This window comes from Gorilla gorilla, chromosome 5 (genome assembly GCF_029281585.2).
Source record: "Gorilla gorilla gorilla isolate KB3781 chromosome 5, NHGRI_mGorGor1-v2.1_pri, whole genome shotgun sequence".
Taxonomy (NCBI): Eukaryota; Metazoa; Chordata; class Mammalia; order Primates; family Hominidae; genus Gorilla; species Gorilla gorilla.
In genome coordinates, this window is record NC_073229.2 from 102,950,245 (window position 1) to 103,238,602 (window position 288,358).

General features: G+C 35.5%; 2 protein-coding genes across 5 annotated transcripts; one reads left to right on the forward strand and one right to left on the reverse strand.

Moving 5' to 3' along the window:
- The first annotated feature begins 1,308 nt into the window (after nucleotides 1–1,308).
- On the forward strand, nucleotides 1,309–41,628 carry IRAK1BP1 (interleukin 1 receptor associated kinase 1 binding protein 1). 3 transcript variants are annotated; one of them, XM_055391961.2, is made up of 5 exons: nucleotides 1,331–1,957; nucleotides 19,416–19,481; nucleotides 31,846–31,976; nucleotides 32,081–32,315; nucleotides 36,972–41,628. In XM_055391961.2, exons 1-5 carry the CDS (start codon nucleotides 1,643–1,645, stop codon nucleotides 37,062–37,064), a joined length of 840 nt encoding a protein of 279 aa, XP_055247936.1. In that variant the 5' UTR covers nucleotides 1,331–1,642; the 3' UTR covers nucleotides 37,065–41,628. The 3 variants fall into 3 exon arrangements, with proteins under 3 accessions (XP_030867929.1, XP_055247936.1, XP_055247937.1); XM_055391962.2 differs by lacking the exon at nucleotides 36,972–41,628 and adding an exon at nucleotides 36,628–36,944; XM_031012069.3 differs by lacking the exon at nucleotides 36,972–41,628 and having other exon boundaries at nucleotides 1,309–1,957; nucleotides 32,081–36,004.
- A 29,951-nt stretch (nucleotides 41,629–71,579) lies between these two features.
- On the reverse strand, nucleotides 71,580–214,553 carry PHIP (PHIP subunit of CUL4-Ring ligase complex). 2 transcript variants are annotated; one of them, XM_031012066.3, is made up of 40 exons: nucleotides 214,059–214,553; nucleotides 213,885–213,943; nucleotides 213,730–213,759; nucleotides 213,478–213,537; nucleotides 196,694–196,844; nucleotides 196,504–196,602; nucleotides 178,857–179,017; nucleotides 161,924–162,145; nucleotides 161,499–161,599; nucleotides 155,046–155,116; nucleotides 153,433–153,533; nucleotides 153,300–153,340; nucleotides 152,498–152,596; nucleotides 151,584–151,737; nucleotides 151,036–151,170; nucleotides 139,698–139,826; nucleotides 137,859–138,084; nucleotides 134,207–134,344; nucleotides 133,367–133,550; nucleotides 126,769–126,886; nucleotides 124,116–124,256; nucleotides 121,253–121,329; nucleotides 118,786–119,017; nucleotides 114,498–114,617; nucleotides 106,612–106,719; nucleotides 105,876–106,000; nucleotides 105,663–105,745; nucleotides 101,782–101,893; nucleotides 101,539–101,600; nucleotides 98,951–99,106; nucleotides 97,544–97,664; nucleotides 94,299–94,424; nucleotides 91,424–91,493; nucleotides 91,043–91,093; nucleotides 90,625–90,774; nucleotides 83,308–83,460; nucleotides 82,391–82,554; nucleotides 81,681–81,940; nucleotides 80,982–81,179; nucleotides 71,580–77,032 (listed from the first exon to the last, which is right to left on the reverse strand). In XM_031012066.3, the coding sequence occupies exons 1-40, from the start codon at nucleotides 214,096–214,098 to the stop codon at nucleotides 76,395–76,397; spliced, it is 5,466 nt and encodes a 1,821-aa protein (XP_030867926.1). In that variant the 5' UTR covers nucleotides 214,099–214,553; the 3' UTR covers nucleotides 71,580–76,394. The 2 variants fall into 2 exon arrangements, with proteins under 2 accessions (XP_030867926.1, XP_030867928.1); XM_031012068.3 differs by having other exon boundaries at nucleotides 126,769–126,883; nucleotides 214,059–214,358.
- Nucleotides 214,554–288,358: the final 73,805 nt, after the last annotated feature.

Sequence of the window (288,358 nt, forward strand, 5' to 3'; positions counted from 1 at the left end):
AGAAAAAAATGGGGAGACACGAAAATGATGCCAAAGCCATAGCTATCATTACAAACATCCATTATGTTCACTCTGCTTTCCATATGCAACGCACTCTACATACAATGGGCGCCTTATAAGCACATAGCAAATGTGAAAAATATTATCAACATTGATTTGATAATATTAATACATAATATATTAGAATATATTATCCATAATATATTAGAATATATTATCCATAATATATTAGAATATATTATCCATAATATATTAGAATATATTATCCATAATATATTAGAATATATTATCCATAATATATTCGAATATATTATCCATAATATATTCGAATATATTATCCATAATATATTCGAATATATTATCCATAATATATTCGAATATATTATCCATAATATATTCGAATATATTATCCATAATATATTAGAATATATTATCCATAATATATTAGAATATATTATCCATAATATATTAGAATATATTATCCATAATATATTAGAATATATTATCCATAATATATTAGAATATATTATCCATAATATATTAGAATATATTATCCATAATATATTAGAATATATTATCCATAATATATTAGAATATATTATCCATAATATATTAGAATATATTATCCATAATATATTAGAATATATTATCCATAATATATTAGAATATATTATCCATAATATATTAGAATATATTATCCATAATATATTAGAATATATTATCCATAATATATTAGAATATATTATCCATAATATATTAGAATATATTATCCATAATATATTAGAATATATTATCCATAATATATTAGAATATATTATCCATAATATATTAGAATATATTATCCATAATATATTAGAATATATTATCCATAATATATTAGAATATATTATCCATAATATATTAGAATATATTATCCATAATATATTAGAATATATTATCCATAATATATTAGAATATATTATCCATAATATATTAGAATATATTATCCATAATATATTAGAATATATTATCCATAATATATTAGAATATATTATCCATAATATATTAGAATATATTATATATTATTAATATAAAAAATATTATCAACACTGCTTTAGAGAAGATGAAACTGAGATATGAAGAATCATAAACTGTCCAAGATCACAGGGGCAAAAAGTTCACCTCAACTGAAACCTCTCATGAACCACAAAAATGTGGCCGAGGGAGCTTCAAAAAGCAGTACCCCCAAGCGGGGACGGTAAAGTCAGAAAAGACAACGCTGGGGGTAATCACAGAGAAATCTAAAAACCCGCTCGGCCTTGCTACTCTTCTCTTTCCTGTGAGGTGCAGAGGCGCGGTGGGACGACAAGGAGTTGCGAGAAAGGGCAGAGCTCACTGAGGAGGCAACAGAGAAAGTCCGCTAACAATTTTTGAAGGCCGTAAGTTAAACATGTTAAAAACTGTAGCTACTCACTCAGCCGACATCTAGTAAAAAAGATGCGGCAAGATCAACAAGGCATATAGCTTGCGCCGGCCAGAAGTTCCGCGGCCTCTACACCCATCCCGGCATACTTTGCGCCGTGCACAAGCAAGCCCTGGTGCGCATTGGCCCCTTCGGCCGCCGTCGGCCGGTAGTTACTATGGAAACCCAGCAGCCATCGCTATGTCTCTGCAAAAGACACCTCCGACCCGAGTGTTCGTGGAACTGGTTCCCTGGGCTGACCGGAGCCGGGAGAACAACCTGGCCTCAGGGGGAGAGACGCTACCGGGCTTACGCCACCCCCTCTCCTCAACACAAGCCCAAACTGCTACCCGCGAGGTGCACGTAAGCGGCACCTCAGAAGTGTCTGCGGGCCCTGACCGGGCGCAGGTGGTGGTGCGAGTGAGCAGCACCAAGGAGGCGGCAGCCGAGGCCAAAAAGAGCGTTTGTCGCCGTCTAGATTACATCACGCAGAGCCTCCAGCAGCAGGGCGTGCAGGTGAGATCTCCGCGGGGGAGGAAATAAGAGCCGGACGACACAAAAGGGTTGGCAGATGGTCGGGCCCCACAGGCCCCTCTAGCGGGAAGGGAGATGTGGAGGGTCTGGAGCGTTTAGGACGCCTTTGTCGCAAAGGTACTCCGGGACGCCAGGACCTGGCAGAGTGAATATTTGACCCATTCTCCTCCTAGACGAAGGTAATTATTGGCCTCAGGCAAATTAAAAATAAAAGAATGCAAATTGGGTAGGTTTTTATCTGGCGATATTTGCTTCAGTGATTTTGTTTTTAAATTTAAAGTGATGAAATGTTAAAACTTGAAATGTTAGTTGTAAATACTTGCCCAAGTGGAGTGCTGGACACTAAATATTTTGTTTTGTTTTGTTTTTATTCCGCACCATGGAATTGGCAAGTGAAGAGCACGACCTGCTTCCTTCCGATCATGTAAAACTTTGCATGGAATGGTTCTTGAGTATGTTCCGCAAACAGTAACGTTGGGAAGTGGGGAAGAAGTTGCGTCCATTTTCATTTTATAATGATTTTCATTTTATAATGATTCCCCCAAAATTTCTTCGGCCTTCTTAGGTTTAACTTAAAAGAAAAAATCAAGCCAGTATTGTGGATACCACATATACGAAATACTTCTACTTACTTAACGGAGATGTCCATGAGACAAATCACTAAACAAATCTTACCTTAAGCCTACTCCTGAGGCAAGAAAAAAAAATGAAGCCATCATTTAATCCACACAATAGCACTGTTAGGCATGTTTTAATATCCCTGTTTTCCAAATTTAAAGAGGTTAAACAATGCTCTGAACTTTAGGTAGAGCAATATTTGAGCTCATGTATTCCTGAAACCAGAATGTAAGTTGCTTCCAATTCTGCCGATAATTAGAATGAAAGAAAATTAGAAATCATAGGGATCAACGATTTCAGTTTTCTCATTTTATAGAGTAGGACCCCAAAGGCCAGAGATGTAACTTATCCAGGATAGCATTGAGTTGGTGAAAGTGCAGGCATTGTTACTTCCAGTCTATTGCAAGAAATTCCATATCCCGAAAAAGCAAGTCCTTATTTTTAACAAGAAAAGATATTTGAATTGCATTTATAATACAAACATACGAGTTATTACAAAGTCATTTGGACAAGATTTCTTCAAATGATTTTACAATTTAGAAAAATACAGATAATTATAAATAATGTGAGTAAAGTGGGTTTAATATGTAGAAAAATAGTTTTAAAAAACTGCTACTAGTGCTGTAGTCGTTTGAATAATGTTACAAGTTTTTAAGTTATTTACATAAGATAAAAATGGAGCTCACAGGTCTCTAATATATAAAACAACATAAGCTGGGCATGGTGGCTCATGCCTGTAATGGCAACACTTTGGGAGGCCAAGGCAGGTGGATCACTTGAGGCCAGGAGTTCGAGACCAGCCCGGCCAACATGGCAAAACCCCATCTCTAGTAAAAATACAAAAATTAGCTGGGCATGGTGGCACGGTCCTGTAATCCCAGCTACTAGGGTGACTGAGGCAGGAAAATCTTTTGAATCCGGGAGGCGAAGGTTTCGGTGAGCCGAGATGGCGCCACTGCACTCCAGCTTGGGTGACAGAGACTCTGTCTCAAATAAGTAGTAAGTAAATAAATTACTAAGTGCAACTTAGAGTAATTAAGATTCAGTGTTCAAGGCAAGACATAAGAAGGACAGTAACCTCCCAATTATCTCTGCTAATGGATGAAAGCAGTCAGGTAGATAATTTGTTCAGGAGATAATACAAAATATCATTTATATTTTCAGAATGAATTATGGGTCTTCACAAAATCTGTATTCATTTTAAACTTTAGAATTCTGAGCTGTAAGGTTTATAAACATCACTTCCCTGCTTAAAGGGCTCCTCATAATCCAAACTCCTTTGCTTAAAAGATGGAGCCTGAGCCGGGCGTGGTGGCTCACGCCTGTAATCCCATCACTTTGGGAGGCCAAGGAGGGCAGATCACCTGAGGTGAGGAGTTCAAGACCAGCCTGACCGACATGGTGAAACCTCGTCTCTACTAAAAATACCAAAATTAGCCAAGCATGGTGGTGCGTGCCTGTAATCCCAGTTACTTGCGAGGCTGAGGCAGGAGAATTGCTTGAACCCAGGAGGCGGAGGTTGCAGTCAGCTGAGATCGTGCCATTGCACTCCAGCCTGGGCAACAAGAGTGAAACTCCATCTCAAAAAAAAAAAAAAAAAAAGATGGAGCCTGACTATCCTCATTTCCTATCATATCTTCCTCCCGTCTATTGTATTTTTCTTTAAGAATTAGCCCAAGTCTGAGCTATGGAAGTGAGACACTGTCTCAAAAAAAAAAAAAAAAAAGAAAAGAATCAGCCCAAATTCACCTTCTTGGCATTCCTTTCCTAATATAACACTAATCGCTGCCATGCAACACTTCACTCCCTATACTTGTAATAAAAACTTATCCTGTATCATAATTCTTAATTTACTTGTTTCTCCTCCATATTCTAAACTTCTCCAGAGCCAAGACCATTTGTTCTTTTTTTGCCTGTATGAGTTATGGTCCATACACTTCACATAATGTGTACTCAGAAAATGCCTTCTGAATGAATAATAGAAAAAAAATGAAACAATAAGTGAACAAATTATTCAGCTATGGTATAGATCATAGATTTATGAACTTGTGTGAAGGTATAATCCTTACTTCTAGCGTGGTTTTCATTGAAAAGTGTTTTAAAGTTCTAAGCAATATTTACTCATTCAACCAACAAACATTAAGCCTTTCTTTTCATTGTTCATTTTTGTTTTTGGTTTTTGGTTTTTTTTTGAGATGGAGTTTCGCTTTTGTCGCCCAGGCTGGAGTACAATGGAGGCAGTCTAGGCTCACTGCAACCTCCGCCTCCCAGGTTCAAGCGATTCTCCTGCCTCAGCCTCCCAAGTAGCTGGGATTACAGGCGCCTGCCACCATGCCTGGCTAATTTTTGTATTTTTAGTAGAGATGGGGTTTCACCATGTTGGCCAGGCTGGTCTCGAACTCCTGACTGATCCCCCACCTCAGCCTCCCAAAATGCTGGGATTACAGGCGTGAGCCACTGCGCCTGGCCCATTGTTCATTTTTAAACAATACTTTATATTGTCTTAGTTTGTTTGGTCTGCTGTAATGAAAAACCATAGACTGGGTAGCTTATAAACAACAGAAATGTGTATCTTACAGTCCTGGAAGCTGGGCATCCAAGATCAAGGAGCCAGTAGATTTGGTATATAGTGAATGCTACCAAGAATTACCCTGATATCTCTGCTTCCCCTTTATTTTCTTCTCTCTCCTACTGTAGGCATAAAATGACCTCACAATGTCTGGTCCTCCCTTCACAAAAGTGTTTCCGTCACTCAGGATGCATATCTAAGTTCTAGTGCAAGAGAGGACTAGGAGTAAATGCTGAAGGGAGTGTTTAACCCCTTTAACCCATTGCAGTATGAGCAAGACTACTGTAAGATTCCTTTAACACAGTGCAACCAAAAGACAGACACCTTTTCTCCTTTTTGCTTCACAACAGACCACCTCAGCCACCATGACACCCAGTAGGAGGTATTCCACAGGAGCAGCAGAAGAGAACTTACCTTACATCATGACACATCAAGGCATATAGTTCTTGCAATGGACTAAATGTTTGTTTCCCCCCAAAATTTATAGTTGAAACCTAATCCCAAGTATGATGGTATTTGGAGGAGGCTTTTAGGAGGTGATTGGGACATGAGGATAGGGCTGTTTATAGATGAGAACTCCAAGGACCAGAGTGATTATTGGCAGGTTGCTTGCACACGGTCACAGCCAGGAAGTGGCAGAATTTTAACCTTAGGGTCCATGCTCTTAACCACTACAGGATGTTGCTTCTTTATTCTCTTGACAGTGGATAATTGAGATTTTAGGTAGGGAAGATGTCACTGATGCTATTGATACCACTACTTATATCCTTTGGCACTTCACATTTGTGTGCATGCAGGCCCAGCTTCCATCTGACAACATTTGTAAATTCTTTGCCTGAAAGTGAAAGCTTTCCCTGCCGGAATCCACTCTCTGCAAATGGGGCCAGAGTGTAATGCCAGGGAATTAAAGTCCTCTTCCCCAGCCCCAGCAGCCTTCATCTGAAGGCTAATGTAGAACTAGAATGACTGAGGGAAATGAATGGAAAGAGACCCCAGCATCTTCACCCCTTGGGGTCGGATAATTCTGAGGTATGTGTTCCACCCTGGTTCCTAGAGTTTCTCTGCAGGATTAAATTTGAGTTGACCACAGCGGTAATTTGCTTGACAACACATCCTTTAGTGCCTTTCTTTCCTTATCTGTCTTGCATCCCAGTCTGTTAATGGTGTTTTTTGGGATCACCTTCAAAATTAACTGTATGCAAATCTTTGTCTTAGAATATGTTTCTAGGGGCACCCAAATTAAGAAGTAGTGGCAACAAATTGAACATAGGCATTGGCTAAAGTTTTTCATTATTAAAAATGGTCACAACATGAATGTCCTTGTAAGCTATATATTTATACATGTCCTTAATTACAGGTTAAGCATCCCATCCAAAATGCTTTACCAGAAATGTTTTGGATTTTGGAAGTTGTGGATTTGGGAATATTTATATTTTATATGTACCAGTGGAATATTTGTAATCTGGAAATCCAAAATTCAAAATGCTCCAGTTTCCTTTGAGTGTCATGTTGGCGCTCAAAAAGTTTAAGATTTTGGAGCATTTTGGATTTTCAAATTAGGGATCCTCAACTGGTAATGTTCTTTGGACATTAATTCCTGGATTATGTATATTTGAAGGCTTATGAAAAATTGTACTCTAAAAATATACGTTTACATCTTCACTTGGCATAGTAGGCATTATTTTCTTCTGTAATTTTGCCAACTTAGCAGTCCAAGAAATGATACTGCCATTTCTTTTTTATCATTTGAACTTAAACTTTTTAAATATAAATTTCTAGTTCACAATATTTTGCCCATTTTTCTATTGTCTTTACCTTATTAAATTGATAAGAACCTTAATAATTAAGATTATAAGTAACCTGGCCAGGCACGATGGCTCATGCCTGTAATCCCAGCACTTTGGGAGGCTGAGGCAGGTGGATTACTTGAGATCAGGAGTTCAAGGCCAGCCTAGCTAACATGGTGAATCCCTGTTTCTACTAAAAATATAAAAATTAGCCAGGCATGGTGGTGGGCGCCTGTGTCTCAGCTACTCCGGAGGCTGAGGCAGGAGAATAACTTGAGCCCAGGAGGCAGAGGTGGCAGTGAGCTGAGATCACGCCACTGCACTCCTGCCTAGGCAACAGAGTGAAACTCTGTCTCAAAAAAAAAAAAAGATTGTAAATAACCTGTCATATATTGCAAAAAATTTTCTCAGTTTTTTATTTGCTGTATAACTTATAGTATTGAACTTTCAAAATCTTAAAGTTTTGTTTAGCCAAATTCATTAATTTTTTTCTGTATTTTTTTCTACCTTTGTATATAATGTTTATTGGGTGTATTGGGTTCTTCTCAAGCATAAAGCTATATAACTTTTTTTTTTTTAAACACAGGGTCTCATTCTGTTGCCCAGTATGGAGTAGGGTGATACTATCATTGTTCACTGCAGCCTAAAACTCCGGGGCTCAAGCTATCCTCCCACCTCAGCCTCCCAAATAGCTAGGACTACAGGCACGCACCTCCATGCCCAGCTAATTTTTTATTTTTTGTAGAGACAGGGTCTTACTATGTTGTCCAGGCTGGTCTCAAACTCCTGGCCTCAAGCAGTCCTCTCACCTTGCCCTCCTGAAGCACTGGAATGCCAGGCATGAGCCACCACACCTAGCCTTATAGAACTATTAACTAATATTTCCTGGTCTCTTAAGGAACCTTCGTAGTGTATTAGATATGTGTACTGTGCTTGGAATTTACTTTGGTATAAGGATAAGAGTTTTGTTTTCTCTTAAATAGGTAAGTAGCTGAACTGACACCATTTACTGAAGTCTGTCTTTCCCCTACTACACATGCAAGAACCTTGCTTTACGTAATTGAAAGTCAAGTTGTAATATGGGCTTTCATTGTCCAGGCTGTACATACTTTGATGTAGTTCTCTTGGCTTTACCTTCATCTTCCTGCTTGATACTAAAATGGCTGCAACATTCCCAAGCCTTACATCTTATACCATAGCTTAAAAAGAAAAACAATAGTCTTTGTTTCCTGCAACCACATTTATTTTTAAAAATCCTACAGTTCACTCTAAATAGACAACCTAAACTTATTTTTGTGGCCAGAGAAATGCCACACCAATTAGCTTAGATTTGGATTTCTGTCCATCTTTTAACCTAATCCTGTAGCAAATCAGATGTGATCATCCTAAATAGTTTAAACCTATTACGGCTTACCCTGAATCACATAGTTACTGCTCAGAGGGAGTAGGGGAAGAGTGTATGACATGAGGATTCCGTATTCCTTGTTTTACCTACTGCTTTGAAATGTTACTGGTTATTGCTATTTGTAATCTTCAGATGTTCTTGAATTAGTTACAGAATTAATTAGTTTATTTGATCCTTGTTACGGTCCTGTGCCAGTACTATCCTGTTTAAATTATTATCTTCATAAAGCATTTGTAGGGCAAGTTCTCCCCTCATTACTCTCCTGAAAAAAATTCCCTGTCTGCAAGGAACAGAGGGACATTTTAAGTGACAACATGAAATTATAGTCAGAAATTCCAGAGGGTGGAAAATTTCTATACAAAAAATTTCTATTTATATTTTGCATTCAGTTTACAAATTAATTTCAGGATAACGGCTGATTTTACAGTGTTGTGTCCCAGTCCATTTATTTAAATGCTTTGTTTTTCTGTAAAGTTTTTTGGTTTTCTAGGAAATACTCTTCTAGACACTGACCTAGGCAAAGAATTTATGATGAAGACCCCAAAAGCAAATGCAACAAAATAAAAAATAGACAAATGGGACTTAATTAAACTAAAGAGCTTCTTCATAGCAAATGAAACTATCAACAGAGTAAACAGAAACACTATAGAATGGGAGAAAATATTTGCAAACTATGCATCTGACAAAGGTCTAATGTCCAGAATCCTATAAGGAATAAGCAGGAAAAAAAACAATCTCGTGAAAAAGTGGGCAAAGGAAATGAGTAGACACTTCTCAAAAGAAACCATACAAGCAGCCAGCAAACACATGGAAAAGTGCTCAGCATCACCAATCATTGGAGAGATGCAAATCAAAACCACAGTGAAATACCGTCTCACACTAGTAAGAATGGCTTTTATTAAAAAGTCAAAAAATAACAGATATTGGCAAGATTGTAGAGAAAGAGGAGTGCTTATACTCTTGGTGGAAATGTAAATTAGTTCTGCCACTGTGAACAGCAGTTTGGAGATTTCTCAAAGAACTAGAAATAAAATTACCATTTGACCTGGCAATCTCTTTGCCGGGCATATACCCAAAGGTAAATAAATTGTTCTGTCAAAAAGACACATTCACTTGTATGTTTATTGCAGCACTATTCACAATAGCAAATACATGGAATCAACCCAGGTGCCCATCAACAATGGATTAGATAAAGAAAATGTGATGCTTATGCACAATGAAATACTGTGTAGCCATAAAAGAACAAAATCATGTACTTTGCAGTAATATGGATAAGGCTTGAAGCCATTATCCTACCCCAGTGCAGAAACAGAAAACCACATGTTCTCACTTATAAGTGAGAAGTAAACATTGGGTACACATGGACCCAAAGATAAGAACAATAAACACTGGGAACTCCAGAAGTAGGGAGGGAGCACAGAAGTGGTTGAAAAAGTAACCAGGTACTGTGTTTCCTACTTGGGCAACGAGATCAGTTGTACCCCACACCTCAGCATTGCGCAATGTACCCATGTAACAAACATGCACATGTACCTTCTGAATCTAAAATAAATAAATAAAATTAAAAATATATATATTGAATAGATGGGATGTTTTCCCAGAAGATTTTAAGAGACTGTTTAAAGTTTTATGGTTTTCTTCTTGTTTACTTTTTTAAATTTTATTCCTATGAAAATAATGTTTATGGCTATTGAGATTGTTATCATCATGATTTGTGCTTCCCTATTGATATGGTTTGGCTCTGTGTCCCCACCCAAATTTCATCTAGAATTGTAATCCCTATGTGTCAAGGGGGGGATCTGATGGGAGGTAATTGAACTATGGGGGCAGTTTCCTCCGTGCTGTTCTTGTAAGAGTGAGGGAGTTCTCATGAGAGCTGATGCTTTAAAGTGTGACACTTTATCACTCTGTCTCTCTCTCCTGCCAACATGTAAGACGTGCCTTGGTTCCCCTTTGCCTTCTGCCATGGTTGTAAGTTTCCTGAGGCCTCCCCAGCCATGTGGAACTGAAAGTCAAACCTCATTTGTTTATAAATTACCCAAACTCAGGTAGTATCTTTATAGCAGCGTGAAAATGGACTAATACACCCATATTACTTAAGTAGTTATTCCTGTCTTGACCATTTTGTCTTAAAACTCTGCCTTTTGTATTTAGAAATAAACAGTAGCTTAATCAAGAAAACTTAGCAGAGTAGGCTGATATATTTCAATATTTTTCAGTTTTGTGCCCCTTATAGCAGGCTTTCTCAATCTTGGCAGTATTAACATTATGGATTGGATAACTTGTTGTTGTTGGGGGCTGTCCTGTGCATTGTAGGATATTTAACAGCATTCCTGGCCCCTACCCATGGAGTGACCAGCATGTCCTCCTTTACCTGAAACTGTTCAAGTTTTAAAACTGGCAGGTCCATGTCTGAGGAACCTCCTCAGTTTGAGTTTCACAGGGACACTTGATCATCTTGTGTATCCACTTAGTAGTGTATTCCTCTTCCCCAGCTGTGACAATAAAAAATGTCTCCAGGCATTGGCAGATGTCCCCTAGGGCAAAATCATCTGGTGGAGAACCACTGCCCTATAGATAAACAAAAAATCTCATACTCTGTGTTGGAACCCACCAGCCAGACTATCAGAAATGTATCTATAGTGAAACAAAGTTAGGTTTATTTAGCATAATGCAACAAAGAATAATGCATCCCAAAGGACTTTAGGAGTGTTTCAGAAACAGGTATTCAGGAGGAGCCTCTTAAAGGTTTTCGCCTTGTGCTGAGTAGTTCCAGGAAAGGATCAGTGAAGCAGGCAGGGACAGTTTGGTGATTGGCTATTTTATTAATTTTTTCATAGGAAACCCAGAGGATTACAGTTAGGCTAGGTGTGCCTTTGGTAAAGGCACAGCAATCAAGCAGAAAAAGAATGTTAATTATTTTTTGTGGTTGCAGGTCTGTTAGTTTCTGTTAGAAACTTTGGCTCTGTTAAAAACTTTCCTTAGATTCTATGTCCTCTGGAAACATTGTTTATGTTCTGCTTAGACCTTCTCCATCTGATTGTCAACAGGCAATTTTTATTTCTCCATTCCTTGTAATATTATTTAGAATTTCAAAATATATCAGATATTTTACTATATAGAGAAGCAAGATAACTGTCTTCTTATATGGGTTGTTTTCAGACTGCACACACTTCCCTTTAAAAACTACCAGGCTGGCATAGGTTCCAAGATGGCCAAATAGGAACAGCTCCAGTCTACAGCTCCCAGCGTGAGCGATGCAGAAGACGGGTGATTTATGCATTTCCAACTGAGGTACTGGGTTCATCTCACTGGGGCTTGTCAGACAGTGGGTGCGGGACAGTGGGTGCAGCCCATGGAGCGTGAGCCAAAGCAGGGCAAGGCATCACCTCACCTGGGAAGTGCAAGGGGTCGGGGAATTCCCTTTCCTAGCCAAGGGAACCCGTGACAGACAGCACCTGGAAAATCGGGTCACTCCCACCTTAATACTGTGCTTTTCCAACAGTCTTAGCAAACGACACACCAGGAGATTATATCCCGCACATGGCTCAGAGGGTCCCACACCCACAGAGCCTCTCTTGCTGCTAGCACAGCAGTCTGATATCAAACTGTAAGGCAGCAGTGAGGGTGGGGGAGGGGCTCTGCCATTGCTGAGGCTTGAGTAGGTAAAAAAAAAAAAAAAAGCAGCCGGGAAGCTCAAACTGGGTGGATCCCACCACAGCTCAAGGAGACCTGCCTGCCACTGTAGACTCCACCTCTGGGGCAGGGCATAGCTGAACAAAAGGCAGCAGAAACTTCTGCAGACTTAAATGTACCTGTCTGACAGCCTTGAAGAGAGTAGTGGTTCTCCTAGCACGGAGTTTGAGATCTGAGAACGGACAGACTGCCTCCTCAAGAGGGTCTCTGACCCCCGAGTAGCCTAACTGGGAGGCACCTCCCAGTAGGGGCCAACTGACACCTCATACGTCTCAGAGGGTGCCCCTCTGAGACGAAGCTTCCAGAGGAAAGATCAGGCAGCAACGTTTGCTGTTCTGCAGTATTTGCTGTTCTGCAGCCTCCGCTGCTGATACCCAGGCAAACAGGGTCTGGAGTGGACCTTCAGCAAACTCCAACAGACCTGCAGCTAAGGGTCCTGACTGTTAGAATGAAAACTAACAGAAAGGACATCCACAACAAAACCCCATCTGTACGTCACCATCATCAAAGACCAAAGGTAGATCAAACCACAAAGATGGGGAGAAACCAGAGCAGAAAAGCTGAAAATTCTAAAAATCAGAGTGCCTTTTCTCCTCCAAAGGAATGCAGCTCCTCGCCATCAACGGAACAAAGCTGGACTGAGAATGACTTTGACAAGTTGAGAGAAGAAGGCTTCAGACGATCGGTAATAACAAACTTCTCCGACCTAAAAGAGGATGTTCAGACCCATTGCAAAGAAGCTAAAAACCTTGAAAAAAGATTAGATGAATGGCTAACTAGAATAAACGGCATAGAGAAGACCTTAAATGACCTGATGGAGCTGAAAACTGTGGCACAAGAACTACGTGACGCATGCACAAGCTTCGGTAGCCGATTAGATGAACTGGAAGAAGGGGTATCAGTGATGGAAGATCAAATGAATGAAATGAAGCGAGAAGAGAAGTTTAGAGAAAAAAGAGTAAAAAGAAACGAACAAAGCCTCCAAGAAATATGCGACTATGTGAAAAGACCAAATCTACGTCTGATTGGTGTACCTGAAAGTGACAGGGAGAATGGAACCAAGTTGGAAAACACTCTTCACGATATTATCCAGGAGAACTTCCCCAACCTAGCAAGGCTAGGTTGAGTTCTCACTCAAAGGTGGGAACTGAACAGTGAGAACACTTGGACACAGGATGGGGAACATCACACACCAGGGCCTGTCTTGGGGTGGGGGTAGGGGGTAGGGATAGCATTAGGAGATACACCTAATGTAAATGACGAGTTAATGGGTGCAGCACACCAAAATGGCACATGTATACGTATGTAACAAACCTGCATGTTGTGCACATGTACCCTAGAACTTAAAGTATAATAATAAACATTTTTAAAAAATAAAAAAATCACTGGGCTAAAGTAAATAAGTATTTTACTGGTTCTAAGATTGTTTTTCAGAGAGAAAAACAATAGAAGTGTAGAAGCAATTCGATAAAGAAAGGAGTCTTTTCAACAAATGTTGCTGCAACAGTCAAATGTCTGTATGCAAAAAAATGAACCTCCACACTCACCTCACACCTTATACAAAACTTTGTTCAAAATTGGTCAGTATTGAGCATGTAGCATCTGTTGCCTGTTACCAGGATAGAAGTCCAAGCATTTCTGCCCACTGCATTTTGGTATGAGAGTCACCAAGAAAACACAATGCAGTCAAGCACTGGACAGAACAAACCTTACTTATGTAGAGAAAAGACAAGAGTGAGATCAGAGTCAGTAGTAGATGTCAGTCCCCCATGGCCAGCAACTGCTTCCCAGCAGCTAATGCAGGGGCAGTTGACCTGCATGCACATCTCTCGTGCTGCAACGGAAGGACTCAGTCCCCTTCCTGCAGGGTACAGATATAGTAGTGAGGTTGGTCAGGTGTCATATGACATACAACCTTTAAGTAGAAGCGAAAAGTACATATTGAGTCTGAAATGGGGAAGGTATTCCCATACAAGGAAACAAGCCCAGCACAAGCTCTGAAAGATACTTTATCTCTTAGTAAGCAAGTGTTCCAGGGCCACAGCCCATTCCTGGGCAGTTGAGTGTAGATCAAAAGACTATAGCATGAGATTGCCTTTCCCAACAGTAAAACACAAAACTTCTAGAAAAAAAGAAAAGGAAAAAATCTATGTGACCTTGGGATTGAAGATGAGTTTTTAGATACAGAGGTTGAGTATCCCTTATCTGAAATGTTGGGACCAGAAATGTTTCAGATTTCAGATTTTTGTTTTGGAATATTTGTATTATATACTTAATGGTTGAATATCCCAAATCCAAAAATCTAAAATTCAAAATTCTCCAAGGAGCATTTTCTTTGAGCATCATGTTGGTGCTTAAAAAAAAGTTTTGAATTTTTGAGCTTTTTGAATTTTGGATTTTCACATTTAGGATGCTCAACCTGTATTACCAAAAAGCACAGTCCATTAAACAAACAAAAAGATAAATTGTATTTTATGACAATTAAAAACTCACTTTGTGAAAAACATTGTTAAGAAAATGAAAAGTCAATCTATAGACTGGGAGAAAATATTTGTAAATTACATAGCTGATAAAGGACTTGTATCTGTTAAGAAAATGAAAAGTCAGTCTATAGACTGGGAGAAAATATTTGTAAATTACATAGCTGATGAAGGACTTGTATCAAGAACATATATAAACCTCAATTCAGCAGTAACAAACAGCTCAATAAAAATGCACAAAAGATCTTAACAGACACTTCACCAAGGAACTTATACAGATGGCAAATAGGCACATGAAAAGATACTCAACATTACTTGTCAATAGGGAAATGGAAAATAAAACCACAATGAAATACTGCTATGTACCTATTAGAATGGCTTAAATACAGTAACACTGATACCAAATGCTGGGAAGGATGCAGAGCAACAGGAATTCTCATTCATTGCTGGTGAGATTGCAAAATTATATGGCCACTTTGGAAGGTAGTCTTATAGTTTCTTATAAGTTAAATATAGACTTACCATAGAAGTCAGCATTCTAGGATAATTTGCCGAAGTGAATTGAAAACGTAAGTACATATAAGAATCTGTACACAAATGTTTATAGCAGCTTTATTCATAACTTCTAAAATTGGAAGCAGCCAAGATGTCTTTCAGCAGTGGCATGGATTAAAAAAATTGTGGTACATCCATGCAAAAGAATATTATTCAGCAATAAAAAGGAATGAGAATTGATTCACAAAACAATGTGAGTGAATTTAGCTGCATATTAGTCAGTGAAAGAAGCCAGACCCAAAAGCTTTGAATTTTATGATTCTATTCATATGATCTTCTGGAGAAAAGCAAAACTATGGGGAACGAAAACAGATTAGTGGTTAACAATCTGTTGGAGGGCAAAGTGGTTGACTAAAAGAGATGCACGGAGAAACTTTTAAGGTGAAAGAACTATTCTTTATGGTACTGGAGTGGTACATACATGACTTTATGCATTTGTCAAACCTCATAGAGCTGTAAATCACAAATAGTGAAGCTTGATGTATGTAAACTGGAGGAAAAAGGCATCAAAGAGCCTATCACAGGATCAATCCCAGGATAAAATTTATTCCCTTGACAAATGAACCCAGTTCTTACAAATGAGTGACATAACTGTGCTTAAGGTGATGGGGCAAGGAGTGTCCTAAATTACTGGAAAATGGTGTTTTGACTGGAAATTATAAGGATGAAGAATAAAGATACAAAAACTCTATGCTCTAGTTGGTAAATAAGTTTTCCAAAGGGGTATTTGTTAATAAGTCTGAAAGTGCTTTACATGTATACTGTTGTTAAACAAATAAATTAGTGGATGGTGGGAGCCAGGTTTCTCACTATCAGAGGGGGAAGTTACAGATAAAAATGGAAGGTTAAAATGAATTCTGTGATTCAGGATTAGAGTTGAAAACATCAGTGTGAACTCATGTTTACCTTTGTATATTGTACAGGTGGAAAAATACAGAAAATTTTACATGTAAGTTAGTATCTGTGTGTGTATATATATGTCTATGCATATATATATGTAACCTAGCTCTGTCCACTGAGAGAGCCTAGAAGGAATGACACCCCAATAGCAGTGAGCAGTCTCAGCATTCAGATCTTGGTTCTACATATGAATCTCAAAGAAAAGGTACTATGCTTCTTGGAGAAAGGGCTTATTCTAGGACTGGGGCAAGGAAACTGCATAAGCCTATAATATCTTGCAACAGAAAGTAAGAAAGTGCTCAAAAAGTAAAGGAAAGGGGTATGTCAAACAGATAAAGGAGCCAACCTGAAAGAAGTCCCAATGGCCAAAGCTAGAACAATTGAGCAACAAAATAAAGTAGTATTTATTGAGTGAGTGTGGGCTGCACTTAGTGACATGCTTCCAATTAATAAAGTATGGAAAGGGGAAAATAGTAACTTTACAGTGGAGGAAACTGGCAAACACTACTTTACCCAAGTGACCAGTATTAGTATCTGGAGTAGTGTCATGTGGATACCATGTACTGCCTGATGTGTTGTGATTAAAAAGGCATTTCACCTCTATGGTATTCTTTCCTAAAATTTATAACTCTAGTCTAATCATGAGAAAACATCAATGTCAAAATGAGGGACATTCTGCAAAATACATGACCAAAACTTTCAAGGTCATGAAAAACAAAGGAAGACTGAGAAACTGTCAAGAGACCAGAGGAGACTAAGGAGACTTGATGAATTAATGCAATACAGTATCATGGATTTGATCCTGTGGTAGTAAAAAAGGACATTTAATAGAAAAACTGCTGAAATCCAAATAAAGTTTGGAGTTTTGTTAATGGTAATCTACTAATGTTGGCTCTTTAGTTTAGACAGATGTACTATAATATTAACATCAGAGAAGTCTGAAAGTGAGGTAGATGGGAACTCTGTACTATCTTGTAACTTCTCTGTAAATTTAAAATTATTTCAAAATTAAAAGTTTATTTTAAAAAGTTCAGGCCAAGTGTGATGGGTCATGCCTGTAATCCCAGCACTTTGAGAGTCTAAGGTGGAAGGATCACTTGAGGCCAGGAATTTGAGACCACCCTAGGCAAAATAGCAAGATCGTATCTCTACAAAAATTTTTTTAGAAAATCCGGGCATGGTGGTATGTGCCTGTTATCCTCCTAGCTACTCAGGAGGCTGAGGCAGAAAGATTGCTTGAGCTCAGGAGTTCAAGATTACGGTGAGCCATGCTTGTACCACTACACTGCAGCCTGGGCAGCAAAGCAAGACCCTGTCAATCAGTAGTTAAGAACAAAATGTAGAATATAATTTTATTTATGAAAAAGTCTGTATATAGATCTAGATACATTTATATGCATTGATGGTTTATTAAAATTTTTACTAAAATATTAACAGTAATGGGGTTTGAGAATGTTATTTCTTTTTGGTTATTTTCTCTAGTATTAGATTTTCTTTGATTAGCATGTATTTTTATTTTAAAAACACTATTAAAAACAAAAATAGCAATAAAAGATACTTTTCTTTCCAATTACCTTTCATAAAATTATCTCTAATAATTTTTCAATCAGAAGTTTATCAAGTGAAGTGGGAGAAAAGTGAAAAATGAGACATGTTTTATGACATATGTTTACATGTCATAAAATATTAAATGACAAAAAAGTTTCATGTTAAGTGAAAAAGTGATTGCAAGCAATATATATAGTACAGACCCCTAATTCTTGCAGTCAGTCTTGGTCCAAAAATGTTAAATGTAAAATTCCAGAAATAATCCGTAAGTTTGAAATTGTACACCATTCTGAGTAGCGTGATGAAATCTCTGTGTCCTGCTCCGTCCCATCTGGGCATGTGAATCATACCTTGTTCAGTGTGTATCCATACTGTATGTGCTACCTACCCATTAGTCACTTGTAGCTGTCTCGGTTATCAGAGCAGAAAAAAATGTTATATATAAGTTTGGATACTATCTATGGTTTCAGGTATCTGCTGGAGGTCTTGGAATTTATCCCCTGTAGATAAGGGAGAACTACTGTACTGTTTAAGAGAGAACTACTGTACTGTTTTGTACTTAACCTGTATTCTAAATTTTCCACAATGAGTAGGTATTACTTTCATAATAAAAATATTGTGTTAATATTTTCATGGGACTGACAGACATCAGAGTGATATTTGGAACTTGAGTCAAAAGCTTTTAACTTAGGTTAAAACTTTTAAGAATTTTTCTGGATAACATAAACTGCTTATAATTAGTTTATATCTTAAAATTTAGATGCAACCATGTCTTCTTCAAATAACATAATTAAATTACTTGGCATAATCATATATTGATTTAACATATATTTTGAAAGGTACAAAAAAAATTACATAAAATATAAGTTTTGCTTGTCCCCAAAGAATGAGAGTAGCTGAAGATTTTAATCACTGAATTTAAAAACCCTTTTGGAAAGTAAATAAGAAATTCAACTTCTTTGTCAGAATTATATGCCTTGTATTTACCCTGAGAATATATAAATATTAGTACTTTTCTAAAACCAAACTGGCTCAGGTTAGATGTTTCAATAAATATTTATATCATAGTGGTATAGCATCCACTTTTGGTGAGTGCCTCCTCTATGCCAAATACTTGATATACAACTTCTCATTAAATTTGCATAATGATGCTATATGGTGTACATGGTATTAACCTGATTTGATAAATGTGGAAACTAAGGCTCAAAAAATTTAGTAACTTGCCCAGAGTTGCACATGATAAGTATTTGGTAATTTTGTATTAAAATATTTGTAAATTAAATATTTTTTAAAACACTGACACTCAACATTAAGTATACTTTATGTGCAAACAATTGCTCATAGATATCACCCTAACTTCATACTTTCATTATAAGGTAATATAAACTAAGAAATAGTTTAAAATGGAATAAAAACAGCAAGTGGGAAATAGCAGTTAATTGCCACTAAATACAATTTTAGTACTGTCATCAGCCAATGTGCAGGTGACACTACAGGAGAGAAATTTCTTTTTAGATAAAAAGCAAATAAAGTCATAACATAAAGGATTTGAAATGCTTTTCAACATTCTTTTGTTTTTCAGTGCAATTTTACCGTATTGTGATAAATATTGTTTAAAAATGAAAACCATTCAACCTTTATACAAATTAAAAAGAATAAAACTATTTTCAAAGTATAAAAGTGACATTTATGAAATTTTAAGCAAAATCGATTTCTGAATTCATTTTATGTCAGTTTTAGGAAAGTTTTAAAACATCAGGCAAAGTTCTTTTTGCATATTTTATGTTTTTCTGATTTTAATTAGTGTAGGTTTCTAATTTATGTTTTAGAGTAATTGCATCAAACATTTAGTAATCATACTCTTGGACTTTTTCTGTTTCAGGCAGAAAATATAACTGTGACAAAGGATTTTAGGAGAGTGGAAAATGCTTATCACATGGAAGCAGAGGTATGTACTTAAATCTTAACAAATAATTGGAAGCAGCATGATTTTGTGGAGACAGTCCTTTTTATTCTTGAACTGAAATGAATGGTGAAAAATGCTTCTCATGATATTGATAGAAGATTATTTTTATCAAAATCATCTTGGTGTTATATATCTATTTCAGCTTTTAAATAAACTTGAGATTTAAAAGAAATAGTTTAAAATGGAATAAAAACAGCAAGTGGGAAATAGCAGTTAATTGCCACTAAATACAGTTTTAGTACTGTCATCACCTAATGTGCGGGTGACACTATGGGAGAGAAATTTCTTTTTAGATAAAAAGCAAATAAAGTCATAACATAAAGGATTTGAAATGCTTTTCAACATTCTTTTGTTTTTCAGTGCAATTTTACTGTATTGTGATAAATATTGTTTAAAAATGAAAACCATTCAACCTTTATACAAATTAAAAAGAATAAAACTATTTTCAGTACACTCAATTAATGACAACATTTAGTTCCTACAACTGCCTATACTTTTTACTTATATTTAAAGAATTAATGGCCAGGATTTTGTGAAATCAGTATGTTCTAGTGGTGGTTAGGTTACAGGACTGCTGTTTCTGATTCCAAACATTTTGGAGTACGTGCCTAGTACGTGCCACCTCCTTGTAACAAGAAACGAAGAGTGGGTTTATATTGAAATCTTGTATATCAAATGAGAGAATCTTTGTCTTTTGAAGTAGAAAATATCTCCATCACCCGTTTCTATCTTCAGGCAGATAATACATTATTTTTCTGACTTTAAAGGTGTGACTTTAGGTTCAACTCACTTAGGCCCAGATTTCTCAAAGGTCATATAACAAGAATTAGATAGAAATTAGAACCCTGGATTCTTATCTCTTGAGAAGCAACTTCCACAATATTCTGTTTGTTGCCCCAATGCTTCCTGTAATCATTTTGTGATTTCTCCACTTAAAATTTTACTATGTCAAGGAATTTTTAAATTACTCATTATGATTTTAGGGATCCACTTGGCAAAACTTATTTCGTAGTAGTAGGAACTGAAAAATACCTTTCAAAACAGTATGAAGAGCAGTCTGATCCAAATTACAGAGGTTAAGAGCTGGTAGTATGTTATAGCACTCCTCCAGTAATTATCACCTGTTAGCACTTCAGATTGTAATAAATATAGATGGGAGCAAGTTATCTTAGTTAAGGAGGTTTATTATGAAGGTACCAAGGGAATAATAAGAAAAAAGAAACAGTTCCAGAAACTACACAGCCAGGCTTCATGGAAAACTGGAATGTGTTTGAAACCACTGAGTTGTCCTAGGAACTGACCTTTCAGATGCAGAAAGAGAGCATTAGAGCTGCTTGTTTTAAAACATGACTAAATGAGAGTTTGGCTAAACTCTGCTCCTCTTCCTTCTGCTTTACCTTTTTAATGTTTTATATTCAGATTTCTTAAGAGAGAATCTGATTATATTTTGTATAGGGATTCCAGGTAGCCAGAATTTATATCATATCACACAGTCCAATACATGATTGCCTTTAGGTCAGCACCAGCAGTCAGTGGAAACCAAAGTATTGGGATCACAAGATACAAAATGTACCAACCTAAGCATTAATAACAATGTGTGGCTTTATTACTATGGATTTAGCAAACACTAGAGCCTAATGTATAACACATACCAGTATTCTTAAGTACTGTTAAATATATGGAATGAGATTAGATGGTTGGTAGACTTCTACAACTCAGTAGAAGAAAAGCAAATAACCTGATTTTAAAAATGAACGAAGGACTTGAATATACATTTATCAAAAGAAGACATACAGATGGACAAAAGGTATGGAAAAAGGTGTTCAGCATCACTAATTATTTGAGACATACAAATCAAAACTACATTGAGCTATAACCTCACACCTATTAGAATGGCTATTATCAAAAAAGCAGAAGATTGGCTGGGCGCGATGGCTCTCACCTGTAATCCCAGCACTTTGGGAGGTCGAGGTGGGCAGATCACGAGGTCAGGAGTTCGAGACCAGCCTGACCAATATGGTGAAACCCCATCTCTACTAAAAATACCAAAAAAATTAGCCAGGTGTGGTGGCAGGCGCCTGTAATCACAGCTACTTGGGAGGCTGAGACAGAAGAATCAGTTGAACCCAGGAGGTGGAGGTTGCAGTGAGCCAAGATTGCGCCACTGCACTCCAGCCTGGGCGACAGAGCGAGACTCCATCTCACAAAAAGAAAACAACAACAACAACAACAACAGAAGACAGTGTCGATGAGAAAGTGGAAAAATTAGAACCCTTGTGCCCTGCAGGTGGGAATGTATGATGGTGTAACCATTATGGAAAACGGTATACAGGTTCCTCAAAAAATTAAAAATAGAACTACGATATGACCCAGCAATCCCACTCCTGGGTGTATATCCAAAAGAACTGACATCAGGATCTGGAAAAAATACCTGTACTTGCATGTTCATTGCAGCATTATTCACAATAGCCAAGATATGGAAGCAACCCAAATGTCCATTGACAGATAAATGGATAAAGAAAATGTGTTATATACATACAATGAAATATTATTTAGCCTTAAAAAAAAAGGGAAATCCTACCATTTGAAACATTGCTATGCCTGCAAGACATTATGTTAAGAGAAATGTCAGTAACAGAATGATAAGTACTGGATTATTCCACTTACATGAGGAGTCTAAAATAATCATATCATAGAAGCAAAAAATAGAAGCTGGTTGCCAAAGAATGGAGGGAAGGGGAAATGGGATTTCTTACTCAATGGGTATAAAGTTACAGTTATGCAGATGAATTCTAGATATGGGCTATACAGCGTAGTGCCTACAGTTAACACAGTGTTGTGCACTTAAAAATTTGTTAAGAGGGTAGATCTCATGTTGTGTTCTTATCATACACATACACAAAGGACACAAGGAAAATTTTAGACGTGATAGATAGGTTTTTTGTCTTGATTATAGTGATAGTATCACAGGTGTATGCGTATGTCCAAACTCATCAAATTGTGTATTCTAAATATGTGCAGTTTTTATATATAAATTACACCTCAGTATAGCTCCAATTTTTTTTTTTTTTTTTTTTTTTTTGAGATGGAGTCTCACTCTGTCACCCAGGCTGAAGTGCTGTGGCATGATCTCAGCTCACTGTAACCTCTGCCTCCCAGGTTGAAGTGATTCTCCTGCCTCAGCCTCTGGAGTTGCTGGGATTACAGGCACCTGGCTAATTTTTGTATTTATAGTAGAGATGGGATTTCACCATGTTGGCCAGGCTGGTCTGGCCAACTGCTGACCTCAAGTGATCTGCCTGCCTTGACCTCCAAAAGTGCTAGGACTACAGACATGAGCCACCCAGCCTGGCCTAAATAATTTTTTTTAAAGAATAGATGAGGCCAGGCACAGTGGCTCATGCCTCTAATCCCAGCACTTTGAGAGGCCGAGGTGGGCGGATTGCTTGAGCCCAGGAGCTCCAGACCAACCTGGGCAACATGGTAAAACCCTTCTCTACAGAAAAATACAATAATTAGGTGGATGTGATGGCATGCACCTGTCGACCCATCTACTCTGGAAGCTGGGGTGGGAGGATTGCTTGAGCCTAGGAGGCAGAGGTTCCAATGAGTCAAGATCATGCCACTGCACTGCAGCCTGGGCAACAGAGTGAGACTCTGTCTCAAAAAAAAAAAAAGAAAAGAAAGATTAGATGGTAGAACATTACTTTTGACATAATGTCCAAAAATTTCATTCCAAAAGGCATGAAATTCTTTATCTACCTTCCACCTACCATGCTGCTTCTCTTTGTTTCAAAGATAAAAATATTAAACTCAAGATGGGTTAAAGACTTAAGTGTAAAACCTAAAACCATAAAAACCCTAGAAGAAAACCTAGGCAATACCATTCAGGACATAGGCATGGGCAAAGACTTCATAACTAAAACACCAAAAGCAATTGCAACAAAAGCCAAAATTGACATATGGGATCTAAGTAAACTAAAGAGCTTCTGTACAGCAAAAGAAACCATCATCAGAGTGAGCAGGCAACCTTCAGAATGGGAGAAAAATTTTGCATTCTATCCATCTGACAAAGGGCTAATACCCAGAATCTACAAGGAACTGAAATTTACAAAAAAAAAAAAAAAATCCCCATCAAGAAGTGGGTGGAGGGTATGAACAGACACTTCTCAAAAGAAGACATTTATGTGGCCAGCAAACATGAAAAAAAGATCATCATCACTTGTCATTAGAGAAATGCAAATCAAAACCACAATGAGATACCATCTCATGTCAGAGTGGCGATCTTTAAAAAGTCAGGAAACAACAGATGCTAGAGAGGATGTGGAGAAATAGGAACACTTTTACACTGTTGATGGGAGGGTAAATTAGTTCACCCATTTTGGAAGACAGTGTGGCAATTCCTCAAGGATCTAAAACCCGAAATACCATTTGACCCAGCAATCTCATTACTGGATATATACCCAAAGGATTATACATCATTCTACTGTAAAGACACATGTAGGCGTACATTTATTGCAGCACTATTTACAACAGCAACGACTTGGAACCAACCCAAACGCCCATCAATGATAAACTGGATTAAGAAAAGATGGCACATATACACCATGGAATACTATGCAGCCATAAAAAAGGATGCATTCATGTTCTTTGCAGGGACATGGATGAAGCTGGAAACCATCATTCTCAGCAAACTAACACAGGAACAGGAAATCGAACACCGCATGTTCTCAATCATAAGTGGGAGTTGAACAATGAGAACACATGGACACAGGGAAGGGAACATCACATACCAGGGCCTGTCGGGGGGTGGGGGGCTAGGGGAGGGATAGCATTAGGAGAAATACCTAATGTAGATGACAGGTTGATGGATGCAGCAAACCACCAGGGCATGTGTATGTAACAAACCCGCACGTTCTGCACATGTATCCCAGAACTTAAAGTATAAGTTAAAAAAATAAAAAAAAATCCAAAAAGCACAGAGTGAAAGAGAATAAAATAATCAAAAAAATTTATCCAAAATTTACTAAAATGCAAGATTTGAATTTCCATATTCAGTGGACCCAGTGGGTGCCCAGCACAATGAACAACAACAACAACAAACTCATCAAAGCATATTGGAAATGTTAGAACCCCAGGAATAAAAGGACTCCAAAAGTTCTAGAGAAAGAAAAATAGTTCACAAACCAAGGGTCAGAAATCTGAACAGCAATTGGACCTCTCAGTGTCAACACTGGAAGCTAGAAACTGAAAAGCAAGACAGCAACATCTTCTAATTCTGAGAGAAAACAATGTCTAATCTAGAAATCCTTACCTGGCCAAAAAGCAATGAAGGAGAAGGTAATACAAGGACAAGCAGACAGGGCTGACCACAAGTGTCACACTGTTCTTTATTTGGCCAGGATCTGATGGATTAATGCCCTCTGAAAGATGTTAAAAATGTGAAACATCACTCCTGCATACAAGGTCTCAAAACATTTCCCTACCATACGTGAGGAAGCAAACCAAGAAAGAGAAAAACAGGAGTTCACAGGTAATGGCAAAGGAATGTCCCCAGATTCAGGGGACAGGAGGATTAAGGGCTTCAGTAAAATGCCTCCAAGAAAAAAATAAAGGAACTCATAGATTACCTAATTAATTTGACCTATTTATTTGAATTTTATAGCTTTTGTCAGAGGGTTTGAAGGACATGTACAACTAAGAAAGCAAACAAATAAAAATGAACTGATTATTAACTCCCAGGAATTCAATGAAGACTAGAAGAAAAGAAATGCAATCATAGTACACTATATTGTTCAGCTGTAAACAATCATAATAGTACAAACACTGACTGTTGATTTAATTAAAAAAAAGGTTCTAAGTGATGACTTTAATGGTAGGTGAATGAATGGATGTGGGAAGGAGGGTTGGATTAAATCCTAGCTTTGTGATTCCTATACCAGTACTCTTTCCACTTTTTATGTTATTTTCATGTTATAACCTTAGTGTTTAGAGGAATTTTTATTTTTTTGAGACGAAGTCTCACTCTTGTCACCCAGACTGGAGTGCAGTGGCGTGATCTTGGCTCACTGCAACCTCCATCTCCCAGGTTCAAGCGATTCTCCTGCCTCAGCCTCCTGAGTAGCTGGGATTACAGGCTCCTGCCACCACACCTGGCTAATTTTTGTAATTTTAGTAGAAACGGGTTTTCACCATGTTGGCCAGGCTGGTCTCGAACTCCTGGCCTCAGGCGATCCGCCTGCCTCTGCCTCCCAAAGTGTTGGGATTACAGGCGTGAGCCACCGTGCCCAGCCTAGAGGAATTTTTTAATCCTGGGGTATAATAGGTATTCAATACTGTGTATCAGGTAGCAAAAGTAGTAGTATAACTACTCATATAGTTTTCTCCCTCTTCTTTCCCTCTCCTTTTCCTTGCATGCCTGCTATGTGTTAAGCATTTTCCATATATTATTCCATCCAATCTTTTTTATTTATTTTTATTGTGAAATATTTTATACATATATAGGCATGAATATATAAGACTCATTCCGTTTTCAGACATCTGATCAATAGAGAATCTTTGAACATTAAACCAAAATTGACTCACTAGTAGCCATCTATTAGTGTACCTCTGTAAGAAGAAACAAAACAAGGTAAATACTTCTTCCTTAAAATATATACTTGAAGTTCATTTTCATATTGATGCTACTTTTTTTTTTCTTTTCCAGGATAAGAACCCTGTTTGGCCATTTCTTATGTAACAAACTCTTTCTTTAGTTAGCCAGTTTCATTCAAAACCATCTACAGCTATATTGTTCTACTTATGATTTGGCCAGTCCAAACTAGAGAAAGTTGATTATCTCCCTTATTCTAGAATATTTATTTCTAATAACACATGCAAGACTGAATTAACTTTTTGGCATTTGCATCATATTGTTCCCTCAATTCAGCTTATAGTCATAATAATTATAAACAATAAAAGTGTCTTTCTCATGTGCTACCTTTAAATCATATTTTTTTCATCTTATACTTTGTTACTGCTATTCCAGTATGAACTGTGGGATTTTACATTTATTTATATGAAATTTTATCTTAATTCGGTTTACCTGTATTTCTAGTCTGTAAAATAGCAGAGAAGTAAAGCTCATAATAAGGAGAAAAATCAATTCCAAACCAACTCAGGAGTGACACAGATGTTAGAATTAAAAGACATAGTCATTAAAAGTTATTTTGGCTGTAGTTGACGTGCTCAAAAGTTAAGGAGGGATGTGCAAGATATTAAAAACAAAAAACAAATTGAATTTCCAAAGATGAAAACTACAGTGTATGAGATAATAAATACACTGAATAGGATTAACAACAAATTAGACCTTACACAAGACGTGCTTAGTGAACCTGAAAATGTAGCAATAAAAACTATCCATAATGAAACACAGAAAAGAAAGATGTAAAAACGAGTTAATAAAATATAGGACAACATCAAATAACCTATTATACATATAATTGAAGTCCCAATGCAGAGGAAAGTGGGGGACAAGAAAAATACTTGGAAAAATTATGACCCAAAAATCTCCAAACTTGATGAGAATTATAAACCCATGGATTCAGAAAGTCAACTAACCCTAAGCACAAGAAATTGAAAAAAAAAAATACACCAGTACACATTATAATCACATTGCTCAAAACCAGTGATAAATCTTAAAACAGCCAGAGGAGGGGAAAAAAGACATATTATATACAAAGGAACAAAAGTAAGACAACAGATTTCTTGTTGAAAACAATGCAAGCAAGGAGACAGTTGTGCCGCATCTTTAAAACTAAAAGGTGTATATATATGTGTATATATATGTGTGTGTGTGTGTGTGTATATATATATATATATATATCTCAACAAAGAGTTTCTGTTAATAAATCCAGCAAAAGTAGTGCTGAAAAACAAAGACCAATTAAAGACCTTTCCAGTAAGCTGAAATAATTCATTACCTATAGACCTACACTATGAGGAAATTTAAATGACATCATTTAAGCAGAAAAGAATGATGCCAGAAAGAAATAGGAATTTACACAAAGGACTGAAGAGTACTGAAAATGGTAACTACATGGGTTTTTTTTAATATAAATCTCTTTAGAAATCTCTATATTTATATAAAAGATAACTGACTATGCTGGGTGCAGTGGCTCACACCTGTAATCCCAGCACTTTGGGAGGCCGAGGCGGGTGGATCACCTGACGTCAGTTCAAAACCAGCCTGGCCAACATGGCGAAACCCTGTCTCTACTAAAAAATGCAGAAATCAGCCAGGCATGGTGGCTCACGCCCGTAGTCCCAGCTACTCAGGAGGCTGAGGCAGGAGAATCGCTTGAACCCAGGAGGCGGAGGTTGCGGTGAGCCGAGATCATGTCACTGTACTCCAGCCTGGGCGACAGAGCGAGACTCTGTCTCAAAAAAAAAAGATAACTGACTAAATAAATGATAATGATGAACTACAGGGATTATAACATATGTAAAAATAAATTATATAACAACAATAGCACAAAGGTCAAGAAGGGAAGAACAGAAGTACAGTGTTATAAACTTCTTGTATGTGAAATGGTGTGCTAGCTCTTGATGGTAGATTGTAATAACTTAAACATGTATTCTGTAAATCCTAAAGCAAACACTAAAATAATGGAGTTACGGCTAATAAGTCAATGAAAGCTATGAAATAATATAATAAAAATATCAAAAAGAAAACAGAAAATGAGTAAAAGGGAAATAACAAGACCACAGGTTTAAATTTACCCATGTCAATAATCACGTTAAATGTAAATGGTCCACATACCTTCATTAAAATACAGATATTTTAAGTTAACTCCACTTACATGCTGCCTGAGAGAAGTGTACTTTAAATATGAAGACATATGTTGGTTAAAAGTAATGGGATGGAGAAAGATACGTCATGCTAACATAAATGAAAAGAAAGCTGGAGTGGCTATAGTAATCAAAGTAGATTTCAGAGCAAAGACTATCAAAGATAAAGACAGTCATTTCATAATGATAAAAGTCAATTAATCAAGAGGACATACGGCACTAAATATTTATACATATAATAAAGCTTCAAAATACTTAAGGGAAAAATGATAGAACTACAAGGAAAAATAAATAAGTCTACAACTTTCGTAGAAGATTTTAATACCCCCCTTTTCAATAGTTGATAAGACCATAGACAGAAAATCAGTAAGAATATAACAGATTTGAATCACACTGTCAACCAATTTGACCTGCTTGACATATATAGAACACTCCAAAAACAGCAGCCTACACATTCCTTTCAAGTGCACATTGAACATTTGCCAAGGTAGACCATATTCTGTGTCATATAAAAGTATTTGGCTGGGCGCAGTGGCTCACACCTGTAATCCCAGCACTTTAGGAAGCTGAGGCGGGCAGATCACCTGAGGTCAGGAGTTCAAGACCAGCCTGGCCAACATGGTGAAACCCCATCTCTACAAAAATACAAAAATTAGCTGGGCATGGTGTTGCACACCTGTAATCCCAGCTACTCAGCAGGCTAAGACAGGAGAATCACTTGAACCCGGGAGGTAGAGGTTGCAGTGAGCCGAGATCATGCCATTGCATTGCACTCCAGCCTGGGCAACTGAGCAAGACTCCATCTCAAAAAAAAAAAAAAAGTATTTGAATCATACAAAGTTCACTGACCACAGTGTAATTAAATTAAAAATCAGTAATAGAAGGGCCTCAGGAAAATCCCCCAAATATGCTGAATTTTAAAACATACTTTTCAGTAACCCATGTGTCAAAGAAGAAATTGAAAAGGAAACTAGAAAGTGTATAAGAAATCATGCCAATTCTATACAGATTTTTCCAGAAAACTGAAAAGGAAGAAATATTTCCTAGCTCATTCTTTGAGGTCAGAAGATAACCAGAAAAATATCATTACAAGCAAAGAAAATTACAGACTAATATCCATCATAAACGTGCAAAAATTATAAACTAAATTTTAGCCAAATTTAATGATGTATACACATACATGCTTACACACATGGACACACACACATGTATCCTTTACATGCAGGTATAAAGAATAATATTAATACATAATGACCAAGTGTGTATCCCAGGTTGGTTAACATTCAGAAATTGGTCAGTCTAATTCACTATATTAATAAACTGAAAAAAAATCACATGATCATCTCAATAGATACAGAAGAAGCACTTAACAAAGTCCATTATTTATTCCTAGTAAAAATTATCGGTAAAATAAGAACAGTTGAGATTTTCCTCAAACTGATAAGAGGAATCCATGAAAACCTACAGCTGTCATACTTAATGGTGAAACACTGAATGCTTTGTGCCTACAATCAGGTACAAATCAAAGATGTCTTCATTCATGTCTTCTTTCACCATTGTACTTGAAAAAGAATAAAAGCCATCCAGAGTGGAAAGGAAGAAGTGCAACTATCTTAATTCATGGACGACATGACCATTGTAGAAAATCTGATAGAATCTACAAAAAAGCTATTAGAACTAGTAAACATCAAAAAATTTAAAATACATAGGGATAAATCTGTTATAAAGATGTGAAAGACCTGTGTGCTAAACACTGCAAAGCATTCCTGAGAGAAATTAAAGAGGACCTAAATAAATGGAGAAACACTTCTTCTTCATGGTTTGGAAGATTCACTATTCCAGATACCAGTTCTCCCTAAATTAATCTATACAATCCTAATCAAAATCTCAGCCAGCTTTTCAAAAACTAGAAACTGACAAAAACCGATTACAAAATACATTTGGAAATACAAAGGATCTAGAACTACTTTGAAAAAGCAGCATCTTTATTTATAATAGCCCCAAACTGGAAGCAACCTAAATGGAAAAAAAAAAAAAAAAAAAACCTGTGATTAGATCATGTAACGAATACTATTCAGCATAAAAGGAACAAAAATATTATGCAACAATGTGGATGAATTGCAAATACATTATGCTAAATGAAAGAAGTAGTCTCAAAGAGTACATACTATATGCTTCCATTTATATGACATTCTGAAAAAGGCAAATCTTTAACAGTGGAGAATGTATCAGTAGTTGCCAGGGTTTAGGAACTGGGGAAGGAACTGATAAAGGAGTTACTTGAGAGAATTTTTAGGGGTGTTGGAACAGGTCTAAATTTTTGTTATGGTGGTTACAAAGTTCTATACCTTTTTCAAAAGTGATAGAATTCACTAGGCATGGTGGCACGTTCCGGTAGTCCCAGCTACTCGGGGGGCTGAGGCAGGAGGATCATCTGAACCCAGGGGTTGAGGCTGCAGTGAGCCCGTGATCACACCACTGCACTCCAGCCAGGAAAACAGAAAGAGACCCTGGCTCAAAAAAAAAAAAAAAAAAATGATTAAAGACAGATGTTCTGCATTGTATAAGGTGAGGTTATCTTATGTCTCTCTTTGCTACTCCAGCTTATTCTGTAGTATCTGTATTTTGTTTTGCATATTGACCTTGTGTTAAGGGTTCTTTAGAAGAAAAGGTTTAGGCTGCGTGTGGTGTCTCGTGTCTACAACCGCTAAGGTGGGAGGATTGCTTGAGGCCAGGAGTTTGAGACCAGCTTGGGGAACATAGTGAGACTCCACCTCTACAAAAAAATTTTTTTTAATTAGCTGGGCATGGTGTTGCATGCCTGTAGCCCTTCCTACTTGGAAGGCTGAGGTAGGAGGATCACTTGAACCCAGGAGTTTGAGGCTGCAGTGAGCTATGATTATGCCAGTGCACTCCAGCCTGGGCAACGTAGCAAGATCTTGTCTCTCTTAAAAAAGAAAAAAAAAAGACAAGGTTTAGTTCCCTTCATTGAAGACTTAACCGACCGGTTTTAAAGTATTGCCGAATATAAGGACTGCTTCCACATATTTAAAGGCAGAAGACAGAGTGAAATACATTAGCTTCCACATATAGATCTGAACAGAACTATTGGAAGAAGAAACATTTCTCAATGATAGCAGTGAAGTATGGCATAATTACTACTAATCAGGAAGCTAAGGGCATTGATTAGACAAAGGAATCATGCTAGTTATCAGGATTAAAATTTAGCCAAGTAATAAGGTTTAAGGGAAACTCCTTCAATTTCATTTAAAAATCCCTGGTTTAAAATATAAGTTTTTTAATATTCAAGACAATATTAGATAAATTTGAAAATTCAAAAGCAAAAATCTTAAAGAACAAAATAATTTAGTTATAAGTATCAAATAGGCTTTTAAAAATCTGTTACATACTATAAAATGACCTCATAGTCTGGCTATACTTTTTTTACTTACATGTAGAGAAAATCTTGAAACAGTACATCAGACATGAAAATAATATCGTGTCATTTCATTTACAGGTCTGCATTACATTTACTGAATTTGGAAAAATGCAAAATATTTGTAACTTTCTTGTTGAAAAGCTAGATAGCTCTGTTGTCATCAGCCCACCCCAGTTCTATCATACTCCAGGTTCTGTTGAGAATCTTCGGTAAGTTTAAGCACATCTTTAACTAAGATATTCTTTAAACAAAACTATCCAGTGCTACATTTCATTGAGTGTCATATTAATAATCTCTCCATTTAATTCCTAAGACGGCAAGCCTGTCTTGTTGCTGTTGAGAATGCGTGGCGCAAAGCTCAAGAAGTCTGTAACCTTGTTGGCCAAACCTTAGGAAAACCTTTACTAATCAAAGAAGAAGAAACAAAAGAATGGGAAGGCCAAATAGATGATCACCAGTCATCCAGACTCTCAAGTTCATTAACTGTACAACAAAAAATCAAAAGTGCAACAATACATGCTGCTTCAAAAGTATTTATAACTTTTGAGGTAAAGGGAAAAGAGAAGAGAAAAAAGCACCTTTGAAATTCCAAACAAATTATATTGTACTTGTATCTTTTTACCTATTTTTATACTTTTTATAATGTTTACTTTTGTCCTGAATATATATATATATATTGTATAGGAGATAAGCTATTTCTTTCCAAAATCTATAAATCTTTGAATATAGTCCCACAGAATACTTATGTTCACTTTCTATTTTTAAAAGACTACTCTGAAAAACACTCGGAAAATAAATGTATTATGTACATACTTATATACTGACAGTTCATACAAGAACATGTGTAATATTTCTATTATAAAGACAAATATTGACCCTTGCATTTCATAATTTTTAAAGATATTTAAGCTAACATTTTCTCAGCCACATTTTTATATAAAACCAAATTTTATGTAAAAACTAGGCTTCAATAAGTTAGCTAAATTTTTTAAATTGTAAGACAAAATTTTTAAGGAAAAGAATTCCTATATCCCATCAAACCTAATAATTTTCCACAACTAAAAATGAGTATAAATACATAATTTTAAGTGCATCCTGTCAGGTCTGATATTTAATTTTACTTTAGTTAGAAGCTAAGTAGTTACCCTGTTACTTTTTCATGGATGCTAACAGAAGACTTGAGATTCCCAGACAGAAACAAAGGACTATTACTCATGGTACAACAAGGAGCATGAGCATTAGCACATTCTCATTGCTTCCTCTTGTCCCAGGTCCCATGGGGGCAAAATGATATGGCCATATGCAATATGGCTACATATACAGCGGGCTTTTGTTGTAGGTAAAGAATACTGAGCTTGGAGGGTTCACTGCTTTTTATCCATGAACAGAAGCAAACCTGCTCTTTGCCTCATCCCTTACAGATGCTCACTCAAAACTCAATACTGAGAAATGGCCCAGGTAAAGAACAGCCAAGGTCTTTCATGCTTGCCACACCCAGCAATATGTTTAGGAAGGCGAAGTCTATTGAGGGCTATCTCACATCTAACAGTTTCTTTACTAGGACCAGAGACCATTTTGGTAAGATGCAGATAACAACCCCAACCTTAACAACTTCACAACATGAATAGAAATAGTGATAAAAAATTCATAGCTTTTTACAAAAGAATAATGAGGTATAATAGGAAAATGTTTTGATGCCAAAAATAAAAGAGTTAATGTTTGGATCGGACTCCAGCAGGGCTCCTTAGAGTGATACAAATACAAAGCAAACGATATGTGTAATTTAAAATTTCCTAGTGCACTTGTTTTTTTATTTTTCTTTTTCGAGATGGAGTCTTTCTCTGTCGCCCAAGCTGGAGTGCAGTGGTACGATCTCAGCTCACTGCAACCTCTGCCTCCTGAATTTAAGCGATTCTCCTGCCTCAGCCTCCCAAGTAGCTGGGATTACAGGCGTGAGCCACCGCATCTGGCCCTGTACACACATTTTTAAAAATAAAACTTTAAAAAAGAAACAGTTGAAACTAATTTTAATAACATTTTATTTAACCAAATATATCAAAAATATTATTTCAGCATGTAATCAGTATTTTTTAAATTAATGAGATATTTGTTTTATCTTCAAAATTCAGTGTATATTTTTACATTATAGCACATCTCAATTCACATGCTAAATTTTCATCAGAAATATTTTATGTGTATTTAAATTTCCTAAAATGTACAGTTGAAAAAAAGAGATTCACATACCCAGGTTGTTCTAGCATGCCTAAAAAATCTTGTAACTGGATCAAGTATCAGTTTTTAAATTAGTTAAAATTAAATAAAATTTAAAATTTAGTTCCTCAGTCACATTAGCCATATTTCAAGTACTTGAAGGCCACAAATGGCTTGAGACTACCTTGCTGAACAGACCAAGGTCAAACACTGAGATAATAATGATTCTTAAGGCCATTTGAAAGTTAACAGCAAGTATGTATTACTGCTATCTACAGTAAGAATTACGTGTTATCTACAGGCAATCATAAGCCATGTCTGTTATGCAGCATAGGCTTTCCATTCTCTATACATCTAGGTCATAGAGTTTTTCCATTGATAAATCTGGATGTTTATATACCAACATTACTTTCTTACAATATATTCCAGTATATAGTGTCCATCTTCACCCACTTTTTAAAGTGGCCCTGAAACAATTTTATTCATCTTATTGGAGTGTTGCTGTAGGGGAAGAGTAGAAGCTAAGAAGAGTTTGAGTTCAACACCATTATATCCAAATCCTGACCTTACTACTGGAATGTAAGCTCCTTGAAAGTGGAGATCTTGTCTGTCTTGTTCACAGTTGTGTTCCCAGCCCCAGAGGTAGTCTCAGGGCCAATACCAAGTATGCTCTCAAATATTTGCTGGGAACATTTACTAGCTGGATAAAAGGCAAGTTACTTTAATCTCTTTAATCTTCCTTTTTCCTTACAAATGAAAGAGACTAATAGTACTTAACCTTGCAGTGTTATTATAAGGATTAAAGTTGATAAATATATGATCATGAGAACAATTGCTAGCACATAGCGGTCACTCTGAAAATAGTAGCTGATATATCAGCTGCATTGTTTGATTATTGTTGGCTCAATTAAAAGCTGGCTTTTCCAAATCCTCCATTAGGAAGAATTTTTAAATAGCCATATTGAAAATAAAGTTGTCAGAAAACCAATGGAACATATGTTGAATTTTTATTACCAAAAAGAAGTTACTATCCAGTTGTACAGAAAAATAGAATGAGGTTGTGCATCAAGAAAAAAATTGTTCGTTCTCAACAAAAATTTAATCACATGGGTAGTTTTTTTTTTTAGCTATGGGTTCATGCTGTATTTGGTTGCATCATATTTGATAAAGAAGCTTCCAACTTAGCATGAAATACCTAAAGACAATTTTTTTTAAGTTAGTAGGCACTTTTTAGAATTTCCAGGAACTTTTAAAGATGTTGTCTCCAAAAAAAAACAAAAAAAAATCCTGTAAAGTATACAGTCCTACATTTTTCTATAGAAGAGCTTAGGGAAGAAATCATTCAAAGATTGGAAAGACTTATGTGTAGTATTCTGTATACTAAAGGGTATCAAATTTAGTTGTCAGTTGATAGCAATTTAATTTCTTGATACATGGCATACACTGGAATCTTATGATGAATTATTTAGGGGACCTGTGCCACAAAGCCTACTAGAATAAACCTATCCTAAACTTAATCCTGTTAGAATTTCCTTCTTTTGAACTCTGTTTAAAAAAAAAAAAAATATTTCCAGAAAGTAGGAAGTTATAATTTCTATTTTCTGAAAGACAAACAAAAATTCTAAATAGGATATTTGAAACAGACCCACTGTATTCTAAATGGAAGTGCTATTAAAAGGAAATGCTATTAAAATAAGATTTCATATATTACTGATAATTCATAATGAATTTTAGGATTCCATTCAATTACATACTAAAAATTACATTTTTTATAGTGGCAATGTACTTTTATCAGTATTCTTATTTGACGGTCGGTCAATTTGAGTTCAGTGTAAACAAATAGGACTTAGAAAAATAATTTGTAACTCAAGATGCTGTACCTCATCCTATAATTGTTGTTTTGTAATATTCCTTCTCAGGAATATGGGCTAAGGATATCTCAACTCTGTCAGATTTGTTGATAAGAATTTAATAGTGAGGAGTTCTTATAGCCTACAAAAATAAAAGCACGAATTATGAGATCAAATGTGGGAGTTACTATATGATTATCTGCATTACAAAATAAAAGCAAATGCTTTATTTATTCCAACAAAAAAAGACCTATATAAATTAGTTTAAGCTAACATTTAGACATTTACTATTACATATATGGTATTTGCAACCAAATCACTGAGTTTGTTGTTGTCGTTGTTTGAGGCTGTTGCTCTGTCACCCAGGATGGAGTGCAAGTAGCTCAATCATAGCTCACTGCAGCCTAAAAACTCCTGGGCTCAAGAAATCCTCTCACCTCAGCCTTTTAAGTAGCTGAAACATCAGGTGCACACCACCAGGCCTGGCTAATTTTTTATTAGCGATAAGGTCTTGCTATGTTGCCCAGGCTGGTCTCAAACTCCTGGCTTCAAGCCATCCTGCCTCAGCTTCCCAGAGTGCTGGACTACAGGCATGAGCCACTGCACCCAGCCCCAAATAGCTTCTACTCATAACCTAGTGTGGCCTAAATTTATTTAAAATGCCCGGGTAGGCCAGGCACGTTGGCTCATGCCTGTAATCCCAGCACTTGGGAGGCCGAGGTAGGCAGATCACTTGAGGTCAGGAGTTCGAGACCAACCTGGCCAATATATTGAAACCCTGTCTCTTCTAAAAATACAGAAGTTACTCGGGCGTGGTGGCGTGTGACTGTAATCTCAGCTACCGGGGAGGCTGAAGCAGAAGAAACGCTCGAACCTGGGAGGCAGAGCTTACAGTGAGCCGAGATCGCACCACTGCACTTCAGCCTGGGTGACAAAGTGAGACTCCATCTACATACATACATACATACATACATAAAATGCCCAGTATCTTACAAGACTGTAGTTCACAGTGGGTAATTCAAATCAGACACTGCTCTTCAAGAGAGGTAATATTAATAGAAATCTTTCAAGAAGGATTGTTTGTACTATTAAAAGAATAAAACTCTTATAAACCTGTTTATCAGGAGGATATTTCTGTTTCAGCAACTCCTGGAATCCTTCTTCAACATCCCAACCAACAATTACTCCCAGATAGCCATGTCACCTGTGAATTATCATGAATCCCACATCAAATGAACAAATACTGGCTCTGGACTCTGAATGTAAGTTGGTTCATTATAAGAGTGAGAAAAAGAAGACTAAGAAAAAGCATACTGTATTCTTTGCTACATAGGGTTTAAACTTTATTAGGAGGCCAGGCATGGTGGCTCACATGTGTAATCCCAACACTTCAGGAGGCCGAGGCAGGTGGATCACTTGAGGCCAAGAGTTTGAAACCAGCCTGGACAACATGGCAAAACCCCGTCTCTACTAAAAATACAAAAAAAAAAAAAAAAAATTAGCTGGATGTGGTGGCACACACCTGTAATCCCAGCTACTCGGGAGGCTGAGACATGAGAATCACTTGAACCCAAGAGGCAGAGGTTATAGTGAGCTGAGATCACACCACTGCACTCCAGCTTGGGCGACAGTGCGAGACTGTTGCAAAAAAAAGAAAAAGATGTATTAGGGTTTTATTTGCTCAGTATAATTAACAAGACAATATTAGTGAACCAAAAACTAAAAATAATTTACACACTAAAAGATGAAAAGCCCAGGTGGCAGGTGAAAGTTCTAATCTAAAATGATCCTGAAATAAGTTACTGATCCCTGAATTTAAAAAAAACAAAAACCTCCCAAATGCCATGTCGCTTACCATGTGATAGGCAGGGGTCAGGCAGTGACAGTACATGTGGGACTGTATGTCCATTTTTCAGAATAAGACACTTTTTCAGTGTCTTTCAAAAATAAAGATTCTGTCACCTATCCTGCTCCTTTTTTCAAAGAACAATTTTGGGCAAAGAGTAAAAAACAGACACATAGTTTCAGTGCTTCATATGGACATCAGTTTTACGCTGGTCACATTAATTATGCCCTAATTATTTTTTATCTTCCCCTTCACAAGACTATGAACTCCTCAAGAGTAGGGCTATGCTTGAAACAGTTTTTTTCCCAAGATTTGGGTAATAAAAGGCTAAGGAGGAAAAAAGTTGGCTGTGAGGTATCATGCTTTATTCTCAAATAAGACATACTGTTTATGGCAAAGTACCTGAACATTGGTACACAGGGAAGCAGGGATGGGAAATGCAGGACACATATTCAAACTGTGTTTGCACGTTTTGCAGTCCAATAAGCATGCTTTTATTTCTCCAGAGCTTAGCTTTCTCAAAAAGTAGTTTGTGGCTATGCAACAACATACATTCTGTTGTGTAAACAAGCCTCTTAAATCATTTCAGAACCTATGTTCATTTCAAGCTTATTGGATCAGCTATAAGTGTGTATCTTTGCCCTTTACCTCCTATTGCCACTGAGGGTGATTACCACTTAAGCCACACATTCCTCACCAGCAGGCCATAACTTGCTGGCCAGAGAAAGTTGCTTTTGAAATTCTGACAGCAGCCACTATAAAATTGCATCTAATAAATTCAGTAAACTTACAACTTTTAGTAAACAGATGCTTAAATTGAATTTGTTTGCACGGGCATTAATTTTACTTCCAAAGGATATTTTAGAAAATCATATTTGTATTTGATAGCAACAGTAAATGTATAGCTCATACAAAAGAGTAATGCTTTGTTCTTCCATTGAATCAGTCATATATATTATAATTTCATTTAAAAAGAATTAGTATAACAATTCAGATAAATCAACTCCAGCCCAAGGAACTAAATAGCATCAAAAGAAATTGTTTAGTTTGTACCAAATTAATCATGAAAACTTCAAGGTATTACATTCTATGGGGAATAGGAGGTGAAGTATAATTAATTCAAAGTTTAATGTCAACAAAATAAAATACAGAATTATGTTTAATATATCAAATATTTCACTAGCTCAATACATAGAAAGTAAGCATAGATTTCATCTTCATTTTCAATGTACCTATTTCTAAAAAGATATAGTGATACAGATTCATGTCGTCCACAAAGAAATCAATAGGAATATGCAGCTAAAACTTTTAAAGAGAATTTACTTGCAAACCACAAAATTCAGCATATATTTGAAGAATGATTATATTGGTTTCATTTTGTAGGAATGTTGAGAATTTACAGTATCCCAAAATATTACTCCTCTGAAGCATTGCATTCATTTTCAAAATATTCAATTATTAAATACTTGAAAAAGAAGAAATAGAGGATTGATCTCCCTAATATTAAATACAACGCTTTAGAAGTGTTTTCTCTAAAAAATTAGACACTTCATTGACCAATATTAATTAATGATATTTCATATTGTTTGGTGATAACTCTGGAAACACAACATTGCAACAGCCACCTAAATAACTATGAGAATACGTGAAGCTCTGAGTTTTGGACAGATTTCAGCCCTCAGTTGATCACTGTAGCCCTGATGACAGGAAAAGTTGAAACATCAGCAATGTTCAAAGAGCCATGCAATTACTGCTTCTCTATGTGTGAATTAGAATATTCAGAAAGGGACAGAGACATGCAGTTGAAGAAACAGTAAATTCCTTGAAAAATAGTGTGGCATGATAGGGCCTATAATATTACTTCCAGAATATATGGAGGTAATACTTTGAATGCTAAGTTTTCAGTCTGCTACTTACTAGAAATGTTTTCTTTGAGATTGAATCTCGCTCTGTTGCCCAGGCTGGAGTGCAGTGGTGCGATCTCGGCTCACTGCAACCTCCGCCTCCTGGGTTCAAGTGATTCTCCTGCCTCAGCCTCTCGAGTAGCTGGGACTACAGGCACATGCTGCCATGCCTGGCTAATGTTTTGTATTTTTTGTAGAGACAGGGTTTCACCATGTTAGCCAGGATGGTCTCGATCTCCTGACCTCGTGACACCTGCCTCGGCCTCCCAAAGTGCTGGGATTACAGGCGTGAGCCACCATGCCCGACCTAGAAATATTATCCATACTTTTTGTACACCCACAGATAAATTCAATACATCTGTACCTAAGTGAAAGTCAAGACTGGAAAGAAAAGTAAAAATCTAAAGAATGTTTTAAAATGATCAGCAGTATGGGATGTAGTATAGTTGTAATGCTACACTTCCAAGAAACATCACTTATGAAGAAGAGATGAAATTTAAAATTGACTAAAATGATTGAAATTAATACATGAGAAATTTGTTAAGTCTTCTGGAAGTAAGTCTAGCTAGAAGTAAGATTTTATATATGCTGGAATAAATTATCCTCAAGTATATAGGAGATTGAATACTCTTTTTTTTTTTTTCTGAGTAACCTAGTTTATTTTGCACATTTATTGGGAAATGGCAGATGAAACAAAGTGGACAAAGAACAGATTGAGGTCACTTTTTCATTGTCATCTTCTTGCTTCACTTTTCATGAGATAAAGCTGAAAAGTATATATTTTTCAGAAATTACACGTTGTCACCTAAGGTTACTAAGTGACCTCATTTTTCTACAAAATTGTTTGCCCCCGTTTGCCCATCAGTGATCAGAGCTAGTTTTTGAAAATATTTTAATAAGAGTTCGTGTTTATCTTAAAGCTAAGTATAATGTGTAAGTATTCAAATCACCAAAATATTTTTGAAAAGTACTGTACTAATCTCAATAAGTACATGGAGTGTTACAATTTATTGACTCACATTCCTCTACTCCCCACCCCAAGAAAATGATTAGGGAGGATGATTCAGTTACAAACTTACACTGCAAAAGGAAAATGCATACTGATCTTGGATTAGGGTTTTTTCCCCCAAATATTTACAAAAGGATGATTATACCAGTGTTTTAGGGGATTTTTATTCCAGGACTTCACCTTTCAACATAAATGGTAAAATGTGCACGTGTCATTTTATATATTTTATTTGCCAAAAAGAGGTATTAATTAATCACATTATTTTCTGCCCTGAAATCCCAAAATACTATCTTAAATGATGGGTAAAGATCTTCTCTGAAAGATGGTGGCTCTTTTTTCAAGGATGAAAGAAATAAAGTAAGACAATATTCTTTGAAGACTGAGCAGAATCATTGTCATACCCCGGAGAGATGAAATGCTATATTGATACAGCTGCTAGGAGAACACAGAGTTGCAAACTGTCACTACACTATTTGTACACAACTCCACAGTGATGTCTTCCATGATGCATCTCTAAGCAGTATATGAGGAAAAAAGATGAAAAACAAGGTTACTAACTTTGCTGTGCAAATTATTTTAGAAATATTTACCCTTAAAATGCTAGGTGTTTTTCTAGTTACTGTGTGAATCTGTCACTAATTTTTATTTTTTGGTATTGGATTGAAAACTAATTAGAAACATTACCATATAATTAGCTTTCTTCCTAGTTATACCTATTTTTATTAAAATAAATGATAAATAGCACAATTTCCTCTGATTCAAGCATCATATTTTCCACAAAACTTGGGGTCATATAACAGGTATCTTACATTTGTGTGTCCAGATAAAAGCCCACCTGGTATTTGTGATGAAAATAAAGAGGAAGCTTCTACTGCAAAAAAAGCTTTCTTCACTAGGAACAGAAGATCCTTTCCTGAGGAAAGGGAAGTGAAATTCCAGAGACCCATTTAATCCATAGTTTCTGTGTTAAAACTAAAACTTTAGAAGCTGTTACTGAGAATGTTTATTTTGTCTGTGTGTGGAATATACACACAGAATGAAAAATTGAGGTAGCCTAATTATATTAGATGTTTTGCTTAGTAACTGAGATAACACTTGTTTTTATTTATTTATTATTTTTTTTTTTTGAGACAGAGTCTCACTCTGTCACCCAGGCTGGCGTGCAGTGGCGCAATCTCCATTCACTGCAACCTCCGCCTCCCGGGTTCAAGCCATTCTTCTGCCTCAGCCTCCCCAGTAGCTGGGACTACAGGCGTGTGCCTCCAGGCCCAGGTAATTTTTGTGTTTTTAGTAGAGATGGGGTTTCACCATATTGGCCAGGCTGGTCTCAAACTCCTGACCTCTTGATCCGCCCGCCTCAGCCTCCCAAAGTGCTGGAATTACAGGCATGAGGCACTGCACCTGGCCTTTTATTTTTTATTTTATTTATTTATTTTATTTATTTATTTATTTATTTATTTATTTTTTGAGACAGAGTCTCACTCTGTCACTCAGGCTGGAGTGCATTGGTGCAATCTTGGCTCACTGCAACCTCCGCCTCCCGGGTTCAAGCAATTCTCCTGCCTCGGCCTCCCGAGTAGCTGGGAATACAGGCGCCCGCCACCATGCCTGGCTAATTTTTTTGTATTTTTAGTAGAGACGGGGTTTCACCATATTGGTCAGGATGGTCTTGAACTCCTAACCTCGTGATCAGCCCGCCTCAGCATCCCAAAGTGCTGGGATTAAGGCGTGAGCCACCACACTCGGCCATTATTTTTTATTTTTTTAGAGCAGGGTCACACTCTGTTGCCCAGGCTGGAATGCAGTGGTGCCATCGTAGCTCACTGTAACCTTGAACACCAGACTCAAGTGATCTTCCTGTCTCAGCCTCCTGAGTAGCTAAGACTCAACCAACACACCTGGCTAATTTTCCTATTTTTAGTAGAGATGAGGTCTCACTATGTTGCCCAGGCTGGTCTCAAACTCCTGGCCTCAGCTTATCCTGCCGCCGTGGCCTCCCAAAGTGGTAGGATTACAGGTGTAAGCCACCAGACCCAGCCAAGATGGCACTCATTGGTCAGTGTTCAATAGGTGCCTACATATTGCTAGCGTGTGCACATCTACCAGAAGAACTTCTGGGTTTAGACACACAATGGGGTGGAAAATCAATGTGCAATATTTTTTTAAGCCACCCTCAGCTGACTCTTCGCCAACAGTAGTCTAATAGGTAGAAGATGGTGAGTCATCATCTGCCTTTCAAGTTCTTTCCCAACAGCAGGTTTATTTCTTGATGTATGTGCAGTCCTAGAGCTGAAGGAGATAGATAGGATCAACTCTGGGCCCACATTCTGTCTAATCCCAAACCTCTTCTACAGCATCCTTGATGATTTGTCAGCCAGCCTTTGGCATTAGAACGTTGATCAGAAACTGTGAGGAGTAATAGCATGAAAGGCCAGTCTTGGGACTACAGAGAAAATATGAAGTGATAAGAGGGAAAAGTGTATACTGAGAAGGAAAACTACTGATTTAAGATGGCAAAGCAAGCAAATACAGATGATCCTAACTTAACGATAGTTCAATTTATGATTTTTCAACTTTATGGTGGTGCAAAAGCCATACACATTCAGTATATACCTCCACTTATGGCAGGAATATGTCCAGACAAGCCCATTATAAGTTGAAAATATCCTAAGTCAAAAACACACTTCTGACTTAGCAATATTTTCAATTTACATTGAGTTTATCCAGACATAATCTCATGGTGAATCAAGGAGCAGTTGTATCAGATTGGCCTGAAGCTTAGCACAGCCTCCTTCTCTTTCCCTGAAATGTAAAGATTTTAACCTAGCTTCTCTCAGCAATTTTCATAAAGTACTTCAACGTTCCCCTGAATGAAAATATAATTAAAGAGACATGTATTTGTATGCTCTTTTCACTTCCTGATTCCAAGCTGAAAAGCTGGGCTATTTAAGGGCATGACAAATGCAGAGTTGCACAACTCTAAATCTGAACAGCACTGCTGGGTCCCCACATTTCACTAGGAGAAGGGCCTTTAATTTGCTCCAGCAACAATAAAAAGTGGTACATAGGCTAAGATGAAGTCCAGATGCCAAGGGAACCTATGGATTACTTTAAGACACATGGGAACCAATTACAATGTGTGGAGTTTATTTGGATCTTGATTCAAACACGCTAAATCAACAAATATTTATAGCAGGAGACATTTGGAAATTTGAATACAGACCAGATGTTTGATGTTATTTCTTTTATTTTTTTGCTCACTCTCAGCAGAATCAGTGATGTTATTTCTATATGTTGGATATTTTTCATAATTTTTTAATGGCATCTTTTCATTACAGTATTCTGTTTCCCACAAAAATACAGGAAAAGGGTGGAAGGGAAACAATGAAAAAGTTCAGGTGGGTCACAAACATGGACACAAGGAGTCTGAAAGGCAGGCCTTGACATTTGTCTGAATAATACTAACGATGACCCTTCGGAGTTTCACGGGAGAGGAGGGTTGCCAGCCTGTAATGGAGAGAAACTGGACTTAGTTGCTAGTTAGGATGATGGTGCAAGGTCCATGACAGGGGATGAGGAAATGCCTGCTCGGGGAGGGGAAAAGGGGACTGGATGGAGGGCACGGCAGGATGGCCTAGGGAGGGCGGGCGGGGGCCTATCAGTTACAAGAGGAAGGAGAAAGAGGTTACTGGTTTTTCTCTGCATAAAAAACGCGATGGATTCTCAAGAATTTATTGAAAGTCTGTGTGTCCACCATAGTCCAGGATATTTTGGAATATTCAAGGGAAATACAAATCTAAGAATTTAGCTCAGGAATCAGCATCAGAACAGAATCCCCGAAGAGTAAACTATTCATGGAAAACAGTAGACTGATAACATTTGAAAAACTGATTTCCCATAGAATCAATAGTTACTGTTTGACGTATTATACAACGTAGACCTAGGTCGTGCGATAGCTACAAAATACCTAAGGAAATGGACTAGGTCGTAACAAGAAAAAGTGATATCAAGCCCGGGCAGAAGGGCGCATTCTCGGCGCGGAGGGCGGAGCCTTTCCTGGAGTGGCGGCAGATGACCCGGGCTCCCGCTCCTCACCTCGGCGTGGGGCGCAGGCGGCGGCCGCCGCAAGGACCGCGGATGCTTGAATCCCGTTTCTCGCCGGCTGGGACTGCCCCAGACACGCACACCCTCCCGACCTCCGCCCTGTCGCAGTTCCAGGGCGCTCCGCGCTGTCATGATTGCTGGGTGCGCGCTCCGTGCTGGGACAGCCGCGCACCAACAGCGGAGGGCGTTAGCACTCCAAGACGCTGCTGCAGGGGTCTGAACCGCTCCTTGACCTACTGGCACCGGGTCCTGGACGAAATCTACCGCGGTCCACCTGAGCTTTATCTTGTGCGGTGACGCCCATGCCTAGGTCTTGACACTTACCTCCTATGCCCTTTATTGCCAAGGGTCGGGATGGCCTTCGTGTCCTCTGCAGCCTCCGCCTTCCTTCTGCTGCCAGCAGCTGTAGATTTTACCTCTTTCCCCTAACTTCCTCTCAGGCTCCTACTCCATTCCTATCGCGACTGCTTGAGACCGGGCCACCTCCCCCGCAAATTACCTACTCCAGTGTCAAAATCAGGTCAGGGCAAATCCATGCCAGAACGCAGTGACCTAACTTAAATGCAACTCTGATTGCGTTCTTCCCAGCTTAGAACTTTTGGTGTCTCCTGATGGTCAAAGGGACCGAGGTCAACCTCCTCTGCCCCTTTCAAGGCACCTCAAGATCCGATCCCTTTATCTTCCCCAGTCTTGATCCTTCTCTCCTGCTCCAGGGGAATGAAACACAATCCCACCTCTGGGATGTGACTCATCCCCATTGCCTCACCAGTTTTTCTGGATTTTATTTTACTGTGCGAAAACATCAATAAAATGAAATTATCCAGTTTCTCTGGATAATTTACTCTCCTTTAAGTTGAAAACTCATAACATCATATCCTGCAGGACTGCCACCTCAGCTGAATTAGATGACCCTTTTGTATCTTACAGCAGCTGCATGTTTCTCTCCAATGTACTCAAGATCACTACTGTAGCTATTTAGTTACCTATTTATCTCACTGGTATAATAAATTACCAGCAATTTATTATCTGAGTACTCTGTACCGGGCACTGGGTTAAGTAGATGTTATGAATACTGTACTACCATGTGAAGTAGCTTCTGTTACCCTCGTCATTTACAAGCGAGCATATAGAGGCTAAGAGAGTTTAATCTGTCAGTCTACATGGCCAGGATGCAGAGAACTCAGACAGGCACCCTTATTGTTGTTGTTGGTTTTTGTCTCTGTACCTAGTACAGTGACTGGGACATAGCAGGTGTTCAGTAAGTGTGAAATATATGGAAGTTTTGTTTTCTTTTGTTTTTTGATCCTCAACACCACTCTAGAGGGCAGGCCATACAGGAATCATACTTGCCTTTTTTAGATATGCAAAGAGATCCAGAAAATTGACTTGGCAATTCATAAAGACCAAGGACATGTGACTCCTCTCATGCTTTTTTCACCATTGTAGCTTTTTCTGGGACAACTTCCCAGAAGAGGATTTCCTTTTTATTTTTCCTGGAAAAGTTTGATGATAAGAGATTCGTTTTTGCATCTGATCAGATTTAGACCCTCTATAGTGCCAGAATAGAGAGCAAAGAGGGACAAGAGTAGGTTCTGCTGACAAAAGAAAGTGGAAGGGGTAGCAAACCCACTTCACAACATCATTATTTTGATGTGTAGCATCAAAAAAATTGCTTGAGTTTCTGTTGCAATTGCTATATAAGTACAATAATGTATCTTGAAGTTATTCTAGGCCATCTGGAATATTATTCCTGGTGGTACCAAGCCACCAGCTGAAGAGTTTTAAGTAATAACATGATCAGAATTGGATTTGCTGTATACACACATACACACCACCACCACCACTAGCAACAGTGCAGGGAGTGAGTTGCAGTAATACAAAGGAACTACAGGAAATGTTGTCAATAACAGGTTTGTTCCTAATAGCAAAAGGTGGAAACGACCACCATGTCTACTGGCAACAGAATGGTTAGATTGTGATGTTTTCACACAATAAATATTATATAGCAATAAAAATGAATGAATTTTACCTTATGTAAAAACGTGAATAAATCTTTGAAATATTACAAATTATTGTCGTATGAAGAGACAAAGAATATGCCACCAGAAATGTGGAAAAAAATATATTAGCACCCAGGCTCTTGATTTGTTAAAGAGAAATATACTATCCATGTTTACACTTATATACAATATCTGCAATTTATTAAATTTATTACATAAATATTTGAATGTTTATAATTCATAAGGGATCTATAAGCATATATATGTGGGTGTGGATGTGTGTGTGTGTCATGGTCTAAAATGGACTGCAAAATCATGATTGATTCCACAAAAGTACAAGTCATGGCCGGGTGCGGTAGCTCACGCCTGTAATCCCAGCACTTTGGGAGGCCAAAGCAGGCGGATCATGAGGTCAGGAGATTGGCTAACACGGTGAAACCCCATCTCTACTAAAAATAAAAAAAAAATTAGCCAGGCGTGGTGGCATGCACCTGTAGTCCCAGCTACTCGGGAGGCTGAGGCAGGAGAATCCCTTGAACCCTGGAGGCTGAAGTTGTGGTGAGCTGAGATCACACCACTGCACTCCAGCCTGGGCAACAGAGCAAGACTCTGTTTCAAAAAAAAAAAAAAAAGTACAAGTCATTACTGGGGCCGGGCGCAGTGGCTCACGCCTGTAATCTCAACACTTTGGGAGGCCGAGGCAGGTGGATCACTTGAGGTCAGGAGTTCAAAACCAGACTGGCCAATGCGGTGAAACCCCATCTGTACTAAAAATATAAAAATTAGCTGTGCATAGTGGCACACACCTGTAATCCCAGCTACTTGGGTGGCTGAGGCACAATAATCACCTGAATCCAGGAGCCAGAGGTTGCAGTGAGCCAAGATTACACCACTGTACTCCAGCCTAGGTGATAGAGCGAGACTTTGTCTCCAAAAAAAAGTCATTGCTGAGAAGACTGCATCTTTAAAATACAGTTTAGACTAAAAAGTGATGAGAGTGAACTAATTAATGGCTATTTAAAGTGAAACCTCTACTTTTTTCACTCCAGGAGTATTTCAACTATTTATATCAAAGGAATAGAAAACGGGCATTTGTTAGAATTCTTGGAAAAATACTGATATTGGGTAAAATAAAATAGTGAGCAGCAAATAGGAAGTGAACAGATGATATACTCTTATGCTTTTGACATTTGCTAGTTGCTTCTTAGTAACCACATATGACAGAATATAGAATCTATATTTGTAATCATCACAACATTATACTAAGCTAAAATGCATAAGTCATATGAAGTGTTCCAAAATATGAGGTCATATGATATGTTCCAAAATGTTACAAATTTCACTTGTAATATAGATCATTTTAACCATTCCACTAAATTAAAAGAAGCTTGCTTTAATTGATGGTTAGCACATTAATAAATTAATTAACTCACTACTAGTTAATCTTAATAACTTGCAAAAGAACATTGAAAAAAAATTCTTAAAACTGGAGAAAAGGAGTGTTTGTTAACTTGCCTTTCAACTGACAAGAATTATGAAAAGGTTAACCCAAAGATTAACTTTTTAAAACATCTTGCCTGAAAATGAATCTTAATTTTGAAGATAAGCCATTATCTGAGTTTTGGTATCATAATATTCAGCACATTAAAATGATTTGTATAATACCTTCATGTTTGTAAAATAAAATGTCTTGCTGTTGCATACCAGGGTTATTGGTAGACAGACATTCAAACTATATGAGGAAAAAAAATGAGTGTTTCCCAAGATGCAAAGCATTATTTATGCAGTTGTAATGTGACATTTCTGCATTATGTTCAGTGGAGCTGTTTTGTCTAAATTCCATGTCTTCTGTTTTTCTGGTTGATTATCTCTTTCTTTTAAAAAATTAATTTAAGGCAATGCTCCTAAACAATTTCACTGCTTCTGTGAAATATGACATATTCATAATGGCTAGAAAGATTTCCAGTGAATTGTCACTGCCTACATGTAATGATGGAACAACTCACTTATTAAGTGATTATGACATTTGGCTTAATACGATGAACAAATTTTATCAGTACCAATTAATACTAACAAGTTACAGGTTTTTGATTTTTTTTTGTTTTTGTTTTTGTTTTTGTTTTTGTTTTTGTTTTTGTTTTTTGAGATGGAGTCTTGCTCTATCACCCGGGCTGGAGTGCAGTGGTGTGATCTCAGCTCACTGCAACCTCCACCTCCCAGGTTCAAGTGATTCTTCTGCCTCAGCCTCCCGAGTAGCTGGGATTACAGGCATGTGCCACCACGCCCGGCTAATTTTGTATTTTTAGTAGAGACAGGGTTTTGCCATGTTGGTCAGGCTGGTCTCGAACTCCTCACCTCAGGTGATCCACCCACCTCAGCCTCCCAAAGTGCTGGGATTACAGGTGTGAGCCACCGCACCTGGCCTAAGTTACAGGTTTTTATAACCTAGGTATTATAGGCAGAAATGTCATCATGCCTCAAATGTGAACTTCTGGCCACACGATATGGATCACTGTATATTACAATGCATATGATGCATTAAATTATGAGCAACTAAAATTGATAGAGTGATTCAAAGACTGTCAGCATTTCTAACAATATAATTCATCAAGAAGTTGGAAAATATGGCAATAGTGTAAGCAAAAATGTTGCATAGACTTCATGACTAAAATAAAGCCCAAAACTTTTAGGATGCTAAAGCATGTTATAGTGGCCGAGAAAACGTGCCTCACAGAGTTTCACCTGCAGGGAGTTTATTAGATCAAGGCCCGAGCAGCTGCACTCTGAATTTCACTGCTGTGTGTGTGCTGTGGATTCACACTTCCCTCAGACTATCCTAGCCAATAATGAGTACACAGGGATACCTAAGTTGGTGCATACCTGGGAGACAGGGGACTCCTGTGATGATCAAATTTGGCCCAAGCACTCCCCAACAGCCTTGCCAAACCTTCCTTAGACTACATAGAGGTCAAGGACACTTCATTCAACCTTACTTCCTTTTCTCCTTCACTTGTGGCTCACACTGGCATGACAGCCTGAAAGACCTCCCAGCCTTTCCTGGCTCCCTTCCCATTTTCTTTTGTAGGCATTTCTTTTATTATAATCCTTGTGCATTTTATTCTATCTTGGCATCTGCTTTTTGAAGGACATGGACAAACCCATATGTCCAGATAATAGTGTTGGCAATTCAATTAAAAGTAATATGATCTGTGGCAGATTGATGATGTTTTGTTACCAGTCAAGGGTGTCCATGAACAAAGAATTGGACAAAATTCACAAACAAAGCAAGGAAAGAATGAAGCAACAAAAGCAGAGATTTATTGAAAACAAAATCACACTCTACAGGGTGTGAGCAGCCAGAGCAAGCGGCTCAAGGGCCCAGTTACAGAATTTTCTGGGGTTTAAATACCCTCTAGAGGTTTCCATTGGTTATTTTGTGTACCTCCTATGTAGATGAAGAGGCTAAAGTGAAGTTATAAAGTTATTTTCTTGGGCTTAGAAGGTTGGGTTTTTTGTTCATTTGTTTGTCTAATTTGGTTCTAGAAAGTCTTTAGATTGCCTGCTTCTAGACCCTATTTCTTGCCTCAGTTTTGTTAAATCCTAGATATCAGAAAATGATTATGTGTAGTGCAAGAAGGTCCTCTTGGTGGTCTGTACACTGGCCTTTTATAATAAGACCCAACCTTAGAGTTGCATTTGGAGTATTATAATCCATATGTAGAAGTCACTCATCAATCCAGTCAACTAATTTGGCAGTGTGGTGGGGGGAGGGAAGTTACTTAATCTGTCTGTGTTTTACTTTGTCTAATATAATATGGGAATAATAGTATCTGACTCATAAACATGTTTAGACTAAATGAGCTACTCCATGTAAAGAATGCAGAACAGTGCCTAACACCTAGTGTTTAATTCGTTGTGTTAGTCATTATTGTTACTATCAATGAGTTTGGCACTTGAACATACGTAGTTTGCCAAGACAGCTAGTATAGAAAAATCTACATCTAGGTGAACAAAGAGCTAGAAAAGAAACAGAGTGGTTAGAGACAAGCCCAGGCAGATCTCCAGACATCAGAGCACTCTATAAAAATACCAAAAAAATAGCCGGACATGGTGGCACACACCTGTAGTCCCAGCTGCTTGGGAGGCTGAAGCAGGAGAATTGCTTGAACCCAGGAAGTGGAGGTTGCAGTGAGACAGGAATGTGCCATTGCACTCCAGCCTGGTCAATAGAGTGAGACTCCACCTAAAAAAAAAAATTAGAAGTTCCAGTGTCTTCAGATGAGAAGAAACCAGTGCAAGAATTCTGGCACAGTGAAAAATCTGAATGTAGTGATACCACCAAAGGATCACACCAGCTCTCCAGCAATGGTTCCTAAACAAAATGGAAACTCAGAAATAACAGATCAAGATTTCAAAGCATGGAATTGAAAGGAAGCTCAATGAGGTCCAAGACAAGGTTGAAAATAAACACAAAGAATCTTCTAAAGCAATTCAAGAAACGAAGGAAGAGATAAACATTTTAAAAATAAGTCAACCAGAGCTTCTGGAATTGAAAAACTCACTTAAGAAATTTCAAAATACAATGGAAAGCTTTATCAATAGACTAGACCAAGCAGAAGAAAAAAATTCAGATTTTGAAGACAGGTCTTTCAAATTAGCCAGACAAAAGTAAAGAAAAAATAATTTTTTAAAAGAACAAAGTCTTTGAGAAGTATGGAATAACATATAGCAACCAAACCTACAAATTGTTGGGATTCCTGAGAAAGAGAAAATGTAAACAATGTGGAAAACATATTTCAAGGAATAATTCAAGAAAATTTTTCTAATCTTGATAGAGGTAGACATCCAGATACAAGAAATTCAGAGAACACCTGTGAGATACTATACAAAATGAACATTGCCAAGGCATATAGTCACCAGACTGTCAAAGTCAACACTAAGAAAAAAAAAAAAAAATCTTAAAGGCAACTACTGAAAAAGGTCAGATACCTACAAAGAGAATTCCATCAGACTAACAGTAGACTTCTCAGCAGAAAGCTAACACAGCAGGAGATATTGGGTGCCTATTTTCAGCATTCTTAAAGAAAAGAAATTCTAACCAAGAATTTCATATCCTGCCAAACTAAGCTTCATAAGTGAAGGAGAAATAAAATCTTTTCCAGACAAGCAAGTGCTAGGGGAATTTGTTACCACTAGGTCAGCCTTACAAGAGATCCTCACAGGAGTTCTAAACATGAAAATGAAAGAATGATAACCGCTACCACAAAACACACTTAAGTACATAGCCCACAACCACACCTAAGTACATAGGCCACACGGTAGAAACTACAAAGCAGCTAGCTAATAACTTCATGATAGGATCAAAACCTCACATATCTTGCTTGAACCCAGGTATTTGTTACCAGCCTAGCCAACATAGAGGGATCCCATCTCTATAAAAAATACAAAATTAGCTGGGTATGGTGGCACACACCAGTGGTCCCAGCCACTTGGGAGGCTGAGGTAGAAGGATTACATGAGCCTAGAAGTTTGAGGCTGCAGTGAGCCATGATTATGCCACTGCACTCCATCCTGAGTGACAGAGTAAGACCCTGTCTCAAAAAAAAATTATTTTTAAAATATCAATATTAACCCAGTATACACACATCAATATTAACCCTGAATGCAAATGGTCTAAATGCCCCACTTAAGAGGCAGAGACAAGTTGAAGAAAAAAACAAGACCTATCTGTCTGCTGTCTTCAAGGGACCCTTCTTACATGTTATGACACTCATAGGCTCAGAGTAAAGGGCTGGGGAAAGATGTATTACTCATACAGAAAAAAAAAAAAGCAGAGGTCATGGTTGTTATATCAGATAAAACAGACTTTAAGCCAAAAACAGTAAAAAAAAAAAAAAAAGGGACAAAGAAGGGTGTTACATAATGATAGGGAGATCAATTCAACAAGAAGACCACTGTCCTAAATATGTATGCACCCAACATTGCAGAACCCAGATTCATAAAATAAATACTTCTAGACCTATAACAAGACTTAGACAGCCACACAATAATAGTGGGGGACTTCAACACCCTCCTGACAGCACTAAACAGATCATCAAGGCAGAAAACTAACAAATTACAGACTTAAATTAGATACTTGACAATTGGATGTAATAGGCACTACAGAATACTCCAGTCATCAACCACAGAATATAGTTCTTCTCATCTGCAAATGAAGCATACTCCAAGATTGACCACATGCTTGGCCATAAAGCAAGTATCAATAAATTCAAAAAACTCAAATCATACCAAACATACTCTATGACCACAGTGGAATAAAAATAGAAATTAATACCAAGAAGATCTCTCAAAACCACACAATTACAGGGAAATTGAACAACTTGTTCTTAGACTTTCAAGTAAACAACAAAATTAAAGCGGAAATTTAAAAAGTTCTTTAAAATAAAGGAAAACAGAGATACAACATACCAAAGTCTCTGAGATGCAACAAAGGCAAAGTTAAGATAAAGGTTATAGCACTAAAGACCTCAATGAGTTAGAAAGATCTCAAATAAATGTTCTGACTCACACCAAGAGGAACTAGAAAAACAAGAACAAACTAGCCCCAAAGTGACCAAAGGAAGAGAAATAACTAAAATCAAAGCAGAACTGAATGAAATTGAGAACCAAAAATCCATACAGAATCAACGAGACCCAAAGCTGGCTCTTTGAAAGGATAAACAAGATGGATAGACCACGAGGTAGGTTAACAAAGAAAAAAAGAGAGAAAATCCAAACAAGCACAATTAGAAATTACAAAGGTGACATTACAACTGACCCTACAGAAATACAAAAGATTATCAGAGACTATTATGAACATCTCTATACACACAAACTAGAAACTCTAGAGAAAAATGGATAAATTCCTGGAAATACAACCTCCCAAGAGTGAATCAGGAAGAAACTGAAACCCTGAATGGATCAATATTAAGTTCCAAAATTGAATCAGCAGTAAGAAAATTACCAACCAAAGAACTCCCAGACCAGATGAATTCACAGCCAAATTCTACCTGATGTACAAAGTACCAATTCTACTGAAACTATTCCAAAAAAATCAAGGAGGAGGGACTCCTCCCTGACTCATTCTATGTAGACAGCATGACAAAAGCTGGAAAACACATAATGAAAAAAGAAAACTGTGAGCCAACATCCCTGATGAACTTAGACACAAAAGTCCTCAACATAATACTAGCAAACTGCATCCAGCAGCACATCAAAAAGTTAATTTTGGTGGGGCGTGGTGGCTTATGGCTGTAATCCCAACACTTTGGGAGGCCAAGACAGGTGGATCACGAGGTCAGGAAATCGAGACCATCCTGGCCAACATGGTGAAACCCTGTCTGTACTAAAAATACAAAAATGAGCTGGGTGTGGTTGTGCATGCCTGTAATCCCAGCTACTCAGGAGGCTGAGGTAGGAGAATGGCTTGAACCTGGGAGGCAAAGATTGCAGTCAGCCAAGATTGTGCCACTGCACTCCAGCCTGGCAACAGAGCAAGACTCCATCTCAAATAAAAAATTTCACAAAATTTGAAAAAAAACTATTCTAAACTCATATGGAACCAAAAAAGAGCCCAAATAACCAAAGCAATCCTAAGCAAAAAGAACAAACCCAAAGGAATCACATTACCTGACTTCAAACAAGGCTACAGTAACCAAAATAGGATGGTACTGGTACAAAAACAGACACATGGACCAATGCAACAGAATAGAGAACCCAGAAATAATGCCAAACACCTACAGTCATCTGTAGCTGCTCTTTGACAAAGATGAAAATAACAAGCAATGGTGACAGGATTCCTTATTTAATAAATGGTGCTATGATAATTGGCTATCCACATGCAGAAGTTTGAAACCAGGCTCATTCCTTTCACCATATACAAAAATCAACTCAAGATGGATTGAAGACATAAATGTAAAACCTAAAACTGTAAAAACACTAGAAGGAAACCGAGGAAATACCATTCTTGAGATGGGCCCTGTTAAAGATTTCATGACAAAGACTCCAAAAGCAATTGAAACAAAAACAAAAATTGACAAGTGGGACTTAATTAAACTAAAGAGCTTGTGCATAGCAAATATATATATATATCGACAGAGTAAACAACCTAAAGAATGGGAGAAAATATTTGCAAACTATGCATCTGACAAAGTTCTAGTATCTAGAATCTATAAGGAACCTAAACAAATCCACAAGCAAGTGAAGCCAAGATAGCCAAATAGGAACAGCTCCGGTCTACAGCTCCCAGTGTGAGTGACACAGAAGATGAATGATTTCTGCATTTCCAACTGAGGTACCGGGTTCACCTCACTGGGGATTGTCGTCCAGTGGGTGCAGGCCAGAAGGTGCAGTGCACTGAACATGAGCTGAGCAGGGCGAGGCATTGCCTCACCCAGGAAGTGCAAGGGGTCAGGGAATTCCCTTTCCTAGCCAAGGAAAGGGGTGACAGATGGCAACTAGAAAATTGGGTAACTCCCACCCTAATACTGCACTTTTCCAACGATCTTCGCAAACGGCACACCAGGAGACTGTATCCCACCCCTGGCTTGGAGGCTCCAATGCCCATGAAGCCTCACTCATTGCTAGCAAAGCAGTCTGACATCAAACAGCAAGGCCGCGGCGAGGCTGGGGGAGGGGCGCCCGTCATTGCCAAGGCTTCAATAGGTAAACAAAGCGACTGGGAAGCTCGAACTGGGTGGAGCCCACCGCAGCTCAAGGAGGCCTGCCTGCCTCTGTAGACTCCACCTCTAGGGGCAGGGCATAGCCAAACAAAAGGCAGCAGAAACCTCTGCAGACTTAAATGTCCCTGTCTGACACCTTTGAAGAGAGTAGTGGTTCTCCCAGCACACAGCTTGAGATCTGAGAACGGACAGACTGCCTCCTCAAGTGGGTCCCTGACCCCTGAGTGGCCTAACTGGGAGGCATCCCCCAGTAGGGGCAGACTGACACCTCACATGGGCGGGTACTCCTCTGAGACAAAACTTCCAGAGGAACGATCAGGCAGCAACATTGACTATTCACCAATATCTGCTGTTCGGCAGCCTCTGCTACTGATACCCAGGAAAACAGGGTCTGGAGTGGACCTCCAGCAAACTCCAACAGACCTGCAGCTGAGGGTCCTGACTGTTTGAAGGAAAACTAACAAACGGAAAGGACATCCATACCAAAACCCCATCTGTACATCACCATCATCAAAGACCAAAAGTAGACAAAACCACAAAGATGGGGAAAAAACAGAGCAGAAAAACTGAAAATTCTAAAAATCAGAGAGGCTATCCTCCTCCAAAGGAACACAGCTCTTCATCAGCAATGGAACAAAGCTGGACGGAGAATGAATTTGACGAGTTGAGAGAAGAAGGCTTCAGATGATCAAATAACTCCGAGCTAAAGGAGGAAGTTTGAACCCATGGCAAAGAAGTTAAAAGTCTTGAAAAAAGATTAGATGAATGGCTAATTAGAATAACCAATGCAGAGAAGTCCTTAAAGGACCTGATGGAGCTGAAAACCATGGCACGAGAACTACATGACAAATGCACAAGCCTCAGTAGCTGATTTGATGAACTGGAAGAAAGGGTATCAGTGATGGAAGATCAAATGAATGAAATGAAGCGAGAAGAGAAGTTTAGAGAAAAAAGAGTAAAAAGAAAGAAAGCCTCCAAAAATATAGGACTATGTGAAAAGACCAAATCTACATCTAATTGGTGTACCTGAAAGTGACGGGGAGAATGGAACCAAGCTGGAAAACACTGCAGGATATTATCCAGGAGAACTTCCCCAATCTAGCAAGGGAGGCCAACATTCAAATTCAGGAAATACAGAGAATGCCACAAAGGTACTCCTTGATAAGAGCAACTACAAGACACATAATTGTCGGATTCACCAAGGTTGAAATGAAGGAAAAAATGTTAAGGGCAGCCAGAGAGAAAGGTCGGGTTACCTACAAAGGGAAGCCCATCAGACTAACAGCTGATCTCTCAGCAGAAACTCTACAAGCCAGAAGAGAGTGGGGGCCAATATTCAACATTCTTAAAGAAAAGAATTTTCAACCCAGAATTTCATATCCAACCAAACTAAGCTTCAGAAGTGAAGGAGAAATAAAATCCTTTACAGACAAGCAAATGCTGAGAGATTTTGTCACCACCACGCCTGCCCTACAAGAGCTCCTGAAGGAAGCACTAAACATGGAAAGGAACAACCGGTACCAGCCACTGCAAAAACATGCCAAATTGTAAAGACCATCGAGGCTAGGAAGAAAATGCATAAACTAATGAGCAAAATAACCAGCTAACATCATAATGACAGGATCAAATTCACACATAGCAATATTAAGCTTAAATGTAAATGGGCTAAATGCTCCAATTAAAAGGCACAGACTGGCAAATTGGATAAAGACTCAAGACCCATCAGTGTGCTGTATTCAGGAAACCCATCTCATGTGCAGAGACACACATAGGCTCAAAATAAACAGAAGGAGGAAGATCTACCAAGCAAATGGAAAAAAAAAAAGGGCAGGGGTTTCAATCCTAGACTCTGATAAAACAGACTTTAAACCAACAAAGATCCAAAGAGACAAGGCCTTTACATAATGGTAAAGGTATCAATTCAACAAGAGCTAACTCACCTAAATATATATGCACCCAATACAGGAGCAACCAGATTCATAAAGCAAGTCCTTAGACACCTACAAAGAGACTTAGACCCCCACACAATAATAATGGGAGACTTTAACACTCCACTGTCAACATTAGACAGATCATGAGACACAAAGTTAACATGGATATCCAGGAATTTAACTCAGCTCTGCAGCAAGCAGACCTAATAGACATCTGCAGAACTCTCCACCTCAAATCAACAAAATATACATTCTTTTCAGCACCACACCACACCTATTCCAAAATTGACCACATACTTGGAAGTAAAGCACTCCTCAGCAAATGTAAAAGAACAGAAATTATAACAAACTGTCTCTCAGACCACAGTGCAATCAAACTAGAACTCAGGATTAAGAAACTCACTCAAAACCACTCAACTACATGGAAACTGAACAATCTGCTCCTGAATGACTACTGGGTACATAATGAAATGAAGGCAGAAATAAAGATGTTCTTTGAAACCAGCGAGAACAAAGACACAACGTACCAGAATCTCTGGGGCACATTCAAAGCAGTGTGTAGAGGGAATTTTATAGCACTAAATGCCCACAAGAGAAAGCAGGAAAGATCTAAAATTGATGCCCTAACATTACAATTAAAAGAACTAGAGAAGGAAGAGCAAAAACATTCAAAAGCTAGCAGAAGGCAAGAAATAACTAAGATCAGAGCAGAATTGAAGGAAATAGAGACACAAAATCCCTTCAAAAAATCAATGAATCCAGGAGCTGGTTTTTTGAAAAGATCAACAAAATTGATAGACCATTAGCAAGACTAATAAAGAAGAAAAGAGAAGAATCAAATAGATGCAATAAAAAATGATAAAGGGGATATCACCACTGATGCCACAGAAACACAAACTACCATGAGAGAATACTATAAACACCTCTACGCAAATAAACTAGAAAATCTAGAAGAAATGGATAAATTCCTCAACACATACACCCTGCCAAGACTAAACCAGGAAGAAGTTGAATCCCTGAATAGACCAATAACAGGCTCTGAAATTGAGGCAATAATTAATAGCCTACCAAACAAAAAAAGCCCAGGACCAGATGGATTCATAGCCGAATTCTATCAGAGGTACAAAGAGGAGCGGATACCATTCCTTCTGAAACTATTCCAATCAATAGAAAAAGAGGGAATCTTCCCTAACTCGTTTTATGAGGCCAGCATCATCCTGATACCAAAGCCTGGCAGAGACACAACAAAAAAGAGAGGATTTTAGACCAATATCCCTGATGAACATTGATGCAAAAATCCTCCATAAAATACTGCAAACCGAATCCAGCAGCACATCAAAAAGCTTATCCACCATGATCAAGTGGGCTTCATCCCTGGGATGCAAGGCTGGTTCAACATATGAAAATCAATAAACGTAATCCAGCATATAAACAGAACCAATGACAAAAACCAGATGATTATCTCAATAGATGCAGAAAAGGCCTTTGACAAAATTCAACAACCTTCATGCTAAAAACTCTGAATAAATTAGGTATTGGTGGGACGTATCTCAAAATAATAAGAACTATCTATGACAAACCCACAGCCAATATCATACTGTATGGACAAAAACTGGAAGCATTCCCTTTGAAAACTGGCACAAGACAGGGATGCCCTCTCTCACCACTCCTATTCAACATAGTGTTGGAAGTTCTGGCCAGGGCAATCAGGCAGGAGAAGGAAATAAAGAGCATTCAATTAGGGAAAGAGGAAGTCAAATTGTCCCTGTTTGCAGATGACATGACTGTATATCTAGAAAACCCCATCGTCTCAGCCAAAAATCTTCTTAAGCTGATAAGCAACTTCAGCAAAGTCTCAGTATACAAAATCAATGTGCAAAAATCACATTCTTATACACCAATAACAGACAAACAGAGAGCCAAATCATCAGTGAACTGCCATTCCCAATTGCTTCAAAGAGAACAAAATACCTACGAATCCAAATTACAAGAGATGTGAAGGACCTCTTCAAGGAGAACTGCAAACCACTGCTCAATGAAATAAAAGAGGATACAAAAAAATGGAAGAACATTCCATGATCATGGGTAGGAAGAATCAATATCGTGAAAACCACTGTACTGCCCAAGGTAATTTATAGATTCAATGCCATCCCCATCAATCTACCAATGACTTTCTTCACAGAATTGGAAAAAAACTACTTTAAAGTTCATATGAAACTAGAAAAGACCCCGCATTGCGAAGTCAATCTTAAGCCAAAAGAACAAAGCCGGAGGCATCATGCTACCTGACTTCAAACTATACTACAAGGCCACAGTAACCAAAACAGCATGGTACTGGTACCAAAACAGAGATATAGATCAATGGAACAGAACAGAGCCCTCAGAAATAATGCCGCATATCTACAACTATCTGATCTTTGACAAACCTGACAAAAACAAGCAATGGGGAAAGGATTCCCTATTTAATAAATGGTGCTGGGAAAACTGGCTAGCCACATGTAGAAAGCTGAAACTGGATCCCTTCCTTACACCTTATACAAAAATCAATTCAAAATGGATTAAAGACTTAAACGTTAGACCTAAAACCATAAAAACTCTAGAAGAAAACCTAGGCATTACCATTCAGGACATAGGCATGGGCAAGGACTTCATGTCTAAAACACCAAAAGCAATGGCAACCAAAGCCAAAATTGACAAATGGGATCTAATTAAACTAAAGAGCTTCTGCACAGCAAAAGAAACTACCATCAGAGTGAACAGGCAACCTACAAAACTGGAGAAAATTTTCGCAACCTACTCATCTGACAAAGGGCTAATATCCAGAATCTACAATGAACTCAAACAAAGTTACAAGAAAAAAACAAACAACCACATCAAAAAGTGGGTGAAGTATATGAACAGACACTTCTCAAAAGAAGACATTTATGCAGCCAAAAAACACATGAAAAAATGCTCACCATCACTGGCCATCAGAGAAATGCAAATCAAAACCACAATGAGATACCATCTCACACCAGTTAGAATGGCGATGATTAAAATGTCAGGAAACAACAGGTGCTGGAGAGGATGTGGAGAAATAGGAATGCTTTTACACTGTTGGTGGGACTGTAAACTAGTTCAACCATTGTGGAAGTCAGTGTGGCGATTCCTCAGGGATCTAGAACTAGAAATACTATTTGACCCAGCCATCCCATTACTGGGTATATACCCAAAGGATTATAAATCATGCTGCTATAAAGACACATGCACACATATGTTTATTGTGGCACTATTCACAATAACAAAGACTTGGAACCAACCCAAATGTCCAACAATGATAGACTGGATTAAGAAAATGTGGCACATATACACCATGAAATCCTATGCAGCCGTAAAAAATGATGAGTTCATGTCCTTTGTAGGGACATGGATGAAGCTGGAAACCATCACTCTCAGCGAACTATGGCAAGGAGAAAAAACCAAACACGCATGTTCTCACTCATAGGTGGGAATTGAACAATGAGAACACATGGACACAGGAAGGGGAACATCACACACCGGGGCCTGTTTGGGGTGGGGGGAGGGGGGAGGGATAGCACTGGGAGATATACGTAATGTTAAATGACGGAGTTAGTGGGTACGGCACACCAACATGGCACATGTATACATATGTAACAAACCTGCACATTGTGGACATGTACCCTAAAACTTAAAGTATAATTAGAAAAAAATCCACAAGCAAAAAAACCAAAAATCTCATTCAAGAAATGACAAAAGACATGAACGGACACTTCTCAAATAAAGACATACACGTTATCAAGAAGCATATGAAAAAATGCTCAACATCACCAATCATTAGAGGAATGCAAATCAAAACCGCAATGAAATACTATCCCACACCAGTGGAACAGTTACTGTTAAAAAGTCAAAACACCACAGATTCTGACAAGGCTGCAGAGAAAAGGAAACACTTATACACTGCTGCTGGTAGGAATGTAAATTAGTTCAACCCCTGTGGAAAGCAATTTGGAGAGTTCACAAAGAATTTAAAAACAGAACTACTATTCAACTCAGTAATCCCATCACTAGGTATATTCCCAATGGAATATAAATCATTCTGTCATAAAGATATATGCACATATATGTTCATCACAGCAGTATTCATAATAGCAAAAAGATGGAATCAACCTAGATGCCCATCACTGGTGGAGTGGATAAAGAAAATGTGGTACATATACACCATGGAATACTATGCAGCCATAATAAAGAACAAAATTATGTCCTTTGCAGCAACGTGGATGTACCTCAAGACCGTTATCCTGCAAATTAACACAGGAACAGAAAACCAAATACTGTGTGTTCTTATAAGTGGAAAATAAGCACTGATTAAACATGGGCACAAAGAAGGAATAATAGACACTCGGACCTACTGAAGGGTGGAGGGTGGGAGGAGGGTGAAGATCAAAAAAAGCTCAATATTAGTAATCAACAGTGAAATGCAAATCACAATCACAATTAGATACCATCTCACACCAGTCAGAATGGCTATTACTAAAAAGTCAAAAAAGAACAGATTCTGGTGAGGCTGCAAAGAAAAGGGAATGCTTATACACCGTTTGCAGGAATGTAAATTAGTTCAGTCACTGTGGAAAGCAGTTTGGAGATTTTCCAAAGAACTTAAAACAGGTCTACCATTTGATCCAGCAATCCCATTACTGGGTATATATCCAAAAGAAAATCATTCTACTAAAAGACACAGGCACTTGTATGTTCATCACGGCACCATTTGTTTTAAATTTTTTATTTTAATTTTTCTGGGTACATGGTAGGTGTATATATTTATGGGATATATGAGATGTTTTGATACAGACTTGAAGTGTGTAATAATTGCATCATGTAAAATGGGGTATTCATCTCCCTAAGTATTTATCATTTGTGTCACAAATTATCCAAGTATACACTTTAAGGAATTTAAAAATGTACAATTATTATTGACTATAGTCACCCTGTTGTGCTATCAAATACTAGGTCTTATTCATTGTTTCAATTTTTTTTGTGCCCCTTAACCATCCCCACCTCCCCGACACCCTCCCACTACATTTCTCATCCTCTGACAACCATCCTCTACTCCCTATCTCCATGAATTCAACTGTTTTTATTTTTAGATCTGACAAATGAGTAAGAACATGTGATGTTTGTCTTTCTGTGCCTGGCTTATTTCCCTTAACATGATGACCTCAGTTCCATCTATGTTGTTGCAAATGACAGGATCTTATTCTTTTGTATGGCCAAATAGTACTCCATTGTGTATATGTACCACATTTTGTTATCCATTCATCTGTTGATGGACACTTAGGTTCCTTCCAAATCTTGGCTACTGTGAACAGTGCTACAATAAACATGGAAGTTCAGGTATCTCTTGGATATACTGATTTCCTTTCTTTTTTGGTGTATACCCAACAGTCGGATTGCTGGATCATATGGTAGCTCAATTTTTAGTTTTTTGAGGAACCTCCAAACTATTCTCCATAGTGGTTATACTAATTTACATTCCCACCAACAGTGTATGTGATTTCCTTTTCTCCACATCCTCGCCAACATTTGTTATTGCCTGTCTTTTGGATAAAAGGCATTTTAGCTGGGGTGAGATGATATCCCATCGTAGTTTTGATTTGCATTTCTCTGTTGACCAGTGATATTGAGCACCTTTTCATATGCCTTTTTGCCATTTGTATGTCTTCTGAGAAATGTCTATTCAAATCTTTTGCCCATTTTTAAATCGGATTATTGGATGTTTTTCCTATAAAGGTGTTTGAGCTCCTGGTTATTAATCCCTTGTCAGATGGGTAGTTTACAAATATGTTCTCCCATTCTGTGGGTTGTCTCTTCGCTTTGCTGATTGTTTCCTTTGCTGTGCAGTAGCTTTTTAACTTGATGTGATCCCATTTGTCCATTTTTGCTTTGGTTATCTGTGGTTGTGTGTTACTCAAGAAATTTTTGTTCAGAACAATGTCCTGGAAAGTTTCCCTAATGTTTTCTTGTAGTAGTTTCATAGTTTGAGGTCTTAGATTTAAGTCTTTAATGCATTTTGATTTGATTTTTGTATACAGTGAGAGATAGGGGCCTAGTTTCATTCTTCTGCATATGAATATCCAGTTTTCCAGGGACCATTTACTGAAAAGACTGTCTTTTCCCAACTGTATGTTCCTTGCACCTTTGTCAAAAATGAGTTCACTGTACGTGTGTGGATTTGTTTCTGGGTTCTATATTCTGTTCCATTGGTCTATGTGTGTCTGTTTTTATGCCAGTACCATGCTGTTTTGCTCACTATAGCTCTGTAGTATAATTTGGAGTCAGATAATGTGATTCTTCCAGTTTTGTTCCTTTTACTTACAATAGTTTTGGCTATTCTGGGTCTTTTCTGATGTTATATAAATGATAGGATTGTTTTTGCTATTTCTGTGAAGAATGTCATTGGTATTTTGATAGGGCTTGTTTTGAATCTGTAGATTCTTTGGGTAGTATGGACATTTTAACAATATTGATTCTTCTAATCTATGAACATGGAATCTTTCCATTTTTGTGTTCTTTTCAATATCTTTCACCAGTGTTTTATAGTTTTCATTATAGAGATCTTTCACTTCTTTGGTTAATTCCTAGGTATTTAATTTTGTTTGTGGTTATTATAAATGGGATTATTTGTTTGACTTCTTTTTCGGATTGTTCACTGTTGGCATATAGAAATGCTACTGATTTTTGTGTGTTGATTTTGTATCCTGCAACTTTACTGACTTTGCTTATCAGTTTTAATAGTTTTTGTGTGTGTGTGTGGAGTCTTCAGGTTTTTCAAATATAAGATGATATCGTCTGCAAACAAGAATAATTTGACTTATTCCTTTCCAATTTGGATGCCCTTTATTTCCTTTGCTTGTCTGATTGCTCTAGCCAGGACTTTCAGTACTATGTTGAATAGCAATGGTGACAGTGTCCTTGTTGTATTCCAGATCTTTAAGGAAAGGCTTTCAGTTTTTCCCCACTCAGTATGATACTAGCTGTGGGTCTCTAATATATGGTTTTTATTATGTTGAGGTATGTCCCTTCTATGTCCAGTTTCTTAAGCATTTTTATCATGAAGGGATGTTGAATTTTATCAAATGCTTTTTCAGCATCAATTGAAATGATCATATGGTTTCTGTTTGTTATTCTGTCCTGTATTATACTGATTGATTTGTATATGTTGACCTATCCTTCCATCCCAGGGACAAATTCCACTTGATCATAATGAATGATCGTTTTCACTTATCGCTGAATTCAATTTGCAAGTATTCGTTGAGGATTTTTGCATCAATATTCATCAGAGAAATTGACCTGCAGTTTTCTTGTTTTTGATGTGTTTTTGTCTGGTTTTGGTATTAGGGGAATACTGGCCTCATAGTATTCCCTTCTGCTGTATTTTTTGGAATAGTTTCAGTATGATTGGTGTTAGTTCTTCTTTAAATGTTTGGTAGAGTTCATCAGTGAAGCCATCAGGTGTCAGGCTTTTTTTACCGCGAGACTTTTTATTATGGCTTTGATCTCATTACTTGTTATTGGTCTGTTGAAGTTTTGGATTTCTTAATGATCAATCTTGGCAGGTTGTACATCACAGCACTATTAACCATAGCCAAGATATGGAATAAACCTAGGTGCCCATCAAAGGTGGGTTGGATAAATAAAATGTGGTACATACATAACATGGAATACTAAGCAGCCATAAGAAATGAAGTCATGTCATTTGCAGCAACATGGATGCACCCCAAGGCCACTGTCCTAAGTGAATTAATGCAGAAACAGAAAAGCCACATACCACATGTTCTCACTTATAAGTAGGAGCTAAACATTGGTTACTCATGGATATAAAGATGGAAACAATAGACACTGAAGACTAGTAGATGGGGGAAGGAAGGAGGGGGACAAGCATTGAAAAACTATGGGTACTATGCTTGGTACCTGGATTATAGGATCAATTGTATCCCAAACCTCCACAGTATACCTGGGTAACAAACTTGCTCATGTACCCTCTGAATCTAAAATGAAAATTGAAATTATATTTTTAAAATGGCTTTTTTCCCTGTATAAGTGTGGAATATAATATAAGCATACATTTAATTTGTTAAATGAACATTGGGTTTGCTTTCTCAAGAAGAGACAAGTTAGTCTGGAGTACCTAAACTTCTTATATTGGTCCACTGAACATATAAGCTAATATTACTTTTATATAATATTTGGAGTAGCTAAAAACATAAAACACATGTTCAAATAAATTGAATCATAATTCTGACACAGTTTTTTTTGTTTTCGTTTTTTAAGACAGGCTCTCCCTCTGTCACTCAGGCTGGAGTGCAGTGGCACTATCTCAGCTCACTGCAGCCTCAACCTCCTGGGCTCAAGCATTCCTCCTATGTGAGCCTCCCGAGTAGTTGGGACTAGAGGCATATACCACCATGCCCAGCTAATTTTTTGTAGAGACAGGGTTTCACCATAATGCCCAGGTTGGTCTTGAACTCTTGGGCTCAGAGTTCTTGGCCTCCCAGAGTGCTGAGATTACAGTTGTGCTCCACCATGCCCAGCCTTGACAAAGTTTTTTATAACAGTAATTGTTCTATAGCATGTCAGCTTGAACATAATTTCAAAGATCCTCAGGTATCTTAAAATTGAGTATATTTCAGTTATAAGCAACACTGAAATACTGCTATGAATAATTTTAAGTATATATACACTTGTTTCTTGTATTTGTACACTATGGAGTTGCTGTCTTCAAGTCATATTTTTAATAAAAGTGTTCATTTTTGCAAATTCAAGGTTTAAAAATTTTGCTATATATATTGAGATTTGCTGTTCTACAAAAATACTTGCATATTATAGTTTTAAATTACCATCCTTTCAGTTTTCTCTGTGAAACTTGTTATTTTCATTAAAATTTGTGATTAATATAGGTAGCTGACACTAAACTAAGAACAATAGTGAAATACAGAGAAACAGAGAAATACAACTGTGTGGCTGGGCACCGTGGCTCACACCTATAATCCCAGCACACTTTGAGAGGCCGAGGCGGGCGGATCACCTGAGGTCAGGAGTTTGAGACCAACCTGGCCAACATGGTGAAACGTTGTCTCTACTAAAAATACAAAAATTAGGTGGTTGAGGTGGTGAGCACTTGTAGTCCCAGTTCTTGGGAGGCTGAGGCACGAGAATCACTTGAACCAGGTAGGTGGAGGTGGCAGTGAGCCGAGATCGCACCACTGCACTCCAGCCTGGGCAACAGAGCGAGACTCTGTCAAAAACATAAATAAAAATAAAAAATAAAAATAAAATAAAAAAATAATTAACCAGAAAACCAACTATTATTCTCAGGTATGCAACATCCTATCTTAATCGAATGATTAATTTATCTCTGAAAGCCACTGATTCTGTTTTACCACTGAATTGGATCTTAAATTTAGAAAAAATGAGATAAAAATTTCAGGATGGGCTGGGCTTAGTGGTTCATGCATGTAATCTTAGCACTTTGGAAGGCCAAAGTAAGATTACTTTAGCCCAGGAGTTTGAGACCAGCATGGGAAACACAGTGAAATTCCTGTCTCTACAATCAATCAATCCATCAATCAATAAATGCCTGGTGAGGTGGTGTCTACCTGTAGTTGAAGCTACTCATGAGGCTAAGGCAGGAGGATTGCTTGAGCCCAGGGGTTCAAGGTTGCAGTGAGCTATGATTTGTGCCACTGCACTCCAGTCTGGGCAAGAGAGAGAGACCCTGTCTCAAAAAACAAGAAAAAGAAGTAGGGTATTTTACACTAAAATTATCTTGGAGATTTCTCATAGGTTCCTGGAAAATCACAAACTTTAGTACAGGTATACCTTGGAGATATTGTGAGTCTGGTTCTGGACCACCAAAATATAACAAATATTGCAATAAAGCGAGTCACACAAACTTTTTGTTTCCTGGTGCATATAAAATTATGTTTATACCATACTGTTAGTCTGTTACATGTGCAACAGAATTGTATCTTAAAAACAATGTACATATTTTAGTTTAAAAATACTTTATTGCTAGAAAATGCTAATGATCATCTGAGCTTTCAGAAAGTCAGAATCTTTTTCTGGTGGAGGGTCTCGCTCCAATGTTGATGCCTGCTGACTGATCAGGGTGGTGGCTGGGGTGGCTGTGTCAATTTCTTAAGATAACACTGAAGTATGCTGCATCCATTGGACTCTTCCTTTCGCAAAAGATTTCTTTGTAGCATGCAATGCTGTTTGATTGCATTTTACCCACAGTAGAACTTTCGAAATTGGAGTCAATCCTCTCAAACAGCTGCTGCTTTATTAACTAAGTTTATGTAGTATTTAAATTCTTTGTTGTCGTTTCAACAATGTTCACAGCATCTTCACCAAAAGTAGATTTAATCCCAAGAAACTTCGCTCATCCATAAGAAGCAACTCCTTAGCCATTCAAATTTTATCATGAGATTGCAGCAATTCAGTCACATCTTTAGGCTCCACTTTCCAATTCTAGTTCTCGAGCTATTTCCATGTCTGCAGTGACTTCCTCCACTGAATTCTTGAACCCTCAGAATCATCCATGAGGGTTGGAATCAACTTCCTCCAAATTTCAGTTAAAGTTGATATTTTGATCTCCAATGAATCACGAACGTTCTTAATGGCATCTAGAATGGTGAATTCTTTCCAGGTTTTCAATGTACTTTGACCAGATTCCTCAGAGGAATCTCTGAAAGCTATAGCCTTACAACATGTATTTCTTTTCTTTCTTTTTTTTTTTTTTTTTTTGAGATGGAGTTTTGCGGTTGTTGCCCAGGCTGGAGTGCAATGGTGCACTCTTGGCTCACTGCAACCTCCGCCTCCCAGGTTCAAGCAATTCTCCTGCCTCAGCCTCCTGAGTAGCTGGGATTACAGGCACACACCACTAAGCCTGGCTAATTTTTGTATTTTTAATAGAGACGGGGTTTCACCACGTTGGCCAGGCTGGTCTTGAACTCCTGACCTCAGGTGATCCACCCACCTTGGACTCCTAAAGTGCTGGGATTACAGGCGTGAGCCACTGTGCTTGGCCTACAACATGTATTTCTTAAATAACAAGACTTGAAAATCAAAATTACTCCTTGATCTGTGAGGTGCAGAACGGATGTTGTGTTAGCAGGTATGAAAGCAACACTAATCACCTTGTACATTGCCATCAGAGTTCTTGGGTGACCAGGTTGTCAATGAGCAGTAGTGTTTTCAAAGGTATCTTTTTTATTTTTTTATTTTTTTTCTGGAAAGCAGGTCTTAACAATGGACTTTAAATATTCAGTAAACCATGCTATAAACAGATGGGCTGTCATGCAGGCTTTGTTGTTCCATTGACAGAGCATGGTAGGGTAGATTTAATATAATTCTTAAGGGCCCTAGAATTTTTGGAATGGTAAAGAAGCACTGGCTTCATCTTAACACCAGCTGCATTAGCCCCCAATGAGAGCCTGTCCTTTGAAGCTAGGCATTGACTTCTCTCTAGCTATGAAAGTCCTAGATTGGTCCTTCTACCAATATAAGGATGTTTCATCTGCATTGAAAATTTGTATAGATTTTCATCAATGATATTAGCTAAATCATCTGGATAACTTGCTTCTTCATCAGCACCCCCTTGCACTTTTATTAGAGATGGCTTCTTTCCTTAAACATCATGAACCAGGCCAGACGCGATGGCTCACGCCTGTAATCCCAACACTTTGGGAGGCGGAGGCGGGCGGATCACGAGGTCAGGAGTTTCAGACCAGCCTGGCCACCATGGTGAACCCCTTCTCTTCTTAAAATACAAAAATTAGCCAGGCATGGTGGCAGGTGCCTGTAATCCCAGATACGCAGGAGGCTGAGGCAGGAGAATCGCTTGAACCCAGGAGGTGGAGGTTTCAGTGAGCTGAGATCGCACTTTTGCACTCCAGCCTGGGCAACAAGAGCAAAACTCTGTCTCAAACAAAAACAAAAACCAAAACCATCATGAACCAACCTCTGCTAGCTTCCAACTTTTTTTTTTTTTTTTGGCAGCTTTCTTGCCTCTCTCACCTTTACAGAATTGAAGAGCTTTAATGGCCTTCTCTGGATTAGGTTTTGGCTTCAGGGAATATTATGGCTGATTTGATCTTCTATCCAGACCACTGCACCTTTCTCCTTATCAGCCATAAGGTTGCTTTGCTTTCTTATCATTCATATGTTCACTGAAGTAGCATCCTTAACTTCCTTCAATGACTTTTCCTTTGCTTACACAACTTGGCTGTTTGGCACAATAGTTTCAGCTTTCAGCCTCTCTTGGCTTTTGACATGCCTTTTTCACTAAGCTTAATCATAGCTAGCTTTTGATGAAAGTGAGAGACTTGAGACTCTTCTATTCACTTGAACATTTAGAGGCCACGGTAGGGTAACTAATTGGTTTAATTTCAGTATTGGTGTGTCTGAGGGAATAGAAGTCTCAAAAAGAGGGAGAGGGGGGGAATGGCCTTTTATTGGAAGTCAGAACACACAGAACATGTATTAACTATCTTATATGGGTGTGGTTTGTGGCACCTCAAAACAATTACAGTGGTAACATAAATGACTACTGATCACAGATCACCATGGACAGATAGAGGTTTTAAAAGTTGGAAATATTGCAATTACCAAATGTGACACATGAAGTTATCACCTGCTGTTGGAAAAATGGTACTGACAGCCTTGCTGGATGCATGGTTACCAGTTATCTGCAAAGTGCAATAATGCAAAGCACAATAAAATAAAGTGTGCCTGTACTTCTTTTTATTAGTAAACATGTACTTTTAAAGCAATTCACAATTTATAGCAATACAATAGTGTGTTGCAAAAACATTAAAAGTCCTTCTGCTAAGGGTTCAGGAAACCTCACACAACAATCAGGTCATGGCCGCAAGACACAGCTTGTCTGGAAGCTACACATTAAATGATGTATTCTATTTAGGGACTAAATATAAAAGCCAAATTTGAGCCATGAATACAGAGGACAGTATACAAATGAGATTATCACCACTGGCTATTTGAACAGAATTAGACCTCACAGATAATTTAATCAACTTTTAAAACTTTACAGATGAGGAAAATGAAGCTCTGAGATACGACTTTGCTGGGGTTCCTCTACTTCCTGTCACGAATGAAGGTCAAATTCCCATTTCCCAACTCCAGGCCAGTTCATTACACTGTGCTGCCAGTATGTCTAACCAATTAGGTAGAAAGGTATTTCACTGAATGACTTCCACCATTCTTTTCCCAAAGACTAATCAGTAAGTGGTAAATGTGTTAAATTTACCACACATTGATTACAAACACGAAGTACTATATTGCAATGAACAGAGGTTTTGTGCTTTGGTCTTTAATCTTACTTCCGTTAAATACTGGGGAATCCTGGGTCATAAAATTGGTATTATTACAAAAGAGAAATAAGTAAAGAGTGGTTGCTGAAAGGTAATTTTTCTTGGCTGGTTCTTCTAAGTATATACTAGGTATTGTTATTAGCAGACTTCATAAAGAAAAGGTTATCAGGAATTTTTTTTACCTGCCTTCCTCAACTTAGAAATTTATTTTATACAAAATCATCTTAACAAAACATCTTACGGAGAAATTAACACAAAATTACAAATCACTCCATGTGCTTAATTTGAAATATTATGGCCTTATGTATTCATATCTAATGGTCTTCAAGCTAAAATTGGGATTCTTAGTCAATAAAAATGCATGCCAATCTGACAAAATTTCTAGGAAAACTGCAATAACCTTCTTTCCCTTTCATCATTCCTTTTTTCCCAGAAATTGCACATTTTTGAGAAAATATTTATGCAAAGTGTTCCACTGAAATGTATCTCTTACGAAAGTATCTGAATAGTGAAGTATTTATCACTCATCACAGTAACTTACTCACGGTAAGAAATCAATAAAATTGTTTTATTAAATGTACACATAAAAAGGCATATAAGTTTTTTGACCTTCAGTTGTTTTGGAATTAAATTACATTTCGGCACCCAAAAATCTTTTAACTGACAGTTTTCACACTTTGCAAAACACACAGGGCAATGGAAACTCTAATGAACCAGCATTTACATAATGGTATCTGCCATATGACCACTTTGGTAAGCGGCTTGTTAAGATTATGTACTAAGTGCTTTATGTGATGCCAAAAAAACTTTAAAAAGCAAATAATAAATCATGAGGCTCTACAAAATAGCTTAGAAAAACAAGTTTTCTATTTATTTAAAAATAAGTTTGTAGTTACTACATTGCAGGGACAGGTATTCTTACACATACATTCTAGTTTGTATAAAAGGATTCAAAGAATTATGCATCAAAACTAACATAGAAAGTGTCCACGTAACAGTAAAGAAAGGTCCAATCAGTATGTACAAAAAGAAAGGGCACTGCTATTCTGGTGTGAAACTGCTGTTTATAATATGATACTCCAGGTTCGGAAGGAAAAAAACAAACTTCAATAAAGCTAAATAATTTGTTTTAAAACTCTGTGTTACTTATTACATACAACAGATCTGCTTGTGTTTAAACATTGTTTTCTGTACAAAATAAGCATAATCTTAATTTGAAAATGTGTCAGTTTCAACTTTCACCCTCTAGGTCAGTTACTTTTTAAAAATTGAGCTACATTCTACACATGTCTAAATATCCTGTGACAGGATTTAAGTTTTCTAAAAGATCTTCAGTAAGACCCCTGTCTTCTTGCAGTTTTAATATGGTCCAAAAATGTAACTTTGTATTGTCTCATGTTATAGTCTATCATTGTGACTAATCAACACACACAATCTTAAAGTAACCAGCATGTGTGCATCTGCCTTATATGCATGTACTATATTCCATCTTGAACCTATTTTCTTGGCTCCTTGAATTGTAGAAACTCAGCCATGCACTAAGTATTTGGTCTGTGCCATAAGGTTAATTTCCTGATAATTTTTATCTGCATTAAAAAAGTATTTCAACACAGAGCTATCAAAACTAAAAATAATATCTATTTATAGCTCATATTTTCTACTCACTGTTCTACTGCAGTGTGTACAAGGTTTATCTCTGGAGCGCCAAAAGTGGTACTTACAGTCTTCTGACTCAATTTGACCTTTTCTTGGGTACTATACATAGTTCGTAATGACTTTTCATTTGGAGCAAACTTTGCTCAGTATAATTAACAAAAATAGTTTCTTAGTAAATGTCATATTAATTTTAGTTCAGATCACTTGGAAATTAGGGGAACTAAGGGAAACTGCAAGGGTAGAAGCAAAGAAAAGTGTATTTTTCAAATTTTAATGGGAAAATAAATTCTTGCCTAAGTGTAACAAAACCACTGCTCAACCTGTTATGTTAGAAATACTTTTTAGGTTAATAGGAGTAATCAGATGATAAAACTACTTCCCCTATTATGACTTTTAAAATCATGTAACTCCTGCATATAAGCAGAACACTTACAGCCCTTTAATCACTCAAGTATCTTGGTCCTTTCAACCTACTCAAAAATAAATTTCAGGTCACAAAAACATTCAGAATACATCCGTTTTCATTAGATAGAAAACTGAAAAAATTGCTTCTAGCTGACATTTGAGAGAGATATACAGTAGGTATATATGTATAAAATGGAATGTCAGAATTGAAGTAAACATTGTTAACTGGAGAAATTAATTTATATTACAAATCATATCTGAAAACATGTAAATGCTGCTAACATATAAGATAAAAATATTTGAATACATTTCTTAAAATGTCTGATTCATTTACTGCACTGCAGACGAGGGACAGTTCTAGATGTTAACATACATGCTGCACAAAGATATTTTCTCTGATTACTCTATCTTATGTAATTCATTTCCAAGTGATAACTAAATTTAGTCAATCCCAAGTCTCAGATGTTACCTAATCCAGCTCACAAATATTCCACATACTTATTTACTTGGATTGGAGGAAGACAGTTTTATAATAATGCCAGCAGTCTTTAAATTTGTAGTGAAGTTGTGCAATAAAAACAATTGAAATAAGGCCAAAAAATCTTTAGTTTATAATACATGCAGAAAATAGTCCAATGCCACTACAGCAGGTCACAAAGGATAAAATTTTAAAAAGCTATATATCTATTGCCCAGGGCTGTGAGTCTCTGATTAGACTAAATATTTAAACTAATGCTCCACTGAAACTTTTCATCTGGGACTTGAGAATGTTGGAGTTGAGGGGGAGAATACTAGGGTTGGGTACTTAGAAATACCTAAATTGGTTTACACTTTCCATGCATGTAACAGTTATATTTCTGAACTTTCAGTAAATTGGAGATGTTTTTATTGCTTACCTAAGACAACTGCCAACATTTCTTTCTGGCCTATTAACAGTACATACATAGTGTTACTGCCTCAAAGAGGATTATTTTCCCAAGTGGTAAAGAAAACAAAAATATGGTGATGACTTAAATTTCTTAATTCAACTTCTGTAATGCATAGAAGCTAAATTATAAAAATATAAAATCTAAATATATTGGTATTACTAATACATGTTTAAGTGTTTCGGTTACAAAGAATCTGATCCAAGTTACTGTGCTTTACTAAGAAACCAGTGTCTAATAATGTCCAAATAAGGTCATAAATATACAGTGTCTGTAGAACAGGAATAATACATTTACATGTTATAGGAAAGATGGTAAATACTCATTTCTTTGCTTGAGTTGGAATTAACACATACACTGTACTAGAGGTATATTCCACTCTAAGACTGTGTACGCTCTTCCTTTTTCTGTACACAACTTAAAACTGTACATTTTTTTTTACAAAAATTGATTTTATAGCCTATTTTTTTAACACAATGCAGATAACATCAGGAAATTACATATTTCAAATAGATTGCCTTCAAAAGCAACTAATTAATGACAAATTTCAAACATACACTATTATTTTCAAGAATGGTGTAACTGAAAGACTCATTTTTCTATACAATCAAGCCATCCATTTCTGCATTATGAAGAGTTTAACTACTGAATTTTAATTTTATAGTTAAATATATTTGTTAGAAAAAAATAAATATACAAAACACCTGAAAAATTTGAAATTATTTTTCAACTGCAAAATCTCAGCAATGCAGTCAAGATCTGGAAAATGGTTTACTTAATTTCACAGGAGAATTTCTGTACAAATTTAGTTACAAATGATCTAAAAAGCCCAAATGTATCACTTTTTCATTCTTCACGACAGTTAAATGACAGCTAATATTTATCCTTATCAGAAATAATTATGTAATGTATTTTGCCAAGGTTCAATTGCAGACTTTATTTTTCTACATCAGGGTCATGCTGATACATATTTTCCCCATCCTCACTTTTCAAAAATGTAGTATCTGAAAATTTTGATTACATTTTTGTACCATACCAGTCCTCAGAAAATACTACATTCTTTAAATTTTTAAAAAAATGGACAGTAATTTTTAAACAATAGAAATGGTAAGTATGTTGGGTTTTAAGGTATAAAATAACTAACTGTACCATAAACAAATAAATAACTGCTTTCCTTTTCCATAGCAGTACATATAGCAATACATTCTCCTAAGTCATATAGTTATCATTTACAATAGACAACTTAATTTTACTAATGATGCAAAAAATAATAGAATACAAGGCACAATCATTAAATGGAGTTTTTCTTTAGGGTGTATATTGACATACCAGCATGATAAGGATACCGTAAAAAGTGCAGAAAAAACACAATGTGCAATGAGACCACTGTATAAAACATGATTGCATAAAAAGTGATTTGGCCTATTTTAACCTTTAATAATTGAAAATAACCAATTTCCCCCTTAAAATTAAACTATAAAGTATGACATTTTAAAATTATTTTTATTCTACTGCTATCTAAAAAAATCCTGAAAAAAGAATTTATACCTGGGTAATAGTATATAAGTATGTGTTTGTATATATATTTAATTATACCCATTTATCAATATATACACATACACACACAGACACGTTTCTTTGTAAGTCATTTTAGGCTATTAGATATGTCTAAAGTTTAGAAATGACATTAATCCAGATCAACAAGTAAACATCAAATCCCATACCTTTTTTCCTGTATTTTCCTTGAATCCTTTAACCACTTAAACATTTCCTCTAGAACATCTCTGTCAAAGGACCCACCAGTGCATTATTTTCTATTAGTACCAAAAAAAGATATATCTCAGCATAACTCTTTAATAACTTGCTCTTTAGAATATATAGCCTTTCCAATATTGAAAAGTGTATGCTGTCCTGACAGTCAAAAACAGGCTTTCCACTGCACTGATTCTCAGTCTTTGGCACAATAAACAGAGATTGAGTGATATAAGAATCAAGGTCTGAAAAATTAGACAGTCAAATGTTTTCCAATGTGGATATGTTTCCCTTCATCAGTACATTTTCTCTTAAGTTTGGCAGAAATGGAATAAAGCAAAAGCCTCCTCTAGATACTTTGTAGATGAACATTCTATAATTAAAATTAAACTGTTTAGGGTATCAAATGGTGGAAATTTTATATTTATCTTTTAGAGGAAACATTTCTTAATTCACTGCTACTCTGTATAACATCTATCTTTTAGGGGCATGACTTGTATCAATAGAAATGTACCTCACTTGGTCAAAAATAATTCATTTTAACATGAAATGCTCTATCACTAGGAATATTATGCTCCTAAAGAGTGTAGCAGAACTGTCTTTTCTATAAATAAATCAGGAATTCATTATAGATCAATTTCTTTTGTTTCAAACAGTGAATGAAATGAATGTGAAAATGCATAACCTATCTAAGGGCAATAAATAGCAAACATTTAAAATATATATGTATATATTTATATATATATATATTCATTTAAAGAAGTGAAGTGTCTCGTAAGTTTTTTTTTTTTTTTGTTTTTTTTTGCAAATCAAATCATAACATTCCCTACTCCACCACAGCAGCAAGGAAGCAGAAGCCTTAGTTCTACTTATTCCTTAACTGTACCTGCTTTATAGATTTTGAAGTAAAATATTTTGGTACAAGTTACCAACCAATTAAATTAGCTTTTGCTTTTTCAGTCAACTTTCGGACTCGTCCTCTACTAGAAGTTCCAAAAGTTAAAGAGGTGTCTTCGAACAACAGCTGCCTTTGCTCCTCTTCAGAGTCATCCTCATTATAGAAAGCTGTCCTTCGACCTTGATTTCTAGTTCTCATGTGGGGTTCAGAGCCTTTGAGTTCTTCAAACTCTTCTTCCTCATCTATAGGATCATCTATCTTTTTTCGGTTACTTCTCCTTAACACTTTGACACTTGCAGGGACTAGGAGATCTGCATCTAGTTTTTGTGTCTTCATCTTCCTTTTGGGTTTCCTACCTCCACGATTCTTTTTCTGTAACAAATCTTCCTTTACATTATTAGTTTCAGAAAGAAAATTGCATGTTGAAGAAGGAAGTACTTCATCTCTGATGGGATGCACATTATTTTGCTCTAAATCTTCTGGCTTTGCATACTGTAGCTTTTTGGGCTTTCTACCCCTTTTCTTGTGTATAATTTCACCACTATTGGTATTAATTTCTACTTTAGGTTTCCTTCCAGGTCCCCTCTTCACAAGTTTTGATGGCTGTCCTCCATGGCCATTTACTTGAATGGTTCCTGGTACAAGAGCGTTGTTCTTACAATCTCCTAAAAGGGAACAACAGTACACTTAATATATGGAGTTTCTTTTTTTGTTTGACTCTCAAACTTGTCAGTAAGGCCCCATTGGTATACTTATATGTAATGACATAATCCAAATTATTTTATTAAAATGAGAAAAAAGAACCTAGAAAACACTAATAGTTCAATGATCTTATTTATTTTCTAATTAAAAGAGACAGATTCTTAACGATCTCATGAGGGACGTAAAGCTCATAGAAAATAAGTAACTTATCTAAGTTAACATTGTGATTGATTATAAAGCTGGGATGACTAAAGGTTTCTTATTCCTAACTTAGAAATAAGTTACTCTTGGTCAAAAACTTTGTTCTTAGAACTGTTTAAAGAGGATTTAAAAACAACTAAATGGCAGTTTTCACAGGCTTTGAAAAGTCCTATCTCCTTGTGTAATAAATGGCAAATAACTATAATCCTAGGAAATACTGATTATATATATATCAATCAAAATCACTATGTGTGCCACCATTATCATGATTAAGATCCCACTGTAACAAACTCCATGATAAAAGGCCATTATGCTTCATAAAACAGGAGAGAAAATGCTGGCAATCAAATTCTAAACCTGAAGGATCTGGAGATGATGAATTACCTTTCTGTTGTAGAAAAAAATGCTATAACTTAGATAAAGGAAAAATATGCCACAGGAACTACCAGTAACTAACTCTGTTTCCCTCCAAATTTCCGACATGTTTTTATTTGATATGGTAGGTGATTTGCAATGCTCTATTTTTGAGGAAATTCATAGATGGAAACTGCTTTTAAAGAGAATACATCTTAATAACAGCATTTTTGGTCACAGGTTGGAACTGTACTTTGTAAATAAGAAAATCATGGTTGGTCGGGTGCAGTGGCTCACGATTATAATCCCAGCACTCTGGGAGGCCAAAGTGGGCGGATCACCTGAGGTCAGGAGTTCGAGACCAGCCTGGCCAACATGGCGAAACCCCGTCTCTACTAAAAGTACAAAAAGTAGCTGGGTGTGGTGGTGGGTGCCTGTAATCCCAGCTACTCAGGGGGCTGAGGCAGGAGAATCCTTTGAACCCAGGAGGCGGAGGTTGCAGTGAGCTGAGATCACGCCACTGCACTCCAGCCTGGGCGACAAGAGGGAGACTCCATCTCCAAAACAAAACATGGTTAAGAGACTTACCAAAGGTCAGAGCCAAGTACAGACAGAAAATGCAAAGCTTTTAATTCCTGACCCCCATAGTGAAATGACTCTCTTTAGATTAGTGGTTGGGAAAAAATGTGGGTGTGGACATAAAGTAGTTAAGTATTTCCTATGGAGCAACTGACATTTAAACTGCCTGGGGATTCTGTCAATCTCTTTTGTTTTACATTATGACTACAAGGGTTCTAAATATCCAGCACATGTACCTACTACAGAAGATAGGCTTTAAGGACTACATGAATCCCTTGAAATGGTCCCAAATTTTGTATGGATATGTTTATGTACATTTTTCTGAGACAGGGACTATAGGACTCATCAACTTTATAAAGCAATATATAATGTAAAAAGGTTAAGAATGAATGCAGCTTTCTTAAAAAGGAATTCAGAAGATTTTTTAAAAAGTTTAAAAACCACTGATATTGAACCGTGTTGTCCTGGGCACATGAAAAGTTATGCAGCTTAGGAACTAAATTTTTATTTAAATTTCAATTTAAATACTAAAGCAGTATATATTTTAAAATACTGATTAAATACTGAAATAACATTTTGGATATAATGGGATAAATAAAATATTATTAAAATTAACTTTACCTGTTTTTACTGAACATGGTGAGTACAAAATTTAAAATTACATATATGGCTTGTATTATATTCCACTAGATAACACTGCTTGATTCTAAATAGTTAATTTAGGTGTCATTATTTATAATAAAACACTGTTAATGTTAACTAATAGATAATGGTATTTCTATACAGTACCAGTACTCGAGTTATTTGTAATACTCAAAAATTAAAAATCAAATGGGTTATGATACCAGACCTCCGCTATCATAACGCTAGAACCAATTCATCATATATATTTGATTTCTCTAGGATTCATGATAAAAAGAAGCAAGGCCAATATACTATTCAAACTCTAAATTCAGTTCAGAAAGGGGGCAGATTATTAAAAATGTGAAACACTCATATGCAAAGCATTTTGGTTATTTATTCAAACACTTATTATCTTCTGTATAATGGGCATTAAAAATGAGTAAACACATTAAGCTCAGATTCTTTGGAGATATAGACATGTGAAAATGAATAATATGATCAACATTATAAGTACCACCAAAGGTAATGAACAGGGTTTTCTGGGACATAAAGATGGAAGTGCTTGGCTGGGCGTGGTGGCTCACATCTGAAATCACAATACTTTGGGAGGCCGAGTGGGGTGGATCACCAGAGGCCAGAAGTTTGAGACCAGCCTTGTCAAAATGGTGAAATCCTGTCTATATCAAAAATACAAAATTAGCCGGGTGTGATGGCGCGCACCTATAATTCCAGCTACTTGGGAGGCTGAGGCAGAAGAATTGCTTGAACCGGCAAGGCAGAGGTTGCAGTGAATGGAAATCAGGCCATGGCACTTCAGCCTGGGTGACAGAGCAAGATCCTGTCTTTTTAAAAAAAAAAAAAAAAAAAAAGGAAGTGCTTGATTCTATCTAAAGAAGCCAGGAGAAGACTTCCTAAAGACGACGATATTTTAAGTGAGACGTGAAAGGCAACAGACAATTAAACTAGGAGGGAAAAAAAGACATTCCCCCAAAAGGAGAAAAGAACAAAGACTCAGGAACTTCTAAGTGTTTAGGATGACTGGGATACAAAAGAGAGAAAGAAGGTAAAAGAACCTGGAATGTTAGGCAAGAGCCAAGTAATAAAGAGTCTTGTGTAACAGGCAAAAAATTTAAAATGTTTCCATATATGATTTGAAGGCAAGGAAGTGTTTTCTCTGTGTGTACGTACACACATCCACATGTGCTAGAGAGAAATAAAAAGATCGCTTTGGCTGCAATATGGGAGATGGACTGGTTAAGAAAGAGTTGAGAACTGAGGCAGGAAGACCAGTTAGGAAACTAGGAAAATAGTCCAAGCAAGAAATTATGTAGGCCTTGAAATAATGTCATGGAGGTGAGAATGGAGAGGAGAGAATAGATTTAAGAGATGCTATGGAGGGAGAAACAACAAAAACAAAAAGCTGTTGAACAGATTCAGTTGCTGAAGAGAAGGCTAGGATGACTCCCTGATTTTAAGTTTACACGGGTAGATCCCAATGCCATTAACGAAAGTAAGATTTCAGTAGAGAAATTAAATTTTGAGAGAGGTTTCTGAAGACAACAATGAAGAAATGTCTTAGACACACTTTGAAAGTCATGATGCAAAATGCTTATTATTGGGCTGTCTGCTGCCAAGAAGCCATATTATTTTAACATGTCACATGGCATATTTTATTATTTACCTTCTTCATCTTTCAAACATAAAGACTTTACAATAAAAACCTGGAGGTGAAAGAACTTGAAGTGTAACAGTAAGGTGTCAAAAGTTGTAATCTACAGCTGTAGACAACCCCATTGAATTATTATTTAGTAAAAGTCAGTCTAGAAAAATAAGTAGTTTTGTGATCCAATAATTACTTAAACATTTTTCTAGAAAAGTGAAGAATGCTACATTGGGTTAACTATACCCTATTTAATTTAAACTTTGAAGATTTATTTCTTTTTTTTTTTTTCTTTTGAGACAGGGTCTCATTCTGTTTACCAGGATGGAGTGCAGTGGCACAATAATAGCTCATTGCAGTAAATTTATCAACTAATACAGATGTGTGACTTTTAAGTGGGCAACCTGAAAAGTGGATATAAATGCTGATTCCAACAAAAGCATTATTTATAATAAGGATCTACTGTATCTTGAAAGATACAAGTAATACCTTACCTTGCTCAATGACAGCTGATGACTTTGAAAGAGTGGACGCCTTTGGGAGTACAGATGACTTCATTTTACGTTTGACTGGCTTTTCCTTTTCCATGTTTTCTTTTGCAGAATTATTCCTAGTGCCATGACTAAAACTGGATTGACCAGGACTGGAAAGAGTATTCAAAGCTTTGGAATGTTTCACAGAATTCTCTAGTACTAAAACATACAAACAAAAAGTTAAAAATTAAGAGCTATTGAACCTAAAGATAAGAAAAAAGGTTAACCTGAATTATTTGAATTAGCCGAGACAACAAAACCTGAAGGATGCTTAAAGCTTTCTTAGGAAAGCTACTTTCTAATAGGAAAAAGGCGTATCCAACTAGAAACTCTTACTAGTTTCAGCCCTTTTAGAAGCTGTTCCATCATTTCAAAATTTCGAAGGCAAGTCTTGGCAAATTGCTAGCTAGTGTGGGTACTGTGATTTAAATTCAGGTAGTTTAGATCAGAGTTGCCATTTTTAAGCATTAGTCTATAATGACCTAAACCTCAATTTAATTCTTATTAAAAACTTTTTTTTAAAATAGGAAATTAATAAAGAAGGCAAAAACAACACTGTCTGCTAGGAATTACTAAAACTCAGTATATTGCATTTGGCAAAGTAAAAGCTTAAATTAAGAAAATCATCATATACATTTCAATTTAGAAAGTGAGTCTTACTTGTTTTCCCTGGTATTGCAGATGCATTAGCTTTTGTAATAAAAGTCTTTGCAGCTGAAGAAGTAGATGGTTGCTCAGTGACAACTGGATCTACAACCACTCGGTTGCTTCTGGTTCGAACCACAGAACTAGATTCTGTTTTACCGTTCATCTGAGCAGCATTGTGTCTTGGCGGTATTGATCGTGTAGGTGTAGAGAATGCAGAGGTAGAGCTTTCTGATTTTAGCTGGGGTTTTAAGATCCTTTTTTTCCTTTCAGGGCTGTAAATAAAATAGTATTGTCAGTCACTCTTATAGCTCTATGTGAACGAATAAAACAGTTTATAATATTTTTGGATTCAATATTTGTACTATTATGAAATATGTTAAAATATGAGATTTGTAGTGGATTTCATATGATTGTGAGCCTTTGAAAGTGAATATTTAGTGAAGGATCGCTGTAAATGCTAAAGTTATATGACGGAAAGCATGATGCCATCACTATCCTAAAAATGCTGTTTTACTGTATAGATTTAGCAGTTTGAATTTAAGCACTTACACTAGTATAGCTTTAGTTAAAAGATTAAAAATCCTCCACATCATAGGAACTTGCATGTCAAATTATCATTCTGCAATATAGGGAATAGTAAAGGAAGTATTAAAAAACACCAAGTTCTATCATTTAGATGAAAGTTATAGATCAGCTAGTGGTATTTAAAAGAAATTAAATACCTTGATGCAGCACTACTGGAAACAGAGCTGCTTCTGTTTCTTTTCTTCCTCCTTTTGGTTATGGTATTTCTTTTATGAAAACGAAGAGCAGATTTATAATCTGATAAAACTGAACTAATGTGTTCTTCAAAGAAAGCAGACAGGCGCAAACTCATGCTGTAAATCTGTGAGGGAAAAAAAAAAGTGTTCAACCATTCCAAGGAAGAAAATACCTTTGTTCAGTAAATACTGTAATGTAAATATTTTTCCAGTAAAAACTATTTAGAATTTAATTATTGTTTTTACATCCCTTTTTCCTAATCTTTAGATGAAAAGGTAAACTGAAGCATTTTAACAATTATGTATTTTTGTGTTTAGAACAGAAATCTTCCAAGTTTTGAGATTCTTAAAGAAAAGTCCGACTCTAAATTTAAATGGCTCATACAGACAAAACTTATTGTCAACTTTATTACACTGAAACTATCCCAAAGGTTTGAACCTGTTTTCTATCTAGGACTAGCATCTATTCTTTCTCATTTCGTTGCTATATAGCACTCCTTTGTGATGTCATGTCTGGTCAGAGTGTTAAATTATATTTATATTTTTACTTATTTGTAAAAATCTTCGCAAAAATGCTCCACAAGGCAGATAATAGCTAGAAAACTCAAGGCCAGATAGCTCTGGTGCATATCAGGACAATTTGCATCAACCACACTACTTCAAGAAAAGTAACCATTCCCAGACATCAAAGATAACATCAATGTTATTTCATACAAGGAGCTGAGTAGAAAGGTATAATTTCTTTTTCCAGTAGGACAACATTAAGAATGTAACAGAAAGTTAACTTTGACCTAAATTTTAAGTAAAGGAACATTTAGTCATTTAACACACTCCTCTAACTTAATCTAGTCATAAAAGAAAATAATGTAATTATATACCCTTGATCTTTTGCTTGGTGTATATGCTTTGGAATTACTGAAAATAAGTCTGACATCTTTACATAACTCCATTGGTGACTCATAATTCCCAGCCTCTAAAGTTTCTCTAACGGTAGCAAAATCCATTGGAGTGTCAATGATGTCTCTGTAGTCCTAGGAGAGGGAAAACAGGTGGTGTTATGATTATTACTACACAAAGCATCACTTCTCAGCACAGGGATTCGCACAGGATTTTTATGATGACTGCAAGTCCTAGAACTCTTAATAATCACTCCTGTTCCCCTTATCAAGAGTCCCTTTTTTCTAATAATTCTTATTTATTTCATACTCCCCCCTTATACTGCAATCAACAGTAATTTTCTTATTCAAGAACACAGAAGTTATTAATTTTTCACTGGAGACTTGGGAGATGGAGTTGTATTGGAAAAGGGAAAGTAAAAGAGTAAGGAAAAAGCCCAGCTCTACAACTGAAAGTTTGAAAGAAAAACTCAAAACTTTATACTACTTATAAATTCTAAAGGTCTGACTCATTAAAACACAACTGTAACTTTAAGGAAATAAAAACAATGGAAGTATGCCAGCATCCCATTTATGCAGACACGTAAGTTCTAGTAATCTCAACTTCAGTACTAAAATTGGGAGTTTTGCTTTGCAGTAATAAAGAATTATGAATGTAAATAGTTGTCACAAAGTCTATGCATGTCACCTGAGATGTCTACCTAGTCAATAGAGTATAAAATTAGGTAACAGATTGGAACCAATAAAAACACACACGTGAAACAGGAAGAACAACAGAAAATTATCATAATATGGTATATAATTCTAAAATTATCAGAATATGCTATTTTTTTTAGCAGGGACAAAGAGTATTGTACCCCCCTTTTTTGGGAGACACAGTCTTGCTGCTGCCCAGGTTAGAGTGCAGTTGGTGCCATCAAAGCTCACTGCATCCTTGGCCTCCCAGACTCAAGCAACCTTCCCACCTCAGCCTCTCAAGTAGCGGGGACTACAGGCAGGCGCTACCACACCCAGCTATATTTTATAATTTTTGTAGAGACGGGGTCTTAGCATGTTGCTGAGACTGGTCTCAAACTCCTGGGCTTAAATGACCTGCCCGTCTTGGCCTCCCAAAGTGCTGGGATTATAGGCATTAGCCACACCTGGCCTGCAGCTTTTCAACAGTCCCTCAGTAGGCGACTATATTTTTTGAAGTGTAACAACTTGACTTTGCACCATCAAGTTTAAATTATGATCAAATACATCTGACCATGAAGAAGGTGTCCTATAAGGTAGGATTACTGCATTTACAAATTTTTATTTCTTCCTTTCCAATAGTTATGCCTTTTATTTCCTTTTCTTGCCTTATTGCATTGGCTAGAATTTCCAGTACTACACTGAATAGCAGTGGTGAGAGTGAACATTTTTCAGTCATTCCTAATTCTTAGGGGGAAAGCACTCAGTCTGTCACCAGTAAACATGATATTAGCTGTAGATGTACTTTTTATAGATGTACTTTATCAAGTTGTGGAAGTTTTCCTTTATTCCCAGTTTTCTTAGGGGTTTTATAATGAATTAATGTCTCATTTCTTCAGATTCTGCATGTCTATTTGCCATCTATTCACAGGGCCAATGATGATCTGGTACCTGAGGGGCCTTACAGACCTGGGAAAAGATTGCCCCTTCCTGGGCAGTCTTAGTGAGGGGTTCCACTGAGAACATGTCTTTCATATACATACCAATGAATCCCAAGTATAAAGCCACAATCAGCTCCTTTTCTCACTCTCACACACTAAGCCAGTATTTCCCTGTTTTAAATCATCTCAGGGCTGGGACCAGACAACTAGATACCTGTGTCCCAGAGCCCACTGGAATTATTCAAACTAGCCAATAATAAGCTGTTAACTGTGACCTGCCTTGCATTTCCTGCAGAAACCCCAATAAAGGATTTCTAAGCTTTTCCCTGGTTTTGGTCTCTCCTACCCAACCAAAACCTAGCACTTCCCCTGTGGCCCTGTGTGGCATGTGGTAAGCCCCTACTTTTCTGGGACTCTTTTTTACTTTTTTGTTGTTGTTGTTAATGAGATAGGGTCTCACTCTATTGCCAGGCTAGAGTGCAGTGGTATCATCTTGGCTCACTGCAATGTCTACCTCCCAGGCTCAAGCAATCCTCCCACCTCAGCCTCATTAGTAGCTTGAACTATAGGTGCACGCCACTGCACCCGGTTGATTTTTGTATTTTTTGTAAAGACAGGGTTTTGCCATATTGCTCAGACTGGTCTCAAACTCCTGAGCTCAAGTGATCCACCTACCTTGGCCTCCCAAAGTGCTGGGATTACAGGTGTGAGCCATCATGCTTGGCCTGGGATTCGGGTATAATAAACTTTTTCCTTCCAAGCCTTGTTTTCATTTCCTCCTGTGACCGCACTGACTTTACCATAACCAAAATACACATTCACAGAACAAATGGATGTGAAATTTTATCAAATGTTCTTTCTGGATTACTTGATATAATCATGAGATTTTTCTTCATTAGCCTATTAATATGATGGATTACATTGATTGGTTTTTGAATACTGAACCATCCTTGTATCTCTGGAATACACTTGGTCATGGTATAAAATCATTTTTTAATATATTCCTGAATTCTATTTGCTGTTATTTGGTTAAAGCTTTTTCTTCTTTTCTACTGTTATTGTCTGGTTTTGAGATCAGGGGAACACTGGCCTTCATAGAGTGAGTTGGGAATTTTGAGTTTTTCTATCTTCTGGAAGAGATTGTGTAGAATTTGTGTTAATTCTTTAAATGTTTGGTTGAATTCTCCAGTGAAGCCATCCAGGACTAGACATTTGTTTTTTGAAAACTTATAATCACAAATTAAATTTCCTTAATAGGGTTACTGAGTTATCTGCTTCATACTGGGTGAGTTGTGGTAGTTTATACTTTGAATATCGGTCTATTTCATGTAAGTTATCAAATTTATATATGTAGAATTCTTTGTAGTATTATTTATTTTTACTTTATTATCCTTCTGGTATTTGCAGGGTCTACAGTGATATGCTCTATATCATCTCTGATATTAACAATCTGTCTTCTCTCTTTATAAGCTTTGTAAATCTTAACAGAGGCTTGTCAATTTTGTTGATCTTCTCAAAGAACCCAGATTTCAGTTTCATAGATTTTCTTTATTGTTTTTCTTTTTTGAGTTTCACTGATTTCAGCTCTTTATTATTTCCTTTTGTTGGCTTACTTTTGGGTGATTTTACTCTTCTTTCTCTAGGTTCTTGAGGAGTGAGCTTCGATTACTGATTTGAAACTTCTCCTTTTCTGCTGTACTCTTTAGTACATATCTGCTGACCTTCCCTCCACTATTGTCCTGTGTCCCTGCCAAATCCCCCTCTGCAGGAAACACCCAAGAATGATCAATAAAAAATAAAAAATAAATTAAAAAAAAAAAAACCTCAAAAAAAAAAAAAAAAAGAAATTTCCCTGCACTGCTTTAACTGCGTCCTACAAATTTTGATATACTGAATTTATTTTAATTGAGTTCAAGGCATTTTTTAAATTCCCATGAGATTTGTTTGATCCATAGATTATTTAGAGGTGGGCTCTTTCGTTAACAAGTTCTTGGAGATTTTACATTATTGGCTTTACAAACTTTGTGGATTTGGGCAAAATATAAAAATGATTTTTTAAAATGTTTTGCAATATTTTGGTTAATGTAAAATTTATTTATGTAGAATACTTAATTTTTCTTGGCTCACATCTTGGGCTTCCACCATGTAGTACAGTACATAATAGCTGCTCAATACAATTCTGTTGAATAAATGAACGTTGTAGAATATTAAGCCCATTCATTTCCATCAAAAATTTAATTTTTAACATCTTGCTTTGAATATTTGATTAAACTCAAAATGTGAACAAATATTTTCATATAAAAGGTGAAATATGAAGTGCATGATCTGCCTTAAATATTCCACTAAAGGATGATACAGTTAATTCTGAATTATAAAAAGTAGATTATCCGAAGTTTTCTTTTTCTCTTCTGTGACAGTAATTAACAAAACAACACACCTCCATCATGGAGTACTGCAAGAGGCAAGAGATTACATTTTTCTTATTTCTACTACTTTTTGTTGCCTAACATGTTTAGCTGGTGGGACAGGTTCTAAGTATTTGCTAAATATTGTTCTCATTATTTTGAACATGTAAAAGATGACTGCATTCTTATATATTTCCCTTTTAAGTTTGAAAAGTGAACTACTATCTTTATATAAAAATTCATTTGCCTATTGTCTCAGAATATCACATATAACTGGTGCACTGGACATAAGGGATACGGGTTCCCATTGTGGCTTTGTCTATAAATAGCTACAAATAAATAGCTATAAATAGTTTTGTCTATAAATCTTAGAGTGATGAGTATCAGTTCAACATCAGTAAAGTGAGTGGCTTGGAGCAGTCTCAGGTCTCCTCCATTTTTTCTGTATGACTGTTTCAATATTTTCTTTTTGACTTTCAATTGTTGAGTTTTTTTCACTCTTATTCTAGGTAAAGATTTTTTTCTTGTATATCCCGATCAGGAATCATAGCTTCTCAAATGTTTACCAATTCTAGAAAATTCTTGGCCATCGGGCATGGTGGCTTATGCCTGTAATCCCAGCACTTTGGGAGGCTGAGGCAGGCGGATCACAAGGTCAAGAAATTGAGACCATCCTGGCCAACATGGTGAAACCCCATCTCTACTAAAAATATAAAAATTAGTTGGGAGTGGTGGCATGCACCTATAATCCCAGCTACTCGTGAGGCTGAGGCAGGAGAATCGCTTGAATCCAGGAGGCAGAGTTTGTAGTGAGCCGAGATTGAGCCACTGCACTCCAGCCTGGCGACAGAGTGAGACTCTGTCCCAAAATAAAAAGAAAAAAAAAGAAAAAAAACAAAAGGAAAAAAAAAATTCTTGGCCATTAGCTCCTCAAATATTGCTCCTCTCCCATTCTGTCTATTCTCTTCCACTGAAATTTTTGTTAGACATATTTTGGACCTTCTCTTTCTATCCACCACTACCTCTTACCCTCTCCTTCACACTCTTAATCTCTTTATCATTCTGTGTGGGATTCTATAGAATTTGCTTAGATCTTTACACTTACTATCTCTTTAATCTGTTTTTAAAACTGTCCAGTAAGTTTAATTTCAGTAATTATACATTTCATTTCCAGGATTCTATTTAGTTGATTTTAATATGTCTTCACTCTTTTCCTCTCAAATAACATATTTTTCCCCTATGTTTCTTATTCTTTCATTTATTCCTTTAACCAAAACTATCTATCAAAGTTTAACTCAACAGCATTTCTTTTTTCTTGGTGGTACATATAATAACAGTAATCTTACAAGGAATGTCATCTCTCTTTTTTTAAATGAAGTACAGTACTTCAGAATAATCTATTATTCAAATTTTCAGGGAGAGGGTACTAATATTTTCATTTGTTGTTTCTGTTATCTTATTATGGTGGATCACTCCCTTATATAGGTGTTGTTGTTGTTTTTTTAAATCATTAGTTCATTCAGTTAAGGATTAACATTTTTTCCATAATGGATTTCTACACAAGGGTGGTGCAAATTTGGATTCTAAGTCCATGTATAGTGTAAGTTTAGGAAAATTTCTCCTCTCTGACACTAGAACCACTGGGGGAAACATTCTTTGTTGTGAAAGGAATTATTCAATTCTTCTTTTCATTCAGGGTACAGTTCTTCAATACTTCTGGTTTAGGGTTGGGTTTCAGCTCCAAATTCCTTTTTCACCACTGCCCAAGGACTCAATTATCTCTGTATAGTGTTAATACTTGTGCCTCTAGAATAAAAACATTGTCTTATTTCTATCCCTTCTTTTCTGTGCAAAGCCCAGAATACAAACACTTAAAACAATCAATAAACTGCAACTTATTTTTCAAAAGAATACATAGCTGAGCTTGCAAGAACCAAAGCGAAATCCGTAAGTTGTGAAAACACAGAGAGAAATGAAAGCCAGAACATTACAGCATCAGCTCAGTCCCAGGTTTTTTGAAAGGGGAGGTTCTAATTAGCTCAATTTATCACGCCGCTGGAATTAAAGATTTCTCTTCCACATTTAACATTCTATGTTTCTGGCATTTTAAATGACATGAAAAAAGTCATTTTCTGATATTTATCAGTTGATGAAATTTCTCTATTTTCATCATTGTAAGTTAGAACAAAAATTAGCCCAGCTAATTTTTGTACTTTTAGTAGAGACGGGATTTTACCATGTTGGTCAGGCTGGTCTTGAACTCCTGGCCTCAGGTGATCTGCCTGCCTTGGCTTCCCAAAGTGCTGGGATTGCAGGTGTGAGACACCACGCCCGACCCCTGAACTATGTAACATTTAATTACTTTTTAAAGGGATGAGAAATCACTCTACATTAAATTTAGATTGCTATGATTGCATGCCAAAATAAATACTTGAATCATGTTTACTTAGCTCTTTTTACCATGTATTCCATAAAGATTACACATTGGCATAACCTAAATATATACAATAATGTCACCTTACATTTGTACACAGTGCTTCAGATTTAAAACTATTTTTTGTTTGCTTTTGTTTTTGACACTCAGTCTCTCGCTCTGTCGCCCAGGCTGGAGTACGGCAGCGGGATCTCGGCTCACTGCAAGCTCCACCTCCCGGGTTCACGCCATTCTCCTGCCTCAGCCTCCCAAGTAGCTGGGACTTCAGGTGCCCGCCCCCACGCCTGGTTAATTTTTTTTTTTTTTTTGTATTTTTAGTAGAGACGGGATTTCACCGTGTTAGCCAGGATGGTCTCGATCTCCTGACCTCGTGATCTACCTGCCTCGGCCTCCCAAAGTGCTGGGATTACTGGCATGAGCCACTGTGCCCAGCCTAAAAAATATTTTTATATATTCTCTTTACATCTCCATAATCCTGTAAGGACGTAGGCATTATTCTTTTTTTCTAGATAATTGCCATAATAAATTCATGGAATCAGTGTAGGGAAGACAAAAAAAGAAAAAAAAAAAGTTCAGATGAGAAAACTAAGGGACTTGCTCAAAGCTGCACAACTGGTAGGAACAGAATAACCCAATTCTTACAGTGTCTTGGTTCAGGGCTCCTTCCATTTTACCACACTATTCAAAATTTGGATTCTCTATGTAGCCAAATGGATAATGAGAACATGTATAAAATAATAAAGAAATAAACTATAATCATAAAAAGTAACTAAGATAGCCAACTGTCATGTAAAAGGTATGTAGCAAACTGACAGGTAAAGAAAATATTTTCAAAAATACTTACTGGATATTCAAGGAGATCTACCGGCTGACGGAAAGGCTCTGAATCTTCACATTGAAATATGAGATTTAACAATTCTTCACACTGTTTCTTCCATGCTTGAATATCGTAAGACTGGGCTCTATTACGTAATCTTCTTCTAGGCTGATGGTCCTGTGATAAAAGTGTTCAAATATATTAATAAAAGAGCACTTATACAATAAAATTTGTACTTTTAATGCAGTCTTAGATAATTGGGTAATATACAATAATTCAAACAAAAGAAAATATTCACCAAGTTCTAAAAAACATACATTTTGTAATTGAAACTAATTTGAAATACTTAATGTCTTTTAAAATGCTAAGAGTAAAAAAATAAAGAAAGCTCTTAATACATTTTAATTCATATAAAGTACTTCTGCTAAAACTAAAACTATATTACCTTCCTTTTTCGAGTAGAAGTTCCTGGCACATCAGCGTCTTTCTCTTCATCCTTTGAGGCAAGAATTTACCAGATTCATAAAACATTTTAGATGTCATTATACTTTATAGTTGATTAATTAGCAATTATTTCCTTTACACACTGGAACACCTGTAATGTATATGCTGGGGCACTTTACTGACTCATTAAAAAGGTTCCCCCCGTTAAAAATTTTTTTTTAACTATAAGAAGAATATTCTACTGCCAGTTGTTTTTTTTTAAAGTTAACTGCACTAGACAAAAAATAATGTTCACAACAGCTTTTACCTGAAAACTACAATATGTAAATTTCTTTTTATATAGAGAATATCAATATGGTAATAATAATGAAATATTACATACCTCAGAATCAGACAAAACTTTCTTCTTCATTGAATTATAAAGTGGAATTATGTTATAACAAGTCTGATCCCTACATAACAAGGAAATGTTAACATGTAAGATTAGAACCATGATAATTTTTTTCCTTAAAAATTTGTTCCTAAAACCATATTTTAAGGTAAAAGTTGAAGCTGAAGGCTTGCTTTCTTCTCCACTGGCTTACTCCAATAATTTATGCACACACATTTAACCCTGACCCCTCCACTCTATGTAGAGCTTTCAGTGTGGCCTGACTATATTATTACACCAAACCCACGTCTCATCTCCCAGTCTTTGCTTAGGTATCTGCTGTGCTTCTTCCATTCCTCAGTCTTCAAACAGCTAATACATTTCTTGTCTTCCAACTCTTTCTTTTATTTTTAAGTTTATTTCCTAAAACTTTGTTCTTAGGCATCTTCTCTTGACACTGTACCTTTTGCTTTGATAACTTTACATACTTGTGGTTTATCTGTGTAAATGAATTCCAAAATTCCTGCAATTTGTCCTAACCCTTCTCCTGAGCATTCTACCATCACCTAAAATTCCACATCTAAACTTAATAGTGACTCCCCAGACATCCTTGTTCCTTTTTCTATTTTTCTTTAACAACATACCATTCTTACAGTAATGGGAATCTTGGTTTTTCATTATTCTTTCCCTTTCCTCCTCCTTATAAACCCAATTAGGGGTCAAGGGCTGTGAACTCTATCCCCAAGTATGTCTGGGCATCTGTCCCTTTCTCACTTTCATAAATTAAGCCCTTATCAACTCTTAGTTGGTCAACTGTAGCAGTCAATCTGCTATTTATGCTTTTTGTCTCTTCTCTGTCAATTAAATTAGACACTGCAGTCAAATTAACATTTTAAAGGCATAGTGTAAAACATGTTATTCTCATGTTAATATACTTTCAACAGCCCCTTGCTCTCAGAGCTTATATTTTAGATTCGTATTCAAAGCCACCCATGATGTGGCCCCAACTCAGATTTATAGCACTGTATCTCTACTATGACTTCTCCAATTTATATTACCCTTAATTAAAACTTACTACCTCACGCTGCTCCTTATCCCTGGAATGGCTTTCTTTTCATCTAACATTTCCAGAATCTATCAGTATCTACACCTTGTATACAATGTCTTCTTAACATACTTCTCCTCCCCTGTATCTGAATCCCCATCATCACAGCTAAAAGTAATCCTATTCTTATCTAAACTTTTATACAATTCTCTTACTACTTGTCACAGTTTTCCTTATATTATAGTTTCTTACAGATTTATCTATCCTATGAAACTGTATTAAAAGGATCCATCACATTACTTTGTATGTATCAATTGCTTGAAATTTTGCCAAATAACTCAATTAAAAAGTATAATAATCAAAATTTCAAGGAATACTTAATATCTTGAAGACTATCTGCTAAAAAAAGTATTTTTAAACAAACTATACACATCTAAAAAAATGCCACGGATTTATTTTTAGAAATATACAATACAAATGCTTTAAGTATTTCATGAATCTGACTTCAAAGACATTTCAAAGTAGCTGTTTGAAAGAAATACATTTCATAGACTTTCAAATGTATTAACAATTTTCATCTAAATTATTTCACTGAAATATGAATATACTATCTCATGTACTTCTACTGATTCTCTTTGAAAAAACAGATACACATACACATAGTTATAACACTTATAAAAAATTACAGACATAAGAGTCTTCAGAGGATAATGCTTAATTACTAATTTCAATAAGGAAAACAAAAGCATAGCAATAATAGCCCCCAAATCATTGGAAAGCAATAGATTTCTTAAAGAATAAGGTACAGAAAGGGCACAAACTTTACCTTATTAATTATGTTTGGTGTTTTCTTATACTGAAATGACCTGCATTCCTCAGTTAAAAAACATTAATCAAAAAGGAGCTCAAAGATTATGTCCATTAATGAGAATGAAGCAGGGATGTTTATTAAAAAAAAAAACCTGAATAATCCTGAATTTTTCATTATGTAAAAATGAAAGCTGATAACAGCTAAGTAAGCTTTTAAAATGCTGTTACTACTTCTCAACCAGGAAAAAAAAAATTCAATACAAATAATAACATGGAATCACAGCAGTCTTTGTACAAAATATAGAATTCATTTCTCTGCCTTCAACTTAGGAGGCTCAATTCATTATATGATTGCATAAAATCCTTAAGATAAGGAAGGGAAAGTACTTCTGCCTTAATAAATAGTGCTTATCACTCTTGTTATGGGATCAATGAGGAAGTAAACTTGACTTTGAAGAAGAATCATGAAAGTTAAATTCAGTCTCCTGCTGGACTACTTAAATACTTGTTAATATACTTGACAGGGGCAATATACTGTTAGGATGAAAAATTCTCAAATCAGATGGCAGACACTCATTTACCGTGCAACCTTATACATGTTAACCACTATAGGTCACAGTTTCCTCAATTCAAAATTCCAGATAATTATCTCTTCCACCTGTAAGATTGTTATTTGGGTTAGAAGAGTTAATGTAGGTAAAACATTACATGTTAAATAAATTTTTACTATTATTATTGTCTAACAGTTAGATTGAGAAAATAATCTTTTTTTAAACAATTTTAACCTTAAAACACAATGGTAATGCGATTTTTATGATTTCATTCTTATTATTAGCCAATGAACTGTTTCTTCTGAAACCCAGGATCAAACCAGAGACCTTTAGATCTTCAGTCTAATGCTCTCCCAGCTGAGCTATTTTGGCTACTCTTAAATGTTTCTTCTTTACAAACAGTATGTTTTCTATTTTAAGAGGAACTGTAGTGCCATTAATTATTAAAACTATCATAATTACATATGAAAAGATAACTTACTTTATAAAATGTAGAAGAAGATCAGTCACGAATTTAGCAGATTTCACAATAGGGCTTCCAGGCTCATTAAATGTTCGTGTATTATGCTCTATATATCGAACTTCCCACATTAGGGAAGAAACCCGCCTTAAAAAAACAAAATATAGAAGTTTGAAGAAACCCGCCTTAAAAAAACAAAATATAGAAGTTTTAACTTCCTTATATTTAGAAATATGTGTACATCATTTAAAACCAAGACATTCCAACTTTTCAACTTCAGTCTAAACCAACTGTAAAAACCATTGGTCTTATAAAGTCATTTTCAAAGAAGCATAACTGCATTTGTGTTAGGGGAAAAAAAGAGGGGCAACCATAACTACGTATTTGCATACAAGATGTCTGGAATGGAACACACCATATTAACAAAGGCCTCTTTTTGGGAGGGAGAATGTCTATATGGGGAGTGGCAGGAGAGTAGAAAGGGGAGAGTTTTAAGTTTTGGCTTTATATATTTTTGTCATGTATGCTGTCATTTTTTGGTAATAAAGAACCCTGACTTCTGAACAAAAAGGAAAACAAGTAATTTTAATCTAATTATCTTACTGGTAATCAAATGACATATGCAAATGAGAAGTTAACTGACAGCCACCTTATGAGATACAAAATCATAAAAATATAGCATGCTAGTTTACCAAGAAACCTACCTAAATGAGAATTATTTTCTGAACACTTAATTGACAATGCTAAAATAAAATCTGGAGTTTTATAATTTTATTTCTGAAAGTAAATAAAAATCCAAGGACAACTTTTGAGAATATTATCTAATATGTGGCCTGACTTAAAATAATAAAGAAAACACTTAGAAAATCTTACTGATTGTGAACAGAAATACAATCATATCGAATAACACTGTATCTAATTGTGGACATAGAAACATAAAGAAAAACTGTGCATTTCAAATAGATTCACAAGGCTCATTCTGATAACAGAATCACAGATATCTTCAGTGTATCATATAGAAAGCTGTGTGTAAAATAAAGTATTAGATTAATACCAGCAGGGCAAACTGACAGTAATAGTTTAACAAGAGACTGAACTAGAAGTATCACGAAAGAAAAACAAACTGGAAGAAGTCTAACACCAATGAGTGAAGGAAGAAGCAAAAACCTTTAAACAGTGAAATAGTACTGGAAGTCATCATTGTATTGAATAAGAACATAACTTAGGTTTATAACAGAGTTTATTATCAGGTTGGAAAACAGGCAATTTCTAATTCATGTAAGTACTGTCTTTCAAATGTTTTTTTCCTAAATTGGCTACAAAACTAGGGTAATGCCAAAAGCCTATTTAAAATATAATGTATCTTGAAATACGGATGTTCCTCAACTAACGATGGTGTTACATCCTGATAAACCTACTGTAAATTCAAAATACCATTAAGTCAAAAATGCATGCGATATACTTAACCTAGCAAATATTTTACCTCAGCCAAGCCCACCTCAAATGTGCTCAGAACACTTACATTAGCCTATGGTTGGGCAACATCATATGGCAATCAACTGTACAATACACTGTACAGTATTGGTTTAACCTCATGATCACATGGCTGACTGGGAGCTACTGGGAGCTGTAGCTCACTGACATTGCTCAGCATCATGAAAGAGTACATCACAAGCCCAGAAAAAGATGAAAATTCAAAATTTGAAGTATGGTTTCTACTGAATTCATATCCCTTTCATATCACTGTAAAGCTGAAAAATCTAAGTCAAACCATTGTAAGTCAAACCTTATGTATAGTATACTTTAGCAATTATCATGTTGAGCAATATGTGAGATATTTACAACAATATTAGAAGACATCAGCAGCTTATATTTCTAGTTGCAGTCCAACAATTACTGTATGTATACAAACAGTTCTTTCCTTCTCATTCACCCATGTCTTGTTTCATCTCTGAAGCACTAGGTTTAACTTCCAATCTTTAGCAATTTAAGGGGTCAAGGGAGAAAGAGGAATATAGTTAGGAATTCCTTTTTTTTTTTCTCTTAAACTTCCAACACCTGATATTGAAAAAGACTTGAAGAATGCTTTGAGGGTGGGATGGTTGGGAACCACATAGCAGGGAGGACTTCTCCTTATCTCTATGCTTTTTGACAAATATCAAGGAAGCAACAGCAAGTACACCTAAGAAGATCAGAAAAATCTTTAGAAACTAAAGTCTAATATATTAGTTTTCTTTATTCCAGTGGTTCTCAATCAAGGACAATTATGCTCCCCAGAAGACATGTGACAATGTCTGAACACATTTTTGGTTTTCACAACTAGGGGGCTGCTACTGGCATCTAGTGGGTACAGGCACAGGATAGCCCCTCACAATGAGATACAGAAATAAAATTTAAGTCATAAAAAGAACCAAAGGCACATTTTATATAGAAAAATATTAGTACAAAATATGAATAAAGCTTCTCTAAGTTAAAAAGAAGAATAATGGAAAGGACTTCAGTAATAAATAACTGGTCACAAAAACTTTTAATGCAATGTTACATAAATTAAATTGTTGGACTGCTAAGCAAAGGTCATATGAGAAAAATTAAAACTAAAAACAGGATTCCATTATTTAAAAACTATAAACATATTTTTTGACAAAACATTTTAGGTAATAATAAAGCCTACTGACGATTAAAGACATTCATCAAAATTACCTAGACAATGCAAATTAATTGAAATTATGCCTGGGCCATTTAACTCTAATTCTTTTTCATGCTAAACTACAACTATGAAAAACTGAGTATTTTCAAATTTCAGTGTTATAAGTAATGATAAGCTGAATATAGGCAAAATAAGAACAAAATACATAATACGAATACACAATTTTTATTATATATTCTATTAAAAATCAATGAACAAATATTTTAATGTTATCTAGGAGAAAATGAAATACCTTGCCTTGCTTTATAAAATACAATATAAAGACAGTGAACATCAAATCATGTCAGCCTCTAGGAAAAACTGTATCTAGGATCTAGGAATTGTATTTTAAGTGTCTAAAGACCAGCAGCATCGACATTACTGGGACTTGTTAGAAATGCAGAATCTCAGGTCCCACTCCAAATCTACTGAATAAGATTCTACATTTTAACACAATCCCCATAATCTTATGTGCATTCCTATATACAAAAAGTTGAGAAACACTGCTAAAGAAGATCAGTAAATGGGTGGAAAGATCACCAGCTTTCCTTTGACAGTAGCTACATCAAATGGTTCTAACCTGTAAAACCTGTTTTCCAGTCTTTGTTTAATTGTACTTAGATCCGTTGGATATGCCACTACTGTGCAATACATGGGATAGGCTTGCAGATCCACGGGGGCCACAAATGCTGAGGCAATATCTAAAATAAATAGATAAGTTTGTAAATTTATTTTTGTATGCCTAAAATAATTCAAGAAGAATTCTGCTTGAATTAAGACTTAAAAAGTCCTAATCTACATAATCATTAGTCTGCCACTGTCTTTTCATAAACAATATAGTGTAGTTGACATAAAGAGTCTCACTTTTTATTATGTCTACATTTACACTGCCAAATTCTAGGGGTATTGTTCTATTCATAGGTTCACCGTGAGAAAGAAACAAATTATATATACATATATCAGACCTAATAAGTACACATACATTGCCATAATTGACAGTTGGCCATTCCTGAATCTATATTTGGCAAAGCCATTCTATTATTAACACTGTAACATACTGCATTCAAATCTAACCTTTGACTTTCTCAAATGTATCCCTTTATCTCAACTTTACATTATTTTGTGAAATATTAGACAAGTAGAGAAAAGGAAACAGACCCAGAAGTTTTGATTCAGTGATACTGACCCAATACACACCGTAAAGTTGTACAGCAAAAACTATAACTAGTTAAGATCACTCCCAATTTTTTGCTCATTCGCATATAATACTTAATATCCTAAAATATTGCTAAAAGTATTTAAGGTAGTATTTATAAGGCTATTCCTATAAAGTGTTGGCATTTTATAAAATACTTCAGATTTGAATATTCCTCAATCTCCGTGTCCATCCAGCTCTTCTTACTCATGTTAATTTCTCTCTAGACTCTTTGCAGCTGATTCTTTATTGAGAGAGTGGGTTGCTACAAACCACCACATAATCTAGTTACTTCAGAAGCCCAGAATTCAGATAATCAGGTTTTGTGGTCACTGTTTTCTTTTAACAAGGCAGAGCAATTAATAGACCCTCTCCTCTCCCCTTAAAAAGATCCTCTTTTGTGTGTGTATATAAAGTTGGGGGAGACCAGTACAAGCTACCCATATAATTATAATTCAGCTTTCAATCCTCCTCCTCCAATTCATATCATGTCAGCCTGAATATGTCAAGTGTTTTAAATTGGGTTGTGGAGGACCCAGTTTTTTCAGAGATGCCTCTGGCACTTCTAGGAGGCCCTTATTCTAAAATTCAGCTAACATAACCTAATTTATAACTGTTTTAAATAGTTATGTCCTGTGTTAAGACCACATTCAAAAAGAGATTCCACTTAAAATGTCTGAAACCACTGACTTAGGATATTGTGAAAAAAAATTTTTGTTGGAGAATAACAGTATTTTTCCATTACTTTGTGTTCTGCCAGTTTTTTCTATACTCGTGTGTTGCTTTACTTACCTAGTGTCATCAACTGGTTTATTCCTGCCACAATTCTTTCACACTCTTCATCCCTGGGATTGGTACCCCATTCTCCATCAAGAGGTTTATAGATTAGTGATCTGCACTCACCATCAGTTAAAGGAACACTGGTACCTAGTTCTTCAGGAAATACAGCTGAAATAGAAAAGCAGATCATTGCAAATACATGGTAACTTATTAGTATTCAAGTTAGCTTTAGAATGTAAAAATAACAGTCACAAAATTAAAGTATATTTTGTATAGATTTTGTAAATATACTCTTTATTTTAACAAAGGAAAGTATGTTTCAAGGGCCACTAAAATTTAAATTAATTTTTAAATGATACTATAATTCTCTAAATAATTACTTCTCCAAAATTATACCTGAAAATCTGCTCTGTAATCAAGTACATGTGCAGAAATCATTTCTATAAAATATGCAAATTTCAAAGTTTTCCGAATCACTTCATAATTGCCATGTTTACTTCGATAAAGTATACACAAGGTAACACTGAACTAAAGTGACATTTTCTAGAAATACTTCAAAGCTTCAATTTTTGAATGTAGGAACAGAGAGAATTATGAAAACTGATAAATGATGCTTATGCTTATTACTCATAAATTATGAAGGTATGCTTTCTGCATGCTTGAATCTTTAACAGTTTTAGCTGAGAGAATCACTAGAGGGTTGCGGTAACCCAAAGTCTAGAAACGTGCTAGGTAATTTTTCCTTTAGACTAAGTTTTGGCAGATACACTCTAGAAAATATGCCACTGTTTGTGTACAATCAAAATTCTCATCACAAACTACGATTAAACTCTATAGGTTCGTATGAATGTGTATCCAAATCGAACAACAACAGTAACCACCCTTCAATATATTTAGGTAGAAAACAAAACAGTGAATCAGTATCACTTATTCATTTAAAAAATATCCAAGGCATTATAACACCAACTGGCTGCATTGCTATCATATTCAAAACAGTTCAATGTGAGTTCAAATTCAAACTTTCTTTTTAATAAATGAGAGAAACAAAACAAAAACATAAGCCATGTAACATGGTTACAAATTAAGATATTTTATAATTTTAAACAGCTCTAATTTAGCAGTGAGATAAAAAAAATATTATTGGCATTAAATTTTCAAAGTGATAATTCCTGCAGAGAACTAATCTTAGCTTATCAGTATGACAATTTTCTCATTTCTGAGGTCTACGAGACTGGGTTATTTTCTCCAACAGTTATTTTTTCTCTGACTTTGGATTACAATAACTACTGAGCAACTCAATTAATAAAAGATTATTTCTACTATGTTAGAAATTAGATGTTTTCCTTTTTGTTTTTTAAAGATCTTATTTATTTTTATCTACTAAGAGATGTAATATATTATTATTATTTTTGAGATGGAGTCTCGCTCTGTTGCCCAGGCTGGAGCACAGTGGTTCAATCTCGGCTCACTGCCACCTCCGCCTCCCAGGTTCAAGTAATTTTCCTGCCTCAACCTTCTGAGTAGCTGGGACTACAGGCGCACGCCACCACGCCAGGCTAATTTTTGTTTTTTTAGTTGAGACGGGGTTTCACCATGTTGGTCAGGCTGCTCTCCAACACCTGACCTCGTGATCCACCTGCCTCAGCCTCTCAAAGTGCTGGGATTACAGGTGTAAGCCACCACGCCTGCCTGCCCTGTAATATATTATTTTTTAAAAATCAAACAATATAGAATAACGTAAAAGAATTTATGAAGTCTTTATAATGCTACTCTATAAATAATCATTATTAAATCTTGACAATATCCTTCTAATCCCTTTTTGGCTTATGCAATTGTGCATGTGTGTTGTATTTTTTACAAACAAACAAAAATGGGCAATGAAGTGGAAAGAAAATATAATCTCCAGGCTTTGGTCCCAACGTCCTTTTCTCAGTACAAGGAAGATGTCATACTCACTGCCTAAGGCTAATTATTAAATCCTGAATGTGTCAGGCCATATGCATAATGACAGTTATAGTATCATTATTAATTATATCTTCATTGAGCTCTTATATGTGTCAGGCTCTACAATAAGCACTTTACACACATGATGCTATTTAATCTTCAAAGTAGCCCTATAAGGAAGGTATTAGCTTTGACGGTTTCAAAGGCCGAGTACTAAAAAGTTGGGGTGTGAGGCTTTATGGAACTTGCCAAGATCACATAAAAAATGACAAGTCAGGATATGAACTGATGTCCGTCTCACTCAAAAGCATGACCTCTTAACTATTATGTTACACTTTAAACACTCTGCTAAAGTTACAAAAGTGTCTCTGCCTCCCAAATGCACACTTTCTTGGGTGAATAGTAATTAATAAAACAATTTCATATTTTGCTGTAATAAATTAATTTCAATCAATTCCAAGTAGGCAAGAGTTATATCTATCTTCTTCACTGCTGAATCTCCCCTACTTCAAGGTATACAATAATAAATATTTGCCAAATGAATGTTTTCTATTTGATACTCACAACTGTAAGTGGTAGCATGTTAGCAAATCTTAAATAATTTCTTAAGAAATTAACTCCATAATGGAGAAACAAAAAGCCTAACACACACTTACCGTTATTAGGTATAAGCTCCATATCCCAAGGACTCATCTTTTCTGTATCTCCATTGTCCCAGCTTAAAGAAAGAAAAATCATTGTATTAAAAAAATCTAAATTATTATATCACAATTTTAATAAAATCAGTTATCAAAATAATTGCTTCTGTGTTTAAAAGAAGTCTCTTTATCTCTTAATAGATTGAAAAAAAAATTCAAAGCAAGCCTAGGTGAACTAAAGTACAACAAATATTTCCTTACCAAACATTGTAGCATTGAAACAGACTATCAGGGTACTCAAGTTGAAGAGGTTCCTGGCTTTCAATTGTTCCAAACCACCAGGCATCATCTATGACAGACCTGAAGCGGTCACCTGGCCAAGAACAAAAACTAACTCATTATTCTGAAATGCATGGCTGCTGTCACTGCTTTTTCCTAACGTTAACCTTTAAGTACCTAAACTGCCTGTATGATTTCAGAAGACAAAAAGTGAACCACAAACTCCAAAAATAAGTAAGTACAATCAGCAATACCAAGAGAAAAAAGGTATTTAGTAAGCATACTTGAAGTGTGACTTAACAGTTTTCAATTCTATTTTTTTATATTTCATTAAGGTATACAGAAATTCACTTGTTTTAGGCATTTTTACCAATCTAGCATTTTAAATTAATCATTAACACTATACCCAAACTTTTCACTGAAATAAAATTATAATTGAGGCAAGTTCCACTCAACAATTACTTAGTCTTTTAATTTCTTACTTTCTGTAAGCAAGTTTCCCCAACCAACAATCAATCAAGACTCCACGCTAAAAACAACAAACAACATAAAATCCAACCTGTCTTCCTTCATCTCAATCACCCTTAATACTCACTCACTCTCCCTTTCCTGTAAAAGGAAACAAAAAAGAAACAAAAATAAAACAACTATTCTTTTTAAAACAGAGGACACTCCTTGTGTCTATTTCCTTATCCAATTGCTGTCGTCGTATTACTTAACCTGCTTTTTCCCAAAGACCTGAATAAGCTATAAATGCTATGGCTTTTTCTTATCTAAATCTTCTCATGTTCCTTCTGTGTCATAAGAAAACTGTAAGTCACTTACTTCCTTTATGCAATGTTTTCCTGTTCCTCAGCTATCACAGTACTTGAGTTTTCTCATGGCTAGCACAGGCTAGAGTCTGAAAGACTTGGGTTCAAATAACGTATCTGTGTAACTTTGAATATATTAATTATTTTTGAACTTCATTTTCCTTGTCTATAAAATAGAAATGGTGATGTCTACCTCCTGGTAGTTTTTGACTAATGAGTTCTATTAAAGCACTCCACATTTTGACACACAGTTAAGTTAAAATGAATTAAGTTAGCAATTAATCTGAATCAGTTTTATTTTTAAACTCAAAGAGAAAAGTAGTTATGTTCTCATTTTCTTACCAAAAAGGATTTAAAAGTTTATAAAAACATATAGCATGAAATGAATTAAAAATTAGAAAAACAAGGTAAAAGAATATGATAAAAAAGAAAATTGGAGCCAGGAGAAAAGTTAATAGAACACAACTGCATGCTGTTGACAGTTGTTCCTCAGATGCATACTAGTGACACTTAACAAAAAGCTACTATATAGTTTAATAAGACGCATTCTTGACACCACCACCACTTCACACTAAACATAAAGTTTCAAAGAGCTGTATCTTATGACCCTACACAGACTGATCATTATGCTAAAGAGGAAGGACTGAGTAATGTGTGCCTAATCATAACGAACAATATCTGTAGAATAACAAGAAAGTTAAGCAAAGAACCTGGACTACTACTGAAGTCCACCATTGAGAGTAAGCCTTAATACATTTCTGAGGAGGGGCTGAAGTAAAAATTATTAATGTAATTTTAAATGGCAGTCGGTGGGTGAATGCATATATCCTCAGATATAAAAGACTAATTAGATACTAACTTTAGAGAAATATTAACCCATAAATTAGAATAAAATTGTAAGATCCAAATGAGAAAATTATGATGCTCATTCATTTTAACTCTCTGTGATTTGTCCAACGTTAGCCACATTACTTTGCCAAGGTTATGAGCTCACTTCTGGAATATTGCTGCACTTTGATCTCTGTTATTTGTTCTGCAATTTATCGGCAAATGCAACTCCTTAAAAAATAAAATTTATCGGCTGGGCGCGGTGGCTCATGCCTGTAATCCTAGCACTTTGGGAGGCTGAGACGGGCGGATCACAAGGTCAGGAGATCAAGACCATCCTGGCTAACGCGGTGAAACCCTGTCTCTACTAAAAATACAAAAAAAAATTAGCCAGGCATGGTGGCAGGAGCCTGTAGTCCCAGCTAATCGGGAGGCTGAGGTAGAATGGTGTGAACCTGGGAGGTGGAACTTGCAGTGAGCCGAGATCGCGGCACTGCACTCCAGCCCGGGTGACAGAGCAAGACTCCATCTCAAAAATAAAATAAAATAAAATTTATCATATCAAGTAATGTATGTGAAAAATTTAAACAATAAGATGTACCAAAGGCTGATAGCCAAAACCAAGAAAAATGTTTTCATCTATTTTACCTACTACTTCTTGACTTATTCTTCACTCATCAATTTTTGACAGTAAGTATCAGAGTTGATTCTTGAAGACATGGGTTTTAACTGACCAGGTCTACTTATACACAGATTTTTCCAATAAACAGATTTGGCCCTCTGTATTGGCAGATTCTGCATCAGCAACCAAATGCAGGCTGAAAATACAGTATTAGTGGGATGTGAAATCCATGAATATGGAAGGACCAACTTTTCACATCGGGGGGTTCCGTAGGATCAATTCTGGAACCTATGTATGCAAAGATTTTGGTATCCATGGAGGTCCTGGAAGTAATTCCCTGTGGATACTAAGGGACAACTATAACCTCAATACAACTGTGCATAAAAAGTATGTGTATTATATTTAATCCATATTCAATTTTTAATCATGACTGTGTAAATAGTGCTTGCTCCTAAGCAAAACAGCATATAATTCCTTTCTTATATAATTTTGTTTTCCCTAAAATTAATAATTGCTTCATTTTTTTAATGCTTGGTTTTCAGTGAATTTATAATTAAATCTTCCCACAATCTCTAACAGCTCAAGCTGTAAAAAACATTCTTCAATGTAATTTTCCACAAAGACAAACTTGTTAGATAAGTTATGTGTTCCAATTTTTTCCCCCTGAAGACTTTCCTCTTGAAGGAGATTTGGACCTGCTAGGTAGCTGCTATCCTGAGGCTTCTACTGAATATTATTTGGGATTCCTTTTAACTTTTCCTGTTCTGGACTTCCTGTTTCCTGAGGGGATTCCATTCTTTTCCCTTTCTTGGTTTACTCCCGTATTTGATGAGACACATCTTTCAAAACTTCTAGGGAAATGGTACATGAGATGTAAATTTTCTTTCTAACTTCCATGTCCATAATTTTGATAACTTCCAAATTTTCCTAATTTCTCTTTACAGATCACATACAAGTTTTAACAAAGGACAAACCACCATGTCAATGCGTTCTAGTGGCACTGAAGGACAGACTGGTATATCAATTGATGTGCTTTTTCAAACCATACATACCATGTACACATCATACCATGACACACACTAGTCCTATATGAAATTTTTAAGAGAACTACTCTCATAAGTGGCACATCATCTATATGTAAATTAATGCACCTTAAGTGCCTGAAAACTTTTACAGATTTTAGTTTCTTTGAGACTTGTTTACGATACTAATTTTAAAGATTATAATAGGATTAACCAATAAAAGAAAAATGTCAGTTTAGCTTTAGTCCCAGTACAAACTTATACATCTTGTTAAGCTTCTTTTGGCTTCAAATTTAAATTCTGTTATTAATATTTTTATACAAAAATTTAACTTAACATGTAAAACATGAAAAGAAAAAGTCAAATGTAACAGAAAAAATGTTTGAAATTTCAACATCGACTGTTTTCATTCCTAAACAAAACTTAATACCTCTGACATAGTATCTTACTTTGCTATTAACATTCCTACAAATAGCAAAAAGATTTCTCTGATAATCTTTTTCTCAATTATGAAAAATAGTAAATCACTAAGAAAAAAAAACCACATCAAACATCTATAGCTTCTAAATAATTACCCACCTATATTCCATCGCCTATATTTTGCGTCATCAAATTGTTGTCTCAAGACTAGGAAATCTATAACGTCAGGCATATCATGGTATCTAATTACAAACAGAAACAAATTGATTAGGTCACATACCTAAAAATACCTAAAAGATGTTCAAATGTATCTGAATCTTGAAAAGCAATCTACAATATAAGAAAACCATTGCCTCTTTCAACACTCCTTACTTCATGGTAAATGATCCGCCAGTCAGTTTACCAGTATCAGGATCTAGAAAAGCAAGTTTAAGGCAGCAAAGGGTAGGTAATCCCACTTCATACTTTATGCCAACTATTTTCATAAGTTCTTGTTCCTGAGAGAGACAGAGAATATAAGAAACCATCTTTACAAAATAAACCACAAAACAGTCTGCTAAACATTGTTGAGAAAAAATTTCTTGGTTTAAATCTTGATCTGGATGGTGATGACTGTGTACATGTAAAAATTCACTGAGCTCTGTACTTAAGATTTGTGCACTTTATAGTATGCAAGTTACAATGAAATTTTTAAAACGTAAAAAAAGGAAAGAAAAATAAGGAGAACTTTACTAAAGTATAGTTACTAAAGTAAGTTTTCTATCACCATTCCAAAGACCTATTGGTAACTTTGAACTGCTGATGACAAATCTAGAAATACGCATCAAATTTACGAACACAAAGCTTACTTTAGACTTATTACCTAATTTTCACTATAACTAAATTTTGTACCCAACCCATAAACTGCATTGGAGTATATAAATTCAGTCAAATCTTGTGTTTCTCTGGATGAAAATTAAACACCTCCTACTCTCTAGGACTGCTTCAATTAAACAAGGTATCTTCATGATGCAGTTTCTTATTGTGTTAATAGTAACCTTCGATACAATTTTCTCCAAAATCCATAATTGTATTTTTGGGGCTATTAAATAATAAATCAATGTCATACCCGTAGCTCCATTTTATGCCATGGTTGTTTTTTGGGATTGATACTATATATTTTATTTTTCCGGGCCATTTCGACATAGGCTTCATGTCCTTGTCGGAAATAATAAACCTAAAAAATAAAGTCATAATCTTAAAACCTGGATGTGTTTCCTTTAATCCAATATACAGGGTATCAGCTGAAACTGCAAAGAGAAAATCTAATGCCTTTTGAGCTAATAGAAATTCTAATATTTTCTCCCTCCTCCTTTCTCTCAAGTTGTCTTAACATCACTAAATCATAACCAAAGTGTTCTAAATAACATTACTTTGAATACACACTTACAAGTTAAGATGAAAAGTTATTTTCTGGTTTCACCATTTTATTCTTAAAATCAAAATAAGTTAATCTATGTTGCATAATAACGTTGACTAATAAGTTTATTGTCCACTTTTGTTGTTAACTTTTTTAGCAAGTAGTTTGTACATATGCAGAAAACACTGAAATGAAAAATGTACTTTCACATATATTTTAATCCTTACACAAATCCTGGTAAGACAGCAGGGCATACATTTATCCACATTTCATGAAGATCAAATTTAAGTGACTCCTGACTACTGTCTTGGAGAACTAGTACCTGAACACAGCAGTCTGACACCCACTAGTAGAAGAGCGTGTTTTAAAATGCTAAGTTTTTAGTAACATTTTGGGATAGCCACTATCCCATACTTTCATTCTATTCATTAATACCATTATTGCGGGGAGGAGCCAAGATGGCCGAATAGGAACAGCTCTGGTCTACAGCTCCCAGCCTGAGCGACGCAGAAGACGGGTGATTTCTGCGTGACGCAGAAGATGGGTGATTTCTGCATTTCCATCTGAGGTAACGGGTTCATCTCAGTAGGGAGTGCCAGACAGTGGGCGCAGGTCAGTGGGTGCGCACACCTTGCGCGAGCCGAAGCAGGGCGAGGCATTGCCTCACTCAGGAAGCGCAAGGGGTCAGGGAGTTCCCTTTCCTAATCAAAGAAAGGGGTGACGGACGGCACCTGGAAAATCGGGTCACTCCCACCCGAATACTGCGCTTTACCGACAGGCTTAAAAAACGGCGCACCACGAGATTATATCCTGCACCTGGATTGGAGGGTCCTACCCCAGGGAGTCTCGCTGATTGCTAGCACAGCAGTCTGAGATCAAACTGCAAGGCGGCAGCAAGGCTGGGGGAGGGGCACCCACCATTGCCCAGGCTTGCTTAGGTAAACAAAGCAGCCAGGAAGCTCGAACTGGGTGGAGCCCACCACAGCTCAAGGAGGCCTGCCTGCCTCTGTAGGCTCCACCTCTGGGCAGGGCACAGACAAACAAAAAGACAGGAGTAACCTCTACAGACTTAAATGTCCCTGTCTGACAGCTTTGAAGAGAGCAGTGGTTCTCCCAGTACGCAGCTGGAGATCTGAGAACGGGCAGACTGCCTCCACAAGTGGGTCCCTGACCCCTGACCCCCGAGCAGCCTAACTGGGAGGCACCCTCCAGCAGGGGCACACTGACACCTCACACTGCAGGGTGCTCCAACAGACCTGCAGCTGAGGGTCCTGTCTGTTAGAAGGAAAACTAACAAACAGAAAGGACATCCACACCAAAAACCCATCTGTACATCACCATCATCAAAGGCAAAAAGCAGATAAAACCACAAAGATGGGGAAAAAACAGAACAGAAAAACTGGAAACTCTAAAAATCAGAGCGCCTCTCCTCCTCCAAAGGAACGCAGCTCCTCACCAGCAAAGGAACAAAGATGGACGCAGAATGACTTTGACGAGCTGAGAGAAGAAGGCTCCAGACGATCAAATTACTCTGAGCTATGGGAGGACATTCAAACCAAAGGCAAAGAAGTTGAAAACTTTGAAAACAATTTAGAAGAATGTGTAACTAGAACAACCAATACAGAGAAGTGCTTAAAGGAGCTGATGGAGCTGAAAACCAAGGCTTGAGAACTAGGTGAAGAATGCAGAAGCCTCAGGAGCCGATGCAATCAACTGGAAGAAAGGGTATCAGCAATGGAAGATGAAATGAATGAAATGAGGCGAGAAGGAAAGTTTAGGGAAAAAAGAATAAAAAGAAATGAGCAAAGCCTCCAAGAAATATGGGACTATGTGAAAAGACCAAATCTACGTCTGATTGGTATACGTGAAAGTGATGGGGAGAATGGAACCAAGTTGGAAAACACTCTGCAGGATATTATCCACAAGAATTTCCCCAATCTAGCAAGGCAGGCCAACGTTCAGATTCAGGAAATACAGAGAACGCCACAAAGATACTCCTCGCGAAGAGCAACTCCAAGACACATAATTGTCAGATTCACCAAAGTTGAAATGAAGGAAAAATGTTAAGGGCAGCCAGAGAGAAAGGTTGGGTTACGCTCAAAGGGAAGCCCATCAGACTAACAGCTGATCTCTCTGCAGAAACCCTACAAGCCAGAAGAGAGTGGGGGCCAATATTCAACATTCTTAAAGAAAAGAATTTTCAACCCAGAATTTCATATCCAGCCAAACTAAGCTTCATAAGTGAAGGAGAAATAAAATCCTTTACAGACAAGCAAATGCTGAGAGATTTTGTCACCACCAGGCCTGCCCTAAAAGAGCTCCTGAAGGAAGCGCTAAACATGGAAAGGAACATCCGGTACCAGCCACTGCAAAATCATGCCAAAATGTAAAGACCATCGAGACTAGGAAGAAACTGCATCAACTAACGAGCAAAATAACCAGCTAACATCATAATGACAGGATCAAATTCACACATAACACTATTAACTTTAAATGTAAATGGACTAAATGCTCCAATTAAAAGACACAGACTGGCAAATTGGATAAAGAGTCAAGACCCATCAGTGTGCTGTATTCAGGAAACCCATCTAACCTGCAGAGACACACATAGGCTCAAAATAAAAGGATGGAGGAAGATCTACCAAGCAAATGGAAAACAAAAAAAGGCAGGGGTTGCAATCCTAGTCTCTGATAAAACAGACTTTAAACCAACAAAGATCAAAAGAGACAAAGAAGGCCATTACATAATGGTAAAGGGATCAATTCAACAAGAAGACCTAACTATCCTAAATATATATGCACCCAATACAGGAGCACCCAGATTCATAAAGCAAGTCCTGAGTGACCTAAAAAGAGACTTAGACTCCCACACATTAATAATGGGAGACTTTAACACCCCACTGTCAACATTAGACAGATCAACGCGACAGAAAGTCAACAAGGATACCCAGGAATTGAACTCAGCTCTGCACCAAGCAGACCTAATAGACATCTACAGAACTCTCCACCTCAAATCAATAGAATATACATTTTTTTCAGCACCACACCACACCTATTCCAAAATTGACCACATACTTGGAAGTAAAGCTCTCCTCAGCAAATGTAAAAGAACAGAAATTATAACAAACTATCTCTCAGACCACAGTGCAATCAAACTAGAATTCAGGATTAAGAATCTCACTCAAAACTGCTCAACTACATGGAAACTGAACAACCTGCTCCTGAATGACTACTGGGTACATAATGAAATGAAGGCAGAAATAAAGATGTTCTTTGAAACCAACGAGAACAAAGACACAACATACCAGAATCTCTGGGATGCATTCAAAGCAGTGTGTAGAGGGAAATTTATAGCACTAAATGCCCACAAGAGTAAGCAGGAAAGATCCAAAATTGACACCCTAACATCACAATTAAAAGAACTAGAAAAGCAAGAGCAAACACATTCAAAAGCTAGCAGAAGGCAAGAAATAACTAAAATCAGAGCAGAACTGAAGGACATAGAGACACAAAAAACCCTTCAAAAAAATTAATGAATCCAGGAGCTGGTTTTTTGAAAGGATCAACAAAATTGATAGACCGCTAGCAAGACTAATAAAGAAAAAAAGAGAGAAGAATCAAAAAGATGCAATAAAAAAATGATAAAGGGGATATCACCACCGATCCCACAGAAATACAAACTACCATCAGAGAATACTACAAACACCTCTACGCAAATAAACTAGAAAATCTAGAAGAAACAGATAAATTCCTCAACACATACACTCTCCGAAGACTAAACCAGGAAGAAGTTGAATCTCTGAATAGACCAATAACAGGATCTGAAATTGTGGCAATAATCAACAGCTTACCAACCAAAAGGAGTCCAGGACCAGATGGATTCACAGCGGAATTCTACCAGAGGTACAAGGAGGAGCTGGTACCATTCCTTCTGAAACTACTCCAATCAATAGAAAAAGAGGGAATCCTCCCTAACTCATTTTATGAGGCCAGCATCATTCTGATACCAAAGCCAGGCAGAGACACAACCAAAAAAGAGAATTTTAGACCAATATCCTTGATGAACATTGATGCAAAAATCCTCAATAAAATACTGGCAAACCGAATCCAGCAGCACATCAAAAAGCTTATCCACCATGATCAAGTGGGCTTCATCCCTGGGATGCAAGGCTGGTTCAATATACGCAAATCAATAAATGTAATCCAGCATATAAACAGAGCCAAAGACAAAAACCACATGATTATCTCAATAGATGCAGAAAAGGCCTTTGACAAAATTCAACAACCTTCATGCTAAAAACTCTCAATAAATTAGGTATTGATGGGACATATTTCAAAATAATAAGAGCCATCTATGACAAACCCACAGCCAATATCATACTGAATAGGCAAAAACTGGAAGCATTCCCTTTGAAAACTGGCACAAGACAGGGATGCCCTCTCTCACCACTCCTATTCAACATAGTGTTGGAAGTTCTGGCCAGGGCAATTAGGCAGGAGAAGGAAATAAAGGGTATTCAATTAGGAAAAGAGGAAGTCAAATTGTCCCTGTTTGCAGATGACATGACTGTGTATCTAGAAAACCCCACTGTCTCAGCCCAAAATCTCCTTAAGCTGATAAGCAACTTCAGCTGATAAGCAACTTCAGCAAAGTCTCAGTATACAAAATCAATGTGCAAAAACCACAAGCATTCCTATACACCAATAACAGACAAACAGAGAGCCAAATCATGAGTGAACTCCCATTCACAATTGCTTCAAAGAGAATAAAATACCTAGGAATCCAACTTACAAGGGATGTGAAGGACCTCTTCAAGGAAAATTACAAACCACTGCTCAAGGAAATAAAAGAGGATACAAACAAATGGAAGAACATTCCATGATCATGAGTAGGAAGAATCAATATCGTGAAAATGGCCATACTGCCCAAGGTAATTTACAGATTCAATGCCATCCCCATCAAGCTACCAATGACTTTCTTCACAGAATTGGAAAAAACTACTTTAAAGTTCATATGGAACCAAAAAAGAGCCCGCATTGCCAAGTCAATCCTAAGCCAAAAGAACAAAGCTGGAGGCATCACACTACCTGACTTCAAACTATACTACAAGGCTACAGTAACCAAAACAGCATGGTACTGGTACCAAAACAGAGATATAGATCAATGGAACAGAACAGAGCCCTCAGAAATAACGCCACATATCTACAACTATCTGATCTTTGACAAACCTGACAAAAACAAGCAATGGGGAAAGGATTCCCTATTTAATAAATGGTGCTGGGAAAACTGGCTAGCCATATGTAGAAAGCTGAAACTGGATCCTTTCCTTACACCTTATACAAAAATCAATTCAAGATGGATTAAAGACTTAAACGTTAGACCTAAAACCATAAAAACCCTAGAAGAAAACCTAGGCAGTACCATTCAGGACATAGGCATGGCCATGGACTTCATGTCTGAAACACCAAAAGCAATAGGAACCAAAGCCAAAATTGACAAATGGGATCTAATTAAACTAAAGAGCTTCTGCACAGCAAAAGAAACTACCATCAGAGTGAACAGGCAACCTACAAAATGGGAGAAAATTTTTGCAACCTACTCATCTGACAAAGGGCTAATATCCAGAATCTACAATGAACTCAAACAAATTTACAAGAAAAAAACAAACAACCACATCAAAAAGTGGGTGAAGGACATGAACAGACACTTCTCAAAAGAAGACATTTATGCAGCCAAAAAACACATGAAAGAATGCTCACCATCACTGGCCATCAGAGAAATGCAAATGAAAACCACAATGAGATACCATCTCACACCAGTTAGAATGGCAATCATTAAAAAGTCAGGAAACAACAGGTGCTGGAGAGGATGTGAAGAAATAGGAACACTTTTACACTGTTGGTGGGACTGTAAACTAGTTCAATCATTGTGGAAGTCAGTGTGGCAATTCCTCAGGGATCTAGAACTAGAAATACCATTTGACCCAGCCATCCCATTACTGGGTATATACCCAAAGGATTATAGATCATGCTGCTATAAAGACACATGCACACATATGTTTATTGAGGCACTATTCACAATAGCAAAGACTTGGAACCAACCCAAATGTCCAACAATGATAGACTGGATTAAGAAAATGTGGCACATATACACCATGGAATACTATGCAGCCATAAAAAATGATGAGTTCATGTCCTTTGTAGGGACATGGATGAAATTGGATACCATCATTCTCAGTAAACTACCGCAAGAACAAAAAACCAAACACCGCATATTCTCACTTATAGGTGGGAATTGAACAATGAGATCACATGGACACAGGAAGGGGAACATCACACACCGGGGACTGTTGTGGGGTGGGGGGAGGGGGGAGGGACAGCATTGGGAGATATACCTAATGCTAGATGACGAGTCAGTGGGTGCAGCACACCAGCATGGCACATGTATACGTATGTAACTAACCTGCACAATGTGCACATGTACCCTAAAACTTAAAGTATAAAAAAAAAAAAAAAAACCATTATTGCTCCAGTTGTCTGGAACTTTAAATGATGGAATAGTGCTGAATAATGAGGACCTTCAAGCACCTTCAAGCACCAGCAGCTAAAAAGACAACCTAACCATTTTGAAAGGAAATCATTCAAGAAGGAATTACAAACTTTTCTGGCCATGTTGAAATAATGTATTAAATATAATTTCACATCTTAATGCTACAGGATGTTAAGATCTATCACTGTGCACTGTACCACAACAATGTGGTAATGCTCTGTGCTCTTCAAGTCTTATGAGGCAAGTAGGATTTTTAAATAAATTCTTTCAGACTGTTCTTTAGAATCACTCTAGCATTAAAAAGTTTTTGTTTTCTTTTTTTTTCTTAAAGTGTCAATTACCACTTTATACTGTAAATTAGCGTGCTTTGCTAAAGAAGCCTCTATTTTAATTCCCAATTTATTTATGGTCTATCTGTTGGACACCAGATAACACTGCCTCTTAAAATTTGTGTACAAAACAAGGAGACATTAACCTTGAGTAAAAAATGTTGAGACCAGTTCTTACATTTTCATTCTAAATTCACAAGTACATATTCTAAAACAATGGTCTCATCCTCAGTTTCTTAAAAATTAAATAGTATTTCTTATTCTAAGATTATAGATTTTTTTTAAAGATCTAATGAACTGTGAACACTGTGGGTAAACAAAACACTAACACTTTTTGAAATAAAATTAAATGAAAATAAATTGCTAAATTTCATTTTTCCTTTAACATGTTATACATTAAGCCTTAAGATAAATGAATATATTCTAATTTAAAAAGAAAAAGCTGGCAATAAAACCCTCTTACTAAAAACATACATTTCTTTTTAAAACACTAACAAAATTTTCATTCTTATAATATTCAGATTTACAGCAGCTTCAAAGAAGATTATCATTAGATTTTCACTCCTAATTGTACTTTCTCCATACATAGATACAAACATCTAGAATGAGATACTTTACAAAACTGCTTCTATTTTCCAGAAGTCTATTTCAAGAGCTGTTAAAAAATGTTTAAAACTATGTGAGGAAAAATGGATAATTTAAAACTTTTAAAGTACCTCATCACCCATCTGTGGCACAAATGGACATCTTCGGGGAATAGTATCTGTAATCCATGTTGATGGCAACCATTCTTCTAATGTCAAACCATTTTCAGTTAGTTCTCCCACAGCCAATCTCTGACAAAATTTAGAACATTGTTAAATAATAATCAAAAAAGCATTAATCCACCAATCTACTCTTTAAAATAACTATAAAGATAATTAAATAAAAGGGGAAGGGCACCATTGTACAATATTATATACAGTTGGCCCTGTGTATCCATGGGTTCCACATCCATGCATTCAACCAACCTTGACTGAAAATATTTGGAAAAAAAATTCCACAAAGTTCCAACAGGCAAAACTTGAATTTGCTACATTCTGAATACTATGTTGAATCCACACAAATAAAATGATGTGTAGGCACTGTAGTAGGTATTATAAATAATCTAGAAATGATTTAAAGTATATAGGAGACTGTGTGTAGGTCACATGCAAATACTATATGCCATTTTTTATAAGAGACTTGAACATCCCTGGATTTTGTTATCTGCAGGGGTCCTGGGACCAATCCTCCGTGTCTACTGAGAGATGACTATCCTTTAAGCAACAAAACACTTATTCTAGAAAAAAATGGCAGCAGTGGCAACAGTTATTCAATCTCTCCAAATCACTGTCTACAGAGAGAACTAACTAGAAGCAAAACCCAAAAATCCATAGCCAACACTCAGAACAAGGTAACAAGATATCCCCACAAACCCCAAAGTACAAGCTCTGTGTATTCTCCTTTCCTTTCAAAATGCTATCAATTTTATAAACATTCCATATAACAAACCAAGACAGCCTAGAGTTTTTTTTTAATCCTAGTTATAGTAAGTTACAACTAAATAAGGTATTCTCATAGGAGTTGAGTAGTGCAAGATGTAGAAGGCTAATTATTTCCATAAGCTGGACATTACACTTCTACACAGCATGAGAAACTATGCCTCTGAGAAAGTTCCTTAACTTTGCTGGTCACCCACAAGTGGCCACAATGGTCTTGATGTTGTTACCTTAGACTCAGAAAAAAAATGAACTTTCTAAGAACATTTGAAACCTAATATTTTTACAAGTAAAAAAATGTTATGCAACTGATTAAAGTCTTTTGTGAATCACATGTAAAACATTAAAAATGATTGTACACTAAGACTGCTACATTTTACTCGTGTTTTTTTAAAAACAAGGTAGTGTAATTATCAGTATAAAATAATACTTGTTAACTAAAAGAAGCAATGCCATAACATGATATCAGAGAACACTACTTGCAACAGGTAATACTACTACTTCCCAACTGTAGTAGTTGTCATTTTCCTCTTTTTCCTATTAGCCACAGCCACACTGAGTGTTTCTCAGTCAAACACATCAAGAGCATTACCCTGGAGAGTTAGGGTAAAGGTCTTTGGAATTTACTGTACGTGAGATGGGCTCGTTACAGAATTTTAGGCAGAAGCATAGTACGATCTCACTTATATTTTAAAAGGATCACTCTGGATGCATCAAAACAAGGATCAGCAAATCATGACCCTCAGGGCAAGTCTGGCCTGCCACAATTTTCATAAATTTTTATCAGAACACAGCCATACCTATTTATGTATTGTCTATAAATGCTATTATGGCAGAGTAGCTGGCCTTCTGTAGAAAAAATCTGTCAACCTATGCTTTAAAGAATAGACCCTAGGGAGAAACAAGGAGAAACAGGAAGACACATGAGATGCTACCACAGTAATATAAATGAGAGTTCAGGGTGATTCACACCAATGTGATGGCAGTGGAGTGATGAAAAACAGTAAAGTGCTGAATATACTTATAATCCATTAGATAATTAATTCCCTGATGGACTGGATGTGGAATATGAGAGAAAAAGAGGAATCAAAGATATCTCCAGGGTTTCTGGTATAAACAACTAAGAGAGTCGTCATATTACTGAGATAAAGAGGGCTGGGGTACAGCGGGTTTGAGAAAAAAGCTTGGTAAATAAGTTTTGTAGGTGTTGGATGTGAGGAGTAAAATGATATCCAAACAGTAATTTGATATATACACAGTTATCAAATAAAGTAGCCATTATGTTACGCACTGAGTATATCACAGAGATCCCACAACCCAGGAACTTCCACTGTGCTTTATTCAGAGCAGCTGCTATCAGTTTTGTATACTGAGGAGCTAAGTTTGTTTGAAAAAGGTTTCCTTTGACTAATAAAAAGGAAAAGAAAGAAAAGTTTGAAAATCATAATTCTAGCTTCAATATGGACTATTAATTGCTAGGCAAGGATTTCTCCCCATAAGGAATTTATCTATGTTCAATGGGGAAGCTAACAACTTTTACATCAAGACAGGTAAGTTGTATATTAAATAATAATCATATGTATGACTGAAAGACTTTGGGCATCACCAAAAATCATTATGAGGACATATCTTATTCCCCAATAATTCCTGAGGAACTGAGAATGTTTGGTTGAGGAAGATTTGTGTCACTTATTAATTATAACCATTAAGGGGTTAAGAATGCACTGAGTATTCTTTAACATTTCCAGCTCCATGATTTGAGGTTTTTTTAAATATAGGAAGTATAAATAATTTCTTTCCTTTCCAACCATGGGAATGCTTCTAGGCGCAGCTCAAATCTTATTTCCTCTAGGAAATCTCATCTGAAATCCCAACATAAGATGACCCTGTTTAAGAATGGAAATACTTATATGTTTATTTGAGATAACTAGAGGACTAGGGAATAAGAACAAGTCCATCTACTGTTACATCACTGCTAGGCATGCGAACAAAATTTAAACTAAAGGGAATACCCTCCAGTATCCTAACCTTACCATATTTAAAGTGACCCACATAATTCTATTGGCAGAGTCATCCTATCACAATACTTTGTTGCAACAACACAGTGAAATTAAAACATGCCAAATGTTAACAATAGATCTATATGTGCCAGTGCATGAAGGAGCCCATGGTATTTGTTTGAGGAAAATTATCAAATTAAGGGGACCAGATGAAGCAAACTGTACTCTTGGGATGAAGGAACTGTTCTCACAGTAACTTATCACTGCAAACCTCAAAAGTTCATCAAAACTGTCCTGAGATGAAAAAGAATATTTACCTAATTAGCCAGACACACGGCTAAATCAGTTTTCTTTAACCAATCTGTCTACTACATACATAAAATAACAAATCAGACTACATTTATCATCACTGACAAGGTAGAAAAGAAAATGTGTGGGTAAATGTGTGGCATTCTCTTTGGTAAAGCTTCCCCAAACAAAAGCAAAGGAGACAACAAGAAAAACAGCAGCTGTGGAATCCAAATTAAAGTAACTCATAATTATAAAGCTGAAACAAGAACTCAACAAATGTAGATAAACACTTAAAACAGATATATTCTTATACTTTTTGAAAGCTCTGTGGGAATAAAGACCCTACGGTCTCCTACTATTTAATTCTACAAACGACAATTTATACTTAAATGGCAGAGGTTACAAAAAAATCTTCCTTTTAACCAAATACTGCTTCCCATTTACAGTCTTTTGGGAAGCAGAAAACATGCCCCTCGTGTTGTATTTACTTTAGAACAAAAATTAAACAGGTCTCATTTTCATTCCTATGTTAAAAGAATTTCAACTCCATAAGAGCTGACAGATATTCTTTCTGTAATATTTCTTACGTTCTCTGCTTTCTCTCAAATTGTCCACAGACCTAATTGTGGTAATCAAATCAATACTGCTACTGACCAAAGGACTGAAAACTTATAGCTCACACACTGTAGATTAATGAAGGAATGTTACAAGACCATCTTACCCCACTTTAGCTTCATACTCGCCTTGGGGTCAACTGTAACAAGTTGTGTCATTTCTACTCTGTGTGATGTTCCTCACAGACTTTGTTTATTTTCAGCAATAACAATTAATAAGGATGGTTAAACATAAAGGCAATTCATAGACTAATATACTATATGTTTTGTATCATTATGTATTTCACATAAAAAAATCCCACCAAACTGTCAAGAAAAATCTGATCTTTTTAAGGTTAAATGTTCAATGTTTAGAATATGGCAATTTTGTAAGTAAATACTTTTACATGTTAAATATCTAAAAACTCGAATAAACTAAATATATTTAGGTAAACTTTTTTACTACTGTGTACTTCTGAGTTTTTTCTATTATTATTTGCTGATACACTTCAACAATGTTTGTGATCAATTGTACCTCAAGATGTGTGCTTTAAACTGTTTCTCTAGAAAACACCAAATTTGTAATGTTAAAAACCAAACCTTTTGTTTTCTTTCTTTGGGCTTCTTTTTCTTTGGTGATATTGGTCCATCTTTTTCTTCATTTACTTTTTTCTTTTCCTTTTTAATCTGTTTTTGTTTCTGTTTTTCAGATTCTTCTTCTTCATCTGAACTGCTTTCTGCTTTCTTGGTTTTATTCTTAGGAACTTTCTTTGGTGGCTGCAGATTAATTCCTGCATCTGCTGTCCAGTCAGAGTAATCACTGGAGTAGTCACTAGAAGGAGAGAAGGGATTATTAGATAACACACAAGATAAAATTTTAAGACTTGTTTTATAAAAACGAAAAGAAAGATTATAATAAAGAGAAATGACAGAACAAACACTTAAACTAACAAAAAAAACTTCCCTAATTTTCAACTCATCTTCAAAAGTTTCTTGAAATTCTATAGGCTTTACTTAAATATCGCAAAAAAACTCCCCCAAAACCTGAAGATACATAAAGTCACAACTTTAAGTGAAAAAACAAATTTAAGTACCTTCCAAGATTTTAAGAAAAATATTGACTTCTGAGTGTTGCATGTTACAAATTCTGTGAGCATGTAAAAATAAGAGGGGGTCACTTTTCTCAGTTCTATTGACAGCAAAAAGATAACCCTGGAGAGCACAGAAGGTGTCAACATTAAGGAGATATGGGGATTCCTTTTTTAAGGGGAGGTGGGAGTTCCAGACAGGGGGAACTCTTATGGTCCAGTACTAGTGCTCTCAGGGTAGCTGGATATTGAACTGGCAGAGTCAGAAGTGTTCCTACCCAGGGGAAAGACTGTGTTTGCAAACTTTACTCTGCATGTAAAGTAACAAAATTTCATTTAGATAAAATTATTCTACCTACCTACACCCTACACCTTAGGTGTATCTTATGCTTCAAAGCATGCCATGATTCAGAAAAATACAGGCCTTACTATATTTTGTATACTGCTTCCAATCATGTTTGTCATTTCTTTTTAGTTTACCTTTATTGACAAACGATTTACTGAACCAATCATGTTGCAAAATAAATAATCTAGTTGTATTATCTTCTATATTAATTTTAGTATGTGAGCATATTTACTTATTTTGTACAATTTTATGAACATAAATGTCTTAAAGGAACCTAAGTTATACTATGTTAAAAGCAATAATTAGCTTTCCCAGATTTAATGATACATGACCTCATGCCTCTAAAAATACTGCTGTTAACATTAACACTGAAAAAGCAGATTTTTCTGGAGCTTTATTCCATTGTCACTAACCCTCCCCACTACCCCTCTCCACTGTCCAAATGTTCTTTATAAGCACGTACCTAAATCTCTGATTATCCTAATCATCCCAGATAAGAATCAAATAATTAAGATGTTTTCTAGCATGATTTAGTGATTTCACTATGAAATTTAAAATGATTTTTAAGAACTTACACTATTTTCAGCTATGCTATTCTAAAATAGGTTGTCTTCAACTTATGAGCATTTTATTTATACTAGCTCCAGCCATGGCCACTGTAAATGGTACCTGCCAAATCACACAGTTATCACTCTCTGGAGTACTTGGCTCTTACAGAAGATCTTCTGCTGTCAGCATAAACATAATTACAAACTCCAGAGTCCAGCATTCTTTACAACCGTCCTCAACTGCTAAAACCACCACTACTCTTTTAATACAGGAACCCCTATGTCATCTCAGGGTTTGAAATACTCTGATTCTGCTGTTGAGCCAAAAGAAATTCAATTTTTCCTTCATTGACCTGTTTTGAATACAGAAAACTACTAGATATAACCACACACATTTGCACATCATTACCAGAAATCACTACTGTGGGAATAGGAGAGCCCTTGATTGTACAACTGAGGAACTCTTACAGCCTCTACTTCATACTTTGTCTCTTCTATTTTAAGAGCCACTAAGGTGGGGGATAAGTGTAGCAGCTAATCATAATTGCCATCCCCAAAGGCTATACTCTCTTTTTGCTATTAAGACCTTGCAAAGTTAGCCAAGGTCATAAGCTCTGCAACAATGTGAATCGCCAGTATAAGGAGTTGAAGGAATCCTCACTGTTGTGGTCAAATAAGGTAGGCATAACAAGAAAAAGGAGAGCTTATTCCTCTTATCATTAGTATTCCATAAATTCCACTATATAAGATAGTTAACTCAGGAGGCTTGCATTGCTTTCTTAACTTCACACTTTTCAAAACCAGTAATGAAACTGGTTTGCAATTCAACATTATAACAGTATTCAGAAGAAACAATACTAAGATGATAAAGTTAAAAGCATCATTTTGCAGATCTAGTTGCAATCACCAAAAAATTATTTTCTATAGAGAACATATATCAGAAAATCTACATTTCATACAACTTCAAAAACTCTCTGAAGAACTTTGAACTTACAGAGACTTTGAAACGTGTTGCTGGTTAAAAAAACAAACACCTTTCTAAAGATTTTATATAACATTTGGAAAAATAAAAAGCATTCATTTACCTAGAACTGCCATCACTGTGCCATGCTCTCTCTTCTTCTTCAGATGTTCCACCACTGACAGCAACTACTTCGCCTTCCTAAGATATGTTGAATACATGTCTTATTGCATAATTTTATAAAATAACATTTTATGATTACAGAAAATATCAGTGATATCTTATAATATCAGTCATATTGGGATACTTAAAATTTGATTTAAATTAGTTGCAAAGGGTGTTGTGGCTCACGCCTGTAATCCCAACACTTTGAGAGGTCGAGGTGGGCAGATCACTTAAGGTTAGAGGTTTGAGACCAGCCTGGCCAACGTGGCGACACCCTGTCTCTACTAAAACACACAAAAAATTAGCTGGAAATGGTGGCAGATGCCTGTAATCCCAGCTACTTGGGAGACTGAGGCACGGAATTGCTTGAACCCAGGAGGTGGAGGTTGCCGTGAGCTGAGATCGCACGACTACACTCCAGAAAGAGACTGTCTCAAAAATAATAATAATAAAATAATAAAAGAGTCAGCTGCTTCTCTTTAAAAAATTAGTTGCAAAATACAGCTTTTACCTTTTTTTCACAAATAAATGAGAATATGTAAATGTATATAAAGACATAATACTTACTAATATTGGATTCAGAGCAATCCTACAGATTACCATTGTAAAAGCCTCATAACGTATCTAGATAAAATGATATCAAATTCCATATTTACATTTGAAATTAATTTTTACTTCTTGAGCCTTTTTAAAACACCAAGCTTTCTCTTCTATAGGTGCTTTGAGAAGGCACATTTATGTTTTATTTATTATAGGCACATTTATGTTTTACTTATTAAAACAGCTGTCCCATATAAAAAAGGATGTTCCACTTCTGGTCTTATTTTATCTAAATGGTAAAGGATTAAAAAATACTTAAACACTCTGTTTCTCTTTGGTAAATATTCATGAGTAAACAAAGAATATTATCTGTGAAAGCATTTTCTTCATAAAGTTGGGTTTTTTGATGGCAAAAATGTTGCATGTCTTCCTCACTTAAATAAACTTTATGCTTCAATAACAATAACACCTCGTATTTACTAAGCTTTTACTGTATGTTACAAACTATTCTAAGCACTTTGTATGTATCACCCCATTTGGGCTTGACAATGCACTATTGGTGATAGAGAGTTATTTAAATAAACAAACTAAAGCTTTAAAAATTTGAGAATTTTGCCCAAGGCGGCACAACTAATAAGCAACAAAACTTGATTTAAGCCCAGGTCACTTTAGTCCAAACCCTGGACAACATTCTGTAAGAATGGTGTTACTTACTTGCTGGGCATATTCAGATAACTTTTAAAGAGGACAATGGGGTGGATTCTTTTAATATTTAAATAAAATAATATACTTGGGACAAAAGTTTTCCCATTTTGATGTTTTAATGAAAAATGTGAATTATATGTCTATTCCACAGTTATGAAAACTAAGCAAAAATGAAAAAATCACATTTGCATATTTTATTAACAAAAAGCATATTTTATTAACAAATTTAATCACTGCTCGATATAACAAATCTAAGCAAGTGATATGATTTTTCCCACATTTTGTGTGTTACTTCCTTAAAGGGGGGAAAAAAGAAACAGAATTATTCCTACATTCCAAATACAAAATACTAAAGTACAAAACATCTGAACCAAAAAATCAGAATTCTTTCCAATTAATTAGTATACTGTGCCCAAAGTGATACTTTGTTCTCAATGGACTCCTCTAGAAATATATTCTAAATTTCTAAAAGGATGTTAAAGCATAAATAAATTAGTTTGAAGACACTTGAAGGACTTATTGTAACAGATGTGTTTCTGGAAATACAGTTCTTAAGTTTCTAATAAACAGAATATTTTAAATATTATATAGAAACTTAATATTTAGAGGAAACTCTTTCAAAAACAGAGACATTTTATAAGATAAATAATTAGCCCACATATATTTTATGTTTTGTATGTCTATCCAAATTACCATGTGTCAAATTCATATAATCAGTGTATTTCTCTTTTTTTGCCAGAATGAATATATCATTTTGACCTGGCTATATGAGGACCCAAAGCTATTGGAGACTAACTTAAATTGTGGTTAGAATACTCTCAGTTTGAGAGTTAATGTTGCCCTGGATAGAGAATATATTTAGAGAATTCTCATATATGCCTAGCATTTCAAAGCACAACATGGCTTCAAAAGTGTATAGTAGTCAATATCTAAAATGATTACATCTCTAACCTGTAAAGAAGGAAGGTGATGGGAAAGGTTGAGAAGAAAAGAGGAATGGAGATGGTTTAACTGCTTAATAAGATTGGTTTATGATTGCAAATTGATTGCCTTCACTGAAATAATATATAATTTAGTAAGGACAGTAATATTTACTGAAATAATGACGCATGAGGAATATTTAAAAATTACACTGAGAAAGCTGTAAACTGGTACAGAGATTAAAAACTAACAAAAATTGTCAAATATTTATTGATTTGTTGTTATACTTACAGTATACTACAGCTTCATGGTACCACTTAAAAAGCTTGGCTTTCAAGTAAAACAAACTTGCATTTAATCCCTGCTCTACCTCTTAATAGATGACTGTATAGTCTAAATATCTTTGAGCCTCAGAATCCTTATCTATAAAATGAGAATAATTAATTCACATGAGTTTATTTTGTGGATTTGAAATTATGTGTATGTGTGCCATACCTAGAAATAGATTTTTAGAAAATAAAAGCTGTATCATAAGACCCCAAAATGCCATATTTAAGCTACATCTACAAACATATCAATAAATGCAAAGAATGAAACTCATATTTAAAAAAATAAGTAAAAATGACATCTAATTTATGAATGGGCTGATATCTTACATCTGAAGAACTACTGCCATTTTCTATCTCTTCTGAGGGTCTAGGAGTCTCTTCCAATGCAGATCTTGTACGATAATTGTGTTGATTTGTCTGTTGCTTTTTGGATTCTCCAAGATCCAGGAAATGCTCATGAGCATGATTCTAGAAAAAAATAAATTAAATTTATTCACAGATTGTTTAAAGAGCAGGATTTTTAGTTTAAAAGTTAAAATTTTTTAATTAAAAAAATTCAAGCTGGGCATGGTGGCGCATGCCTATAGTCCCAGCTACTTGGGAAGATTGCTTGAGCCTAGGAGTTCAAGGCTGCAGGGAGGGATGATTGCACCACTGCACTACAGCCTGGGTGACAAAGTGAGACAATTTATCCTAACATACAATAACAATAAAAACATTTGTTCATATTTAAGATATCACTTAAATGGATGAGGTTATAGTACCAACTCAAATATTTTAACATTCATCAAGTTAAAGGCTTATCATGGTTATGCTGACATTTACTTCCTGATTGATTAGTTACAAAAATGCTGTTTTTTTTCCTAATTAATGACAGACATAAGGATTCATGATAAAAGACTAAACCAAACACTGAACTCTTCTGTATCTACATCAAACCTATAGAAATGATGTAAGAAAAAGGATAATGGGCTATGAGGCATATGTAATAGGCAGAGGCAAATTGGAAACCAAAATGGGGATCATAAAGCTACCCTGCCACTATGAAGATAAGATGCCATGTGGCTGGGTTATTTTTCTTCTGCTGGAATAAATGTGAGAAGTCTTCTGCAGATGAGAATACAACCAATAAACACTAAAAAACTGATGAAGTACAACACAGTGATGAAGACAAACTCAATAAACATTAAAATTTATACCTAAAAAACACAAAAAACTTAATAAAGCTATCTCAAAAGTGAATACAAAGGCCAGCCATGGTAGCTCATGCCTGTAATCCCAGTACTTTGGGAGGCCAATGTGGGAGAATCCTGCTTTGGGGTCAGGAGTTTAAGACTAGCCAGGGCAATGGCAAGACCCTGTCTCTACAAAGTTAAAAAATAAAATTTAAAGTTAGCCAGGCATGGTGGTATAAACCTATAGTCCCAGCTATTTGGGATGATAAGGCAAGAGGATCACTTGAGGCAGTCCACGGCTGCAGTCAGCTAGGACTGTCCCATCGCACTCTGGCCTGGGTAACACAATGAGACTCTGTCTCCCCACCAACCAAATAAAAAAGAGAATCACATCCATGAAATAAATGCAGGGTCTTGTCTTAGAAAAAAAAAAGACTCAATTAGACACCCTTGAAATTGAAAAATAACCAATTAAATTTGGGAAAAATAAATGATAGCCAGCTGACCACATAAATAATAACTGGTTATTCCAGTTTTTGCGACCACAGATGCTAAAAATATGTGAGTGTGCATGCACATACATACATATATATATATACATATACATATCATTCCTTTTATGTCTTAAAAAGTCTTCAAAGTACTATTGAATTAAGAGATAAGCACATCTTTTAATTTTAATAGATATTAACATATTCCATCCATAAAGGTAGTAGCAAGCAATACAAACTCTCATCATCATTATATAAGTTTATCTCAGCAAAGGATGCAAAAAAGGTACGCTTTCCACTTACCATGAAAAAGCCAACCAATCAATCAACCAAAAAACAAGATTATTTCAGAAAGAAATTTTCCTTTATTATACTAACAGGAATTCTAGCACTGTGAGGTCCTACTGATCCCAGGGTATGATACACTCAGTAAAGAAAAAAGGACTACTTGAGTATTTTGAAGAGATGAGTAATAAAACAGAAAAGTGAATTCTAGAGAAGAAGACTGATTTAGGAGTTTTAAAAAACTCAAATGAAAAAAAGGAAGGAACACGAAGCTGGTGAAGAAGGCCAGTTATTTATTTTTCCTCTGTTTCAATAATTGCTTTAGATAGTGACTTGGACCTAAAAAGAAGTTTCACGTAGGCTTCCTCAATTTCAGACTCTAAGGCTCTGAAGCTTTCAAGCTAAGATGTTTTTCTCCAAAATAAAAGAAAAGAAAAAAAGGAAAAAGCGATATTTGTGATTCCTTCACACTCAGGAAGTACATATCTCTCTCAATCAGGCCATGACCAATTGAAATCTACTGGGTGCAAAAGTTTTTCCAGAGTAGGATGACAGAAAAGCCAATAAGTCAAAACTATTAGGGACAATCTACCTCTCTTAATGGAGAAAATGAGAAATATTATCTATAGCAGCATTAGCTGACTTGATTATCTAGAATAATGAATAGATGCAAGACACCACAAAAACACATAGAAAAACATAACAAAATGCTATTTTTAGACTGTACAAAGATGGCACACAAGATTATGAAGAGCTAAAGAAAGTTCTTGATGAGGCTTCAGTGTAATTTATTAGAATTTCATGAGTATATAAGAATTGGCACTTTGGGAAAGGGTATGCTACAAAGCAGAAATGGAATTAAAAATTTTAAATAGTAAACAATAGATAATCCAGAGATAACCAAGATTTACTATGTTAATTTTTTTCATTAACCTGTTTATAATAACATGTTAAATTACAAAATGGAGCCTTAAAATGGTCACTATACTTAAGAAGCAAATATTAAACATCAAAATAATTAATATGTACCTTTGAGACAGTGGGTATTTTATTCTCTTTTGGAACAGTTAAGTGTTTTCTTTTCTCTTCTGACCTGTAAGTCTTTATTTCTTCTTCTCCCTTTGCAGTTCTCCATTCTTCTTGCCTACTGAAAGACAAAAGCCATATGCATTAATCTAGAATTTTACACATAACTGTCCTCCAAAAGGAATGTTAGGTATCAGGAAAGGAATGCTACTCCTGATGTTTTATTTTAAGATGGAAGCACGTGATAAAGATTTCTGAGTTTAATTTCATAGGTTGTGGGCTCAGGACATCCGGCATTAAATGACTGAAATAATGGAAAGACAAACTCTGTCTACCCCAACTTGATACTACTGGTTCCTGCTATGGTCTCTGGCAAACCAAGTATTAGATTCTGGGAACGTGGTGATTCCTAGCGTAATTTTTCCAAGAGTGAGAAATTGGATTTTTTTTTTTTTTTTTTTTTTTTTTTTAGGATAGGGCCTATGCTTTGATAATCTTCTGTTCCATATAGATAGCTGGAATCTCTTTAAAAATTCAATACAACAGACCCTGAGGTTACACTGAAAGCCCTGAAAGAACTACACTCTTTCCAGAGACAGGGAGGTCAGGTTTCACTGACTGAAAAAACTCAAACCATCAAGGTGAAACTGAACAACACAAATTGAGGAACACTAATTTTAAACTTTAATACAAAAAATGAACTCATGAGAAGAAGATAATTTTATTTTTTACTTCAATATCTTACAACTTTAAAGTTTTTGAAATGCAAGGGTATTTGAAATTTAATTCTCCCTTAAGATTTTATAATAAGAAGGTAGTTAATACTAAAAACAGTGCAACTATATACTGTTGATATTTCTTTACTAGATGATATTAATGTTACCATGTTACTTAATGGCACAATCTCCATTGTGGCTGGACATAATTCTGAATGGAAAATAAAATGAGCAAATTTAAATCTTGTGAAAAGAACAGGCTTGGATTTAATTTTTTTGTTCTTAATTTTTTTAAAAAGAATTGAACTTTTTACTGCAATAATTATAGATTAACATACAGTTGTAAGAAATAACAGCGATTATTTGTATCCTTTATCCAGTTCCCCCAAATAGTAACTTTTTTTTTTTTTTTTTTGGAGATGGAGTCTCACTGTCGCCCAGGCTGGAGTGCAGTGGCACGATCTCGGCTTACTGCAGGCTCTGCCCCCCGGGGTTCACGCCATTCTCCTGCCTCAGCCTCCCGAGTAGCTGGGACTACATGCGCCCGCCACCTCGCCCGGCTAATTTTTTGTATTTTTAGTAGAGACGGGGTTCCACTGTGTTAGCCAGGATGGTCTTGATCTCCTGACCTCGTGATCCCCCCCACCTCGGCCTCCCAAAGTGCTGGGATTACAGGCATGAGCCACCGCGCCGGCCCAAAATGGTAACATTTTGCAAAACTTTGTATCCTTTATCCAATTCCCCCAAATGGTAACATTTTGTAAAACATGGTACAACATCAGAAGGAGGATGCTGACATTTATACAATCCACTGATCTTACTCAGACTTCCCCAGTTTTACTTCTATTAGTTTCTATTAGTTTGTGTGTGTGTGTACACAGGCATACATTGTTTTACTGTGCTTTGCAGATAGTGCATTTTTTTTTTACAAGCTGCAAGTTTGTGGAACCCTGCAATGAGCAAGTGCCATTTTTCAACCACATATGCTAACTTCGTGTCTCTGTGTCACATTTTGGTAATTCTTAAAATATTTCTGGCTTTTTCACTACCATTATATCTATTATGGAGATCTGTTGTCAGTAATTTTTTATGCTTCTATTGTAGTTGTTTTGAAGCACCATGAACCTCACCTATATAGAACAATGAACTTATTAACTGACAAACGTTACGTGTGTTCTGACTGCTCCACTAACTAGCCATTGCCCCATCTTCTCCCTCTCCTCAGGCCACACTATTCCCTGAGACAGAACAATATTAAAGTAAGGCCAATTAAAAACCCTAACTGATCCAGTGAAAACATCTCTTACTTTAAATCAAAGGTAGCAATGATTAAACTCTGTGATGAAGGCATGTCAAAATCTGAGACAGGCTGAAAGCTATGCCTCTTGTGCCAAACAACCACGTTTTCAATGAAAAGGAAAAGCTCTTGAAGGAAGTTAAATATGCTACTCCAGTGAACACAAGAATGATATGAAAGTGATGCAGGCTTGTTGCTGATACAGAAACAGTTTTTGTGGTCTGGATAGAAGATTAAACCAGCTACAACATTCCCTTAAGCCAAAGCCTAATCCAGAGCAAGGCCCTAACTCTCTTCTCTTCTATGAAGGTTGGAAGAGGGGAAAAAGCTGCAGAAGAAAAGTTGGAAGATAGCAGAGGTTGGTTCATGAGGCCTAAGAACTACCTGTGTAACATAAAAGTGTAGGGTGAAGCAGCAAGTGCTGATGAAGTAGCTGCAGCAATTTATCCAGAATAACTAGCTAAGATCACTGAAGACAGTAGCTACATTAAACAACAGACTTTCAATGTAGTAACAGATCAAACAGCCATCTAAATGGAAGAAGATATCATCTGGACTTTCACAGCTAGAGAGAAGTAAGGGCTTGGCTTCCAAGCTTCAAAGGGCAGTCTAAATCTCTTCTTAGGGGCTAACACAGCTAGTGACTTCAAGTTGAAGCTAATGCTCATTTATCATTCCAAAAATCCTAGGGCATTTAAGAATTATGATAAATATATTCATCTTGTGCTCCATAAATGAAACAACAAAGTCTAGATGGCAGTACATCTATTTATAGCATGGTTTACTGAATATTTTTAGCCCACTGTTGAGACCTACTACTCGGAAAACATGATTGCTTTCAAAATATTACTGTTCATTGACAATGCACCTAATCACCCAAGAGCTCTGATGGAGATATACAAGGTGATTAGTGTTCTCTTCATGCCTGCTAACAGAACATCCATTCTGCAGCCTATGGGTCAAGGAATAATTTCGATTTTCAAGTCTTTTTATTTAAGAAATTACATTTCATAAGGCTATAGCTGCACTAGTTATTCTGCTAACAGATCTGGGCAAAATACATTGAAAACCTTCTAGAAAGGATTCACCATTCTAGATGCCATTAAGAACATTTATGATTCATGGGAAGAGGAAAAGTATCACTGTTAACAGGAGTTTGAAAGAAGCTGATTCCAACCCTCATAGATGATTCCGAAGGCTGAAGACATCAGTGGAAGAAGTTACTGTAGATGTAATGGAAACGGCAAGAGAACTAGAATTAGAAGCGGCAACTAAAGATGTGACTGAATTGCTGAAGTTGCATAATAAAACTTTAAATGAATGAGGAGCGGCTCATGAATGAACAAAGAGGTTTCTTGAGGGAGGCTACTCTAGTGAATATGCTTTGAACATTGCTGAAATGTTAACAAAATTGTAGAAAACTATATGAACTTGGCCAGGCGCGGTGGCTCATGCCTGTAATCTCAGCACTTTGGGAGGTTGAAGTGGGCAGATCACAAGGTCAGGAGATCAAGACCATCCTGGCTAACACAGTGAAACCCCGTCTCTACTAAAACTACAAAAAATTATCCAGGCATGGTGGCATGCGCCTGTAGTCCCAGCTACTGGGAAGGCTGAGGCAGGGGAATTGCTTGAAACTGGGAGGTGGATGTTGCGGTGAGCCGAGATCACGCCACTGCACTCCAGCCTGGGCAACAAAGTAAGACTCTGTCTCAAAAAGAAAAGAAAACAAAACAAAAGAAAAGAAAAGAAAAGAAAAAGAAAAGAAAAGAAAATTACATGAACCTAATAAAGCAATGGCAGGGTTTGAGAGGACTGACCCCAGTTTTGAAATAAGTTCTACACAGAAATATTTCATGAGAGGAGTCAAATCAATGTGGCAAGCTTTATTATTGTCTTATTTTAAGAAATTGCCACAGCCACTCCAAGCTTCAGCAGTCTCCATTCTGATCAGCCAGCAGCCATCAACATCGAGGCAAGACCCTTCACCAGCAAGAAGAGTATAATCACTGAAGGTTCAGATGGTTGTTAGCGTTTTTCAGCAGTAAAGAATTTTCAAATTAGGTATGTAGTTTTTTTCAGACATAATCATATTGTTCAATTAACAGATTATAGAATAGTATAACCTTAACTTTTATATGCACTGGGAAACAAACAAAATCATGTGAGCTGCTTTACTGCACTGGTCTGAAACCAAACCTGCAATATCCCCAAAGTATGCCTGTATCTTAGCAACCTAAATCTGTTCTCCATTCCTATACCCTTGTAATTTCAAGAATATCTCATAAATGGAATCATACAGAATGTACTTTGAAATTATTTTTCTCCACTCAGCATAATTCCCTCAAGATTCATACCCATTGTATCAATATGCTGTTCCTTTTTATTGCACAGTAGTAGTCCATGGTGTGAATATACCATTGTTTAACCATCTACCCACTGAAATACATCTGGGTATCTTTCTGGCTTTTGGGTATTACAAATAAAGCTGCTATACATTTATGTTCAGGTTTTTGTGTGAACATGAGTTTTCATTTCTTTAGGATAAATTCCCAATAGTGCAACTGCTGGGTCATATGACAGGCAGTTGCATGTTTAGGATTTTAGGAAAGTGCAGAACTGTTTCCCAAAATGGCTCTATCATTTTACATTCCCACTAGCAATGCATGAGTAATTCAGTTTTCTCTACATCCTCTCTAGCATTTGGTGCTGTCACTTATTTTTTATTTTAACCATTCTGAGAAGAATGCAGTGATATTTCACTGTGGTTTCAACTTGTATTTCCCTAATGGTTAATGACATTGATTATCTTTTCATGTGCTTATTTGTCATCTATAGATCCTCTTTGGTAAATGTCTGTTCACGTCTTTTGCCCATTCTCTGGTTGGATTCTGTTGTTTACTATTGACTTATGAGAATTATTTCTATGTTACTTAGCCCCCTGTTGGGTATGTCATTGGATTCCATTTTAATTAATGGATGAGGCTGACCCATTTCAGAGAGCCTTTTTAAAAGGAAACTTTAGACTACCCACTGGAGAGATTCTTAGGAAGATTCCCATAGGATGAGTACAAAGTTTTAGAGACAAAGCTCTAGGAAGCCCAAAGAAAGAATATCTGTTAAAGTTATGGCCACAGTCTTGCTTGACCATAGGCCAATGAATAGTTAAGCCCAATGATAAAGGAATAAAAGGATGAAGAATATTTGAAGAGAAATAAATCTTCCTCACCCCTCAGGTTCCCTTCCATGTGCAGGAGCCTCAACCTACAACTAGCAACCTTATCTCCTGACTCATTCCTCTCCAGAGGAGGAGTAAATTAGTCAACTGATATGCTCTGGAAGAAAAACCCAGTTTAGCACAGCCCAGCCTTATGCCATTGTGTGCAATTATACATTTGGCCCTGCATCTTAAAGAAGCAAACCACATGTCCCACAAGGGGAGAAAAACTGTGGCCCACTGCTATCTGTGTCTGGTGAATATTACTTTTTGTTACTGATATGGTTTTTGTGGAATATTACTTTTTGTTACTGATATGGGTTTTATTTCACGAAATAAAAAGTGATAGTAACAAACGGTGATAGTCGGATTTACTATGTCTTATTCTCCATGTTATTTTTCAATTATTTCAGAATTGGTGTTGAAAAAATGGGCATTATTTATTTGACCCCTTTCAAACCTTAACATTAGAATTAAAAAGTAAACAAGAATCTAACTAAAAACACACCATGTGAGTTAATTAATTTATGACGGATAACTGGGCATATTTGTCATAAGAAAGTGTAAATGTATACCTTTGGTGTGTATTTAATTCTAAATCCTAACATAAATTCAAAGTATGTCCAATCAAAAAGCATAATCTATATGAACATTAAGACCAAAATTTTAATTATGTAATTACTACTATCTTCTGAGTTGAAGAACTAGACAATCTTAAATTCAAATTCACATTTTGACCTTCATACTTAGAACACACTTCATACACATAAATCAGCCTTACTTAAGTTCATATAGGCCTCATTCATGAGTATTTCATGACTGAAGATCAAAAGGAACTGGATATAAACTTCCCTCATGGCATGGTCTAAGAGAATAGAATTTTATTAAATCAATACTTTTAAAGTCATAAATGTATACTTTTAAATATAAATATTTTAATATATATAAAATCTTTTTGTATTTTCCAATTTATTTTTCTTTGCATCTGAATATCATGTGAATGGCTGGCTAAATCCATTAAAAAATTAAATAATTACAACAAACTTTATAAAATGTATTTTAAGATATAGTTAAACAGGACAAACCAAGACTGAAATATGCTACTCAATAAAACCTCCTATTTGGTCAATCCAAATTTATGATTTTCCTGTTGACCTTAACACATATCATTCTTATCATTTACATAAATCATTCTAGAAATAAATATATTTTAGAAACTTAATTTTTCTACAGTCATGAATAGTTTATACTGCCCTTCCAGAAAAATTTCAGAGGAATTACAGAGCTGAAAAGGTATTATGCTGTGAATGCTGTTAACTCAAAAATGAACCCAAGGAACTATGGTACATCAAAATTCACAACTTCCCTTACCTGGCTACACCAGCTGATAGCTCGGGTACTACCACCCTTCGACTCCAAGCTACAAGATCCCGCTCCGTGGCTATTTCGCTTCTTGGTGCGTTGCTGTGCATTTGCCGTACACCTTCAATTTGTCCACTACGTCTTAGTCCTACGTTTGGTGGTGAATGAACCTCTGAGGTAGAACTTATGGAGCCTAAGTGAAAAAGTTACTATATTAAGTTCTACTTAGAGATATTTCTCCATTAGTTTATAACAGAAAAAAGAGATAAAACACTATCTTCCATAAGAAACTTCATATTGTGGCAAAATAATTAAATTACCATATCAGGAACTAAACCACAGGCAAAAGTGGTTTAATGAAAACAAAACATGGTTATTCAGTTGATTAGATAAGTCAATGAATCATAACTATAGACTATTAAGCCCCAAGGATATAAAATCATTACTTTAAAAAAATGCTAAGTATTTTTGAGAAAACTTGGTAAGAAGCAAACTAGACAAACCCAAGAGTATTTATGGTTCATAAATTTGTTTTGACTCTTAAAGTTTAATAATATACAACAATAAGGGTGATGAGATGTTCAAGAATGTGGCTTTGACTATTCTACATGTTTACTATAGAAAATGTGGAAGATATACACATTCAAAAACTCATTATCTCTAACTTGAAATCTCATTATGAACCATTTTCTTAGGTCATTAAATATTCTTCAAAACCCTGATCATTTTGGCAACCTAATATTTCATTTTACGGATGTACCATAATTTTTTTAAACCACTTAACACTGTGGGAGATTTAGGCTGTTTCAAATTTTTAAATATTCCACTTAAAATAGAATACCTGCTTACCTCTACTTAAACGGCTGGTATTACTGATACCTGCTTCACCAGAACGTCTCAGGTCTTGCTCCTGTTGTAGTCTTTGAATCATGCTGTCCAGTGGGCTGATCTCCTGGTTTGCTTGCTGACTTAAAACTTGATTCAGTCCTATACAATACCACACAAAATATTACGAATATTTTAGCTACTATTCAAACCATTTTACTCACCAACCTCACTTATGAGTTCAGAATTAAACATAAATGTTGCTTGGGTAAAAGACTTAAATGATCAACTATAAATGATGGGAGTTAAAAAAAAAAAAAGGAAAGAAAACATCTGTCCATCTTAGTTTATCAAAAATAACGATGAGGATGGTTGCTAACTTATACTAAGTGTTTATCATGACTCAGATACTCATAATCTGTATGGTAACTCCATTAGGTATGTATAAACAACTCCACTTTATAGATGAGACAACCAAAATAACTGTTCGAAGTCACATATCTAATAAGTGGCAATAATAAGGTTTTCCACTTAGATCATGGTTTCTTTTAAAATGACACATCTGATTACCCACTTTCTTAAAAAAAAATGTTTACTGCCTCGTTTATTCAATACATTATTGACTGTCTACCATATGTTAGGAACTACGCCAGGTACTGAGATCTAGTGGTAAATAAGGGACATGAATATCCCTACTCTTTAGGGAGCTGACATACTGATGGGGAAAGTAAACAATAACCCAGGAGTTCATACAGAGTATGAAAGAGAGGTGTTGAAATAAAGAAGGTGATGGTGGGTCAGAAAAATCAGAGAAGTCCTCTCGGACAAGGTAGCATTTGAGCTGAGATTTAAATTAGATAGCCACATAAAGATCTAGATAAGGAACACTTCAGGGAGAACGCAAGAGATACAAACGCTGTGAAGCAGGGAGAAACTTGGATTTTAATCCATCCAACTTTTCCAGCATTAATTCTTACTTGTACCACTCACAGAGGACCACTTGACTTCTGCCCTTCTAAAAAGTAAACACCTTCATGCACTGAAACTTTTGAACACAATATTCCCACTATAAAGATAAACATGACAATCTCTTAACTTACCATTCCAGCACCAACTAAAATGGCACTTCCATGACATTTCCTCTGTGAAATCTTTCCAATTACTTCTGAAAGAATTACCTGCTACCCTCTTTCACTTCCTTAAACAACCCATACATATCTAAGTATTCAGACCAATATAAAACATAAATGAAGTCCAAACCCATTAGTTCCTCAAAAGCATGAACTGTCTCACTTATCTTATCTAAATCTAGTACAATGCTAGGCATTAAAAAATATTCACTCTTGCTGAATAAATTTTTAAAAGGTATATTATAAAATATATGAAAAATATTGCCATGAGTATAAAGAAGGGAGCAATTAGTATCAGCCATACAAGTATATGAGAAGATCTGATCAGCTCAGAATTTTAGGGTGGGCTTAAATGGTAACGAAAAAGAGCAAGGATATTCTGAAATGAAGTAGTAGTAAGAAAGGTAAAAGGAAAAACAAATTACATGTATTAAATGCATAATTTCATTTATAAAGGAAAACTAAAATTCAATAGGATAAAATAACTTGTTTAAGGTCACCAAAGTAGAAGCAGTAAAAGCAGACAGAAGTAAAAGTTCAAATGTCTTATACTTCTTTCCTGGTTTACTGTTGGAAAACCATGTTGGAATACTGATGAATAATCTGATATAGCTCAAGTTTACAACTGAAAAAAACACATTTAAAGTATGTTGTATGGTGCCAATATAACAAGCTAATTTATTATTATAATAACTCAAATCTATTTTTCCCTAACTCTGAGAGATTTCCCAGAATAAATTTTATTATCTGGATTTGCAAATAAAAAGCTAAGGTTTTTTTTGAAAAGCATTTTGCTTTTGTTCTGTTTTTGTATTAACCAATTTTAGACTCAATAAGTCTAAAATATGACAAAAAAAGATTTTTACTCTAACTCTGAGAATCAGAACACTGAAAAATTTTGGGACTCATTACAAAGCCAGTATTATTGCTATGGATTCTCTTATGGATACCAACAACTGGTATCTATTTCATTTTTAAGATTATGCCTACTTTATACGGAAGAAAGAATAATGGACTGAGAATCAGAGCTGAGGTTAGAGTCCCTGTGATTCTATGACACATTACCATTAAATTTTGAATACTCTCAACTTGCAGGACTGGAATATCAAAGATACAGGATTAAATATTGTTTATAAAAGCCCTTTATAAATTGGTAAATGGATTTAAAAAGTAATAATAATAATTAATTAGCACTGATACTTTAATAAATGAGTCTTTTCCTTATTTCCCTGTGTCTGAAACCCTAAAGTAGCTATCTATTTTGAGGCTTGGGAACAATCTGATTTTGCCAATTCCTCTCCGAGAGACTGAAGACATTTCTCTTAATTTCAGTCCTATGACCAGAACTTCTCTAATACTGAAACTTATCTAATCTGAGTATCTGTCCATACTTCTCGAATACTACTTTTTCTTTGAGTTCATGCTGTGTCCACGTACTGAGACACATTAATCTCACAAACTCCAGATATTCAAGTCCACTGGACTGCACTACTCTAGGAGTAGCAGCAGGAATGACTCCTCTAATGCTTCTTCTCACCCTCCATTCTAAGTGGACGTGTCTAATTCCAAGAGGAGCCCTTTCTATCCAGTATGTCCGTCTTTATTGCAACTTCATGCTAAATCCTTTAAGAAAAATAAGATGCAGGTTTGAGGTTGATTTTTTCTGTGCTCCTTACAGAATCTAATTTCATTATTTAAAAGTCACTCAACACAAAAGCTACTTAGAAGCTTTTGTTGATTAAAGTCTAGAACTTAAAACATTTTCATAAATATTTTTCTAGTCTAAAAATATAGTAGAAGTATTCATAATGACAAAACTGGTTTAACCTTCTTTACAGAACCTTTCCATTATTTTTACTCAATACACTAGTGTTGCATTTCTTGTCAAAAGAGGGAAAGCAGTTTGTAGACTTTGACTCCATTTTAACTCTCATTTAATTCTTCAACACTCCATTATACTTCACTAAAACAGCTCTCAACACTTTCCATGTCAATCCTCTTATAAACCTTTAAAAGTTGGTAACTTTTTAAAACATCTTCAATGTGAACAGGCAATCTACAATCTCTCTCACATCATGCTATTATTCCCTTTAGTAACATTCATCACAATTTGAACTATGTATTTGTTTATTCTAATGAACTGTGTTTAGTAATCTACTAACCCATTCCATGAAAGCAAGGATCATGTTTGTTTAATCCACTACTGAATAGCCATGGCTTAGCAGGTGTCAGAGACAGAAGAGATTATCAATAAATGTTGCTGAGTAAGTAAATGAATTCACTTGTTTCACACCAAATACAGGAACTACCTTATTGATCCCTAGGGGTTACAAATGGATAATAAATCAAAATTATTACTGTAAATCGCCCATGTTCCATAATTAACTTGTAATCCTTAAGCATGATCAAAGACCTGTATAAAAGTATAAAACATACTTTTACTTCTTATCCACTTAACAACTGCAAACAAAGTTTTACTCAATTAGCAATTTTAACAGTTTGGTTGGAAGAAGAAAATTTGATTGTCTAAGAAAATGAGCACCTACCTGAGGAAGTTACTCCCATCTGAGGGATGAGTTGCTCCTCCCTGCAATTTTCACGGCCAGGAACTAATCTTTGATATCTTGATGGATGAGGGTTACCATCAACATCAACCAAAAAAGGGGGAGGCATAAGATGAGGTGCTTGCTGAGTCTGTTCATCTAATACAAAATTGTTGGCATCACGAATAAGTGGCCGATAATCACTATGAAAGAACATCTGATCTGCTATCTGCAAAAAGAAAAGTCCATAAAAGACTGGAAAAATAAAAATGTATCATTGTAGAAAAAGAGTCTACATCATTGCTAATAGAAAGCAAACACCTGAATACGAATAATGGTATTAAGCAACAATTTTTAAAATATTATTTTCCTGAATTAATTGTAAATAGGTATTTTAATTTTCTACCTTAAGTATTATGATCAGAAAAGTAGCTGCTTTAAATTTTCTCTGAAACAAGTAAGGGATTATACACAGGAGTCCCCTCTTATTTGCAATTTTGCTTTCCATGGTTTCAGTTACCTGTGGTCAACCTGACTCCAAAAATGCTGAACAGAAAATTCCAGAAATAAACAACTCATAAGTTTAACTGTGCACTGTTCCAAAATGCATAATGAAATCACGCGCCATCTCACTTGGGACACAAATCATCCCTTTGTCCAGCATATCCACATTGTCTAGATATGCTACCCACCCATTACTGTACAGGAAAAACACAGTGTGAATAGGGTTTGGTACTTTCCAAGGTTTTAGGCATCCATTTGGAGTCTTGGAACATATTCCCTGTGGATAAGAGGAGGCTACTGTGTAGAAAAGCTACCACTAAAAATAAGCTATTCAATATTCAATTTTAAATTAAATGGTAACATCAAATCTAGTCATAAATCATTCAACAGTATTTTTACTTCCACAGAGCTACCATGCTTTATCTTAAATCCTTAGGTATACAGTAAGTATGATTTGTGTAATATTACTATAAAAATCACATAAGATTTTCTAAGGGTTAATAAGCATTTTCTCTAAATGTTTTGAGATGATATAAAATTATTAATATAAACTCAACCAGGACATAAATTTTATTATATAAAATTTCACTGGTTAATTTGTAATTTTTTAAACAAAATTATAAACTACTCAATATTTACTATCATAACCTTTTATACCATTCCACCACAAGTAAGCAATTTAATTCTTTTAGTCACTAATCTTAAAGTTGGGGTCTTTAACTGCTGAGCAAAGTGGCAGCGCATATGCCTGTAGTGCCACCTGCAGTTATTTAGCAGGCTGAAATGAGAGGATTGTTTGAGCCCAAGAATTCAAAGCCAGTCTAGGCAACATAGTGAGACATTTCACCCCTACTCTGTAAAAAAAGCCCCCCAAAAACTGCACAGGATCTTTAATAAAAAACATTAACTACAATCAGGTAATATAATACATTTTTAAGAGCCACATGAAAGCCACAGATTTGTACCCTAGATAAGTACGTATTATCTATATTAAAAAAACATTTTACATAATTTCAGAGTCCCACTATGGATAACATCTTCCATCTCCAGTTTATATACCCCAAGTTAAGAATTCCAATCTAGATTGCCCCAGCAGGCTAAGAGTTATTTTTTTTCTGAAATATGCAGATTTTCAAATCATAAGCCCTAATAAAGTGGGATTTAACTTCTGTCTTCACCTTCCTTTCCAAAACTAAGTCTCCAGACTACTTAACACAAGATTCTTCGAATTTTACCCTGAATGTAAAGATGCTGATTCTCACCCACTCCAAAAACATACAACCCCTAAACATGCATTAAAAAAAAATAAGGACATGATATACAGTCATCATACTCTACCTTGTCATATTTGCTACTGGACCCAAAGCCAAAAATTAAAAGATGTCCATGAGAGTCTGTGCATGCGAAATGCTGACCATCAGGAGAGCATTTGCAGTCAAACACTGCGCCATGTCCTTGGCCTTCAATCTGAAATATATTTAACCAACAGTAAGAAAACTACCATTAAAATGAAAAGAATTGGTCACTATTATTACAATAATTTTAAGATAAAAGCATACATCCTAATGAAGTGAAGATTAAGTAAAACAAGCATAGTACAGTAACAAAATTTATGAATATTCATGAAAAGTGCCAGATTAATAGCCTTGAAAAATATTCTATCCACAGACCAAACACAATTCAGGAAATAAAAGAATACCAACTCCCCCACCCATAGAATTCTGCTTCATGTTTTAAACTCAGATTTAACACATAATTATGTCTTACACTCCATCTATCTCCGTTCAATCATGCCCTTTCTGCAAAAGCTGACATGTAGCAACTGTACGGATTTTTTGGTAATTCTTGGAAGTAGCAGCCAGAGATCATTGCTCAAATGACACTAGATTTTATTATTTTTGGTAATAAATTCCCTGGTAGTCTGACTCGTCTTTTAAATGGTGAATTTCAAAGGTTAAAGAAAAGGTTTTTTTTACCTGATAATTGTTTTCTGTTTTCCAGTTCCATTAATCCAGAACGAATGGGTTTCCTCCCTGCAACCTGTCAATCAAACAGAGGTGGCCAATCACCACTCTGAATTTTTTGCTCTCAGTGCTTCTTCAGACTATGTTCCAGTTGAAAACTTCTTTAGCAGTGTTCTGAAAGAGGTAAAAATTCTACCCTATCTAAAGCACATCTAGGGACTGAATTTCAGAAACAACTAAAATAGGGAGTTGACTCCCTAACAAATAACAACTAAGGATGATTTTCAACAAATGCTGTTGGATTTCTGGATTAGCAGAATCGGAACACACACACATTATCAGGTAAGAAATACCTCCTTTCTGTTCCGGTATCCACTGATCTAGAACAAATTGAGCTTTATTAGTAATATCCCAGGAAATGCTTGGAAAAGAGAAAGGTAGTAACTTTCTTGCTTTAGTATTAAAAATGTGGCATAAGGATGGATGTACAGTTCACCAAATGCAGAAGTTAAAATTCAGAAGAAGAATAACTGATTTCTCAAGGAAGGTTTGCATTTTGGTAAAAAGAGAAAATATTTCTATAAAAGAAAGGACTTTACCTAAGAAGTTAATACAATACCACAAATGGGATTGCCTCAAAAAGAAAGCTAGCTTTTTCCTTTGGCTTGCTAAAAAGAAGAAATGTGTGCAACAGTGCTTATTAATGCTCTTTTGGATGGTTACAATAATAGAAAAGAAAGAATAACTTTTTAAAAAATGTAACCACATTAGATAAAACTAGTAAAATTATCTAATGTTTAATATACACAAAAACTTAGAAAAGAAAGGAAATGAATCATAAGTGAAACAGGATTATATCCCGAGTGTGAAGAAAGTTGGAGGATGATAAGATAGGAGAAGAAGGTAACTGATTCCAAGTCTACTTTAAAACAATTCAAAAACAAGAAAGAATATAACTATTTCTCCAGATTACCATAAGGGCACCAGGAGCCATACAGCTAGGCATTTGCCAAAAATGAAAGACTATAAGTACAAATTCAGGATTCGAGTCTTTATTTTTCAGTGTTTTCCTAGGCAAATAAAAAAAAAAAGTTACATGAACTGTTATAAATAAGCAACCACATGAACAAAGTACACCTCTAAATAGACTTTTATATCAAAAACTAAAAATTAGGGGATTGAAACTGCCTTAGCCATGTGTTGTTAAATGATTTTTTTTAACTCAGTTCACTCAAAATTTCACAGAAGGCAAGAGAGAGAACAAAAAAGCAACTACTTTATAAATCTACTCTAATAAATATTTCCAGAAGTGTAATTACAAGTCTAAGATTACAATTTTAAGTAGATAGTAGAGTGGAGACTTGAAAGTAGTCCAATTTAGCAATTTCAAAGGAAATCTGATAAATGTTCCTAAGCATGGTATCCTTCATGTGTTGTTTAAACAAACACTTTTTCTTTTTGGGGGTGAGGGCTGGGGGGCAAGAAGGACTGATCAACCCTTGACCCTATTATTTACCAATGTTGCCACATTTACAGTTAGATCTCTAAAATAATCTTGGGGACAGTTGAAGCTTATAAAGCTCTAAAAGAGCAAAGAAAAAATAGCAATCATATTTAAGATGCCTGTGTGTCCTATATAACACATTTCATTGTGAATATGGCAAGACAGTATTAATTTTCTTGGTATAAGGCATCTGTTTAACTCCAAAGTGACTTTTATATGGAGAAAATGAAAGTATATTTCAATCACATCAGAAAAAAGAAAAGGATATTATTTGGATTAACCATTTGTTTACTAAAGGAGGCATTAAAAGAATCTGCTTTACTCATAAACCAGTTAGAAAAGGTGCCTCTAACTTCATCAATTAAAAGACCAACTCTCTATTTATTAATAGATCCTCAGACAATAAACACCCATATCTATAAACTGCAGACTAGGTTTTCCAGACCAGGCTTCCGAACAGTTGATGATATAAAACAGGAAAATATTTTACTTTCTCTATATTAACTAAAAATATCCTAACTGGTTTTAAAATGTATGGTACGATTAAGTAAGCCAATCAAAAGAAAAGAATTTTATCTTTTTAAACAAGGGTCAAAGTATTTATGAGTACGAATTCTCAAAGACAAAATTTTAAATGAAGGCACTATTTGAATATTCACATCTACTGGAAAGCAGTAAGGTTTATCTTCAAAAATGAAAAGAAAATACCCTCTCTCACCAAATGAAAGGTATATAAGCCTATCATAAAATTAAATGCACTGCATACCAAGAAAATGTGTCAACATAAAATTTAATACTACATACAGCTTATGCTAGCTAGCACTTACTGCAGTTGTAGTAAAATAATTAGAAATAGAGTGAAACTACTAAGTAATGAGAAATTATCAAAATAAGTGCATTTTAGATGAACTATTCCTCTAATAAAATCAAGTACGCTTGTTATGCATTATTTTGGATATATAGAAATAAAGACCACATAAAGCTCATAGACATTAAATATCAATAAGGTTTAGCTGAGATAATCTATGAGACAGTATTTACCAGTAACTGTGAAAACTTCAAAAAGAATAAGAGTAAAAAGAAAAGAAATAGAAGTATATTCAGCAATTATTGTATTTTGTTTTATTTCTAAAAGGAGGAGATGGGAGGATCAGATGTGTTAAAATAATGACTCCCTTATTTGAAAATTCTCATACTGACTAAAGAATTCTATAAATACTACCAATAAATGAGTAGTATAAACTTGTTAGGCATTTAGAGATTTATACTAAACTTTAAAGAAATTAAATGATACAAAAACTTATGAGCTAAGAGTTCTGATGAGGACTCATGAAGGAAAGAATACTAATACCTTTTCTGAGGGAAGGTACTATACACAACTAACATAATTTTCCTGAAGCAGAAAGATGAATGATTAGACAGAGGAATGAGGTCGAAGACCCAAGACATCTCTCCATCAGTAATAGGTAAATGACCTAATCTCTGTGGAATGATGGAGATAAATGATCACTAGAGTCCAGTTCTAAAATCCTACCATCTGAGGTTCTGAAAGGTATGTTGAAAAAAATTGGACAAATCTGCAGATGAAGTATATTAAAAGCAGAATGCATACTAAAATTCAGGGTCTCAATTATATCAATCATGAAGAATATACAGAGAGTGAATATGAGAAGCATATGCTTCTAGAAAACCTTAACACAAAGTAGGAAGGTTAAAAAATATGGGCTATCTTAGGCAGAACCATCCTCTTCTAGAGTTATTTCAATTCTATTAGCAGGGTCAGTTTGTCTTGTTCTTTTTTTTTTTTTTTTTTTTTTTTTTTAAGCACACCGTTGATTAGAAGAAAGCATCTTACCTAGGAAATACTCCAAAATTTAAAATTATGTATGCAACTTTTAAAATACCCTAAAATAATCTTATGAAATGGACTCATATACCAAGAATGAAAAGAGCTGATAAATGGAATTTATGCTAAGAATAACCCTTAAGAAGTCCTTCCTTATGTATTAAAAAAACTTTTAGATTAGAGCTTGCCAACCTAGGGAAAAATATGTAAACTAGATACAAAAGAGACTCAGATGTATATTTGAAATAAGTGTTGGATCCTGGTCAACATGGTGAAGCCCTGTCTCTACTAAAAACACAAAAATTAGCTGGGTGTGGTGGCGCTCGCATGTAGTACCAGCTACTTGGGAGGCTGAGGCAGGCAGGAGAATCACCTGAACCCGGGAGGCGGAGGTTGCAGTGAGATGAGATTGTGCCGAGAGGCGGAGGTTGCAGTGAGCTGAGATTGTGCCACTGCACTCCAGCCTGATGACAGAGCAAGACTCCGTCTAAAAAAAAAAAAAAAATCCAAATTCCAACAGTTCAGGTGTTATCAAATTACTTTAAAATAGTTATTGCATGGCTGTTTTAATCTTGAAAATTCTTTAACTTATGCCAACACAAAAAAGGAAACTGCTGGACCTGACTTGATAAAAATCAGTAGATGAGATTATTACATAAAATGAAAAAAAATTATTATATAAAAGTGATTCTGAAAAATCAGCTCTAGATTTTCATCAAAAGAAAAATATTACCAAAATAAATATCTTCAAATTTAACATCATTTTGTACCCATATTCTGATTTCTCTGGAGAGAGCAATACTATTGATTAGGCCTTCCTTGAGGCTTATTTTCTTTTGGTCTTTTTGGCATATTAGCATGGTGTGTCTTCCTTGACACACCCTCTAAGGATTGTGACCCCTTTTCCATTCTGCTAAATATATGAGTATTTCCCAAAGTTTACTTCTAAGCCTTCTGCACTTCCTTCTCCTGTCTCCATGAGGAAGTAAACTATATACTGTAAGAAACACTTCAACACTTTCTTCTTTTTACTCCTAGCCCCTCTAAGTAGTCTCTCCAAGTGCCAGCTGGCCATTTCCACATAGGTAGTTCAACGCAATAAACATTATTACAAATGAACTGAATAAAGAAGTCAGTTCTCCCTTATGTCTTTCATATTTCCACTAATAAAACCATTGTTCTCAAGGTCACCCGGGCTTAACACTCTATAAACCCATTTATTAAATCTTTCCTCCCTGTCATCCTATAGCCCAAATCCCAATACAGTCACAAAACACCAAGTCATTTATGTATTTTTTTCTTTACAAATTTCCTACCAACTACCCCTATAATATTTCATGACTAATTAAAGTAGTTGTCCTCACACTTATTCAGTTTCATACCTGAAATTGTACTACTGGCAACCAAACTATTTTTCTCTTAGCTTCTCGACCATCCTATAAAATAATTTACTAAAGCCCCCACAAGGTTCATAGGTATTTATGCCTATGAGATCATTTGAAGTCACTGACAGTTCATCTCAATTTGTTTTTCGTCATTATTTCCAAAATCTACTGCAATCAAGCTTCCTAAATATCTGAATTTCTATGAACACGTCTTGACACTTAGCTTTTTATGATGTTCCTCGTTTATAAAATTCATTCTCTTTCTTACTGACTCGACTCCTATTTATCTTTCAAGGCATAGTTTCAATTCCTCCTCCTCAACAAAACGTCTCCAATCGTCCACCCTGACATGATCTCTATATCTTAAGATACAGCAACTGTCTTTTCTCATTTGTCATGCTACTGTTTGAAATTATTTATCAATATTTATCCCTTAAGGTATATTTTGTATATTTTGTCTCCCCAACTTAACTGTAGGCTGACTAAAAAGACCACGTCTTATTCTCCCTTGTGGTCCTCATATTTTGTGCTTAACACAAAAGAAAACACTCAAATATTTGTTAAAATGTTTTCATCTGCATGTTTAAATTCTGTATAATTTCATATACTTTCTCATATAACTATCAAATCTCAAATACCCTTGTGATAGCAAGTCATGGACTATGTCAAAGAATTACTACATAAAAGTAATTTACCACATATAATGCAGTGAGAGACAAACTCACATTCATGGCAACAGATTAACATGCCTTTTGTACCAAGATATATATATATATATATATGAGATATAATCTAAAGAATCTTAAAACCTGAAAGAAAGTGATAATTACTAAAGTGTATGGTAAGAAGACCGAAAGTACTTCCTTACCCAAAGAAGCTGAAACATAGACTGGAAGCATCAGAGAGTCCTTTTAACACAGAGAGTATAAATATAGGACATTATCTTGTTAGATGATGATAGGAAGAAAGAAGGAAGGAAAGAAGGGAGGAAGGGAGGGAGGGAGAGAGGGAGGGTTGGGTGAGGGAGAAAAGAAAAGAAAGAGAGAGAGACTCTTCTCCTGATTCATAAGAGATAACACAATATGAGCTGTATCTATTTTGAGCTTCTCTTTCTCCCTTTCCTAGATACATACAGCTACAATTATCTAAAACGAAAGTACAGGTCACACTGAGAACATGTTAACATCAGAAGAAGTATGCATGTACAAAAATTCTGGGTGGTAGATTGGCAGCCTCTGCTCGTTTGGAACGTTGCAAGGAGAAATATATTGTTCTGGATTAGTGGACACTGGAACTTTTTTTTTTTTAAAAATCTCTTAAGTAAAAGAAAGGTTAAGAGAACAATTATAAAAATAAGGAAAACTTTAATCAAATAAAAACTTATTTGGAATTTACCCATGAAACAACAAAAGTAAAGCAAAAATCAAATTCAGTAAAACTGCTTTCTATTAAGAGACATACTATACTCTTTGATTAAAATGAAAACCAGACAGGAGGCAACAAACTACAGCTTTGAGTAATGACAGAAATAGAAAGATATGGAAAGAGAGATAGAGACACAGCTAGGGCTATAGAGAAAAGAGTAAGAGAAATAAAGCAAAACCGCCAGAAACATGAGGAAAGCTACTAAAAACATGGGGTCTACAAATTCAACTCCAAGCATCTCTTATTTACTATTTAATATTCAAATGGCCTAGTACTAAGAAATGTGAAAAGTCTCTATCTTTTCAAATTAATTTAATATTCATTTAGTTAAACTCATAGTTAAAACTTAGCTGTCCTGTGCTAATTTAATGGGGAATAAAAGAGCATAAAACAATTTATACTTAGGAACATTTAAGGTTATAATTAACTTCTAAACCTGGCGACCTCTTTCACAGAAGGCCCTCAGCTTCAGTCCTGAGAGTTGCACACATTTTCAAGCTATTTCTGGGAATTATTTATCTGCCTTTTAGCATTTAATGGGAGTATAGAGCCTTTAGAGTTTAGAACAACTCTCATCAAAACAAAGCTATTCAGATGTTTACCTCCTGCCAATGCCAAACAAATGTGGGCTTACTAAGTTATACCCAACTATTATAGTTTGGAATATTCTTAATATACACTACTTGCTTCAGTAAAATATCCAAATATATACTACATTTCCTCTGAATACTCAAGCTATATAAGGACTGTTCAGTTGATTCGTAAAGAAATAAAAGTACTGAAGGCCTAGAATGTAGTTTGTTTTTAAAGAATAAAGTTGTCTCATAATTTTTTCTACAAAATTCTCTTTGGTTTCTTCTCCTGTTCATTTAAAAAAGAAAAACAACAACAAAAAGAACCACAAAGGCTTTCCCAATAAGTGCTTTTAAAAGTTTTTAGTTAAAGATGAGACAACAGAAAGGGTAGGGGGAGTACAAGCTACATATACTGTCTATTCCATTTCATGCCCTATGTTAGCCTCTTTTAAAACATCATCTCACGTGTCATATACTTCTTATAAGTAACAAAAACAAACCCAGCACCCACTCCCCAACTGCTTTTATCATTGAGATCCTCTATTAGGAGGAAAGTTAGCAGTAAAAACAAGAAAAATAAACCCCTCAGTTTCTCTGGAGAATACTACTTGAAAGCTGAGAATCCATTTATAAGATTTCAGAATGAAGTAAATTATTTAAACATAAAAGAACTAAATAGCTTTATCTCAATTCCCAATCTCAAACTCTTTAATTTGCTGACAAATTTAGATGGTCCCAAAATAAAGCACAAGAAATTTTTAAAAGTATAAGTCATGGCTTGATACAGAAAAAAATTAGAATATTTATTAGAATGATGACTATCAGTGCAATATTAAAATATTAATGTTTTATAATCTTATAATATTTAAAAATTATTAAAATGTAATTACTATGTATCAAACAGGCATTTGAAAGTTCACCTTTTCACTTGAAAGGCTTTTTAACATAACAGGATTTTTGGCTATTTCTAAAATTTCAAAAAAAGAATTTACATTTCCATAATTGCACAAAAAATGCAGTAAAATGCTGATGAATAAAAAATACTAAATTATATGTTACATGATTTCCATTATCTTTTGCAAAGGTATAAATTTCCAATGGAAAATTCAATTATTATTCAAAAAGCAGGAGAAATATTAAAGTATTCTTAAAATATACTTGATAAAAACCAGTATTTAAGAAATTTGTACTAAAACTGTTATTCTAAAGGTATAGTCTACATTCCTTATTTTCTAGCTGTAGGTGGAATGGTGAGTTTACTTATCTGTTTTATAAACTTCAGTTTTAACAGTCACATGAAATATTATTTAATCTTAAAAATACTTCACGTAACTTTCACCATTTCTAGTCAAAAAAGGAGTATTCCACCAGAATTCTTCATCCTCTAATAGACCAAAGCACTATATATGACTAGAACCTTCACATGGTGCTCAAAAAATATTTACTAAACTGAACTTGTGATTACTACAACAACTTAACATCAGGGATTAAATTTGTATGCAATCAAGTATCGTGGTATTTTAGTAACTGAAAAACTTATTGATTAGCTACATAGAGCCAAATAGCTATAATTATAGCCAAAACTCAACATTCATGATAGCAAGCAGTGAGAACACAGGCCCTCCCTCGAATTGTTTCTCTTTATTTTCTTAATAGCAATGCTGGGTGCTTTATCTTCCATTTGCCCATAAATAAAACAAGCAATGAAAAGAACAAAAGAGTGAAGAGCAAAAAGAATTAGGGCAATTAGATAACTCATAAAAGACAGACAGGAAAAAAAATCAAGTTAAAGAGTAAGATGTCAAAAGATCCATTCAGATTTATTACCATTATGAAAACATTTCTTCATGGACATATCACTAACTGAGTATTGTTAAAAGTTAGCTATGCAGTAACATTGACAAAAGCTCAAAAAGCCAACCATGACAAGATTTGAGTACAACCAGAGTCATGGATTTATGCTCCAAGTGCCCGCATAATAGCTGTGTGAACTCAGTAAATTGGGGCAAAGCACTTTATCTCTGTAATGTACAGTTTCTCCATTCCTAAGACCAAGAATAATAAAATCTATCTTGATCATCTTACAAGGTTTTCATGAGACCCAAAGGAGGTAAAATATGTGGGAGCATTTTGGAAACCATTAAACATCATACAAAAAATTAAAGGTAATATCTTTATTTTAATGAGATGAAGGGTGGCTCACTTTCTGTTTTTTAGCTTTTTTGGTTTATGTTTTGCTCACTGTCTGCAATTCTATGAATACTATCCAATTCAACTTATTACATATATTTGTTTCTTCTGCTCTTTAGAGTTTTCCTATCTCTTATCCATAAAAAGAACCAGAAAAATATCCTCATCTAAAACTCTTATTTAACAATAAACAATTTTTAAGGCAGTAATGTAACCAATCCCTCAGCTAATTTTTAAAAATATACAATATATTATGGCTGACTTCTACTCCTGGTTACATTACTAATTTTTAATGGTCTAAGAGCAAATCACTTAACTCTCAAGGTGCTGCAGTTTTTGTTATCTACTGAAAAGGTAGAATATTAGTGTGACCAACTTACCTGATAAGGGAAAATTCACCTTTATAACTGAAAAGTTAAAATGGTATTCAATTATGGGAGAAAAGTTTCCCTCCAAACACTCTACCAATACAACAATGCCCTTTGGAAATACAAAACTACTAAATGAAGCCACTAGTACACATATAGCTCACATATTATTTTTTTTTCAAGCTATAAAGACAGATTGAGAAATGACTAATTTCCTTATTCAACAGATATTCCAAAAAGGAGCAAATCAGAAACACAAGGATAGAAAAGAAGAAAATATTTTTTACTAGCATATTTACAGGTGGCTTTTTAAAAAAATCTCAATACAAAAATCACAAAGGAAATCCATCCATCACTAACAAGTGCACACCAAATAATTAACAGTTTTCTAGAAATAGAGGGTTTTACAAACCTTATTTCTTACCTAATGTATTCTAAGGCACAGCCTTAAAGATAGCTAAAGCTATTTCCCTCACTAAAAAATCTGCTATTATATCTGCTTACTCACGACATAGAAATAACTTTACTCTGATTATCAATCAAGCATAGCATCACATTCGTGTAATTTTTTCACAAACCATGTTTCACAACTGTTTTGTGAAATAATTTTTTTGGCAAAATAATTCTGACCACATGTACTAATTGTATTGTTTTGTGGTTCATTACTAAAGATTTCTATAATTGTTTTTTTAAAAAAATTTAAACATGCTGAAATAGTGGAAACTGTTTTTTCTTTTGTTCTTTGTTGAAAGGTATCTCTAATATACAGAAAGTAGACATTTAAAAAATATGACTACACAAACTGCAGTAGTTGAGGAGACCTTTATACTTCATACAGTAAATAGAAACACTGCTCGGTAAGTTGTATGTGATATATTAAAACATTGTAATTCAAATACTTGGCCAATTATGTTAACATCTAAGAAACAAAATGTGAAGAGAAGAGTATAAACTCAAATATTTAATATACTACCAAATGATTAAAAGCAAGACATGCCTGATTCTTTGGCCTTAATTTTAAAATCAGTGTACTTGAGTAAAATTCTATTGTGCTAGAAGACTATTAAACAAGTACAATAATACGAGTATTTATTTATAATTTCTTCACATGGTTTTCCAAGTATTTTTTCTTCTCTATATTGTATCTTCATACTTGTGAATTTCCAAAATTTCACTGCTAAAACTGATAAAACTGTATCAGTTATCACAATGTACAGGCACTGTAATATGCACAATTAATTTTCTTTTAAATTCAGCATGTCAATAAAAGTGTGGAATAAATCATTCTTTATTGATGGGAATTTAAAGTCAAAATAATGGACCAATTTTTAAATGGATTTCCTTTGTGACATGCAGAGTACCTTTGTCAAAAAGTTCCCAAATCTTTAGCAGGTATAAAATGAAGAGAATGATAATTACCATATTGAAATAAGATCGTATTTTGACTCCTCTTGCCAGATCCCACACTATCACGTTTCCATCATGACCAGCAGAAAAGAGAACTCTAGGATCGAACGGGTGTGGTTCAAGAACAAATACCTCATCTTCATGACCCTGAAATATTTTTGAAGTGTCAAGGAATCATAGATATTAAAAAAGAAAGAAAAAGAAACATAATGAAATACCAATATGGCACTATTTCTAGAAATGGAGTTTTAAGAAGTATTAAATTGGCAAAAATCTTCAAATTTGTCATGTATATATAATAATGAAACTGAGCTAATATCATTGTCCAGGGCTTGGTGGATGGATCTTTTCATATTAAAAAAACAGCAAATATCTACTATATATTTCCAAGCCAAACCTGTTTAACTGCATTGTTAAAATTATTTCCAATCACTCACAAAGCCGTTACCCCAGCAAGCAAGCGTTTTTAGCTAACATAAAAGACTTTATTCCTCAATGAGAATGTTTCATTCTATAGTCAGCTTTAGTTATATTAAATAAAGATTAGAATTTTTTCTCACCATCAGGACATGAATTAGTTGACCAGTGTAAGAATTCCAAACTTTCAGAGTCATGTTATTAACTGCAGTTATAACTGTATTGTCATGTCGATCCCAAGCTACCATAGTAACCTTCATTTTTGTGATTTTATCTTCTATTCCTTGAAGGTTTTGGCTGAAAGTGAGGAAGTGTTTTACACTATTAAAATACTGACACAACAAAAACCAAAACATATAATCTATAATTAGTATTTATATTCAGTAACATAATAACTATCACTTAACAGTAACTGAGAAGTTTGAATCAACATGGAATGATGGTAAAAATCCCTGCGCTGAGTCAGGAAATCCAGGATTTCCAGAATTCTAGCACTTCTAAGCCATTAGTAAGATGATCTTGCATAAATATCACTGCTATAACTCTATCTAGATCCAGGAATTCTGTGCCATGCTGCTCACTCTCCATCTTTTACTGTTGCTGTCATCCCCTGCTGACTGTTCTGCTTTCCCATCCATCTGAGATGACTACACACAAATACAAGTGGAGAAAAATATTAAAACCAAAATAACAGCTACAACACGCAGTTTAATTTATCTTGGCTTGAAGAAACCATTGGACATAAAATATTGTCCCTCTGTGATAAACGAAACATAATATGTTCTGGTTTCTGAAAAAAATATTTAAAGTTAAAACTTTTCTTACAGTACTTTTATCATCTCCTTAAAAAAAATTAATGCAGCAATGTCCTGAAATATGCCAATGAATCATTTCATAAAAATCAACACTGCTCATCTCCAATTGTACCTCTAGTTATTGCAGAAAAGTAGTAATTTTAACATGATATATAATTTTATAGGCTGAGAGTCACCAACCTGCACTATAACATACTTTAAAAAATCAATATCTACATAATATTTCAAATTTGACCTCTTACCCTGCTGGACGAGTAGCCATATCCAACAAAATGCTCTTCCATTCTCTTCGTTTAAATTGCCAAATACGTGCTGTCCCATCACGACTGCCACTTACAAACCTGTATTAAAAGGAATCCGATCCCCCAAAGAAAAATCATACATGCTTTAACAAAATGCACTTTTCCCAGAGATCTCGTTTAAAAAGACAGCATTCATCTTTATTTATGCAGCATTCTAATAACTTCTGAAACTTTAGGGGCTTTTTAGAATTTTATATGCAAACATTCCAATTTTCATGGCTAGGTCACAAAATAACATTTTCAACAGTGATTCAAAGTCACTATGTACTACCCTAGAAATAAAATCGACATTTTCCAAGGAAAAAACAATGATTTTCTTCTCAATATTAAAGAATCTGACTTATTCTACTCAAGGTATTAGAAGTAGCTTTATTTCCTTTTATAACAAGAACATGGGAAAATTTATACAATATCATCAATAAACAGGTCTGCCTTAAATATTATACTGTGATACATTTTCAATCTATACCAAAAGCTTCTCTACATTTTGAAACATATCTGGAATATATAGGGTGATTTAAAAAGCAGTAATTACTAAAAGTGTCCAAGTATACTAACATTATTACAAATAAGAGAAAGACGTGCCTATGCATGTGAAGGCTATATTCACTTTTAAGTATAACTGGTCAAGATCTTTTAGGTAGGTGATTATTTCCTATACAGCTTCAAATAAAATCTGACGACTAAAATTGTCTTTATTTCATAATTTTAAAATTAGAATTAAATTAGACAAATATTTTACCTGTTACTAGTGTTGGAAAACTGGATACTGTCAACTTTGTCCTATATATAAACAAACAAAAAAGTGGGTGCTGAATATAAACTCTTGGACTCACATAAATTATACTCATCTAATTCTTTTCACCAATACTTACAGTATGAAACTCCAATTCTGATATTTTCTCTGGCTGACCTGATCCAAAAAAATAAACCCGAATAATATGATCTGTGCTTCCCGTCGCCAGAAACATTCCACCTATGAAGAATAACAGCAATTATTAAGAAGTAAAACATAACTTCAAAATCTCTGAAAATTAGATAATAAAATGTAAGCAAAATTACAATATATATATATACTGAATTAATATTTTACTCCAAAACCGTTCACATTTATCCTAAATATATAACACATCTAACTGGAATTTAAGAAAGAAGTTTATGAATATATCTTTGACTAGAATGAATTTTTCAATATTTATAGAAGTAAAGCTTTGCTCAAAAAATAATTTCACTAAGTGAATATATAACCATACCATGTTAAAATTATCAGTCATCTTCACTAGAAAATATTTCTCTCGCAATTCTGCTGAAATTTTTCTGTTGTCTCATTTCCCATGTGTCAAAATCTTATCAAACTTTTAAGGCCCAACTCCCTCAGTAACTTTTCTTTACAAACTTTGCAATCAAATGAGGCTGCTCTCTTCAGAACTCCCCTAAGACTTTGTTTTGTAGCATATTCATTCTACCTTGCATTACAGTTATTTGTATATGCAGTGTACTCAAGAGTAACACTCTTCCACAGTATTGAAAACAATACCTGTATATAATAAAATATTTAAGTACTTTTGCTAAATGATCTACCCACTAACCCCTTAAAAAAATCAAATTGTCCTTGAAAAAGGAGTAAAGATTCAGAGTATTCTGGATGCATGTATGATGCCTATATTTGTATGACTACTACAAGGAATACTGAATCCATGGCAGTGGCACTGAACATCTAGAAGTTAGAAAATGAACATGTTTGGATATTAGTATGGCAAAAACAGACTCACTTCATTAGTTTGCTATCCCTTATCTCAGGTAATACTCCTATCCACAATTATAAAATGAGCGGAAAAAGTAAAACTGAAAATAAAGGTAGGAGGAACAGGTATTAGACACTATTTGAATCCACTCATGTTTCATTTAATTTTCTTATCAATTTACTACAAATAACCAGATTTTTTTATAACTTGTTTAAAAACACCCTAACATCCATTCAAAATGCTGCTGCATAAACACAAATCTGAATTGGAATCTTAGCACTGCTATACAATCACTTTTTAAAGTGCAAATAAGAACAATATGTAGCGAATTAACTGATAAAGATGTATAAATATGAATCAAATTTATTTTACTTAACTACGGAATACCTTCAAAATCCATGAAAACATAAACCAGATTTAAAATACCACTCTTACAATGAAACAACTATTTAAACATTCATTCTTTAACAGGGTCGATTTTGAAACTATTTATTCTCTCCTACTAGAACATTATAGTCTTCTTAAAGAAAAACAGTCATGTGATTATATAAACTAAACTCTTGCATAAATGAAATATTTCTAAGTTAGTTTATAATAATTCTCAGTTACTTATTAGCTCTGGCATATGTATAAGAACATGATTTATAATACAACAGTAAATATTTTCCTAAATATTACGCACTCCACTATAAGGCTTCTAAATGAACAACTTTAAGTCGAAAATTAGAATGAGGGAAACTTACCAGCACTAAAAGAAGAACAGATCATTTGAACTCCAGGCCGAGGGCGCTCTGTAAATTTTGCAGGTCTTGGGCTGTAATACAAAAAATAAACAATTAAAAATATCCTAAAGGAGCCAGTAGCACCAGAAATAATCTGTTTCAAAAAATAATCCCAGAAGGACAAAATTAAGAAGCAACAGATGGCTCCCTTCCTAAAAACAACTTAGAAATCATTATGTGTCATAAATCAGAAGATCTTGTAGAAATTCTAGATATAGATTTTGTAGGAGCTCCTGATTACACAACAATACGTACATGGAACAATCCCAAATTCACAGTCACACCAGACATGCAGTTACTAGTTACACTTACTTCTAATCAAATTTAACATGTTCTCAGTTTTTCATATAGAATAGCAACGTACAAACATACAAGGAACTAAGCTATTCGCAAACATGAATACATTAGCAAAATAGGTGCTGTCTGTGCCTTATGTATACCATCAATAACTGAACTTTTTCAGTATTTTACATTGTTAATTAAGCTTTTCCCTTCTTTGACCTACTAATGTGATAAAACATGTCTTTTAAGACCCCAAAAAGTAGGAATATTACATTTAACCTAGTGAAAATCTGAAGATACTTTGACTCTTACGTCAACTACAATGAATGCTCATTCAAAATAGCAGTCTACAGAAAACAGGTTACACTCAGCTGTATTTACATTAATTGCATAACTGTATTACAGATTACATATTTTATATCAATACTACTGATATTAAATGTTTAATGTTACAGTCAACCAATTAGAGAAAATGAAGATTTTTATCATGACACCAGCTCTAATACATTTAACAATGTGTATGTAATGTTCCAATATACTGATTATATTTGAAGCCCTACTTACTGTACATTTTGGCATAGTTCTTCTACACTATTTTATGAAACGCAAAAATAATTAGAGCTTAAGCCTATATAACTTTCACAATATATAACAAATTTAGAGCAGTTTTAGTTTTGTGATCATTTACTGGAAAAAAGTATATACATAAAATATTTCTGAGCTATACGTTGGTGCAAAAATAATTGCGGTTTTTGCCTTTTTTTTTTTAAAAGCTTTTTACCATTAAAATAATGGCAAAAACTGCAATTATTTTTGCACCAACCTAATATATATTCTGAGCAAAGAGAATTATCTTTTTTACTGATACAGAATGCAACAAAATGTTAAGAATTTAAAAAATAAGTTTGTAAATAGTTTTACATTAGTATTTACAGCAAATTCTATTAATATTCACAGGCTCTAATGTAACAGATGAGCAGAACAAATCTCATTTATAGAGACAGATATTAGAACATTCTTAAAATCTAAACATTTATTCAGAGCAAAATTAACTGTAATTTAAGTAAATTAATCTGAATTATGAAGGCAACTAAATAAATTGCTTTCATTACTACCTTATGGATTATAGCTCTAGATTTTTTTTAATTTTTGGTACATCTGCTCACATAAGTTCCAAGCAACCATTTACCTGAAACTCATTACAAAAATATGCAAATAGTCCTATAAACTACCATTTTTAAAAGATTTTTATTTTAGAAAGGAAATCAGTATATCGAAGGGATATCTGCACTCCCATGTTCGCTACAACACTGTTCACAATAGCGAAGATTTGTGGGTTTTTTGGTTTTTGAGACAGAGTCTCGTTCTGTGGCCCAGGCTAGAGTGCAATGGCACAATCTCAGCTCACTGCAACCTCTGCCTCCCAGGTTCAAGTGATTCTCCTGCCTCAACTTAAAATTTTATAAGTTAAATTATAGCCAAATGACAAAAGCAATGAAATTATATTTTAAAATATTAAATCAGTGTGACAATGTAAGTAATTATGTGTTTGTTTACTTGTTTAGGTTTAAACAAATCAGTAAGGTTAGTTTAATGGAAAACACACACACATAGATGCTTTGGAACCTGATGGACCATCATTTGAGTCTTTGTCATTGCTAATGTTACTTATTTTTAGACACTTCTCTTTACACACTGGTGAATTATTTGGATTAACCAATAAATTTAATAAAGCACTACAAGTTACTTTGTTTTTTATTGGAGACACAGTCTCACTCTGTCACCCAGGGTGAAATGCAGTGACACTATCTCAGCTCACTGCAACCTCTGCCTCCCACGTTCAAGTGATTCTCATGCCTCAGCCTCCCAAGTAGCTGGGATTACAGGTGCGCACCACCATGCCCGGCTAATTCTTATATTTTTAGTAGAGACAGGAGTTTTACCATGTTGGCCAGGCTGGTCTCAAACTCCTGACCTCAGGTCATCTGCCCGCCTTGGCCTCCCAAAGTGCTGGGATCACAGGCGTGAGCCAACACGCCCCGCCACAACAGTGAAGATTTGGAAGGAACCACAGTGTCCAACAACAGATGAATGGATAAAGAAAATGTGGTACTTATACACAATGGAGTACTATTCAGCCATAAAAAAAGAATGAAATCCTGTCATTTCTAACAACACAGATGGAACGGGAGGTTATTATGCTAAGTGAAATAAGGCAGGCACAGAAAGACAAACATCACATGTTCTCACTTATTTTGGGGATCTAAAAATCAAAACAGTTGAATTCATGAGATAGTAGAGGATGGCTATTATAGGCTGGGAAAGGTAGTGAGAGGAAGAGGAGGGAGGTGGGGATGGTTAATGAGTACAAAACTAATAGAAAGAATGAATAAGGCCTAGTATTTGATAGCACAACAGGGTAACTATAATCAATAGTAGTTACACATTTTTAAATAACTAAAGGAGTGTAATTGGATAATTTGTAATACAAAGGATAAATGCTTAAAGGGATGGAGACCCCCTTTAACACCATGTGATTATTATGCATTGCATGTCTGTATCAAAAGATCTCATGTACCCCATAAATATATACACCTACTACATACCCACAAAAACTAAAATTAAAAAATAAAAAGATTTTATATTTTTAAAGGGAAAAAACAAGTAGCTACCCATAATTTGTTTTTAGATGCATTATTTGAGGAAACATTTTTAAAAAGGGCCTTGGGCCGAATTCAGTTTCTAGGTCTATCACTTATCAAGCGTGTGACCTTAGGCCAAGTTAACATTTCTGTACCTCAGTATCCTCATCTGTAAAACAGGGGTAATTAACGGAACCTATTTCAGAGTTGCTGGGAGAATTAAATGAGTGTGATACATGTAAAGTGCTTAGTACAGTGTCCAATATGCTCAATAAATATTAGTATTTTTATTAGGTTCAACAAGTTCTAGCCAATCCTTCAATGACTAACTGCCACTTAGTTTGGCACAGTGGTTAAAAGGGGTTTCTGACATTATACCTCTAGTAGTATTTAAATCCTGGCTCCAGTACCACCTGCTAACAATGTAACCTGCTGTGCCCCAGGTTTTTCCCTTATCTGCCCCAGAGATAATAACTGTACCTTTCTCAAAGGGTTGTTATAGGGATTGAGATAACAAATGTGAAATGCTTAGTACTAGCTTGGCAGACTAAGCGCCTAATAATCACAAATAAAAATTTGTAATCATCATATTATATGCATATTTTAGGATTCCTAGTCTCTTTACACCTAAGTCTAAATATACTTGGACAGCTTCCTCCTACCCAGAGACCTCTGGAGCTAGCTTATGGTTCACTTAGCCACTTAGACTACGCATTTAAGAAACAGCATCTTTGCTGGTGAGTTGGTAATACACACATACAAGTGAATTTATAAAGATATTTGAGTTCCCAAAGTTGAATTGATTCATTCAACTAATGCAGATGCTGGGTTTCTAAAGTCATTTCCCCCAGCAGATTATACAAAAGCATTATAGCTAAATACAATTTTTGCCTTTGATTATTAATTAAATCCTATGTGACATAAACACAGTATAAATCTATATCCTGCCAAATTTTTGGCAGTTTTCAACTATGTGTAAACACATAAAGAAAATAGGTGTTCCAAGGCTTATATCTAAAGAGCAATGGATTGTTCTTGTTTTTGTGTTTTTAATAAGACAGGATCTTGGCCCTGTCGCAGAGGCTACAGTACAGTGGTGAGATCACAGCTCACTTCAGCCTCTAACTCCTGGGCTCAAGCAAGCCTCTCACCTCAGACCCCTGAGTAGCTGGGACTATAAGTGTGTACCACCATGTCTGGCGTTTGTTGTTGTTGGTGTTTGTTTGTTTGAATTTCTGTAGAGACAAGATCTTGCTCTGTTACTTAGGCTGGTCTCAAAGTTCTGCACTCAAGTGATCCTCCTTCCTTGACCTCCCAAAGTCCTGGGATTAGATAAGAATGAGCCTCTGTGCCCAGCCAGAGTACTCATTCTTATGCCTGAACTCTGAATTTAAAAATTTTAAGGGACAAGAATAGGAAAGAATATAGGAATAGGAAAGAATATTACTTATAAATAACTAGAAAAAACTTTGAAGTCCAAAAATAAAAAAATTACTAAGTTGTATATAACAACTCTATTGAACATAATGCAAGCTATTAAAATACATATAAATATCTATGGTAAAATATTAAGAAAACAAAATTATATATATATTCCTAATTATATCTATATAAAAACATTCATGGAGAAAAAACACTGTATTAGGGTAGTGGTTTATATGCGATTCTACATAAAGGTTCTGAAAAAATCATTTATATGGAAAAGCTTACTTCTCAAGCATCCAGAAACATGAAATGTTATTGTACTTAGCAATAAAATCCTCAAGAAGCACAAATAAGGTGTGAGTTTAATTCTGTAAAGCATTTTCTGTTCCTATCCCAATTTGAACATTGCTAATCACTTTTTCTTCTCTAAAACAATAAGACAGGAAAAGAGAAAGGTATCCCCATCAGGTCCCCATGAGGAGGTTAAAAAACAGTAGCAACAATTAACAATTAACTATTGCTACTGTCCATATACATCAGTAAAATATTTCAACTTTTATCTATCTACAGAAAGACTTTAAATACGAGGGATGCAACTGAAGTGAAGTCAACTTGCTTTGTCCAAAGAACCATGTTTTAAATCACAATCTTTTTTCAAATGAAGTAGTTTTGTTACTCGAGCTACCATGGCCCCCAAGCTGCCATAAGAACCACTCTACAAGAATGTTCATACACATGAAGTTAAAGAAGCATGTGTTGCATTACAAACAATTGTCTAAACACTACTGTTTTTAAAATAACAAAGGCATACATATATTATTTTATTAAATAACTCAACTTGGGTTGCTAATTTATAATAGAAGTCAGAGATAATTACTGATATATACCTTCTAATCTGAATGACTTTCCACCCCGAGTGGCAGAAATGGCCATTTCAACACTGTGAAATCAACTGAATAATCAATTGAATACACTACTTTCTTGTTCAAAGACTATCCATGGAGCAAATACACTATTTCCTCTCCCCACTACATCCACTTAAAAGATATGGTATAGAGGCCAGGCACGGTGGCTCATGCCTGTAATCCCAACACTCTGGGAGGCCGAGGTGGGCGGATCACGAGGTCAGGAGATGGAGACCATCCTGGCTAACACTGTGAAACCCTGTCTCTACTAAAAATACAAAAAACTTATACGGGAGTGGTGGCGGGCGCCTGTAGTCCCAGCTACTCGGGAGGCTGAGGCAGGAGAATGGTGTGAACCCGGGAGGCAGAGCTTGCAGTGAGCTGAGATCGCGACACTGCACTCCAGCCTGGGCGACACAGTGAGACTCCGTCTCAAAAATAAATAAATAAATAAATAAATAAATAAATAAATAAAAGATACGGTATAGAAAGCATCAAAGGGCAGAGAAGTGCTCTAGTCCTGGCCTTGCCAATTTTTAAACATAGTTTTAACTACGGGAAAGTCATTTAACCATTTCAGTGCCCTTAATCCAAAGATAATACTATCCAGCCAACTTGTTTTGATAAACCGAAGTATTAATATGGGCGACCGCACAAATGCAAAATGTTATTATGGGGAGGGAGGGGAATAAATCTATCTACCTTGATGCAGTTTAGTGAAACTTCAATTATTCTGTCTCCCTACATTTTCCTAGATCTAAAATAAAATCTAAAGTTTATAGATTCAGTAGCATCAATAATTAAAATTATTCTAAAGAACAGCATTAGAAATTCTTAAGATTAAGTTCTGAGCATCAAAAGCAGCTATTAAAACTATGCAGCACATAGAAAGGAGTGGTAATAAAACAGGTAAATGCTGAAGGAAAGAGCTAGGATTAGGATAAAGAGAAAAAAAATGTGAACATGAGAAACTTTCTTTGAAACATAAAAAAAGGGGAGGAATAAAAATAAAACAGGTTAGTAAAGAGCCAAAAGAGGATTTCTATTATTTACTCAAGGAGAAAAAGTAAATGTATTCCTATTGTCGACTACTTTATACTTTTGCAATTTCACTCATTAAACTAAACACATTTAATCTATGAAATAAAATAGAAACTGACTTTATTTTAAGGGTTCCAGCATCCCAGAGCCAAAAACAAATAGTGCCATCTGCCCCAGTAGAAGATAGATATCTCTTTGAGCCACTGCACAATGGTGAGAACTGAAAAGACAATCACAGAAAAAAAAATCTTTACAAGAGTGACACAGTCAAAATAAAATCTACTTTTTGCCATACAAATAGCAACTAACAATAACAGTTAGAAAATGGCAAGAATTTACCAAGGTTATGTTATTTAAAGTCCATATATTTATAAAGAAAGCAGACATACTCCTGTCTTCATTTTAGTTGGCCTTATAGACTGGATTATAAAGGTGATTATAAAAGTAACTTCTTAAAATTTAATAACCAAAAGTGACTTCATTAAATTTACTTTACATTATAACAACAACAACAACAACAATGTATAGGGATTAAGACAATTACCTGTAGTGATGTAATAGATGCACTATGGCCCTGAAGAACAGCCAAAGGTGCACAGGTTCGAAGACACCAGACTCGGATCATTTTATCACAACTTCCAGCTGCTATCATGGTATTCTCATAGTTTACAGCCATGTCTGATATTTCAGCAGCATGTCCTCTTAAGGTAGCTAATAACCTCCCATCATCTGTTGCCCATATTTTCACAAGACAGTCATCAGAACCCTTAAAGTAAGAATGGATATTAATAGAATTAACCCCATAAATTTTAATTCAAAATCTTAACACCGATAAATCTATCTGTTCTGTCCACTTCTGAACAAGTATATTTTTAAATACCAAAAAGTGTTAAACACTTGTGTTAGCTTACACAAAGCTCTTTATTAAACCACTTAAAAAGAGCACTTGTGTACTCACCAGCAAATAAGAGAAGTGGGATAAGATAATTAATATTTACCTTTGGTTCCCTATCTACTATCAAAGTACCCTCAATGTGGATTTCTGTAAAAGAATTTGAACTTCTGAAGTAAAAAAAAAAAAAAAAAAAATCATAGCTGCAAAACAAATGCAAGCTACAATGGTGACTAATATTATCTATTTTGTTTTGTAATACAAAACTAAAAGTAAGCTTGTTTGGGGCTTTTTCTCTCAGGAAGCTGTTAGTTTCCTATCACTGATCTTCAGCTAAAAACATGACATTATCTAAAGCCAGTTATCAGAAAAAAATTAATCTCATCTGTATGAAGTCAATAAAAATACATAATTACTTGTGTACTCTGCCATAGTAGCGTAAGTCCAGAAAGAAATTGTAAAGGATATGGAGTTTCCTACGAATACCTATATTTACAAATGAACATTCCCATTTTATATAGCCAAAATAGAGATAGAACATTCAGACTTTATTTTTATTTTTTATTATAATAATTTTAAATATATAAGAAAGTAGAAAGAATAGTGTCGTTAATCCCCATATATCTACTTCCCAGATTCAAAACTTAATATTTTTGCCACATTTTCTAGTCTTTAACACAAGGTTAAAAGAGAAAACACACACTTTTGCAAAATTACTGAATATTTTACAGGATACAGTTTTACTAAGGGTTCATGTTAGAATGCTTAACGACCTTCCAATCTAATTCTTAAAGAAACACCTTCATATCTGACATTAGAAAGAACTCAGAGGACCTACGGAGGCATATAATTCAGACAACTTTCTGCATCATAGTGACAATAAATATAACATATAAATCATCATACTGACAATAAATATAACATATTAATGTTTCCAAACAGAGTATGTTAAATGCTGTATCTTAAATCAGAGTCTGCCAATGATACCTAAAACACCCCCCAATTAACTATAAAACCAGTTCCTCTGATTAAGCTTTGGAGTAAAATAAATGGGTTACTAACCACTATAAAGACCAGTAAAACTTAACGTTGGTCAACTATCCATATTGTTGTCTAGTATTCTTATCACATACCCTTAACCTCACCTCAGGCTCTTCATCTATAAAATACGGAGGTTAAAATGGATGGCCTTTAAAGTTCCCTAAACCTTTAAAATTAAGTGATTCATGCATTCATTTATCCCTTTGTCTTGTGACTATGTGACAACCACTAAAGATATAAGAATGAGATATAAAGACACAGTATTCTTGTCCTTGTGAAGCAAGACAGAAGAATGTAAATGTGATAACGTCCTATGTATTATATAGGACATATAAACACTTATATGTCCTAAGTGTTTAACCACTGTTAATCAGCAGAGAGTCAAACAAGGAAACAGTCTACTTTTTCTGAGAGATGCAGAGGTACGGGGTGGAAAGGAACCCAGAAGCGGTGATGCTTGAGTAGAGTCTCATGTGAGAAGAGGCAATGTAATGTAGCTTAGAGGACAGCCTTCAGGGTCAAATGCATGACTTTGGACATGTTACATACACTTCTTGTGCCTCAGATTTCTCACCTATGCCTACCTCATAGGATTGTCACAAAACTAAATGAGGGTGAAGAGATGAGACAGTGTCTGACACATGGCTACAGCTTTATCTTCTAACACTGCTTTTGCTGGTGACAGTATTCATATTCTTATTTTAATAATATCATTATTATTATTTTAAAAAGAGCATTCCATAATGTGACTATAAAGTATGGTCAAAAGCATGAAAATGTGAAACAATGTGAGTAGTTCATAGAACTGCAAGCAGCCTGCAAGGTAATTTAGAGTGTGAGGTGAAGGCATAAGGATGAAAAAGTAAAAAAAATTTGTGAAAGGCCTTTTACGGTTTACTAAGAAAAGTGGTGTGTAATGAGGATCACTGAAGATATCAAACAGGTGAGTATCAGGATCATACTTGTGTTTTCTAAAGATCATCTTGGCATCCGTGTGAATTAGGCTAGACAGAAAGTAGGAGACCAGCTGAAAGTTGTTAAAATAGTATGGTCAGGAGAGAATAAGTGGTAACACAAATTATTATAGCAAAAAAGAATAATCAAAGACATGGTTATAACAGCTGTTTGGGGAATAAAAGGGATAAGGAGCACATCACTGATTATCTGTTGGAAGTGAAGGAAGAGCTGTAGCAGACTATGACTCCCAGAAAGCTGGTCTATACCACCACTTGGCACGTCGGAAACACATTAGGGATTTGCTGAGTAAAAAAAATGCTTTAGAGCATTCATTCAAATTAAGTTCTCTACATTTCACAAATTGAATCAACATATTCACTACATTTGGTTATCTTCCCAAAACTGAAGCAATATTTGGTTCTCACCTGCATTCAGTACACAAAGAATTTTAAGTACACTACAGTAGGTAGACCATATAACAAAAGTAAAATCATGACATCATGTTACGCTTCACAATACTGATACAATTCATATCATTCTTATGAATCTTTGAATAAGAGTGTTTTACATTCCACTATAAAGATGCTTCACATATTTTTCATGTTAACAAATAAAAACACCAGTCTTTTGACCAAAATGTCAGTTTTAATGAAAGGAGCAATGGTAATCTGTGACCTAAAATTAACCTCCAGTGACTTTCACCAATTAAAATGTAACAGGAAGTCCTACTATATTCCTACTGGGTTTATCATTTAGTTATCTTACCAATTTAGTATTGCTTGACTAAATTTGCTCTTTTTAGACAAGTGCTGAAAACAAACAAAAATGCATATTCTTCCCTCTGAGTGCATATTATCTCAATTAACCTTTCTTTTCTTCCATCAAATTGCCAGAGAGAGAAATTTTTGACCATCCTTTCACAAAAATCTCTCCATTATCCTCTTCCATGACCCACAGAAGTTTGCTGCCCCTACCCCTAATTCCACCCCTCAGGACTCCCGGAAGATTTTCCAACAGAATTGCAAGCATTCTTAAGCAATTTCTATCTCATATATCATCCCTTGTGATAATTAATTTACCTTTATGGAAATTTGAAACAAAAGATAATCTGAGCATAAATTCAACGAAACTCTTTTAAGATGACTATACAATATACAAGTACTCAAAAATAATTGACTAGAAGAACTGCAGAGGAAAAATTAAATGTATTGGGAAAAAATGTTTAAAGCACTATAAATGTGTTTTATTTTATTATTTATAATTTCCTTATTTACTTTGAGACAGTCTTGCTCTGTTACCCTGGCTGGAGTACAGTGGCGTGATCATGGCTCACTGTGACCTCCACCTCCCAGGTTCAAGTGGTTCTCATGCCTCAGCCTCCTGAGTAGCTGGGATTACAGATGTGCACCACTACACCCAGTTAATTTCTGTATCTTTACTAGAGATGGGGTTTCGCCCTGGTGACCAGGCTGGTCTCCAACTCCTGGCCTCAAGTAATCCACCCACCTTGGCCTCCCAAAGTGCTGGGATTACAGGCTAGACATGTGTTTTAAATAAATGAGGAAGAATGAATTAAAAATCGATAAATATGATTATTTTAAAAAAGACCAAAATGTCTAACATAATTTGAACAGATACACTCTCTTTTCCTTAAGCCTACCTCTAGTTCCACGAATGTTACTAAGACCAATAAGCCAAAGAGTAAGATATTATAGTCTTTTGGCCAAAGAAAAATAAAATGTTAAAACCAAGTTATGGATATTAAAAATAATGTTATGTAAATGGTGAAAAGGGGCAATGACATAAGATATACCTCTTCTAAGGTGTATGGAAGAAAAAGAAGTAGGGAGAGATCATGTAACCTCAGCAAAAACAAAACAAAACAAAATCTGAGGATTAAAAGTGAGAGGGAGAGGAGAACAACAACGGAATGAACTAAAAAAGTGAAGAAAGTTTGGAAATGCAGTGGAATAAAAGCAGTAAGAAAGGTGGAAAAATTCTGCAAGCAACAATTAAAGACCTGCTAAATTTAAATAGCATGATGTTAGAAATACATCAACTGACAGTTTTTTCAGCAAAGCTCCAATACTCAAGGGAAAACTAAGTAGTCATTTCTTTTCAGTAACATCTCAATGTTGCTGGGGATTGCTGCTCGGGCTAGGAATTGGCAAAGTAAGAAAACTTGAAAGTACAAAGGGTAAGTGAAAATAAGTGATTATGCTGGAAATGTTTTACCTAAGAATGATAATTGAGTTTTAAATGCCTGTTAAGAGTTTGTATTTAACCTGCTGAGGTAGTCACTAGACAATTTGTAAGCAGACAAGACATGGTCACTATAGTATTTTAGCCAGATCCTGCTAATGTCTATGTGAATAATAGATCTGAAGCTACAAGAAGAGGTTTAGGTTAGAGATAGAGATCTGGGTGTTATCAGTTTATACCATACTAGTCAAAACAATGATAGCAGATGAGATTGCCAAGAGAGACCACTTAGTGTAGATTTTTATCTGGAAAACTATGAACAGGTTTTAAGAAATCCATGGGGTGGGTACAAAATTTAAAATTCTTTTTTATAATTCATTTTAAAATCAAATTATTATGCTACTGTTTAATCACAAAGAGAGTAGTAAATCACTTGTTTCATTTTTCTTTCTTGTTTTTTTTTTTTTTTTTTTAATTGAGACGAAGCCTTCCTCTGTCGCCCAGGCTGGAGTACTGTAGTGCGATCTCGGCTCACTGCAACCTCCGCAGCCCAGGTTGAAGAGATTCTCCTGCCTCAGCCTCCAGAATAGCTGGAATTACAGGCGTCCGCCACCACACCCAGCTAATTTTTATATTTTTAGTAGAGGCAGGGTTTCACCATGTTGGTCAGGCTGGTTTCAAACTCCTGACCTCAAGTGATCCGTCTGCCTCAGCCTCCCAAAGTGCTGGGATTATAGGCATGAGCCACCACACCAAGCCTCATTTTTCAATAATGTAAAATGGTTATAATTACTGCGAAAGAGTGCTCTTTAATATTATCATTTGTTTATATCAAACTTAGCAAAAGCTGGAAAAATCTCAAGCAAATCTGTATAGCCCTTAGCTTATTTAAATCCCAAAACAAAATGAGACACCAAATTTACAGGGTTTCTTTTTAAGTCAAGACAATCTTGTCATCAAAGGATGAAGCCAAGGAAGCTAAAAGAGTACATCTCTATACTTGAAAACACAACAGCATAGATATTATTTATGAGAAAGTGTGTTGAGAAAGGGTGGGAATTAAACAAAATTTACATTTTTCCAATCCTTAACAATTTGGCTTCAAGTACTCTAAAATTAGCTTAGTCTACTGCCACACCTGAAAAAAACACACATATTATGATAAAGAAATGTGCCTTAAAAACAGTCAACACACTTCTGCACTTTAGGATGAAGGAAGAAAACAGCATCAGATATTTACTTTGTAACCACTGTTATTTCTTCTAGTACTTTTACAGTATGGAGGTAATGGTACCAATTACTTTTCCTTTCAGCATGCAGCTGGATTTCTTACTATAAGCAATTAGTATTTTTTTCTGTATATCCAAAAAAAGTTCTGATTTTGTAAATCCCTTTAAAAACTTCAACATTCTTCAAAATAAAAAGTTTCAGAGGCGAGACTCAAATAAAAACAAATATAGTCATACTTCCTAGATACCGCAGGCTCAGTTCCAGACCACCGCAATTAAGCAAGTATTCCAACAAAGCAAATCACACAAATTTTTTGGTTTCCAAGTGCATGTAAGAGTTATGTTTACATTATGCTGCAGTGTATTAAGTGTGCAATAGCATTATGTCTTAAAAAAATGGGCATACATTAGCTTAAAATACTTTATTGCTAAAAAATGCTAATTATCTGAAACTTCAGCAAGTAGTAATATTTTTGCTCGTGGAGGGCTTTGCCTTGATGTTGACAGCTGTTGGCTGATCAGGGTGGAGTTGCTGAAGGCTGGGGTAGCTGTGCCAACTTCTTAAAATAAGACAACAATGAAGTCTGCTGCATCCATTGGACTCTTCCTTTCACAAGAGATTTCTCTGCAGCATGGAATGCTATCTGACAGCATTTTACCCACAGTAGAACTTATTTCAAAACTGGAGTCAGCCCTCTCAAATCAAGCCACTGCTTTACCAACTGAGTTCATGTAATAGTCCACATCCTTTGTTTTCATTTCAACAATGTTCACAGCATCTTGACCAAGAGTAAATTCCATCTCAAGAAACTACTTTCTTTGCTCATCCATAAGAAGCAACTCCTCCCCCATTTAAGTTTAATCATGAGATTGCAGCAATTCAGTCAGACCTTCAGGCTCCACTACTAATTTTAGTTCTCTTGCTATTGCAGTTAACTTCCTCCACTGAAGTCTTGAACCCCTGAAAGTCATCCACAGGGGATGCAATCAACTTCTTCCAAACTCCTGTTAATGTTGACATTCTGACCTCCTCCCAAGAATCACGAATGTTCTTAATGGCATCTAGAATGGCGATAATAATCGATTCTCAATTACAGGTGAAACAGGAGGTTTTCGATGTACTTTGCCCAGATCCATCAAATGAATTACTATCCATGACAGCTACAGCCATATGAAATGTATTTCTTAAATAAGACTTGAAAATCAGAATTACTCCTTGATCCACAGGCTGCAGAATAAATGTATTGTCAGCAAGCATAAAAACAACACTAACCACCTTGTATATTTCCATCAGGGTTCCTGGGTGACCAGGCATCTTGTTAATGAACAGTAATATCTTGAAAGGAATCTTTTTTTTTCTGAGCAGTAGGTATCAACAGTGGGCTTAAAATATTCAGTAAACCACGCTATAAAAAGATATGCTGTCATCCAGACTTTGTTGTTCCCTTTACGGAGCACAAGCAAAGTAGTTTAGCATAATTCTTATGGTCCTAGAATTTAAAAAATGGTAAATGGACACTGGTTTCAACTTCAAGTCACTAGCTGCATCAGCCCTGAACAAAAGAGTCAGCCTGCTTTTTGAAGCTTTGAAGCCAGGCATTGACTTCTCTCTAATTATGAAAGTCCTAGATGATGTATTTTTCCAATACACAGCTGTTTCACCTGTAATTGAGAATCTATTGCTTAGTGTAGCAACTTTCTTCAATGATCTTAGCTAGATCTTTTGGATAATTTGCGGCAACTACTTCATTAGCACTTGTTGCTTCACGTTGCACTTTTATGTTATGGAGATGGCTTTTTTCCTTAAACCTCGTAAGCCAACCTCTGCTAGCTCCAACTTTTCTTATGTAGCTTCCTCATCTCTCAGCCTTCACAGAATTAAGAGTCAGGGTCTTGCTTTGGATTAGCCTTTGGCTTAAAAGAGTATTGTGGCTAGTTTTGATCTCCTATAGAGACCACTTAAACTTTCTCTGTATCAACAATGAGCTCTTTAACTTTCTCATCATTTGTACGCTCACTGGAGTAGCATGTTTAATTTCCTTCAAGAACTTTTCCTTTACATTCACAACTTGGCTAACTCTTTCAACATGCATTCCTCACTCGCCTTAATCTTTTCTAGCTTTTGAATTAAAGTGAGAGACCTGAGACTCTTCCTCTCACTTGAACACTAAGAGGCCATTGTAGGGTTATTAATTGGATTTTTCAATAGGCAGGCCCAAGGAGAGAAAAATGGGGAAGGGCCAGTTGGTGGAGCAATCAGAACACATGCAACATTCATTAAGTTCGCCATAAGGGTGCAGTTCATGGCACCCTAAAAAGACTTACAATAGGAACATCAGAGATTATAGATCACCATAACAGTTATAATAATGATGAAAAAGCTTGAAATATTGTGAGAAGTATCGAAATGTGAAAGAGACAAGACTTGAGCATATGTTGTTAGAAAAATGATGCTGACAGACTTGCTTTACTCAGGGTTTTCACAAACATACAATTTGTAAAAAATACAGTATTTGCAAAATGCAATAAAGGCACAATGAAACAGGGTATGTCTGTTTTAGCATTTTTCATAAAGCCTAGGCAATGTCTAGTAACACATTTGACTTTAATGTTCTCATGAAGAAAAGTTCCACAGGTCTTTGTGACGTGGCTTTCTACTGTTAGGTACTTTGGTATTAAAATTATCCTCAAAATCCAGAAAAAAATGGCCTACGTACTGCCATGAAAACTTCAAACAACTTCAGACACAGGGCCATGAATCACTTCAATTCGATGCAGAAACCAAACAGCACCTAAAGTCTATGCCCCCAAATTTTAATAATTTAATGAGTTTCCAGAGGTTAAGCTTCAAAAGGCCTAATTGAACTATTTATTTCTTTATTTAAAGAAAAGCTAAGTTTCAGAACAACTTGATAGAGCTCTTTCTGGTATGGCTTATTTACAGATACTCTGACTATATAAATGAAATACAGGCCTTTCTATGCAAGGCCAAGAAGTCAATTTAGGCCCAGATGTTGCAAAACTATGAGGTAGACAATTAGAGAGGACAATTCTGTTCAGTAATAAAGTAATTTACAGGAAGCAGCATAAATGACAAGGAATGGTTGAATTTTCTAAGTGAAATCATGCCCCAAAGAGTTAAAGAAATCAATGACTAACATTGATTAACACTGAATGACTAACATTCTTTGAGTGTGCAGGATGGCAACTAAGAAACAACTTGTCCAAACACTGAAACTCCCTCTACTTATGAGATAGAACTGGCTGAAATCAGTTGGAACCAAGATGGCCAACTGGAGTCTGCACAGAACAAGCTTGCTGACATCATAGCCTGACTATCTACTACATTTCATACTAACTACCCTAGAATTTGCACATGTGACCCATGAGGTATCATAATGAGATAACTGTGCATGCCCAGGGACATTCCAGACCTCCCCTTTCCTTCCACCAAACACCTACTAATCTCAGAATTCACCCCTACTGAACCTGTAATAAAAATACTGCCTTGAAACCAGCATGAGGAGACAGATTTGAGCTTGACCCCTGAGTCTTCTTGGGAGTTGACTTTCAATATAAAGCTTTTCTTTTCTCAAAAACCCAGTGTCATAGTATTGGCTTCTAGCACACTGGGCAGCAAGCCCCCTCTGCTCAATAACACAAGCAGAAAACCGTATACATTGGGAAACAGTTTACTTCTGTTCAGATAACTTGAGAAACCTTAAAATTAAAATATTGACCTGTGTACCTAAAAGAGAGGAATCAATTATACAAAGATTACTACTTTGACATGAAAATAAAAGAAATTATGTGATTTTTTTAACTAAAAATATCTTAGAGAATTTGGCATTCCTTGAAAACCTATTGTTATCTGGCAGAGTCAACAAGGAGAATTTTAATTTCTCTTGAGGCTACTTTACAGCTTTTGAGTCAGAGATCTCATCTCTTATTGCCATTAGAATAAGCAGTAGAAATGAAGGCCAAAAATGTTGTCTGTATTGTCATATTTACTACAATTTCATTTTCCTATTCAAGCTAAAAAGTAACCTGCTTTTCTAGCAAAACTAAAAATTGCATACAATTTAAATTTGGTTCAATTTTTTTCTAGGTCATTTATTTTCTTTCTTACCAATCTATCAGACCTGTGTTTCATTTCCCTTACAAATCAACCTAAACCTCAGGGTCAAACATTTCAACACATGTCTGATTTCATTCTTGACCCTTATTCATCTATACCACCAACGACCAAGCCGGTGTCAATCTAACCATCACTTGCTCTGATACTGCTACCAGGATGCCAAGAAACATTACGGTAAGGAATATAAGCATACTAATTCCACAACACTACGAATTCATGAATCTCCTATTTACTGGGTAGGCTAAGCATTATCAGCAATCATTTTTCCTGTCTCTATTCAATACTCTTCTATTGCCAAGCTTTATCACTAATTTCTAGAATCCAGTCCCATTTCATAAACAAGACTCTCGCCAGATAGAACATTTCATATTGAAAAGTAGAAACTGTTAATTGTGGACCAAATAACTACCTTTCTAAAAAGTCCACACTGCTACTGTATACATCCCACCTCTTTAAAAATCATTACATATCAATAATCTCCTCTCGTATCTTCAAATTTGCTTAGTAGTTTCTTCCTCTCAATCCAGTTTTCCTACAATTTATTGTCCTCTAAATGACCATACTCTGCCTCTTTTCCATTATTATCAAACATGCTAAATGCTCACTATTGCTTCTAAACAACCTCCTATGCACTTAAAATAATTTTGAATTTCAAACGTACAAAAGTTTCAAGAACAGTACAAATGTTTCCCATATCTCCATTACCACCTTTCTTCCCTCCCTCTCTCTCCATATAACATACACACATAACTCCATTACCATTAATCTTTTTTCTGAACCATTTAAAAGCAACGCTGGGCCAGGCGCGGTGGCTCACGCCAGTAATCCCAGCATTTTGGAGGCCAAGGCGGGTAGATCATGAGGTCAGGAGATCGAGACCATCCTGGCTAACATGGTGAAACCCTGTCTCTACTAAAAATACAAAAAATTAGCCAGGTATGGTGGTGGGTGCCTGTAATGCCAGCTACTCGGGAGGCTGAGGCAGAAGAATGGCATGAACCTGGGAGGTGGAGCTTGCAAGTGAGTTGAGATGGCGCCACTGCACTCCAGCCTAGGTGACAGAGCAAGACTCCGTCTCAGAAAAAAAAAAAAAAAAAAAAAAAAAAAAAGCAAGGCTGCTGACTTGATACCCCATTACCTCTAAATATCGCAGTGTATATTTTTCTAAAACAAGGATATTTCCCTATGTAAGCTGGGAAATCAATACTGATAACACTACCAATAACAATACTGGTAACATCCAAATCTACAGGGCCTATTCAAATTTTGTCAACTGTTTTGTCAACAATGTTCTCTTTTCCTTTTTGGCCCACAGACCCATATACATTATATTTAATTGACATGTCTCATCAGGCTCCTTCAATTTGGAATACTTTCTCAGGCTTTCTCTTTCATGTCCTCAGCAGGTTATAAAGAATACAGGCCTTACAATCTGCAGGATGACCCAAAACCTAGGTCTGTCAATGTTTCTTCATGACCAGATCCAGGTCATATTATCTTTTACAGTAATCCCACAAACAAGAAGCTGTGTTTTTCTCAGCGCATCACTTCTGAGAACACAATGTCAACACATCCCAGAGCTAGTGAAGTTAACGTGGTTACATTAGTATTTCCAAGGTTTTTCCCCATAAATTTGCAATGTTTGCTCTTTAATTGATTAGTATCTTTGGGGGACATATTGCAAGATCTTCAGACTAAGATTTTCTACTGGTCTTTATCTGCTAATTAAAAAATAATAATAATAATCAGCCACATGAATACTCTGGAGAAGGGGATCCCAGGCAAAGTCCTAATACAAAGACTTTAAGCCACAAATGGGCTTTCCAAGTCTGAAGTACAAGAGATCAGTGTAACCGAAGTACAGTAGCAGAGAGGAACTTATCTTACAGATATTTATATGTATTTCCCCTAACAGATGCTAAGTTTTCTGCAAGAATGGACATTAGTCATTTTTATATCTCAAACTGCTTGATTCATTCATCATTTGTGGTATGCCTCCTGTATACATCAGATACTCTGCAAGGCACTACAGATCTAAAAAATAACAATAACAAAGGCAAAGACAAAGCTCACAACTTAATAGGAAAACAGACATCTGTCATGGCAATGTAATAGGAAAATACAATGTATTAGAAGCACAAAGTTAAGCGGCAGTACTCCACATTCAGAATACAGACTATCATATCTTTTAATTGTCAAGTTTTTGAAAGTTTAGTTTATATTAAGTGTATTGAATTTTTCAATTCCCATTCCCTCTTCACTGCACTGCAATTTCATTCCTATCCCCAATGCTAAAACAGAACATTTTTTGGTCTTAGTCTGTTGGAGCTGCTATAACAAAATACCTTAGACACTTGTTAATTTGTAAACAGAAAGTTATTACTCACAGTTCTGGAGGCTGGGAAGGCCAAGGCCAAAGTGCCAGTAGATGTGGTATCTGGTAAAGGCTCTCTTTGTGTGTCAAAGATAGTGCCTTCTAGCTGTGTCTTCACATGGCTCCCTTGAGCCTCTTTTGTAAGGGCACTAATCCCATTCACAAGGGCTCCATTCTTGAGGCCTCATCTCCTAAAGCCCTCACCTCTTAATACTACCACATTGGGGATTAATTAGGTTTCAACATATTAATTTTGAGGGGACAGAAACATTCAGACCACAGCAGTCATCAATTACCTTGACAAACCGAAAGGATGTTTTTCAGTACTAATCTTACTTTAGGTTTCTGCCTTTCATGAAATTCTCATCTCCTGGCTTCTAAGACACCACTCTTCTTTTTTTTTCCCTAGCCTCTCAGGCAGCTTCTCCGTCTCAATTATTGACTCTTCTTTTGTCTGCTTTAAAAGCTGAAGTTTCAGCCTTCTTACATTAGATACATACAAGATAATGTATTCCATTTTCCAAGCTGAATGATTCCTAAACTAAATCTTCTCACCTAAATCTGAGTTCCCACTGCCTACTGGGCATTTCTACTTGACTTTCCACATAGATATCTCAAAGTCAACACGTTTCACCTTCACAAACTTCTCCCCTTAAATTCCTACCACAGTAAATGACAGGACTTTCTAAATCACAGAAGTGAAAAAATATGTCATCCTATACTCTTCCATCTCACTCCCTACATAAAAATCAGTCTCTCGAGTCTTACAAATCCTATTTTTAATCTGTCAATTCCATCCCACTGTGACTGTTTAATCCCTGATTTCTTTTATAGATCACTGCCAGAAACTTTTTGCCAATTTCTCTGTATATAGAGTTAGTTTGAATCCATCTTCTACAATAATGCGAAAGGGTTCAATGAAAAGAAAAATTCTCCTCACTCTTCTAACCAAATCAATCATTAGCTCTCCACTGCCTTCAGAAAAGAAACCCACTATTTAGCAGGTCACAAAAGTATCTTGATTTTGTACCACACCAATATCCCTAGTTCTTTATGATGAGCCATATTTATTCTATGCCATATCCATTAATACACAATTGCATGTTACATTCTCCCAAAGTCTGTAATTGCCTTTCCCTAAGTCTGCAATATCCAATTCGACTCCTAAATTTACCAAGCTGTTACTTCTCTAGTAAATTTCCCTTACCATCTCCTACCACAAGGTTGGATTAGGTATCTATCTCCTATGGTATCTCAGTATCTTGTACACCTTCTGTCAAGGTTTTATCACATTATATCAATATTGTTTGTTTACTATCTGTGAACTCTCCAAGAACAAATACTACTTTCAATTCTATATCCCAACTGCTTAAAACAGTGGCTGGTTCATAAAACTCTGAAGTTCATTAAAGGAATGCATAAACTCATTTTCTTTATTACACCATATTAATTAGAATCAGAGAGACATTTTATGTTTCTGAAAAGGGGGGAAAACTCTGCTTTTTTATATGGTGTTCCATGTACTTTTGAGTGCCTTAGTTGTGAAAATTCATTAACTCTGCTTTTCTCCGTTAAATGTCACTTAAGGAAATGATTTTAAAACCAAGTAAAAAACATTAAAAGGCTAAAAGAGAATTAGTGAACAAAATCTGACTTGGCAATTACGCTATTTCCCTCCTTGGGTTTTTCTCATTAAAATAATTGGGAAAGCACCCATTCTTAAAATACTGTCATACAAAATAATGATACATTTTCCTAACACAGAATTTCATTATCAATTACAATGATTTCCTTTTTAATTCTTGTATACCATTTATAAATAAGATTTTATTTGGATAAAAAATAAAAGATAAAATTTACTTAAATCTATAAGTAGCAGCAGGAAAAACCTAATGACTGCTTTCTATTTTGTTCAGTACTAATTATATGCATTATTTCGTGTAATCCCACAAAAATCCTATGTGGTTGGTACTATTATCATCTACTCCCCTCTCTCTTTAGGTTATGAGAAAACTGGAGATTAAAGAGATGAGGTAATCTGTCAAAGTTTCACTAGTAGAAGTGGTAAAGCTGTGACTAAAAGCCCTCTGATGTCAAAGCTGATGCTTTTAACCACAGTACTATATGCCTCCAGCTGTGCCTGTTCAGAAAGGACTCAAGAGAATTAATCCCTTGGAAAAAGCTTTCAAATATATATATACAAATATCTTAGAAATAAATCTGCAAGGTCTTAAAATACCAATTATATAAAAAGGAAATACTGGTTGATCCATTACCAAATTGTTACCTCCAAAAATAATAACAGTATGTTCTCTGACAGGAGTGTTTCACTGGTCAATCATGATCTACTATCTTAAAGGCTGATTCTATCTATTTTCAAGACTGATTTCCATAGGACTAGTTAGTGTCTAGTCTGTGCCTAGTGAAATGCAAAAAACACTCAGCACCCACTTTATTAACGAGTAATACGAATAGTGAACATATGTGTACCCTACCATCACTTGAAGTGAAAATAATAAAAATACAAGAATTTTTTTAAAAAATAGTGCCCTCATATCTTCGTATTTCTTATTGTAAGGTAACATTCTGAAATCTGTAACTCCAAACCACCAGTAAAAAATTACAAATGAGACTGAATTTAGCACAACAAATTCTATCACATTCTTAAAAAATAAACATCTTTAGACTTTTGGTAAGACCATATAAAATAGTACAGTGCTACTTTTCTTCTCTTAATTGATGTGCTTTCAACTAAAGAAATAACCAACAAGCAGCTTCCTCTTCGCATATTATTCCTGTTCTCTAAATCACATGCCCTTAAAAGAAAGAATCAAATGTCTAGAAAAGGATAGCAATTTTTTTCTGTACAGAGCTGGATAAATATTTTAGGCTTTGCAGGCCATATGTTCTCAGTCAAAACTACTCAACTCTGCTGTTGTAGTGCACAGGCAACCATAGACAATATATAAACAACTGAACATGCCTGTGTTTCAATAAAATTGCATTTATAAGAACAAGTGACAAACTGGGTTTGACACGCAGGCAGTAGCATGCTGAACCCTGGTTCAAAAAGCTCTTCCAAGTCTGTACCTACCACACTCATGAGATAGCAAAAAGCACACTATTTCACTGCATTCTCCCAAAAAAATTCCAGGAGATTATATGTCTAATTAATATCAAAACATGTAAAATGCTTCATAAAATATGATAAACAAATGCTTACAATCCCTATCATTTTTAAAGAAAGAATTCCTACAAGGTTCTTTACAATGGCATAACTTTATACTGACCAAAATGTAATACAAACACAATATAATGCTCCTTTTTCATTATTTTAATTTATTACTGTTTTTGAAAGAATTCTTTCAAACATTAGAAAAATCAAATTTACTTAAGGTTTTTGAGAGGTGAATTTGAATATAACCATATTAAACTTGAATGGCTAAATTAATTTTCAATTACTATTTGAGAGCAAATTACTACTGTAGGTATGTCAGGCACTTCAGCAAATATAGAGATGCCTATTTTCCACTCTGAAAATAATACTTGATACAAGAGAAGGTAAAAAGGGAAAATACTGATATAAGAAGTGATGTGCAAATGCCTGAGGTAGATTAGAGCCAAGGGAAAAGAAAAGTATAAAAATGCATTCCTACATCCTGCTATTTAGCTGTTTTACAGATGACTGGGTGTATGGATAGAGGAGAAGTAGTAGGTATAAATAGGTCTCAGTTTACAAGCAAATTTACTAAAAAGAGGAATCTATAATTGTCATAACTACGTAAAATTCACAGCTGCTCTCTTCAAAGACAGGAAAATTTCCATTTAACTTCCACTTCAAATTTTCTTATTTCAAAAGAAATTAAAAACCTTGTGAATGAATGCATACCTTCAGCCCACAGGGTAGTGTTTAATAATAAATATCATCATAATAGTGTAGTATTATGCTTAATGAATGTAGATGTTAAGGCACCTGAAAATAAAATATTTCCAAAAGTAATTTTCTCACTTAAAATAAAGCTCAAAAGCTTTGCTTTTCTCCATTCAACAGGTTACAAGAAACAATAACAAATAAATAAACCCAAAGAGGCTCTATAAACAAAACATCAGATATTTTGAAGAATGAACTGTTAAGAATAACAGGTAATAAGAGTATTAGATATGCTCAGAATTTTTTAGCTTTTTTAAAATCACTATTTTAAGGGAAATTTCTCATAGACAAAAAAGTTATTTTCTACAGATAATATAAAAAGGTATATTCAATAATCTCATACAATTATAAAAAGGCACATTTAATAATCTCTCGACATACTTAGGAGATGTCCTTAGTTTAAAATTAAAATTATTTTATGACATTTTGCAAAATGTCAAACTGTGTATTTGATATATGTTGAGAACCATACTTATTCATGATGTACAACCATATAATAACTGTGACTGTGCTGCAACATGTCATTTAGAAACTTTCTGAATTTGGATAAAGTCCAAATTTAACTAAACTCTTCTGTTAGAGTAAGTGAAACCACCTGAATTTCCGGTTTCCTATTAAAAGAAAAAAAGCAAGGTTTTACTTCAAGTTCACCTGTAAGCAATATTTCCTCAATTACATATATGAATATAAATAATACTTTAACAATTACTTACAGTAAATATCCGTCTGCCAGTTCGATCAAAAGTTACACAGTACACAGATGACAAGTGTCCAAGAATTCGTTTATGCATTTTCATGTGCTGATATACTGCAGTTGGAACAAGTCGCTCAAGTCTGTATTTCCCATTCAGCTTCCTTGAAAACAGAGTATCCGCTACCAAGAAAAAGAAGGAAAATAAATGTAATCTGGAAATTAATTTTCTTACATGATCACCTTTTAAGAATTCACATATTCCAATTTGTCATGTGCAGGTAAAAATAAAGAAGCTTCCTGATATATATGGCTTCTAGTTAAAAGTCTTTAAAGTAATGAATAAAAACATTGTTTCACCTGAAATAAGTCAGGCACTATCATTCTCACTTTATAACTTAATTTGTAAGTTAAATGACCTGTCCAAAAATCACAAAGTAAGGCATGAAGCTAGGATTAAAGCTCAGATTTATTTACTCTCTGGCTAGTGCTCTTTAAAAACCTAAAGCATTTATATGTTATTTCCTTAAAAGCTGTCTATGAAATAGTTTTTCTTACAAAGGCACTTAAAACTGGAACCCAGTGCACTTTTCATAAACCAGTAACACTTGAACACTCGAAATCTGACATGCAGAATGATATTTAAAAACATCTTTATAACAAGTGAAGATAAAGGAATACGTCATTTGCATTATTAAAAAATAATAATTAAACTGGGAATCTTGCCAAACACCTGTATAATGATTCCTTCTCTGGAATCTATTAGCTCTCCCTTAGTTCTCCCTTTCAACTCATTCATTCTAATCATTATTCAAGATCTGACTGAAGTTTATCTTCTGTCCCAAAGCTTGATACATTGACTCCAGCTGAAAATGTCCTCTTCCATCTAAATTACTACTGTACTTATTTTCTATACTGGTAACTTATGGACAAAGAAGGTGCTCAATAAATATATGTTGACTGATCTGCAGGCACATTATTAACCTACAGATGATCTTCTAATACAGGCTTTTTTTTTTTTTTTCTAACCGTGACTGCCATCTACATTGGGTAATTAGCACTAGGGTTTCTCGGTCGAATTTAGCCCTAAAGAAAACTAAATATATATACAAACTACTACTTAACCAAGGTACAGAGCCCAGTAATTATGCCCTAAAGTTGATAAAACATAAATATATTGGTTGTATTATGAAGAATCTCAGTATTGCTTATATTATTCACATCCAATAAATGTTTGGCTCACACTGTATTTCCAGCCACTCCACACTCCCGCTGCCCCCACCCCAAACCCCCAAAAAATCTTTGGGCCTGGTGAGGAGATATATAGCCTTTACAGGTTCCTAAGCAGTAATATTTCAAAGAATAATTACATTATGCTTATATGTTCTTTCATCACAGCAATAATTTTATATTCTGATACAGTATTTCTCTTGCTGTTAGCATGTAAGTTCCATGCAACAATCTACCCCAACACTTGGGAATTTCTAAAACAAGGTTTGACAGTTGTGAATTAGCATATTTAGGCTTAAGTTGGTTATATACCAATTTAACAGAGACTCAATAAGTTTCAATCATAGCTTAGACCCCAGACACATTTTCTTCATGCCCAGGAATGGCCTGGTAAAAGACATCCTCCAATGCTTTGGCTCCAAACTTATTTAATGCAAGAATCACACAAAAACCATAGACATCAATTTTCCCACCAAATGAGAACTAAAATCATCTTATCCAAACACCAAGGATCACTCACATCTCAGACTCAGCTGTCTGTTGTAAGAAAATAAGTGATGACATGCCACAAAAACATTGATAGTATTACCAAGATGTACTTTAACTCCCTCTATCCAAAATTTCCAAAATGTCGAATTTTAGGAAACTAACAGTGTTCAGGTGTGAAAATATCATTGTTGGAAATAATATATCAAGACCCATTTCTCAATGATTAAGCATTAGTATATAGGTAAGAATTTTTAAGATAAATTTGTTATAAAGACCATCTAAAAATCGGAGATGATAAAGTATTTTATAAGCAAAAACTACTTCTCTTAAAAGAAAATGTTACTGCTTCTTAAACACAGGTTTTACTGAATCTTTGACCTAAACTGGGATTAAATCTATTTTCATTTTGGAAGCCAATTGAAAAAAAAGAATAACCTTTTCAAAGTTACTTTACAGTCAAATTTTCAAGCAACATTTTCCAGAATCACATTAGGTGTAACACATTTATAGCTAAAACTATATTCCACACTACCCTTTGTAATGCTTAGCTACCAATTAACTATTGGCTATCTATACTATGACTATATTCTGAAAGAAAAGGTACTTAGCAGAGTCCTGGCTCTCAAACATTTACAAACTTGTGTAACAGCACTAAAAGATAAGACATACAGAAAGAACATACGTAGATTCCCAGGTAATAAGGTGGTGGTTCAAACTTTCTAACTATAGGATTTAAAGGAGAAAATATAAGTATAGTTCAGTAGTTGTACAACTGAAGAGGTTGAATTTGAGGAAGGCTTGACCATATCAAATAGGTAGATAATTTTTATAAAGATAGAAGGATGAGCTAGGACTCACATTCGATGAACTCCCATTTTCTTTTATAATACCATTTGGAAAATGTCTATCTCTCCTATCAGATCTTAAGTACCTTAAAGACAAAAATTCTCTTATATTTCTCAAACTTGAGTATAGAGCCTTTTAAATTAAAAAAGTATATAAGTAAATCTTCCTTAATAATAAGATATACAAGATGGTTCAATTTAATTTATAGTTTTATGGCAGAAGGGCAAATGGCAATTATTCATTTTCTAAAGAAATTAATAAGAGACCAATTAATTTGAGTAAAAAGGAAATGTCTCTTGGATTATTGGAAGTCCTTAAATTTCATTAAGCTAGAACATCAATTTTTAAAATGAGCATGGTTAAACAGATAAGGGGACACAAAAGGATAAATTCTTTATATGACATTATAATTTAACCTTACATCAAGAAGCATATATGACTTTCATTTAAAAGTACATTTATTTTCATAAGTATAGTGATAGAAACTATTCTTAAATAAAGCTTCCCAAAGCAAATCTCTATTCTTTTTTCACTTGGCAAATTCTTTTTTATCCTCTAGGATCAGTTCAAACGCAACCTCTTCTAGGAAGATTTCAAAAGCATCCTAACTGGTTGCACTACAACACTGCTCCTCTGTTCAAAACTGCAATGCTCTTCATTTCATTCAGAATAAACACCAACTTCCTGATACATCAGCCTAAGACGGCCCTGCAGAAACTTGTCTTCCATTATCTCTGACCTTACCTGCTACTTCTCGCCTTGACCTGCTCCAGCCACTCCAATCTCCTGTTCTTCCAACACACCAGGCATGCTCCAAACTTAGGGTCTTTGCACTGGCTGTTCCCTCTTCATGAAGGCTTTTTCCACATATGGCTAATTCCCTTATACCTTTTCAAGTCTTTTCTCAGATGTCTGTTACCTTCTGAATAAAGCCTAACCTAACCAGCCCACTGAAAATAGCAACACAGCCCCTGCCATCACCCATAACTCCTGATCCCCTTCTATTCAGCTTTATATTTGCTCTTCATCTATCACTTATTACCAGACATATTTAATTATTTATTATATTCATTGCTTATTTCCTGCCTCCTCCTACTACAACATAACAAACTTCACATGGGCAGGATTTTATTTTGTTCTCTGATTAGCCTAACAGCTGACACAGGTTGGTGAATTAACAAATAAATTACATATTAACAGAAATAATTAGGTTTAGTGGGTACAGGGACTCACACCTGTAATCCCAGCACTTTGGAAGGCTGAGGTGGGTGGATTACTTGAGGTCAGGAGTTCAAGACCAGCCTGGCCAACATGGTGAAACCCCATCTCTACTAACAATACAAAAATTAGCTGGTGTGGCAGTAGGCGCCTGTAATCCCAGCTACATGGGAGGCTGAGGCGGAGAACAGCTTGAACCCCGGAGACGGAGGTTGCCATAAGTTGAGATCATGCCACTGCACTCCAGCCTGGGGAACAAAGCAAGACTCCATCTCAAACGACAACAACAAATTAGGTTTAAGAATTAAAAAAAAAAAAAAAAGGAAGATTTATCTCACAGATTAAAAGATTCAAAATATCTCTAAATAGTGCTTCATTTTAACTGCCCTGCTAAATGAATTTAATTGGGAAATAAGGGGAGAAGGTATTCACTTAATTTTCTGAATATAGAGGATAAATGAAATAAAAATTCCAGAAATCACTGTTATCCATTTGAATAAAGTCTGAAGTAAAAAAGGAGCAAAATACTGAAGCATGTCATTTGCAGCAAATCATTCAGAACAGCCTTTGAAATAAAGTATATGTGCTCAAGTCTACAAAGCCAATTAGTAGAGATCAACAAAAGACCCACAACTTCTTAAACATTAGATGTGACTATGCGCATATTCAGCCCTTGGGTTCTCATCCATCACTTCTTTAGGTGCTAGGATAATAAGTCAAATTCCCCCATAAGTCACTTCTTACTTCACACCTAGTTATTTTTCGAGAACTGATTTACTTATCCAGTCATAATACTAATGCATATTCAATTTAGAAAAGAACATAAATGAAAGAAAAACCCATAATTCTATTGTCTATGGCAATCACTTTTAAAATTTTGCAAAGGTTTACCTCATAAACAGCATTTTAACAGCTATGTTGTATTCCTTAATGAAATAAGAGGTTTTAAGTCTGACAGACCTGTGTTCAAATTTGTCACTATGGAGACTTTAAGCAAGTTACTCGTTCTAAACTTTAATTTCTCCAGTTACATTATTAGAGAAACATTTCCATTTACCACAACATACCTGGCTTTCATATTATGCTGTTCTTTGACACCCCACAATTTCACAAATTTTACATAGTCAATTCTATTAATATCTTCTACTGCTTTAATATGAAGTCCTCCTACTCAGCCCAACAGTACAATAAACATCTACTTACATTTTCTTTTACTTTTTTGTGGTTTAGATTTCTCACTTAACTCTTTAATCCATCTACAATTATAATACTCATTATGAGGTCTCTAAAGATTATTTTTTCTTCCTCAAGTAACTGACTATTTGTTCCAGCCTTTCCATTTACTAAATAACTCTTTTCTATTAAATTTTGATTACATTATTGTATATATGGTTATATATATATGTATTTTTTTTTTCCTGTGCTGGGCCGCTGACATGACTGACAGTCTATTTATATGCCAATACCAAAATTTTAATCTTACAATCAATGATGTTTTAATATTTACTTGGGTATTCCTCTCATAAGTCCACGTAAAAATGTTGTATCTTTCTTATTTGTTAATTTTGAAAATAAACAGAAAGTTACAAAATTTTGTTGGAAATGTAAATTTAACTTTACTACCAAACTGACATCTTTCTATCTAGAACATGGTGCTTTCCTCCTGTCGTTGGGCCCAAGTTTTCAATGCAGATGATTTTTTAAAAAGATAAACATAATAAAGTTACCTCATTTTCTCTCACTACATCATTTGAACCAAGTTCACAAAGAAAGAAAAAGGTAGCTGCCATAAAAGAGTATCTGTAATAACCTTAGTAAATACATTTTTGAAGGCACTAGAAAAATACATGATAAAAAACAATTCCTGCAAATAAGTACTATAGCAGAAATACCATTACCTCCCTACAAAATGTTTAGACTTTTTTCTCCTTTTGCAAAGATCTTTGTAAAATGAACAAACACACATGATAAAGCTGCAATAAATTACCCAAGATCAAAATTAACCATGGTTAAGAAAGATGATTTGGAAAAAAATGAAAATGACTATGAATTAACAAAATACAAAGGTTAGTGTTTTTGTTATTATTGTTTTCTAACTGTTAATAACAATATAATATGCTATATAATACCTACTCCAGTGTAGGAAAGCTGTTCCCTCTTAGTCAGAAATGGAGGACCACAAAAACAGTGCTTACAACTTCTGCCAACTCGTGAAAGCAGAGCCCTGCTGGCAGCCTAATGAAATGCAAGGAAAAGCATGTAGCTGTAGATTCTAAAACCTGGAGAACCAATTTTTGTACAGTAGAAGAATTAAGTGAGGAGGCACAAGAATATGTAACTCGGAAGGTATCTCAGTAAAATTTGGGCCTTTTCTGATGCAGAATTGGGGGTACTCAGACAAGAAACATCAGTATTTTATGAGAAGGTTTTCATTAATTTTACTTAATTCATTTTTTATCCTCTTTTGACTAGTTTTACTTTTTTTTTTTGAGACAGAATCTCACTCTGTCGTACAGGCTGGAGTATACTGGCACAATCTCTGCAGCCTCCGCCTCCTGGGTTCAAGCGATTCTCATGCCTCAGCCTCCTGAGTAGCTGGGATTACAGGTGTGCACCACCATGCCTAATTTTTTTTTGTATTTTTAGTAGAGACGGGGTTTCACCATGTTGGTCAGGCTGGTCTCGAACTCCCAGCCTCAAGTGATCTGACTGCCTTAACTTCCCAAAGTGCTGGGATTACAGGCGTGAGCCACCATGGCTGGTCTTGACTAGTTTTATTCTGTGATTCTAATTAAAGAAAACACTTGGAAGGAAAGCTCCCAGGTTTTCTGTAAATAAAATACAAAAGTAATTATAATTTATAATTAACAACTATAGAAATGATTCCTAAATTAAAATATAAAAGGGAGTAACTTCTAAATAATCAGTACCAGGTTTCATTTTAATCTCCACAATCTGTATTAATAAAGGCTTTGGCTTTCTACAAATACGATTAATAACTATCACTGTAAAACAAGAGTTTGGAACTCCATGACACTAAAATTGAGTAACTTAAGAGTACATGAAAACAAATTCCAAACTGATTTACCCCTCATATGCGCCATCTCCAATTTTAGATGATAATTAGATTTTCCAAGAAAATAATGCTATATTCATGACTAGACATCAGAGAGTAATGTCTATAAAAATGACCCTCCAAGTTCATTAGTTCATTACAAGTCCAAATAGTTCTCTATATATGGTGTTGGTGATTTCAGAATTTCTATCAGATAAATGTATTGTGTGGCATAAAGTATTTAATAAGGCATAAAATTACTTGAAATGTTGCTCATTTTAGAGATCCACAAAAGTGTTTTAATGAAAAGGAAATATGAGGGTAAAAAAAAATTGCTAATCATAATTTTCTAACAGAAGTTACGCTAAAGCCAGGCATCAAACCCTTGAGAAAATGGCTATAAAGGAAGAGGAAAGCAACCATGGTTTAGAGTTATGAGAGGTTTTTACTAGGACTTCAAGAATCTGACGATTAAAAAAAAAAGTCTTATCTGCTGCAATTAATAATGTGGGTATGTCACCATACAATACATAACGAGGAGAGGAAAAAGGCTACAGAACACTCTTACGACGTGTAGCAAATTTAGAGAATAACAGCTAGTATTTACTGAGTGTTTTACTACATGCCAGGCACTATTCTAAGTATTTTACATATATTCTCATTTAATCCTCACTAATCCTTTGAGGTGGATACTTCCATTATTCCCAATAAGCAGATATCCCTTACCAGTAAGGAAACCAAAGAATAAAATGTAATTTACTAGAGGTGAAGCCCAGGTTTAAACTCAGGCAGTCTGGTGCCAAAGACTGTACCCTTAACTATTATGTGCTGCCTATGTAGATCAATATTAGAAAAGAAAGACTGAAAGAAAACATGCCAAAGTATGTATAGCAGTTAAGGAGTGAGACTGATTAATTTTTGAGCTGTTCTGTTTTCCAAACTTTCTCTATTGAGCATACGTTCATTCTAATTTTTTATAACTCAATCTACCTCAAGGAATTCAAAAAAGCAGTAGGAAAACTCTAAAATATCTAAAGAGATTAGCTTAAATTCAAAGACTGACAAAAATAAACCTAGAGATAAAGATGCAAGGAATTTAAATTTATTTAATCATAAAAAAGAAACACTAATGCCTGAGCATATTACAGTGTATGAATGTATATTATGCTATAGAGAATGACAATTGCGTATTTGAAAATGGACTGAAAAAATGATATGCTATAAAGAAATAATTCACATCAGTTTTGATTTGAAAGCTGTAAGATAATACTACAAAGCAGGCCATCAACTTTGTTGTAAGATTTGTTTGTGTAATCTTTCCCACTGAATTTTTAAACAAAAAGGGAAACATGTCAAAGATAGTTCAGGTTCAATTTTGTTTCGGAGGGAATTGTATAAGGAGGAATGTTTAATTCACTATAGAGCCACAATGGAAAGACCTGTTACTAACACGGGTATCAAGGAAGTAATGGCAACCAAATACTCATAATTCGAGGGCCAGAATTAATCTGGGAAATTATTCAACACAGGTTGGTTTACTTCTACAGTACCATCTGGTCTCTACATTATACTGTACCAGCAAGTAGCAACCAACCAACATAGAAACAGGACAAATAAATCACCGTAATAGTAACTATAATGAATGACAGTCCCAATTTCAGTTAAAGTACAAAGAACTGGGTTGCAATATAAAAAGATAATCTTGTAGTCACCTTTTTGTCTACAAAAAAAGGAGGGCAGGTATTGGGAATAGAAGAGTAAGGGGAAATAGTCACCTGAGCAACATAGCACCCATGATAGCTTCTCTCTTCGCTTTAATACTATAACTAAAATAATCAGTATGCACAGCAGCTACTTTCCAGATTTCTAGATATTCAATTTTGGTGTGTAGTTGCACCTCCTGTTTGAAACATACTATGTTTTTAAAATTTAGCAGATACCATAAAGATGCATAATGTCTGAAAAGGAAAACCCAAATACTAAACTGAAATAAAATACAGAAAATGATGATTCCAAGAAGTAAGCAAAAAATTTCATGAAGCAACTACATTAAGAGCACTAATAAAAAGGGTAGATATGATAATTATTAGGAATAGTATTTAATCTTCCTCCTATTTTATTTCCTGGAAACCAGTCTGATGCTAGTTCAAGTAGAAAACACACAATGACATAATGTTTTCAGTTTTAAATATTTTTAAATGTTTACAGTTGTTTTAATAACAATTTATTTTTCCTTTAAATAAACATTTTTTTAAGTTAGGTGGTTTTTTTTTTAATGTCAAACATTTTAATCACTCAATTTTGAGTCAACAAACATTTATAGAGCACCTATATGAGCCAAATATGGGCTAGAGAATATAAGAGGGAAAAAGAAAAGACATGGTACTTACCCTCATGGAGATTGCAGTCTAGCAGGGAAGAAAGACATGAAACAAGGACTTACAACAATGTTAAGTGTTATCAAATAGAAGGTATAGGGAAATCTTGAAATATATAGCAAAAGGATTCTAAACACATTGGGGCTGAGGGGTGGATATCTGGGAGTCTGGGAAAACTTCTCTGAAAAACTGACATTTAAACTAAGACCTGAAAAATGAACAGCCACAGAATGCTGATGGGAGCGCAGCATATTCCAGGTTGAGGAAACAGCATGTGCAATAGCCTGAGGCTGGAAAGAGCATAGCATTCAAGCAACATGAAGAAGTCAAGATTGACTTGCACACAGAGCAGAGAAACGGCAAGTGTCAAGAGAAGAGACTGAGAAGGTAGGGGGGCGGACTATATAGAGTGCTTTCTAAGCTAGGTTAGGTATTTTGGACTAAATTCCAGTAATAACGGGTTGAAGTTTTGGGGGAGAAAAGAATGGAGTAATATACATAATAAGATTTACTTTGGGATAATTCATTGCAGTTTTCTCTTGACCACAATGAGAATGAATTGGAAAGGATATAAGTAAAAGCAAAAGCTAACTTTGCAAAAAAATCAAAGGGTTCTGAAAACAAAATTTCATTTTAGAAAAAATTTAATCAGCTTGACACCAAAATTATCAACACTTTCTCAAGGAATTAAATACCTGATCTCATAAGTATCTGGCACTATATAAAAACTTGAAAAGAACACACCATGTTTCATTGTTTCTAGAGTTCAAATACTGAGGCAAAATTCAAACAACTGCTATTACCAAATCAACAAATGGACAGAGCTGGCACATTAACACATAAAGAATTTCACAGAGAAGGCAAAAAGGTGCTATATAAATGTGACATAAAGTTAAAAGCATAAGATCTGAGGTACATGCATACATATACACACAAAAACAGAGATATAATGTCATTGGTTACTGCTTTTCTAAGCTTCAGTTTCCTCATTAATAAAGTAAGATCAGCTGAGTGTGGTGGCTCACACCTGTAATCCTAGCACTTTGGGAGACCGAGGTGGATCACTTGAGGTCACGAGTTCGAGACCAGCCTGGCCAACATGGTGAAACCCCGTCTCTACTAAAAATACAAAAATTAGCTGGGTGTGGTGGTGCATGCCTGCAGTCTCAGCTACTTGAGGGGCTGAGGCAGGAGAATGGCTTGAACCTGGGAGGAGGAAGTTGGAGTGAGCCGACATTGCGCCACTGCACTTCAGCCTGGGCAACAGAGTGAGACTCAATCTCAAAAGAATAAAATTAAATTAAAAATGTAGGGTTATCTTAAAGAGTTGCTATAGAAAACAGACGAGACAAAATGTTTTGCAAATTCAAAGGTATTTTATACTAACATTGATATGGACTGTCCCTAAACAATCAAATCTTCATGTGCCATAAAAGTTAATTTAACTGAACATAGTTTTCTTTTACTTTTTAAAAGACTTTTGTTGGAGACCAATTTTCCCCCTGAGGCTTCCTTATGGAGCTGAACAAATTATTCCTTTGTTTATAAAAATATCTATTCAGCCTGATCTGATCATGGACTTCCCAGGTCCAAAAGATGTCTAAGAAAACATTGAATATGTAACTTCAAAGGATCCCTGAAGAAATTCAAAATAAAAAGTCATGACCTTATGAGAAAATAATATCATAATTTGCTTCACCTACACTGATATGAGTATTCAACAAAATCAAACCCAATAATCACTCTGGAAAAATATGTGATGCAAACTAAAAGGGAAAATGGCTAGTGATTCCTAATTACTACTGGAATTGCTTGCCAGATGTTTTATATAAAGTGGAGGGGATATCCCTCATCACATCTATAACCTAAAAACAAATGTTATCCTATTAGTTACAGAAGAAATTAAAACACAGCTAGCTACAAAAGCAACAATTTAAACTCACCTAAGGGAGTTTCATTTCTTCAAAGTTTTGCCCCCTTTTTTTTGTCAACCATTAATTTCAAAAGAAATTTAAGCAGAGGAAAAAATAAATAAATATATATTTTGTACATTTGATACTTTGGCATAATGAACATTATTTCCCTAAAAAAAAAAAAAATGCTAATACACCTTGCAAGTCTCTCACAGCTAACCTTTTTTTAAGAGGCAAAAAAAAGGGAGGAAATAGAAAGGCAGGGGAGGGGCTAGGGAGAAAATAGTTAATAAAACAACAAAACCTGTGTCAAATAGAAATATGAAGATCATTCAGGGAAAACACTAAAAAAGACCAAGACAAAAAAGAATATAACTGAGTCAACAATCATTAAACCAAAAAAAAAAAAAAAAGCGAAGTATAAAACCTTTATAAGACTAAAATTATGACTAGAAAAACAGAAAATGAGCTCTAAAAGTAAAAATGCTTACTGAGAAACAATAGGTTAAAATAAATATATTTAAATAAGTGATGAGTAGATATCTAACTAGGAATAAAGTACGGATTGAGTAAGAAAATGGAAAGAAAAAACACTGAATATAGCATATTAGAAAAAGATAAGTGAACAGGAAAAAAAATCCCATATATTATATCCTATAATTTGCTGAATTATATGTAACTGTTAACTTATATATTAAAATTATGTAATCTCATATATTTGTAATATAAAAAAATTCTAATAATTATGTAAGAAATATATGAGGAAAAATATAAACCTAAGAGTCTAAGAAAAAAAAACCTTGATTGAATAAATTTAAGAAATTACCAGCTACAGAAAAATTCAAACACAATATTGGAAATATGGCAAAATATAGCACAAGGTGAGAAAGAAGAGTCTTCTCTACAAAGATTTGCATCTAACTTTAAGTGACTGTTTGCTATCTTTATTCAAACTAGTTTTCTCAGAGAATCACAAAATTATAAATTTAGACAAGATTTAAGACTTTTTTTTTTTTTTAAAATGCAAAGGCTTCTTAGCATTAATTGGATGTCTGGGTAGTGAAGCTACTTTTCAAGGCAAAGTTTTTTCCTTACCCTCAAACATGTTTAAGAATCAGGATTCTCAAAACTCCTTATCCTCACCCAAAACTGCAGAACTTAATAGCAACCCTCCACAGACAAGTAAAATAAAAATATGGAAATACTTAGGCAAAACACCAAAAACGATGACAAATGAAAGACCTAGAGATAAAAAGTTTACTTTGCTAACATGTCAAATGTAAAAAAAATGCAAACAAAGCAATCAGCAGAAATTGCTTTAATTTAATGTATTACAATCTTTTTCACAAGATAAACATGCATTAAACCAACTTCCAAATTTAACCTTAAAAACCCCTTTAATGTATTTAGGTCTCTTCTTTCCTATCTCCCCTTACTTATGCACATTTATTACTGAAGTATAAGCAAATACAGAATAAACTATATCTGAAAACAGGCATAATGTGGGTATGGAGGTAAGAGAAAGGACAATACCAAAGATTCGCTAATACCTTTGGAAGTAAATGCTGCTATGCCAAGTACACACTCACATCTCTCTTCCACAATAAAAGAATCACAAGCTAGTAATAACAACAGATCAGTGGGATCTTTTGTCTTTGCTTTTGAAAACAGTATTAAAGGAGGTTCTAGAGCACTGGAAGGCAGGTGAACCACTTTGGGTCTCTTGCTGAGACTAAGTTCTAGTTCAATTTTCACAACTTACATCAAAGACCAAAAGGTTCAAAGTAGCTGGGAATTATAAGCACATAATAAAATAAAACCGGATAAGAAAACACTGAGACAAGCTCAAGTGGCTTCTCAAATTATATAGGTATGTATTTTATATTCCAAGTGTAATGAACTGATAACTCAGTCTACTCATAAACCTTAATTTCTTAAAAATCAGTTTCTGGTTTGGTGATTTTATCTTCTCTTACCACAAAGCTATTCTTGGGTCAAGCTTCTCTTCTTTCTACCAACCTTCATTCCATTTTTGTAATACCTTACCCACCTTTGAACTTTACTTGTCCCATCCCAGTGTATGAATTTCATCAACTACCTACTACTTTTCATTTAATATTTACTAATGCTGAAGAGTTGGGTCTCTAAAGAGCAATAAAACATAATGTCTGTCCTCCAGGATCTAACAGTATAGTAGAGGAAACAAAGGTAAATAAATAGCCATAACCATGTGATAAAATCAATAGTAGAGATAAGTAAAACCACTTAATTCTGCCCAGTTTAACATCTGAGTTTTAAAGGATAAACAGATATTTGTACAATGTACAGAAAACAGAGGGGCTTTCCAGGGAGAAATAAAACATGTGAGGAGACAAAAGGATGAAAACCAACATGGCTGATTCTAAGAACTGCCAAAGAGTTGTACTAAGCTAGAGCACAAAGTGCAGATGAGGACAAGGCAGGAAAAGTGGGAAAAGGTCAGTCTTGTGTGACACATTAAAATGGTTGACACTATCATTCAGTCACTCTCAATGGGGGAAAGGAGGAGGCATGACATGGTAATATGTGCACTTCAAAAAGTTTAGAGCAGTGATAATTTTGCCCAGGAGATATTTGGCAATGTCTGGAGACTTTTTAAATTGTGACAAGGGGGTAGTGGGGATGCTACTGGCAATTAGCAAGCAGAGGCCAGGGATGCTAATAAACATCCAACAATGCATAGGAAAGCTGCTTACATCCAGGAATTATCTGGCCCAAAATGTCTCAACAGTGCCAAGGTTAAAAAACCCTGGTTAGAATCTGACTCCTAGGATACATACAGGAATAGACTAGGGGCAGGGGCTCAAGTAGCAATTAAGTTCTGGGAGAGCAGAGGTCTTGTTCTTGCTTATCCACAACTCCAGACCCTAGCCCAGTGCCAGATATAATTAGAGATATACAATATTTACTCAGCGAGTGAATGAATAATGTAGAACTCCAAGCAAGAAGTACCAAGGCCTGAAATGTGGCTGTGGCAATGATAATGGAGAACAAATTCAAGAAAGTAGAATAAACAGGTATTATTTATTAAACGGACATAAGAAATGAACAGTAAATCTAAAATAAAATTATCTCCAGGCTTCTGGCTTGGAGTAACAAGGTTCAGAGAGTGTCAAAAATTACATTTTAGGTATTTTTAAGTTTGAGATGAATGTGAGATATTCAAGAGGTCCAACAGTTTCCATATGGTTTGAAATATCTAAGAAAATCCAATTTTGCCACAAGCTTAACCTAAAATTATCCTCTGAACTACAGTAAGGAGTCCAATAAAAAATTAACAAACCCTATGTCAAGTACGGTATCCTGGACTGGATCCTGGAATAAGAAAACGTAATTAGTGGGAAAACTCAGTGAGATATGAATAAGGTCTGCTGTTTAGTTAACAGTAATGCACCAATATTGGCTTAGTAGTTCTGAGAAATAGACCAGGTAATGCAAAAGTATAACATTTGGGGAAACTGCATGAGGGGTATACAGGAGCTCTTTAAACCATCTGTGTAACTTCTCAGTAAATAATTTCTTACTCCAAAATTAAAAGTTTATTTAAAGAAAAACTACTACCCCAAATGTGTCAAAATTTTAATATTTGGGATCTATATTAAACGTTTAAATCTATGTACGTATCTTAAGAAAAGCTAAAATATCAAGAATTTTTTCTTACCTCCACTGATACTTGGTAATACCACACTGACCAAGGAAAGAGCAAAGAAAACTTCTAAAGGTAGCCAGACAGAAAATGGCAAAGACTCAACAAAAGAAGAAATAAGTCAGTACTACAAACATTCATATATAATTTTTTCAATCTTCTGAACCATACTGTAACAGCTTGAAATAATGCATTGTACCACTATGCAGGCAACTATTCTGGCAAGAAGACTGATGAATTATTTCTCCCCATCACCATCCTGTTCATTACTTTATAGCGATAATAAAACAAAATATATACCATGGTGAACTCTAGCAAAACACAGACACTAAACTATGACTATGCAAGTTGAGTCATTTTGGTCAGTCTAGCTTCTCTGCAGTGCTTTCAAAAAATATATGTAAATACAATTTTTAAAAGTAGGCAAAACGGGCAATCCACTACAGGTGTTTCTTAAAATAAAGCAAAGATTTTCCTGAAAATCACAATGGAAGAGAGAGAAAAAAAATTTATCTTAAACTCTAAAAATAAAATAGTCTTTCAGAAAGGTACATCAATCACCTGCTTGGCAATTAATTCTGTTACCTAAATGAATCAATTACATTTCTATGCTTGGATGCAAAACCCAAGGTATTTTTGCCATATGTATATATAGGGTTCTGTACCATCTGTTGTTTCCGACATCCACTACGGATCTCAGAATGTATCTCCTGTGAATAAGGGAAGATAAATGTTCCTCTCTCCTTGTCAGCAGTATTTACTAATCTGACCATCAATGACGTGGCCTAAAATATTATATTTGATTTTATAAATATTTGGTTCCCTTTTACAAAAAATGACTAACACCAATTTTCTTGAGTAGCCAAGTGTTATTATTAATAAATTCAGTTTACTGGGAATAAAGCATAGCATAATGGAGTCAAACAGTCTGGGTTGAATCCTGGCTTCACTTCTCACTGCATGTGTGAACTTGGTCAAGTTACCAAAATCTTTCCATGCTTCAGTCTCCTCTGTAAAATAAGCATAATAGTTCCTACCTATAGAACATTTAAGGTTTTAAAAGTGTAAATAAATAGAAAATGCTTAGAGCAGTGTCTGGCATACAGGAATTACTCACAAAGCAAATGTTATTTACCATCAATCATTCTTACACTTTCATTACCTACCACAGGCCTGACTGACAATGTACTGAAAGAACAAGCATAACGTGTTCTCCTTATTATGTGGATCTACAGTTTTTCAAAGACAGGATAAACTTTTCCTAAATGGGAAAACTCCTGTAATATTTTATCTTTCCCTTCTTTCAGGAATCCTACTATACCACCTTAGAATACTTTTCTAAGTACAAATATACCCTCGTCTCTCAAATTTTTTTGTTGTTTTAATGGTTATTATAGCAAGATTATATATTGAAATTATTTAAACAGGACAATCTTATGTTTTAAAAAAAATCATAGATGATTACCCACCACGCAGATATCACATACGTTATCTCTGAAAAGTAAGTCAGAGCAAACAATTCAGAATACATCAGAGTCAAAAACATGTAAAACACAGAAGAAAGGATAACAAAGCGGATAAAGTGTTTAAGTCCATAGGAAAGGAGACAGAAAGGAACACAGAGGTTATTTTAAGATAATGACTGAGAATTTTTCAATGTCAATAAAAGACATTTCCAGAATCTAAGCAAGACAAATTTTTAAAAAATTAACATCAAGACATATCATACTCAAACTGCAGAAAACCAGAAAGAGAAAAAATCTTAAAAACAATTAGAGAAAAAGGGATTGCCTTCAAAGTAGCAAGTTAGATAGTAGATTTAAACCCAAGTACATCAATGATTATATGTAAATGACTAAATGTTCCAGATAAAACACAAAGATTGTCATATTGTATTTTTAAAAGACACTTTTATATTTTTAAAAGACAAGAAATAAAAGGAAACAAAAAGTTGAAAGTAAAATTATATATATATATACATATATATATATATATATATATAAATGCCAAACCAAAGTCATATAAACTTACTATCTGTATAATAAGTATCCAGAAAAGGAAGAATTAAGTAAGATTTGAACAGGTGGAAGAAAGAAGAGTAACATTACTGGCTAGGCAGGAACATGAGAGTGGAAAAGAAGCTATGATTGAACTTTGAAGGTCTCTGAAAATTAGGAGTACACTTAGAGAAAGTACAACACTATTAAAATATCTTAACCTCTTTATACTATCTTGAGCAGAAGAGTGACACAACAAAGGTAGAACTGAATAAGGTTACTATTACAGTGTTACACACTACACTGGGAGGGAGAGAGAGATAGAAGACACCATAGGCAAGAAGATTAGTTTGGATGATGCTGTATTAATCCGGGTAAGGCAAGGGCCTGGTAGTAGCAGATGTGAAAGGCATGAACCTAGGAGGCATCTCAAGAAGACATACTTGCATCAGTACTCCCTCTTTGAAACTTTAGCCAAAAAAAGAAAAAAAAAAAAAAAAAGTACTGTGCTCTTAAAAAGATAACTAGTTTTGTCTCCTACCATTATAACTAATCTGAATTATATATTGATTCTACTAACTCGACCTAATAATATATACCTTAATATGGAACTTTCGTAAAAATAAAATTCCAATGAGCTAATTGGCCTACATAAGGTGCAATGTGCACAATCCCTCATTACACATGACTTTTTCACTATTAAAACTACTACTAAGAAAAAAAATCTATTTTTTTCTTTTTGAATGCAGATGTACATAATATGAAGTTCTCTAATACCACAGTAACTAAAAAACCTTTTCATTTTCAAAAGCTCTTTACCAAGAGGCTAATAACTACTAGTGAACTCAAACAACTCACCAATGCTGGGTGGGCTACCATAGTTAACTGGTGACTCAGGTGGTCTTCCACAGTGCAACGCAGCCAGAGCAGATCCTTTCCACACAACATGCTTGCAGCCTATTAAACACATGTATTTTTATGCATACAAAGAACACAAAAACAAAAGTGAGATAAATAATGTCTAAATCCTATGAGAAAATTTTCATACTTTTATTTGTGCGTAGTAAAGACTGTCTTCCAGCTCCTAATAAAGTTTGTACTCCAGGAACACTCTGAGGAATTTCTTGTTCAAGAAGAGGTCCTAGTCGATGACATATTTGCAGCAAGTGATCAGGTGCTAAGTGTCTGTAATACTTCACCTATTATGTAAAAGACAAATATAGTAGGTTTCAGTTTATCATTTTAATTTTCAAAATCTTTGAGCAACAATAAAAAAATTCATCCAAGTATAAAATATTTTGTTTTGCGTCTTTGATGTAAAGTAAATCTCCAGAATAATTAAGAATTAAGAACTGATAGTTTTGTTATTAAAAAATTTAAGAACACTTAACATCTATGCTGAGTTTCATAATTTACCAAAAACCTTACAGAGAGAAAGGCAAAATTCCAACTGCTGCTTTAAATATCTTTCAATCATAAAATAAAGCTACCCACTATAAAAAGTTTGAGCACTTTTGGAACTTCAAAATACTGCTTAATTTATACCAGCATTTGAAACCATGATATGAAATGCTAATATTTTTATTAGTCTTTCAGTAAATAAACAATATTCACTATCTAAATAAAATTATATTGGAAAAAATACTATTGTATTACTTCATAATTAGCTATCAAGTTAGAAAAAAATTTCCACAGTAGTATCTAGTTCAGCTATTCTCAAAGTATGTTTTGGGAACCCCTGGAGGTCCCTCAGATAAAACTTATGAATAACACTATATTAGTTGTTTTTCACTTTTTCTCATGAATGCACGGTGGAGGTTTCCACAGGACACATAACATGTGATGTCTTAACAGACTGAATGCAGAAGCAGATAGGAAAATGTCTCCTCTATTAAGCCAGATATTAAAGATTCACAGAAATGTAAAATAATGCCACGCTTCTCACAAATTTGTTTTGTTTGGGAATAATTATTATAAAAATGTTACTTATATTAAAATGAGATTAGTTTATTAGTATTATTTAATAGGTCTCCAATATGTTAAATGCTAAGTTTCTAATATGGTAAATACCAATAGATTATAAGCTACACAAATAAAGGAACTTCAATACATTTTAGTAAGTGTAAAGGGGTCCTAAGACCAAGAAATTTGAAAATTGTTCCTCAAGTTTACCAAGTAATGGCAACTTTAACATGAATTCCTTTTGGTAAGACTGATGTGGGAGGAGGTGAGGATTTAAATCATCTCATTCCATCTTGCAATATCTGCTATACTCTAACTGCAGAAATCCATGAACGATATGTTTTTAAAGGTAGCTAATACTCACCCATCTAAACTGAAGCCAATAGGAGAAAGCTACCTTACTCTTTATCAAAATACACTCCTTCTTTCACAAAGATAACATGGAGCCATACTGCCACCAAATAATCTTTGGTAAGATTATTTAAAACAGCAGTTTGGCATACAGTAGGTGATAAGCCAGTAAAATGAGAATTTTTGGAAAAAGGAGTTCTAATACAGTTTGTATCATATGAATTATACATATTACCTCCTTGTTTTGCAGTCAAAAAGCACACTGACATTGAAGTCTCTGAAAAATCCTGAGATTATTTCCCAAACTCATTTAGCTACAGAATCCCTTTTTTCCCTAATAATATCTATCATATTCACTCAGAACATTAGGAAACACTAGTATGATTAGCTAAATAAAAAAGCATTTAAAAGAAAACTTACCAAAATGAGTTTTTAAAATCGTATACTTTTCTTTAATCTTCCCCAAAATAATTTACTCAAAAATAAAATTTAGAAGTCTAGAATACTTGTAAGGTTGCTTCCAGTTCTAAGCTTGCAAATGATTATTTTAATGTGACTTAATTGATCAAAATTCCTTTTAAAAATTTTACTTTCAAGAAGATGGAAGTTCATTACTTATTAACTTCAGATGTGTGATGATCCTGTTTTAGTATCCTCTGGCAAAATATATTTTCAGGTAGTGAAACTGAAAATCCTTACTGTAATATTCTATCTTTCAATAAAATATTATGAATCCACTCTGACTCAAGCTTTCTTTGGTGATTTAGAATGTTTGAATTTTTCAAAATCAACTTTCATTTTAAAGTTAGAAAAGATACTTCCAGTTCTTAAATTCCTTGTGCTTTCTCTGGCTTTTGAGACTTTATACAAGCTGATGCCTCTGCTGGCAATCTTGTCTTACCTGCTCACCTCTACACCTCATTCTCCTTCACGTCTCAGTCTATGTCTCACTCACTACCTTCCATGACCTATTTACACCACCTGTGCCCCTTTTTGGACACTTTGTGTTCCCACAGCACATTATACTCCTCGAATGTCCCTTCATCCCTCTAGCACTGTGTAGTACTTACCATATTAATTGTTCTTAATATATTTTGATACTTAGACTTTTAAGAATCTAATGACAGCTACGATCTTCTTCCCCCCAAAAATACACAAGCCCTACCATTATTTGCCCTGTTTTGGGGGTTCATAAGACTCATGCACTATACTAAAATTGCCAGTTTACTTGTCTGTGTCCTGCATAAGGAGAGATGGGGCCATGTTTACCTCTGTCTACCCAATACCTAATGCAGTACTTATAGTTAAGTGCTTAATAAAGTTCTAGTTGGATATATGAAGATTTAAGAATATGCAGAAACGACTGACTTCCCCACTCTCAAAAAACCCAAAACATTTTGTTAGCACCTATCCCAGCACATAAAAATAGATGCAGTAAAATTTCTTTACATGGTATAATTCTTTATTCTAATAGTTTTGGGGTGAGTTTGTTTGTTTGTTTGTTTTGAGACGGAGTCTCCCTCTGTCGCCCAGGACGGAGTACAATGGCGGGATCTCGGCTCACTGAAACCTCTGCCTCCCAGGTTCAAGTGATTCTCCTGCCTCGCCTCCCGAGTTGCTGGAATTACAGGCGCCCCACCACCTAACCTGGCTAATTTTTGTATTTTTAGTAGAGACGGGGTTTTGCCATGTTGACCAGGCTGGTCTCGAACTTCTGACCTCAAGTAATTCGCCCCCTAGGCCTCCCAAGTGCTGGGATTACAGGCATGAGCCACGGCGTCCGGCCAATTCTAATAGTTTTAAAACACTTTTTAAGGAAAGCCTTAGAACATGTCTTCAAACAAATTTTAGACAAAACAGATTAAAGGTACTCAGAAAGTATTCTTACTTAAGTGGCATCAGGGAACACATATCTCAATGCTTGACTCTCTACTTGCTTCCTCTTAGCAGTCCCTGAGGTACCACCATGAAAGGGTCTCTGGAAAGAACAGTGGAAACAGACTAACAAACAATGCTATTGTCCTCTCTTTCCCAAGAATCCTCTTCCCCACCCCTCATTTTCTCAGCAGATGACCTAACCTACTTTACAGGAGAACCTTTTTTAAAGCTGAAGCTTTGTTTCTTCCCTATCAAATCTGTAAACCTATCTACACCTGTACCAATTCTGTCTCTTAGTAACACAACTGTCCCTCTTAATAAATATTTAAGATCCAATCCCTCTACTTATGCTTTGAATCCTAACTTCTCTGACTGCACGGAAATCCTACACTATAAATTAGACCTCCACATTCTAGTATGTACACTAACTTCCTCTCAACCAACTCCTTCCCATCTACATGTAAACATGCTCATTTTGCATTCATTTTAGGAAAAAACAAAAATCCTGCCTAACTGCTATTATCCAACACCTCCCCACCCAAATATCCTGGCTACCCCTTTCCCGTTCTCTTCCTCTCTGGAAACATGCTTTTTAAAAGAATGGTCCATAGTCCATCTAATTTCATATCCCATCCTCTCCTCAATCTACTCCACACTAGCTCCCACACTCATGACTTTACAAAAAATAGCTCTTATCAAAAGTTCACCTTCAATTATCAATAACTCCAATAAGCATTTTTAAATCTATACCTTATTTAATGTCCCATAATATTTCACCTAACTGTTGAACACTTCCTCATTTGCAAACTATCTTCTCTTAACTTTTGTGACACTCCTTGGCTTGCTTTCTTCCTCTCCAACCATTCCTTCTCATTTTTCTTTTAGACTTATACTCCTCTATATAGCCATTAAATAGTGAAGTTCCTTAAGATCCTGGGTACCAGAGTCCAGTTCCAGATCCTCTTTTCTTCTCACTACATACTCTCTCTTTGGACAATTGTTATAACAATGATTGCCAAATTTCTATTTATAGCATAGACTTGCATATCAAACTTTCTTAAAACAGCTCTCTAGAGCCCCAAAGCATCTGAAACTCAACATACGCAAAACTGAATTGATGGATCCTCATGAAAACATTCCCCACTAAAGTGTTCCCTACCTTGGTGGATGTCAACCCCATTTATCCAACCTTAGAAGCCAGAAACCAAGGAGCTGCATTTTCTACACAGCCCATTCCTTCCTCCTTCCCATCATATTCCCAATATCCAAGCAGTCACCAAGTTCAACTTCATTTTTCCTTCCTATTTTTAAATCCGTCTACCTGTATCTCCATAACAGTCCAAATAATCTTTGCAATAAATGCATACCTTTCCCATATGCACTCATGCCCCATTCAAATTTATTCTCTATACTGCAATTAGAATGTTCTTTCCAAAATACATATCGGATCAAGTCACCCCTACTTAAAACACTTCTGATGCTTTCCTCACTCTTTGGATAAAGATCCAAATCCTTAACTTGGTCTACCAGCCCAGAAATGCATGTATGGTCACTTCTTATTTTTCTAGCTTCACCTGGCACATTCCCAGTCCCTTTCCCCAACTCTCACTTTTCACGTTTCAAACACATGGCCTTCTTTCAGGTTATTTACGCATAATCTCTCTCTCCTGTCAGACTTTATCATATAGCATACACTCTGCATTTCCCCACACTTCCTTGCCCAGACAACTCTTCCATGTGTCTCAGATCTTCCCTCTAATGTAACTTCCTTTGTTTTTCTATACTCTACACAATCCAAGTCTGTTTTCTTGGTTGCACACTTCCTGTGACTTTCCTTTATTAACTCAATATATCGGCTTGTGATTATACATTTAAAAGTGTAATTTAATGTTTTTCTATTTCACCATTAACTACAAAAGAGCAGGGGCCATGAATCTTTTTGCTCTCAACTATACCTCTCTGTCTCTCACACACACACACACACACACACACACAGAATAAACAAAAATATTTTTTAAAATAAAACAATCTTTTCTGCTTTTTCTAAACATTCTTTATAAACATAATCATATTCATATTCTTCATAAATATTAATCCATTATTTACAGATATACATATGTGATTTTCAGTTTTCAACTTAGTAAGAACCCCATATCTTTAATATAAACTTAAGCTTTTAATTTAAATTAGCTTTTATTTCACTGGTAAATAATTAAAAGACACACTTAAAATAATATAATAATAAAATCTCTTATCTATATTGTATATATGTGGTTTCTCAGTAATCTGCCATACAATATTATTTCAGGGGAAAAATAACCCCTCAAGATCCCCAATTTCTGATATACGAGTTACTTTCTGTGACCCTAGGTGCTTTCAAATTCTTAACATTCAACACATAAAAAGAATGACCAGATTATAAAGTCAGTGTGATAAATTATACTAATATAGCTAACACATATTGGCTGCACACTGAATGCCAGGCCCTATGGTAAGTGTGGTAAGTTTTACATGCAACTACTCATAACTCTGAGAGGTATATACTATCATTATTCCCATTCTATAAAAAAATTATAGAATTTATTTAAAAAGATATTGAGACCTTCCCAAGTTCAAACACAGCACATAAGAGAGTCAAACCATAGCAATCTAAATCTGGACCCTACAATTCATACTATCACACAAATGACCTATTACCTCAAATATGTGTATATATCAATGTGCAAGATATAAGCAAGTCATACAACAGACATTTTGAATAGTTTTCAACACAGACATTAAACTGAGCCAGAAAAAGAGAAACGTTTCACAGTTCACTTGCACTACTAAGGAAACTAGCACAAAAGCATAAATTCCTATAGGTAAAAGGGAACACTTTAAAAAATTCTAAGGGTAAAAGTAGAAGATAAAACTACAATATTTATAAGATTATACTGCTCTAAACCCTTAATTTAAAATTAGAAAGTAAAAACAGATTAAAGAGTTAATACCAAATTTATTGTTATTATTTTTAAAATTTCCCCAAGAATGCCCATGTATCAGTAGTGCTCAAAACTTTTTAAACTCATCCACCCTGGTTTTGTTTTTGTTTGTTTTTTAAGGGGGCAGGGGGATCTCGTTCTGTCACCAAGGCTAGGGGGCACAGTCACAGCTCATTGCAGCCTCAAATTCCTGGGCTCAAAAGATCCTCCCACCTCAGCCTCCACAGCAGCTGAGACTATAGGTACGTTACATCACACCTAATTTTTATTTTATTTTTTTAGATACAGTGTCTCTCTATGTTGCCCAGGCTAGTCTGGAACTCCTGGCCTCAAGTGATCCTCCTGCCTCAGCCTCTCAAGGAGCTAGGATTACATGTATGAGTCACCATGCCTAGCTCTCATCCCTTTTTGATGAACAAAACATTTTCTCTCCTCCAATAAGACGCAAGAATGGGCCCTATGGATGCAAATCCTGATGCCATCCCATTGAGATTCACACCTCTACTGGCTAAACCAGGGGGCTAGTCAGAGCTTTTTCAAACTTATGTCCCTTCCACCTCCGTTCTCAGTTGAGTTGCTTGCTACGGGAACAACAATCTTTGGTTAACTGTCCATCCATTTTAACCCTTTTTCATAGTTAAAATTTGAATTAGCCAAAGGTACCCCTTTTTTAAAATATCATGTTATATTATTTAGAGTGCAAGTCAGCAAACATTTGTAACCATCATATGGTAAATATTTGAGGCTTCAAGAATAATATACTATCTCCATTGCATGTTCTTATTTTTTAAAAACAATTCTTTAAAAATGCAATAACAATGCTTAGCTTAATGGCCTTCCAAAAACAGATCTCCTGCACAATTTACCCACAGCAGCCATTAGTTTACCACCCCCTGATCGAAAGAATGATTCATGGTTCTAGCAACGTTTCCATCAGCAAGAACAAAAGAATTCTGTGAAACAGCAGCAACTCTGCTCATTCCTTGTCCATCTTGGCCCAAGTCATAAATCTGTATCATCCCTTTTTCAGATCACATATATAAAGTATTTCTAAAATTATCCATTGCAATTTGAACAAAAGGGTCATCTTCTGAGAATGTGAATTACAGTATGGAAGAAACAAGAAACTGAGCTCTTTGAGAGGTTTATTATCCTGCATTTTTGGCTAAAACAACATTTTCTGATAGTATGCTACTTCACATAAACAGCCATCCTTCCCAGCCAAAAAATTTTGCCATTATCTCAGTGGAAGGTATTGTTAAAAGGCAAGTGTTATCAGCAGGAAGAAAATACAACGGATCTGGAAGCTGCTGCATTCTACCAGACTTACAGTCACTAAGAACTCTACTCAGTTTTTAAAGAAATGGTCAGTAGTTTAAAATGCGAAATCTCACTGGGCATGGTAGCTCATGCCTGTAATCCCAGCACTTTGGGAGGCTGAGGCTGATGGATCACTTGAGGTCAGGAGTTCAAGACCAGCCCTGCCAGCATGGTGAAACCCCGTCTCTACCAAAAATACAAAAATTAGCCGGACATGGTGGCACGTGCCTGTAGTCCCAGATACTCAGGAGGCTGAAGCAGGAGAATTGCCTGAACCCTGGAGACAGAGGTTGCAGTGAGCCGAGATCATGCCACTGCACACCAGCCTGAGTGACAGGGCAAGACTTTGTCTCAAAAACAAAACAAAATAAACAAAAAAACCCCACGAAATCTCAAGTCACACAGCCTGCGTTTAAAGTTGCTAAGGCTGAGGGTGGGAAAAACATTTACTCTTTCTAAGCCTCAGTGTCCTCATCTGTATGACTGGTATCACAACAGTCACCACCTTGGAAAGTAGTCATAAATTATTAAATTAAACCATATGAAGCAGTTAGTACTGTACCTAACAGTTGGCTGTTACTTTAATACATTCTATATTACATATTGACCCTTCGTGTTGAACAAAATCTTTGTAAATCTAAAAGGAAAAAAATTTGAGCATCTTTTTAACAACCTTTTCAAAGTGATATTAGATCAATATATTCATTCCAATTATTTGATTTAGCTGTGAAGACCTAGAAGTGCCCTTCTTTCCTCTAGTATATAATTATTATGAAAATAAGACCCTGCTGTTTGGCACCAGTATCATTTGTCTAACTAGGTTTTCACTTCATCCTTATGTTCTAAACACCTAATTGGTTCTAAAAAAAGTCACTTTTTCAGATCTTCTCAAATCTATTCTCTCACAGTTTTGTCAGATATAAAAGGCTAGTTACACTTCTGCTCTCTATTATGTTTTTGAATTCTAAAAGGCCAGTTTATTGGGATATAGTTCTTATTTGTACACTACTGTAGCATATAAACAAGATTATAGAAATACAATATATTGTATACACATTAATTATATTTTATTATTCATAATATATAATATACAATATATAAATATAAATTTATAGAAATACTATGTGATAATTACTGTGTAAGGCCTATACTAAAATCCCAGCCCCTAAAATTCTAAAAACATCCAAGCTTACAATTATAAATCTGTTACTAACAGTGTGGGTTAAATTATATCTACAATCTTTAAAGAAAGAATGCATTTTCTGATTTTTTAACTGTAATAGCTTCTCCACAGAAAAACAGAGTACTTACTTTGTGCTGAGTGTTCTCAAAATGTATTTATCTTCATAAGCACATAAGCTTAACTACTCTCCCTATTTCATACATAAAGAAAACTGAAGTTCAAAGGCAGCAGTTTGTCTGAGGGCACACATTTGGAAAATAGGAGAAATAGTAATCAAACCCAGGTCTCCTGATTCCAAGTTTACTGATATTTTTATTATGTTACAGCTTCCTTATTAGAACTTTAGTTTTCTCCCCATCGACACGTAGATTTGATTAAAAACTTAATAGAACCCATATAAGTCAGTTCAAGTCAAGTCCTCTAACCTGGGTAACTATTCTCAGAAGGACCCTTAGATGCCTATTATTTCTTTATAATTATAATAAAATTAATATAGAACCTTATTAAGTGTAAAAATTAATCTCGATGGTCTATTTGCTCAAGTAATTGTGAAGAAACAAGCTTCAAAGAATATGTCATATTCAGAATTTAGTTAACTGTTAAGAATTCATTTAGATAATAATTCAGTTTACATTATCAATACAACTACCAACACAAATTTGTCATTTAAAGAAAATGTAATACTATAAGAAAAACAAACAAAAAAAGAAAATGCAATACTACGCTTCCAAATTTTATTCATCACAAACCAATTACATCTTGCTAAAAAAAAGAGATTCTATTCAGAATTGAGGTTTCCACAAACCAAAGTAGGGATGCTCCATAAAAAATAATTTAAAATACAACAAAATGACAACATTTAACTGCTTAAAATAACAAACTTTCAAGTTTTGATGTTTAAGTCGTCATATGTGCTAATTTGTGTAATTTTAAAATTCTCTTTAAAGCATTATTAGTAAAACGTTAAACTCAAATCTAGGAATCTGATGAAAAGTTACTGTGTATTAATTTAAAGACAAAACATCCTTTAACTGCTTATACTAAGGCCAATGTAAATAATCTTGAATGACCAGTTTCATTTTTAATGTTTCAGTTTCAAGCACAGTACTCAAAATAACACAATTCTTATACAATGACAGCAAAGTTGTTTCAGACAACAGATGTTTCACTAAGTTGCCTAGAATTTAGTGTCTCTACACCCAAAAACTAAACCAGAGTCAAACACAAGATATGTATTTCTTGCATTATACTATAACCTTTCCCAAGACAAGTTACATGCCTTTTTCTATTCATGACAGAGACCAAATAGACCATGACACATGACCATGCGTCAGCTGGAGTCCAGAACACAGTCATCCTCCAATCTCCATGGGGGAATGGTTCCAGGAAACCCCACACCAAAATCAAAATCCAGGATGCTCTAATTCCTCATATAAACTGGCACAGTATTTTCGTATAACCTTTACACTCCTCCTGCACACTTTAAATCATCTCTAGATTACTTATAATATCTAATACAACGTAAATGTTATGTAAATAATTGTTACAATGTATTTTAAAAATTTTTTATATATTTTTTTCTAAACTATTTTGATCTACAGTTGAATTCACAGATGTGACACCTGCAGATAAGGAAGGCCTGCTGTACATGAATTCTTCCTGTGTCTCTTCTGCAAAAAAACCTGCCATAGCCATCTGTACTGTTATGGATAACCTAGGGCTTACCTATACCACACATCTCATTCTCCTTACAATTTAGTTTTAATATAAGCAGAAGTTGCATTCGACTATGTTGCCACCTAAATTTTCTTATCAAAAACTCCTCATCCAACCATCCTTTTCTTACCTGTGATGCCTAAGCTCAAATATGACTGTTTTTGAGTGTGTAAGGTAAATAACTAAAGGAGGACCTGCCTCACAATTGATGATTGCCTTCTCTGTAGTAACTTGTCAACTTACATTCATCACTATTCAATAAGATAACAGTTTGTGATTTTTCAGTACCCTGCTTTATCAAATTCCATCAAGAAAAAACATGTTATCATTTTCACCAATTTGTTATAAAATACTTACACTCCTCTATATTCCATAGGTCCAATAACATTATTCACTGCAAAGTAATTTATTAACTCACAATTTCCTCATAATTTCATTGACATAGCTTCTCAAAAAATAATAGAAACTGAGAATGTTCACATTTAAAATGTCTTTCTAAAATTTTAAATTTGATTCCTATAATAGCCTTTGCCACTTTTAGATATAACCACAAAAGCAACTTAAATATCCTAAAATTAGCTGTTAAAAATTTTTTTCTAAGTAAAAGTGCATTAAAATAGGAAGTTATTTTAAATAAGTATGTTTGGTATTCTCTGGCAACTAAAGGCTACTTAGCTTAGTATTACAGATTTTTTCTATGAATTCTGAAATTTATACAAGGAAACTACTAGTAAGAATGAAACTAACCTATTTAGTATTACTTGTTCAGAGTAAGTTGTACAAGATACATTTTATTTGTTACAATTCTGTAGTGACATGGTAAACACCCACAAAACTTGAGAAAGGGAAGAATGACTGTCAATTGGTTTTAACTTAAGCTGAAGCTGCATTAGACTATTATTATTATTATTTTCTTATTATTCATCCACAACTTTCCAGATTATGAAAAAAAAAAAAAGAAAACCAAAAACTAACTTACAAAGAAATTCTGAATCAACTAAAAAACTGAAATCGATTAGGATTTATTTAACCTACAAAGTCTTTCTTGAATTCTGTTTAAAATACATATAAACAGATTGACAAAACAGAAGTCAGGACATCTCTTCTCTGACAGTTTCCAAAAAGAATACAAACTATTGTGATGGTTGTAAATCTCACAAATAACTGTATAGAAGGAGGCAGACGCCATAGCCAAATTCTCTTCATATATTCCTAAATGTCATTTGATGATTACCCAAAGAAAAAAAGCTTTGCATATTCTCTAATCCATTCAGGATATGTCAACCACCCAAATTATTTCTTCATGTTCAGTGTTCCATAAAAACAAGTCACAGTAGAAATCAGTAGCACAATTTTTCCAGAGGTCTATCCACAATGCCTTAACCATGATTTATTTTTGGTATTAACTAAACATTTTTCCTTTATTTTTTAGACCTGTTTCATCCTTGAGTCTATAAAGTAATTATACTAATAGTATCTTCCGAAGATTTTTTTTTCTTTTCTTTTCTTGAGACAGGGTATCACTGTGTCGCCCAGGCTGGAGAGCAGTGGCATGGGGCACAGCTTATTGCAGCTTCAACCTCCCTGCGATCCTCTCACCTCAGCCTTCGGGGTAACTGGGACTACAGGCATGCGCCACTACACCTGGTTAATTTTTTTTTTTTTAGTTTTTGTAGAGATGGGGTTTTCCATTTTGTCCAGGCTGGTCTCCAACTCATGGCCTCCCAAAGTACTGGGATTACAGGCATGAGCCACCACACCCGGACTCTTCTGAAGTTTTAATGTGGCCTTTTTATACTGCAGATTCTATGTTCAGAAAATACATACATACTTGTGCCTGGAATAAAAATGTAAATGCTTTTCTTAAAGAAAACTTTATTATAAAGCTCTAAGCGGAACAACCTTTACTACCACTACTAAAGTTCTGATAATAGCAAACCAAAACCCTTACATAGTACTTGATTCATGCCAGTTATTACTCACAGACCACACAAAGTAGAAGCTATTATTAGCCCATTTTACAGAATGGAAAACAGACTCCCTCAATACGATTCTGCCTCACAACAATCAAATAAAAACCATTATGGTTTGGGAAAGGGACACTCCAGCTCCCGCTTTATGTTCATGCCGCTTTACAATTTATTTAAGAATATTAACAATATAGTAAGTATTGCATTTAAAAATGTTTGTAAATGCCTCAAATTTTAAAAAATTGTATAAGCATCAATAGAATAATTCTATAAGAAAGAATGAAGAATGCTCCTTCAGCCTCTCAGCAACATATTCACACCTAACATTTTATTCATCATATAACCCTTCACACCTAACATATTTTATTCATCATTATAACGACCATATGAGATTAAAGCTGTTTTAGAGACTACCACGCAAAGCTTCTATTTCATTGATACTCTACTAAAAAAGGAAATAGTAACGCTACTACAACTACACACATTTACTTTATTACATGTTCACCCAACCCCCCAAAATTATAATAATCAAGTGTTGAAACTATGTTATCTTCAATATAGAATGGGAATCCCTACTTCTAAAACATTTAATATATCTTTTATTTTTCCCTGAAAGTTGTCTCTAGGTTTTATACCTTAACTTTCACATTAATCAGCACACACTAAATAAATGTATACCTAAGATATATACTTAAATAAATCCTATCCATCATTCCTATTCATCTCTGAATTTGAGACCAACAATAATGAAAACTAGTACTTAAACTGTGATGGAAATCACGGTAATTTTGGGGCATTTTACAACGTAGTTAGTGTCTCAAATCATCTTTGCAACAAGAAATGATATTACCACCAAAGAATGGCACTATGAAAAGCATTTATATAATTTTGTAACCTATGTGATTTCTACTTTTCTGTGTTTTGGAAAACTAAGCTCTAAGAATGAAATAAAGCTTAGTTCTTAAATACAATGTACTGCTATTTCTAGTTCAAAATCACAGATTTTCACTTTGAAAAAACTTCAATCCACTTATTTTTCAAATGAGATAACTGGGACAAAGAGAAATTCCATGACTTGCCCAAGATTACCTACAGTTTAACTGTCAGCGGGGCTTAAAACCACAATCCACATCTCCTGACTCCCAATCCTTTCACTTAAAACAAACAAGCAAACAAACAAAAAAGATTTCTAATAAAGTGGAATAATTTTAAGAAAGGCAAGTATCACTATTTTACAAGGAAAAAATTAAATCATTTTAACAGATTGGCAAAACATGAACTAGTTCTTGGGGGGGAAAAAGAGAAGTCTTACAAGAAAAAATGTAATCAAGAGAGTGCCAAATTCGGTAAAATGCTTGAAAATTCTGCCTCTAGATCTCATAAATATGCAATCATCATTAAGTGACAACTAGAAAGCAGACTTAATAAACTAACTAGATTCACTATTCAAACTAAGAAATAAACAAATGACAAAGCTTTCCTTTCGTCCAAAAAAAAAGTTTTTTATTCTACAGTTTAAGAATCCTGATACTTGGAAAAAGTGCCCCTTTTCTTTAAAATAAATCTCATATTTTAAAAAATGTAAAATCTAATTAAACGTATACCATAGTACCAAAAACAACTTTTAGCTTCCTATCCAATTCCATTTACTTTGTTAAAAATGTTTTAAATCTTAAGGTAGATGGTGATAATCAGTCATGTTTTATACCAGAGACAGAAACAACCATAAGATATGACCATTTCCTTTCTCAATCACACTTGAAATGAACGCATCAATTTTAACCTGCAAACTTTTAAAACTGCTCTTAAAATTCTACTTTCCTCTTGATTAAAATTCAACTATTGCGATTATAACTAGACTAACTACACATGATCAGTGCCTATTTTTAAATTCACATCTACAAATATTACACCCCATTTTAAGCAGCAATAATTTGAGGTTTTCTAGAAATTTCAATGCGATGTGATATATGAGTTCTCCCATTTAAAATATTGCTCAGTTTATTAGTTAATACAACAAATCATTTCCAGGTAGAGTAGAAACTAATGACTCAACAAGTAATTTTCAAATCAATGTTAAATAAATTCAACTCGATATACAACAACGTAAAACTTTTTAAGTCAGAAGAATTAAAATAGAAAATACTGTACAAGAGACTTTACATGTGCTGACTTAGATATTAAACAGGAGATCTACTATTGAACAAAAAAATCCAGTGTTCCAAATGTTTTTAGACCTAACTAAATCTCAACTAAAAAGGTAAAATAAAGTTAACTCACACACCTAGATACACAGTTTGATGGATGAGAAAGCACCTCAAATGGTACCTTGCATCCAGTAGATAGAGTAAGCAATATGCTGAATGAATGAAAAGAGAAAACGAGTCAAAGAACTCCAAGTTCTAATAAGATTTCTAAACTGTCTGATGAGTATGCCAACCTTCCTGTTCTAGTAAGGAGAAAACTCCAAGCAAGAAAAACCACTTCTATTCAAAATAGGTGAATTTTGAGCATAATACATAGATAGAAAGAATGCTTACTGTATCTTAAATCTGAGATGCAGACTAGGGATAGAAATTCACTTTACTAATAATTCCTCTCCCCACCCTCCCCCCAAAAATTAAATTAACTCAAAATCAAAATTGATAGCTCATTTTTACTGAAAAAAAAAAAAAACAAAATGATATTCCTACGAGATTAGCCATTACCATAATTTAGCCAGATAACATTAAGCTGCTTCATTTAAAAAATGTAACATTACCAAAAGATTAAGAAAATGCAGCAATCCTCAGTGACTTAAGGTTTGTGGGTTTTTAAGAGATGCACAGATGTAAAAGCAGATACAAAGACGAGTTTTGTAAAACCTGCCCCATCTTAAAAATGGAGTATTATAATCTTTGCGATAATTTTTTCAAATATCAAGGAAGACATGTAAATTCACTGAAGACTTCTATCAAATATTTATAAACCTAAAAATTAATTTCAAATTAGTAAATCTTGGAGTTTACTTCCAGCTCCATTCACTTTGGCCAAGAATTGCATTAAAGTAACCCAAATCACTCCTTGAAAATTAACACACGTTCAGTGTGAAAATGAATACACTAATACACTGTTAAATCTCCATTAGATGTATTAAACCTCAGTACCCTTGCTTATTTCAACAGCCGTGAGCAGTTATCAACAACTTATATTAAACCACAAGAGATTTATACACAAAAGTTAGGAAATATACTACATACCAAAAAAAGCGCCATTATAATCATGTCCTGCTTTCACCTCACAAAAGACACTCATTCTAAGCTCGCTGAAACTTCCTAGTCATTAGAGAAGTTCTGATGAAGTAACATTAGTAATCATAACTATCTCAAAACAGTTACAAAAGCCTCATAAAATCAACGCACTACATAAATTTCAAAGGCTTGGTGGGTCCGGTGCGACTGCTTTAACTGCCCCACACACATATTCACACAACGAACCTGTATCAGTTTAGGAGAAAGTGTTACAGAAAATATAGCTCCTTTAAAGTAACTTCCAATCACAATACTGAAGTGATAAATCCACTTCTGAAAAGCAGTTTTTAAAGATTCCTAAAATACTCATTTTGACAACCCACAAAATTAAGGTTTTTAAGCTATTAAACAAAATATGTCCCAATATAAACACAACTTTCATAGGCCAAGTTCCATCCCACAGTAAATATGTGGACAAAAATCAAAACTCTTCAGTGTACTCCAATAATAATTTTTAATTAAACGAGAGGCATACCATAAGAATTAAAAAAAAGCCTACTAAACTTCTGGTTTTAGGGAATTACAGGCTTTACACTTCTGCAAAGATGTGTTTTAGTAAATGCAAGACGAAGCACTGACCAACTATCATCACACATCAGAATCCTTCCAACAAAAAACCCAGGACTGAATTTAAGGAAAACAAAATAAACGACAGAGGGGGAAAAAATAATGTCTTGCCACGGTACCGCAGCGGCTGGATAGCCTGCTTGTGAAATGCTAATGCCACTTCGGAGCAGTTAGTCACCAGCTATTGTGTAGGGCAGGAGAAAGCCGAGACGGCCGCGCGTGCAGAGCGAGCAAGCGAACGAGCGAGCGCGCTCTCCCTCTTCGCGCCGCTCCCGCCGCCGCCGACTCTCGCGCGCCCCCGCGCCCGCACGGACGCGCGCGCCGGCCCCTCCTCCTCCGGCCTTGCACTGCACAACACTCATGACGTATCTTTATTTCTAGCACATTAACAAAATATCACAAATAAATTGTCCGCAGCCCCTGCGGCCCCGGAGTACGAGTACCCCCGGCCACTGGCCCCCGCAGACCCCGCGCCGGCCTCCCAACCCTCCCCATGGCCTTTGGAGCTTTCACGTTCTAGGGCCAAGTTTTTGTCTCTGTAAAAAATTGCGGGAAATTCAATTTTTATTCGACTCAGGGAAAAGTTTCTTTGCTCTGCGACGTGAATGTCTCACCAGATTCTGGTAGGTCCTGGGATGCTCCTTCCCGGTCCAGTCGGTGCGCCGGGGCAGCAGCTGCGGGGAGAGGACACCCCGTGAGCCCGGCCCCCGGCCCCTGCTCGCCCGCTCCCCTCCCCCGCCCGCCCCGCGCCCCGGCGGGGACCCCGAGCCCCGCGCCCCGCGCCCTGGCGGCGGCGGCAGCGACGGCGCAGCGGCCCAGAGGCGGCCGCGCGGCGGCGGGACGCGCCGGGCCGCCGCCGCCCTTACCTCCTTCTCGGCCACCTCGCGGATCAGCACCTGCAACAACAAAGCGGGGAGAGCTGAGCCCCGCGCCCCGGGCCGCGGCCCCGCCGCCGCCGCCTCCCTCCCCCACGCCCGCGAGCGGCGAGCGCCGGCCCGGCCCGCGCCGCGCGCCGCCGTACCTGAGCCGCCTGCTGACAGGGTCCATCTTCCAGGAACCGGGCGATGAGGAAGTAGAGCTCTGCGCGGGAGAGAGGGACGGGGAGACACACAGGCTGAGCGGTCGGGCGGCGGGGGGCGGGGGACCGCGGGCGGAATCGCCCGGTGCCAGCGGCCCCGGCAGCCCCCCGACTTACCCGATCGCAGCTCCGAGAGGCCTTTCCTCTCACAAGACATGTTTATGGGTCACTTCAGGGCCGCCGACGGGACACCCCGCCGCCGAGGGGAAGCGGGGACGGTGCCGCCGCCTGCCCTATAGCTGTCAGTGTGTGTTCACGAGCCGAGCTTCGGCTCCACCATTCAAGCAACGGCGGCGGAGGCGGAGGAGGAGGAGGAGGAAACAACAACTCTCAGGCAGCGGCTACGGCCGTGGCCGCCTCCGCCGCGGATCCCTCCGCCGCAGAAAGGAGTCCGCCGCCTTCGCGGCCCCGGGCTCGGCCCCGGCTCCGGCCCGCGCCCCCGCCCCCCGATGCTAAAAAAGGAGTGCCTCCGACCCCTCGTCCCCAGCGCTCCGCACGCGGCACAGTGAGACCCCCACCCGCTCCTCCCCGCAGGGCGTGCGATTTATTTATTTATTTCCAGTCGGAGAAGATGTCGGAGCCCAAGCCGCCGGTTGGCTGGAAGGCGCTTTCTCTGTGGAGGCCGATAGTGGCAGGGAGGGGGCCGGGGACGGCTCCGCGGAGGGATCTGACGCACACGGAGCCGCAGCACAGGCTCTATTCAGCGGCGCTGGCTGGAGCTGAGATGGAAGTTAGTTTCTATGTAGCAGAAATAGGAAACAAATGAAGCAAAACTGCCCAGAGAGGGGAAATGCCCCAAGGATGGGTCTCACTCACGCGCGTACACAGACACACACGCAGAGAGCACTCTCACGCTGGGCAAGCTCGGGATCGCGCTACCCTTCCCGAGTTGAATGATAGTGTTTGGTTTCTGTCTCTTGCCATGTGCATGTGTATAAATGCTGCGGATTGGCATCTGTGTAAGTCTTGTCCTGCGTTATTTCTGCAGCCTATGCAAGTGTTGTGTAATTTATTGGAGTGCTGTATATTGCAATAGAGGTTTGGGCTGCTTTTTGTTAAGCACTTGCGTTTTGCAAACCCGTTATTTGCTGAAGCCACCTCTGCATATTTCTTTTATTACTGCCATTGCCTTTGGCGTACGTTTTTTAAATGTTTTTTATTGTTAAACGGGCAAAGCGAACTCTTGATTTGTACTTCAGATACTCTTTTTCCTTATTACAAAAAGGCTAGTGATGGCTAATTAGGTATTTGGAATTAAAGAACCTTAAAGCTTTTTTAAGTGTTTACGAGAAGGGAGAATGTAAACCTGAGGGAAAGGAAAGGACGCTAATATTCATGTCTAACTGATCTGGAGGTAATTTAGTGACAGATCGATAACCTGCCGAAGGTTATTGAAAGAGTATACTACAGTTTAGCCAAGGTGAATAGTGATTAAATAATTTAAATAATCTGTGTATCTTGCAGTTGACTTCGTCATGCTAATTAATGGCTTCTAATTTGAGATGTAAACCATTCCTGTTTACAGTTAATCACGGGAAGACTTCTTGAAAACTGACGAAAAGGAGAAAAAAAAATCTTTCGTAAATTAGTATGTAATTACCGGTTTTATATGCTAAATCATACATCTGTGTTTTGCTGATGAGGATAAGGGCCTTGTTTTTAAAAAAACGAATATGGGTGAAATTAATGGAAACAATAGAAAAAGCCGTTTGTTAGAAAACAAGGACACCAAATGATATTTATCTCCAGATGATTTAAGCACTTTCCAAAAAGACTTGAGAGTTCAATATTTTTTAAGGATTGCATTTTAAAGGGAATTTGGATAGTCGTTCTTTTGTTAACATTTAACAAAAGATTCTCCTTAAAAATGTTAGATAATAAACTGCATTTTATGGGTCTGGTTTAAAAAGGCTATTTGTGGGGAAAGGACCAACAAGCTGTATTGTGGTTTTCTAGATTGTTTCCTCAAGCCTTGTAACCTCCTAGCTCCTTACATTCCTAGTGGGAAATACTTGCTGCAAATGCCTTGGGCTGCACTGTAAGCCCAAGTGTGCTGCACCAGTGTGATGCCCTATACTAAAACATCCAGAAATCATCATACATATGAGGAAGAAAAAATAAAGCCTCAAACCCTTTGGAATAATAGGTTATAAAATTGCCTTTTGTAACTGAATCTTAAAAATGGAAGGTTACCATGACTTGTCCTATTGCAACCTGGTTATCAGAATAACTTATTTTTTTTAAGGTAGCTATTCTCAAATACTGAACATATTTGCATCTTTAAAGACACTTTATTCTATTCTATTATAGGTAAAGTAGCCTGTTTCTAGGTGGTTAGGCTTGAAAAGATAGACTGAAAAGATAGGACATTTTGTATGCCTTTTTGCAAATTGTATTTACTTCTAAGACCGGTGCTGTTTTAGCTTAACTTTTAAAAAAGTATTCTTCAAATAATTGTAATATTTTACACGATCTTGAAGTTCTTCAAATAAACCGAGTTTAGAAACTAAAAATTATAGTGGGATTTTCTGGTTTTGAAGGCTTGGAATGTATGATTCTTACTAATAGATGTTTTATTCTTGTGATTGAAAATAAACCAAATTATGACATGGAATATAATATTACTCTGGGTAAAGTTTGTGATATATATCTTCTGTGTGTTATGTAAACATAGAAAACTAGCATGATTATCTCATATATTCTTTTCATTTAGAAGCCACAAAAGCTTTCACCTAAATATGCTACTAGTACTTAGCTCCTTAAAAATTTTTTGGAAAGTCCCCCTCTAAGTTTTCTAAACATGATGTTCCTGTCATTTTGATTGATTTTTGACAGTGTTTATATTTCTTTTTCAAATGTCCAATATGAAGATAGTTGTAACCTTCCCTTTGAACTATTGTCTGTTATAAGAAAATATACATTACCTGCTAAAAATTAAAACTTCCCTTCAGCCAAATAAACTATTTGTATTTAACAGTGGATATTGAATTGAATTTTACTAAGTCCTTTAAATGTAACAAATACTCCAAATAGCCCTTTTAATTTTCTTAAACATAAAAAACATTTCTGAATTATAGCATTGACAGTTAACTGTAAGATTTATTAATTTGTTTATTGTACTTGTTTATGTACAAAGTCTGTACATATCAAATAGAAAGAAAAGTCTTATTTGGAAGTTCTAGATTTTATTTCCCAAAGCAATGATCCTTGCAATTTTTTGTTCAGCCAACTCTTTTGCATATGAGGATAGTTGAGATTCCATCTATATCCTTTCCTGTTTGTTTATTTTAACATTTTTATGGGTTTCCAAAAATAAAATATCACTTTAAAAAGATCTCCATGCAGTTTAAATAACAAGGTTAACAAATAATAGTAAAAGTTTGGAAAGCCAAGACCTAACGTTTTTACATAATATAGTCTCTCTAGGAGATATAGAAACTTTTCTTGAAATATAAAAGTTTATGTGAAATTCATCACTTTTCACGTGGCAACACATGAAACAAAATAAATATTTAACAAAAATTTTGTCTTGATCTTGTAAGCTATTATTCCAATAAAATAATCAAATGCTATCATTTCAGTTGTTTCAGGAACAAGATGGGATGGTATTTATAAGTACAAAAATTATACATTTATGAAATTTAGTCTCCAGTAGTATGGTGAATAATACATAACTCAAAAAATCTCTATAAGTACAACTTTTAAAATTTCATGTGAAATCTTGTTTTTGTTTTGATGTTACATTTCGTCTATAGCAGAAGCTTTATCCTGTGAAATACAGAAATGTAAAAGTAGAAAACACTGTTCTCTCAAAAGTACTTTAAAAAAAACTACTCATCTGCCCCGAGAACACAATACAACTGTCAAGGATCTTATTTAACAAGCCACACTCCTCCTTGTGGCTTGCTCCCCAATATTGTGTGTTTCTGTCCATGCTTGTCTGACTTTCTCTCTCTCTTACACATACACACACACACACACATATCCTTCTTCATAAAGCATGAATATTTATCAGATTTGAAGCACATGAACAGATATACTATTTGGCTGCTCCAAAAAGAATAGAGATAACCAACTTAAGTGAGCCATTCCATTATTTAACAATGTTTTTGTTATTTAACATTAACAGTTCTCCCTTATATCTCACTGAGGAATCTTTTTACTTAAATTAGAGCACGTTTCCTTTTAATGTGTAACAAATATAGCTAGTCCTCAACAATCATGTTATCCCTTATGTATTTAAATGTTAGTAATTCACTCAATCTTTTTTATCCAAGTTAAATAATTCTAGTAGTTTGTATTTTTATAAGTCTTAATTTGCACAAGAAATACACATCTTCATGGGTTTATTTATATAGTTTTTTTAAATGATCACTTCATGAGTTTTAACAGTACAATTACAAAGATTAAAGGAGAAAAACAATTTTAGAACATATTCCCCTAAGATTTGGAGCAACACAGTGGATGAAGCAGAAAAAGCTGTTCCAGATGGCAGGAAACATAAAGGAGAAGTCTGTAGGCATGTTCTATCATAGGAAGATGTCTGATGGACTGGGAGTGGGCTGAGTTGAACAGAGAACAGTGAAAGAAGAGAAGGTAAAGTGGGGGAGGGGAGGAGAAAATGGGTGCAGAGGCTCTGGTAGTACACTATTATCTATGCGATGTTAAGATGGCATTTGAGAAAAACAGTTACATAGTCACTTGCCTTTATATGTGCCTAAAGCCATAAACTTCAGGAACCCCAAAGAAAAAGCATTTTAGTTATAGAAAAGGAAGGGAAAGTTTTATCTGACAAATAGTGAGGAATCTATACAGAGTAAAAATAATGGATATCAAGGACACCAAAGTAGACACTACTGATGACAAAGAAGAACAGGTGTTTGAAAGAATAAGGACTGAACATTCAGAGCACTCACAAGTCTGACTTGAGACTCATATATAAGTTCTAATTCAAAATTAAGAATAAAGCAACTTAGATTTAACTGTAACCAAAAATACTCTATTTTCTGAATTCCTATAAGAGACCTAATTATACAATCTAATTTGTATATTATTTTTGTTTTTCTTCATATATGGGGATGTGTGTGTACTTGGCAAAGGTCCCCCTGACTTATGCCTCTGTTGCTTTATTCTCTTTCACAGATATTCTCATACATGTTTATTGAAACAATGACTAGCTATTACAAAAAAATTAGTTATATCATAGTTAAAAATTTAAAATAATATTGATACCAGGTAGATCTTTCAACCAAGATGTGTGTGCTAAAATTTAAGAAAAGCTTATAATTTGATTTTAAGATTACACCTACAAATCTTGTTACACTAACAATTTTCATGTTTACACTTGAGTGCCTAAAAATACAGGTGCAGACGAAATGGCTGGAGTGGATTTTTAAATGCTCATCAAAATTTACCAACTGATAATGATTTATAGACAAACTATGATAGCCTTTAGATGGAATACTGTGGTAAGAATATATGTGGTATTTCCCCTTAACAGGTATCAGAAGTAAAGTCTCTAACACATCATTAGAGAAAATCTTTCTTAAAAATGTTGGGTAAGTGGCATCATGTGAGAAGGAAGAAGTATATTGTCTTTTTGTCTTATTATAGTTTGTACATGTTACACTTTACACTTGTTTTTGTCATTCAGTGTTTTGGGTTTTTTGGCAAGTACTTGTGTAAGAATTCCATCTTTCCCTGATATTCCAGCATTTTCAGTTTTTTCTGTGTCTCTATAAAAGTTTCCTTCTTTTCCATCAGTGAAATGTTAGTTTCCAAAGGTAAAATATGGAAAATAAGATATGTAATTATTTGGAGAAACAATTCCCATGTTATATTTTCGGTTTGGATATATTCTAAGAACTCTAAAAATATAAATATGAATCTATTCTTTCCTCTTATAGTTGGGACTGTCACACATTAAAATCTTCAACATCTCTTATTTTCAGGTGTCCTGGTTATTATGCAAAAGACTAAAACAATGTAAAGAATTGGTGTCCAAAGGACGAAAAAACATGTAGCCTGCCTCCCTGCCTGCCTTCCTTTCTTCCTACCTTGCTTCCCTGCTTCCCTCTTCCTGCTTTCTTTCCTCTGTTTTTCCATAAGGAAAGGAATGAAGTGCCAAGTGGCAAACATTTGCTGTTTGTGCAGTATGTATTTGCATTTTTGTGTTGCCAAATTTTTCTTATTTCAATATTTTTACCGAAGTCCAGGTAAATGTGGCTTCTTCAGATGTTAGATTTTACTGAGTTAGAGGAATTACTAAATTTTAAAAAAAGTTTTTGCATTTTTCACACTCTAAAGTTTTCAGGACTTACATAAACCTCTCTATGGTTAATATTGCTTAACTTCACTTCTTTGAGATATTTAGATAACTTGTTTCATTTTCATTTTTAGATCCAGATCCTATTATACCTTAAAAAAATTTAGATCAGTTTGTGTTGAACACACAATGGCAAATTTCCGTGGCACGATAGTGAAGATACTTTCCCCTAAAGCCTATTAACAGGCATTCTTCTATTAGAATAATAATTACAAAGGTAATTTCCTCTATTAATCACTCAACTTTTTTCCTGTTATTATTTTATCATCTTTTCCCTTTTTACTACTCATAATATTTTAATAGAAATTTTTTTAATGTTAAAAAAGATGAAAAAAATAAGAACTTCTGTCACAAGTTCTGGTGTTCTGCATTGCTGTGAAGCTGTGTTTCTTTTTTCCTGGGCAAAATTATTTGAGATGACATAAAAACCCAAAGTCAACCTCTAACATCTGTCCTTGGCCCTTATATGTCGTTCCTACTACTATAGTATTCTCATTGCAGCATTCTTCCTTTCTCTCTGTGTGTCAACTGAAGAACCATCATTTAAACACTTGCAGTTTGACCCTCATTATGTACTTTGTTTCAACACATGGAGATGCCCAGCTTACTAGAGGCTGATAATCTGAAGCAGCAGTGACCCCTCTAACCACAACATCTGGAAAACAAAGGTTGCATAATCTGGCTAGTCTCCAGAAATTTTCAGTTATTAAAATCTGACTTTGTTTAACAGCAATAACTCAATTTATTGAATGGATTGCAAGAGATATGAATCAATGGCTATATATACCATTCAAATTTAACTGCAAAGAATTCACATTTTTGAAACAATGAGTACTTATTTCATATAGACTATGTTTCTGTATCTTAACCTAATTGCTTTTAGTACAAAATGTATATATTTTACAATGCTAGCCGGAATAAAGTCTACCAAGTTATTTTTAGCAACTGCAAAACAACATGCTAAAACTTTGTGAAGTAATCACTTGAGTGTGATAGACTCTTGAATTTCTTTTAAAACACTTTTTGAGTGAGGGTATTATTTTCATATTTTAAAATTAACAGTTAATTTATAACAGATTATTTTTATTTATACAATATTATTAACCATAGAGAGGTTTCAATCAAGTCCTCTAGCCACAAGTAGGTTGAAACTTACAAACTAGAGTCACAAGTTGCATTTACTCCAAAAAACTTTTTTAGTGTGCAGATTTTTTCCTTTTAGCTTTTTTAGGTTACAAACATGTTGTCATTCATTAAAAGTTAGTTTTTCTTTTCCTAACATATTTATGCTTCAACACAGTAATATTTGGAGTCTAGAAATCAAGTCATTAACTTTGGAGCGATGTTACAAACCTTTTTATTATGGAAAAATTGTCAAACATTCAAAAAAGTAAGGAGAATAGAAGGATAACCCCCAGATTTCCAATTCCCAGTATTCACAATTATCCACATTTCGACATTCTGGTTTTACCTATCCTCCCCAACCTTTCTTACTTGAATATTTTAAAGTAAATCTCATCATTATCCTTGTAAATAATTTGGTGTGCAGTCCAGAAGCAAATTCTTGACTAAGTTCTTTTATTGATTGATTGACTCATTTACTATCTCATATATTAAACATTTGTTGAGCTACCATATTACAGACACTGGATTAAGCCCTGGGAATTGATTAGCCAAGCAATGTCATTAGGATCCTTATTAAGAAGTTCTCTGATGATTGGAAATGTAAACTGCTAACAAATATCATTCAACTGCTTAAACCCCATCCATGATGCTTCATGAGTCCTGGACGGTCCTTAGTATGATATGTGAGATCCTTCATGATCTGCCCTCCCTCGAACTTTCCACACTCAGTTTTATCTACCAGAGCATAATCACTCTAAATTCTTTCTGTATGGAAATATTTAGTTTTCCAGATATGTCTCCTTTATTTTTTTGCACATACTGGCCTCTCTATAATCTTCATCTCCAAACCAGGCCAATTCCAATGTGGTTTTCAAGACACAGCCCATTCTTTGCCTCTTTGGGAAACCTTACCCTGTGTCTTTCCTCCCAGCAAACAAACAACTAGGTGTTCATCCTTTGTGCTTCCAGAGAATCTTCTGTATATCTCTACAGTGGTATAGCATTCAGATAGTTTATTGTTTTATAGTGCTCTTCCTCACTAACTAAACTAAGAGGTTTTTTTTAGAATAGTTCCTGAACGTTAGATTTCTGTATTATGTGGCGCAATTCAGAACATACAAAGGGTATTTAATAAATTCAGTGGGTTTTTTTCCTTGGAATGTGTTGGTTAAATAAATAAACTATGGTCATTTCTGGAGATATTTTAGGGTGGTGCCTAATGATGATTCCAGTTTGCCATAATTTCACAAGATTAACAAAATCCTATGGAACCACTGATAGTTTTCCCATTGAAGGGAAAGAAACAAAATGTGTGTTGTATTTAAAAGAAACACCAGACTATCATGTGCCATTTCAATATTGGCTCTCTCTTTTCAGTCTTCATGACAGTATTATTTGAATATAAAATGAAGGGATGATTTGATCACTAAAATAAGGTCACAGAATACAAAATAATAGCCCAAAAAGAAGGCCTAACCTAATGAACAGCAATTCTGTTTTTACCCCTTCACATTTCCTCTTGCCAATTGATATGGTTTGGCTGTATCCCCATCCAAATCTCATTTAAATTGTAGCTCCCATAATTCCCATGTGTCGTGGGAGGGAAAAAGTGGGAGATAATTGAATCATGAGGGCAGGTCTTTCCTGTGCTGCTCTCATGATAAGTCTCACAAGATCTGATGGTTTTATAAATGGAAGTTCCCCCACACAACAAGCTCTCTTGCCTGCTGCCATGTAAGACGTGTCTTGCTTCCCCTTCGCCTTCCACCATGACTGTGAGGCCTCCCCAGCCATGTGGAACTGGGAGTCAATTAAACCTATTTTCTTTTTAAATTACCCAGTCTCACATATGTCTTTATTAGCAGTGTGAGAACAGATTAATACACCACTTAACTTTAATATGTCTTTTTTAGTACATTTTTCTTGCATATCTTTTATCTCCATCTTACATCTTATACTTTCAAGAATCAGAGGGAAAACAAGCATGCATGTAAATAGGGTATCTAATAAATAGCATGGTGCATCAGCAAGGCTCCACTACCAAGTGGAAAAGAACATCTGGGCCATTACTCCCATGATTGTGGCAATTCCACACATAGGATCACAGAATTTTAGAGCTGGAACGTACCCTGCTGATTATCTAGTCCAAATTTCCTTTCAAAGAGGTTAAATGGTTTGTCCAAACTCACACTGTCTTTTCAAATTTCAGTCAGCCCTGAAATGTTTTTGAGACTATTGGTGAAAGGGCAGGATAGCTGAATAGCCAAAAGAGAATAATTTAGTATGGAGGAGTCAACATGATTTCTGCATAAGAAATGATGTTTGTAGGTTTCACTAGAGTTGTTTCAGGGGATAAATAAGCATAACTAAGGAGATTTGGAGATAAAGTTTATATTTAAAGTTTCAGAAAGCTTTATGAAAGTTCCTATATCAGAGACTACTTAGACAATCCCCATAAGAAATTGAGTTGGAGAGAAATAGGGAGAAATTTTAGTAGTTAACAATATAGACAGAGAAGAATCAAGTCCTAATTCTGTCTCTTACTGAGTGGCCTTGGGGAAATTATTTCACCTTGCTTAACATTTTTCCACAAATAATATAAGAATAAGAATTTTACTTAACTCATAGGGCTGCTGTGAGGATTGAATTAGATAATAACATTGTCTATAATAAAAGCTAACACATATCGAATATTTAGTATGATACATAGTACTATGGGATATGCCAGACACTGTTAACTACTTAATAAATATTACCTAATTTAATCTTCATAAGGCCTGTATAAGGAAGGCAATGTTACCTCCCCCACTTTAAAGATCAAAGAGACTGAGGCAAAGAATGATAAAACAGCTTGTCCTAAGTCATGAATTAGTGATTAATAAAGTCAGGAATAAAACCTAGGAAGGTTGCTCCAGAGCCTTCACTCTTAGCCAGTCAATCTCCTGACTCCTATGCTATTAATATGCATAAACCCTTTTCCATGCACAGAACTAGGTACATAATAAGGGCTTAATATATGTTGGATAATACTATTTTTATACTTTCTCATGTGGACAAAGAAAGGGGTGCCTAATATTGACTAAAGGTTTACTCTAAGCATAAGGTATTCTCTTTACAACTAACCTGGAAGGCACACAGATGCCCAGGGAGGTTCCATGGCTCAACCACAGTCAGAAGCCAGTAAGAACACAACCAGGATTCAGAAGACATTGGTCTTGGTCCAAAGCCCATGGTCTTATTACTACATTCCAACATGAACTCTTATTTGGATCAATACTTTTATTTGTTCTTCCTCTTCTACCAAAAATGTGCTTAGACGTATTAGTATGTATCTGCATAAGATATAAGGCACATATACGCATATTATCAATGTTTTATTTGACCTACGAGTGAGCAAAATTTAGTAAAGAGAAAATAAAGAGTAACAAGGGAAGAATTTAGCCAGTTTCTGAAGAATAAACAGCTAATGTCCCCGGAGTCTACACTGGAACCCGTGAATTTTTCATGATTTAGAACATGATGCGGCATACAAATACACATTAACATGTACTGATTTTCAGTTGACAATATGTTTTTCTCAGGAGAAAAGAGCCAAGGCAATGATGTCAAGTGGCAGGATCCAAGATGAGTTGCTAGACAAGGCATTTTTGAGTCATTTAGATTAGTCCCTGCAAAACATTGTCCTAAAAAGTTTCTGTGCCAAAACCCAATACAAAGTGCCAAAAAGAAGAGTACTGGAAACATAAAATATTATCCCAAGGACTGTACATCAGCATTAGATGTATTTTGAAGTACTAGTCACCACACCTCAAAGAATACATAAGGCTTGAAACTATCTAGAGAAAGATAATTAAAATGTTGTAAAGATATGGAAAGTTGACCGCTGGAAAATAGAGTAAATATGTTAATGTCTTTGAAAACTGAGAAGGGATGTAGTAAAGTCAGGATGAAAATGGGTAGGACAAACACAAAGTTATTCATCAAAATCTAGAATTCTAGAACCAGCAAGTACCTTGTTTCTGTTTTTATTAACCTCTGAATAGTTCATAATGTATCTCCTGGAAGGAAGGGTATTTTCTACAGGATCATCATATATTTTCACACTTAGGATATTTCACATTAACACTATTACCTAACATATAATCCACATCCAAGTTTCTCCAGTGTCCCAATAAGGTCCTTTATTGCCCTTATTTCCTTTCTTCCTTCCTCTTCTCTCCCTCCCTCCTTCTTTCTTTCCTTTTTCTCTCCCTCCTTCTTTCCTCCTTTTTTCCTCCCTCCTTTCCTTCCTTTTTTCCTCTTTCCTCCCTCTTTCCCTCCATCTTTCCTTCCTTCTTTTCTCCTTCTCGCCCTCCCTTTCTCCCTCCTTGCTTCTTTCCTTTTCTTCCTTCCTTCCTCCCTTCCTTCCTCTTTCTTTCCTTCTTCCCTTCCTTCCTCCCTCTCTTTTTCCTTCTTGTCTTTTTGTTTCTTCCTTATTTCCTCCCTTCCTCCCTTCCTCCTCACTCTCTCCTTCTTTCTTCCTTCTTCCTTCCTTTCTTTCTCCTTCCTTCCTTTCTTCCTGCTTCCTTCCTTTCTTCCTCCTTCCTTCCTCTCTTATTCCTTTCTCTTTTTTCCTTTCTTCATCCTTTCTCCTCCTTTCTCCTTCCTTTCATCCTCCTTTCTCCTTCCTTTCTTCCTCCTTCCTTTCTTCTTTCCTTCCTCCCTTCTTCCCCCCTCTCTCCTTCCCTCCTCCCTTCCATTCTTTCCTTCCTTTCCTCCTTTCCTTCCTTCCTTCCCTCCCTCCCTTCTTCCTACCTTCCTTCCATCCTTCCCTGCCTCCCTCCATTATTCCTTCCTTCTTTCCTTTCTTCCTTCCTTCCTCCTTCCCTCCTTCCTTCCTTCATTCCTCCTTCATTCTTCCCTCCTTCCTTCCTTCATTCCTCCTTCATTCTTCCCTCCTTCCCTCCTTCATTCCCCTCTTCATTCCCTCCTTCATTCCCTCCTTCCCTCCTTTATTCTTTTTTTGACCCAGGGTCCAGTCAGGTATCTCAAGTTGCATTTACTTGATATAATGCTCTATTTTCACTTCGTCTGGAACAGTTGTCCAGAATTTTCCATCTTTGATGGCATCCTTAGTTTTTGGGAGTCCAGGAAAAGTCTTTTGCAGAACATTTCTCAGTTTGAATTTTGCTAATTGTTTCTTCATGATTATATTAAATTTGAAGATTTTTGGCAAGAATAAATACTACATAGTTAATGTTGTATCCTGTAAACACTTCTTAAAGACTGGAAGAGAAGAGATTTAGAACTGTTAAAGTCTAACTGTATCCCAGAATATTTGTTATTTCCAAGAGCAAAGAAAGTAATATCATTGGTTCAAAAGGTTTAAAATAAAAGGACTTAATCTATAACACTTAAATCTGTTAAGAAATTAATGAATGTTTCAGAATACCTATTCAACTTTTTGCAGGTGACACTATGGGGCCTAGTATGCCTTTTCACAGATATCTCTTGTCATTACTCTCAGGAATAGAAAAGTGACTTTGTTGTACTAGCTTGACTAAAAATGGCATTTTCTAATGTCTCTCTCTTTTTCTCAACACAAAAGCAAATCCCAGTCAGTTAGACATTTGCAACATTGATTCTAAATGCTCTTTCAGAGTGCATTTGAAGAGATATAAAAATCTTTGAGGGAAAAATATTTGTATATTAATATTGTCTAACCTCATAAGTTACTGCATCCTCAGTGATGTTGAGTGTATGGTTATTTCACTTAACAATTCAAAGTCTTCGAAATTGGGGGAAGATATAGATGCACAAAATATACAGAGAATTACTAATTTTTCCAGAATTTCCAAACTGAAATTTATTCATGTTAGTGTTTCATGAAAATATGGTATGATAAAATTAACATGGATTTGGGATGCAGAAAGAGTTCGAAACTTAACACTGCTACTTCTCAGCTACTTGCCTATAATGAAGTCATTTAACGCTTTAAGTTGTATTTTCCACATCTGTAAAATGGAAGTGATAACATTTACCTTCCGGTGTTGTTATAAAATTGATAAATTTTTATAAAGTGTCAGTTTTATATAATTATTGTTATAATTACTGACAAGACAAAAATCTTTGATTTTACCCAAGAAAAGAATGGTCCATCTGGATAATCAAACCAGGTATTTTGTATAAATTAACCAGTTGTTCGATCATATTTACTACTTACTAAATTTTTGTCCAAATGAAAAGTGCCAGACAAGATGTTGTCTAAGTTGTTTGTTCTACTTGACACCAAGTTCCCATCCTTGAATTGGGTGAGATAACCCGGTATGCATATAATAAATTTTCCCATTTGCTTAAGATAGCTCACATTTGGTTTCTGCCACCTGTAAGCAAAAGGAATATAGCTAACACTACCAGTTAAAAGCTGGTTAGTTATGCTACCATAATTAACACCAAAAATGGTCACAGTGGCTAACAATTCTTTCAACAATCAGCTTCATTTTTCATTATAATCGTCACACCAGAAGGTGGGTGTATTAGTCCATTCTCACGCTGCTATAAGGACATATCCAAGACTGGGTAATTTATAAACGAAAGAGGTTTAATTGACTCACAGTTCAGCATGGCTGGGGAGGCCTCAGGAAACTTACAATCATGGTGGAAGAAGATGCAAACACATTTTTCTTCACATGGTGGCAGGAGAGCGAAGTGCCTGGGGAAGGGGGGGAAAGCCCCTCATGAAATCATTGGATCTCATGAGAGCTCACTCACTATCACAAGAACAGAATGGAAGAACCAGCCTCGTGATCTAATCACCTCCCATGAGCTCCCTCTCCAAACACATGGGGATTATAATTCAGATTACAATTCAAGATGAGATTTGGGTGTGGACACAGAGCCAGACCCTATCAGTGGGGTACTCTTAGGGCTTTACATGATCTGGTATAGTTTTCAAGCTTCTTTTCAAACCACTCTTCCACTTTGATTTATCTGCTCTAGTTATACTAGAATTTTCTCTATTTTAAATTAAGGTATAATAGACATAAAGTAAAATACAAAAATTTTAAGGGTATGATTTGCTGAGTCTTTATCAATGTATACTTTCATGTAATCAATCACCACCCAGATCAAAATACAGCAAATTTACATCATCTATACAGTTTCATCAGTACTCTTCCCAAGGTAAGTATTATTCTGAATTTCATCATTATAGATTCGTTTTGCCTGTTCTTGATTTTTATGTAAACCAATCACACAGTATGGTATCCTTTTGTGCCTAACTTCTTTTCCCAAACATACCATTCTGAGATTCATCTATGTTATTGCATGTATCCATAGTTTTTTATTGCTGTGCAGCATTTCATTATATGAATAAACCATAATTTGTTTACGTATTTGTCTACAGAAAGACATTTGATTTGTTTCCAGTTTGTGGCTACTATGAATAACATGGCTATTATGATTAGCCATAATTATATAAATGGTATTTTGTGTAAGTAACTTCATGGACATATGTACTCTTTCCTCTTGGGTCTATGCATAGCAATGGAATTTATTAATTAGGGACTAGGAATTTTTCAGTTTTAGTAGATAATCCCAAATATTTTCAAAGTGATTTTACAATTCTACCCTGCTGCCAGCATTTTACAAGAGTTCCAATTGTTCTACATTCTTGTCAACATTTAATATTTTATGTCTTTAATTTTAGCAATTCTGGTGGATGGGTAGTGGGTTTCATTGTGGATCCAATTTGCTTTTCTCTAGTGAGAAACTGATGAGCCAATTCTAAATTTGTGCAAAAGTACAAAGACCTAGAGTAGTCAAGAAGACAATGAAGAATAAGATGAAAGTTGGAAGACTTAAACTACCAAATTTGAAGACTGAACATAAAGCTACCTCATGAAGATAGTGTGGAACAGAGAGTTCAGAAAGTAAACCTACACATACTCGGTTATTTGATTTTCAATAATGGTGCCAACTATTCAATGCAATGGAGTTCTCCACAATAAATGGTGCTGGGGCAACTGCTCCTCTATATCAAAAAATTAATTTTAAATGGGTTATTACAGCTAGATGTGGTGGTGCACACTGTAGTCACAGCTACTCAGGAGGCTAAGGCAGGAGGATCACTTAAGGCCAGGAGTTCAAGTCAAGCCCGAGCAACATAGTGAGATCCTCCTCTAAGTAAATAAATAAAGAAATAAATAAGTTATTAGACCTAACTGTGAAAGCTAAAACCAAAAACTTTCTTAAAAAGAATATGAGAGGTATCTTCATGAACATGGGATATATGAGAAAACAGGACACAGACAGCACTAATCATAAAAAGGATAAACAATATCAAACTTAAGAACTTGTGGTCATCAAAAGACATCATTAAGAAGGTTAAAAAAAAATAGGCCAGGCGTGCTGGCTTACGCCTGTAATCCTAGCACTTTGGGAGGCCGAGGCAAGTGGATCACGAGGTCAGGAGTTTGAGCCCAGCCTGGCCAACATAGTGAAACCCCATCTCTACTAAAAAAACAAAAAAATTAGCTGGGCGTGGTGGCGGGCGCCTGTAATCCCAGCTACTTGGCAGGCTAAGGCAAGAGAATTACTTGAAGGCGGGAGGCGGAGGTTACAGTGAGCTGAGATCGTGCCACTGCACTCCAGCCGAGGCAACAGTGCGAGACTCCATCTCAAAAAAAAAAAAAAGAAAAAGAAAAAAAGAAGGTTAAAAAAATAAAGCAAGCCACTGGGAAAATGTGTTTGAAACATATATATCCGATAAAGGATTCATATCCAGAATATATTTTTAACTCTCATAAATTAATGAGAAAAAGACCATCTAATGAAAATTTAAAAAGGTGTTCAATATAATTCTCTTCTTAAAGGTGCCATGATCTTTCTTATACAAGCTGATTACTCCCTCAAAATATATTATTCTATCCCCATCCCCACATTTTAACCCAAAGACTATACTGCATTTCCCATTACATGACCCCATTGCATCCATCCTGCAGTTCCTTATAGCTCTCATGACATTGTAACTATCTGCTTGATACCTGTCCTCCACAAGGAATGAAGGCAAGAATCATGTCTCTGGCATCAGCAAAGTACTTGACTCATAGTTAAACATATAATAAGTGGTTTTTTAAATGTAGGAAGGTTTAAAAGATCTTCATATAAATTGAGAATAATAACAAGCCATTATTAAACAGCAGATATGCTAGGAAAATAAAATAAACTGAATTCATTTTAGGTCAGTGGGAATAAAAAATTAGATGCAACTATATTTTTAACGGAATAAAATTAACCTTACAAGTAATACACAAGACTTATGCAAAATAATCCCTTCTTACTCTGCCTTCAGCAGAAGTGGTGATTATTAATATTATCTGTTTAGCAATTGGAATAACATTTTATGTCTACAGCTAATGGTAAGTCAGGATGAGTGAAGTATCTCCCAAGAGGAAGCTATGGGACAGTTAGAAGTCTCCTGTTTGGGAAAATCAGCCTTATAACATGAATGCCTCATTTCCTGCTTATAGATTAGCAGAAGCCAGACACTATTTCCATTAATTTAGCCTTTATTTATTTACTATTTAATTAGGTACTTATTATGTGTTTATTTATATACTATTTATTATACTTGACTTGAAAAGAAGAGTTTGTTTGCTGTTCTCAGTGACAGGTTGTATTTTCTAAAGAGAGCTGCCAAAATATCTTCTATCCCACATGTTCTTCTACAATGTGACCTTGCCACTCCCTCATCAAAAGCAGTGTACCAGTTACAGGAGGTGAAATCTATGTCCTCTCCCTTTGAATCTAGGTAGTCTGTGACTGCTCCAAACAACAGAAAATAGCAGAAGTGATGATATATAACTTTTGAGGCTGAGTCATAAAATGCCATGCAGGTTCCATGTGGTTCTCTTGAAAAGCTCACTCTATGGATGTTTCCTTCTCAGAACACACCTGCCCTGCTGTGAGAGTCCAAATGGAGTGGCCACATGTAGGTATTCCAATGAATACCTGGGCTCAGTCCCAGCTGAGCCCAGTCTTCATGTCATCCCAGCACAAGCACCAAACATGTAAGGGAAGGAACCTCCAGATAATATCAGTTCCCAACCTTCTGAATCATTACCAGTAATTTGAGTGTTCATGGATATTGCAAAGCAGCAAAACTTCTCTGATGTACCCTGGACATATGAAATTTGTAAGCAACATAAAATGATTATTATTTATTCTCTAAGTTTGGTGTGGTTTGTTATATAACACAGTAATAGGCCAGGCACTGTGGCTAACGCCTGTAATCCCAGCAGTTTGGAAGCCCAGGCGGGCAGATCACTTGAGGCCAGGAGTTTGAGACCAGCTTGGCCAACATGGTGAAACCCCATCTCTCCTAAAAATCTAAAAATTAGCAGGGTGTAGTGGTGCACACCTGTAGTCCCAGCTTCTCAGGAGGCTGAGGCAGGACAATCGCTTGAACCTGGGATGCAGAGATTGCAGTGAGCCGAGATCATGCCACTGCACCCCACCCTTGGCAACAAAGCTATACTCTGTCTCAAAAAACAAAAACAAAAACAAAAAAACCCAATAATAGTAACTAGTCCATTGTTGTTGTTAAATAAATAATTAAATATATCTGTATTGTTTGGAGTAAGACACCCTTCTATGAAAAATATTTTTGAAATACCGTGACAGACATCTCTAACTCAGTGATTTTCAAAACTCATTTGAGAAACACTTCTAAGAATCCAGTGAAAATCTTACTCCTCTCCTCAGAAAAATGCTCTTGGTTGTTAACTGACAGTTTGGCTGTTTCTTACCAGTTGTTTTGATTTATATTAACTAAGAACAAACTAAACACTTAAAGGGCTAATATTTAATTCAGCCACTAGTTTAAATATTTTTAGTCCATTTTTACATTAAAAGCTTAGTATTTTTATCAGGATAAAAATATATATTGTTATTGTACACAACTCTGACTGCACAAATCACTGATTATTCCAACTGAATCAATCAATTTCCTTAAAATTAGGATTTATAGATATAGGACAAACTATTCTGAACTTACGGTGTCAGTCATGGTAACTAATTTCAAATAGTCTTAGATTATCTATGTAGAATTAAATGCAATGGTAGACAAGTGCAGTGGCTCAGGACTGCAATCCCAGCACTTTGAGAGGCTAAGGCAGAGGGATGGCTTGAGCTCAAGAATTTGAGACCAGCCTGGGCAACATGGTGAAAACCCACCTCCAAAAACACACAGAAATTGGCCGGGTATGGGGGCGTGTACCTGTAGTCCCAGTTACTCCGGAGGCTGAGGTGGGAGGATCACTAAAACTCAGGAAGCGGAGGTTGCAGTGAGCAGAGATTGGACCACTGCACTCTGGCCTGGGTGACATAGACTCTGTCTCTAAATGAATAAATGTAATGGAAAGAAGTAGTTTTGTGATTTTTGTGAGATTGCTATCAATCTCATTAGTTACCAGGAATCAGAAGTACTAGTCCTGCAACTCATGGGGCAATTTTAATGAGCTATGGGAAATCTGAATCTGTTTTGTTTCTTAGTATGGACTTTTCTTATCTGCAGAAAGGCTTGTGGTGAATAATATCAATGATTATATCCATTCCCAGATCACTGAATTGCCTTTGATTCTTTGTGGAAAAAAAAAAGTTTATGTTAATTTCCAATTGTTCATTGCTAGTATACAGAAAAACAACTGAATTTTGTATACTGATGTTGCATGTATAAACATCAAACTTGCAAAAAAATACTATACTAGTTCCAATAGCTTTTATGTAATTTCACAAAATGTTCCATATAGGAGAATCTGGTTGTCAATAAAAGCAGTTTCACTTCTTCTTTTTTTTTCTTATCTACATGCCTTTTATTTTTTTTCCTTACTCTAATCTCCAATAAAGTATAGAGTAAAAATGGTGAGAGCAGACATACTGCCTTTTTGTTGATGTTAGAAGAAAAACAGTCTTTCACCATTAAATCTGATATTAAATGTGAGCTTTCATAGATGCCGTTTATCAGATTGAGGGCATTCCCTTCTCTTCCTAGTTTGCTGAGAGTTTTTTTTTTTTTTTTTTTTTTTAATCAGGAATGGCTGTGGATTTTGTTTAATACTTTTTCTGGACCTGCTAAGTTGATCATATGGTTTTCCTTTTTGGTCTATTAATATGGTGAATTACTCTGGTAGATTTTTGAATGTTAAACCAATCTTGAATTTCTGAGAAAACTGGTGAATTAATATAACGAATTACACTGGTAGATTTTTGAATGTTAAACCAACCTTGCATTTCTGAGAAAACCCCAGTTGGAATCAACTTTTTAATTCAGATTGTTAATGTTTTATTACATTTTATAAAAAAAAGTTTATAAAAAAATCTATGTTTATTGAAAATGTTAGTCTGTAGTTTGCTTCCTGTAAAGTCTTGGATTGATTTTGATTTTCATATTTGAGTAAAGCTGTCCTCATAGAATGAGTTGGGAAGTATTTTTTCCTTTTTAACTTCTTGGCAATTTTTGTAAGATTATTATCTTCCTTATATGTCTAGTTAGGATTTACCTATGAAGCCATCTGAACTTGGTATTTTTTCTATAGGAATATTTTTAGCTAAAAATTTAATTTATTTAATTAGTATATGACTATTAAAATGATCTCTTTCTTCTTGAGTAAACTAAGTATGTGTAGGAAATCTCCTTTTATATAGTTCCATGCCTGGCAACCTTCAGCAACCTCGGCCTCCCTGGACTGCTTGCTATGCATCCTGAACTCAGGGAGACTGCAGTCTCCACCTGGAGTCCTCCAGTTCTGTACCAGTCTGGAAACTATTTCTAGGCAATAAGCTGAGACAATCAGGTGCTCATCTCATTTGTTTCCATTGTCTTAGGATCACTGTCGTTCATTGCCTAAGTCCAATTTCTTGAAAACCAATGCTTCATACATTTTATTCAGTTTTTGTTTCAGGAAGGAGAATAGATTCAATCCTTACTTCATTTTGGCTGGAAGCAGAAGTCCATTCTTAAACTTTAAAAACATTTATCTCACCCAAGTTTGGCCAACTTGTCTCTCTTACTTTCTCCTTATTTTTTTAGTAATACTTTAAAACTTTGATACTTTTTAAAAATTTTATTTTTCTCTCAGGAGGGGTAAGAAGGAAGCTTTCCACTGTTGTATTTAGCCTGATTCTTGCCTTATATAATTTTCACCCATCAGCTTCATTAAAGGTCTTCAGTGTAAGCTATTGGGATCAATTTGACAGTAAGACTTTGTATGATGAATGCATTCCATAATTGTTTAAAAAAAATTGAAGCAAAAGATTTAACTGCTGTGCCTAATTCTTCACCACTGCACTATTCTTTGCAGAAAAGCTTGGAAACAAGCCATATTCTCTTTTGTTTTCTGTTTTTTTTTTGTTTTTTTTTTTTTTTTGCCACCAGAGTGAGTTGGAATGTCGTGAAGACATGTTTTTAACCATTTAATAGAGGAAAAATATAAACTCTTCTACAATTACTTAAGTAAAGCGTATATTTGTCTAATAAAAGTATTGTAAATTCAAGTACTAAAATTTGAACATTAGATAAATTGTAGGTTTGACTTTTTAGGGGGCTGTTAGTGATGACAGAATGTTTAATACACAGGGCTTGCTCATCGCTTTTGTGTGCTAGTATGTACCCTTCTGGGGTTGACTACAGACTGACGAAGCTCTTCTCCTCTCCTGTTCTATCCTCCAGCAGGCATTATACCTACTGGTAGTGAGAATATCATATTATGGAAGTTATATAGACTTCAGTGACAGGGAAAAAGCTGTGCTCACAGCAAGTTCACAGCATATTTGACATTGCAAAATAGTTTCTTAACCTGGGACCAGGTACACGGGTGCTTTGGACAGTGTGAACATCTTGAAATTGTTTGCAAATGTTTGTGTATGTGTTCTTTTTCTCTGTACATGGACTCCATAACTTATTTGGCACTCAAAGAGGGGTTTTAAATTACTATGCTAAGAGTCTTCCATGTAGTCTCTTTGCAGAGTAAAGAAACAGAAAAATGAGACCCATTGTCAAAGTGCTATGGAACAACACCCCCCCCATAAAATTATCCTCTGAGGGTGAATTAGGAATCCAGATCACTCAGGGCTCAGAGTGGACATTTTTAGCCCAATGATCTCTTGCTGTATCCCACATTATAGCTAATGGTTTAACAACAGGATAATCAGCTCTTTCAGTGGCTTAAAATTGTAACTATATTGTATTTGGTCTGTATTTCTTTACTTAAGTTAAAAAATAAAAATTAGAATATATTCAGATGAAACTTTTGTTTAAGGTTATAAAACATTTCTAGGACACTGACATAAAAAAAGAGACTAAGTGACTCATTTACATGGTCTACCTTTCAAGGGAAAGCAACTAGATGTTAGTTTACCATATGTCTATGCTAAATCATGAAGCCAATTTGGTAAGATTAAATGCACTGTATATCGAGACTTGAATGATTTTTTTAAAAATCACATTACTCTTTCTCACAATAAACTGTTTTTTTTTCTATGTTTTCTTTTTCTTACCAGCCAAACAGCACCAGATCTCAGAATAGAGACTAATCATTTTGATCATTCTATAATAACTCATTCTATCATTATTCATGTCAGGAAAATGTTATTAGTTCTATGTTATTTCTAATAAACCAGAAGCTCTAAAACAGCTTCTGTTTATGATGAAGTCCACTTCATTATTTTTGACTTGTTCTTATTAAGCACTGTCTTTTTTTTCAGCTTTATTGAGGTAAAATTGACAAACAAAATTTGTGTATATTCAAGGTATGCAATGTATGTTTTACTATATGTATGCATTGTGAAATGTTGTGAAATGATTACCACAATCAGGCTAATTAACATATCCATCACCTCACATAGTTACCTTTTTTCCTGTGATGAGAACACTTAAGATCTATTCTCTTGGCAAATTTCAAATAAATAATATTATTAACTATAGTCATCATGCTGTACATTAGGTCTCCAGGACTTATTTTTCTTATACCTGCAAGTTTTTCCCTTTGACAAACACCTCCCCATTTTCCTCAACCTTGGCCTCTGGTAACCACCCATCTACTATCTTTTTCTATGATTTCACCTTTTTTAGATTCCACATGTAAGTCAGATCATGTGGTTTTTGTCTTTCTCTGTGTGGCCTATTTCATTTAGAGTGATGTCAACCGGGTTCATCTATATTGTTGCATATGGCAGGATTCCCTTCTTTTTCTTGGCTGAATAATATTCCATTGTGTATGTGGTGTGTATGTATGTGTATATACTTACATACATATATATACATATACACACACACATACATACACACCACATTTTCTTTTCTATTCATCTGTTGACAGGAACTTAGGCTGTTTCCACATCTTGTCTATAGAGAATAATGCTGAAGTAAATATTGGAGTGCAGATATCTCTTTGACACACTAATTTCATTCCTTTTGGATATATACCTAGACGTGGGATTGCTGGATCATATGGTAGTTGTATTTTAATTTTTTGAGGAAACCTCATACTCTTTTCTACAATGTCTGTAGCAATTTACATTCCCACCAACAATATAAAGAGAATGGGTTTCTTTTCTCCACTTCCTCACCAACACTTATTATCTTTTGACTTTTTGATAATAATCTTCCTATCAGGAGTAAGATGATATCTCATTTTGGTTTTGATTTATATACCCCTGATGATTAGTGTATTAGTCAGGGTTCTCTAGAGGGACAGAACTAACAGGATAGATGCATATATAAAGGAGAGTCTATTAAGGTGTATTGACCCACATGATCATAAAAGTTCCACAATCTACTGTCTGCAAGCTGAGGAGCAAGGAAGCCAGTCTGAATCCCAAAACCTCAAAAGCAGGGAAGCCAACAGTGCAGCCTTCAGTTTGTGGTCGAAGGTCCAAGAGTCCAAAAGCTGAAGAACTTGGAGTCCCATGTTCAAGGGCAGGAGGCATCCAGCACGGCAAAAAGATGTAAGCCGGAAGACTAAGCCAGTCTAGTCCTTCCACATTCCTCTGCCTGCTTTTATACTAGCTGCTCTGGCAGCTGATTAGTTGGTGCCCACCCAGATTGACGATGAGTCTGCCTCTCTCAGTTCACTGACTCAAATGTTAATCTCCTTTGACAACACCCTCACAGACACACCCAGGCACAATATTTTACATCCTTCAATCCAATCAAGTTGACTCTCAATATTAACCATCACAATTAGTGACGTTGAGCATCTTTTCATATATCTGTTGGTCATTTGTATGTCTTCTTTGGAATATTTTCTATTCAGGCCCTTTGCCCATTAATTGGGTTATTTGCAATTGAGTTGTATGAGTTCCTTATAGATTTTGGATATTAACTCCTTAGTGGATATAGTTTGCAAATATTTTTTCCGATTCTGTAAGCTGCCTTTTCATTTTGTTAATTGTTTCCTTTGTTGTGCAGAGACTTTCTAGTTTGATGTAGTCTCACTTGTTTATTTTTGCTTTGGCTGCCTGTGCTTTTGATGGCATATCCAAAAAATTACCAAGGTCACTGCCATGCAGCCTTTTCCCCTACGTCTTCTTCTAAGACTTTCATGGTTTTAGGTCTTATATTTAAATCTTTGATTCATTTTTGGTTTATTTTTGTATGTGACATAAGATAAAAATCCCATTTCATATTTTTTTTGCATGTAGCTATCGAGTTTTCCCAACATCATTTTAAAAAAATTTTAGATCACGGCCAGGCGTGGTGGCTCATGCCCTTAATCCCAGCACCTTGGGAGGCCGAGGTGGGCGGATCACGAGGTCAGGAGATCGAGACCTTCCTGGCTAACACGGTGAAACCCCGTCTCTACTAAAAATACAAAAAAAAAAAAAAAAAAAAATTAGCCGGGCGTGGTGACGGGCGCCTGTAGTCCCAGCTACTCGGGAGGCTGAGGCAGGAGAAAGGCGTGAACCCAGGAGGCGGAGCTTGCAGTGAGCCGAGATCATGCCACTGCACTCCAGCCTGGGCGACCGAGCAAGACTCTGTCTCAAAAAACAAAACGAAAAAAATTTAGTTCACTACACCTGTAACAAAACTGCATTCAACACCATTTTTTTGAAGAGGCTATTTTTTCTCCCACTGCATATCCTTGGTGCCTTTGTTGAAGATTGCTTGACCTTACATGCATGGGTTTACTTCTGGTAAGCACCGTATTTTGATCTAAATCTTCCTTTGGTTTCATTTCTGATACCTGGGAATGTTTCTTTGATTAAAAGAAAGGTAACAATAAGGTCATCCAGAAAGAAATGTTCCATCATCCATTCATGTTTTTTATTTTTCACGCCATGTCTCAGATTCAAATTACACTTACTTCTCCCTTTGGCAGTTTACCATTTTGATTTCTTTAATCCGATAACTAAGCAATCTATATCAAAAAAGAGTTTCCCCATAAAGGGTCAGTAATATACCAAAATACAAATATTTCAATAAGGAAGTATTTTCTTTTATCGTTGAAGCATTTTATTACACTATTTGGGGATATATTGATACCTGACTTGCCAATTGCCCCATTCAATAAATAGAGCTCCAGATTCTGATTTTTTTAATCGCCTTTTTTTCTGAAAAAAATCATCCCTTTATATAGATTTTTTATAAACTTGTTAACTTAAATAATTATTTAAGTTTGTTCATTATACCCATTGTGTTGAGTGAAGTATTTTTCACCCAGAAAGGAAATTATCATTTGTCTATGCAACATTAATACAAAACGTCAGAATTCTAAAAGGATTTAAATTTAATACCAGCAATTGTAATCTCAAAAGTAGTATATGTTTGTAGGAATTTTAGTGTGTTCTCTTAATTTATGGACCACGATAATAATGACAAAGATGATACAGTCTGGTTATGCTTGCATGTGGCTTCTCTTGACTAATGGTGGGCAGTTGGTGGCACACGGGGCAAAAACAACAAGTTGCAGTATATTAGCATGATATACCAACTATTTTAAGATCCATCCCCGTGGAAACTTAAACAGATCAAAGGATCTGAATCTGATCTGTCAGTATCAAGCTACAATACTCCACGCTGCTTTTTTTTACACTAGGGTCCTGATAAGCAAAGGTATTTAATTACTCTTTAAAAATTAAATATCTTTACATAATGAAACTTTGCTTTACAAAAGGTCATACTGACACTAACATATCTAGGCACAATTATTTATAAAACAAAAATATGAAAGATGCAAGAAAACTATGTGTTTTTGACATATACATATATTCTATATAGGCTATGGAATTCTATTAAATGAGAGATTCTAAAATAAAAAGTTCCAATACTGTTGCAACTCTGAACTAGAGATCACCTAAATATTCTCATTCAGGTCAATTGATACTGGAAGAAACTCAAGGTTATGTAAGGACCAGTACGTGACTGGCTAAATTTACTATTTGAGTACTAATGATCTTGCCATCTCAGTTATCAGTAGCCTCAAAGCTTGAAGTTTCCTTTTTATTTTCTGAGACAGAGTCTCACCCTGTCTCTCAGGCTGGAGAGCAGTGGCGCAATCTCAACTCACTGCAAACTCTGTCCCCTGGGTTCAAGTGATCCTCCCACCTCAGCCTCCCAAGTAGCTGGGAATATGGGTGCCCTCTCGGCTAATTGCTGTATTTTTGGTAGAGACGGGGTTTTGCCATGTTGGCCAGGCTGGTCACAAACTCCTGGCCCAGGCTCCCAAAGTGTTGGGATTACAGGTGTGAGCCACCGTGCCTAGCCAAGCTTTGCAATTTTTATGGAACTGGGTCATTGAAATGTTTGAAAGTTGGAGATTTCTTCTTGTTTCAATCCCAACCAATTTCCAATCTCTATGAGAGTTTTAAAAGAGTCCCTATAGCGGCAGTGAAATTCACTTAATTATCACCAATTGATTTCAATAGACTACCTGGTGGAAACCTCTCATAAGAACTTTAAAAACTTTTCCTAAAAGAAACTTTTAAAATACGATAGCAGAAACTCACGGAACCTTCAATTAATAATGCATGAACTAATCATGTCCTGGAAGTTTTTGAGAATGAAGAGAATAAACTTATTTGTTGAGCAATTCAACCGGACCCAGGTGTATTTAATCCAACATTATTTTTTGTAGATGCAAGTATTTGAAAAATAGATGCTCTAATCACAACTAGTGGCCTGTTAGGATAGAAAAAAATACATAAACCCCTCAATTTTAAGATGTTAGCAATTTGACATACTTCAACCATTTTATAGTAGCTTTCAAGAGGGAAAAACAACTATATTAAATAAAGATAATTTATCTTAACTGCAAGTAATATGATTCTTTTATCCATACAATTATATGCCTTTTAATTTCAGCAGCAAATCAGAGTACGAGAGTAAATCTTCTGTGTGTTCCACGTCTAATTTTTCAGAATTATGTTAGGCTATTATCAATGATGAATAATACCATGATAACCCACTGCCTTTCATAATCTATGCTCAAAGCTTGACCTCTGTAGCATCCTTAGATTTGACAGGAGAGTTTCTAGGCATATTGAGGGATACCAGTGTTTTCTCTGTACATCTTTTTTGGGTAAAATCACAGGGTTTTATGTAAATTAAAAATCACTTTTCTTAAAAGTTAACTGGAAGCTTTTAACAGGTAGATGTTCAGTGTTTTAGTGAAAGGCTTTCACTTCACAAAAACAAGATGCCAATTTAACTTAAAATTCAAACAGCAAATAACTGAGTTGAACAGTTTCCTTCAATACATAGGTTTGCACATGCACAGACAATGACAACTTACTGTCTTATTTTCCCTGATGGCTGGTAAGTTTTAAAGAAAATATCAGTATGAAATATATTTCAACTCCAGACACATTAAATGTGAAGAGAAAAGACCTCGAATTGAGAAAATAGGGGGTGTCTCAACGACTTTTTTTTCTATTTTGTATGTTAGTCCGAGTCCTCAAATCTTTCATGTTCCTGTGGCACTTCTGAATGTTAGGTGCTGCAGCACATTGAAAGGGTTAAAGGGTTGTAGACTTGAAGCAACACTAAATAATTACAGTCGAATCAAGGGCACTTGTATGGTTAAGACAGTTATAATATCTCTAATCTATAATACCTGTAATACAGTTATGATATCTGCATAATATCTCATAGTATCTATGAAAGCAAGATAGCTGTGAGGCAGTTCACTTGATTGTTCTTTTAATGCTATGTTGCTGATGCCTGTACTCTGTAATATTCATTATGTAAAGTTGTTGTATCTTCCAATGGATGATTTTTTTTCTTTGACATCAGCTTAATGTTACTTTCGCCAGGCTACTTACTCCTGCCTTATGCTTTCCCACTTTACCTACTCAGCTCAGCAGCCCATCTAAAAGACATCATCTTAACCATGTAAACCTCATCTGTAGCAGGTATTAGGTGGGTAGTGAGAGATATATCAATGTCACCACTTTCAGGCAAAAGGAAAATTAAATTGGCTCATGTAATCCAAGGACGTAACCAAATCATAAGTAGATCAGGGATATAGCTAAATCTCGGGAAACTGGAAACATGGAAAGAGGCCCTGGACGAATGTTAATTATGTGGATGAAAGCAGAGAATTGTCTAGAAGGGGAGTGTTAGGTAGACACTTCCAGATGTCCCATAGCAAAAAATAAAGTTTATGTATTGCTTATCTTCTGTGAGGACTTTCTGGCACTTCAAGTAGGAAAATAGGGGTACAAATACTATGATTATATTCAATAAACAAAATGGTTTATTTCAATGGTAGGTCCCTGACACATTCTGAAATTTTGCTCTCCAATACTAACTTTTGAAGGTTTAAAAAGTCACTAAATATGACAAATTTATGTTGATTTAAAATATTTCTTCTTTGATTCTGGGGTCATTTGCTCCATTTTCTACAGCTTCAAAACCACAAATATAAGTGAGTAGAAATATTTAATGCTTTTTAGTTTTTTGTCTATTTTCTATAAATATCTTGAGACTGGCCTGATTATACAGTCTAAGGAAGGAAAACGGTGTCAGAGCAAATCTTCATTTTATCAATAAAAATCTAAGATATAAGAGGAGGTAAGAAATGTTGCTTCAAGTAAAACAGGAAGAAAAACCAAGCAACTAAAAACAACAAAAAAGAACATATTTTCATGAAAAATAAACTGGTGATGTGGGAGCAGAAAAGAGAAGGAAAATAATCTTGAAATAACCTTTTAAAGTCAGATGTATTCAATTCATCAGAACAAGGAAAAGATGACAATAAAAGTTTAGAGAGTTGATTACACCACAATGTCCACATCAACCCTATTATTATCTCTGGCCACAAGACTACCAGTGACAGAGCTAGAGTCTGAATCCAAGTCCTCTGGCAACAAATTTATGCTCTTTCTCTTGCTCTATGCTGCCTCCCATTCAAGCACATTACATGCTTCCTACATACTTAGAATGGGAGGTTCTACCTCCAGCACTTACTAGCTCAGTGATCATAGGCAAGTTATGGGAACCTCTTTGCACTTTACATTACTCATCTGTGCAGAGAATTATGGCATCTTTCCTGTTGTTATTGAGTTGTTGGAAGAAAAAATATGACAGTGCTTTGTAATAATAAAACTTATACATATAAGGGGATTGTAATAATTAAAATTCATAAAGAAAATGGTTGATGAGATCGCCCAGCCACTGTTATCTTTGAGGACTCATGAAAGCAATAGTTGGAAATAATTTCTCTCTCTTGATTAGACACACTGTGGAGTTAGTGTTGCACCCAGTTTTTGTCTCCTTACCTTAATAAGGATGCTGTGAAGTTAAGGAGTTTGGAGTAGATTAATAATATGATTAAAGTGTTGAATAAATAAGACCCATGAGAAAAGGAGTTTGAATTAATTAGTCTGGAAATAATAATTGCCTTCTAATACATGAAGCATTATTACAAGAAAAATATAGACCATTTCTCTTCTCTGAGAAATGACTTGAAAGTAACTGTGGACATATAACACAGACATAAGAAGGAATTCACTGATAGGGTTGAGAGTTAAATATTAAAACAGGCTATAAGAAGAATATTTGGCCTCTCCTTTGCTGCTAACTATTCTAGAGAAAAATAGACACATCAATTTGTTATGGCCAAGGAGCAGATATACTTGCAATCAGGGAACTAGAAAACCTAAATAATTTAGATCTTCTTTCAGCCTTCAAAAACTCTACAGTTGTCTGGCTAATTCCCTGATTAATCACAAAAGAGGTAGGTAACAAATTTTTCTAATTATCCTTGTGTAAATATGCAGACTACCTGAAATGTGTTACTATTTTACAATGTATGTAGCTTTCTTTCTTTCTTTTCTTTTTTTTTTTAAAGAAAAAGAGAGGAGAGTGAGATAGATGCAGACTCTGGTTCACGGCACATTATCATCATTGATCTGAGCAAAGCAAAAAAAAAAAAAAGCAATTTTAAACTGATTTCTTCTTGTTATCATATTCTACTCCCTCCCAAACAGGTAACTGCTCTAATGTGTTTGATATACATTCTCAAATTTATATGTATCTTTAGAAACATGTAGTGTCATTTTTTTGTGTATACTTTTAAATTTACATAAATGGAACCCATTCATTTTCTTCTGTTTTTCACAAAGCATTACATTTTTAAGATCTATGTTGTTTCTAACTACCATGTGGTATTCAGTAGTATGCCTCCACAACCTTATTTTAGTATAGTCCTCTAATAATGGACAACAATGTTGCTTCCAGTTCCCTGCCTTCATAAACAATGTTGTGAAAAAACATATTATCTTAAATTCTTTTATAAAATTTTTATCTCCCCCTTTCTCTTTAAGAGTGAGATCAGATAATCATATGATATATGCACAATGACTTTGCCAGATTTTTCTTCAAAATGGCAGAAGCCAAATATGAAGCAATACTCATTTATCCATTAACAATTAATATTATCAAAATCAGCAATTTTTTCCCATATGATGGATGTAAAGTAGTATCTCATCGTTAAATTTATTTTCTATTTACTGAGATAATATACTAATTATCCATATATTTTCCATCTTTCTAGGTTTTTAGTCTTGCTGATTCTAGGAGTTTCTTCCATAGTACCTTTATCATTCCTTTGTCTGTTTCTTATGTCTGTTCAATTCATCTATTTGTCTATTACGACTGACATTTGGATCAGGATTGCAGTTAATTTATAGAGTAATTTCAGGATAGTTGACATATTTACATTGTTAAGTCACTTCATCTAAATGCAGTTCTCCATTTATTCAGGTCTTATTTAATTTTATTTAGTAAGGTTTTAAATTTTCTCCCTAGAGGACTTAGACATTAATGATATCTAATATGTGGTTTTCTTTCTAGAAGTTGACAGTATTAACTAATTTAACGTACTTGTTCAATATTATCTCTGTTTATGCCCTTTATGTCTGCAATGCTGATAAACTTCTCAAGACATGAAGTATGTTTAACTCAATCTGTGCAGTGTCTACACAACTCCGTGTGAAGATAGATATTGCTATGTACTTTTGATTAAATGATTCCCTATTTTTTATCTTACAAAATGTTTCTAACAAAATGATCAATTATAAGATTTAGTTACTTTTAGAACAAGTAGTTGCCAAATCAACGATAATAGACTTAAGTAGTAAAATAATATAACCCCTCATTTATATTACAAATATTTAATAACTTCCTACTATGTGCCAGGCTACCATATGTTCTAATATCCGTGAATGCCTAAAATCCTGAGACACTTTCAGGGGGTCTATGAGATAATAACTATATCCATAACAATTTTGAGATGTTCTTTTTCTACTGTGTTGATATTTGCATTGATGGTGCAAAAGCAGTAGTGGGTAAAATTGCTGGTGTCTTAGCATGAATCAAGGAAGTAGCACCAAACTGTACCAATGGTCACTGTGTCTTTGACTGACACGTACTCACAGTAAAAACAAAAACAAAAAATAATAATAATGCCGGTTGTATTTATTAAGAATATACTTGCTGGAGCAGTTAAAAAAATTAATTTTATTAAATCTCAATCCTTGAATTTGAATCTTTTTATATTTTGCAGTAAAATTGAAAGTATGCATGCTGAAGTACAATGGCCATTTTGAGAAAAAAACACTTTTCCCATTATTTGAAAGCTGAATTAGCCACTTTCTTCATGGATCATCATTATGACTTGAAAGAACAACTTGCTGACAACTATGATTATTCAGGTTTAGGAATTTTGCAAACACGGTTTTTTTCAAAAAATGAAAAAAAAAGTCTGCTATTTCAAAATAAGCAATTAACAATATTTGATGCCAATAAAAAATTTAAGTTTTCAAATAGAAATTAGGATTTTGGAAAATTTGTATTTCCTACTATAAGCTTGACAGCTTCCCAATACTAAAGATACTTTGATGAGATCAGAACAAATGTGTTTTTAAAATATTATATAATAAAATATGTCAACATTTGAAAACTCTTTATAAACTAGTAAACTAATAAGTTCCAGATGACCAATGCATGATGTTACAAAGTCATGCACAGGTAAAAGATCCATTCAAATCTCAAAGTAGACCAAAAAATTTATGCACAGTGAAAAGGTTAATTGATACAGATTCCATGTTGCAGCTTACCTTTAAGGAATAGCCACTTGTTGACCTTTAGTGTAGTACCAAAGATGGTATATACAAGTACTTAAAAAGTCTATAAAATATACCTCCTTTTCCAATTATATGTTGGTGGGAGGACAGATTGTCTTCATATATTTCAATCTAAACAACAGATCACAACAGATTGAATATGGAGACAGATATGAGAATCAACATCTTCTATTAAACCAGACATTAAAGAGATTTGCAAAACAGGCCGGGCACAGTGGCTCAAGCTTGTAATCCCAGCACTTTGGGAGGCCGAGGTAGGCAGATCACTTGAGGTCAGGAGATCGAGACCAGTGTGGCCAACAGGGCAAAACCCTGTCTGTACTAAAAAAACAAAAAAAATAGCTGGGCGCTTGTAATTCCAGCTACTCAGGAGGCTGAGGCAGGAGAATCGCTTGAACCCGGGAGGCAGAGGTTGTCGTGAGCTGAGATTGCACCACTGCATTCCAGCCTGGGCAGCAAGAGCAAAACTCCATCTAAAAAAAAAAAAAATTTGCAAAAGAAACAATAATACCGCCCTTTTCACTTTTTTTCTATTTTAGAAGATAGAATTACTCTTCATAAAATGTTATTTATGTTAACAATTTAATTGGTTTATTACCTATACCAATCATAAACCAACAAAATAATTGTTTTTTTAATGAAGAAATCCATTAATATTTTCCAAATTTCTGCTTTTCAATTTCTAGTAGCAAATCATGGTAGATATAACTTACATATAAAAAAGCTCCTTGGCATCCTGAGTGATTTCTAAGAATGTAAACTTTCTGAGATAAACAAATTTGAAAATCTTTGCTCTAGAAATAGAAGAAGAATGAAAGAGATAAATTCCCTGCCTTCATCCTGGTTGGGGCATGCAAGCGAAGAAATATATAAAGATATGGTTCAGATTGTTTAAGGGCACTAAAAGTAAGGAAGTGATGTGATGCCGAGTACACGAGTAGAGGTGCTTTAAGTGCAATTCTCAGGGAAGTCTTCTCTGAGAAAGTTACAGCTTAATCTGAGACATGAAGAATGCATAAAAGTGGCCAATTAAAGAACTAAGGGAAGAGCAGCCCAGACGGAGAGAGAAAGGATTTCATCAGTCTGAGACAAAAAGGGTTTGAATGTTTGGGAACCAAAGAGGCCCGTGTGCCCACAATAGAGCAGTCATGCAGAAAGTAGTGCTAGAGGAGGCTGGAGAAGTGGCCAGAGGAGCAAGGGCCTTGATGGCCACCATTTGGGCTAAAATGAAAGTCCAGTGGGGAGCCCCTGAAGGTCTGAAGTGAGGCAATGTATAATCTGATTAAGATGTTAGAAACTGACTCTGGCTGCTGTGTGGAAGATGGATTGCTTGCACCTCTCCATCAAACTTGCCTGGCCAAAACCCAAACCTGGTCAAATCTAAATCTCTATTCACTTTTCACCTGTACCTGAGCAATGAAACATGGATGGAGAAAAATCACTGGACCAAGCTGACTGATCTCTCTTTATAACCTAAATCTTCAAGTGGCTTTTAGTCATGCCATATTTTAAAATATAATTTCCCACTATAGTTTTATAATTTCCTAGTTAATTCACCTTCCTACTCTCTCAAGTAACTATTTTGCATCTCCTCTTTCCTTTGACCTTCAACATCTGTCTGCTATCCATTTTTTCAGCTGATAATTATCTTGCTTGCTATTTCAACCAAAAGTGAGCTTCCACATCTCTGGTCACATTTGCCAATCTACTACAAACTGAGCCTCCTGCCTTCCCTCCAATTGCAATGGATAAATTGTCTGGTTTACTACCTAAGACCACTATCTCCATCTGAGCTCTGCATTTCCTCTTTCTTGACTACTTGTGTACTTTGCTACAGCAGATAACTTCTGTCTTCCTGAGTCATCAGTCACCATCTGTAGCACTCTAGTTAGGCGTTCACTCCCTTCATTTTACTGAAGTTTCCTTTTTCAAGATCATCAATGACCTCCACATTGTCAGTATAATTCTCATTTCTTAGACTTCATCTCACTCATCTTCTCAGCAGCATTTAACAGAGTTCATTATGCCCTTCTCATCGAAATGCTTCTCTCACTTATCCTCCAGGGACCACCTTCTCTTGGTTCTCCTATTTCACTGGCCACTCTTTCTTTTAATAACAGTATTTAAATACTGTACAAATACTGATTAGCTCCAATTAGAAGAGCCACCTGACTTCTCCTTCACATCTTAGACTCATATCCAACAACCACTCAACATCACTATCTAGTTAACAGTTATTTCAAACTTGGGATGTCCCACTGAGCTCCTATTCCTCCCCCAATCCACCCATACAAATCCATTCCACCTGCAGCATTCATGATCTCAGTAACACCATAATTACATTTTTTTTCAAGTAAAAACCTTGGAATATGCTTGGCTCTTCTATTGTCTTGTCCATCAGTAAAATCTAACTTGTCTATTGCCACAATTCTAGTTCAAGTCACCATTATCTTTTGCCTATACTCTCCTAATTGGTGTTCCTGGTTCTGCTTTTGTCTCTCTACAGGATACTTTATAGCAGCCCAGGTGATTTATCTAAAACATAATTTTAATAATATCTGCTTTAAGTTTTCCAAGGGCTTCCTACTTCACTCTCAATAAAAATAAAAATCCTTGCCTTGACTTCCAATAAACGATCTGGTCCCATGCCACCTCTCTTACCTCCTTTTCTAACAGGCTTCCCTTCCCATCCTACCTCTCAACTCCACTTCAGTAGCACTAGGCTTCTTGTTCCTTGAACAGAGAAAGCATACTTCTAATTTAGGGGCTTTATCACCTGCAGCTCCCTCCATCTGGAATGCTCTTATTTCAGATTTTTGTACGGCTTAGTTCCTCACTTTTTTCAGGGTTCTGCTTGAATATCATCTTATCTTGAGGACATTCCCTTAACACCCTTTAACTCACAGGCAAAGATGGAGAATTAAACATGTGCATTTCCCTTAGCACCCTCTTCAACATCCACTAAATGGCAGTTAACGATTGTATTTTAAGCCTATAAGCTCACAAAGACAAAAAGAACAAAGAAGACTCTAATGACAAAATTTTGGAAGGTGGAAAGAAGAGATAACAAAACACACACACATACACAACACACACACACACCATGACTATCCATTCCTCTTACCTAGCTTTATTTTTCTTAATAGCACTTAACCTAGATAAATGTAAGTAAATATAAACACAAGATATATATTGATTTTTACATTTGTTTGTTGTCGCTTCCTTTTTTGCTTCCAGAACATAAGCTGCATGACGGCAATCTTTTCAGTTTTGTTTTGGTGTTGCATTCTCAAGCTTTGGAATCATAGCAGAATCAAATTCAGTATAAATTTTTGACTGAATAACTGAGGTGGCCTGGATGAGTGTAGTTTGTGTGAGGTGTGGGGTTGTGGGAATCAAGTGTTCAATTTTGAATGTTAACTTGAGGTGTCTATTAGACATCCAAGTGATGATATCAAGTGAAATCCGCATATCTGAGGCTAAGTCATGGCTAAGATTATAAATTTTAGAGTCATCAACATTGGCTCTAAAGAAGATCACCTGGGGGGACTATGAACACGAAAAGAGAAAAAGCCAAGCTCCAAGCCTTGGAGGACAACACCATTTAGAGATCAGGCAGAACAGAGGTCTTTGAACCTTATAATTATACACTACAATTTGTAAGAAGAAGAAAAACTAATTTAAACTAAGCAATGTGATATGTAGATATTTATCTATAAATAATATATATCTTTGCACAAATATATTATGTACATTACAAAATACACAGACACAGATATTAAAAAAGAATGAGCTGAAGGACTTCCAGTTAAAGAGGAAGTATTGAACACATGCATTTTTCAGCTCCCTGCTAAAGGCCCACTACAGTGATAATAAATGGATTTTAAAAAATAAGGTATAAACCCACAAGGACAAAGAGAACAACAGACAAACAATACCACCAAAATATAGGAAGCTGGAAAGAAGAAAGACAAATGGCAACTGACTCACAGACTCAGGAAAGCTGAGGCTGCAGTGGAGAAAAAGCAGAGATACACCCTGATTTACAATACAGAATCAGCCATGCCCCTGCCCTCTTGCAAAGGCTCAGAAATTGTTTCTGGCACTTCTGCTAGTGGAGGTTAATGTTGGGCAATAATAGACTTAGCTGAATGTCTGTTTGAGAAGCAGATACATCCACAGACACCCCCACCACTCTACACTACCAAGTGACTAACCTCTACCAGGCAGCAACAGCCTGGAGACTTATTTTCTGAAGAGGGTTAAGAGGGGATCTTGCTTGCAGAACAACAGGCACACGTGAATGGGAATTCCAAATGGAAAGCAGGGAGATGAAGTCAAAGTTAATATCAGAATGCTTAAAACCAAAATATTAAGAATAATTTCTATTTGTTACTAAGGGATGTGGAGGCAAATAAAAAGAACACTATTTTGTTGTGTAGCAATGATTGCCAATGGAATTCACCTACATAAAAAGAATTTTAAAATAATGAATTGCTATATAACATTTTCTTTATTTCTTAGAGCTATTTCAAATATTTATTTCTATTTCTTTTAAAGTGCATGGATTGTTTGAACATTATCTTGGTACATGAATGCAGGCATTTTAAAGTAATTGCATTTGTTGTATCCTGGATTAGAAGCAGGCATAAATATTGATTTCTTCTGTGCTGTGTAACTGATGAAACAGAGTCTACTTTGAGTACCATGGCATCACCAAAACTTATTTCCATATTTCCCATTATGTATGTATATATCTATAGAAATAGTTCTTGGAGATGCAATAATAATATCTTGCTTTTGTAATTTTATACTTTTATGTTTACACACATTGAGTGTACCACATATTCAAGACTTCATTTATAGTAATACTGTTTTCATTCTTGGAAATCACGATGCTTATATTATTATTATTATTTGCCTGGATATCCGTTCTCTTCTTATCTTGCTGAAAAGCTCCCATTATTTTTCAAGAACTACCTCAAATATGACTCTCTCTTTGGGCTTCCTTGACTCCCCTCAATCGTTAGAGTGCCACTATTAGTATAATATAGTATCTTGTTTATACTTACATTATGGTAGCCTCTGCATTATTTTATAATGATAAGTCTGCTAATTCTCTTAGCCGAAGTACCATGTCTTACTTATATTAGCACTCTGTTAACCGATCAGACTGGGTACACAGTAGTTATTTAATGAATGTTTAAATGGATGTTTGAAAATTATTTTGTGCTCATTAATTATCTCATTTGATTTTTCCGGATTCAATTAGTCACTAGTTCCTATTGCCCTAAATATTTATTATATCTGTCACTTCTTATCCATGCTAGTGTCTACTGCCAAAAATTCATGTTCCTGCTGTCTGTTACTGGGAATATTGGTATCTTAACCTGATTTTCATTTCTAGTCTCACTTTATTTACCCATCAGAGTGACTTAACCACAAATTTTACCATTTTCTCTCTACTTTAAAACCTTTAAGTGGGCTACATCTACTTTTAGAGATGATAGAGTAAAAGTGAATGTTATTTAACCTACCACTTTAAACATATTAAAACTGGTCAAAACAATATTTAGACATTCAGACAATAAGCAGTATAGGATACTGAGCTCTGAGAGCAAGGAGACTAATAGGAGAACACTTTTTAATTTTTATTTTTTTACAGACAGGGGTTTTGCATTAGTTGCTCAGGTGAGTCTCCTGGGCTTGAGGGGTCCTCATGCCTCAGCCTCCTGGGTAGCTAGAACTACACGCATGCACCACCACACCCAGTTACTAAGTAAGCCTTTTGATTGTCTCATCTTACAGCCTGGAAAAAGTTTCTAGGTCATAGAAAGGTGAGAGAGTGCCAAAACAAAGTCTGGCATCTTGCTCAGTTGAAGTTACAGAGCTTGGAGTTCAGAGAGAAGAAGGCACCTAGAATTTGTGAAGCAAATACTGAATTGATGAGTTTCAGAGAGAGAGAGAGAGATTGCAAGTGAGATAGAGCACCCCAGATCTTCCTAGGGTTCTCCACAAGTCTTAAGGCTGCATACTGATCTGCAAATGCATGGAAGGAATTGCCCTAGGCTGAGAAAGAATCCTCAGGAAAAAAATAGGTTAAGCAATTTTTAACTTTACCCAGGCAATTCCTCCTAATACATGGGCATCTATTAGGGTCCTCAGAAGGATAGTGCCTCAGTAATGGGGACAATTTAACCTAAACTAAAGGTTATGCTACATCTGTTTCATAAAGCTTAAAAGCAAACCTCAAAAGGACCAAATATTAATTCCAAGCAAAAAAAATCCACTTATTTAAATGAGTACAACAAAATCCAGCATCCAACAATGTAAAATTAATAATGTCAGCATCCAATCAATCATTTCCAAGCATGCAGAGAAGCAGGAAAATGCCACCCATAAGCAGGAGAAAAAGAAACCAATAGAGACAGATTCAGAACAAGAGAGATAGAATTAGCTGATAAAGATGTTAAAATAGGTACTACAAATATATTTTATATGTCTAAGAAGGTAGAGAAAACCATGTACATAATGATGGGAAAAATGAAAGATATTTTAAATGAACAAACTAAACTTCTATAGATGAAAAATACATGATCTGAAATGAAAAGTAACTGAATGAGATTAATAGCATATCACACACTGCAAAAAAAAGATTAGCATATTTCACACAGCAATATAAACTAACAAAATTAAACAAAAGAGAGAACCCATTGAAAAATATAAACATAAGGTTAGTGAGTAATTAACTGCTTTAGATAGTATAATGTGTGTAACTGGAATATCAGAATGGGAGGGGAAAATGGAAAAAATATTTTAGAAAATAATGGCCACAATTTCTCCAAGTTTGATGAAAATTATACACCACAGATCCAAGAACCTCAATGAGCCTCAAGCAACATAAATGTGTTGCAAAACACAACAAGACACATCACAATCAAATTACTAAAAATTAGTGATAAAATGAATATCTTAAATGTACCCAGAGATAAAAGACACATTATGCTCAAAGGAACAAAGATTAAAAAACAGGAGCAGACTTTTTTGAATCAAAAACCTTGCGGGCCAGAAGATAACAGAGAAACCTCATTAAAGAACAAAGAAAACAAAAATGTTTAGCCTAGATTTCTATATCTAGAAAAGTATCTTTCAATAATGAAGACAAAGTTCTTCATTCTGTTAAAGCGTAGCAAGCTGGTGGTGGGGGGTGGGAGAGGTGGGGGTGTGTGAAATGATGCTTTCCAATAACAATGAAAGTTTGTAGCAGTGAGTGTACAAACTCATAAATTTTCTTGAACTCATTAGAGAGCTAAGATTATAGGACAATCAAGAGGCCTGAAATCCAAAAACAGACCAACCCCTTCAAGGAGCACAAGAATGTACAAAATGGTTCATCTGTGGCATGAAGAAAAAAAGCATAGGGAAAAAGATGATATGCAACAGCTAAAACTTTAAGAGATTTGTAGAAAAGCTGAGTGTGGGCTAGCATGAGAGTATAGATCCCTGGGAGTTACAAACACAAAGGGAGTTTGCACCTACTTGCAAACTCTTTTCCATTGGTTTCACTCAGGTGCTTAAAAGAAAGATCGTGGCAGGACAAGAGACCAGAAAGAACTTCCTTCAGTGGTTCAGGTTCACTGAAGCAGATTGGGCACTAATGTGGAAATGACAAGAAGCGTTTCTGAACCCTCATGAAATAATAGCCTGAAGGCACAGAGGTAGAAGCAGCAAACGTTGGTACTCAAGAACACGGATAAAGTATCATTGTGGCTGGTGGATGGGTTAAAAAGAAAAAATAACCTTACTCATTAAAGAGGGGCAGAAAACAATTCTAGACAACAAGTTTCTATCAAAACCATTCGAGGTCTCTTATTGCTGGGAAAGACTCAGAAAACTCCCTGAACAAGACTCATGAAGTATGCAAGGCAGAGTTTGGCTGACATGGGAGGAGGGAAAAGAACATGAGAAAGCCGTACCTCAAAGACACAGTCACATGGGGTATGAGTAAGACTAAGCTGGACGAGGAGAACAGAAAAACTTCCTGCCCCCTCCCCAGATAGCAAGCGCTGAACAGGCAATTGCAGGCTACCAGTAGAAAAGAGTCAAGATTGTGGAGAAAGATCTCCAATGTGGCATAGTTGCACAGGAAGGCTTAAAGCTGAGGGTAGATCAAGAACATTGGGAAAAAAAGAAAAACCATTCAGCAAAGCATCTTCAACTCTAACCACAAGGTAAGACTAGAGGAAATTGAAACTGGTGGAGAACTGTAATTATAACAACAAGAAAACCAAAATCCACTTAAATTTCTGGCTAGACTGACTCAACCCCAACACTCATAGTCTAGCAGAAGGAAAAAAAAATGCTTATTTCTATGCATGAATAGCATTTATTTCAATTTTGACTGTTCTACATACAATGCCTAGTATTCAATAAAAATTACCAGACATAAAAAGATAAGAAAAAGCAACACATTGTGAAAAGACAAAGCAATTTATAGACTCAGACTCAGAGATATCCTAGAGGTTGGAAATCAGACAGGGAATTTAAAATAACTATATTAAAATGTTAAAGATTTTATTTGAAAAGCTGATCAATATACATGATCACATGGAGAATTTTAGCAGAAGATAGAAACTGTAAAAAGAGACTAATAAAATACTAGAAATAAAAAAACAAAGCAACACAACTAAAGAATGCCTTCAACGCAGTCCTCAGTCGACTTGATACAGGAAATAATCTGTGAACTTGAAAATAGCTGAATAAAACTCATTTAAATTAAAACACAAAGGGATAAAAAAGGGTGGAAAGAACCATAACAAAGCATCCAAGAGCACTCATCTAATGTAAAAGTGGTCTAATGTACATGCAATTGGAATTGAAGAAAGAGAAGAGATGCAATGAGACCAAATAAATTCTTGAAGAGATAGTGGTCCAAATTAATTAAAGAAGACAAATATTGATTCAAAAAGCCTAGAGTATGCAAAAAAGCTCGAGTATAAAAAAAAACCTCTGCACACATCATATTCAAAATGCATAAAACCAAAAATAAAGAAACAATTTTGAATGCATCAAGAGAAAAAACACACATCACATATAAAGGAATAGTGATAATAATTAAAGCCAAGCTTACATCAGAAACTATACAAGCCAGGAGACAATGGAGTGACATCTTTAAAGTACTGAAAGATAAAACTGTCAACCTGGATTTTTATATCTGGAAAAAAAGTATCTTTCAAAAGTAGAGGTAAAATAACGTTTGTTTGTTTTTTCCTGAAAAACAAAAGCTGAATGAAAGCAGTATGAGCAGACTTGTGCTACTAAAAAAAATGTAAAAGGAGGTTCTTCGTGCAGAAAGAAAATGATACATGGAGAAACCTTGATTTATACAAAGAAATGAGGAGCTCCAGAAGTACTTAAGATGAAAGTAAATATAAAAGTCATTTCCCTTATTTTAGGAAACAGCTGACTAATGCAAAAATAGAAGCAATGTGTTGTGGATTGTGGCACATATAAATGCATATACAATGTGTGAAAAAATAACATAAATGAAGCGAAAAAGAGAATATTTTGCTGTAAAAGATACTTATACTATATCAAAAGTAGTATAACATTATTTAAAGGTAGCCTGTGGTAAATTTAAAATGTAAGTTGTAAACCTTAGGAATTTTAAACGTTTTTAAAGTGTATAAATAATAAGCCAGTAGTGAAGAAAAATAAAGTCCTAAATTATTTCAAAAGCAGGCAGAGAAAGAGAAGAAAGGGGGAAAATAATAAATAGAACAAATAGAAAACAACCAGCAAGATGACAGATTTTAAATAAATCATATCAACAATCAACCATTAAATTGAACTAAAATGGACTAAACTTGTGCTGTTCTATAGAAATATAATGTGAGCAAGGTAAGTAATTTTAAATTTTCTAGTAGCCACATTAAAGATAGAAACAGATTAATTGTATAATATATTTTGCTTAATAGAATGTATACAAATCATTATATGTAACTATACAAATTATATTAGCTATTGGATTAATTATATATACTTATATAATTATATACATATTATATTAACATATTGCATATATTAACATATCAACAAAGATCAATGAGAGATTCTACATTCTGTTTTATACAAAATCATTAAAATTCCATGTGTATTTTATACTTACAGTGCATCTCAATTCAGACCAGTCATACATATTTTAAGCTCTTCAGAGTCACGTGTGGTTAGAGGCTACCTTACTGGACAGTACTGTTCTAACCACACAAGCTGAATGACAGAAATTTATTAGATGTAAAAGCAATAACAGACTAAATGCTGTTTACAAGAAATCCACTTTAAATATAAAGACATAGGTAGGCTGAAAGTAAAAGTATAAAATAAAATTAAAATGATGGAAAACATAAAATATGAAATTCTAATTAAAAGAATACTGAATTCAGTACATTGAAGTCAGACTTCAGAATGAGAAAAAGAAACATTACATAATGGTAAAGGGCCAGTTTATTGCAAAGACATAACATAATGTGTGTCTACCTAATAACAGATCTTCAAATGCATAAAACATAAAGTGGTAGAACTGGAAAGAGAAACAGACAGAACCAAAATTGTATTTAGATACTTCAACACTCTTTTCTTGGTAGTTGACAGAAAAATCAGAGAGTGATTCATTAAGAACACGGAAGACCTGAACAGCACTTCACCTAATTGCTATTTATAGAGCACTGCACCTCGAAACAGCAGAACATGCATTCTGCTTCAGTGCACATGGAATAGTCCCCCAAGATAGACCATATTTTAGGCCATAAAACCAACCTCAGGAAATTTAAAATAACTGAAGTCATGAAAAATATGTTCTCTAACCACAATAGAATTGAGCTAAATACTAAAATACCTGGAAAAATCCTCAAATACCAGGAATTTAACACACATATAAATAAAATATGGGTCAAAAAAGAAATCACGGGGGAAGTTAGTAAATATTTTAAACTGAATAAAATGAACACACATATATAAACATTTCTGTGACAAAGTATGATTTAGAAGGAAATTTATAGTAGTAAATGTTCCTATTAGAAATGAATAAAGTTCTTACATCGATAAGCTTTCACTTTAAGAAACTAGCAAAAGAAGAGCAAATTAAACCTAAAGCAAGCAGTAGAAAGAAAATAATAGAGCTAAGAGCATAAATTAATGAAATGGAAAACAAAAAATGTTTTAAAATCAATGAAACCAAAGCTGATTCCTTGAGAAAATGAATAAAGTTAGATAACCTCTAGACAAGCTGATCAAGAAGAGAGAAAATACAAACTAATAATATCAGGAATATAAAAATAGGCATCACTAAGATGATACCTATATTAATAGTATAATAGGGACATATGAATATCTTTATACCTACCACTTAGGAACTTAGACGAAATGGACAAATTTCTTGAAAGATGCAAAATATCAAAGCATACTCAAGAAGCAACTTACTTAAATAACTGGAATAGCCAGTGTTTATTCAAGGAAATGAATTTATAGTTTAAAAAGCTGCACACAAAGAAAACTCCAGTGGTCGGGCACGGTGGCTCAAACCTGTAATCCCAGCACTTTGTGGGGCTGAGGCAGGTGGATCACCTGAGGTCAGGAGTTTGAGACCAGTCTGGCCAATGCGGTGAAACCCCGTCTCTACTAAAAGTACAAAGAAAAAAAATAATAGCTGGGCATGGTGGCACACACTGTAATCCCAGCTACTTGGGAGGCTGAGGCAGGAGAATCACTCCAACCTGGGAGGCAGAGGTTGCAGTGAGCCGACATCATACCACTTCACCCCAGCCCAAGTGACAGAGCGATAATTCGTCTCAGAAAAATGAAGGAAGACTCCACTAAATGACTTTATTGGCAAATTACGTCAGACATTTAAAGAAGAAATAATACAGACTCTATCCAAATTTGTCCAGAAAATAAGAGAGAAGGGAACACTCCCCTACTCATTTTATAAGACTAGTATTACCCTGGTAACAAATCATTACAAAGACATTACAAAGGACAAAATTCCTAATATCTCTCAAGGATATAGGTGCAAAAATCTTCACAATATCAGTAAATTGCATATAGCAATACATATATTTTAAAAAGATAATGCATCAAGACTAAGAGAAATTTGTCTTAGGAATGCAAAGTTGGTTCAACATTTTAAAAAGTCAATTAATGTAATTTACCATATTAAGAAACGATATAGAAAAAAATATTTGACATTCTCAATAGATGAAGAAAAAAATCATTTGGTAAAATTAAACACCCAGCCATTAGAAAAATTCCCAGCAAACTGAGACTAAAGAAAATGTCCTGAATCTGATAAAAGGTAACTACAAAAAACCTACAACAAACATAATACTTCATGGTGAAAGATTGCATGCTTTTTCCTTAAGATTGAGAAGAAAAGGATATCCACTCTTACCACTCCTATTATCATATCAAAAGTTTTAATAAATGCAACAAAGCAATAAATATGTCATAGAGATTGCAAAGAAAAATGTTATTTGTAGATTACATGATCATGTATATAATAAACTCAGTGAACTCTGTAAGTTATAAGAACTAATAAATGAATTTAACAAGGTTGCAGGATAAAAGGTCAACATAAAAACGTATTTAATTTCTATATGTTAGCAATGAAAAATTGAAAATTAAAAAAATTTAAAACACCAATTCAGTAGCCACAATGTATAAAATACTTAAGGATAAATTCAACAAAATACGTTTACAACCTGTATATGGAAAACTATAAGACATTGCTGAAAGAAAATAAATAAAACCGATATAATTAAAGAGATATAACATGCTTACAGATTAGATATTATTGAGCTGTATATTTTCCTCAAATCAATCTACAGATTTAATATAATTACAATTAAAATCTAGCAAATTTCTTTTTGTAGAAATTGATAAATTATTCTAAAATTTATTTGGAAATGCAAAGCATGTGAAATAGCCAAAACAATTTTGAAAAATAACAACAATGTAGAAAGGCTTATAATTCTTGATTTCAAAGTAATCAGTAGTGGTATTGGTGTAGCAATTAATGGAACACAGCAAAGATTGAAGAAATAGACTTAAAAATATGTGATCAATTAATTTTCAACAAAGTGGTCAAGATAACTCAATGGGGGAAATGATAATCATTAAACAAATGGTACTAAAATAATAACATATTTATATGGAAATTAATTTTGATCATTTTCTCAAATCATATACAAAAATTAATTAAAAATTGAATATAGATGTACATGTAAGAGCTAAAACTATAAAACTTCTAGATGAAGACACAGGACAAATTTTTAATGAACTTGGATTTATCAAAGATTTCTTAACTAGGATATGAAGAACACAAACTATAAAAGAAAAAAGATAAATTGAACTTCATCGTAATTTAAAACTTTGCTCTTCAAAAGACATTGACAAGTAAATAAAAAGTCAAGCACTAAACTGAGAGAAAATATTTGCAAAACACATTATGTCATAAAGGACTTATATCCAGAATATATAAAGTTCTTGCATTACTCAGTAATAAGAAGACAAAAACTGTTTTAAAATATGAGCAAAATATGTAAACACATGCTTCACCAAAAAGAGGTACAAATGCCAAATAAGTATATGTAAAAATATTCTGCATCATTAGTCATTAGGGAAATGCAAATTCAAACCACAGTGAGGCACAACTACACACCTGCTATAATGGGTCAAATTAAAGACTGGCAAGTACTGATGAAAATGCTGAGTGACTGGAACTCTCATACATTTCTGGACAGAATATGAAATGGCATAGCCACTTTGGAAAACAATTTGCAGTTTCTTATAATAATAAACATACACTTTCCATATGACTTAACAGTTTCACTCCTAGGATTTGCCCAAAAGAAATGAACACATACTTCCATGAAGAGTTGTACAGCAAAGCTTATAGAAGCTTCATTCATAATAGTCTCAAGCTGAAAACAATTGAAATATGAGGGGTCTTCAAAGTTCATGGAAAATGTATATCATAAAAAAACCCAGTGCATGGATTTCAAAAAAATTTTTGCACCAAAATAAACTCATACTAACCTGCTATTACATGTCTTCACAAGATCTAGTTTGCAGCAATAAGAAGGATAAGACATTGGTTTTAAAAGAGCTCTTATCAAAGCAACATAAATGCTGCTAATATTGAAACAAGAACAAAGATTCAATTTATGATGAAGAATGGTGAAATCATTGGTGCTTTATACAAAGTTTATGAAGATAATGCTCCAAATAAATCAGCAGATTACAAATGGATAACTTGTTGTAAGGAGAGATGAGATGATGTTGAAGATGAAATCTGCAGAGGCAGACCATCTGCATGTATTTGTAAGAAAAACTCATCCTGTTCATGCCCTAATTGAAGAGGACCAATGATTAAAAACATAATAGCCAATACCATAGACATCTCAATTGGATTAGTGTATATGATTCTGACTGAAAAATTCAAGCTGAGTGAACTTTTCACTCAGTGGGTGCCAAACTGGTTGCACACAAATTAACTACAGACAAGAGCAGGTCTTTCAATGGAAATTTTAAATAATGGGTCAAGATCCTGAAGCATTTTTTCAAAGAATTGTAACAGGCGATGAAACATGACTTTACCAGTACTACCCTGAAGACAAAGCACAAGCAAAGCAATGGCTACCAAGTGGTGGAAGTGGTCCAGTTGAAGCAAACGTGGGCCAGTCAAGGACAAAGGTCATGGTGACAGTTTTTTGGGATACTCAAAGCATTTTGCTTGGTGAGTTTCTGGAAGGCCAACATCTGCTTATTATGAGAGTGTTTTGGAAAATTTAGCCAACATTTTAGCAGAAAAACACCCCAGAAAATTTAACCTGAGAGTCCTTTTCCACCATGGCTATGTTCCTGCTCATTCCTCTCATCAAACAAAGGCAATTTTGCAAGAGTTTTGATGGGAAATCATTAGACATCCACCTTACAGTCCTGATTTGGCTCCTTCTGATTTCTTTTTGTTTCCAAATCTTAAAGAATATTTACATGGCACCCATTTTTCTTCAGCTAATAATGTAAAGAAGACTGCATTGGCAAGGTTAAATTTCCAGGACCCTCAGTTCTTTAGGGATGAACTAAATAACTGGTATCATCACTTATAAAAGTGTCTAAGTTAACTCGATTGAACTTATGTTTATAATGTTTACATTTTTTATTTTTCTCTCTTAATTCCATTTTCTATGAACTTTTTGAAGCTCCCTTATTCCATCAACTTGAGAATGAATGAACAGTTTGTGGCATATCCATATTATGAATGACTACTCAACAATAAAGGGGAACAAACTACTTATACTCACATTGATGATTCTATAAATTATTATGGTTTGTGAAAGAAGTCACATGCAAAAGACTACATATTCTATTATTCCACTATATGAAATTCTAGAAAAAGCCACACTATAGTGTCAGAAACCCAATCACTGTTTTCCAGAGGGTGGAGAGAAAAAATTAACTGCAAAGGGAGTATACAGTAACTTTTCATGGTGATGGGAAGTTCCATGCCATGAATGTGATGGTGGTTACACTCCATGCCCAATTGTCCAAATTCAGTGAAGTATGCACTTAAGCTTGATGAATTTTATTTATGTAAATTATACTATAATAAAACTAACAAAAATGTTTAATAGAGAGAAAACAAAGAGTGGGAGAAAAAATCCTTTCAGTACCACTACATTTCTCATAGTAAAGTTGGCTAAGTCATATCAGTCATATGTGTGTGGGCAAGAGGAGGGTTGTCCCAAGGCAATGGGTGTTGAACAGAGGAAATAGGGGACTTTCTGAAATGTCCATAGAGGAGCGACAAAAGGAGTAACCTGGTTCAGGGAGTAGAGGAAGGGTAACTAAGGAACAGCTGAGGGTGTGGGGCCATTTTGAACAAAACTCTTTCATTATTTACATGGTCCTTCATGATCTGGGCCTTGCCTGTGTCTCCAACTCACTTGCCTACCCTCTCTCTCAGTCTGTTTTTACTCTGACTTCTTGTTTAGCTCTTTCTTAAGTTTCTTTGTGCACTCCTCATAGCTCTATGCTGGGCCCTGCTTTTTTTTTTTTTTTTTTTTCCACTTACACCCTTTGTTCTCTTTAGGTCAATTATCCACTTCCATGCTTTCAATCATTATACCAATAATGACAAAACTAGGAAAAGCCTCAGAGATTATTTCTTTTCTACATAATGTCAAAGTGTATTCTTAGGCAATGAGACTAGCTACTTGAATTGGGTTTGTGAATGGAGACAGGAAAAGAAAGCCTTTATGAAGTTAGGAAAAAGCAGGCAAACTTGAGAGAAAGGAGCAACATTCGGTACTTCAAACTTATTATTCTTCTAGACTTAGTAACACTTCTTTGAAGCACATAACACACTTGAAATCATTTCTTTAATATCTGTCTTCTGGGCTTACCTATAATATTTTTGTGGGTCTGTCTTCTTTACATCTGAAATCCCCAAAACCAAGCAAGATGCTTGGCACTTAGTAGTTATTTGATAAATACTTGTTGCCTAACTAACTACTCTGCTAGCTACATCCAAGTCAAGCAATGTGCAATAAATTATTTCATGTCCCTAGTCTTTTACTGTTTTCTTTCCTTGGAATGCTCAACCCTCCTGATTTCTTCTTACCTACTCTCCAACCCAACTCCAAAAGGAAAATTCCTACTTAAATGTCTCCTTTAGAAAACTTCCTGACTTACCTAAAGCAGAGATTTGTGCCAACACCATCCTTCTGTATCCTTCCCTTCTAGCTAGTTCTTCGTTGAAATGTTTCCATGTCTGTTTTTTCTTCTTAGTTAATTCTGATTCTTCCACGCTTGCCATAATAGTTGGCACACAGCAGAACTTTGATCAATATTTGTTAAATGAGTGATTTATTTTTCCACCAGTCATGTGATATATGCAGAGTAGCATTATACCTAGGCAATTATTAGGGTTTGTGGGTAGAATGAGCCCCAAATCCCTAATGTGGAAACTGCTTAAAACAGAAAGTAAATCAACACCTACTAAGATGGATGTCAAATCTCAAATCCTTGTAAAGAGCTGTGTTGGAACTTCTAACCACTGCTAAAATTAGATTCAAATCAATAGTGAAGCAAACCAATTTTTATCAAGAAATTCTCCATAAGGAAGATAATAAAGTCATGTCTACAATTCTTTTTAAATTAGAGGCTAGATATATTAGCTTGGAAATAACTAGATGCAAAGTCATGAAGAGATTATGCAAAGTAACTTTTCATATGGCCTAATTTAATCTTGTGTGAAGCAAGTGCCTTTGTTAATTCAACTGATTTTTTTTAAGGATTATAGTTTTTTTGTTACTTACTTCTCAGAATTAGAATTAAAATGTAGTTACCAGGAATCATCTAACCATGACCAAAAAAAGAATGCAGGACATTCTTATAAGCATGCAGGACAAATAATATGTTGCTGGCATGGTTTACAAGTGTGTTAGATCCATAAATAATGGTTTACTAAAAGTTTAAGGACTTGAAGAGAAATATACAGATAACTCTACTTCTGCAACTTTTACCAACATTCTAGAGAAATGAATGTGTAGCTCAAAATTGAGTCCAAGGTCAATGTATTTAGTCTTTGGCAATGACACTGAGATTTTAAAGCAGAGGGTTTCACTGATGAAAATACAGTTCCAATTTTTTTAAAGGAGCATCTGTAATTTAAAAATACAAACCTCACCTCTTCCTTCCCAGTTATATGTAAGAAGCCCTGTTACAAATAACTGAAAATCATTTTATGTTGAAAAAAGAAGAGCACCCCACCCCCATGCTAACACCACCACCAGCATGCCCATAAGCACAGTTGCCAGCAGGGGCCTCCCCACGCCCCTAAGCAGTCTTGCTTCTGCTGCTGCTGTAAACACCTACATGGAGGAAGGCACCCCGGCACTCTCTACCATCCTACTGTAGCCGATGAGTGTGCACCCCTCCATGTTGACACTGCCACTGCTGCTGCTGCTGGCATGTGCAAACAAGGACAGAGCCCACTGCCACCACATTTTTGTTGGCACTACCCATCAGAGTTTAGAACCAGTAGAGTGGCAGCACCTCAACTCCCCCAGCACAGTGGGTTCCTAGCCTTGAGGAACCAGAGAACAAAGTCAGGACCCGAAACAAGTCCCTAAGAGTTACAGCCTGCAGTCCAGGAGCTGGGAGCTGAGACTTGGTACCCACTAAAATTTTCCAGAAATGAAGCCAGTGGACTGAATCCATCTTATACCACAATCAAACCCTCAAGCTCATCAAACAGAATAAAAGAAAAAAAAATCCACCCAAAGGACAGCAACTTTAACGACTGAAGAAACACTAGCCCACAAAGACGAGAAAGAACCAGTGCAAGAACTCTGACAACTCAAAAAGCCAAAGTGTCTTCTTTCTCCAAACAGCCGCACTCACTACCTCTCCAGCAAGGGTTCTGAACTGAACTGAGATAGCTGAAATGACAGAAATAGAATTTGGAATATGAATAAGAATGAAGGTCATTGAGATGCAGGAGTATGTTGAATCCCAATCCAAAGAAGCTAAGGATCACAATAAAACGATACAAGAGCTGACAGATAAATAGCCAGTATAGAAAAGAAAGTAATCAACCTAACAAAGCTGAAAAACATTCTACAATTATTTAGGAATGCAATTGTAAGCATTAATGGGAGAATACACCAAGCAAAAGAAAGAATTTCAGAGCGTGAAGACAGGCTTTCTGAAATAAGACAGACAAGAATAGAGAAAAAGAAGGAAAATGAATAAACAAAATTTCCAAGAAATATGGGATTATGTGAGGATATCAAATTTGTGACTCACTGGTGTTCTTGAAAGAGATGGGGAGAATGAAATCAACTTGGAAAATATGCTTCAGGATACCATGCATGAGAACCTCCCTAACCTAGCTAGCAAGGCCAACATTCAAATTCAGGAAATGCAGAGAACCCCCGCAAGATACTTCACAAGAAGATCATCCCTAAGACACATAATCATGAAATTCTCCAAGGTCCAAAGGAAAGAAAAAAGGTTAAAGGCAGCTAGAGAGAAAGGTCAGGACACCTACAAAGGGAAGCTCATCAGACTAATAGCAGACCTCTTAGCAGAAAACCTACAAGCCAGAAGCAATTAAGGGTCAATATTCAACATTCTTTTTATTTTTATTTTATTTTTTTAAAGATTTCCATGGGTTATTGGGCAACAGGCAGTGTTTGGTTACATGAGTAAGTTCTTTAGTGGTGATTTGTGAGATTTTGGTGCACCCATCACCTGAGCAGTATACATGTCACCCAATTTGTAGTCTTTTATCCCTCAGTCCCTTCCCATGCTTTTCCCTTGAGTCCCCAAAGTCCATTGTGTCATTCTTATGCCTTTGCATCCTGATAGCTTAGCTCCCACTTATGAGTAAGAAGATACGATATTTGGTTTTCTATTCCTGAGGTACTTTACTTAGCATAATAGTTTCCAATCTCATCCAGGTCATTAATTCACTCCTTTTTATGGCTGAGTAGTATTCTATTTTATATATATACATATATATATATATATCACAGTTTCTTTATCCACTTATTGACTGATGGGCATTTGGGTTGGTTCCACATTTTTGTGATTGCAAATTATGCTGCTATAAACATGTGTGTGCAAGTATCTTTTTCATATAATGACTTCTTTTCCTCTGGGCAGATACCCAGTAATGGGATTGCTGGATCAAATGGTAGTTCTACTTTTAGCTCTTTAAGGAATCTTCACACTGTTTCCCATAGTGGTTGTACTAGTTTACATTCCCACCAGCAGTGTAGAAGTGTTCTCTGTGGACTGCATCCACATCAACATCTATTATTTCTTTATTTTTTTATTATGGCCATTCTTGCAGGAATAAGGTGGTATTGCATTGTGGTTTTGACTTGCATTTCCCTGATCATTAGTGATGCTGAGCATTTTTTCATATGTTTTTTGGCCATTAATATATCTTCTTTCAAGAAATGTCTATTCATGTCCTTAGTCCACTTTTTAATGGGATTGTTTGCTTTTTTTCTTGCTAATTTGTTTGAACTTGTTATAGATTCTGGATATATTAGTCCTTTGTTGGATGTATAGATTGTGAAGATTTTCTCCCACTCTGTGGGTTGTGTGTTTTCTCTGCTGACTGTTCCTTTTGCTGTGCAAAGCTCTTTAGTTTAATTAAGTCACAGCTATTTATCTTTGTATTTATTGCTTTTATTTTTGGGTTCCCGGTCATGAAAACTTGCCTAAGCCAATGTCTAGAAGGGTTTTTCCAATCTTATCTTCTTGAATTTTTATAGTTTCAGGTCTTAGATTTAAGTTCTTGATCCATCTTGAGTTGATTTTTGTATAAGGTGAGAGATGAAGATCCAGTTTCATTCTCCCACATGTGGCTTGCCAAGTATTCCAGCACCATTTGTTGAATAGAGTGTCCTTTCCCCATTTTATGTTTTTGTTTGCTTTGTCTAAGATCAGTTGGCTGTAAGTATTAGGGTTTATTTCTGGGTTCTCTATTCTGTTCCATTGGTCTATGTGCCTATTTTTATAGCAGTACCATACTTTTCGGTGACTATGACCTTACGGTACAGTTTGACATCAGATAATGTAATGACTCCAGATTTGTTCTTTTTCCTTAGTCTAGTTTTGGTTCTGTGGGCTCTTTTTTGGTTCTGTATGAATTTTAGAATTGTTTTTTCTAATTCTGTGAAGAATGATGGTGGTATTTTGATGGGAATTGCGTTGAGTTTGTAGATTGCTTTTAGCAGTATGGTCATTTTCACAATATTGATTCTACCCATTCATGAGCATGGGATGATTTCTTTCAGCAGTGTTTCTTAGTTTTCCTTGTAGAGGTCTTTCACCTCCTTGGTTAGGTATATTCCTAAGTATTTTATTTATTGCAGCTATTGTAAAAGACATTGAGTTCTTGATTTGATTCTCAGCTTGGTCACTGTTGGTGTATAGAGGAGCTACTGATTTATGTACATTAATTTTGTATCCAGAAACTTTGCTGAATTCTTTTATCAGTTCTCGGAGCTTTCTGGAGGATTCTTTAGGACCTTCTAGGTAAACAATTTTATCATCTGCAAACAGCGACAGTTTGACTTCCTCTTTACCCATTTGGATGCCCTTTACTTCTCTTGTCTGATTGCTCTGGCTAGGACTTCCAGTACTATGTTGAAGAGAAGTGGTGAGAGTGGGCATCCTTGTCTTGTTCCAGTCCTCAGAGGGAATGCTTTCAACTCTTCCCCATTCAGTATGATGTTGACTTTGGGTTTGTCATAGATGGCTTTTATTATATTGAGGTATGTCCCTTGTATGTCAATTTTGCTGAGAGTTTTAATCATAAAGCCATGCTGGATTTTGTTGAATGCTTTTTCTGCATCTCAATTGAGATGATCACGTGATTTTTGTTTTTGATTCTGTTTATGTGGTGTATCACATTTATTGACTTGCATATGTTAAACCATCCCTGCATCCCTGGTATGAAACCCACTTGATCATGGTGGATTATCTTTTTGATATGCGTTGGATTTTGTTAGCTAGTATTTTGTTAAGGATTTTAGCATTTATGTTATTAGGGATATTGGTCTGTAGTTTTCCTTTTTGGTTATGTCCTTTCCTGGTTTTGGTATTAGGGTGATACTGGCTTCATAGAATGATTTGGGGAGGATTCCCTCTTTATCTTGTGGAATAGTGTCAATAGGATTGGTACCAATTCTTGGAATGTCTGGTAGAATTCTGCTGTGAATCCATCTGGTCCTGGACTTTTTTTGTTGGTAATTTTTTTTATTACCATTTCAATCTCACTGCTTGTTATTTGTCTGTTCAGGGTATCTAATTCTTCCTGATTTAAGCAAGGAAGGTTGTATTTTTTGAGGAATTTGTCCATCTCCTCTAGGTTTTCTAGTTTATGTTCATAACGGTGTTCATAGTAGCCTTGAATAATCTTTTGTATTTCTGTGGTGTCAGCTGTAATATCATCCGTTTCATTCCTAATTGAGCTTATTTGGATTTTCTCTCTTTTCTTGGTTAATCTTGCTAGTGGTCTATCAATCTTATTTATCTTTTCAAAGAACCACCTTTTTTTCATTTTGTATTTTTGTTTGTTTGTTTCAGTTTCATTTAGTTCTGCTCTGATCTTGGTTATTTCCTTTTTTCTGCTGGGTTTGGGTTTGTCTTGTTCTTGTTTCTCTAGTTCCTTAAGGTGTGACCTTAGATTGTCTGAGCTCTTTCAGGCTTTTCGATGTAGGCATGTAGGGCTATGAACTTTCCTCTTAGCCCCGTCTGTGCTGTATCCCAGAGGTTTTGACAGGTTGTATCATGATTGTCATTCAGTTTGAAGAACTTTTAAATTTCCATCTTGATTTCATTTTTGAGCCAATGATCATTCAGGAGCAGGTTATTTAATTTCCATGTATTTGCACGGTTTTGAAGGTTCCTTGTGGAGTTGATTTCCAGTTTAATTCCACTGTGGTCTGAGAGAGTGCTTGATATAATTTCAATTTTCATAAATTTATTGAGACTTCTTTTGTGGCCTATTATATGGTCCATCTTGGAGAAAGTTCCATGCACTGTTGAATAGAACGTATATTATGTGTTTGTTGGGTAGAATGTTCTGTAAATATCTGGTAAGTCCATTTACTACAGGGTATAGTTTAAATCAATTGTTTCTTTGTTGACTTTCTGTCTTGATGACCTGTCTCATGCCATCAGTGGAGGATTGAAGTCTCCCACTATTATCGTGTTTCTGTCTATCTCATTTCTTAGGTCTCTTAGTAATTGTTTTATAAATTTGGGACCTCCAGTGTTAGGTGCATATATATTTAGGATTGTAATATTTTCCTGTTGGACAAGGCCTTTTATTATTATATAATGTCCCTCCTTGTCTTTTTTAACTGCTGTTGCTTTAAAATTTGTTTTATCTGCTAACACAGGAACAGAAAACCAAACACCGCATGTTCTCACTCATAAGTGGGAGTTGAACAATGAAAACACATGGACACAGGGAGGGGAACATCACACATCGGGGCCTGCCTGGGGGTGGGAAGCAAGGGGAGGGATAGCATTAGGAGAAATAGCTAATGTAGATGACAGGTTGATGGGTGCAGCAAAGCACCATGGCACATGTATACTTATGTAACAAACCTGCACGTTCTGCACATGTGTCCCAGAACTTATAGTAAAATAAAAAAAACATGTTTTGTCTGATATAGGAATAGCTACTTCTGGTCGCTTTTGGTGTCCATTTGCATGGAATGACTTTTTCCATCCCTTTACCTTAAGTTTATGTGAACCCTTATGTGTTAGTTGTGTCTCTTGAAGGCAGCAGATAGTTGGTTGGTGAATTCTCATCCATTCTGCAATTCTGTACCTTTTAAGTGGAACATTTAAGCCATTTATGTTCAATATTAGTATTGAGATGTGAGCTACCATTCCATTCATTGTGCTATTTGTTGCCTGTACCTTTTTTTAAATTGCATTTTTGTTTTATAGGTCCTGTTAGATTTATACTTTAAAGAGGTTCTGTTTTTATGCATTTCCAGGATTTGTTTCAAGATTTAGAGCTCCTTTTAGCAGTTCTTATAGTGCTGGCTTGGTGGTGGTGAATTCTCTCAGCATTTTTTTTGTCTGAAAACGACTGTATCTTTCCTTCATTTGTGAAGCTTAGTTTCGCTGGAAACATAATTCTTCGCTGATAATTGTTTCATTTGAGGAGGCTGAAGATAGGGCCCCAATTTCTTGTAGCTTGTAGGGTTCTGCTGAGAAATCTGCTGTTAATCTGATAGGTTTTCTTTTATAGGTTACCTGGCATTTTTGCCTCATAGCTTTTAAGATTCTTTCCTTTGTCTTAAATTTAGATAACCTGATGACAATGTGCCTAGGTGATTATCTTTTTGCGATGAATTTCCCAGGAGTTCTTTGAGCTTCCTGTATTTGGATATCTAGTTCTCTAGCAAGGCTGGGAAAGTTTTCCTCAATTACTCCCCCAAACGTATTTTCCAAACTTTTAGGTTTCTTCTCTTCCTCAGGAATGTTGATTATTCTTAAGTTTGGTTGTTTAACATAATCCCAGATTTCTTGGAGGCTTGGTTCATATTTTCTTATTCTTTTTTCTTTGTCAGATTGGGTTAATTCAAAAACCTTGTCTTTGAGCTCTGAAGTTTTCTCTTCTGCTTGTTCGATGCTATTGCTGAGACTTTCCAGAGCATTTTGCATTTCTATAAGTTTGTCCATTATCTATTTCATTAAATATTTCTCCCTTCACTTCTTGTATCATTTTTTGGATTTCCTTACACTGGGCCTTGCCTTTCTCTGTTGCCTCCATGATTAGCTTAATAACTAACCTTCTGAATTCTTTTTCAGGTAAATCAGGGATTTCTTCTTGGTTTGGATCCATTGCTGGTGAGCTAGTGTGCTTTCTTGATGGTGTTAAAGAACCTTGTTTTGTCATATTACCAAAGTTGTTTTTCTGGTTTCTTCTCATTTGCTAGAGGAAGGCCTAGGGCTCAAGGCTATTGTTCAGATTCTTTTGTCCCATGGGTTGTTCCCTTGAGGTGGTAGTCTCTCCCTTTTCTTAGGGAGGTGGCTTCCTGAGAGCCAAGCTGTAGTGATTGTTATCTCTCTTCTGGACCTAGCCACCCAGCAAGTGTACAAGGCTCCAGGCTGGTCCTGGGGGTTGTCTGCACAGAGTCCTGTGATATGAACTGTCTGTGGGTCTCTCAGCCGTGGATACCAGCACCTGCTTCAGTGAAGGTGGCAGGAGGGTGAAATGGACTCTGTGAGAATCCTTAGATTTGGTTGGTTAATACACTATTTTTGTGCTATTTGGCCTCCTGCCAGGAGGTGGTGGTTTCAAGAGAGGGTCAGCTATGGTAGTATGGGGAGGAACAGGTGGTGGGCAGGGCCCTAGAATGCTCAAAAGTATATGTCCTTTGTCTTCAGTTACCAGGGTGGGTAAAAGGACCATTAAGTGGGGGCAGGTCTAGGCATGTCTGAGCTCAGACTCTACTTGGACAGGTCTTGCTGCAGCTGCTGTGAGGGATGAAGGTGAGGTTCCCAGCTCAATAGAATTATGTTCCTAGGAAGCTTATGGGTGCCTCTACTGTGTCATGCAGGTTGTCAGGGAAATGAGGGAAAGCTGGCAATCACAGGACTCACCCAGTTCCCAAGCAACCCATAGGGCTGGTCTCACTCCCACCATTCCCCCCTGCAACAGCACAGAGTCTGTTTCTAGGAAGTAGATGAGCCGGGCTAACAGCTTGCCCCAGGCTACCTGCCTCCCAGTTGTGAAAGCAAATAGGGCTTTCATTATTCTCCTGCCTGTGGAGTCTGCACACTGGATTCATGCCCTCCCCTGAGTTCTGGCCAGAAGACTTCTCAATCAGTTCAAATTGTTACAAAGTTCAGTTGGAGGTTTCCTTCTCCTTGTGACACTTTCCCAGTGCCTCTGGCAGCCCTCCTCAAGGACCCCTGTGAGACAAGGCAGAAATGGCTTGCTAGGCGGCCCAGCAATCCCACAGGGCTTTTCCCACTGCTTCCTCTACCCTTGTATTTCACTTGGCTCTCTAAATGGACTCTGCTCCAGGTAAGGTCAGAATCTCCTTAATCTAGACCTCCAGTTTCCCCAGTGGGGGCGTGTGTTCAAGGGTGGACGATCTCCCTTTCCCACTTCCACAGTTTGGCCACTCCACAGTATTTGGGGTGTCTCCTGGGTCCTGCAGGAGCAATCCGCTTCCTTCAGAGGGTCTGTGGGTTCTCTTGACTTTCCCAGTGTATTCCTGCAGTCATGCTGGAGCAAAAGTTCATGATGCGAGCCTCCACACACTGTCTCTCTGTCAAAGTGGGGGCTGCAATCTAGTCCTGCCTCCCATCTGCCATGATCTCAACATTCTTAAAGAAATTTCAACCAAGAATTCCATATCCAGCCAAACTAACCTTCATAAGTGAAGGAGAAATAAGATATTTTTCAGATAAGCAAATGCTGAGGCAATTCATTATTACCAGAACTGCCTTACAAGAGCTTCTAAAGGAAGCACTAAACATGAAAAGGAAAGACCATTAACAACCACTACAAAAACGCACTGAAATACACAGACCAGTGAAATTATAAAGCCACCACACAAACAAGTCTGAATAATAACTAGCTAATATCATGATGACAGGATCCAATCCACACATATCAATCCTAACCTTGAATGTAAATGGGCTAAATATCCTCAATTAAAAGGCACAGAGTTGCAAGCTGAATAAAGAACAAAGACCAATTGGTATGCTGTCTCCAAGAGACCCATCTCACATGCAATGACACCCATAGGCTCAATATAAAGGAATGGAGAAAAATCTGCCAAGCAAATGGAAAACAGGAAAAAGAAGGGGTTGCAATCCTCATTTCAGACAAAACAGACTTTAAACCAACAAAGATAAAAAAGACAAAGAAGTGCATTATGTAATGGTAAAGGGTCCAATTCAACAAGACCTAACTATCCTAAATATGTATGCACCCAACACAGGAACACCCAGATTCATAAAGCAAGTTCTTAGAGACCTACAAAGAGACTTAGAGTCCCAAACAACAATAGTGGGAAATTTCAACACCCTACTGACAGTATTAGACATATCATCAAGGCAGGAAATTAACAAAGATATTCAGGACCTCAACTCAGCACTGAATCAAGTGGGCCTGATAGACATCTACAGAACTCTCCACCCCAAAACAACAGAATACATATTCTTTTCACCACCACATGACACATATTCTAAAATTGACCACATAATCAGACACAAAACACTTCTCAACAAATGCAAAAGAACTGAAATCATAACAACCACTATCTTGGACCACAGCAGAATAAAATTAGAGATCAAGACTAAGAAAATTGCTCAAGACCGTAAAATTACATGGAAATTAAACAAACTGCTCCTATGACTTTTGGGTAAATAATTAAATTAAGACAGAAATCAGAAGTTCTTTGAAACTAATGAGAAAAAATATGCAATATACCAAAATACCTAGGACAGAGCTAAGGCAGTGATTACAGGGAAATTTATAGCACTAAATGCCCACATCAAAAAGCTATAAAGATCTCAACTTAAAGAGATCACAACTGAAAGAACTAGGGAACCAAGAGCAAACTAACCCCAAAGCAAGCGGAAGACAAGAAATAACCAAAATCAGAGCTGAACTGAAGGAGATTGAGACATGAAAAACTATTCAAAAGGTCAACAAATCCAGGAGTTTTTTTGAAAAAAATAATAAAATAGCTAGCTAGACTAATAAAAAAGAATAAAGAGACGATCCAACTAATACAATTAGAAATAACAAAGGGGATATTACCACTGACCCCACAGATATACAAATAACCGTCAGATAATATTATGAACATGGGCACACAACTAGAGAATCTAGAGAAAATGGATAAATTCCTAGACACATACACCCTCCCAACACTGAACCAGGTAGAAATCAAATCCCCAAACAGACCGATAATGAGCTCCAAAATTGAATCAGTAATAAATAGGCTATCAACCCAAAAAAGCCCAGGACCAGATAAATTCACAGCCAAATTCTACCAGATGTACAAAGAAGAGCTGGTATCATTTCTACTAAACTATCCCAAAAACTGGAGGAGAAGGGACTACTTCCTAACTCATTTCATGAGGCCAGCATCACCCTGACACCAAAACCTGGTAGAGACACAATAACAACAAAAAAGAAAACATCAGGTCAATATCCTTGATGAACATTAGTGCAAAACTCTTAAAAAAAAACTGGCATACCAAGTCCAGCAGCACATTAAAAACCTTATCCACCACAGTTGAGTAGGCTGTATCCCTGGGATGAAAAATTGGCTCAACATATGCGGATCAACAAATGTGACTCATCATTTAAACAGAACTAAAAACAAAAACCACATGACTATCTCAATAGATGCAGAAATGGCTTTCAGTAAAATTCAACATCCCTTCATGTTAAAAACTCTAAATAAACTAGATATTAAAGGAACATACCTCAAAATAATAAGAACCATCTATGACAAATCCACAGCCAACGTTTTATGGACTAGGCAAAACCTGGAAATATTCCCCTTGAAAACCAGTGTAAGACAAGGATGCCCTCTCTCACCACTCCTATTCAAGAAAGTATTTGAAGTCCTGGCCAGACCAATGAGGCAAGAGAAAGAAATAAAGGGCATCCAAATAAGAAGAAAGGAAGCCAAACTATTCCTGTTTGCAGATGACATGATTCTATATCTAGAAATCCCCACAGTCTTGGCCCAAATGCTTCTTCAGCTGATAAACAACTTCAGCCAAGTTTCAGGATACAAAATCATTGTACAAAAATCTCTAGCATTCCTATACACCAACAACAGTCAAGCTAAGCATTCCTATGCACCAACAACAGTTAAGCTAAGAGCCACATCAGGAATGCAGTCCCATTCACAACTGCCACAAATAGAACAAAATACCCAGGAATACAGCTAACGAGGGAGGTGAAAGATCTCTACAAGGAGAACTATAAAACACTGCTCAAAGAAATCAGAGATGGCACAAACAAATGGAAAAACATTCCATGCTCATGGATAGGAATCAATATTGTTAAAATGGCCATACTGCCCAAAGCAATTTATATATTCAAGGCTATTCCTATCAAAGTACCAACGACATTCTTCACAGAACTAGAAAAAAACTATTTTAAAATTCACATGGAACCAAAAAAATAGCCTAACTAGCCAAGGCAATCCTAAGCAAAAAGAACATAGCTGGAGTCATCATGCTACCCAATTTCAAACTGTAATACAGGGCTACCGTAACCAAAACAGCATGGTACTGGTACAAAAAGTGACATGTAGAATAATGGAACAAAATAGAGAACCCAGAAATAAGGCTGCACACCTACAACCATCTAATCTTTGACAAAGCTGATAGAAACAAGCAATGGAGAAAGTACTCCCTATTCAATAAACAGTTCTGGGATAACTGGGTAGCCATTTGCAGAAGACTGAAACTGGACCCCTTCCTTACACCATCTACAAAAATCAACTCAAGATGGATTAAAGACTTAAATGTAAAACCTCAAAACTATAAAAACCCTGGAAGACAATCTAAGCAATATCATTCTGGACATAGGAACTGGCAAAGATTTCGTGATGAAGATGACAAAAGAAATTGCAACAAAAGCAAAAATTGACAAATGAGATCTAATTAAACTAAAGAAACTATCAACAGCAAAATAAACTGTGAACAGAGTAAACAGACAATCTGCAGAATGGGAGAAAACTTTTGCAATCTAATCATCTGAGAAAGGTCTAATATCTGGCATCTATAAGGAAATTAAACAAATTTACAAGAAAAATATTAATACAAACAACCCCATTAGAAAGTAGGCAAAGGACATGAACAGACACTTTTCAAAAGAAGACATATATGCATGTTCTCACTTATAAGTGAAAGCTGAACAATGACAACACATGGACACAGGGAGGGGAAAAACACACACTGGGACCTATTGGGGGGTGGAGGGGAGGGAGAGCATCAGGATAAATAGCTAATACATGTGGGGCTTAATACCCAGGTGATGGGTTGATAGGTGCAGCAAACCACCATGGCACACACATTTACCTATGTAACAAACCTGCATGTCCTGCACATGTATCCCAGAACTTAAACCAAAATTAAATTAAATTTAATTTAAAGAAAAGACATCCATGCAGCCAACAAACATATGAAAGAAAGTTTAATATCATTGATTATTAGAGAAATGCAAATCAAAACCATCTCACACCAGTCAAAATGGCTATTACTAAAAAGTCAAAAAATAACAGATGCTGGCAAGATTGAGGAGAAAAAGGAAGGCTTATCCGCTATTGGTGGGATTATAACTTAGTTCAACCATTGTTTAAAACAGTGTGGCTCTTCCTCAAAGACCTGAAAACAGAACTACCATTTGATTCAGCAATCCCATTACTGGGTATATACCCAAAGGAATATAAATTGTTCTATCATAAAAACACATGCATGCATATGTTCATTGCAGCACTATTCACAATAGCAAAGACATGGAATCAACCTAAATAAACATCAGTGGTAGACTGGATAAAGAAAATATGGTACATATACACCATGGAAGACTACACAGCCATATAAAAGAATGAGATCATGTCCTCTACAGGAACATGGATGGAGCTGGAGGCCATTCTCCTTAGCGAACTAACACAGGAACAGAAAAACAAATACCACATCTTCTCTTTTACAAGTGGGAGCTAAATGATGAGAACACATGGACACATAGAAGGAAACAAAAGACACTGGGGCCTATTAGAGAGTGGAGGGTGGGAGGGAGTGGATCTGGAAAAATAACTAATGGGTACTAGGCCTAATACCTGGGTGACAAAATAACCTGTACAATAAACCTCCATGGCACGAATTTACCTATCTAACAAACCTGCTCATGCACCCCGGAAATTAAGAGTTAAAAAAAAGAAAAAAGAAGAAATAATCAGTATGAGAAAGGCCACAGATAAACGTCTGTAAATTGTCTACAAATTGCTAGACTTTGTGTTCACAGTAGGAGTGGAGCAGGAAGGAACTAGAAGTAGACTGGGTTTTAGGTCTTAGTTGTAATCCTAGAGTCACTCACAGAAAGTTTCACTTTTCTCTTCTTATAAAATAAGCACTGACTACCTGAAGCTTCTTGCATAGAGCCAAAGCCACCTCTGTACTTTGTACATTCAGAAGAGGTTTGACGGTGCTCACAAAGGATTTTTCTTTTCCCTTCATTTCATTGAACTCAGTGAAAAAAAAAATGTTCCTGGGAACATATGACCTATCAAACTAGATTATTTCACTTCTATTAAAATATCTTGCTGCAAATTCTATTATATTATGATGAAGTCTTTCCTAGAATATACATCTAGAATAAGTACTAAACTGCCATGTGCTTGTGTAAATGCTACCTCGCAATTATTTCCTTATTGTTTTATTCATTTAATATTCATTCAACAAAATTTACTGAACATCTACTAGGTCAAGATATAGTACTGCTTAGTGTCACTGCCCTCATGGAATGTATAACCTAGTGGAAGAAACTTAAAAAATTAACAAGTAAATGATACGATTACAAATTGCTATAAGTATGATGAAGGAAACAATAGAAAATAAGAGAAAGCATGTGACATGAATTATTTTACATGTTAGTTTCAGGAAGTTCTCTCCAAGAGGTTATATTTACATTGAAACCTGAAGAATAAGAAGGAGTTAGCTATGCATAGAGTGTGCGTGTGTGTGTGTGTGTGTGTGTGTGTGTGTGTGTGCGTGTGTGTGTGTGTGAATGTTCCAGACAGAGGAGAGGCATGTGTAAAGTCCTAAGGTAGGGAGAAGCTAGGCAGATGTGAGATCCTGAAAGAAGGCCTGTGGATGATACTGTCAAGACCTGAAATTAGAGAGATAGAGGCAGGATTATTCAGGAATAAATAAGACAAAGTAACCAGTCTGGATTTTAGTCTACTGACATGAGAAGCCATTGAAGGATTTTGAGCAGGTAAATAATGTGATCCTCTAATTGTATTGGGTACTGAGAAGATTAGAGAGCACAAAAGTAAAAATCGGGCCAGTTTAGGTCTGTCTTCTTCCCTGAAATCAGATTGAAATAGTGAATAGAGAATAGGTGCTGCCTCTTAGGGCCCATCCTTGGTTAGGGAAGGCACCCGGTACATGTTTTTTGAATAAATGAATGTAATAGTTACAACATTTTATAATATGATGTACTTTTCTATATTAATAACATTTAAATAACTAAACAAAAGTTTAATGCATTAGAACTCCTTGCATTATGAAACTAATAATATCTGTTTTTATTTTTATATCTAGAAGGGTATAAAATGAAAACCACATTCAGCTGGACAAAGAATATGAAGAGTAGAGGGAAGAGAGATGACAATTTTTTTCCCTCTTGCTTATGGCACTATTTCTCCTAACCCAACTGTCTGTGAATGTTTTTGGCTAATGTAAGGAACCTATTGACTAGACGAACCACATTTTTCTTTTTTTTAATTTATTTATTATACTTTAAGTTCTAGGGTACATGTGCATAATGTGCAGGTTTGTTACATATGTATGCATGTGCCATGTTGGTGTGCTGCACCCATTAACTCTTCATTTACTTTAGGTATTTCTCCTAATGCTATCCTTCCCCCCTCCCTGCATCCCACGACAGGCCCCAGTGTGTGAAGATCCCCACCCTGTGTCCAAGTGTTCGCATTGTTCAATTCCCACCTATGAGTGAGAACATGCAGTGTTTTGTTTTCTGTCCTTGCGATAGTTTGCTCAGAATGATAGTTTCCAGCTTCAACCATGTCCCTATAAAGGACATGAACTCATCCTTTTTTATGCCTACATAGTATTCCATGGTGTATATGTGCCACATATTCTTAATCCAGTCTATCATTGATGGACATTTGGGTTGGTTCCAAGTCTTTGCTATTGTGAATAGTGCTGCAATAAACATATGTGTGAATGTGTCTTTATAGTAGCATGATTTGTAATCCTTTGGGTATATACCCAGTAATGGGATGGCTGGGTCAAATGGTATTTCTAGTTCTAGATCCTTGAGGAATGGCCACACTGTCTTCCACAATGGTTGAACTAGTTTACACTCCCATCAACAGTGTAAAAGTGTTCCTATTTCTCCACATCCTCTGCAGCACCTGTTGTTTCCTGACCTTTTTAATGATCACCATTCTAACTGGTGTGAGATGATATCTCATTGTAGAGGAACCACATTTTTCTAAATGTTATGCCCTGGAACAACTGACAATTTTTTGTAGGTTACTCATACTTGATCTTTATAAAAAGTACCATCATGATAATAAATAATCTGAGTAGGAGTATGATCTTTTGAATGTTTGGTGGAGATAGTAAATATTTCACTTTTAAAAATCCATTAAAGCTATGAATTCCTACTACTAAGTGTGCATGTACAACATGATCTGGACTTTCACTCCACAATCATGCAATCCTGAACCATAGGTAATTTGACATGATTATGTGATTTACATATGGAGGTCCACAGTACTAGCAATATCAGATATATATTTCATGCTATATTTTACATTTCTACCTTGGGTATGTTGACCTAGTTTAAATTATAAAAACAAAGTCTAAATTGGTTCTTAATCCACTACAGCCATATTTTTTACCAGTTGATTCTCAGTTGCATGTTTTTCTCTTTGGATTTTGAAATGTTAAGACCTTTGCTCTTTTTCTTGGAAAGAAAGAAAATGTTTATAATTTAAAATGTCAGAAGCCACTCTTCATGCCTTCAAGGCCTGGGATCAAAAACACCAGGATGAGAAGATTAAGAATAAACAAAAGTAGAAGCCAAATGAGATGTTCAGCAGAATTCTGAACAGGCATTCTTGCTCTTTGAACAAACCCCCTGGCACTAATTCAATCCCAAGTATAGTAACTGCTCTGCCCTCTCCTTGATTCTCTCCCTTACCGTGTTTTTGCTCACTAACCTTTGCTACCTGGACTCCTCTTGCTTCCTCTTTTCTCCCCCACAATAACTGTCTATTGTAACTCAAATTGCCTTTGATCCCTAGCTCTGGCTTCTGGATTTGCTCTGCACTTATGTTCATTTGGTTTCACCTTGACTCCTTTTAGTTTCTGACTCTCATTCCTGGGCACATTATTGCTAGGTGCCTGCATGTTTAGTTGCTTCCTCTGGCTGCTTCCTGGCTCCTCCCTAACAACTCCCAGCCAGTCCCAGAGTATGGACCAGAACATTAAAAAGAGGCAAAGTTAATAATCAACAATTTTGGAGACAGATGATGTGCTTAATATAGAAAAGAATCTTAGTTTTTAAAAAGTGTTTTCTAACAAAAGCAAGGTCCACAATGACTAAATTCTGTATAGTATGACTGTGAACACTTGATAAGTGAATGAAAAAAAACACTATTATATTTCGGCAGGATTCTCTTGTCTCTTTGCTTATATTTTGAACAAAAGAAAGATTTAGAATATAACAATTTTTGACCTGTAATTCAACTCAAATGACAGAATGTGATAATCAAGTGAATAAGCATTATAGAAATACCCAAAATTAATGGTTGAAGTAATGTCTTAATATGTCAGCTTTATTCATAGCCCAAGCCTTGTCATTTATTTCAAAGCCAAATTTAAAGAACTATGATTAATAATTATAAACATCCTCAGAATATTTAAAAACGACCTTTCCTTAAACATTTGGTAAGCTTTATCATTATTATTATTTGGTCAGCTCTTTTCCAGCATTAATATTATATATTGAAGGGGACATGTTCATTTATAACACCTCAGGCATGCAAAGTAAAATTCACTTTGATATTACTGATGCTATAAACATTTTCACCTATCACAGGAGACATGCCAGAGCACTCTGGTCTTTATTGTAAGACATTGTATCATTAATATAGAGACATACTTTAAATCCTTGAAATGGATAGCTTGTTTAGTATGTATTTTGTGCCATGCTATTTTTATTTAATGTTGCATAAATAATACATTATAATATATTAGTTATTCCTTACCTTATGTGACTTCTGCTACCAATGATTTTTAAAATGTAAATAATGGTATATAGTTTTCTCTTAAAAAAACAGAACTCTAATGTCAATGACACCTAAAAATTATAACATACACCCTCCACTATTGGCTTTCAGAACTTTCATTATTCATTAATTTTTTCAGCCATTTATTCACTAGGTATTTACTGAAAGACTTTCTATGTGCCAGGCACTACCATGCAAGGTTCTGAGTACATGGATAAACAAGATATGATTACTCTTTCAATGAGCTTATAGTTTAGATGGAAAGTTAAACAGTCATACAAATAATTAGAATACAATATAAGTTAGCTTAAATATAGTTATTTATAAATTGCAGATTTCAGAGCCTTCTTTCTGTCTGCAGTTATGGAAAGCTACAGAAAGAAAATAAAATCTGGGCTGAATTTGTAGAATGAACATAGATTGCAGAGGTAAGATATTTAGAAAGCACATTCAAAGAAGGAGCATCTATATTTGAGAAAGCTGGAATCTTACGAGGAGAGACACTGAGGCATGTGAATGCACAGGACATGTGGGTAACATTGAACAGTGCAGTGTGGCTGGAATGTGGGGAATATATCAGAGATCGTATGTAGATGGAATGATGGGGAAGGAGAGGGAAAGAGCATATTCATTTTTCAAGGGTCTGGAAGTAAACTTGGTCTGAGAAGTGTAGAAATGATATTTCAGTGATTTGATAAATTCTTGTGTAAGAGAAAGGGCAAAAAGGCAAGTGGGAGTGAGCACTATATAGGTAAGGAGATTTTCAAGATGGCTTAAACTCAGCATTATTTGTGATAGAGACAAAAGATTTAGTAAAAAGAGAGAGAGAGACAGAGAGAGATGAATGACACAAAAGGTGAAAGAAACAAGTCTACATAGTCTTCAAATCTGTTTCATATTCCTCCTTCCCATTCAAAAGGGAAACTCCATTTCTGGCCCCTTTGCTGTTAGGCAAGGTGATATGAATAGTTCAGGCCAATAAACTGTGAGCAAAAGTTTAACGTGTTTTTTATGGGCAGAGGCAGTGAAAAGCCCCTGTGTAATTTTTCAGTGTCTCCCTTTCCCTGTCATAGGAACAAAGGAAGGGGTGTCATGTTGATGTGGGGAACCACAAGATCATAGCTGCCTGAATTCATGAGTAATGAAATCAAAGGCAGTTGCTCTGGAGAGGTAGCAAAAGCCACAATGAATTTGGCTTTATAAAATAAAAATAAATAAAAATTTTATTAAAACTTTAAAGGTAGTTTTCTTTTGTTACTGCAATATAGCATCACTGACCCTGGCCAAAACAAAAATTTAAAAGTCAATACTTAATGGTCATACAAGTCAAAGGAGTCAAAAGAAGATGGATTCAAGGTCATAAGTTAAGAGGCTTAGAGAGAAATAAGACCACTTCTTCTTCTGAAACACATAGGAAAGTTTAGGGAAGGACAAAAATACAGGACATTTTGGAGGCAAAAAATGGGGAAGTTGAAGTAGTCTATTCATAATGGCCAATATATTCTTGTGATATTAGAAATTAAGTCTTCTGTTGAGAAGTTGAACGACAAGATTGAAGAAAGTAAAATTACAGAGCAATTGCTAAGGGAATAGTTATAAGGAATGGAAAGAGTCAGTTAGACAGAAGGAGAAGAATTGCAGAGCAACGGTACCCACCCAGCGAGTCTGTAGCATTTGGAGTGGAGACGGTCAACATGATTTTGTCGTTTTCTACAGCAGTGATTGCTAACTTGAGAGAAGGAGTAGAAAAAATAAATGCTTGTGCTCATAGTAGGGCTTAGAAAACAAATTACAGGATGAAGAGGCAATCTCTAGAAAGTTAAGCAAGTTCAGGAATGTGTAGTTGAAGTGATTAACAATCCAAATATGTGTAGTGATCAATTTAAATAGGATGAAAGTCAAAAGGAGGCTGATAGAGCAAAAGATTCTAGAAGAAACCAGTGTTTTAATGGAATTAAAGGGCAAATGTGGCAGGACTATATGTGTAAAAATGTTAAAAACCGGAGGTTATTCTTATATAATGCAGTGGTTGAGCAGGTTGTCTGGGTTTTAACAGCAGTTCTGCCCCTTACTAGCTGTGTGGCATTAGGGAAGTAAGTAACATTTTTTTTTCTTCTGTGCCTCACACTCCTCATGGGAAATTTTAACCTACATCAGAGGGTTTTTGTAATGACTGAATGAGTCAAACACATAAGGCTCTTAGAATAGTGCCTGGCACAAAGTGCTCTTGTGTAAGTTGTTCTAATGGTAGGATTTACACAGTCATGGAGATGAATGTTGAGGTTTAACTGAGATGAAGATGGAAAGAAGATAAGAAATTATAAGATGAGGATTTAGTGGATCTTCAGTGTGGGCCCTGCATATTCTCAAGATTCTAAGGAGAATCAAAAAGAAGATTTTGAGCCAGTGTGGCCTCAGTTGATACAGGGATATCATAAAGTAATGACCATGAAGATGGAAAAGGAGAGTGGCATAACTATGGCATGAGCTTCAAGATCCATAATCTAGCAGTCTAGAAATGTTTTCTACCCTTACAACTTGTCACTGAGACACAGAGGGCAAGAGAAAATCAATAGTGTCTCAAGAGTTTTCAGGAAGTTTTTATCAAGAAAAAGTCATGCTTTTGCCTACACAGAGAGGCAAAAAAGAAAGAAAAAGATGCAATTATGCAAAATCAGTGGATATACATGAATGAGGAGTCCTGCAGGCACTTTGGACAAGATTAGTTGTAAAAGACCAGAATCAGTAAGGGGAGATGAAAGTATAAAAAGGTAAGATATTTCCTAAAAGGGAATGAAAGAGTATGCACCTGGAACCATCATCATGGGTAAGAGACTAGAAGTTAATTTGCTTTTGATTTTTGTTTACCTCAAATTCACAAAGCCATTTTCTTTTCTACGTAAGCCATTTATAATTTTTTAGAATGCGTGTATTCTTAGTTTTAATCAGAGCTACTGACTGTGGGGCTCTTATGTAAACAAAGAATAAATACACTTATCACATTTAGGATTATTGAGGAAGAAATAATTCCAAGGTTATTTAAACTATTTCAAATCTTACAAAATGATATTGCGGTTGCTGATACATTTTATGAAGCTGGCATAATGCTAATACTAATGCCAGACAATAATAGTAATGGAAAAATAAAGTAATAGTCCAATTTCACTTATGGATATACATGCAAAAATCTTAATTAAAAATTAGCAAATAAAATCCAGCAGTGTATCAGCAATGACCTAGTGTAGTTTATTGCAAAGATTGTGTCATGTCAGGAGCTCTTTCAACATCATAATTTATTATACAAGTATATTCATGGATTAAAACCATATTAATCAATATTAAAAAGGCATTTGGTTAAATTCAGCAGCCATTCCTACAAAACTCTAATCAAAAATATAAATAAATGAGAACCATCTAAATATGATAAATGCACTAATGCAAAACCAAGAGCAAACATTATTCCAGGCATTAACTTAGGAGAGTTCATTTAAAAACTATTACATGGGAATTTGGTAACATGCCTGTATATGTAATACCTACTCAAAAAAGGAATGGTGTGGTTCCATGCTAGAAATAATCTCTAGAATTAGAAATGTAAAAAAAAAAAAAAAATCCACTTACGACAGTACAAAAGCATTAAAATATTTTTAAATATATTTAATAAGAAAGGTAGGGGACCTATAGGATGAGAATCATAAAATCTTATTGAAGGGCTACAACATCAGCTGAACAAATGGAAAAACACCCAGTTCTTGTACAGGAGGACTTAATACTACAAATATGTCAATTCTGCCCAAATTGTTTTATATATTTAATGAAATTCCAATTAAAACCCTCTGCTCTCAGAAAATTGGATTATTCTACATTTTATATGGAAGAATGAATGTTCAAGAGAAGCTAAGAAATGTAAGAACATGAAAAATAATGATGAGAATCCTTGCCAGATATTAAAATATGTTATAAAGTCTGCATAATCAAAATGGTTGGATATTAGCATAGGAATAGACTAATAGATTAGTAGACCAGAATAAGAATCACAGAATACATGGGAACTTAATATAGGACAAAGGTGGTATTTCATTTCAAAGGGAAGAGAATGGTTTATTTAGTAAATTAGCATATTTCATTTGCATATTAGTAGCACAATTATTATTTGAAAAAATTAAAGTTGAACTACTATCTCACATGATATACAGAAATACTGCATTTGTCTTAAAAGTTAATAAAATAATAAAATTTCAAAAATATAAAATTTAGATAATATGTATAACCTACACAGTAGGGATACTTTTTAAGGCAAGTTAGTAACCCAGAAATTATTAAGAAAATACAAACCCTGTACAAACGCTGGGTTTTTTTTATAGGAAAAATTATCTGTGCTTGTTAGAATACATTCAGCTGCAAGTACCAAGAAATCCAACTTACATAGGCTTAATAAACCATGAGGGAATGTATGGGCTCACGCTGTTAGATGTTCAGAGGCATGGTGGCCTTTAAAAGTGGCTTAACCCAGTGTCTTTATCCAGTGCGTTTCTCTGTGATTCTCTCACCCTTGTCCAATTTTTTGAATTGGCTTCCTCCTGAAGCCTGTATCGAGAAGGCTACAGTAGTTTTTCTGGAAGTGACGTCTATACTTGACAATGGCCGAGAGAAAAAGAGCCAATTCCCTCCAATGGCCCTCTCTTCAAAGTGAGGAAAGAAGCTTTCACGAGATTTCTTCTCACATCTTATTGGCTCCAACTGGCTGCATTTCTGAATCCCCATGGGTAGGGAAATAAATTGATTGGCTTAGGTCTCATGTATGTATAAACGAGTTGTAAAAATATTTAGCTGTCTTCATGTGGGAGATTTTGTGTAATTTTTACTTTCTGCCTTATATCAAATTGAATTTTTAAAAATAAAATACATTATCACTATAATCAGAAAAATTATAAAGCTATTTTATTGTGGAAAAAAGTTCTTTCATAATAATAGTGAGCTGGAGAGTATGAACTTATATATCGCTATATTGGTTCATTTTCATCTGTGTCCTGGCAGGAAGTCTTCTTTTTAGAAATGTAATCACCTTTTAAAAAAGGTGATTTTTTATATTATTTTTATGTTATATATTTGGTCCCCAAAATATTATGTTTGAGAGAAAATTATTCTCCAACAATTTGCAATGAATTTAATAGTTTATTAAACATTTTAATAATTATAAATAATTATTAAGTGAGTAATAAAATAAGTTTAATAAGTTAGATAAGTCACAAAAATCGTATTTCTTTAAACATATATTTTTTAAACATTTATTTATTAAACAGTTCAAGTAACATTTACTTCACATCAAACTTCTCTGCTTAGTCAGAACAATGAAATAATTGACAGACAGGCTGAAATTACATTTGCATCCTAATGGTTACGCCTGTTTTATGCCCTTGAAACAGTAAGTTATGCCACTGTCCTCTGAGTGAAGGAAACACAGTAGTGCCTTTCCATCATGTATCCAAGAAGAATTATGAACAAATTCTTGGGGTAGGCTGAGCATCTTAACAGTGGGAACAGCAGAGGTGTACAGGGTGTCCCCACACTCACTTCCAGAACTTGGTCATCTCAATTTACCAGCGGTTCTTATTTAGGTTCTCATAGCCCAGAAAATTCTGCCAGGGTACTACACATAGTGGGCTATTTTTAGCACTGGGCCTGCCTCAGGAAACTGGAGAACTTGAACACTCATTGACAAGGAAGTAGAAGACAGCAAAGACTTAAGAGAGAAAGATGAGATGCTTTATATTTTCCTCCTGTGATTTTATTTGGCAGCTCATCATCCAGTTAGGAAGGTCTAAGAGATAACGAAGATATAAAGTGCTGAGTAGAGAGATACACACTTGGGAACAGGAAAGATAGCTGGCAGTGGGAAGGAGTGTGAAACATTTTTTACATGGAGAGGAGGAAAAGCTGTGGAATTGGGTTACTTAAACATAGAGAGGGAGTTAAGAGCAAAGAGGCTCTTTCTGGAGAAGTTGATCAAGACCTGAAGTGAAAATCTTTAAAAGTTCTGAAAGAGTGGCTAAAAAATAATTGTAAATTACTTACGATAACTTTCCAGCCATGTGATTTTAAGCGAATTATTTAAACTCTCTGAGCCTCAGTTTTCTTATTTATAAAATGTAGGTATTTAATACCTACCTCACAGGGTTATAATGAGGCTTAAATGAGTGAAATGTATAGAAAATACTCAACATGATGCCTAGAACATGGGAAACACTTATAAAAAGTGGCTATTTTTATTACATTGTTTTACATTTCACGTTCTAAATAAAATTGCTAGTGTTCATAAAGAGGCAAAATAATAATAATAAACTGTATAGTAAAGAGACAGTCTAGCTCTTGCTTCTCATACACATACGCTGACACACAAGGAAATAAATTACAGATGTATTCTTTGTGGCATAATTCATATACAACAAGGCAATGCTCAAGAGAGCTATTATACTACATCACCCGGACACTGTCCACCTTTGTTTTGTAGTTATTCAGAGAAGAGGGGAAATCTCTTGAACTATCATGAACATGGGTTAAGTGTAGTATGAGTCTGAGGGCAGACCAAAGTAAATCAATTTATCTCGTTTAGGCACTCTGTACTAACTAAATGTAATAGATCCCGGGGCAAAATTAGATAGAAGATAGGTAAATGCATCAGTATGCACACAATCAAAGAACAAGAAAAAGCAATGTAGTGCATAAGGCCTCAAGTTGATATGTAGCAAGGATTATTAATTAAACTTCAAAACAAGAACATGTAAAATTAATATTAGAAAGATAATTGTGTGTTCTAAGCAAAAGAAAATAACTCACAGGAGGTACTGCTGCACTGTCCACAATTTTAGACTATATGACTTCTAAAATCCTTTTAACTCTCAGTAAAAAAAAAGTAGCATTATCATTCCTTTGTATCAAAAAACACCATAGATGTTATCTCTTTTAATGTTGCCTTTTCTTCAACTTGATTTTTTTTCATTTGGTTTCCCAGTGAAAAGCAATTGACACTGGAAGTCTTGGAATATGGTATTTCATAATTTGCATGACAAATATCAGCTCTGCTCTTCAAGAAGACTGAAGTTTTTTTGGTTTTACAGTATTTTATAAAATTTTATAATTTGTACTTAAAAAATTGTCAGCAACTTTCATTTAAACATCTTATTTTAAATTCTTCCAGTTATCTACACACACACACACACACACACACACACACACACACACTCCTTCTCAATGCAATCTAGAAAGGAGCAAATGTACAAGATTTTTTGTCTCCACTATTTTTTCTTTTCCCTTGCAACAATATCCCCATTGACTGTATCCTAAAACTAAAATGAGCAGAAATAAGCTATCATTCTTTTCCCATGTGACTTCTTGAGGGAAGCCTCCAAGCAACTTAAAATTCTCCCACCATTTTTAGGTTTTAGGAATTGGGAGATAGATGGATGGAAATTAAAAAAAAAAATCTTCGTAGACAAAAGAAGTCTAAGAATGACTATTGCAGGTTAAGTCCCCCAAAAAGTAAACTCTGAGATAGAGACTGGTGTGCAGAAAGTTTACTGGAGACTTCCTGGGATTAACACTTTGGGAGAAGGGAGGGAAGCAGGAGATAACCAAGGAAAAGATGGGCTGTGATATAGTTGCTATAAGATTTCAGCTAACTCCTGGAATTAGGCCAGCCTTTATTC

Bases quoted from the DNA above. Each gene is read 5' to 3' on its own strand.
- IRAK1BP1 (XM_055391961.2), top strand. From the start codon at position 1,643: ATGTCTCTGCAAAAGACACCTCCGACCCGAGTGTTCGTGGAACTGGTT. The intron at 1,958-19,415 runs GTGAGATCTCCG...TTTCTGTTTCAG, and splicing joins TCCAGCAGCAGGGCGTGCAG to GCAGAAAATATAACTGTGAC. The intron at 32,316-36,971 runs GTAAAGGGAAAA...TTTCTGTTTCAG, and splicing joins AAGTATTTATAACTTTTGAG to CAACTCCTGGAATCCTTCTT.
- PHIP (XM_031012066.3), bottom strand. From the start codon at position 214,098: ATGTCTTGTGAGAGGAAAGGCCTCTCGGAGCTGCGATCGG. The intron at 106,001-106,611 runs GTATGACATTGA...TGTCTCTCTCAG, and splicing joins GGCATAAAATGGAGCTACGG to GAACAAGAACTTATGAAAAT. The intron at 91,494-94,298 runs GTAAGTTATCTT...CTTGTTATGTAG, and splicing joins CTTCTTCTACATTTTATAAA to GGATCAGACTTGTTATAACA.